The following is a 245,486-nucleotide window of genomic DNA, read 5'->3' on the forward strand; positions in this document are numbered from 1 at the left end:
TTTAGAGAAGAAGGGTTTCAGATGGAAGGGCTGACTCATTGCGCAAGAATAACACAAAATTCTGCCAAAAAAATGCAGTTGTTAATTTTTTCAAGTAACATATTTTTCATAACATGTTTACATTTATTAGTTCAGAATATGATTTGTGTATCCTTTGATATTGCCTTTGGTCGCAATACTCTTCTCGAAATGTCAGCTGATGCAGAAGGCCCACCTGCTTTTTGAAAAGTCGACAATAGAGGTTATAAAATCGGTCTCAGTCATCTTCTCTGGCAGCAGTCCATTCGCATGAGTTTGACTCGATCTCGGAATTGAAAATTCATACCTGGAACTGGGGGACTGATTCTTGCGAAACGCACAATGGCTTTTGGTTTTCAGAAAATATTAACATTATGCATTTAAAATGGCAAATTTGAAATCTATTAACTGTAAAAAAATACAAACTGGTCAAATACATCTGACTCCATCTTCATTTTCAAGCATTTCAGAATTTGCATATTTTCTACTTTTGTTTCAATTCTGTTCTGTTCAAAAGTGTGATAAATACATGATACTATTGGCAGCAAATGCAAGTCATGACGATGTTTCCGGCTACATGCTTTCATGCTAACTGAATTGCATCATTGTTCAATAGAATTAATTTACACATAATGCTATTTTTCAGATCAAAAGATGATTACGTTAATGCATTAGAAACGACTCCCAGTGAACAGCAACACCAGAGCCCATGCCCTTTAATGTTTTTAAAGGATTTTTTAAATAATGAAGGACACCAATATGACAAAGACATATGTAATGCACAAGAACCATTAACAAATTATCCAGTGAGCATAAATGCATAAAAAAAGGACTGCCATCTCTCCAGCCAGGCCTAATGTATGACTGCACAGTTCCTCAATTGGGCAAGAACGGTCACTGTGGGGTTATTATGTGATTCAGGGATCCACTGCATGATGCACCCCTCTGCCCATTCGACAGAAAAAAAACTGTCCAATTGTCTGAGATACTCCTTCAGTGATCTCATTTCACTCTCATCCCCATCACAAAGGTTTTGCCAAGGTTCAAAACCATAAATAACTGGTGAAGGCAGGGGACAAGGTGGGGTAGGGCACCAGGAAGCGAAACCCAGACAACCACAGAGGTTGCTTGGCGACTGACACAGGTGGCAGGGGGCCAGGACTCCTGTTCCGGTTGGGTAGGCGTGCCCTAATCTCATCTGGGTGAGAAGTTGGCCTCTCAGGAGGAAGTGCTTAGCTGGTCAGGTTTCCTGCAAGTCCAGGATGTAGGCCAAGTTTGTTTGTTTGCGGTTGGGGCCCATAGAGGGCTGGGCTGGGCCAGAGTAGCTGGATCTGGAGTAAGCCAGGGGGGGGTCTCTGCTCACAGTATGGATCTTCTGTGCGCTCGGCCTCGAATGGCAGTGCCAGCCGTTTTGCCTCCTGCCTGCCGTTGCTGAACCACATCCTCACCAGCTGTTCAGGAACAAAGCAGTTAAAGCAGCTTCACTTCTGGAAGGTTCTTACAGTCTGTGAAAGTAGCAGTCCTGGGGGGATTTGGGGGGGGGGGGGGCGTATAGATGGAGAGACAAGGGACTGACATGATCATTCCAGATCAAAGAAACTGAGAAAAACAGATTTATTTCTTAAATATTAATGTTTAATACTACAGTTTAAGTTTTATTACACTTCCAAGTTCCCTATTACAGTAGGACAGTGGGGGACAGGGAAGAGAAACACATGCACAGGGAGGGGGGGAAGAGCATGGGAGAATGAGGGGGGCAGTGTGGGTGGAGGTTGTTTTTTTAGCTAGCCCAGCACCAAAACACCTGATTCTACTGGAGACCATTAGACGTTGTGTGATTTTCATAAAAATATACGTTTCTTAGTTTATACATTTGCATACTTTACACTTGGAAACATGGATGCATTTACCTGATTCATTTCTGGAGTTCCTTACTGGAGCTGGAGTGCATAGGAGCACATGCAAGTTGCAGGGCAGGGCACTAGCTGTATTAACTTTGCTTCCCACTAGATGGGACAAGTGAGCTGCATCCATAAAGTTCTTTAGCCTTGATTGTACAGATTGGTTATGAAGGGAATTTGGTTGTTCATTATCTCAGGCACAAGTAAATAACAATCACAGTTCCTTTTCAGAGATGAAATGAACATGGCCCCATTCCACCTATTCTCTTCCTCTGAGTGAATGAAGTGATAATGTTCTTGAGCAGAGAACCGGAGTATTTGTTTCTGTATGAGGAGTTACCAGTAATATTTTTGTTGCATCCTTCACACTGTTGTGTGCAGTAAAATATACAATTACATCTAATTCAGCTTGTAGCTTTAAGTGTGACATTGGCCTGGGTTTGATCAACATTTTTTCTGGCCTCACAACTTCATTTCTTTTCATTTTCATTTTTCCATACAATGTAATGAAAGGCTGAGGGCATACTGAGAGTATTGCAAAGAATGTGTTTTTTAATGGCAAGCTTTCGGTACAGGACCTTCGTCAGGGCGTTGGTTGCACCTGAGCAGTTGTCGGATGTGCGGATGATACTTCTACTATTAATATTTTCATTTCTCCCCCATGCCAAAACATTTTGGGTTGATGATGGTGATCACTGAACATACCAAAGTATGCAATTAATTTTGTTTATTTGTGCAATCAAGTCAACAAGATTAATGTGAAATTTATATTAACAGTTGGAAGAAAACCTAAAACCAAAGCTTATAAATTGACCCGAACTGTAACACATTCAATCTAATAAATTACAAACAAAAATGCCATTGAAAAGAAATGAATAAAGAAAAAGAAGTAACTTTTGAGTTTAAATTAGAAATCACAGAGCAGAAAAACATTCAACTAAAAAACAGCCAAGGAAACAGAAATGCTACTAAAAGAATGACTCGAAAACAGATAAGGTTGCCTTAAGAATTCAACAGATGAGCCAATTTGCCAAATTCACTGACAGTCAAAGTTAAGGATAAATGTAATTAGAGGGTGACTCATTAGTGACTGATGTCTCCCACTTTCTTATTGGCCTAGACCTTTATCTTTCTTCTGGATTCTGGATGGAGGTCGTGCCCTTTACAGTACATTGCAGTATGGGGTTGTTTCTGTTGATGTAGGAGGCTGCTGTTCAGGTTGGGCTGTGCGGTGCTGTAACTTGCAAAAATCAGAATTCAATAGCAATTACCCAGAAAAACTCTATTTCCGGCATTCGAGGAGACATGGAGCAGATACTCTCATCCTGAGGGTTGTCTGACATTTCAGCCTCATTCAGCCATTTCTGAGCTGCAAGGCCCCAAAGTGGCAGATTGTCATTTGGCCGAACAGCTTGCCTGCAAAGGCAGCATGAAAGCCGTCAGATAAATCATGATTTTATAATGATGGGTACTATGAGCTGCAACATAATAGCAGCGCTGGGAGAGGGAGGCTTTGTGAGCCATGTAATGGATGGAGCAGCCATGAGCTGTCAATCACTGTTTGCATCGTGCCAACCAATCATAAGACTGCTTTTGTTAAATTATTATAGCTGGTTGAAAGTCAGTGAGTCACAGGTGACAGATGACAGTTCCACCCAGCATAATTTGGATTCAGGAAGCCCTTCTAGAAGCCTAACAGAGAAAGGTTGAAAAAAAAACTCCTAATCCAACTCAATCTGAATATCTAGTCCTGGGCAGTAGCTATACAATTTACAAGTATATTACATTACATTTATTTGGCAGACGCTTTTATCCAAAGCGACGTACAATAAGTGCAAGTCTCATTTCTGACTGGCTCCTCTATTCAAAAATTAACCCAATTATGTTATTAGCTGTGGTTATGAGTTAACCTACGGCATGCATTTTAAATGTTTAAGATAGCTCTGCATTGCCATATCACCGGTTAGCTGTACATTGAACTATAGTTTATCTTCCAATGCTCATTTGCCTGAGATGAGGTTGTCCACCAGATTATCTAGGTAATGAATTAATAAAATAATGCAAATAATATCATCAGTATGATCCTGGAGATCTTACTTTATGGTCAAACCTCAGAACCACATCAGGGTACATCAATATGCTCTTTGTAGACACATTAATCAAACGTCAACAGTGTTGCACACAAACTTATCATCCATAGGTACCACAGATTGCCCAAAGCGAGTCTAATGTTCATTTGCATGAAGCCCATGGTGAAGCAGGTACAGGCTTGTGCTTCAGCTGTCTGGCAACCTGCTCCAGTTCCTCATTCATGAGAATTTGCTGTGCACCTGTTCTGGTTCACAGAGGTTTGTATCTTATGGAAGAAGAGTGATTTTCATGAACACATTCGTCTACGCAGTGTCCGTACATTAAAGATTGATGGACATCATGAAATATTCAAACCCGCCTCCACCAGTGCGATAAGAAAAACTGGGAAGTGATGGATTATTTGTGTCTCCGTGTGGGTGTGCTTGAGAAAGAGAGGTACTTCCCTATTCTCTAAGCATGAGTGACAATGCACCTGTGGGTTATTTGTGTACAGACTTTGATCGTGACACATGACACTGTAACACCGTTGTAAAGCTGTTGTCTGAACCAACTATGCTGCATGCCACGTGTGTGTGTGTGTGTGTGTGTGTGTGTGTGAGTGAGTGAGTGAGTAGGTGAGTGGCTAGGTACACCCAGACCACATCGGTAACCTTCTTGGCTGCTATTGTATTTGAACTTTGTGTCATATTTAACTGTGTTGAGTCCTCATGAAAACACCAATCTTCATACTTCAAGTGACAGTACCAATGACGGGCTGTTTTGAAATGGCCCATAATTGAAAGCCCCATATATTTAAAAAAATTATGTCCCTTGCTATCCATCAACTCCAATAACATCTATATAAAAGTGCAACTGCCCCTGCTTTGAATACCAAATCTATTTGACTCTGATGACATGTGAATGTAAAAATGAGTTACATAATGAAGAAGACCACCCTGATACATTTCATTGTGCCAAAGTTATTCCATATTGTACACTTGATGTTTAGGCCCAATGAATTCCACATGAAAACTGAGATTTCTGAATAAGTAAGAATAATCTTTTTAATTTTAAGCCGCCCTTGCGTGGCAAATTTGAAACATTTAGGATGCTGTTATGAGTCTTTTACAGTCATTTTAGTTGTGAAGATTATGAAGTGAACATTGTTCAGATTTCCCCCAAGTGCAGAATAGGCTTCTCTTACCTTTTTAAAAATGCAGTCGTTCTGTCAGTAGGTCTCCGACCCCCTATCCGGAAAATGGCTAGAACAAGCGCATTGGGTGTTGTAATTGGGGTTCTTTCTTAGCCCCTGCGTACGTGATGTGTGCAAAGAAGCTGCCATTAGCTGTCTTTCAAACCCTGACAATATATTCCATTTGAATCCTTTTTCTTAAACCCCTCACACTCAAGTTTGGTTGCTTGGAAACCCCTCTAGCCTTTAGTGTTCTAGTGTGTTTCTGTGTTAGGCCTTGCAACAATGGCTAATGTAATAAAAACAGGTAATGTAATAACTTGGTCCTCTTTAATGCAATAACAGCTGGTTAATGTAATAACTGCCTATTAATCAAATAAAAGTCTTCAACAGTTACCGTAATAACTTTTGACATTACTTACTAAATTAACTTACAACATTAACCAGGGCTACACCTTTTTGATGACTAATGTAATACTTCAAACGTTAATCTAATAACATTCAAAACAACTGTCTATATGCTTGGCTTTATATCTAATTATTGCCACCTGTCATGCCTGTGGTGACCAAGGGTGGTCCAGTGGTTAAGGCATTGCCCCCAAAGATTTGAACCTGGTCTACTGCCCTTTGATGCATCCCACTTCCATCTTCTCCTATATTTTCTGTCTCTCCCACACTTCCTTCCAACAAACACACACACACACGCACACACACACACTCACTCAAAATCACACACATGCACACGACGAACACAGTTATGGTATACCCTAGTCAAGCACTATAACTGATCATTTGGTGGCAAATACATATTAAGCTTTGATTCAACGGTTTTGATACCTCGATCATCATGTCATTCTTACAAGATTCATGCATTCTCAATTGCGTATCAGTGTGATACGTTGTGACAGCCCTATGTATGATATGAAATGACATGTATGATACTGCCTTTTCACTTAAATTCATAATTTACACACCACATGTGGGTCCACTGATATGCCTCAAATGCACAAAAATACAGTGTTGAGTTGCCATTACTATAGTATTAATGGAAAATTCAACAAGCTAACTGTCTGTGACAGCAAACAAACTGTGAGACTATTTTGCCCTAAAGTCAAACTGAATTTTAATACTCAGTAACAGCGTAACATTACATTTGAGTGCCCTATCCAAGGACTAGGTAGGCTTGGCAGACGGCCAATTTTTAAGGAAATGTCTTTCAAATTATTTGTACTGTTCCAGGTTGTGATCTCGACCAGGTACAGGAAGGGAGACAAGGCGCATCCTTGGTGGAGTCCGACATCCCCATTGTACAAGCTTGACTTAATGGCAAGAATGCAAACACAGCTCTCACTCCGAGCGTACAGGGACCGAATGGCTCACAGCAGTGACCACAGCACCTCCCACAAGATACACCAAGGAACAGCATCATATGACTTCTCCAAATCCACAAAACACACGTAGACTAGACTAGCTAATTCCCATGCCCCCTCAAATATCTGTGAGATGGTGAGAAGCTGGTGTGCTGTTTTGTGGCCTGGACGAAATTGTTCGACATTGTTCCTACTGAATATGAAGTTTGACTATCAATTGGAGCCTCCTTTCCAGCACCTTGGCATAGGATTTCCCAGGGAGGCTAAGGAATGTGATTCCCTGGTAATTGGGGCACACATTTCCAGTCCCCTTTTTAAAGATGGGGACCACCACCCTGGTCTGCCACTCCAAAATCGCTGTTCCCAACCTCCACACGACATTGAAGATTCATGTCAGCCACGACACTCCAACAACATCCAGAGTCTTCAACATTTCTGGACAGATATCATCCACCCCTGGTTCTCTGCCACTGGGAAGCTCTCCAACCACCCCAGTGACTTTTACAACAGCGATGGAGTCTCATCCCCCAGACTGTCCCAGCTCTGCCTCCTGAATGGATGGTGTACCTGTCAAATTTAGGAGTTCCTCAAAGTGTACCTTCCACCTTAAAAATATCCTTAGTTGAGGCCAGGGTTTCTTCATCCTTGCTAAGAACCACCTGAACAGTGCCCTGCTTTCTCCTCCTGAGATGCCGAATGGTTATCCAGAATCCTTTGTAAGCCAGTGTTCCAAGGCGTTTGGAGTATGTTAATACTGCTTTCAATATGCCGCAACTTTTGTTCAGTTCTCATCTTGTGCATTTGTCTGCTTGCTAAACATTTATGTGGGGAAACAAATCATCTTTTTAGACCAAGACAAAACCAAGGACAAGAAAGCAGAGAAATTTGGGTGCTGTTAGCTCTCTTCAGTTAATCGTTTATTTAAATGAACGAAGTAGCAAAGTTGACATGATGGTTGACTATTATCGTGCCAGTTTGTGGTAGGCTAGCCTAGTCCTACTTGAAGGCCTGTGTCACGAGCAATTGAAATAAGGATTTGTACAGTTGAACTAATTTCAAGAGAAACAACAGGAGAGAGTGCTGAACAGAATTATTTTGAGAGATTTGCAAAAAACCTTTTCCCGTTGCAGTAGGTGGCAGCAAAACTGTTGCTCACGTAATCAAATAAAAAAATGAAAAGGGACATGGCTAAGCAGACATCCATTCAGATTTATGGAAAGACAGCTGCGGTAGTGAAGCAGCCAGTCATTTAGCCAACACTCAGGTACCGCAGATTGTTTTCGAGCTACTCATGCATAATTCCCCGGTGTTCCGCTTTTGTGGGACACAATATATAGGCTGTCGTTTTTACCTTAAACGTGTTTGGCAACCCCTCGAGCCTTTAGTGTTCCAGTAACTTTGCTGCTTGTAATAAACACATTATGAGACATTGTACCACCCGTGTTCGTGACAGTTTTAACAGCCACAAAAATGAACAAAAATACTAACACTTGCTTGAACGGGTCAAATAAATTAAGCAAAAAAACTGCACTTAGCAGTTATTAAATTCAGGCCTGATTTGTGTTTAGTGAAGGAACTAGTCTATCAAAACAGATGTTTGTATTGGAAGACGTGAAGGAAATGGTGGCACTAGACAGATTTCAAGGTGAGCTTTAGCTGTATAGTCTAACCACATGATCTGTCTGTGTCACAGAAACTAAACAATGTATTCCCTTTGGACTCTGTCCAAGGATTTAATGGCTTAATATTGTACTGATGCTACTCATACTTCTTAATATACACCTGCAGTCAAAGCCTCCAATGTATTGGTAAATAAGAAAATGATGAAGAGTTACAATTGAAACCGGTAGACACACTGACTCATCAGGTAGAGGGCTTTTTCATATGTGAGCAATATTTCATGTTAGAGGTAGGGTGGCAGGGGCTTGGGTTTGGGAAGATCAGAGGGGTGTGTTGGGACAAAAACACACAAGAGAGCACGGACAAGAGGCGGGACATAATGAAGATGTCTCATTGACTGTAGCAGGGTTCCATGAACCAATCAGAGTTGTATTGAGGCTCAAGTTTGCCAAAGGTTCAAAGGGGCCTGTGGCAAGCTAGAGGGTTAGGAATGGTTAGGAAACTGGGCTTGTAGGTTCTGGAGTTTATTCTCGGCTGGGGTGATGCTGGTGTACCAGTGAGCAGGATACATACACAAATCGCTATCAAGATGTATAAATTGATTTATTTAAAAAATGTTATCTGTGTAAATACATCTGGGTAAAAGTGTCTGCTAAATGTAAATACAATGAACAGTTTTGTGATCTTACAGCAAAGAAATAAGCCATGGTTGTACTGTATATGGTAGCCTGGTTCTTCTTACTATCTCTGTTTCCACATTACATGATGTTTAATCTGTCTCTGTACTATTATTATTATTTTATTATTATTATTATTATTATTGTTATATAACCAGGAGAAAATCTTTGAAAGAAAACCAGAACAAGAAAATTGTGTCAGAATTTCAGTATTTTTTCAGTGTATCAGACAGCTCATGCAGAAACGTTAAACATAATGTCTATTCGGCACTAAGCCTTTTTTACTCACATTCATTTTTCTTATTCATTCCACAGAATCAAATGCAAAAAATATTAATAATAAAACCAGTACAACTTAAATATTTTTAAGATAATATAAATATTTATTTCATTTTCATCTTTATACTTTCCTTATAATTTCTTTCCATGTCAACATGCAGGTCAAGTCCCAACAGTAAAATAATTTGAAAAATAAATCTCGTAGCCTCATGAACAGGACTGCCGATGGTAACAGTTTGGACTAGACCAGTCATGAGAGCAGGGTTGCTGAGGCAGGTAGCTTTCTTTCTCCCACAAGGCTGCTCAATACATTTCACACACTAGCCCCCTTAAGTACCACAGACAACATTATAAGAAACAATGTAGAAACAATAGAGAAACTTACTCCATAAGCACAGTCACATTTTCAATTATGCAAAGGTTCCCTGCGCCCCACCCAAAATTAAGTGCATCCAATCCCCAGAAATATTTTGCCCGTCCAGAACTTTCTTTGACACAATCAGACCAATAGCTATTCATCCACCATTACACTGATAAATCCACACTGGTTTGAATAGCCCTCAAGTCTACTCCCTTTGACTGATGTTTCCAACCTTCCACTCCTGACTCACACCTTTACGGGAACAAAACCCAGGAAGAGGGGGAAGGGGTCTTGGTTTGATCCAAACTGATTAGACTGATCTTCCCCGTCAAAACCAAAGATATAAAGTTGGTGACTTGGGTGTCTTCAGAAAGGAGGTCGGTTAGTAGTGATAACCTTGGGTTCTAACATTTGGTAAACACCAGCTCCTTTAAATGGTCAAGTGGAACATGGGGACATAGGGACTGCAGTTTCTCATCTACACAAAGGCAAGACTGCAGACCTGCTCATGACTGCATTAGAAGCCGCACACAGGGTGATTTTTGAGACCCTTCTGGGAGAGCTATAAGCCCTTTTTGACTGTGAGGGTATCTAGACTTTTTTAGAAAAATCTTTCTCTCACTGTCAACAGTGGACCTCAGTTTTTGGTGGGAATGTCAGAGAGAGATGTCAGAGAAGGATATTTTTTAATGATTGGTTTAAGTAAAATACCAAGCTTCTTTGAGTCACAGAATAATCCCCAATGTTGAATTTACCTTGCTTGCCATCTTCCATGTTTCCTGTGACACCACATTAATTTATATTTTAACACCAACTACAAGCAAAGGCTGTTATCAGAACACAGAGTGGGTATTGTAATTTCAACCAAACCCACCAAACTGCTAAATTTTCTTCCTTACTAAGAGGACAACAAGTGTTAATGTGGTTATTCTGCTGCAGGCTTTGTAAAAGCTATGCCTGTTGCTGTCCACGTGGCACATCGCCAGCTACGATTGGCTCTCCCAGCTAAAGACCAAGGTTTGCATGATCGCTTGTGTCAGGCTCCACAAGTCCCCATGGCTGCATCCAGTTTCAGATTATGCATGATATGTATAGATGTGAGTGGCTGACCAGAGAGAACAGTAGAGAGGCACTACTATCAGCAGTGTTCCTGAGAGAGCAGTGAAAGTCTGCATCTTTTAAAGGACTTCAGTCAAAATAAAACAATAAAAGAAAAGAGGAAAAAAAAAACAGGGTTCAATTAACCTGGAACATCAACCAGAGACACAGGACAGAGAAGTATGTACAGTACAAACACATAGATCGGTGACATGTTCCATCTTTTAAATATTATCATTAAGTATTTACATTAAATAAAGGGTCCTGATAGTCATATGTCAAACTGGAACAAGCAATATACAATCTATGACATTTACACAATATAAAGCTTTGTAGTTGCAAGTTCTGATATATATTTTGGAATTCTTTCAAAATGTAATTCAAGTAGGAATTTAACATGTAGCACATCTGATCAAAATTTCAAAACCATCACGCAGTATGAAACTGAAGCATGGACCCCATATTTAATAATTATAATAAAATAGTAATATATATATATATATATATATATATATATATATATATATATATATATATATATATATATATTCCCTCTTCTGAGCAAATTTTTAAATAAAGTCATGCATAGAAACCATACTGACTGATACAATAAATGCCTATTACATACTATCTCTTAAAGGGTTATTGTGTGAACATACAGTATATGAAAAATATTAAAACCCATCACATTTTATGCCAAAAATACCAACTCGCCAAACTGCACTATTTGGTGATAAGGACATACAGAAGTTATGCAGACCGGCTCTATTTATGAAGTTCAATGCAGCAGACAGAACCACAAAAAAAAACACACACATGTATGGCAGGCATGTAACATTAAATTTTCCTTCTGTGAATGTAACTCCAGAGGTCTTATGCATATAATGAAGGCTGACCCTTCACATGGCAAAAAGGGGACAGTTCTGCTTCTGGGTTTTACATGGCTTATGCTATAACTGTGTGGCTAATAAAATGTGGGTAAAAGAGGGCCTTGAAAGTTAAAAGAAAATTGAATGAAGTAAAAATGAACCTGTCCTTTACTTTCATGCACCCAAGAATACAGCTGTGCATATTTGGGAAAAACTAAATCCGGGTTTGAACCTAAAAAAACAACATTTATGTTTATGCTGTATGGCTAAAGAGAGAAAGGTGTACAAAGCAGCTGAGGTCTAACTGAAAATGTCGGGACAACACACGGTGTAGGCGACTGCTGTTCACACAGCGTTCCTCAGTACTGACTGCAGGGTGATGATTGGGCACATGAAACATGCCCTTTGGTAGCAAGTAAGGCCAGTTTTTCACTGTTTGGGAAACAATTCACATTACACAGTGAGAAAGAGAGAAAGCTTATGTAAATGTGTGATAGTGTGTGTATATGTGTGTGTGTGTGTGTGAGAGAGAGAGAGAGAGAGCGAATATCTGAAAATTAGTGGGTGAAACTGAGAGAGACTGTTGACATAAGTTTGTGAATGTGTTATTGACAGAGGACTGAGAGAGAAAGACAGAGCAAGAGAGAAAGCTAGCCAATTAGACAAAAATACAGAAGAGATGGCAGGTACCATAAACTCAGGTGCAGAAAAATATCTCACACGAGCAGCAACATAAAAAGCAACCAACAAAATAAGGATAAAAATGGAAAGAAAGTTGTGTTGGTGGTACTGCCCGTGGTTCAAGGAGGTTTTCCACATTAAGGAAGTATGCAGGGTAACCACAGAGCTCTTCAAATGCAACCCCTAGCATGACCACTAGGGGCACTGTGTCCAAGTGTCTCAGAGTGTACGCAGTTCCACTCTCCCTTATCCTCCCCATAGATTCATTTATTCATTTTTTCTGTTAATGTCCATGTAGACCCATCTGGAGAGGCTGGCGTGACAGGGGTTCGGTAGGCATCTCAGAAAGAACTGGAAAAGGCTGAGTGTGTGTGTGTGTGTGTGTGTGTGGAGGGGGGGTGTGGTTGTGCGTGTGTGCGTGTGTGTGTGTGTGTGTGTGTGTGCACGTGTGTGTGTGCATGTGTGCGTGTGGGTGTGCATGTGTGTGTGTGCATGTGTGCGTGTGCGCATATGTGTGTATGTGTGTGTGTGTCTGTGCGTACACGTGTGTACGTGCACATGCGTGTCCGCATGTGTGCAGTTTGTGTCTGCGCGAGCTACTTGTGGTTCCTCTGGATGTGTAGAGTGGAATCGTCGAAGAGAGGATTCTTCACCTCCATCTCTCCAGTCTAGAGAAGGAGAGAAACAGAGTAAACAGGAGAAACAAGGCACACACAGTCACACACACCTTGTCTTCTAAAGCAAACGCTCACACTCACAACTAATCTGCTGAGGCGAATGTGTCCACATACCCACTTGCTATCTACTGATTATGCTCGTGCACACACACGCACGCACACACACACACACACACACACACACACACACACACGATACTCTTAAGAGTGTCTCCAGCTGAATTCTAATATGGCCGTTAGGGGGGCGGAGATTAAAGGGACGCGTGCGGACACTCACCGGTGCCAGTCCCGGGCACTCGTACACTGTGAAGTCTCCGTCCTCGTTCTCCTCGTCCGACGTGGTTCCTGACTCGGGAATCTTGGGCTCGTCTCGGTGTCTGAGAAATCGAAAGGAAATTAAGTCATCTTTTTTTAGGATACTACAATGGCTGCTATAAATAATTCTACAATTTAATATATTTTGTACATTTTGAACACCAGGGTGAGTATAAACAGGCTGACAGCTCTATTATAGCCGTGGATCGCTGTGTTGGCATAAACGTGCACTTCCCGAGATATAGTTCTCCCGTATACATCATGATGAAAGGAGGGGAGTCTTATTGTGAAAATGGTGTCAGGCCTGGTCAGAATGAGATAAAGAGAAAAATCTACAGAAGGATGGAGAAATGGTGATAAACAGATAGAGATGGTAGGAGATGGATGGCAAAGGACAAAGAGACAGAGAAGGAGAGGGGGGGACTCACTTCTCCAGGGACAACATCTGCTGCTTCTGATGCTGGTAGTGATACATTTGGGCACTCTGAGCAAGCTTCTTATCACCAGGCTGTAGATGAGAGGTCACAGACAAAGGTCATAAATCTCCATGTATTATTCTGTAATATGATGCTTGTGCTATTTTTGGTGGCTGTGTCCATGAACATGTACTAATAATCATATATACGATTGCCCAAAATATACCTGGCCAAGAAAACATAACCATGGCCTTCTTAGTCATCAGATCTGAATCCAGTTGGAAGATTTATACGCATCCTGGAGTCATGCCTGAGGTAGTGTTTTCTACTTTCATCACCCCAATGTGACTTGACTGCCTTTATTGTGGAAGAGTGGCGCAGTCCTCCTGCAGACTCTATGCTACAATGCCTCTGCATACTGGCCCAACACCCGATTAAGTGACTTCACATTTGTGTTTACATTTTAGGCTTGCTGCATGTGCTCATTTATGCTAATATAGTATGGGCTGGCTCCCAGGGTAAGTCAAGAAGGTGGCATACAACCAGTCTTATAATATTCTGAAATAAAAGTAGCATTATATTCTGTAAATATAAGCCATGACAGTGGAAAATGTTTAAATGCACTGAACTGAACTGAGAGAGGTCGTAAGTTTCACAGCTTTTTCCGTAATGCTTCACTGGCCCCGATTCTCTCTCACACTGCCAAGAATATCCCAATCTGCTGCCTCATTTTCATAGAACCATGGCCATAATGACACATTATCGTTTTATTGGATTCTTTATTTTTGTAATAGTACAGTGTGCCCCCTTTTCAGCTGTCTGTTGTACTCACCAGGCTATTGTCAAAGGAGTGGGGCGCCATCACGTTGAATGCTGGGTACTCCACCTTCTGGGCGAGGTGCATCTCCCTCTGTAATCTGGTGGGGGTGACATCATTGCTTTATGACAACATGCACTTGAGGACAATACACATTAAGAAAGATGCACCAACCAGTACAAACTCAAATCGCCAAGAAAACTAGGAGGCAGATTTTGGAAATGTACTTTTCCAGCATTTAAGTTGGAAAAGTAAACTCTGAAGTATCCAATACCTCAGGCTAAGGTACAGTAATGCTTGCCAAAAAAAGTTTTGAAAAAAAGTTTTTTTAAAAAGTCACATAGTCATGCAGAACTGAGCTCTGCCAAAAACCAAACTATTTATGTAAGCAGTTCAATAGCAGAGGTATCAACTGTGAGGCTCAAAATCCATCCTTAAAAGCACTCCTCAAGGACGAAGAACATCCTAAATGCATATTTTATAGGGTGTTCAAGACTTCAGGCTTGTGCAGGGAGAGCTTGTAAAAGTTTCCATTTTTGTAGCTAGATCACGGGTGGCCAACCCCGGTCCTGGGGAGCCGCAGGGTCTGCGGGTTTTTGTTTTGACCTTAAATACAACAACCATTTAGACAAAAGAAACCAGGTGAGGTGAGTTAACTGTGTAATCAACTGCTTTAATTGATCAATTAAGTCCCTACGGCTCTCCAGGACCTGGGTTAGCCACCCCTGAGCTAGATGATAAATAACTACAGCGACAGAGATGAGAGTAATTTTCTACAGACACTCACGAAGGCACACTAAATTTTACTATCAGAACCAGGCCACAAGCCACAAAAATGCAATGTCCCATCCCAATACTAAGCTAAGCAGAGCATGTGCAATGATAATACGACTAGGGAAAAGTTCAAACTGTACTGAACATAGAAAAAACAAAACTAGGTATTTCTGTGTTAACTTACCTGACCCAACAAACACCGGCCAAGATCAAGGCAACTGTTCCCATGATGATACACACACCAATCATAACTGCGCAGAATGGGTCCGATGGAAGGAGTGAAACAGAGCACAGAGAAGAGAATACATTTGTTTAGCAGAGGTAAGACCAGCCCATTTTAGACCATTATAGGCTAATGTAAAAACGTGGAGGGACGATCAGTACACCACTCACAAGTGCAACTGGGCATGCTGGGTAATCCATTTTTAAAGTTAAAGAATAACAAAGAGCCAATCGCAGCTCTGCCACAAGAAATCCACGAAGTCTAAATGACCTGCATACAGGCAATTCCTTCAAGAACTAATACATTTCCTGCTTCAGCATGATAGTTTTTTTTTTTGAGAGGTTTAGCATTTTTTCTTCTATGGACTACCCACAATATTTTTTCTAGCAAACATTAAAAAGGTTTTTAAACACTGAGTAATTGTTGTTTAAAAAGGCAGAGAAACTTAAAGCTGTGATAAATTTGTTTCTCAAACTAAAAGTCAAACCACAAAATGGGTTAAATGATGACCTTAAATGACCATTAATGCCCATTCTCCAGACCGCTTAGCCTGTGTGCAGTTTGCCTGACCACTAAATCCTCAACAAATTGATTGCTAATTTAGTTTTCTTTGAAAAGGGGTTTCGTAAACCTAAAGTTAACCTAAACTTGAAGTCCATGCAGTCTGATAAATGAACCAGACTCGCTTTAATCTCAATGAAATCACACATATACATTGTTTTAAACCCAAGCTTCAGCTGACCAATCAAACTGGCTCATGTACTGAGCCGCCTCCCTCCAATCATGTTGTGTGATCAAAGGGGCCAGCTCAGGCTCTCCAGTCCCACCATGGTACACATGTATCCAATTTTAATGCAAAACATTATTACTTAGGATGAGACAACTGAGAAATCCATAACAGGAATACGCACCAACAAGAAGACTGTCCTTGGACAGGTTAGGGACAGGGACCGCCACAGGACTGATCCGAGCCTCGGGCTGATCCAAAGCTGCGGTCTGGGGGGGTGGAGTCGCTGGGCTGGTTGTCTTGGGAAGCCCCACAGTAACGTGGGCAACAGTAACATGGGCAACAGTCTTCCGTTTGGGGGCATCTTGCTTGGATTTGTGGGTCTTTGGAGGTTCTGAGAAAGAGAGATTGGGAGTCCTTCTATTTAATACAATATGTATTCAAAAAGCTTTGCTTTTATATGTGCTGGCAACCTGACACAGTAACAGTAAGCTTAATTGTAGCCGTAAACAGTGAAAACATGCAATTAAACAGTTATGCATCTTATACACAAACAGGCAAAACGTGCTTATGTTATTATTACTACCCCTTCTGTAGGTGCAACTACTAATTGCACATAAAATAATAGACATTATAATGCCATTACCCCAATACCACCCCAAATGTAGGGAATAGCCATTCTGCCTCAGTGTTCACTGCTTATTCACACAGCTGGATACTTTTTCAGAAAAAAATGTGTCAGATACATGAAAACTGTAAAATGAAAAACGATACTCAGACAGAATGTGATTCACCTTCACAGTGAGGTTGCACCTTGAATGCCTGAATTAAACTCCTACGAACACAAATCTGCAAAGCTGTGCAGTTGAAATCCTATGAAGCACACTTGTGTGCGTATGTGTGAGGCCAAGTTCAAAACAACCCTGGGAACAGCTTGTCTGTGCAGTTAAGCTACAATAAAACTTCTGAATTCAAAATACAGTATGTATTAATATATTTTGACAATAACATTTTCACAAAGCACTGAAAAAGTATTAAAAATCTGGAACCAGTTGGGGGAAAAAATGTTTAAAATTACCCCTGACCCCAACTCACAGGTAAAGACACCAACTCAAAAGAGAGAGAGACAAGACCTCACCTGATTGCTTGACCTCTGACCCTTGTTGTTTGGAGATGATAGAGGACAGGAAGTCAATCTCTTCATCCAGCTCTGGGCGAGAGTTTATCTTGCCTAAAATGACAGAGAACACGGCTTATTAATTATTTTATAGCTTTACTTTAAGTGTTTTACTCCCCTACATACTGTTAAACTGTATACTGTTAAAAACTGTTTTTACCCGTGGGACACACTTTTGACTGAATCTGGTTTTGAGAGGGAGCAGGAGCAGGAGCACTGGTTGCCAGTGTGCTGTTGCGCTCCATTGGACGAGAACAGGATTTGTAAGATTGGAATGCCTGAAAGGTGATGTGTGATTGGTCGCAGGGCCCCTCAGGAAGGGAGGGTTTGAGTCAGCAAGGTTTTCCCCTGACCCACAACATCACTTATTGTTAGGGAGCATTACACAGCTGCATCCGGGGCAGACATGTCATAGATGTCCAGTCAACTGGGGGGAGGGGGGGGGGGGGTCATAGAGGAAAAAGGTGATGGTTGGTCCCACAATTCTTTTGACAAACTGATGGAAGATGTTGCAGCAAACAAATGGGCATATACTGTACCTTTCATTTTTTGTTGTATGCATGCATGTGAGATAGAGATTAGGAAAGTACCTCTCTAAGTATGAGTAACAATGCATTTGTGGGTTATTTATGTGAGGACTTATTGTGTACAGACACATGTGAGTTATCTGCGTAACTTGGGGCTCAGTGTGTGTGTGTGTGTGAGTGTGTGTGCGCGTGAGTATGTGCGTTTGCGTGTGTGTGCACTGTGCTACATGTGTGTGAGTACGCCATAACGTGGATTTATTTGTTTAATGCTTTTTAAACGCTGCACAAAGTGCTTCAGTCAGAGCAACCCTGCTTAGGGTGGTCATGTGACTCTCGCCATCTGGTTGATTGCAGTTTTCAGTAGCAGGCCTCTAATTATGCATCAACCCCTCCCTGTTTTCCGGGGTGGAACGGGGGTGTGTATACACAAAGAAACAACTAACAAACAAACGCAGACAAAAGTAAACAGTCAATTACCCCACACTGCTCAGTGCTTTGGATTACAGTCAAAACATTCACAATACTGCAATGCAACTGAGACCAAACAAGTTCCACATCACAGTAATGACAAAAAAATGTGGCATGCTTGCTCAGACAATAGCATTCATTTAAAGGGGCTCAAGGTATGCTTCGCCAAGGAAAAATAATTATAAAGATTATTTCCCCCCTTTCTTATTGCAGTAATCAGACTGCAATAATTATGATTAGATAGATAATTATGACTAACAAGATAAATGAAACAGATGAAAGAACTGTGAAAGAAGATCCAAGATCTGGAATTATAAGACATTTATGAATATAAGCATATAATGAGGGTTATTTATTCTTCAGTAAAGAAAAATAATTAAATAACAATTTGATTATGGCATGATGTGACTGACTGAATTCTTCAGCGAATCTGTAGTGTTAAAGGGTAAACAACAACGAAGGCTACCGCTGCCCCCCTGTGGTGACTATAAGCAGTGCTACTCTGAGCAGAAGACGTGAAGAACTCGTTCTGACACAAATCATGCTCTTCCAATGCTTAAATTGTACCACAGTAGAGTCAAGGTTACAGATTTTATTTTCAAATTTTTCGACAAAACTTTTGTACACATATTCCCTGATTCCCTCATTTTTAAGGGCCAGTCTGGACTGCCCAATCACAAACAAGAAGTGCAGTATCACAAATTGCCATAATCCCCAATTACTACATTAAATTACATTAATTCATTCATTAATTCAGCAGATGCTCCCAACCAGATACACTTGAAGAAATGAAAAACATCAGTCTAAAGTTAATCCCCAATTATAAACGCTCATGCTTTCCTATCCAGTTGCTTTGCCCTACTCTGTCAAGTCCAGTTCCAATCCAAAAAGCCCTGTCATCACGTTTTCAAACCTATCTCTAAAGATCACACACTTACCCAAATATCAAACAACATCACCTGCCCCATACTGCCCACCCCCCCCCAAACCCCATGCCTGGGTACTATATTATCTCTCCACAAAATCACCCCTACACCCCCCTCCTCCCCCCCACCAAAAAAAACCTTTGCCGGCCTTTCCATTCATGTGCATTCATCCCACTCCTCTTAAAGACCAGCAGCGTTTACTCAGCGACGGAATGAAAGAGAGAGGGCCTCTCATTCACTGGACAGCTGGAGTCATCTGGTGCGTTGTGATTGGAGCGCTGCGTAACCATTAGGGTATTAAGTCACGGAGCTCTCCTCCAGCATACTGATGAGGCACACACTTTGATGCTGTGTCTGGATCTGTGTGTCCCTGTGTTTGTGACGGGCGGCCCGCGGTGGACATTTCCTGGCCGTGTGCGTGCCGCGCACTGGGGGCACGTGTGGTGCAGTGCGTCACTGAGGGAGTGTGTGGGAGTATTTGGTGCACACGGGTGTGTGTGTGCATCTGTTAAGGGGCATCAATGGGCGTGTGTGGTGCGGTGCGTGAATGTGAGGTACAGTGCATGTACGCAAGTATGTGTGCGTGTTCGGTGCATGGTGCAGGTAGCAAATGTCTGTGCACCTGTTGTTGCTGTGTGTGTGTGTGCATGTGTGTGCCTGTGTTGGTGCAGTGTGTGTTTGTGGTGCAGCGTGTGTGGGTGTGCGTGTGTGTGTGCCTGTGTTGGTGTGGTGTGTGTTCTTGGTGCAGTGTGTGTGTGTGCCTGGGTTGGAGCAGTGTGTGTTCTTGGTGCAGTGTGTGTGTGCCTGGGTTGGCGCAGTGTGTGTTCTTGGTGCAGTGTGTGTGTGTGTGTGCCTGGGTTGGAGCAGTGTGTGTTCTTGGTGCAGTGTGTGTGTGTGTGTGCCTGGGCTGGAGCAGTGTGTGTTCTTGGTGCAGTGCGTGTTCGTGAGTGAGTGGGTGGCTAGGTCAGACTGTAATGCAGAGCACAGCTCTAACTGTGGGGGTGGAGGGGGTGGGGCTACGGAATCATGAATGAACAACCATCACCAGGGCAACCGGGACCAGAGAGGGGAAGCAAACATCTCTGCCTCAGAGAAAACAGATGATCTGGAGAGCACGGCAAAGGACAAACAGCATTACCCATGATTCCCCACTCAAGATGGCATCAGCCCCTCTCTCTACAGCCCACCCAGATCACTTGTATGACTTGAAACCAACACACAAAATTATATTTTTTTATAAATATCTAAACTCCCAAAAAGAAAAATGCACTAGCTAAGTCTAAGTTCCACAGAGGCTGCCCATATATCTATGAAATGAGCAGCACTGCTCTCGTGTCCCTCTGAAGGAGAAATTCAATCAGATAGTCTGAGGGAAAGAGAGGTGGATCAATCCGGCCTCGTTTGTTAGAGAGGGGGAGAAGAAAAATCGAAGCCATTTAGAGATTCAGCCTAAAGCCCCTGGCTCTGTCAGGAGCCTTTGATCTATGCCGGACTCTACGTCGTTCAGTGAGAACGAGTTCAGTAACGGTGTGAAAGAGAGATTGGGCAGCCCTTGGCGCCGGACTTCTCAAAGAGCTTTCCCCCTCGACCATGCTGGCAGCCCGTTCGCATTTCTTTCTCCGGGCAAACTGCAGGGACCTTGTGCACTGAGGGGGCTGTGTGTCTCCGGCAGTGCTGACTGTTCCTGGATCAGCGTCGACCTATGACGCACAACGGTAGGGGGCCAGGGAAAGGAGCGGCTGACCTGATCCTGCATCAGTTGTGAGCATGGCTCTCAGGCAGCCATGCCACCCCATAGCCTTCTTCTACTACCAAAGCTAAGCAGGCATGTGCTTGGTCAGTAAATTCATGGGACATAGAAAAATCTGGTTCCTGCCAGAAGTGCTGTTGTTAGTGCCAGAAGGGGGCAGTGTTCACCCTGGAAAAAAATGTCCTAGGATAGTTAAGGGGGGACACCGTTGAAGAGACTACAGACTTTCAGATGACACAAAGAGTAAAAGTTACCCTTTGTCCACCTCAGCAATCAGAAAACTGCCAGTAAAATGGCTGCTGGGTATTACCTGGGGGAACACAGATCTATGGTGACCGAGAACAGTCCCCTGCCAGCTCATTGCTTTGACACAGATACATTTTATGAAAGGCATCACATTAAACATCACTTGTCATTCATGATTACTTCGTTATGTAACCCCACTGCTTCTCAGTTCGGTACAAGAAAAAAAAAACTCTCCATTTGCTTCCCTGTTTACATAAAATGGTGCATGATATTTCCCTGTGAGGGCTGTGTTAGTGGATTACATAAAATGAGGGGTTAGCTCTGTCTGAGTAACAATGTAAGCTCTGCACATACAGAGACCCCTGCCACAGCACCCCATAATCATTTCTCACACAGTCAATTCAGCCTGTATTTTGGTTATCAAATAGTATCTTTTGTAAAGAAGGGTCTGATTTTATGGCTTTGATACAGCTGGGTTTTAGTGCACAGTGGTTTTATGTGACATTCTGTTGCATGTTCTCTCTCTCTCTCTCTTTCTCTCCATTTCTCTCTCTCTCTGTTTTATGGTATTTCCCTCTGCCTCTGTTATTCTGTATCTCTCCTCCCTCCCAACCTCTCTTTCTCTCTCATAAATTGGGCTGAGGAAACACTAGCCTCCCAGTCTTCCTCCCACACAGGCAGATGAAAGAAAATACAGACAACCAATTAAATTAGGTATGGGGCTGTGATGTCATTGGCAGCCACTACAAGCTGCATACATAACTGAGATGAGAATACAGATCTGGATCCCATATATGTATGTACACACACACACAAACACACACACACACATTATTGTATATAATTTATCGCATCCAGTATTATATTTCGGGATGTGCCTTAGATAAAAATCTGTACTGTGGTCTTAGTAGAGTGGAGGAGTGGGATTGGCTGGTCCAGCAAAACCATAAACCAGCTCCCTACTTTGTGGCTCTTGGATCCATCAAAGGATTAAATGGAAGCTTCAGAACACGCGCGCATGCACGCAGACACCCACACACACACACACACACACACACACACCTAAGACCTGCGATTACCATTTGAACTGAACTGAATATAATAAATTCAATTCAATTCATTTGCCAAATCCAGTGGATAGTGTGTAAAACCTCCCCGTTTTGCGGTAAATGCTCAACACAAATACAAACACCGACACAGACTGACACACATGCGTGAACAAACATCTATTTATTTGTGAGGCAGAGCTCTCCCTGAACAGCTGTGTTTGAAAGGCTTCACCTTCCTGAACGAGAGACCGTGCACGTCAGAGTCTGTCTTCCAATGCCCACTGCCGATGCACTATTAATTAACTTCCCCATGAGAGAGAGAAAGACAGAGCGCAAGCACTTTCTTCTACCTAGTGAAAAATATGAAAAACAAAGAAAAATATTTAAATTTTTTTTATATCCCTCCCTCAGTTCAAAGGAATGCCTGACATAAAAATGACTCACTGGTGAGGAGCTGGACCCACAGTACCGTACTGGCACAGTATTTGGCAGCGTGAGGTAGCCATAGGGACACGGAGCAGGCAACTGCAGCATCACACTGTTCCTAGAACAGCTTGGACAGTATTGTAAAATTTATGGTTATTGTTCTTCATTGCCATTTTAGTTAATTTGTTAATAAACCCCCTCCCCAAGCTGTAATTATTATGGGCCCAAGCCCCCTATTGTTTACATAATTACTGTGGATATAGTTGATGCTGTTGACCATCATTTTGCAGTCGATTTAAACAATTGCTTTGGAGACGCTATGCTGCTGTGTGGCCATACCATAGATAGATAAATAGCTACATAAATAGACGGATAGAGAGAGTGAGAGAACAGGATGGGAATTAAAAGTCCTGCAGACAAATTTTTCATTGACATCTTGCGTCAACTTTATAACTGTAACATAACTATAACTTTTGTAACAAAAACAAATCAGTTTGACTCAAACAAGTGGCTGTACATTCATTTGTGAATTAGTCAGGGGATGGTTCTCATTGGTATTAACAACAAAAGAACGCTTCATTTTCTAAATGAACACAGTGTTAACAAAGGCTGCCTCCCTACCCAAACACTTCTGGCCATTACTGACCCTGTGTACCACCAACACACCCTAATGAACAATTCTACCATATAAAAGAATTACAAAACTGCCAACATGCAAAAAATACAGCCACATGGGGAAAACACATTCCGTCCAACTGATCAAAACAGGGTTTATCCACCAAACCTTTGAGGTGAAGTTCCAAATTTGAATATGCTTAGTAAACACATTCAGTTTAACTGTGAAAGCACTGCATTCAAATTACTAATCCGACACTTCATTATTGGAGTACTCTGCACGGTTACCTTGCTCTAGTGCTTTAGTGATGTTGCATCTACACTCGCTGGTGTGGATTGCTGTTAGCCAGGTCTGGTGTTATTGTTCATATTACTGGTGAATGCAGTTACGGTTCTACCACAGCGAGAGTCGCTCCGGCTAATGAACGCAATTCAAAAAAACACAAGGAAATATTCCGACTAAGAGTGCACACAATGGACCAGAATACTAAGACTTTCAGCAGTATTGTTTGTGCCCTATTTTTCTATAGTTTCTGTTGCTTGCACACATTCTAATTGGCTATAAAGGGTTAAAGAGGATTCTGAAAGACGCCGCTAAGCCCCTCCCCACCCCGGCCTCAGTGCTCCGTTATCAGCAAGACAGCCCGCTGACTGAGTGCCACTAGGCCGTGCGTCACCGCAGGGAAGCCGGGTAGGGGGCCGTCACAGGTTAAACGGTGCTCTGCGCACAAGCACGGCACATTTTAATAACCACGTCTATCCCCGTAGCGAAGACGCACAGCCGTGCACCGAGAAGCCAGCGCACCTCGCCTCGTCGCCACGCGTAACGGTCGCTTAATAAAGGACGCGCGTACCGAAATGGCCACGCCTCTTCCTGGCCACGCATTTTCCCTCCTCGTCTTCCTCGAACGGGGCGAGGCACGGGCCACAGCGGGTGGATCCTGGCTGGCAGAAGTGACGTCCCTCCAGAGTGCAGTCCAGGGTACGAGGACACTTGTCCACTGTTGGCAGAGAGACACGCGGAAAGGGTGAGGTCATCATTGTCAGTCAAACCACTTTCACTACATGCCCCATTTTCCCCACACTTCCCCCGTTGCTGAATATTCAGCACAAGGTGCCAGGTCTTATTATCTTTTTGTACGATTAATAACCTGTGGGACAGAAAAAATAAGCATTTCCATAAAAACCTGAAGGCAGCTTGATTATAATTCTTTATACTCCTGTGACGATAATGAATATCTGGGCATTTGGCAAACTGTTAACAGTCAGCCAGGCTTAATTGCTTCAAATACACATAGCTAAAAGGGGAAAGTACCTATACAGGATGTGGCACTCTCGACCATCACTGCTAAAATGAATCCTAATCAATCCCTGTGATTAAACAATGTTGCAATGTACCAGACGGGGTGAGTGTTCTCTTTTTAGACTCAAAAAATAGGGTGGTGGGTAAAATGGTAGGTTTAAAACTGATTTATAATAGTAGTTTTTAAACTGAGGTGGAGTTCTTATTAACATCACAAGACTGTTGGCACAAGCTAGCCAGTTGTGAACCCCATGCCAGTAAAACACTCGGCCAATCCGTATGAGATTACATCTGCACTGCCGCCAAGGCAACAATCTGCTGACTTTTCGCAATCTTTCTGATCTGTCTTCCCTCTGTCAAAAAAAGGATCTAAGTTACCTGCTACAAAGACAAAGTCAAATAAAGTCAAACTGAACAAAGTCTTCACAATAGGAAAAAAAAAATTCTCTATATTTTGCTTAAACTGCCTTCTTCTAGGGAGTCTGTGGACCCCCGGGGGTCCTTGAAGATACTGTAGGGGGTCCCTAGCCAGACCTGAAATGAAATGACTACATGTAGATCTGTAAAGATATTTCAAATTATATGTAAAAAAAAAAACAACCATTTTGAACTTATTATGCCTTTAAACCTGGGAGGGGGTTTAAAGGCATAATAACCAGAAGAGGTTGAATGCTTATCAAAGTAACGTATCAAAGCATTAGATACAGCTGTATTCGTGGAGAGAGAATATGGGGCTGCTGGATGACTCATTTGGTTAAGGCACTGTGAGGCATGGATGAGCCTTACAGCCTCGCATCAAATCTTAACAGTGTCAGCGCTGACTGGCTGGCAGCTCCACAGGGACTCTGGGCATTAGCCCATTGTGCTGCCCGGAGTACGGGAAGGTTCATATGGTTAAGGGTCCACGGTTCATCGCCTTCTAGGGACTCCTCATGGTGGACCGGGCACCCCTCGTCTGCATGTCAAAGCTGACATATGACAGGTCTTCCTCCTACCCCACTTTATGCAGGATTAAACACAGTCTGTGGTGTGACAACATGCACAACTGACACCACGCGCTTCGGAGGAGAAGCGTTGAGGTCTACACTCTCCCAAGGTGGCAGCGGGGTTTGCGCATGGCCACGGCTGCGGTGGCAGATAACTGCAGGGTTTCTCCTGCGTGGAAAAGTCTTTGGTGCAAAAGCAAAGTGTCCGAGCGCCAAAGCAGCACAAAGGGAAAACAAACCACTGAAACTACGGTTAGAATATTATATACATGATATATATACTCTGATAATTGGAGAAAAGCAGCGTACTGTTCAGTTTTATACTTGCAACATAAACTGCAATTTTGCCAAGTATTTTAGGCCTAGATTGTTATAAGGGGCCAATTTAGGATAGCTCAATGCTAACAATGTGGGATGACCTTACGTGTAGCAGCAGGCACTTGGACCAATGATGGTAAGCACCTAAGACCCTGTTCACAGCAGGAAATACCCTAAACTGACTTTCCAAATAAGGGTCTGAATTGGATACATCCAGCCCCTGCAGTGGGTGCCAACATTACGGAAATAGAATATAAATGACTACAAGATGGAAGGTGACACAAGGCAGGGGAGTGAAGGAAGACAGAAGCGGACGCGTCTGTTCTCCGAGCCTCTCGCTGCCCGGAGGCCGGCGCGCACGCTCAAGCATCACGGCTCGTTTGCAAATGTCACAGCTGCGCCGAGCAGAGCCTCCGATTACAGCGCGCGTGCGTCTCCGCTAACGACTCCTCGCGCGATTAAGACCCACTTCCATTTCCACCCCCCCCCCCCGCGCGCTCCCCGCGCTCGACACCGGCATTAACCTTCGCCGTGAGGCGGAGCTCCTGCCGAATAATTGCTCCTAATTGCGCGCTGGAAATGTTCGGCCGCGCCTCGCCTTCGCTAAATGCCAGCTGCGGAATATTTTCACCCGGACGTTAAAGGATGACTAACCGCCATAACCTACTTTCTGGCCATTAGTGTGATAATTGTGCATTTACGTGAGTCAGAGCGTGTTTGGTTGCGTGTATAAGAGAGCGAGCGAGTGAGTATTTGCACGTGTGTGCAGCAAATTTACAGCAAGTAAGTGCAGGAAAGCAAGTTCCGGTCAGCGAGTAATGGTGTGGGTGGTTTTGAGCACCTGTGTGTGTGTGTGTGTGTGTGTGTGTATTAAAGAAACGTGTTAAAGAAAGTGAGTGAGTACATGATAATATCAGTGTTGTATTGGTATTGGCCAATAATGACTTAAAACACGCGTTTTGCCACCGGCCTGACTATGGCTAATGCGATGGGTCGATATGATGCACCAGAGAGGCATCTGATGCACTGCTGACGCTGTTAATTAAGTGAATGTGTCACACACAAAAATAAGACTCGTCAGAGTCATCTGAATCACTTTTATTTAATATTCATTTTAGTTTACTCTAGTCTAATGCTCTCTGCTTAATAATAAAGTACTGGTAAACAAGTAGAATTTTTTTCTTTTCCTGCACAAGTTGACGTCTGTGCTCATCTACCTCTTCCATGAATGTGGAAGCCTGCATTTGCGCTGTAATGTAAAAAGGGAGCTGAGAGAATCGGCCAATATGGCCAGACTAGTATCAGTTATTCATTATTGGCCCCAGAATTTCCACACAGTGCATCCCTAGTACCTATGTGTGAGTCCGTGTGCACACTGTGTGAGTTCTATTTTCACAGGATTGGGTTTGACTGACAGGTGAAATGCAGGGTGTAAATTAGGTCACCTGGCGGTAGATTAGGTATGTAACTTGCCCAAGACCTTTCTCAGGTGATATCATCACACAGAGGCCCGAACGCCAGCCCCTAAAAGGGCTGTGCAATCATAACAGTGCTATTTACAGCATCCGTGCGCCTCCTTAGCACGGCAACGACACTCAGCTACAGTCATGGCAACCTGGACGTTCAGAGAACTCTCGATGGGGGGGGGGGGACTATGAGCGCTCAGCAAAGTGAGGCAAATAATTAATGCTCAAAATACCAACATAAACCCCACTGAACTTCCTTTACTGCACTGCTCTGCTACATAGACCCTGGGTCTGGTTGCCATGACGACTGCCATGGCAACCGTATCGGTGACATCATCAAGATGTGTGAGTCAGTGTGAATCTGGAAGGGGGGGCATCCAGTCTCTTCTCAAGAGACAAGGTTGGAGGGGGGGAGGGGGGTCTTTATAATGAGGGTGAAGGATTTGTGCTTTCATAATCTCAATCATCGAACTGCAGGTTTTTTACATCTTTCTTTGACCAGACAAAATGCTTTTACTTATTTGATAAAAGCTTTCAGTCTGATGCAGTCACACTGATGTGAAATGTGATGCTGATATGGCTTTTGGCTGGTGGAATCTACAGAACTGAGGTAAATAACAGGGTGCAGCCATGTATATAACATAGGGCTTCTGAATCTACGATCAACTTAATGATCTAATGCTTTTTCTGTGACCCAGTGCTAATTAAATCAGCCTGATATACAGTATGATCAAACATACAGCGCAATTCAAATGTTTTGAATGCATGTCAAAATAACTACCTGTATGCTAACAGTGTTTAATTGTGCAGAAGAAAGTGTATGATAAGCAGTCTTTTCCGCATAAAAAGTTAATAACAAAATAACAGCTGCCTGCATTTCTCCCAAAGAGGCGTTTCATGTCTGTAAAATACAAACATACAAATTACCTTTCAATCAAAGGAAGATCTTTTCCAGGAAAAGCAACAATGGCAGGAGAAGAATGAGAGAAAGCCGCAAACAATGACAACAAACTAGTGGCTGCCATTCATTTATTATTCATAAGATTGCCGGTGGGTTTTTTCCAAAGCAATTTACAGCATGTGGATTACTCATTTCAAGCCCACCATCTCCATACCAGGTATTAGCAATTCACACTCAGAGGCTGTTACGGTTTGTTTTGGTGTACGAAGCCAGTGCACTTGCCCGGGAATCAAACCAACAGACTTCTGGTTTAAGGGGGCTGCCGAATGGCCCCTTTTGCTATCGCACCAGGTTCAGGAATGGGGATGGACCCCACGGTCGCGCACTGTATTGACCGTGCCGGTGCTGAGTGCTGACTGCAGCCTCAAGCCCAACAGGACGGCACGTGATTGGCTGCAGCGTCACCCAGGCAAGGGAGGGTGCAGTTGGCAGGATTGTATTGGTCTCATCAGGCACCAGCCATTCTCCCCACTGATCAGGGGTGCCTGCAATGAACACGCAGCTTAGCTGAACGATGCGAACCAAAAAGAAACAGAGGCTGGCAGCACTCAACGTGAAGCAGACACACGCGTTTATCGGTGCTTGTAATTGACGGCAATTGTTATTTCCACGAAGAGATGGGCCTACAAATAAAGCGGGATGCTCCAAATTTAGTAAAATAAAGAAATTACAGCTTCCATAAAAGGGGATAAAACCTAGTTTGAATCCTGGGTCTGTGCCCAACTCTTCACACCACACCGCTCATCGTCTTAGCCCTCAGCTCTGACACGCAAACACGCTCTCGCTAGCCGTTAGCTCGTTAGCAGGAGGGCGTGGCTCCTCACTCTCAGCATGGCTCCTCGCCCGATGGGAAGGGCGGGGACAGGGGCAAGAGGGGAGGGGTTATGCTCTTCCTACCAATCAACATCCCTGATGTAATTACGCTGTCAGTTGCATCTGTCTTTTTCCTCCCAGCTCCTCAGCAGAGGGCAGCTCCTCAGCAGAGGGCAGCTCCTCAGCAGAGGGTTGCAGAAACACCGCTGCGGATGTACTCTGTTTGGCCGAGTAATCTAATGACAGGACCCCTGAGGAGCAAGAGCCGGAAGGAGACAGACAGGAAGGCCCCCGACTGACAGCCAAGCCGTTTCCTGCTTCGACTATGTTGTGCCTGAAGTTAAACCCGCGGCAAACCTGGCCTACGCTCTTGCTCCAGATCGATGGCTCAGGCGCTTTGACAGAGGGCAGAACCAATAAAACGCTTTGCTATGGACAGCAAAATTGTTTGATTGGTTCAGACAAGTATGTGGCCGGCCTCTATTGGCTCCACGCATTATAGGAGTTTAGGAAGCTTTTCTTTCCCAGCACTAGCCTAATACCGTTTCCATTAGATATGGGTCCAACGGAACCTCAGTCCTTCATGTGCATTACCTGGAACAGTTAGAAAAAGGTGTGGCCAGAAAGTAGCCACACCCAGAAGCATTTGTATGGCATGCCATTAGTGTGGTCAAATAGCTCAGAGGATTCTGTTTAGTCATGTTTTGTCTGAGATTAAACCAGTTAGTTGATCTAATTATCATCTAGTTATTATTTTCTATATAAAATGAAAAAATAAGATGCTTCATCACGCTGCTGATAATTAGAATAATCAGATTCTATTCATATAAACTTGATGAATTATTCAATCCCAAGGCTATGATCTGATGAAAGTCTGTTCCATAGAGTTTGTAGCAATTAAATACTGGCGATCCACGCAGGAAACAGTACACAGTTGTTTATTCATTTCATAAACTGATTCTTTGTGCCAAGCTATTTCATGCATTGTATATGCTTTGTGTTTTAGAAAAGAGCACTAACCAGTGTGTTACCTAATACCCATTTGTCTGGGCTTTTCAAACATAGATGATGTACATACACACGCACACCACTTTGTTATTGTTTCCCTGTCAATAGCAAGTGGAAAACAGAATGACGGACAATTAATAATTTTCCAGCTAGAATAAACAGACCAATGTACCAAACAGAATAAAGGGAAACGCTCAGTCTCCTTTGTTCCACATTGTTCTCGGTTCCTGAAGTTCCTCAGTAGAGTCTGTTCGACACTCCCAGAGAATGCAGCTCTTTGTCGCCATAATTAGGTGTTGCCAAGCAACGCTACTTGTCTCCGCAGCTAGACAAAGGCTGAAAGAGACCCTGCAGGACTTTCTATTCCCCTCCCATTCCGTCTCTCTCTCTCTTGCTCTCTGTCTCTCTCTTACACTCACATACACACATCACCTGAGCTAGGATGTACGCCATATCCTGGTCAAGTTTATCTTTATTATTAATGACTTTCCTCGAATTTCAGGGACCCCCCCTTTGAGAGCCCTACCGCCATATGTTACACCATCGGTGCTAGCTCTCCTGTAGTGCCCTGCATGGCTTTCAGAGTGAAAAACTTAGCTACACTGCTGCCTGCATGCAATGTCCCCATAGAGCGTACCATAAGATTTCTATAAGGGTGTTGTGTGATGACGCAAGCATTGTCTCGTTAATGCGTTTGATTTGTAGTTTGTTTAGGTTCGCTTGGCTTTGCGTTAGCAAATGTGATGGTTAGTGTGCTAGTCTGCAATGGTTTGTTCGTGAGTCAAGTGCGTGATGGTTTGTGGTTGTGCGTGATGGTTCATGTGCATGCGTGCGGTTCGTGGGTTTGTGTTTGTACTTGATGGCTTGTGCGTGAGTGTTGCTCATGCATTTGCGAGTGATGTGAGCGTGTGTGAATGTTGTGCGTTGGCGTGTTGTCAGCAAGTATCTCCTGCAGAGTTGCCCACACCTTCTCCATGCCTCCTGGTGTTAAACTGAAATCTGTCCCACTGATGACAGGGTGACAGGTGCTTATATAATCACCCCAAACTGCGGAGTGGGGGGGGGGGGGTGCTGTTGAGAAAAATCTTATCTAGATACACCCTGGCTGCAACTACTTTGTTTTAACTTTAGGCTGTACTGACACAAACCCGAGCAACTCTGCCTTTAACCATACACAGCGTGAACAGGGCCTCAACACTGTCATACTCAATTGAAATATTCTCTTTAGATGTCTCCCATTCTCTCTTCCACATCTCTTGCATGCAAGGGCACCCCCAGGGACTGACTCCCCCACACCCTAACGTTAAACATTAGGATGAGGATGTCCACATGGCCTGTTTTTCAACAGAGGCAGAGATAATGCCAGAGATAATGCCATTGTTAATCAGCGCGTACGACCCGTCTTCTTGGCTTTCACGCAGGCGCGTACACATCTGACGGAGATAAAATGCTGCTGTGGGCAGAAGCATCCGGAAGAAAAGTCACCGGGTGCAGAATTTCTTATCCAACCATAATACCCCACTGAGCTTTCAGTCACGCTCCTTCAAACATCAAGAGAACAGGGCATCAAGGACATGCTGCAGTTTGTGAGCTAGGAGGACATCCACACCCTCTTCACTGAAAGATATCTAAGCTTTAAAGATTTTAATTACAAGAAAAGCAAGAAAGTGTTTTAAAAGGAACCCGTTTTAAGGTGAACCTGTTTTAAACTGCTCGTTGTTATTATTCGTATTGTATACATTTGTATATTTTCCCACAAATTGACTAATGACACATTACTCTTTTAGGTAAGTGGGTTTTTTTTTAAAAAATAAACAGAGACAGAGACTTCTGTCAGGCTACATCACATCTAGAAAAGGTCTCCATGACAGAAGCACTGGTTATGTCTGTACCGTTATGAGAGCAAGTCCTACAGACCCGACGCATGATTGTTTTGTTCATTCACACAGCATTTGTCTGGGGATTATTTCTCCTTTCTCCACAGACTAGATATTACCACAGTAGTACATTTTCAGCAAAAATAAGGGACAGTGGGCATTGGTTTTCAGGAGGCACCAAACACATAATGATCTATAGCCAGTCATCTACCGCTGTTTGAATATAGAGGGGGATATTTTTTTGCAGTGTAGTTTTCCCATTCCACTCTCCTTGATTCTCTCTACATACATCATAGATTTCTTTCTGTTTAACCCCATTCTCCTCTCTCTTTATCTCTTCTTATCTCTCTTTCTGTACCTCCCAGTCCCCTTCTGTCTTTATTATTCCCCTAAGGATGAAATACAGGAGACACATATTCATCTCTTTTTCCTCTCCATTCCTTGCTCTCCCCATATCTCCCCCTTGTTTATCTCTTTCTCGCTGCTCCAGAGTTTTTCCATACTGTGAAGGCCAGTGAGTCATGATTGAAGTAAACGTCTGGACTCTAAGAGCCCTCCTGGTGTAGGCAGCTAAGGGAACACTGATGGAGACATGAACCACTGTAAGGCACATGCAGAGAGTTCAATCAGCGCGGTCAACAACACAGCGGGGGCTTTGACCAGAGTGCTTTAGAAATGTACAGTGCCGTGGCAGCAACTTGGCATGGCAACTAAGGAGCCGTACTACACCTTTAAGAGGCCGCCAATTCAAATCGCAGATAGGACACAGCCACCGAACCCTAAAACAAGTTACTCCACCTGAACAGCTATACCCACATACAAATGGATTATATGTAAAAGAAGCCGTGCCAGCCATCCAGGAAGAGAAGTTTTGTTAAGCAAATACTGGAGAAATGTAATTTCATTACATTACAGGCATTTAGCAGGCGCTCTTATCCAGAGCGACTTACACAACTTTTACATTACATCCATGTTTACAGATGCATTTATACAGCCGGATATACATTATACTAACGTAATGCAGGGTAAGTACCTTGTGCAAGGGGGCAACAGCAGTATCCTACCCGGGAGTCAGAGCTGTGACCCTTAGGTTACAAGACCCTTTTCTTACCCATTACACTATACTGCTGCCCAATTTCATAACAGTGACAAAGCAGAGTCATTGCATCTGTGTAAAATGACAAAATGGTGGAAAGCGAAATACATATTGACGGGCTGATCGATTGATAGAGCCTTGGTTGACTGATAGGTTGATTGACTGACTTCCACATTCCTCCTGACAAATAAAGCCAGCCCCATACCCCAGCTCCAGGTTTTGTGCTGGAGTTTCCTGCGAAAGGGAGCTGAGGCTGACAATGAACTGCAGCGACTTCCAGGCGGTAGCCAGGAGCACCTCTGGCTCTGGAGCTCCACATGAACCCTGTGTGCCTCGGGCTCTGGCAGGGAACAGCCTGCTCAGCTGCAGAACAGAACATTTTCACACCCACCCACCACCGTTTTCCATTTGAATTTTTATTTTTTTTTTCCCCAATTTCACTTATGTCAGTTATGAGTGAACAGACTGTGCATGAGCTGGCAAAATGTGCTGTCCATTTATCTTAAGATGCTAACACTCTCGCACCTTCTGAATCACACTTCTAAGGGTTCCACTCATCACTTCATAAAGGGGAAAAAAATTTTCTAGTTCACCCCTCCCTTACCCCCATCAGAATGGGTTTACTTTTTGCGCTGATTTCTCAGGAAAATGCAGTCTGGCAAAATGACAAAATGGTGGAAAGCAAAATACATATTGACAGGCTGATGGATTGATAGATCCTTGGTTGACTGATAGGTTGATTGAATGGCTTCCACATTCCTCCTGACAAATAAGGCCAGCTCCAGACCCCAGCTCCAGGTTTTTGCTGTCGCTCATGCCTGTGATCTACAGTGGCCTCGGAGTGCTGCATAAAAACATTTTAGAGGAGCTGCTGGCATTTAGTCTCCTCTCATTACGTACGGCCTCTTTCCCAAAAGGGCAGTCTGCACGCATGTCACTGGCTGACAAATATTAACACAAAGCACCGTGCCCAGTTTAATTTTCTCTTTGGGTTTTTTATACGACACTACAGGCCTCTGTAAGTAATGATTAAAAAGTTGGAAAATGGCAAGGCATCTGGTGAAACAAGTTGTAACACCACCATCTTTAATTGCTCACCCAGCAGCGATCCTCTTTGGCCTCTATGAAGGGAGAAATTGTTTTCTCCCCTGTGCACAGTAAAGCAAGGTTTGCCATAACACTATGTAAAGACAAACCAGCATAATATAACCAGTGGGTTTTAATATTATTATGAACCTCAGTGCTATAAAATAAATGGCAAATTATTAATACAGCAATGTGAAAAGAGGCCTCAATATACAGCATATATATTTTTTCATGAAATTACACTCTAAGGCTTGTACAATGTTCAAACTATGCTCTAGCTCTGAGCTAACAAAACTGAGGAACCATTAACTGCAGGAAGAAAAGAGAGAATTAAAGTATCTTTCATTTAGTGTAAGTGTCCTCATCTAATTTCTCATTTCCTAAACATTGACCATTGATCTCCAGAAGCCTCGAGCAAAACTTCATCATAATGACCTGGAACACCTTAAATTAACCTTCAAGAAGCGAGATGAAAAAATTAAAAGGAAGAACAGAATAACAAGAAGGAATGTACTTCCTTGTCCTGACTTCCTGTGCCTCATTTCAAACAGGAAGTCAGCGTGCTTTGCTAACTCTGGTGCCAGTAGTAGTGACCCTGCATTTGGGGGCTGGTTCAATATGACCAGACTATTGCTACCTACATAATGAGGCCATGTAAGACAACCCTGCAGAGCATTTAGAGTGGAATTTCCCCCGAAAGTTATTGTAGTCCCAAACTGTTGCTACAACATCCTAGCATGAGCATATGTACAGTCACCAGCTGTGTCTTTTCACTAAGCGATCCACCAGTTGTGCATGTCCAATTTTTACAAATTAACTTACCGCACTGCCACACCCATTCAAAGATTTTGTGAAGTACACACTTTCTGTCTCCTCTTGTATGGTCATGTTATTCTGCCCAATAATACCTTGCGCACATTTCGTATGGACACGTGGGCGTGTTGTGTGCCCATGCACATGATTTACAGGTATATGTGATGTAGGCCAGGCCAGTGGTAGCCAACCCTGTTCCTGAGGATCTACCGTCCTTAAGGTTTACATTCTAATTAGTGGAATCAGGTGTGCCAAATTAGGATTGAAATGAAAACCGACAGGATGGCTGACCTCCAGAAACAGGGTTGCTTACCACTGGGCTAGGCTATAATGTGAGACAGCTGAGGGGAGAAGGATGTGAGAGGGCTTCAGAGGAATCTAATCTGATTAATTAAGTTTGTTTTCACCGCGTGAATAAATACACTTGGTTTCACTGTTCCGCTCTTAATCTGGGTGTATACTGCATCTGAATGCAAACTCAGCCGAAACTGAACCGCAACGTTGCATACAAATGTGGGTATACCAGTGTCAGACACAGATTAAGATCCTGTGTGTGTGATAACCACGGAAAACACGGAAACCAAAACGTTTTCCACGCCAAAACAGAAAACAACAATGGCTGCTGTGAAAGTGCAGAAACTTTGGCAGATGGAAGAGGATCATTTAGGGGGAGACATCGCTTTTCCACAGCAAGTCGGCGACCGTGACCACAGCCTTACTGAGGCACAGATACAACCTGGAGCAACACACTCACACTCTAACACTCCTGTCTTGGAGGTTGGGAGAGAGAGCAAGATAAAAGTGTCCAATGTCCCTCTTGCTCAAAATCAAGGAGCTGCAGGATTCCTGAGTGACTGTTAAAGGCGGCTCCCTCCCCTACTTACTGCCCCAGACGTAGCGAGCTGAGGAGTGAAAAGGGTGAGGGAGAAAAGGAGAGTAAAGGTTGTATTCATGTCACTTTACATTACATATTTGCTTAGCAGACGCCCATCCCTGGGGTGACCGACACAGTTAGCTTTTCACACAGAGCCCACCTGTATGGCATATTATACATATTTACTGAAGTGTTGCAGGGTATATTGGAGTGTTCCACCTGTGAGTCATGCCCATTACGCTAACAATGCTGCTTGGGGTTCATGTTACAAGCACGTTTACCTCACCTGCTACAATGCCAGCAATCGCTGTTTTTGTTCTTAGGTTCACAGTTACCTAGAAAGGGCTTATTCGAGGTTGAAACAGCAACACTCGACCAGGGGCGGGAAATCAAACCTACAACCTTCTGGTTAAGGCTCTTATGTGCTCTCTTGAACTGCTGCAGGACAGTACAGAGACCGGAATATTTGCCACTGCAATTTGCACAAGTTGACAATATAGCCCGCGAGTGATATAGTCAAACTAAGGAGACGGCGAGTTTGAGAAGGCTCCACCTGTTTAAATACTCCCCCCTACATAACCTGTTCCCACATAACGAGTTACACATTAACCTGTGCAGTGGGAAGCTCTGCATTTTTAATCAAATTCAAAACTCCACTCACTCACAATAAGGTCATGAGCTCCTTCAAAACATGGATAGCATAGACTGTAAAATGTATTTAATGTATAAAACCAAAATATAAAACTGAAATGTTTTTCTCATGTTTACCTGACAGTCCTGACAGGAATTATTCATTTAGCCCAAACACTATCCAGATTTATTTAAAACTGACAAAGCAGGCACTCTCAACAGTCTGACTGAAATCAACTCAGAGAAGGAAGCCACACCTGCCCGACCACCTGGAAGTCATGCAGAGGTCGAGGGCATCTTTGGGTCACATGATCTTATAGATCCCTTAGGCTGGATTCACACCAGATCAGACAATGTGGCAAAAACGGCAGTCTTCCCATCCATTTGAATGGGGGTAGTGCGTTTAGGCTGCGGGAGTGGGGACCGCATGGGGTGCAGAAAAAAACGCAGTGGCCTGCGGCAAGAAAGTAGAACCACAATCAACTTTTGCCGTAATGCTTGTTTAAGTTGTTTAAATGACCATATAGCAGTCCGCTGTTTACCAAGCAACTGTCAGATGAATTACTGACGCAATTAATTTCTTAAGATTTGATTTTATGAACGTCATCGTGATTTGACAGTGCTGGGTAATGGGACGAGTACCGAAACAGCAGTTACTAGGTAAATATCAAATCCGAATGTCGGAATTAAGCTGTATAAAAAAAGATTAGCTATTTAGCAGTTCTTGCATGCTAGTTTATTGTACCTAGCACTATGGAGTTCATGGACCAAACGATGATACTCTCCCAGTTGTGTCCTCGCTCGGTTTATTTTGTGTACCCAGCTTCGACGTCTGCGTCTGGCTTGCAGTCTACGCTCCAAAATAACGATAGCAAGAAGCTTCCTTCGGTTTGTGTCCATTTGTTTGAGTTAGAAAACAGGAAATGGAGGGGGGGAGTTAAAGTTCACAACATGACGTCACACAAATGGGCCATGTAGTGACACGCCCCGTGGGAAGATGCTGCATTGCCTGATCTGGTGTGAATCCATCCTTATGGACCTGCCCCCGCCCACCACCATCTCTGGGCATGTCTGCAGCCACCCACACCGCCCACTAGCATGCGGAATCATGTTTTTATTTCACTGCACTCACCACAGTAGACTGCGTCTTTCGTGCAATGTGAAGCGAGAGAGTATTTTCTACCCATTTCCTGATTGCATTTAGGCTGTTCACTGGCATGGGTTTGCATTTGTAGCTTATTTACCATAGATGCTGATAATATTTCATTCCTTTATGTGGAAAATCCATACGACTGCAGGTCACAGAGCATCCCCAGCTCACATGGATGTGAGCCGTCCTTTAGACAACCTTCAGGCAGACAGGCAAGCAGAGCGAGCCGGTCATGCCGTGAGATTATCACCCCCGCTCACCTACTGGAGCTTAGCTCCTGATCCTGACAGAGGCTTAGAGCTGGCCCCATTACTCACTGGATGATCACACACACACACACACACACACACACACATGCACACACACATACACGCACACGCACGCACGCACGCACGCACGCACACACACACACATACAGGCACACGCACAAACACACACATGCACACAGCTACACACAAGGGCAACACTTTCTATGAATGGTCCTATAAGAGCTATATAACTCCGTCATAAGCTCTACATAGCATCTTTGTAAGCACTCAGACATAAATAAATGGTTATGTCAGTAACTGCACATACACATAGTGTGTATCAATTCGTATTTCAAGATGATGCCACTTCATGCATCCATTCTGACATAGCACACTGCATGCCTATGTGTGGTCATTGACACTACGTAGTGCTTACAAAGGTGTTATGTATTGCTTATGAAGGAATTACAAATCTCGTGTGAAGGACCACTCATTGGCAGAGCCTACAAAGAGCCTTGAACAAACAGGTTTTAGCGCCACAACCATTTCACATAACAGGAAGCTTGGGGTTTTTTCGAGAGGCTCGGAATTCCACTTCCCCTTTTACCCTTTTGTAAAAAAAACACAATTCTGATGCCCTTTTACCAGTTTTTGGAAATGTGATCTGTATTCCCTTGAGTGGGTGTCCTTGCTTTGCCATTATTTTCCAAGTGAGAGCCAGGGAGCACAGCTGCAAACAGACAGGCCTCAGTCTGGAGTACCACCACCGGCACACGAGGTACCTTTTAAAGGTCAAGCTGCTCACCAGGCTGGGCTCAGGTGTGACTGAATGGTTTTATTTCCCTGTTCCCTCAGCGACTCAGTGAGAGTGGAAACAGCACAGCGACAGCGGGATCGATGGCGCTCCGCGGGTCGGTAACGGCACACCGCCGCCGCCACCGCCGAAGTTTAGAGCGTGAGCGTCTCGGTAGCTGTGACTCACAGCTCAATGCCTGTCTCGCTGCAGGGAGCTTTAAAACAGCACGCCTACGCAGTGCAAGGAGAGCACCTGGATTTAAAAGCCTGTACCTGTGCACTGGCAGGCAAGCGAAAGACTTCTAAAGTGCCACACTTACACACTGACAGCCAGGTGTGAGGCTTTTAAAGTGCCACACGTACACACTGGCAGCCAGGTGTGAGGTTTTTAAAGTGCCACACACACTGACAGCCAGGCGAAAGACTTTAAAAGCGCCACACTTACACACTAGCCAGGTGCGCGCCTTTAAAAGTGGACAGTTGCACATAGTCTGAAAACGATTTTGCCTGAAAGCTGTATACCTGTGCACCGCCAATCAGATTTTTTGTGCCTTATTTTACCATTTGGCAAAGGCTACTGCGGCCTGAGGCAGCCAAGTCTATCACAACTGTGAGGATTAAGGTCGCAAATCTCTGAAATGCATCTTTTGCTTTTTACAAATGCAGAACGGCACCCTGCAAAAAGGGTGGTTTCACCGTATTCCTTGTTCTTTTGGGGTTGTGGAGCTACCTCGCCCCTTTCTGGTTTAGCTCCAAACACTGCAGACGCTTAGATTAGGCCTTAGCTCACACTCGCCCTTTCCCCAGAGGTAGCCATGGTGATTCTGCCCACGTGTTTGGAGGTCAAGCTGGCGCGGCGCAGCCACGCTGGACTGCCACGCAAGCAGCACGTGGCACAAGATCGCTGCACATTTACTTATGGAGGGCGACACGACGCCCCCGCTGGACAAGGCAAAGCAGCTCAAGCAGGCTTATCTGACGGCTCAACCGGGGGCGGCTGTCTGATCTTCAAAGGGCTTTGAGCACCCACTGGGTGAACTTTTGCGAGATGGTATATCTCACAAGGTATACACGAATGGTGTGTGTCAGTAAGGCACCAGCACATAGCACTGTGATATTCCCTATGGCCCAGATGGAATCTGAATCGGGCCAGTATAGATTGCAGGAATCCTGCAGTGATTTATAACTGGCCATACCGCTGGGCCGGGGAGGGAATGTATAGGTTGGCATGGAAACCCCCACCTCATTGTTGTAAAGTGGTCCTTGTTTAAATGGGGCCCCTCCTCTGCGCAGTTCAGCGCACGTGCACACACGTGCCCATGCACATGCGAACGCTCGCGCTCATGTATGCATGATAAAAATAAACGAATGAGAGAGAGCCAGCTCTCGCGCTCACACACACATCCACAGTGCCCTTAATATCTATCTCCTTCAGGTAAGGGCTGCGTAAGGACAGCTAACAATGCTCGCAAAAAATACACTGCATTTCCTTGGAAATAAGCCAATGAGCAGAGAAAACATTAATCCTAAAGCGGATTTGTGATTATATATATATATATATATATATATAGAAACTGTCAGACATCTAATTCACCATTTGACTTGTCCTCAGCCTTGGGAAGCTTCAAAGTGCCCTGGAGATAAGACACAGAGCAGGAACTGGTGATAGCCATTTGAGGTGTGAATGTATGTGTGTGTGTGTGTGTGTGTGTCAGAAGGGGTAGCCTGGGAAATTCCATGCTCCTCATACATTGCTCACACTCATCAGATTCAGTGTATTGGTTAATCTATCGACAGGCACTATGTTGGACATTCCGGGAAGGCTATACCAAAATAGGGCGGAGGTCAGAGTGTCACTGCTGACTTTGTAACTCGGTTTAATTATTGCTTTATCTAGTGTCTCCACACAGTAGCTCACAAAGCTTTCCGGAATAACTGTCCCTCCCAAAAAGATCTGAAAATCCTTAATATGTAATGTCTTTATAATAATGCCACTAGGCAAGAGGGTTAATTTACCTATAACCTTCAAAACATGTGTTGTATGGTAGACTGACCTGGACCAATAATTACGTAAGGGAAGAAATCAGTGTTCTTCGGATCCTCCCTGATCATTAATTAAGTAAGCACAGAAGAAGAAGGGTGTCCATCCCCCTCCCCACTACTCTCTTTCATTAGTTATTTTATTTTATTCCTTGCTTGTGCGACAGCAGCTTGTCCACGTCTGTAACCTGTTTTGATTAAGGTCGTTGAACCTTGTCTTTAGATTAGACGTGAATATTTGTTGTAATTTAATTTATTTCTTAATTTTAATCTTGTTTTGAGTTGTATATATTTGTAAAGGTTGATCCGACAGTTTGATCTACCTATCAACAAATTTGGTGATTTAATTGATAATTGATATATTTCATAACAATTACCAAATTAAATCAAATAAATATATTTTACATGTCGGATAAGTGAGGTGTTTTAACTGCTGATGCGCTATTGTTCAGCATTCAGAGTGCCAGACATGAAATGAGTGTGTTCGGTGGAAAATGCTGGATTCAGAAAATTAAACATATTTCACTTAATACTTACTTCGCCGACAACACACACACACACACACACACACCATATTAGCCCAATAAATAACAGCCTCTATACATAATTAAATGAGGTGGTGTAGAAGGGTCATAAGAAAGGAGCAGAGGAAGTTGTGCTTGTAGGAGAGAAACTGTGAATGAAACAGAAGTCTCGTGGTGTGTGAACGTTACAAGGTGTTAATGTAGGAGGATCAAGGAGAGGTAGCAGAGAGCACACAGTGTTCCCTGATTCTATTGTACTGTATAACTGCATAGCTTCATGGGATGCGCAATACCATGATCACCTCTGAGCATTCCCAAATGGGAGATCATTACTTCAATCAAACTGCCACCTGTGGGTGGAGGCCTAGGGGGTGTCCTTAAATTCACTCTCATGTGAACTGTGTGAACTGAGAACTCTCCACAAACATCATAAGCTACACCAGATCCTGCTGCAAGACAGCAGGTGCCAGTTAAGCTGTTGTCACATCATACAGAGATAGGATTTCATCGACCTTTTACCAGGAAAACAAAAAAAAAACCTTTTGAGTGTCGTGTAGTGTTGTGTAAGTGTCTGTAGTGCCGTGCAATGGTGTGTAATGTTGTGTGGATGCTTGTGTGATAATGCACAAAATAATATAATGCATGTGTGAGTACTACTGTTGTGTACTGCTGAGTGGGTCATATACTGGATGACTACATGGCTGTGTGTGTGTGTATGTGGTACTTAAGGTTTGTGTAGTTCTGTGTGAATATATAGTGTGGCTCTGTGTGTGTGCACAGGCATATGTGTGTGTGTTTGTGTGTGTGTGGATGTGTAGATGTGTGAATGTGCGCAGTGTTCTGTGACGTGGGGCTGTTGGCTCTCATGCAGTTGAAGCGTACTGGAGTCACAGTGCTCTTTCCCCAAGCCTGCGGCCCCTGGCTCTTCTCTGGAGCCACTTCATAGGACAAGCCTGCCAGCAAATAGGAATTCTTTCCCCACCAGCGGCTGATTACCTGTTTCCATTGCACCAGCACTGAGATTCCTAGATAAGAGGTGATGGCAGACAATATGCACCACACTCCTGACTAACACAGCACCTGACTGCCATAGTGTACATAGTGTACATGCAAGGCAGATTGCTTGTTTCCATTAAAATAGTGTTAATGTGGGTATGTGTATCTGGGGGGAAGGGGGTTTGCAGATAAGTTTGTATGTTTTAGAACAGATAGACATACACATACATACTCCAAGGTCAAGGCACAACTACATTTGAACTGTGTGTATATCCAAGACCAGGCCCAAAAACTTAAAGGATTTAAACCTGACAACTCTCCAGGGAATGTCAAAACCCAGACCTATATATTTCATTAACAGCTCAATCTAGCATAATTACTCAAACTCACCTGCAACCATATGCTCTACGCCAGCAACAAAACTCCACAGTCACAAGGACACTTAAGGATCCGGTTGAGACACACTGTTCTTTTGACAAGGTCTGAAAATGATTAACTGAATTATCCCAGTCCCATATAGTCCTAAAGCATACGAGTGCTGGTTAAGTGAAAACAGAGGAAGAGACTGAGTCAATGGTTCGGCTGAGCATGTTTACATGGAATTGCCTTGAAGCTAATCGTGCTAAGACCCTGGGTTGCAGTATGTGGATGTGCACCATAGTCAAGTATTGAACAATGCCAGTGTGAGTTAGGACAGCCACAAAGCTCAGCTAATTTGCCATAATTGGCCATTGTGTCAGCCGAGGGCAGGGGGGGGGTTCAGCTTGTCAACAAATATGAATACAACTGGATGCATCTTTTAATTAACCGCCCTGTCTTTAGTATCCTAAATGTGATATATGTACTGTGCATGGTCAGATGCATACACATGGATTGACTGGAGATTTATACTGATTCGGGGTGGAGACTTTAAGCAACCACACATGCTGAGGGGAAAATTAACCTGCTTACTTTTTCTTCAAGGGTCACTGTGTTTCAGAGGGGTGTTAGTTCAGCCTGAATGTACGATACAGATGGAGAAAATGGAGTGTTTCAGGCGTTCGTGTGTGCGGGTGTGTGCGCGTGTGTGTGTGTGCATGCGTGCGTGGGAGTACATGTGACAGAGTGTGGAAGGGAGAGAGAACAACAGAGCAAGAGATAAAGGGAGAACTAGGAGCCCTGGCTTGCGGAGAATCTGTGATGACAGATCAAAGGAGGTTATCCCTCTTTCGCACACCATCATCATTCGTCTTGTTCTTGTGTCCCTGTGCTCTGACACACGCACGCACACACACACAGCCAGAGTGCATTGAGCTCAATTTTAGCATTTTGCTGCAGGCTACACCCCCCAACCCGTCACGCCAGTTAATTTTACACTGTTCTGAAACCGTGCAGCCGTTCGCGTCGACAAAGCGCTACGTAATGGTGGTATGCCCTGCTAAACGCTGAGCTATGACAGTGGCAAACGTCCACCCAAACCCACTGATAACAAAATGGTGACTACCCTGTTAACACGCAGTTTCAGATTTATATTGACATTTAACCATTCAGCCATTAACCATTAGTCATTAACCATTCTGACTTTTTACACTTACGTTTAACAAACAATTCACACGGCAGTTTATTTACTCAAGAAAATTTTAGGTTAAGGTCCTCAAGGGTAGGCTACAAGAGGCAGTATCCCATACCAAGGAATCAAACCTGCAACCAAGTTTCTCATCGAGTTCTCTAACCAGACTTCAGTTATCCATTCAAAATAGTGTTTTGGCCTTACAGTGGCCAACTTAATCTAAAGCATTTCTGGTGGTATGGATAAATGTGACTATTATTGATAATACATTCGAAACCAAACAGCCCATTAAAACTCCATAAAGTCTTTTCAATGTAAACCATCTGGCCACCGAGTAGATGTGATATTTTTTATCATCTATGCTTAGGGAGTTCGTTTTTGCCAAAAATGTGTGGTGCGCATAGTTCAATGTACAATCAAAGCGGTAGAAACATTTTTAAAAAGAGAAATAATTAAGGGGGGAAATAAAGTACAAGAAAAACGTTCTTGTCCTTCTTTTGTTTCAATTCGAGCCGGGAAAACGGACTGAACCTGGGTATGCCGGTATTCCAACAGAAATAGATCCGAAGAGATAAATGTACCACACAGTTCTGCAAATGCGTATTCCCGAGAAGAAATTACATTGCCATTTTAATCGATCAAAGCCATATTTATATACAAAAGGAAACATGCGAGGTTTTCAGAACTTTATCATACAGATAGACTACCAGTTACCAAAATACGCGTACAATTTCTGAAGACTAAGATCTGCGCTAATTGAAAGGTTAACTGAAAACAACTACTCATACAGTAGGCATCTAGAACAGTAGCAACGAGAGCTCAATACAAATAACACTGAGAAAAAATATTTTCTTTCTGAAACTATGTATCGCTTTCATTGTTGATGTTAAAACATTTAAATATTCTGCAAACAATTACATCGTCTGTTGTAACATTGCTTATGGCAAATGCCCAGATGTTATTATCGCACTCACGCACAACAATAACAACATGCTTACAATATGAATGGCTTTATAACATGGTGCCACAAAACATGAAAGAACTGACAAGAGAAGCACGCAGTTTTCCTACCTGGTAAGCTCGCATTAATGTCGATAAGGGTCGCACAGAGAAATGCCCAAAGAAGAACCGAGGCCGGGGGTCGGCCCTCGACGCCCCTCCGCAGAGAGAGCATCCTGTTAAGCGCGCCTTACGGCAGGAGAAATAGGCACGGGGAGTCGGGGATTGTCATTCCCCCACCCCCTGTCCCGAGAAAACGCGCAGGTAATATGCGATTGACAACAAAATATGAAAAACAACAAAAGCGTAAAACCTAGAACCCGAGCGAATAGGGTGTGAAACAGAGGCTCGCTGTCTTTTCAGGTAACACTCGGGGAGCACAATGCCGCCGCCTTCGCTTACGCGCGGTGTTAGTTCTACCCGAAGATGCGGACTGAGAGGAATCTGCGAGGGCGGGGGAGGGAGAGGGGGGTTGTTGCTGAGCTGTCAACCTGCGAGGCGGGGAGCACGCTGTGTCGTCATGACGCTCTCCTAATGACTTTTGGGTCTGCCTGCACTTTGTCGTAGGTGGTTGAAATGTGGGCTTGGGAACGGAGGCGGTAGCAGCCGGTGCTTTGCCATTGATCTGAACGAAGAGCAGGGCGAGTGCTTCCTTATGCCGTTGGCTCGTTTAACTTCTTAGAAGATGCAGTGATACACACAACTTTGATTGGGCCGGCTGCAGAGGGGGCAGCAGAACTTAATCTTATTGCAATTGCGTAGGCCTACTAGGCCTTGTTTAAATAAATATGAAATGAAAAAACTCATGAACATGGAATAAGCTTGCAAAAATGCCACATTTTTAAAGGAGGAGCTTTTGCTAAAGAAAGCTCTGGCAAAGGCTTTACAAAGACTGAAATTCCAGCATTTAACAAATGTGAGATCGCATGGCTACGTTTGCAAGCTTATAGGCCTATACAGTTTTTTCTTTAATTATTTCTTGAAACTTTTACATAACCGTAGTGATAGACTTTTTCAGTTTGGTAAAATAAAATATCACCTTCAAAATATTGTGTACAGTAAGTGCAGTGTGAATATCTGAAATCTAAAGACTACTCCAATAGCCTATGTTTTCCACATGGGCCGTGGACTCCTTGGTAATATTTAATGCTATGTTATCGTTGGTTAATGAAAAATAATGTACGAACTATATTACATATATTATTGGTGGTATTTATTTCCCGAACAGACCTGCGCAAATACAAGGGACAATGGGCAGATTAGCGGAGAGTCGCTATAATGTAACAGTATTTTTTACATTTATTTTGTAAAAAAAGAAAGAAAAAAATTATATTTTTAAAATCAATTAACAGTATTGCTAATTGATTCAAAACATATTTAGACTAGAACGATTAAATTTGACTTCAAACTGCTTTGGAATGTCAGTAGTCATTAGCCGTACAATCAAAACTTAATCCAGTCGGATACAATTAAAACCAAATAACATGCAGTCCGATGTTACATGCATGCCACCAAGTCGGTATGGTTGTAACAGGGGTGCGGAACAATTGTAAAATAATGTGAAAACGCCCTATAAGGTTTTTTCGGCACATACTAATGTTAAGCAAGGAAACACATTCCCAATGGTTATGTAGCTTAGGCTACGAAGATTATGAAGCATATGGGCCTTTATTCATATAAAAAGACCGTGTAAACACAGACGACAAGTAACTTCGTAATGTACCGTGCTGTGAGTCGTGGTAGTGGCCAAATCTATGAGGAAGGCTGCTTTTGTTTGTTTTCTATCACCAAGGTAAGCTTTAACCAAGCAAATAGCCCACATAGAGCAATCTGGTGTTATTATAAATGCCTTTGACCAGGTGGCTGTTTCTTTTCCATGAATAACTTAGAGCATGCAGAAAATGAGTGTCAACGCAGCAGCCAGCAAGCAAAGTAGCGGGACACATTTAACATGAACACTGAACTAACTTAAAAAGTCAAACAAGTTGATGAGTTATTAATTTAATTAATACATGTAGGCCAATTTAATAAATACTAAACCCAATTTAAAGTGCCTAAGGTCTCCCCAAAAGGATACTACACATAGATAACATATAACCGCAAAAAGCACCTTGTTTGTAATAGCAAATGGCGGCATGACTGTAACAGCTGTTGCGTTTATATAAATGGGGACATCATGTTTGTTGGTCACTTAGCATCCAATCCAAGCTAGAACACCCCGAAAACATCATTAGTTTTTCAAGTAAAGTTTTAAATGAGGCATGATTTGATTCATTGTAAATAAAGCCTTATACCAGAAAATTATTTCCGGAACAAATTTGTGTCAATATTTTCCGCAAATGTTTCTTATCACATTCTCCGTTCCTTTCGGATTTCGTGAGGATGTCATATTAGATAAGAAAAATAATCCGATGACATCAGCATAGGTAGTAGGTTAAGGATTAAAACATAAATAAATTGGTCACGTGATCTACATTGTTCTGCTTATTCTCGACTTTTGTGCATTAAAGTGATCTATTATGTGTTTATTATTTCTTAAAGAACGGGCCATCTTGTTTAATCCTCCTGAGACCCAGCAGAAAAAAGTATAACAATTTTTGGACTTAATACAAGTGTTCTGGATGTGCCCCTTTGACTTGACAAAAACAATTGATATTTGAATTCTTGTTGTTGTCATTAATTTTCATTCATTAATTTTGTTAGAATATATTTTACAATAACCGGGTGTCATAAAACATTTGGTAGGCCCTTCTGTCACTCTGAGCAAATGCCCCTCAAAAGGTCTCTGCACAGTCATGCTTAGGAGAATATATATTTATAACGTTGGCTACTGGAGAAATACCTGGACAGAGGAAGTAGCCTAAATCGCAGTTGCCAGGTTGATTTCACAACCCAAAGTCAACGTCAACGTTGTCCATCATATAAAAGCAAGACAAAACATTAACTGTTACGTAGCTTATTCCACTAATAGATTTTGTCCTTTTAACTAAAATGTGTGATTTTTGTGATTTTTGGAAAGTTAAAAAGGCAGCTGTCTATTTAATTCTACAGATCAGTGGGAAAGACTGGAACCTGGAAGTCAGGCACAGAGCTTAATGATATAATGACGCTAAACCCGCTTCCCATACCGAAAATAAATGTGTAAAATATATTTTTAACATATATTTTAACAATATATGTAAATATTAAAAATTGGCACATTAAATATATTTTGTTTAAATATATTTCCATATATGTTTTCTGACTACTAATGATTGTATTTTTATACATTGATTGCAAGGTTTGAGATTTTGTCCCAGGAATCCTCATATGAGAAAATTTTAATTAGATATGATTATAACTGTATGCAGGTGGGTAGTGAAACCTATGATTAGAATGGATTCTTAATTGTCTTAATTGTGATAAATTAATGAAACTTAACTTTTCCTCATTTGCCGGGGACCTAACTTCCACAAGGATGTCTGGGGTTTCCTTGACCCACAGAATCAAAAAGACAATAGCTATTCAAGCACAAGTACTGGGCGTAAACATGCCACATACATTCATTTTAGTGTACATTTCATAGCTAGGAGTGTAGGCTAATTGTATACCTTTGCATATTTTTGTCCATATATTTCTTAAACAAAATGTACTGTGACATATACTTATGCATATATTCTTGTCCATATATTTCTAACCAAAATGTACTGTGACATATTTTAAGCATATGGTCAAATAAATGTTCTGTATATTCTGAAAGAAATATATTTCAACAGGAATTAACATATACTGACATATAGTGCTCATATATTATGGATATATGGAAATATATGCCAATATATTTCTTTTTGGTATGAGTTATTGTGATACAAAAAAAAAAAAAAAAAAAATTTGGCGCTTGCCAATCATGTAGCTGTTTTCTTTTTATTAAATGGTGTAGACTTCACATTAAATTATAATTTTGAGTTCAGGTGCCATTATATTATTATTTTAAAAAAAATGTGTATTGGACTTATTGGTAAACCTTTATGTATGTATGCTTGAAGCCACCTAGTCAGATAAAATAAGGCAAATAGTGAGCTTGTGAAGTGGAGGTGAACAACATGGGATTATGCAGGGTTCTAGAAGTGATGGAAGAAAAAGCTATATGGCGCCCTCTGCTGGAGTTTTGGTGAAATAAAGAGATGGGGACGGGCCAACGCCACATCAAGTGTGATTTCAAACAGAATGGTCACAGACTCACAGCACTGACTGGTTAATAATGGTTGACCTTATGGTTGTAGGTTCAATTCCCCAGTGAGGCACTGACATAGCTCCCTTGTTAAATTGGAACTGCTTCTGTGATAATGTAGCTGGACAATAATTTAACAATGCATTTGAGCCTGACAGATACCAGAACACTCGAGACAAAACTGTCAATGGGTGTGTCCCATTACTTTTCACTCATCTCCTTTCCTCCTCCTCCTTCCTGATGCTCAACCAGTCATGTGCACTGGATTAGCAGCAAAGGCTCTAATTACCTCCTTATTTAATATAAAAGCAGTAAAGGTACACTTTTGCCACATATAGTGTCTCCATCTAGGCTTTTTGGGGGGAATGATATCAACGTGTGTTGTGTTACATTAGGTTAGATGGACTGTTAGGACTTGATGAGGATTACATGAGAGTTAGTTATGTGTGCGTGTATTTTTTTAAACTGCTCTTTTCCTTTTTCTCATTTTGAAATGCGCTGGTCCCAGCCATCAGTGCTCATTTCGACAACCTTGCGCTCGGTTTGGGAAAGAAAAGACAAGCGTGAGCATGTGTGGGTGTGGAATCAACCATCTCGCCCATTGTTTAGTCAGAAAATGACTCAATGTCACAACGGCACACAGTGTATGCGATCTATGACAACATCGCAATGTGAGCAACCATCAGAAATGATAATAGACCATTAGACTGAATGTTAAGCGCAACGTGGGAGAGATCGCAAGTCGCTAGGTCAGTGTAGTCTGAGGCGTCGTATCAGCTTTTGCATAAATCCATCTCAGTTCTTTCCGTTTATGCCCATGAACACATTCACAGCATGACTCACGACTCCACAGAAATACAAACACAGGATTAAAATCCATAGTAATTTATTATCCTTACACGTATGTATGACTTTTAATAAAACACATTTAAAATGGAAAAAAAACACCCATTGACGTGAAAGCGGCAGTGTGCAGATGCACGACATAATAAATAATAGACAAGGTAAACGCTCCAGGGGAGGGAGAAAAAAAAAGAACACAAAGCTAGCAGGCACAAAATGTGCCCTTCCATCACAAAAAAAGCCATTACACTTCCACACATATAATATCATCTACACTGTACATACAAGCCAAGAGAATCAATAAATGTGGAGACCAAGTCATTTAGGTCGTTTCATTGCTGCATGTTTGGGATGGGCGTGATTTCTGCTTTGGTCCACGATACATTAACAAAGCTTGAGGAGACAGGAGAAGTGTTAACAACAGAGACAAGCTGAGGTGGCAGTTACTATTACACATTGGTCGTGCATAGCAATACAATACACAAAATGGTCCATTTTTTATCTGGCTGCAAATTTAAGTTTAAATAAAAACACATCCTTAAGGCATCTTGATTATTAAAAGTGCTTTTATTTAGAAGGCAATCAAGAAAAAAAATTCAGGAGTAACCTCATAAGGCTTGGTCTATGATGCCACATTTTACCACCGTCGTTATGGGAGATGAAGTCCACAGACAGAAGCAGTTGAATTAATTTGGGTCTTTCCGATGGGCATTTTGATTATGTGCAAAAAACCTGAGAGGCCCACACAGTACCCTGGGCCAGATAGTTTTTGGGGTTTGGGGGAGAAAATACTAGTATTGTGCACTGAAGGGCAATGTCGTTTGATTGGCTTGTACAGGTAAGTACCTGATAGCACATTATAGCTCCACCCGTTACGGGATTCATGAATGGGTGTCACTCACCCATTCCCTACTGCCATGGTCCAGAATACTGAGCTAATGTTCGGAGCTATCTTGTTTAAATACATATTTGAAAAAACTATCAACAAACCTAAAATGAGTGACTGACAGTATGTCTGATGGTTCCCAAAAAATGAATGAACTATTACATATTATGCTCAACATTTGTCTTTCAAGTAACAGTAGTTGCTGAAGACAGAAGTCTTTTTTGATTGGTTCATAGACATAAAAAGTTATCACTCTACCTGTTATGGAGTTTAATGAAGGGTCTTCACTTCTGATAACCAAATCTCACACATTTTGGCTGCCAAAATGCAACTACATAGCAGTCATTAGCGTTCTGGAGAATTGCCAATTAATTGATGGTTTATGATAAACTATTAGAGCTGTAAAGTGTCACAGCAAAAAAAACAAAAGGTGGCTTGAAGACACGAGGACTATAATGGACTATAGCTCCAATGCCTTGCATTATGTTACTGCCAGCCCACGACTGCTACTGGGAATGAAAAACAGTGCTAAATGGTTTATGATCAAATCCAAAAAGTGTCTTTTGAATACAAAATGGTGAAAACTGCAAGAAAGCAAAAGAAATTAGCCATGGAGAGATCCTGCCCAGTCACGATCACCATCACAACAGACAGAAACGCTTCTGCGAGTCTCACCGTATGACCTGTGTCATTAGCACACAGACACTTCTGAGGGGTGGCCCTTGAGAATGTTGACAGTATAGGAGCTCACAGAATACCACCAATATGTGCTACGTTTGAGCCTCAATTCTATTCAGTATGCACAGGCTACAATCACTAGGTCTTAACAAAAAATTCAGGGGAAGGAGAAAAAACAAAAACAAAGAGCAAACAACTGAAACACCTCTAGCAATGGTATCTACAAAGAGAAATACATATTAATCACCTCCAGCACAGATATCTCACATAGCCAACATGGCAACCACCTCTAGCGCAGAAGCATACAGAAGCAACCTGGCAACCCCCTCAGCAGAACATAGAACGCTCGCTTTTAAACAGAATACTTTACTTGGGGGGGAAAAAACTATGCCCTCAGTCAAGGGTGGGATTGAACAGGATTATGGGAAAAACATGCTTCCTTTGCAGTCTTCAAGACCCAAGACCCCACATTGACAAAAGCATTAGTTTGGACTGGAAATAAAGACAGATGCTAACAATGACGTCACACCTTTTAAATATATACCTTGCTGCTTTTCAGTTCATATCCAAGAAAAGTGTCATTAGTGTGTGCTCTTCCTATTTTATAAATGCACCTTTGGCCACTGAATAGGATAAGGATGGTTGAAATCACTCCCAATAGGCCATCTGACAGAAAACAAGATCTTTGTCTAGTGTTTCACTTCTACTGTGGTAACCTGCTGTTCGCCTACGTTTTATGAAGTCCTACTGAATTGCAAAACTTGGTTTTGACCAAAGCAGACCGAAGTCCAGCAGTATCTGCCACTGAGTTACCTTATTCATACTGAAAATGGCTATGGACACAGTGACGATGAATGGTGCACAGGAATTCATTGAATTCTACGATTGAGGATCAAATTCATAAATAGTGTTGATCCTGGTCGGACATTTAAATTGAATTTAAATTCACCTATTCTATTGAAGTGAATTTGGTAATTATTGTAAATTAATTACAACTGTGGCCGATCCCAGCCCAGGTTTCCATTTATGTTTCCCCTGAGGTGAAAGAAACGGAATAAACTAGGGGGGGGGGGGAGAAATCCATCCAAAATTCTCCAAAACTTGGTAAGCAATTTGATGAGCTTTCAAATAGGAATACAAAAAGAAAGATATTACACCGAAAGTAAGACTTAAAACTGACAGGGACTCCTGTATCCTGCCAATTCCACCTCTTGTTTATATATAAAAATCACAGATACAAAAAAAAAAAAAAAACCTTTTCAACTTTCACCATTTAAATAACAGAAACACTTTCTTTTATATCCTCTCAAGGGCTTTGTAAAGGATGACTCAGACCCCAATAGATACTGACGCATCCTTTCAAGAAGCCTCCGCTTGCGTCTGCGAATTACTCTGTGGTGGCTCCACAGCCACTCCCCCCTTCCCTGAGTCAGTGAGGGCATCTCCTGTGATTGGCTGACTGTCTTCCTCTTCTGCAGCCTCGCTTGTGGGGGACTGGAAGCCGCTGTCGTCGTGCTGGTGGGGGACGGAATTGGTATCCTGCTGGGCTGGCTCCGGGGGCTGTTCGGAGGAACTCTCTGCCGGTCCTGTTGGCGGTACTTCCTCTTCCTGTTTTGGGGCCACGGTTTTGGCCACATCCTTCTCTGTGCTTTCCGAGGGCTGCCCGCTCTCCTCTCCCTGCACAGCGTTGTCTATCTCCTGTATCGCGCTCTCTATGGCCGATGAACTGTCAGTGTTCTTCGGGGAATTCTCAGTAGGCTGCTTGCTTTTAGCTTCCTGTTCTGCACTCTCTGTGGGGGGCTTGCTTTCCGCTTCCTGTTCTGCACTCTCTGTGGGGGGCTTGCTTTCCGCTTCCTGTTCTGCACTTTCTGTGGGGGGTTTGCTTTCAACTTCCTGTTCTGCACTCTCTGTGGGGGGTTTGCTTTCACCTTCCTGTTCTGCACTCTCTTCTGTAGGGGGTTTGCTTTCAACTTCCTGTTCTGCACTCTCTGTGGTGGGTTTGCCTTCAACTTCCTGTTCTGCACTCTCTGTGGGGGGTTTGCTTTCAACTTCCTGTTTTGCACTCTCTGTAGGGGGTTTGCTTTCAACTTCCTGTTCTGCACTCTCTTCTGTAGGGGGTTTGCTTTCAGCTTCCTGTTCTGCACTCTCTGTAGGGGGTTTGCTTTCAACTTCCTGTTCTGAACTCTCTGTAGGTGACTTGGTTTCCTGTTCCACACTCTCTGCAGGGGGCTTGCTTTCGGTTTCCTGTTTCGCACTCTCAGCAGAATGCTCAGCTTCCTGTGGGGCATTCTCAGCGGGGACCTCATTATTTGGAAGGGCAGCCTTATCTTCAGCGCTCTTCGTCATGGCCGTCCCGTTAGCGAGGGCGGGGGGTCCCGTTTCGGGTGCGGAGGACTTCGCGTCGACCTCAGACTCCTCCGGAATGCCGTCCACCCCCGGCACCTCCAGGCAGGACTCGTGGGGCAGCAGGGGCGCCCCGTCCAGCTGGATCATGGACACCACCTGTTTCACCCTGCGCCTCTTCTGGGTCACGCCCACTTCCGCGTTTACATCACCACCCTCCCCCCCCTCCTTCTCCTCCGCCTCTTTCCCCTCACCCCCGTACTCGCCGGCCCAGTCGATGGGGGATTTCTCCCCCAGCAGGTGCAGGTTGGGGTCGCTGTTGGTCAGGACGATGCTGTCCCGGTACAGGTTGTGTCTCCTCTGGACGGCAGCCTCTTTCACAGCTGGATGGAGAGAAGGAACGGGTCAGCGCTGGCAAGCCATACAGTAACACTCTAATGTACTGTAAAGCATGAAGTTGTTGCTGTTGTAGCAACAGTGATACGCATTGTGAGTCTCAGACTAACCCATCATGATGTCCTTCATGACAGACTGCAGTACCACCTCCTCAAACACGTTCTCCACCAGGATGTAGCGGGATAAGTCCTCGAAGATCAGCTCCTGGAAGGGAGGCAGGTCCTGGTGGCAGAGAGAGGTAGAGCGTCAGAAGGCTACGGGTCAGGGAGACAGGAGGTGATGCAGTGGGGGAAATAGGAAGTGAGACAATGAGGAAGAAGGAAGTGAGGCAGCAGGACACACAGGAAGTGAGTCAACGGGGAAGGAAGAAGTGAGGCTGTGGAGATGACAAGAAGAGGGGTAGGGGGCGGTCAGGAAGTGGAGACGGAGGAGTAGCAAGGTCTACCAACACAAACATTTAACAGTAACTGTGAGATTACGGGTATGCAGTAGTAGTAGTAGTGTAGTGTAGTGTGAATGACTGCATGTACTGTGTCACATAGCTATAATGATGTGAGCAAAAGTACAACAGCATAGAACAGTGGCAGTGTAATGACTATTAGGAAAGATACAGAGTGAGAGACTATACTTGATTTGTAAAGGCACAGGGTGAGTGCTGCATACTGTACTGCATTAGTAACAGTCCAGAACAAGCCACAGTGTAGCAGAATGAGCCTCACCCCTGCACAGGATGGAGTCAGCTGTTTCAGCATGTACGGGATGACAATCTGGAGCAGGGCTTCTCTGAAGAACTTCTTGCGCACCGTACTGCTGTCGTAGTCATATTTCTGAAGGGAGAAGACAACACGTACACATGTACAACAAGATCACCGGACCAGAACGACCCACTTGCATCTCCATCTTTCTGGAATGCTGATCAAAGGTACCCAATAAAGTTCCTTCCCTCCTGTTGCCTCCAGCTCACCATTAGCCACATGACATCTATTTGCAAGTAAACATGATCGTATAGCTTGGAGTAATAATCAGAGATTATTCAGATCCCTCCCTGTGTAGTGACCTATGATTGGTTGCTGGAGTAGAGGTACTCCTCACATAGATGATGATCTGGGAACCTGCAGACACTTGAAAATCTAGGAGCGCTTATGCAATGGTGACTGGAGGAACTGGCTGATGTAAACCCACCCATCACCAGAGGAACGAAACAAACCGCCCATCACTGCAGACTACTGGCCACAGCTGACCATCGATTTAGACTTGTGCTAGTGATGTCTCACTCAGACTGCAATCTTTGCTGGGCGACAGAGGTTTTTAGTTCAAATTGTTTTCAAATTTTCAGCTTCCATTAAAATGATAAATTTCATTTTCAGATTTTAGAGTCCTTTTAACCCACGCGTCACATCTCGGAAATATTTCCCTGGCCTGGTTCCCTCTTTCAACCTATCCCCTCCGTTCACAGCACCTCCCCTACCCCTGGCACTTCCCCCACTGACCCTTCCTATCTTCCCTTAGCCCCTCCCACATAACCCTTAGTACATCCCTTCCCCTCACCTTGATGACTCTGTCCTGGCAGTGCTGAATGATCTTGCACATCTCCTTGCTCCCCTGGTCCTCCAGGCTCTGGTGTAGGATCTTCTCAAAGGTGTACACCGCGTTGTCCATTTGCTGCAGACAGACATGCCATCAGTCAGAGGTTTTAAAATTTTGAGATTTACAGCATCAGTTACTATTCTGACAAAAGCACTGCCCTCATTTCGAACTTATGAAGCAAAAAGTTTGCCAGGTTACCACTTTCAGGGTTCTAACAGTGCACCCATTTCAGGAGAATTTGCTGATTGTGATGTTTTCTAACTGGAAAAATAATTTAGGAGTACATATACTCATTGGGACGCATTAGAATGCTCCTAAATCAATCAACTTATGAGCACAAACAGTGCACCTTGGAAAAAAATGCTAGCTTAGAGCCCTGACTTGCAACCACAAGAGGGTGCAGGTGCTCCTGATTTGCAAATCATACCACGGTCTGAGAACACTACACAGATCCTCTAGTCCCGTGACCCTCAATCCTGGTGCTACAGTCCGCTGGCTTTTATTTTCAGTTTGAGATCAGCAACCGATTCAGACCCAGGAAACCAGGTGACCTGAGTCAGCTGTGTAATCAACTGCCTTTACTGATCAACTGCTGTGCTACTCAATGTTGAGTGACAACAAAATCCAGTGGACCCTGTGGCTCTCCAGGATCAGATTTGAGGAGCACTGCTCCAGTCTAAGTTATGTGGGCATTTTAGATCACGAGTCCAGTTTCAGAAACTCCAGTAGCAAAACCGGCGGTAACACAAAGGGATGTTCAGGAACGAGTAGTATATTACCCTGGCAGCAGGTAATCACACAGTCAATCATCAACCTGCTTATCTGCTCATCTTAAAACCACAACAGCACTTTGTCCGTCTCCCCAGCGACTTGGATGAACACAAGCGGCCGTTCTGTCGACTACAAAAAAAGGCAAGACAAAATGTCTGCGTCCTCTCGCAGGCCGCAGCACGTTCTGAGGAAGCGGCAGGATCCGTTTTCCTTCCCTGCGGCTCGGATTCATTGTCGGCTGCCACTAGGGATCTTTTCCCTAAGGAAGGCTTCCATGACCACCGGATCGTCGATTCCACAACCTTGGCGCTAGCTTGTCGGGCGGCTAAAGGGACTGCTCCATTGTATCGTCAAAAGATCATCAGACTGTATGCGTCAGCCAGACCCAGCGCCTCAGCCCCCTCTATCCCCCATGGGCCCGCGCTTCCTGGTCACGTCTCTCGTCAGTTCTGGCGTCCTGGTGGTGGAATGAGCTTCCCACGGCAGTTGGAACAGCAAAAACCCGACTAGTCTTCCTCTTCAGGCTAAAATCGCTTTAGACCATGCACCATGGCTCCCCTGACTCTCTTCAGAAATCCTATTTCTGTATAAATTTCCTTTTGTAGTAATAGAGGACAGGTTTAGCTGCGTAGTGGTATTTAACTTATGCTTACGCTACAAATTGTGGGTTTGTTCAGCTTACTTTACATATATTTATTATAAACGGGCCTTGTGTGCATTCTTGGCGATATTGTATTTCTGTATTCCTGAGACTAACACTGATGTTCTACACTTTCGTACACCGCTCTGGATAAAAATGGCTGCTAAATAAATGTAACATAATGTAATGTAAACAAGTTCATACTCATGCAATACTGATGCAATATTGATGCAAGGAAGCTGGTCTTTTTATGGGGGGTTAGGTGGGTTGGGGGAGGGTTCAACTTTAACGACATTAACGAGCGTTGCCTAGAATGAAATGTGCCTGTGTAGTCAGTCAGTGGCAGGCTGCGCTGAGAGGCTAACTTTTCCTTGTACCCTCCCCGTCCCCCACCATTCTCAGTGGTTAGTGCTGCAGTTGCGGTGTGCTGGCAGCCCCTATACCGGGCCCCTGTCACAGAGTCTCCTCTGCGTGCCTGATGACAGCGGTGCAGTGGGAAAGGGGGGGGGGGAGGGGGTGCCTGCCCACCTCTCTCATGAGGATCTGCGCTCTCTGGACGAAGACGGACGGGCTGGACACATCGAAGCGCTGCTGCAGCCCCTCCAGCTGCAGCTGCTCCACCTTCTCATAGCAGGTCTGCATCTTCACCGGGTGGAACGCCAGCATGGAGATCTTCTCCATGTGCTGGAGAAACAAGGAAGCACAGAGAGATCTGTATCATTCATATTATACTATTTACAAGAGGTAAAAGAGAAGAGTGTGAAACATATTTATATGTCTAACTCATAACTCCAAAATTATGAAGCAAGACATTCTTTGGATAATGGATACTTCCCATTAGAAGATACAATTTACACATTTTTGTTATCATTCAGGTAATTATTACTTTTTTTGTCACCACATTAATATGGATCGACTTGACTTGTTTTCACAAATTATTTATCTTGGCAATATGTAATATCCATTCACTGTGACATCACAAAAGCACCTCCCACCACTAGGTGGCTACCCGCCCTCACCTCTCCCAGCTTCTCCTTGCTGCCTTCGTTGATGGTGTTCTTGCTCATTTCCACCAGCTCGCGGAAGAAGACGTCGCGGACCTCGGAGAAGCCACGGCTGGTGGGCTCCATCAGGTCGTCCAGGATGGAGCTGATGTAGGGCCTGATGCTGCTCTTCAGGAGCTCCTCCGCTTTGGGCAGGACCACCGCTGTGGGAGGAGAAGGGGTGCAGCATCAGCACTGACTGTATGTGGACACTTCAAATGACAGATGCCCAGTCTGCGCTGACAGAGTCATCAGTGGGTTTGGCCAAACATATAACCTTGATTTATGGACACAACACCAGACACAGACTGGCTACTCTCACTGAAGCATAAAGCATAAGGGCAATGAGATCCAAAATGGCTACGAGACGTTGTGGGGAGTGCATTTCTCACTCTGATATGTCCACTCTTTTCTCAAAGACCTCAGACAGGTCAGCAGTGGCTAGGGCGCTATTCCAGTTGTGGTGTTGAAATACAGAAGCTGCACTGTTTATGGAATGCTGCTCCTCTCATTACTCACAAAGGAGACAAAACAATTACTACCCAAGTGACCGTGAAATACAACCATCTGGCCACCTGCTGCTGTCATTGGCTGGTGTGTGGGTGGGTGAACGATAAAAGACTTCTGGTGCATACTGAGACAATCGAACAGGTGGATGAGCATATAAATGCCTAGATAGACAGATAAATGGATGGATGAATGGACAGACAGATAAACCTGAGAGTGGAAAAGGAGGGAACAGACTTACAGACAGACGGATTAAAAACAGACAGATGAATGGAAAGGTTATGGTTATTCTCAGCCCCCACAGTAAGAGAACAAGAATGTGGTGATGTCGGAAGGGGCGGGCTAGGGGGGCGAAGCCTCACCACGCATCTTGTTGGTGACGTGCTCTTTGGAGGTGATGATCTGGTCCATGTCTGTCCGTATGGAGGTCTCCAGAGGGGGGCGCCCTGCCTCGCACCGTTGCACGATGGCCTCGTACTGAGCCTGTGTCTGCCCCAGAACCAGCCCGTACACCGCATCCGAGATCTGAAAGGGGAAAGGTCAACACACCGGACGAGCCAAAAAAAAGGCACTATTAACACCAGACACAAAGACCGCTGTTAAATCAATCAATCAAAATCAAAGTCACGTTAGCTCTGTTCTCCCGTTGCGACAGGCAATAGTCCAAACCAAGATGGTACATTGAAATGCTTAAAAAAGATATTCAAGTTAATTGTGCACAATCTGTCAACTTCAGCATCCATATAATCCAGCTAAGCATTTAACCTACAGCTTCTGAGAAGTGTGACACAAAGAATACATACATTCCATACACAGTATTAACAATTTATTAAATTAAAGCAATTTGAGATCACCTGCCTTACCCAAAGTAAAATACCAATGTCATGCGTTTCATATCCAACCACAGGCCGCTCCACAGCCACGCCTCCATCTGATATGAGGGTCAGTGCTGGAGTCTAGCTATGGAGAACATCTGGAGCCTCTCCAAGGCCAGTTTCCTGTCCCGCAGCAGAACTCACCAGCATCCAGTTCCTCTGCCTGTCCTGCATCTTCCCCTTCAGCCGCGGGGCGATCAGGTCCCTCAGCTCGGGGAGCAGGGTCTCCATCACCAGGTTGGCCAGGATCTGCACGGCCACGCGTGCACGCACACGCAAACAAGCAAACGGACATACAGATGCACACAAGCAGAGAGACAAAAACACATACACATACAGACACACACATACGCACACACAGGAGCAGAGAGACAAAAACACAGACACACATACACGTTAATTAGAGAGGAACTGGCAAAAAATGTCTCCATTTTCACGTAGCATATTTAATTAATTTCAGAAAATGCAAAAAAGGGAAGGGCTCCACAGTCTGCGTGCTCAAGCAGCACACAAAGTGGATTCCCTCACAAGCTCAGCTTGTAGCCTGCAGCGTAAAACAGAAGCAGCAGCTTGACAGCACGGGTAGCGGATGAGACTGAGTGCTTGCCCGTGGACCGCCAAAATGACAGCGAAGGATGTGGCAATGAGCTGGCGAACAGTATGCCAATTGATTACCTAAAATACCATAGACGTTTTAGACGCCTATTATAAGAAAGAACTTTCCCGGCTTCACTCGGCGTCAAATTGAGGGGCTTATTGAAGAATAAATGCAGTGCTGTTTCTGAAACTTTGTTATCGATTGGTTTTTCCCACTCTGATTGATGAAGGACTGCAGGATTGTTTTAAATTAAATTTCTTTACCATCTTGCCAATTCTGTGTGGGGAAATGTTTCAAGAATAAGAGCGCCACCAATGGGATGCTAAAGCATATGCTAAGTAATGGTAAACACGCTCAGTGAGGCCCTTCACTATGCACAACAATGGAGGAAAGGCCTCATAAATAACTCGCTGTTGTAAATGTCTTCTCCCATAGACCCTGCTTCCGCTCATGACACAAGGTCAAGTGGCTGAGAAGGCAGCGGGGTTTGAATTACATCACTATTGTCAGGGGGCTAATGCTCCTGACCACAGATTCGCACCAAACAAACTGGCTCTCCTTCAGGCACTGTCAGAACACCATTCCAGGACAGAGAGATGAACAACGGGGGAGGGGGTGGGGGTTAGCTGGCTAAACCGCGGTGTGAGCTAAAATAACCTGTCCCTTTGCTGTGGGAGCCATGGAAAGCCACAGGGGCAGTAGGGGTTTCCAGAACATATAGGTCAAATCCCAGGGGCTAGCAGGACTACTGGAGGTCAAATGTGGAGGTACAAGGACCATCTGAAGGATCCCCTAAGAAATGTGGAATCAAGCCAGGAGACCTCAAAGCAACCACTGTGTACTGTCAAGTACGGAGCACAAAATTTCAACTCTGGGGTCGACCACTTCGAATCCAATCACATGCCCCAAAGAGACGCACCAGCTTGTGCCACGATGGCCATCACCTGACTCAGCCCTCACATGCCCCAGCTGCAGCAGGACAAGTGAGCCAAGGAGGGGCCTTCATAGACACCTTAACTCCCCACAAATCACACCAAGAACGTGATGTCATCTTCAGCAACGACAGACAGCAAGCAAAAGCAAGTTCAGCTCTCACTCTTACAGACCAGACAGAATGTGCAGATGGATGTACAGGTGTGTCCATGTATATGCGTGTGAGTTTGAGAGTATGACAGTATGCATATGTCGGCGTGTACTGCACGCGTGCAAAAAATTACCATTCAAAAACCAAGCATTTCTACTGGTGAAAAACTAGATGTAGACCTCATCCCCAACAAATGCATGCTAGTTCCGCCCAAAGTAATAAAATGAGCAAGCTGGGAGCAAGTTTCTGAGGGCTAATGAAGGAGAAAAGGTACATTCTTGCATACAATAAAACATGTTTTAACAGGCTTCTCAATGCACTGACAGACAAATTGATTAATTAACATTGCTAGAGGCAGTTGAACTTGAACTGGGTACTCAGAAGCTGCCTGAACATCTTTTTAATGCTTTCTCACTGACGGCAGGACAAGAAGCATTCCTAGCTTGCTTTTATCTTGCAGTTTGCTCTGTATTCCACTAGCACCAGCCTTGATTGATGGCTTTCAGTGTATTTGTAACCTACACACATAGGGTACAATTATATAACATACAACATCTTACATGGTAATGTTTTTGTTTTTCAGAACACAGGACAGGCAAAAAAAAGTTTTGTAGCAGTTGTCAGCTATAGAGAGCTAATTATTACGCTGTGTAAAAGCGAAAGGCCACAGTAATGCAAGTAACGAAAACAGAGCAGTAAATAATTAAAATTTTTACTCCACTTTCAAAGGTAAGGACATTTCAGAGTCCCTCCACAGCTGTAGTGTTTGTACCTCTGAGGTTCTACTGCAGTGGCAACTAGCCCTGTTCTTGGAGATCTACCGTCCTGTAGGTTTTCACTCCAACCCTAACAAAGCATACCTCGTTCAACAGCTAGAGGTTTAGTTTAGCTGCTGATTAGTAGAGTCAGGTGTGAAAAATTAGGGTAGATATGAAAACCTATAGGATGGCAGATCCCCAGGAACTGGGTTGGTTACCACTGTTCTACCGCATTCACAACAGTGCGGGTGTCGTGGTGCACTGGTGGTCCAGGTGGCATCCGTCCTTACCTGTGGGGGCACGCCACACATCATGTCCCAGGTGCCGTACTGCCCGTGCCCCTGTCGGTAGAGCCTCACCGCATCTGTGAAAGCTGGTGTCTGCACCTTGCACTCCTCAGACAGGCCTGCAGGGGGCAGGGGAGAGCAACAAGACATCTTCATTAATATTGCAGCTGGTGGGCCATTAAAAATGAAATATTCATGTGAAATATTCACTCTTTGTGTCAGGAACAGCTGACAACATGGGATTAGGCGACTAAATATGTAAACAATTCTGGGTAGAACAAAAAATAAATTAAAAAAAAAAAAAAAACAGTCTACATGGGGTATACGCCAGGACCGAGGTTGGAAACCCTTGCTGTATGGCCTCTCAACATGGCTCCTGTCACTTTCAGACCAGAAATGTGAAGCAGACACCATGTTATTAGAGTGGCTCTGAGAAGCTGGCTACATGGTGACTGAATGAGGCCAACATGATTGGAAATATAGAACAATGAAAGAGTAAAGCAAGCAGACCACAGCCAAAGTGCGGTGATTTTGAATATATTTACCCAGGGATCAGGTTGTCACCCAGCATCACCCAGGAGGGCGTCTTCTCTCAATACAGACAGCATCTGTTAGCATCCCTCCCCACAAAGTGTGCCAACATCCACAGATGCGAGACATGGCTTCAATCTGAATTCTCAAAGACTTTAAAACCTCTTAGACCCATCTTACTTTCAAAAGCACTGCGACAAGCCAAGCAAAACGAATTTCCCTGTTTACGGGAAATTATTTAAAACATGGATGTGACAAAAGAAACCATACACAGTGCAAGTGGGCGAGGGGTAACTATCTGCCCGCGAAGTGAAACGAGGTCACACGGAGCCAGATTTAACACTGACCACATGACCTCAAGCCGATACCAGTCTGTCATCTTTAAACAGGAAGTGGTACCAAACAGGAAGTGGCCAGAACCTCTGATGTTACTATGGCAACGTAACACTGACAACCTGGGGAGGAATCCGCAGCAGCAGCAGCTGTTTTACGGAAGTGAATCTCTGCCTTAGTAGTGAGTAATATAACCAACATGAACACACCAAATTACTTCAGTAGTTCACTTTGGGTTTTTTTTTTGGTCCAATCAAAATTCATACACATCAAAAATGAAATGGTGTTAGCAGAAAGCAGAAATAGCAGAAAGTGAACGATCCCTTTAAAACCACTGCAATTCAGACCACTGACAACAAATCACAACAAAATGTATTATTACAGCATCTCCTGTCAATAATCATTCAAACATTACTCTAGTGTGTCACTTTTGAAAATTTAGCAGGAAGCAAAGGAAGCCTGTCAGTTTTATTGAAGCAACTGTATCCAATACCCTTAGCTTCTAGTTTCAACAATATGTACTGCTTATGTACACATACAGTACGTACACTTTTGAATATACTGACAAATAAACATAGGCAAAATTATACTTATTCTTTTAGCCTTTTGACACCAAGTGACCCATGACAGTGCAGTACAGAATTCTAATGTGTCAAAAATAACCATGTTAGATCCACAACACGCCTTGCTGTTAAGTACTGTTTAAAAAAATGGTGAAATAACTGGAGGATTCTTTATCAGTAAGTAAACATCACTGACATTCACTGGAATCTAGTTTCCCAGAAGCCCTGACCTCCAAGAAAGGAATTACATATCTACAACAGACATAATCAAATACCAACCAGTTTGGTATGGGTTCTATTGCCACTATACCAGGAACTAAAAATGAATGTTTCATTAATGGATTTCAGTTCCACTAATGGAAGGAATGTGGAAGGTGGTAGGATTACTGAAGAAATGCACATCTTTGTGTGTGTCTGTGTGTGTCTGAGTATTGGCTCTGGCGCTGACAAAGACAGGAAGTAAGCGGGGGGGGGGGGGGGGAGACGCCCCACACAAACTTAGAGCCAGAAACAGGAAGTTCACACTCCCAGACCCCCAGACCCACACAGCAAACTGAGCGAGCATTAATGTGTGAGACAGAGAGGGAGTGTGTGCATTTATTTTGGCACTGCCTCTCATGAGAACATACTTGTGATTCATGCCAGCTGAAAAAGAAGTCCCAGGGGTTTTACACTGATCTTGTGAACCCAGGCAGGGGGCGTTCAGCACCCATTCGTTTCCATGGCAAACACTGCTGTAGAAACATACAGTTTCTCACAGAGAGCATGCTTCCATACACACACAGACAGAGAGCATGTATTGCTCATTATATTTATTACAGGAAACGGACAATTATTCCCCCGTGTTTCCCCCTAATTTAGAACGCTCCATTTCAAATGCCCCCACTTCAGTTTCAGGGAGGGTGAAGACTAGCCTGTACGCAAGTTCTCAGAAATGTCTGGATTTCACTGTGGTCTAAGTCTTTCTTTGTTATCCTTCTTTAATTTTTTGTTGCACGTGGCTTTTATTTTATTGTTAGATGTGTCAGACACCCACTTTACTGAATTTAACTATTGACCACTTATTTTACGTCCCGCAGTTTGCAGAGTCAGTGCTAATAAAACGTTGAGCACACACAGCTAGTGTAGCTGATTTCGCTGATGCTGGCAGGCAGTCCAACAGAAGTATGTGGAGTTAGTGTTGAAACCCCTGGCTGAGACTACCCCTCCCTGTGAGAAAGGCTGTTTCCCTCCCTTACATTGCAATTCCTAGTTGGCACAAGCACTGTCTGGGTCAAAATCCAGGCCACTGAACATATCTCCACAGCGTTCACAAGTACATTACATGGCCAAAAGTAAGCGGACACCCCTTCTAATTAGTGGATTTGACTACTTCAGCCACACTCATTGCAAAAAGTGGTGCATAAAATCAAGCATACAGCCATGCAATCTCCAAAGACAAACACTGGCAGCAGAATGGGTTGGTGACTTTCCCTGTGGCACGGTCATAGGATGCAACAAGAAGTCAGTTTGTCAAATTTATGCCCTGCTAGAACTGCCCTGGACAGCTGTAAGTGCTGTTATTGTGAAGTGAAAATGTCTAGGAGCAACAACAGCTCAGCCATGAAGTGGTAGGCCACATAACAGAACTGCAGAGTGCTGAAGTGCATAGCGCATAAAAATCATCTCTCCTCGGATGGAACACTCACTACTGAGTTCCAGACTTCCTCTGGAAGCAACGTGAGCACAACAACTGTTTGTTGGGAGCTCCATGAATTGGCTTTCCATGGCTGAGTAGCCACACACAAGTCAAAGATCACCGTGCGCAATGCCAAGCATCGGTTGGAGTGGTGTAAAGCGCACCGCCATTGGACTCCAGAGCAGCGGAAAAGCGTTCTCTGGAATGATGAATCACGCTTCAGTCTGATTCAGTCTGATGGACGAATCTGTATTTGGCGGATGCCAGGAAAACACTACCTGCTCAAATGCAGTGTGAACTGTAAAGTTTGATGCAGGAGGAATGATGGTTTGGGCTAGGCCCCTCAGTTCCCAGTGAAGGGAAATCTCAATGGTACAGCACGCAGTGTCATTCTAGAGAATTGTGTGCTTCCAACTTTGTGGAAACAGTTTGGGGAAGACCCTTTCCCGTTTCAGCATGACAAAACACCTGTGCACAAAGCAAGGTCCATAAAGAAATGGTTTGGTGGGGAAGAACTTGAGTGGCCTACACAAAGCCCTGACCTCAAGCCCATCAAACACCTTTGAGATGAACTGGAATACTAACAGCAAGCCAGGCCTGCCCAACAATGTTTCATTATGACTGCATTATAGCTTGTTATGAATGTAGTCATAATGCAGCATAAGCCTAATTATAAACAAAAATACGGTATGTAATGGCCAAAGTCAATAATGTAAGAAATGCAAAGCATTATTATGATGACATGATCAAGTAACAAGTTACTTCACAAATTCTGGTCACTCATGGACATTTTGTGGAAAGGATCATAGCACGCTATAATTCCCATAGGTGTGGAAGCAACGAATACTGGGAGCAAAGGCAGAGATATATAGAGCCTGGCACGGAACCATAGTACTCTATGTACAATATGAAGCCATGTACAGCTGAGCTCTTACATAAGAAGGAACCTGCATTTCATGGCCTGCATAAAGAGATTGTACCAGAAGTGAAGACTGTGGTAGCCCTCAAAGGGAAAGCGTCTTTCAATGAGAACGGTTTCAGTTTATGTCCCCGAAAACACAGTGAACTCTCTGCTGTTCGATAGCAGGTGACTCTAAATGTTCACACGCCATTAAATGGTCTAACAATTTTATAGGACCATGATTCCTAGGGAGTGTTATGAACCATGGTGCAGGAGGAAAATTAATAAGAAGCATGCGCATATTCTCACTAGCTGTCCAATGGACAACAGATTTATAAATGTGTCATCTAACCTGACATTACTTGTGAATCACTCCATTACTCACACAGGTATGTAAGCGTTCCCTCTTCCCAATAAAACTATACTAAACTTGTGACCTGTGTAACAGGAGATTTTTAAAACCCGCTCCCATATCTGCAGATTAAGTTTAGAGTGATTTAGGAGTCCCAGACTCATGCTAAAAATGGCTAAGCTGAAACTCCCTCAAGCACACAATCGCACTGTGGTTTTCCATTTCTTTCCATCGTTCAATAAAGGTGTGCGTGTCTGTGTGTGCGTTTGTGCGTGCGTGCGTGCGTGCGTGCGTGGTGTAGTGTAGGTTTGAGCACAATGGAAAAGCTGGTTTGTATCGATTACCTCACTGAACTCCACATGTACGTTAGCTGTAAAACAATAAATATTGCTTTTTTTTCCCCCAATGGGAATTTGAAAAGGACAGTGCACCTCAGTACGTGCGCCTGAGGACCAGGGACCAGGCATCCCATAACGCACCGCGGCAGCAGACTAATTAATTGCCGCCCGCATACCAGACTTCAGTGAGCTCCCAGTCCAAACAGTGCCCCCCCCCCCCCCGCCCAGTCAGAGCCAGCTGCTCAAAGGAATGTGAGCTCTGGGCATCGCAGCTTTCTCCCCTCCCCGACCGTCGCCATGACTGCACAGAGGCGGGTCCCAGAAACCCAGGGCCGCTAACGTAAGGCACAGGATGCGGGCGCCTGCGTCTCTTCAAGGGCTTCAAAGCAGACGATAAGAACTGCGAGGCATCCCCACCCGTTCCACAGCCTCCCCCTGCCCCGCCCCCTATCTGAGTGTCCTGATCATTTGTTATTATGAACCTGGTTGCAGGGCTAATGTGGCTTTAACCATATATGGAATGGCGACGGGTCCCAGAGATTCACTTTGCTGTTCTATGTTCTTTGAGTTAATGGTCACGGTTGGGCCGCTCCTGAAAATGACCAAGTAAATAAATAAATAAATAAACAAACAAGCACTGAGCATGTGCGACAAGACTGTCCAGAGCAGGCTCTTGGTTCATGTTGATCTCTAGAGTCGTGCCACACGTCCCCCTTCAAAGTCATCCACAATCCGGCATGGCAGAATGCACAGATATGGTGCGTGACATGTCCCTGTTTATGGGTCAAACTGACACCATAGATATTTTACCACAGACATAACAGAGAGTGCCATTGTTATTAGCGTTGTAACAGTGATTTATTGAACCCCGCCCCTAAAGACTGTGCGGAATGTAATGGCTTGTTATGACACTCCGGAACAAGGAGGATCACATACCACAAGCGTTTTGGAATTTTCATAATCAAAACCTAAATCTTTTCTTTTTTTTGACTTCTACTTCTAAAAAACCTCAGTAATTGAGATAGACTGTCACAGAGTCATGTTTCTTTTATCCTCCATACAGCTAAGCACATCCTCTGAAACAAGCAGCTAGCTCCTTATTTTAGGCCTGCAGTCCACCAGCTTGGCTGTGCAGTTTTTTTTTGTTAGACTCTACACATATAAATTAACACAGCCTTCTCAAGCTGAGCAGCCACAGGGGGCGCTGTTGCGTGAGGCAAGGCAAACACTCAATCCCTCCCTCCCCGCGCGGCTCGAAGTCCAATTATGTTTCCCCACCAGAGGACTGGCAGTGAGCACTGGTACGGTGAGGATTCTGACATTTCTGTTTTTGTTGGAGAAATGACCTTTGCATTTAATAACCCAGCACTAAAACGCAGAACACCACAGAGGCCCCGGGAGATGTCTCTGCAGGCATTAAGCGGATATTCCTGCAGCTCGAGGCGTGAGCGCTGGGAAGAGGAATGGCTGGTGACAGCAGGCCGAAACGCATTCAGAGAGCCTCCTCTCCAAAACGACAATAAAACACATAAAAATTCACATTCCATTAAAAGTCTCCTCCAACGCTCACACTGCTGCCGCAGTACTTTCTTCCTGATACGTGACTGTCCATATTTCTGCAGACTGAGGTACCATTCTCTACCCTAACCAAGTACTGACTCTTTCACGGACCGAGCCGCCGGACCAGATCTAAACGTTAAGCGTTGGTATGATCAGCAGCAGTCTGACTGCTGGCGAGAGAAAGCTCACAGGCCTCAGATCCCTGGTCTGCGCACACAGCAGTTCTCCTGTGCATTCAGGGGCCTATTCAAATAAACTCAAATTGCATGACTGTTTGCAGGCAATTGTATTAAAAGAAAAATGACATACCGAAACGGCGTAAGTATGTGCAGAATTATATCATTAAGACTTTGGGATGAGGGAGGGGGGGTAATACGATTGAGAATATAGGAGCATACTGCATGTCAGGGGAGAAATAACCCCTTGTCCTTTGTGCTGGCTGCAGGGCAGGAAACTTATACACAGAATATTCTAGAAGCATTACGGCTGGCATGGTCTCTGTCTCTTGCACACTCAGATTTCTAACTGTGTGAAGGGAGAGAAATGTCCTCGTCCCTGCCTCGGGTCTGAATGAACAGCTACAGCAGGTGGCAGTGCAGCAGAGACCAACCAATGATCAATATGAGACTGAATGTTTTACACATCCCAGAACAACCCTACTAAAGAAAAACAAGAACAAAAAAAACAATAATATAAAAATTATAAATGCTTAGAGCGTGTATGTCTAAAAAGTGAAAATAATTATTAATTCAAAGTGGAACAAAATTAAAGTTTTAAATTGATCATTATCTTATAAGTTTCTGCACTTCTACCAAGCACCAACAGGGGCCGTTTTCCTATGCACTCCAGGCAGTGCTTTGTTGCATTGATCTCAATTTCCCCCAAAAGGAAAACTGAACAGATGGTGTTACAACAAAGAGAACTTGTCTCTTCATCAAAGCAGCTATCCGTGAGAATTAACCAGAAGCATGTTTACATCATCTGTTGCTGTGGAGACCAGGTAAAAACCTGTGACTTCATACAGGTGGCATTTCTAGTCGTGACTACCTTTAGCTGTGTACACAGGAGTCTGTACGCCTGAACAGATACAAAACCCGGCATAAATGTTTAACTTCGGCCCAAATGTGTCATGCTAAACATTTCTCAATCTTGCTTGAGTCAGTGTATTGCAAAAGCTATTTGAATTCATGTCCATTATCTTCCTTGGATTCAATATAAACCAACTTAAATCCAGCTTCTAAATTTCCTCTGTATTAGGATTGCCAAATTGCAGGGCGGGCCCATCACTAGAAGATCCCCTGTCAAATTAAAAGCGCACAGACTAGCATGTGCTCTCCTCTGAGGCACGTGCTGCCAGCTACCTCTTCTCCTGAGTCGTTAATCCTCCAGGTGAGTAGCACAGATGATGCATCAGAAGAAGGCACAGGTCAGACTGCCAATCACCAGAAGGGTCACTTTTGCTTGATGAGGCGGAGTCAAGGCTGCTGACCAATGCGCTCCCACCTGGGAGACACTACAGCCAATAACGAACCGCCCGACCATCAGTTGCTTCCTTTCTTCCCCCCAAATAAACATGAACCTCCAACAAGCCACTACACGGCAACTACATAATGAAGCGATTTTAACCAAATTAACTCAACATCTGACCTTGGTGTTTTTATTTTCATTCATGATAAATCTGTCCAGGGCTGATGAATTTGAACTTTGCGGCAGCGAGTAGACCCGTTATGTCCACACAGCTGTTCGCAGCGCGGGGAACGCGGGACGTTCTCAGCGGTATCGGGGCCGGGGGGCCGGGTGGCGGTGGGTGGCCAGTGTGTTTTGACTTATGGCCCTGCTGAGTGGAGCCGGTGTCGACCGCCTCCGTCACATCAAAGGAACGCCCGGATTAGCGCTAGCACAGCGAGCCCTGGGCTCGCTTCTCTCACAGAACTGCTCTGCGCCAGACTGGCAGAGAGCTGCTCTCCAACCGTACGTTCAGGAACGGCCTGACGCGCAAGGCCTGCAACAGCCACCTCCCCAAAAAACTCATAAAAGAGCCAAAACAGCCCTTCTTTACGCTGAAGGATTCGCAGAAATGAGGCCTTCTGCATACCCATTTGAAGAGGAGTGGCCAACTGACACACATCCACAGATAATTCCCTCCACAAAATTTTGAACCAAGAACAATCCTCGCCCAGGTGTTATTGGTATTATTTTTTAAATATATATACACACATGTTCCTCCTGCCTTTCCTCCAAAAACTCAGAAAAACACCTCTGGCCTGTAGTTACTTCCACACAAATGTGCTACCCACCCTTATTAGGGAAAAGAAATGCGACGGACAGATTTTTGGAAGGAGACGCGCAGGAGGAGAGCTGACCTAAGCGAACACCGAGAGGAGTGTGTTTGGCGAGAGGGCGTAACGGGCATGTGGCGAGAAGAGTCATAACACCCCCACCCCCACCCCCCCCCGCAGCCCTCAAACTCTGGGAGAAATGTGCATTCCCTCTCCAGAATTCGTGAGTTATGGCCGCTTCGGACCGAGAGCGAGCGGGAGGTGGAATTCCGTCTGGCGCCACCCGTCGTGCCGCGCGGACCGCCATCGCGTACGGGTGGAAGCTCCAGGATGATAGGTGAAGAGGGGGGGGGGGGGTGGAGGTGTTCAGGCATGACTGAGGGGAGCACAGGCTGCTTCCCTTCTGCGAAGGGGAGTGGGGGAGGCACAGCGGAGGCTGGAGAACAGGATTTTGGGGGACGGGGGAGGGCGGGGTGGGGGGAGCAGGGAAAGTGGAAATGTACGTGAGAAGGCGATGAGTCACCAAAACTCTCCACATGTGCAATTCTTCACACGGCAGTGTAACTGACGAAGCAGTTCTGGCTAAATATCCTTCTCAAGGGTTATGAAAAGGGTATGATTTCGCGTTACATTATAGCGACCATTTGAGGTAAAATGGTGCCCCGGAGAGACATGCCTGTCCAGTAATACCTTCATCAAATACTGAACACCCCTCTCCATTTACAGTTGCACAGAGACACAGCCAATCAGAATAATGAGACGCCAGTGGAATACATTCCACATTTTAGCCATCTGGAGAAATTCGATCCAGAGTTATATAAGCCAGGTGGGACGCTAACTAAACCGAGGTACATCTTCAGGGCTTGAAGGCTGCGTGCCTGTGCAGGTACAGTGCTCTAAGCTCAGGAGGAGCGCCACCTCAAAGGCAAGCGCGTGAAAGGAAAAAAAAACAAAAAAAATCTTCAAGTTTCTTCACACACAAAATGGAGCAGCAGGACTGTACGATCAGCTAGAACACTAACCCTCAATGCAGACCTGAACCCAGAACAGAATTCCGACCAATGGCACTGCTGACTGTGGCCACCAGTCCTGCGGGGTGACATACTATTGGTAGTATCGTCACCCAGTGAGGAAGGGTTTCAGTCGGCAGGGTAGCTGCTCTTTAAACTCGTCGAGGAGTCAGACTGTGCCATTTTCAGAAGGCAGTTCTCCAGGATGACTGTGCAGCTCGGCTGGTGAATAGCAGAGTGAAAAGAACCAGCTGGCTGCACAGCATGTATGCATTTTGTGTAATGGAGGACAAAATGGAGACTGAGCATTCTGCCAGGCCTACTACCATAAATGCAGTAAAAAAACTGATAAACGCACATCTGAACCAGCGACGCAGGTGCAGGATAGAAGAACAACAACGAGGAAAAAGGCAACCACATGCCGGAGTCCACACAGCCCACCAGCAGCTCCCAAATAACGAAGAATTCACTTTAAAATGCACCACAATGATTATCATTGATAAAGACTGCACTAGATGATCTTGTGGTACACTTTAAAGACAATTCCTGGTTGTTTGGGATACAAACCTCATTATCCATTCAAAATAATTTCCTTAAAGATGTTAGTGACTCAATCATTTGATTAGCTGCATACAAAATCTTAATGACCAAAAAAAAAAAAAAAAAAGGATTTTTGGAAAACTTTTTTATTCCTACACTTACACCTTGTCATGACCAGACATGCTGACGCACCGTAAGAGCTCACTTTATTTTAAGCCGCATCAGTTGCTAATATTACTTTAAATGACAGAGCCAGTCACATGGGAGGTACTGCCCATGGAATACCCCTTCATTAACTGATTTAAGACCATTTTATTGAAGGCTCCAATGTGTTCTTTCCTAACTTAACATCTTGTGAAAGGAACAGTAACATTGTTACTGTTCCTGTTAAGAAGCTTCTGGGAATGCAGGCCTGAGCATGCACTGTCCCCTCCTGCATATTTCCCAATATCTCCTCATTGCTGTGATTTGTGTCTCACCGCAGCTGTTATTTTACCCCTCGTTATGACATCACGAGAAACCTGACACCCACTGTAAAAGTTCCACATTCTGTGGAACCAGATAACACAGCAAACAGCAGGTCTTCATGGAGAGATGTTAATGTGTGTACACAATACCTGAGTACTTCATGATACGCTCGGCACCCAAGACCAAAAGCCTAATGACTACTTTCCACATTAATCAATGCAGGATTAAGTACTCCATTTACATGGGCTTGCGTTTGCGGTAATGTTTGTAGTCTGATCGAGGCGACTCCCTTTCATGCAATGCCTGCTACTTCAAAAACCAAACAGCAATGAGAACAGGGGCTTTTGATGGACAGCACACCTGCACTTCACCAACGTCTGATGTGCAACAAACGCTAAAGGTAGCTCCAATGCCACTAAACACAATAGATGCAATCCCACCACACAAACCTCTTATGCTTTGCAGCTAGTGAATGTGAACCTAATCCACAGTACCCTAACTACTGTGATAGGAGGCCAGCAATTTGCATTCCATAAGAGCAAATCTCCACCCGACCTACATCCTCCTGAGCAACACGATCATTTCAGCTCATTTGAAGAAGGTGCAAGTTTTCACAGGAAAATCGCGTACACACCCCTACATTTGGAGGCGTTTGTATTTGCTGAGGTTGAGGCACTCAACTGCCAAGAAGCCAAGGCTTCCCCTTGTGGTTTTCTCATTGCAAACAGCATTGCACAGCATTCAAGTGAGAAACTGAACGGGCGAGAAGTATTCTGTTGCCTAAACTTAATCGCTGTTGGGTGTGCGTCCGCACGCTTCGGCGTGCGTTAGCCTCACCGTCGTTGGTGTGTCTGACGCAGTCCTGGAAGACGGCGTGCCATTTCTCCTGCTCCTTCTCCGAAGTGACGCAGAAGTAGAAGTGGCGCGCGTACGGGTGCCAGAGGATCAGGGGGAACTTCGTCGCACACTTCAGGAAGGGAGAGCTGCTGGCCTTGGCATTCACACCTGAAGTTCACATTTAAAAAAAAAAACAAACACGCATGAAGACCCGCACACGTGCACGCATACACACGCACATCTGCACACACTAATACATACTCTGTTAGCAGAACCAAAGGAAAACTGGCTGGACCACAGGCATGTTATTGTTATAATCATCGGCAGCTAAAGCTGTCCCTTAAAAAGGACGCGCTGTAAAATCAGAAATCATTTCTACACTGCTCCCTTTCACACCCTTCCTCTCCTCATTCCCTCCCTCCTTCTCTCTCCTCCTCCTTCAGCCCTTATCCCTTCCTCCTACTTGCTTCCTCTTCCCCCCCCTCCACTTCCTCTCCAGTCCTATCTCCTCCCATCTACTCACAATCTTCACTTTGCCCCTCCCCTTCCTCTGTCTGCCACTCAGTCGGCCCCGCCCCCTCCTCGCTCACCTGGCAGGCTGTTGCTGAGCAGCTCCACGTACTGGTCCATGGAGGTGAGCACTCTGTACCCGGCGCAGTTGATTGTTGCTTTAGGCTGCAGACCCCTCTCATAGGCCTGTTCAGAGGGCCAAAGCCAGAACACAGCTTAGGGAACAAACACGCTATTCAAACCGCCAACTACAAAAGCACCGATATGCCACAATGACACAAAAGAGCATGCGTCCAGGTAGCTTGCACAGGCCCAGGGATAACGGTGTGTGCAAAGAGTGGAACAGACTTCATACTAACCATCTTGTTTTCGAAGTACTGGATCTTGTAGGTGTCTGGCACAAAGAAGAATCGGTTACGCCATTTCTTGTTCTCCTCCAGGTATTGGAAGAGGGCCCCCGAGAAGATGGATTTGTCCTTCAGGGGCACCTGTGTGTCGGGGAGGGGGGAGGGTGTGTCAAGCACAGGCTCCTGAACCAATGACACTGTGGTACAGACTGTGATGTCATAAAGGCAGAGCAATGGTGAGAGGTGGCTGAATCGGACAGTGACAAAGCTAAGCTGCCTAGTTAGGAAAATGCATTCTATTAAATGGATGTGATGGGCATTATAATCCAGATGCACAGCAATGTGGGCCTTTTAGGTCTTGCTAGATTTGTACTGGGCAGAAGCTCATTGCACCCACCCGCTATTATTAACACCTAGAAGAGCTCAAACTAAAAATCATCGGGAGTGTTAATTAAATAAAATATCCTTTAGATTTTCAAATTCATTTCAGCAAACACATTCGCTTGTGTGTGCCCTCGTTAGGTGAATCAGCATTTTTAGAGCATTTTGGGAGTGTCCTCTAATTCCACCAGGAGACACGCTACAGGGTAGCACTTCAACACCTTAAATTAATTTACGCTTGAGGGGCACGGGAGGTCAGTGCCAGAGTCACATTACTCCCATGTTTACATCCTCACACGCCCACCCAGCGTCTGTCAGCCGTCTCAGGATCACAGCCTCCCGTAAATCACTGCCAATCGCCCCGAGCCTGAGCAGCTCTCACTCGGCACCAGTAAGGGTAGCCTGTGCGGCCAAGGCTAGAAACTGACTGAACCGGCAGACTTCTGACAACGCATGACACGAGCCCCACGTATGCATCTGCCACCAAACAAATGTCAAAAATAAAAAACATTAAAAAGAGAACTTCGGCACTCCACCGGTCAGTCCAGTACCACATGGGTATGCCAGTGTGAATCCACACGCATCTGAGAGTGCAAGAATCTGCTCATGTATGTGCATCAGCGTGTGTGTGTGTGTGTGTGTGTGTGTGTGTGTGTGTTTATGCATGTAATGCATATAAAGTATTTATAAATACATGCTTGTGTGTTTATGCGTGAGAGTGCCATTGCGTTTCTTCGTTATTGTATGTACATTTATATATTATTTGTATTTGTATTTGTATGTGAATGCGTGTGATTCATGCATGCGTGCATTTGCGCGCACGTACGTGCATGCGTGCGTACACTATGTGCGTGTTTTCTGTGGAGAGAGCAGAGTGTTAATGGGCTGCAGCAGGCTCCGCGGAGATTACCCTGAGCGCTCTGATGACAGGGCGGTGACGGAGGACTCGGCACAGCGATAATTACGCCCGCGTTAGGGAGCTGTGTTTAACGAGCCTCCGGATAGGCCAGCGGAAATCGCCCCGCGCCCTCCTGGTTTAGGGAGGAATCAGCGGCAAGCCGCAACCAGGAAGCCCACCGTTCCTCTCCTTTCATGTGGGGTATGTACGGCACCTGGCCACCGTGCAGGTAATCACCACTGTTCTCCCAACCCTCACAAGCAACTCTCCTGTGAGGTGGGTGAAGAAGAGAGACTAAACCACTCTTTTCAGCCCTGAGATAGTAATTTTAAAGAAAGTAGTAGTTCTAAAGAACTGCAGCTCTTTGAAGACCGACTTTTTCTTTTCTACCTCGTTGGGTAGAAAATTGCGACCCTTACACATTGTGTGTGCCATCGCTGATGAGTTCAAACGTGACACTGGAGAAACCGGTTTATTGAACACGTTATCTTGCGTCCGCTTGTCACCTGCAGAACACCCTGCTTTAAGCTTTCGGCCCAGGAGAAACGACTGATCGGTTAAGTCCAACGGTAAATTCAGAAATTTGCCGTGGGGCCCTGGTAGGGAGCGGAGGAGGGAACAAGGATGGAGATGGAGGACAGGCATGCAGCCACAAGTATTTGCCAGAAATCACTAATCCATTAACAAAAAAAATATAACAGAAATGTACAAAATTCAATCTGGTTTTACAATACTTTCCCATCCCATCCCGTTTTCCCATGAAGATTAGGAGCCCCGGAAGTGACATTTCACTGAAATCATTAAACACTGAACTGAACCCCCAAAGCAGACATTTCACTGGTATCAAACTGCCTGAACGTGCAAGTGAGCGCACATCCCTTTGCAGTGAGTCATTATGTACACAGAAAGGACTGGGATTTCACACGGTCTTGGGGAAAGGAAAACAGGGAATCCTGATAAGGGGGGGGTTAGGGGGGTCAGAGACGGTCCGAGCGAAGCCGCTCCTTACTTTTCGGTGCAGCAGCTGTGGCTGGGGTCCCTCGTTCCCCTCGAACTCGAAGCGCAGGCTGTTGACGAGGGCCAGGGCGTACTGCTGCTCGTACAGACGGCCGAAGTCGCCCATCACCTCGCCCGTCCGAGCTGCAGAGAGAGAGAGAGGGAGAGGGAGAGAGAGAGAGAGAGAGGGAGAGAGACAGAGAGGTCCATTAGGCTGAAAGGCACAGGTGGTGTTCACAGTCTCACAAATGTGTCCGTGTCGCGGTACCATCAGAAGTCGCGCGATTGGCCGCACGGTGAAGGTGACACAATGGCGACAAAGAGTCTACACTGTGGGGCCTGAAGTTCATGAGCAGGTATGGTATGGCATGCACCCAAATGGCAAGCCGTTACTTTGACAACAAGGAAAGCAAAGCCACAATGATGGCACATCACATAATTTATTCAGCAGATGCTATGTTTTTGTAGGCAACTTAGATCAACGACATTGAATACATTTTCCATTTATAAGGCCGGATATTAACTGGAGCGGTCTAAGTTAGGCAATCTTGCTTGAGGGTACATTACAGTAACGCGCAGCCATGGCTTCAAATCTACAATCTTCTGTTAATAAGTATAAGGAAGCATAAATCCTAAAAAGCCTATGAAAACGACCAAGTTCACAGGAAAGATTCTGTACATCAGGATTGCTTACTGGATGAAATGAATGCTTTGACACCTTTTCACTCATTTTTTAGTGTTACTCAAAGAAAGAAAAAAACCATACAGATTAAACCCCACCTCAGTTATCTCAAAATTCCTATTCACCAAAAATAAAACTTCCTCTTTACATTTATCTCACTGTGGAAGTAGATGTTAAATCACAGATTTTCTGAACATCTGACGTGCAGGATAGTTCCATAACGCCCACAGTGTTGACCTAATCTGGCCTCCGGAGTGGATCCGGCCAGACGGCAAAGGAAGTTGGCAGGAAAACAAAGTGGCTGATCATTAACTTGTTTTGAGAGGCTGGGGAAGGCCTGGCCTTAAAGGTTTCGCCTGGAAATCATCCAATAGGAGCTACTTGGGCCACCTTTGTGAAGCCCCGGCCTGGCGGACATCGTTTCCAGTGTGAATCCAGGTACCTGGCTGTTTAACTCTCGTCTGTTTGTTTAGCATCACAGTATCTGCCCTGTGGCTCTAGAGATGCATTGTGGAGGGGCCAGGGTGACTGGAAGACATGGGGCCCTCTTAGGATAGAGGAAATCGTCCCCCTCCCTCCCCGGCGGTGGTTGCTGGTGTGAGGTTAGAAACCAATAAAAACCCAGGCTGACCAATAACAACCTTCCTGCGCGACGCTACGGTCCGCTGCACGTCACCCTGTGAGGTCATCGGCCACAGCCGATTCGACACCAGGCCACAGCGACCCAACCGCAGAGTCTGAAACTGGCCCCGCCCACCCGCTAAATGTGGGCAGATTACGTCAGGGTCGGGTGAACATCGCATTCGTTAGGCTACTCTGATCGGACGTGTCTGCAGCCTGCTTTTGTCGCCAGTTGTGACACCTGCTAGAGCTGTATCGAACCGTGCACTGAAAACCGGCCCCTTAGCAGGGCGATCCACCAAGCAGCCCTCTCATTCAATTTCCTTCTGGCCGACAGTATCTGGTAATTGCCAAATTGCCACCTCTGACATTAATCAAAGGCACACGAAGAACAAACTGTACCAAGGAAGCACCTGCCAAACCTCCGGAGACTCTGCAGTAAGAACAGCTTAACAGAGTCACTCAACGCCTGGCTCTTGGCTCGGTCTGGACTATGATCTGTGGGAAACAGCAGCACCCAGGACTGGGCTGGGCTGGGCAGGGCTTGGGGAAAGGGGGGGGGGGGTTGGCGCAGCGGTTAGAGAGCTGGGCCTGCATCCAACAGACTACAGGCATCCGAACCTGGGCAGGGCACTATTCAAAAATAAACACTTCATCAATCAATACACTTCAATCAACCACCTACAAAATTGATAATATCTGAAAAATGATCTGTGCAACTCACCCTTGATATGTATTTACCCTGCAAATTAATAACAGATAAAGCTAAGTTGAGAAATAAAATAGCTGGAGAGTTTGAAGGCACCGCAAATAACATTCATGAGAAACAGGCAAAACCACCAGAGACCTCAGGGGAAGGCATGCTTGTTTACAAAGCAGGTTGTTTTTTTTTTGTACGGTACAGGCTACTGTTCTTCCATCGAAAATATTTCACATTTAAAAGTCGGTGCACAAACACAGGACAAACCTGCTATTACCAGAGCGCTCTCACACACAGTAAACATGATGCTGCTTGCAGATTATGCTCGTGCGTGCCAGCTATTCCCTGAATATTCCAATATGGCAATGGGTCTGCTGCTCCGAGCTCATCTGTTCAGCATTGAGGTAAAGCAGAATTTTGAAGTGGGGGTTGGGAGTTGGGCTGTGGTTTTGGAAAAAGTCATGAAAGATGGATCATATTAGATCCATGCAGACAGTGTATAATTAAGCACGCTGGTAAAGCCACCGGGACCTTGGAAATGGAAATGGGAATAGGAATGTGTGTGTGTGTGTGTTGTGTGTGCGCGCGTGTGTGAGAGAGAGAAAGAGAGTGTGTGAGAGTGCATGTGAATGTGTGCGAGAAAGAGAATGAAAGAGAAATAGAAGAATGTGCATGCATTCTTGAATTACGGGAGTGTACACTGGTGCCTGTACGGTAGCCGCTGCGGATCACATCGTGAAGTCAGAGCTGCCCTGAATCTCTCCCTGCTGACAGAAACTGTGCCGTTTCCTGAACAGAGTAACCGTAATGCTGGAGAACGTGGGGATGCCAGCTCCACAGGCCAATATGGTTGGCACAAGACCACCAGCATCAGACAGATGCATGCGTAACAGAACAAATTTGCATGACTCTTTCTTTTACGCAGCCAGACATCTCCTGAAGAAATGCAGGTATTGGATTTGAACCTGCAGCCCTGTGGTAACTACCTCATTTCCACACGTTAAAAACCACACTCACAATCACTCACATTAGAAAAGAAAATACATGTATGCATCCCACCCACCGCTTTCTTAATTCAATTCAATTCAATTCAGGTTAATCAGCAAGACACGCTGTAGCCACCTTCACACATGGAACATGAAGCACATTAACTTGTCCGGCAATGATAGTGTTTATACAACCAATGACTATCCGTTATTTTAACAGGTTAATTGCATTCATAAATGCTGGTGCCATTACTGTTGTCTGAACAAGTGGCTGTCAAATACTCGAAAATAGTTGAGGATGGTCAAGAGCATGACCAAGATCTATACAGCCCCAAAGACATTTGACTGTTAACTTAGGGCTTCTAGCCAAAGAAGCCAGCTAACGTCAATGTGTTTGCTAATGAAGACAAAGTGAATCATAACAGCTGCCACGTCCTGCCACAGTTTAATGTGCACATACACCCACAGGAACTTCAGAAACCTCTGTAAAACTACGTGACATGAATGTACGTATGCACCGTGTAGCTTGTAAGTGAGGTATCATTTATTTTGTGCACAAGCTCTGTTTACTTTCTTTATTTTTTGCAGTAGCAATAAAACAGTGTAGTGGTACAGATGGCTTGGAGAAACAAGTCCAGTTTTGTGCGCTTGAACCGTTAATGTGACACCTCAGCACTCAGGCATTTCAACTTAACGAGGTCGCTGACAAGTCACGCGATAGGGTGACTGCATCCTGAACAAACGGGTCTATTTAGCGTTCAGTGATTGAGGACCAATTTAAGTCCGATAGGGGCCGAAAATACCCTGCTGGCATATGCCCTTTGAGAAAGCGGAAGGCTCCCAATCGTGTTCCACTTTCCATCAGCAACTTCCTACAGCAGATTTAAACTATGACATCACACCACTGCTGCCCAGTGGCTACTGAGGAGCCAATCCCCAGGGCTGCTGAGGCAGATTCTCAAACACCATGTATCTCACACGCGAGCGCAAACGGGCGCACGTGTGCACACGAGCGCACCGGAAGGCTGGGGTTCTTCAGTTCGGACAGCGCGGTCACGGACTCTCAGCCAATGGGGGAGACGGGGAGGAAGCCCCAGCGGAATGCGGTTCTCAAGAGCTCGGGGTGGGGGGGCGGGGGGGGACGAAAGTCTCTAACGCCAAAGGCAGAACAAAAGCTGGAAATGTGGTCAGTGGTAAAGCACCCAGACAGCAGCGGAGGGAGGGGGAAAGAGAGGGAGGGAGAAAATATGGAGAAATTGCAATACGCGAGGCTCGCTTTACAATCACGCAGCGGACGGCTTTACTGTTCGTGAAGAAACGCAGGTACTGGAAGGAGAGGGGTGATGAAGGACTGAGAGTGGAAGAGAACAGAGGCACAGAAGAAGCCAATTTAGGAGCTGTGGGGAAGCGCATGATCGGGTGTGTGTGTGTGTGTGTGTGTGTGTGTGTGTGCGCGCCTGTGTGCAAGCTCACTCACACACACACTGTGTGTGTGTGTGTGTGAGTGTGAGAGAGAGAGAGGGGGAGAGGTGTGTGTGCACGCACGCATGTGGTACTGAGTCACTCCGACTGAGCTCCATGTGATCTTGAGCTCCCTTCCCTCTTGTACTTCATTACTTTAAATTGTCGGGGGAGGGTTCAATCTACCCTCTGTGGTGCTCTGTCCTTTATGTTAAATAGTACTTATATACCAAAGAGTATTGTTATATCAATCTGTGGAGAGTGAGAATTCCTTGTTGAGCATGACTGCAGCCATCCAACAAAGAGAAAGAATCCTTGGCCATTTAAGAGCAGTGTAGCTCAGCTCTTCCCTGACCTGTACACGGTAGAGTTCACCCATAAATCTAATCTAAAGGGGAGTACAGCATCACACCTAAATATGAGCAAACTCACTGCAGACACATCGCCCTGTGAGCCAACAGATGGGCGTTCATACACTAAGGACTGTACGTAGACTAACTGTAAATCTAACTCTGGCACATTGCTCTTTCTTGAACATATACACAAATATGTGTACACACAATCACTGTACGGAACACATACAATCCCATAGTGAGAAACGTGAAAAGTAAGTTTGCACCTTCATATCACAGTGCAAGCCAGGGCATGGGTTAACATATATGAGCTCACTTTAGGCTAGATTAGTTAGCTGCACGCCCCATGGATGGGTCAGTGTCCTCAACAGTATATTTATGTATGACTGCCAAATAACTGTTTATAACTGTGTTACTTTGTCAACGGTTCAGACATTGCTCCTGGCTGTTGAATTAAGCCTGTACACGTGCGTACGCATGCAAGTGCGTACCTTCTTATGTGTAGGTGCGTTCATATGCAAGCACGTTCGTTTGTATGCGCACTTGCATGTATCTATCTGTCAATCAGCGGACGCGTGCAGTCTCTGGGAGGTGTTAACATCATATTCTGAGAAAAAGGGTGCTTCTAACTGACATAAACTACTTAACCAGCCGATAACTGAGGAAACAAACCAAACTAACCGCTAGTCTGCAGCGCGCTGAAGAGCACACGCATGTGCCGAACCTGGCGCGGTGTAGTGAAGAGGTCATTTACTATGAGGACGATATGAAATCCCTTCTCTCCTGGGGCCTAAACACAGCCGCACTCAGTGTAAACACAGCCCTGCTAGTGGCCAGCGCTGGAATCCGTCAAACGCAAGGCCCGGCCATCCAGACAAGAGACGAGGAAAGAGCTGAACGGAACAGAACCAAAACCTAAACCCAAACCTACGCACACAATTTAATCTGGAGATCGACCGCAGCTCTACCGCACAGCAAGACAAATTGTCTGGTTACCGATTGACAGTTAATGACCAGAAAGAGTGAGATAAGGAAGGCACTTCCTTATTTGATAGAGTGACAGTGAAGTGTTTGGGCACTGACAGCACATAGTGTGTAAGCAGCGTTCAGTCACCGTTAACAGCACGAAAGGCGCATTTTGGCACTGGCGGCAGATAAGACAAAAGGGAGAGCCTTTAGACATTTGTTCAAGAGAACACAGTGTGCTGGGGAGGCAGTGAACAATGCGTTAACCACGCTTCAGCTGACTAACAGTGCGCCACTGATGCAGCGAGGGCCAGATCAAAGACTGCAGGGGGAGGGGGTTGGGGTAGGAGGGGGGGCGGTGGAAGGGAAACCACCAAATTCGGTGAGAGATGAGTGGGGACGGACAAAAGGAATTGGGACGATGACACAATCACGGCAAATTAAGGGACGGCCATGCCACAGAACTCAGTCAGCCAAACAAATCAGCCGGCATATTGTTTAGAAAATGTTCCCAGAATTGCTGACGGGGGCTGCGGAGATTAAACTTTTGAGGGGGGGGGGGGGGGCTGGGAGGCAGAGCTCATTTTCTGGAGTGAGTGGGGGAGCCGGCGTGCTCTGGTCCATATGGTAGGAATGGGAAGACTGTGATGATGAGCTTGTGCCCCTGTCTGCCCAGTTGCCTCTCAACACCTCCAGCTCTCTCACTGCAATATACTGCAGTACTGACGACGCCACACTGAATGAGAATCTTCCCGCTTTCCAAGCTACAGCACAACCACAAACAGACAGACAGACAGACAGACAGACAGACACACATGGCACTAGAGACACACACTGTGCCAGCTGGAGCTCCTAAAACAACGGTGGATGCCGTAGAGACAAGACAGGTCTTTGTGACCGGACATTCCAGGTTAGTAAGAAATCCAAATAATAAAAAGACAGAAATTAATTTTAAAAAGCGCAGGAGTACATTGTAGTCCTCCCAGACGAGCAGGAACTGAACCACTCGGCCAAACTCGAGACAGCGTTCTGGCACAGTGCCTCCACACACCGTCGGGCAGTAACGTCTCATATCTTCAGTGAATATCCCCGCTGTTGAGAAGCTGTAATGTGAGCTATTCAGGCCTCCAGGGAGGAGGGCATCTGCTCGGCAGACGAATAATAACGTGAAGAATTTTTACGAAAGGGTCTCCTGGGAAGGCGCTGGCCGTCGCCCGAATACCTTCCCGACAACAGGTGCGGCACCACACCTGAGCCCCAAACGGTCTGACACCATGTGGGGACCCAACGCAGCACACCACCAGCGCAACAGGGACGCACGCGTTAACACTTTAAAGTGCGGGCCAAACTGGTGGCCTCAAGGCTCACGGCGAATAGAGCCTGGGTTTTGGATATACTCACTGTCACCTCAGGCACTTTTTCCAAGGATAAGAGATTTAGCCTCGCCCCGAGGGTGTGGTATTCGATTACTTATGTCTGTAGGTGTCAAATGCAACAACATTTCACTGCCAGAGGTCGAGGTTTATTCAAAAGGTAAAGGGCCACACTTCACGATCTTTGGTTTGTTTTTATTGCTGGCGATTCAGTGCTTTTGCTGTGTTTAAGACCATACACTACATGGCCAAAAGTATGTGGACACCCCATCTAATTAATGGGTTTGGCTACTTCAGCCACACCCATTGCTAACAGGCGCATAAAATCAAGCATACAGCCAAGCAGTCTCCATAGACAAACATTGACAGTAGAACGGGCAGCTGAACTGTTCGTTGGGAGCTTCATGAAATGGGTTTCCATGGGCAGGCAGTTGCACACAAGCCTAAGATCACCATGCACAATGCCACGCATCGGCTGGAGTAAGGCAATGCACACTGCTATTATACTCTGGAGCAGTTGAAACACATTCTCTGGAGTGATAAATCACACTTTGGCAGTCTGGCAGTCTGACAGACAAATCAATGTTTGGCGAATGCCAGGAGAACATTACCTGCCCAAATACATAATGCCAAATGCAAAGTTTGGTGGAGGAAGAATAATGGGCTGTGACTGTTTTTAATGGTTTGGGCTAGGCCCCTTAGTTCCAGTGAAGGGAATTCTTAATGCTACAGCACACCGTGACATTCTAGAGAATTGTGTGCTTCCAACTATGTGGCAACAGTTTGGGGGAGGCCCTTTCCTGTTTGAGCATGACGATTCCCCTGCACACAAAGCAAGGTCCATAAAGAAATGGTTTGCCAAGTTTGATGTGGAAGAACTTAACTGGCCTGCACACAGCCCTGACCTCAACCCCACCTTTGGGATGAATTAGAATGCTGACTACGAGCCAGGCCTTATCACCCAATATCTGTGCCAGACCTCACTAATGCTCTGGAGGCTGAATGGAAGCAAATCCCCACAGCCATAATGTTCCAAAATGAAGTGGAAAGCCTTCCCAGAAAAGTGGAGGCTGTTACAGCAGCAATTGGTGGGGGTGGTGGGGCAACTCCATTTTAATGCCCATGATTGTGGAATGAGATGTTCAAATAGCACATATGGGAGTGATGTTTGGGTGTCCACATACTTTTGGCCATGTAGTGCATGTGTGTGCATGCACACGTGTAGGAGAAATTGTGTGTGAATGTGTACGCAGGGTGTGTGTCTGTGTGCATGCATGTGTGTGTGCGCTTATGAGTAATATGTGTTGCCAAGATGCAGGGCCACTCGTGTCTAATTTTGGCAGGTCTGCTGCGGTGCTTAGTCACTACCAGCTTCACAGGTGAGCTCCGCCCACAAGGGGCAGCGTCAGCATGATGGTCGGGTCCCCAGGTCCCTCTGCTCACCGGACCAGTGCACTATCAGTACACAGAGTCAATTGCACGCTGCATTAAACCCTTTAATCGGTGAACACTGAGAGTCCCTTTCGTTCCCTGTATTTCTGGCTATGACTGGAGGAAGTAGCCCCAGAACAGTAATGTCCTTACTGAACTGACTCACTGACTGACACGCTGACTTAGTCACTGGAATGAGTGGCTCTCCTACTTATAGAGCTCAAGACCCAATATGGGAGGAGGAGGCTTTGACCATTTCCTTTGTGAAATTTCAGAAAGTTTTGAAAGTCCAGTTCCTTAACCATTATGTTACAATGCCTTTAAGGAGGAAAGGCATATTCTGTTCATGAAAGAATGTGCTCGCAGCAGAAACCCTCAAAAAGTCTAAAATAAACAGAAGTAATGTATAGCATAATCATGAGACCGCTAAAGTCAGTGAAAGGCATCAATGCAGAACTATTTTTTTAATATCCCAGGGGGCAACTTCCCTGCGCTGTTCCAAGCTTGCTCAATAGCAAGAGGACTACAGTTCCCAACTGTGGGAAAATAGAGAGTAAAAAAAACACCCATAAGCCAGAACAAGATAAAGACTTCAGCAAGGGGACTCTACACAACACGGCACACACTAGTATATCACCATTCTCTTACGCTAAACGTACACAAACACAGACACAGGCACACACACAGACACAGACACACACATCCAGCTTGCCACGACCCTGCAGGCTTCTTTGTGGGCCAAGCCATGAGAGTGCCAGGCTAGCCCAGCACCAGCGGCCCCCAGGATCAAATCCCCCGATGAGGAAATTCCGGGTGTCAGTCAGAGCAGGGACGTGCGACCTGCGTAACTAGTGAAACTTCCCTCGCTTTCTCCCAATAAGACAGAGAACACCAATGACTAACTGAGCTGGTCCTTCCACCTCGTCGGTTTCAGCCAAGGGCCGAGAGACAAAAGAGGGAGGGACAGGAGTTTTAGGACCCGTCAGTCCTCTTCCCACGCGTGTTTATACAGAGGGGGCGACAAATGACCGTTTCACCAGGCGGACCAATCCCATGATCCAATCACACGGACCGCCTCCGTGCCACGAGAGGGCTCCGCCCCCCTCCCTTTTTTTTGGCAGCAATGTTTCCATCCACAATTCCGATGAATTAACGACAGGACAAGGAAATAAAAAAAAAAAGTATATTCTGCAAATAAGGATGACAATGAAGTGCACAACATTATACTAACACCTTCAAGGAGGATGACTTGCCCTGATAAAAACCTTATTCTGCAAAACCAAAACTGTGAGACCTATATGCAAACATTCCACAGCTGCCCAGTAGTCCCACTTAAATTTTTTACCATATTTAATGTTGTTTGAATTGCTTGCTGCAGTGATCACTTTGAAGTACAACGTTCACATGAACACTCACCTTACGAAATCACTGAATCCACGCCAGTACATTCTTTCTATGGCTTTTAGCAGCATTTATTTTGGCAAAAATACAAATTACAAAGCTAATCTCTCCATTGCAATATTTAACTGTGATTTTAAAAAAAGTTGGTTGAAGGAGGTTTAAATTTTGTAATATAAAAATATTAGGTACATTGTGATGCACATCCTATCATGATATGTTGTGTATTATGACTAGTACGGTGGTGCATATTATGATAGGAATCACCTTGTTAATATACAGTACGAGAAATATCCTATCCTTTGTAGCTAAAAAAAACAACAGATTCTCAGGCTTAGGACCTAAGAAACCACATCTGAATTCTAAACTTGAAATACTGTATCTGTCAACACTGACAGTCATTCCACCTTGCTACCTGGAAGATAAGTCTAAGGCCTCAGAACAATGGGCCAATTGTGTGCAGTGCAACAGGAAATGATGTCATCCCAAGTTAGGAAAGCCTTTCCAACTTGGAGTTAGGCCAGAACCAGCCACACCTTCAGAATTAAATTACCAGGTAGAATGATGGCCACAAATCATGTTAGCAAATTAAAAAAATCACTGCTAAACTTAAAACTAAATTTAAATTTTTTTTTAAAAAAACCTTAAAAGGCATACTATGCAGGATTTTCTAGCCTTGCTGTGGTCCTGTGTTTACAATAAAAGAGGTCTCCTCTGCAGTCTTCAACCCCACCCACTCACCCTGTGAACCCGACTTCAGCCATCTAGCTACTCAACGTACCTAGGTGGATAGCTAGAGGTAAATTTACAGGTCCAACAGAAAACAAGCCAACTCCGCATCGCTTTGAGAACTCTGCTGTCCCATTGAGGAAAAGCAATTCTGAGGTTGACCTTGAATGAGCCCTGCTGGCTTGTCATTTCACTTTGCTGTACTTGCGCTTCTTTACATCCACCATTGCAGTAGCTAGCTAGCTAGCAGCACTGCTGAAATAAGATCCCAAACCACAGGGTCTGTAGCCATATCCATCCCTCCCCAACACAGAAAAGAACGACATGCCCAGAAACGCCCCAGCATATTTTAGTATAACGAATACAGGTAAAAGTGAATACATTCAACAGAGAAAAAGACAGCTATTGCCAGTGCATCATAGACATGCCTTAGCATAGTTATTTTATAATATTTTCAAGGCAAAAATCCTGCACAGTATGCTTTTAAAGACATCATGTCTCTACTGTGGACTAGAAGTGAGCGGTTTATTTTCTTTAAAAAATACACTCCAAGGAAAACTTGGGTAGAAACTTAATTGGGTGTGAGTGGGTTTTCTTTTTCTGTTTGTTTAAATGTTGCTTTGTTTGTGTTTTCACAACATGACGCCAGATGGTCTGTTCTCTGAGACATTATTTCAAAGCTCACTTCCAAGACCAGGACTCTCACAGAAAAAGCTCACTTTCAAGACTTGGACTCTCACAGACACAGGAATGATATCACGGATTAATGGAACCAAACAGCCTCACTCAGAGACAAAATGCAGGGACTCACAGGAAAAATACTGCTGGGTGATGACCAGCAAGTTATTATTTCAGCTATAAATATGAGGTTATATGACATCTAATAGATGAGGGCAGCCCACCATGGGTCAAAAAGTTATAAATATGATATATAAAATACAGAGCAGATGTCTCAAAGAAAGTAAGTTAGTCTTCAGAAACATCAATCTAGAGCAGTGGAATGAGTTGAATAACAAAGCCTGACTAAATACATTTACAATGAAGCGTTTATCAGATGTTCTTTTCCAAAGAACCAAACACTAGTGAACCCATTTATAACAGGTCGGACCAGGCCTTCACTTAATGCATATTTTACAGCTTGAATCAGATTTGATGGAGGTGACTGATAGCCCCACTCCCTGACTCACTCTCAGCATTAGCCGAGTTATTCCGAGCGCTCCATAAAGACATTCCAACTGAGCTGGTCAGCTGGAGTGAAATGGTCAAGCTGTCTCATTTTGAAACTTCTTCCCAGCTCTGTGGAGGGAGACGGCTTCTTTTTTTATTTTAAAAGTTATTTTAAGCTGGTCGACAAGGAAATCCAAGCTGGAAAATTGAACAACAAAAAAAAACGAACAAAATGAACTGGATTCGGTCCAGGTCTGCTTGAGACGGCGAGACATAAAAAGAGAGTGAGTTACAGAGGGAGGGCGTGTGTGTGTGTGTGTGTGTGTGTGTGTGCGCGAATGTGCTTGCGCGTGTGTGTGTGTGTGTGTTTGTCCGTGCGCATGTGTAAGTGTGTGTTTTGTCAGTGACAAATGTGCACCTCATTAGTCCATGGGTGTGTTGATACCTGTTCTTTCACACAGGACCTCTCTGTTTGGGTGAGAGACACACCCCAAAGATACACACAAACCCAACCCTTCAGTACCCCACAACCCTTTCCATCCCCAAGCCCCCCCCCTCCCCGCCTCCCCTTCTGCCACAGGGCAAAACATTCTGCACTGGAATTTCCTGTCCCCCCCCCCCCCCATTCCCCCCCTGACCCAGGACCACCCTGCGCCCCTTCGCAAGCCCTGTCCTGAACCCTATGATTACATGCGTCCCCCCCCCCCCATTCAGAGAGACACGCTCACAACACACACACTCATCTGCATGTACAACATGGCAAATGTGTGTGCAGACACAGCGTGTGAAAAACTGCATGTGTGCCCTTTTGTTTAATACCACATATGCTGTCAGGTCAGTAAACAGGATCATTGGCTGTGCTGACTATACCAACAATCCAGCTGGTTCCAGCATTTCATGCTACACTGTTACGTGCTCCAAGTGCGATTCGCCTCTGTTGTCACAGGCTCACAGCTACTCTTATTAACCTATTTGAATGTTCTTCTTAGGTATGTAACTTTAGGTAAGTTTACTAAAGTGTTATTTAACATAAGTGTGTGCCAAATTAACCAAATACCAAATGTAATAGCCCAACTCCTGCCTCCAAGTACCATTTAAGTGAGGCAAGTACAGCCTGAAGAGGTACGAAGGGTGCGTTCAATAAAGATTGTATCTTCTGGTATGTGATGGTCCGCCCTGGACCATGGCCAGGCCGTCAGATTCCCAGACTGTCCTCCCTGCCCTTGTCTGTGGCTGCCATTTTTACGACACCAGAACAAAAGAGGCGGCCTGACCGTGCAGCAGGGACGCGAAGCGGCGGAGGCCTGTCTGGAGACCGCTGCAGGGTTCCCCCGAAGAATCAGGGCGGGGCAGCAGAATGCAGCTCTGTGTGGAGCCCCTCCCCTTTCACTCGCACTGCAATTACCACACTGCTCTTGCTTATGTTGCAGGGGCTCCGGTTATCACAAGAGAAGTGAAACTAGCCAGAGTAGAATTTTCAGGTTGCCTGGAGACCAGTGGTAATGGTGCGTGTGTGGTTTCCTGAGAAAACTAGGCAACCATGGCAATCACTCCATACATCGATTTGATGTCAATTAAATGACCAGGGCCGCCTTGTGATGGTCTCAGCCATCAATTCAAAAATGTGTTTCCCTTTGAGAAATGCATGTTATGACCACACCCTGAGGGCCTGGTTGGAGTTGGGGAGGGGATGGGGTGGGTGAAGGGGTTTGTTGAGTCCTTACATGTCTGCTACATTCTTGATAAGAAATCAAGACTAACCAAGTTTGCTAGAGTTGGCAAGAAGGCTTAAATCAACAATAATAGTGCAGGACCTTGAGCGTCTGGGAAATCCCCTGCAGTGAGAGAGGCCTGTAGCTTTCACTCAACATGGGTATTGTTTCTGCGGCTTTTCTACAGTGATCCCAGTGATTCTCTAAAGTAATCTGATGGTCGGCTCCACTGTTACTATGGTCATACATATACTTGTTGTATTTCCTGTAAATTCATATTTCTGACGAGGTGTGCCAAAGAAGATACCACTACCACCAGCTCAGCTCAGATCGTACACCTTCGTGAATTTTCACAGTACATCAGTGTTTCCGCTATAATGGCAGCAGAGACGACACTTTCTTTTTTAAGAATCCAGAGCTGACTATCTGGTCAGTTAATAAATTTGGTGGCCAGAAGTGGAAATTCCAGGTTTAGAAAACAAAAGTTCTCCTCAGTATGTTGTTCCAAACACCTGGCTTTGCTAATTAGCACAATTGTTCAGCCAAGAGAACTAATCAGTGAAGTCAGCTGGCTGAGTCCATGAGTGGATGAAACAGATAGCAGGACTTTTACTTTCTGACCTCTTGACTTCCCACCTCTGTCTGTGGCAGCCCCACTCTGAATGGAAATGCCTGAAGCAGCCTGCAGCGGGACATCAGACTGGACCAAATTTAACACAGTCGCAGATTCACAATATCTCTATGGTGGATTGACTGCTATATGTGTTGGGTAGCTAGCGTGCAGCAAGCCATTAATACAACCAAGAGCAGAGGACGCAAGCAGTGCAGCATCTCAGAAAAACTGGAGAATTGAGACGAACGCAGGGGCCTTATCCCAAAAGGGACAGGAACAATGGCTAGCTTTCTCAAAAACCGAGAATTCCTGAGAACACGTGGACCGTTGTTGTCCGTGGAGGCTCCTGAATTTCCACCCGCAGACAGCAGAAGCGCGCACACACTGACTTAAAGCTCCAGCACACACTCCTACATTTTAACACATGCTCACACTCACTCTCCTTTAGCATTACTGGAATTCCAAGGATGACACACTTCTCAAGCGTGGCCAAACAGCGTCAAAGGTGTGATGGACGTCACTAGCCAAGAAAAGGTCTACGCATTTCAAACTGCAGTGCGTCTACAGTTTCTGACACCACGGCTGGCCTGAATTAAACTAACTAGACCCTAACTACCAAAACTGATATTCAGTGCAACTGTTATCTTCAAGGGTATGATACTGAACATATAGTAACATAATAGCTTTGATTTACTTCAATTTATGAGGCTCACATAACCTTCATTTATTTTAACATATTGAGCATTTTTATTACTGTACATTCACAGAATATATACGGGTGAAGCTACAAGCTCAAAGATGAAAATGCAGTCCCTTTACATCACAAGATCAAACTGCCACCCAGTTTATGGACTGAGTGCTGAACTTGGTAACCATGCACCATGCGAGAATAATAAAAACAAAACATCAGCTATTCATAACGGATTGAGAAACCACAGTTCGACATCGCCCACAAATGTGACACATTTGGTGCTGATGTAGGCTACATAGTCATTGTCCACTGAAAGAGGAAGTGAGGTCATAAATGCCCTGGGCAGGGTGACAGGGGACTGCAGTCAAGGTTCCTCTCTGTCCAATGGTTCTTTAACTACCACAATACTCTATCACTCCACAGACACGAAAAACACAAAGAGCACTATGGGAAATTCCTGCATGAATAGCAACAGCTTGTGCTTCAGGCATCACCTCATGTCCTTGCCTAAAGTTTGACTTGGCTTCTTAATTCCCACAGCCACAGCCTAAGCAAACTAAATAATATATCCAATCAAGAAACCACCCCACCCCCTCACAAACACACCTATTCATACAAAACAAAATTAACCACAATTTTCCATCTCATAACTAACATGCAATACCAGGGTACAGAAAAAACACTCCCAATGCATAGCAGTTTGAGACACTACTGGTCGTACTAGAAGCAGGACACCGGTTGGTGACATTACTACACTATTACTATCACTAACTTGGTTGCACCAATCAAATGTTTCTTTTTTTTCTCCACAGAAAAACCCAGTTACTGGCTAACATCCAAGAGTCACTGTGACACACGATACCTCCACTCATTTTGGATTCATACTCCCATCACTAGCTAAACTAACTTGCACTGGGAGTTCTGGTTTCATCTCTCCTGACTGTACTGGTAGAATGCATCTAGCCACCTGCGCAGTGATTCTGACAGCAGAATCATTTCACTACTGCAGCTGCGACTCTATTTGGCAAGTGACCCACTGTCCACACCCCATCCTGCCTTGCAGCAGCTCTAGAACCTGCAAGGTGCCTAGTCCCCATGGAAACTGCCTGCACAAGCTCCTACAAGCAAATGAGCAAAATCCCTGCATCAAAATGAATCTAAATGCGCAGAGAAGTCCCACAAGATCTCCCTTTGGTCAAAGATTCGGTGGTGGAAGATAAGCTGGTGGAAGAGTGAAGAACAAAAACTTGCTATTACAACACACTCACCTATGACTTGATGTGTTTTTAATTGATATGAGGATTGTTGGTACATTCTGTGGCAACCAGGAGGGGTGTTTTCATGCTACCATTCCACAGAGTCATTCCCGAACTGGTGTGATTCATCTTCCTTACAAGGCCTAATACAAGCCAGTCTGCAGGGCCTTGAGTCCAGCAAACAAAAACAGCTATGATAAATAATAAAAGCTACCAAATAGCCCAAGAGTAAAGGCATTTTTTGCCACACAGCTCCGATTAATTTCATTTCAGTTTGAAGTTCTAACTAGATCTAACTAGAAGCAAGTTTGTGTACAAACAGTAAAACTTCGCCATGAAATGAACTAATCTGGTTCCTGTTGGAAGAACTTCGGGTGTGGTGCTTTGTGTTAATTAGGCAAATGTTCAAAGATCATTTCCCGCTTTTAGGTAAACTACCGCACCCATTTCGGCTAAGAAGCAAGACACTTCTCATTTTCTGACCCTGAAATGAGTATCAACGCGTGGTATCGAAAAGGCGTCACAATAACAAGGGGCTCTGAACTCCTAACAAATTCAAGATCATTCGTATTTTTATATATTCAGAAAAGCAAAGCATTTATCAAACAAGTGTACGATGCACACAAAACTACAATAATTTTTCTGGTTTGCCAAAATGTTACCAAATTGACGAGATTGAAGCGACGCTGCACTTGCATAGCTGTTTTGCCTAAACTGATGAAATGCGTCCGCGCAACATAGGCTATTCAGAGCGAGACGTTCATCCTCACTGTGTTCCCAATGAGAAGGGTTAAACAGTTACCTGAGTCACAGTCATGCTTAACTTCTCGTGAATTATCAAAGTCGGCTACAAGTATCAGCTTTCAACAGAGAAACGAGAAAAGTAAATGCATTCTTCCCAGACCTTACCTGTAATCATCTCCCGCTTGCCTTCATCCAGGTGAGTCGAAATCACATCCCCCATGGCGACACGACAAACTTCAAAACCCAGCACCGAAACCGATAATCCTTTTGCTTTTTTCCCAATTGACGCGTGGATAAAATAAATGCAAATGCGGGGTCCAGTAAAAACTAAATAAACAGAACATAAATAAAATTGTTCTTGGGTGGTTACTCCTTGTTCTCTTGTGAGCGTCCCAGCTTAAAGTGTGCAGAATAAGCGTGTGATTCTTATACTTTGGAGAGGGAAAACTGAGAGCGACAACATAAATCCCAAGAAATACGGTAGCCTTCAGTATCAGTGAGAAACTCCAGCTGGGCTGTGCTGCGGAGACTGTAGAATGCTGTTCACTCGCGCAAGACACACCCTTACTCATTACTAGTTTAACGTGTTGACCTCCTCCAGATTTTTTTTCTTAAGCGAAACGAAGGTGTGGTCTTGGGAGTAGGAAGAGGGATTCAGGAGGTGCAAGCACCGCAAATCTAGAGGGCGGGGGTCCAAAACTCGCACTTTTGCGGCAGCATAGAAGACACATCCACACAGTTTCAGTTGTAAAATACGTGCAGGGCAAGGGAATTGTGTCAAAGGTTAAATTTAATGCATGGCGTTATTCTTGTGCTCCCAAAGCACAGATAACATTAAACTTTACTACTCTGGTTGGGGAAAATAGGAAATGACACGATTCAAATTCTCATTACGGAAATATGACCATTCTTGCACAAGCGATTCATGCAAGCCAGTGAATGCGTCTCTTATACTGTGGCTACTGTATGAGGTGTACATAAGTTTTTCAGAAGTAGAAAAACGAAATGTGTTGTCAGTCCAACGCAAAAAAAAAAGTTTTAATGTATTTTATGAGAAAAAGGCACTATGTTTTAAAATCAACATAAAGCGCAATTCATTTCAGCAGCGAAATGTCTATAGCATTAAGCCCATATTGAAGCCATTAATGAATTATTCGCAATACACGGTGGGACACGAGCTTAATGGATCAGTTCGCCTGATGAGTGACAATTTATAAAAATCAGACGCATTTAAAATAAAATACAGAAAACCAGTTGTTCATTACCACGGTGGAGTCGAATAATCTGGAATGCCACATGTAGAAAACATATAGGCTAGATTTCAAGTGACTTAGCTACAGCACGACAGAAATATAAAATAGCCTACACCATAGCCCTATCCAAAAACACGCGATCTGTAGCTAAAGTTAAGTTTTTCACCACTCTTTCAAAATTAAACAAATCCACCAGATACATTACAGATACTTGTATTCCCACATTCACTGTGTAGGTATGCTGCTGTTCAAATATTTGATTGCATGCCCTATAGACTAATGTGAGAAGTCAGATCGCATTCCACAGAACATTTCGAAACACAACCATTAGCCTACTCAGTGTATACATGCCTAATTCACAACATGCGCACCAGTGCCCTATACTACATTGCGTAGTTATAGGCTACTACTGTTAACCATATTTTGCATATTAACAGCATAGCCTACTTCTCTGCTTTGTTCCACATTACTTCCACAACCCGCGCTGGCTATATAATATAGGCATACACATACTATATAAGTGCATGCTCCAACAGCCTATTCCGTTTGCTTATACCCTTTCCTTTCACACGAGTTTTCAGGCGCTAGCTCAGCAAAGTGGACCATGCTGCCCTCGTATGGCTATATCTAGACATTGTTGTCAGGTGGTTTTTATGTACTCTGCATTCACTACGTGGCCTGATTCAAATTCTTGAAAAGCTAACCAACTAAATATCAAATATAAACTATTCAACCTGTATTCAAATGTAGCCAATAGATGTACTGCACATAAATTTGACATGCATCACTGCGGGAGTTACAAAATGGAAAGTAATACAATAAATAGTACTGCTTCTCCCATCTCCAAAGTAACAAAAAATAAAATTAAATAAATTCAACTTCAACTGCCACAGAATTTATGAGAATTGGGGACATGCAATCATATCAAAAATCTGTGTGAAATCTTTATAAATCAATTTTATGCTCAAACTCATTGTCATTCTTTTATTTATACAGCGATACACTTGAGACCAAGGTCTCTTTCACATTTGTGCAAACAGTAATAAAATTACAACAATAAAAATAACAAGAAGAAATAGTACAAGTTGAAGAAGAAACTGTACAAAACACAGAAAAAAAAATTAAGTTCAGCAGACCCTTAAATACAACTACATGTATCGACCATAAAATCACGAATAAGATTTTTTAAATGTTCCAGCGGCAACAGCACATCCAATTTAAAAGATTTTTGTAAAACATTCCATGCGTGCGGTGCGTTAAAATTAAAGGCAGCCGTTCCTAATTCAGTGTGAGCATGCGGAATCTGTAGAGTGATGTAATTTATGGATCTGGTGTTGAAGTTTAACTGTCTAAAATTCAGCAGTGTAACAAGACAACAAAGGTGCTTGCTTAAAAGGGCTTTAAAATCATTAAGGTGTATGGACCGACGCTTAGTGCTTAGTGAGTACCAGCCAGTGTTATAGTATAATGTCCAGTGATGGGTGTTGAAACTCTCTCCTGTTAAAAACCTGATAGCACTGTGATGGGATCTAATTTTTTAAAGTTTGGTGGGGGCAGCACTGTTATAAATAATATCATCGTAATAGAACAGGAATAAAAGTGGACTGAACAATCTGTTTTCTAGCGCTACAAGTGAGGCAATATTCTATAAAAGGCTACCATACATTTCCATTTCTCTTTTAAAGGTCAGTTTCCCATCAAACCATATGCCCAACTACTTGTATTCTGAAACACAGTCAATTACAGACTGTTCTGATGGGAATATATTCAGGGTGTTGACAGAATGTTTGCATGAGTTTAAAAAGCAACATACATTTTGTTTTGCCAGTATTAAGAACAAGGGCTTGCAGCAGGGATACAAAATCGACCTGCAGCAAAGACATCACAACATCAGTAGATGGAGCTATTGAATACATAATGGTGTCATCTGCATATAAATGGTACATACAATGCGGAAACAATAGACAGATTTAATTAATAAAATTTTTAAAAAAGAATAGGCCGAAGAATGGGACCTTTGGGAATGCCCTTTTGTGCTTCAAGGAAATTTGATTTAACCCCTTCAACTATAATGGCCTAGGTCCCACCACTGAGATAGTTATGAACCCAAGAACAGGCTCCAGGGCCTAATCCTATTGAGGCCAGCTTATTCAGCAATATATCATGATTGACAGTGTCAAAAGCCTTTGGTAGGTCCACAAAAAGAGCAGCACAGCTTAGTTTAGTATCCAGTGCATTAAAGATGTCATTTAGAATGAGGGTCGTTGCTGTAATAGCACTGTGCCCGGGTGTAAACCCAAACTGATTGACAATCAACACATTATTCTCTGCTTATAAAAACCAAAATTGTTAATTTACTAAAGATTCCAAAACCTTAGCAAGGCAAGGGAGCCGGGAAATGGGACGATAATTGTCAGAACACGATCCCTACATTTATACAGTAGCAAAACAGAAGCATCCTTCCATACTTTTGGTATACTGTAACACCAGTTGAGAGAGTCAGATTAAATAAGTGTGTAATAAACTCAGATTTAAGGTGCTCAGCGTGCTGCAAATTTAAGATCTGGGTCTACGTTGTCAGCACCTGTAGATTTCTGGGTATCAATAGTTAACAGTGCAATCTCAAACTATTGGGAATCAGAGTAAAAGTATTGTTTTGGTTGTTCTTTTTTTTGTTCTCATTTGGGATGAAGAGAACAGGCCTTCTTGTATTGCTGTCAGGATCATGTTAAAGTATGTTTAACAGTCTGTATATATTATTGGTTCTGTGACTGTATGGAAATAAGGACACAGTGTTACTTTTACCTGCAGTACTTTGCCTGAGGTCATCTCCACAGCCTAGCTGAAGAAATAATACAATAAAGAGTGGTTTACATGGAGGACAACATTCTGTACAAGCTGACATACCAGAAATACTTGGAAGTGTCACCCATTTCTGTTACCTGGATGCTAATAGATCCCCCTTGTGGAGAATCTTCAGCCTGCTAAACATGACTGAGTGAGTGAGTGAGTGACAAGCTAAGTCAATTAGGTGCTTTGCATCTAAAAACATTTAAGAGTACTGTATGTACTCGAATCAGCAGAAAAACACAGCAATTTGAGTTTAGTTTGGTAGATTCATGGAATAACAGGCCTTCATAAAATTTGTCAGTGTGACATTGTGGTTCATGAGTATTCCCTTGCACCCAAAATTGTAGTATGTTCATTTTCAAGGAGGTGAATTGTTATTGTGATACTTTATGTGAATTTGTTTTGAACTGAATTGTTTGTAAATGAAGTTATCTGTGAATAGCTGGCAGTTCTAATGGATACTGTTTATTAATGTGAAGCTGATAAGTCCTCCTTAACAATGGTTTTTGGGAAGCTATTTAGCTATACATTCACAAAAACTTTTTTCCTAAAAAAGCTGCCAAATGTAAACACGTAACGACAACGCTGATTTTAGTTTATAATTTATATGCAACAACATTGGACAAATCATGCAAGTGTGAAAAGAGAAAACCTGACCGAATGGGATATGCTACATAAAAGCTAAACGCTGTGAAAATACGACGAGCTTACGGGCAGTAGCCTACTGTACAGCTACACTGTCTCCGCGGTGATTCAAAACAACTGAGACGGTCTTTGGCAGTACCACTGGTGAGGGAGGCGGAGGCGGAGGATTAGGTGGCGACGCTGTGACGTTGCTCACTGTTCAAATCCCCGCAATCAGCTACGATATGAGGTGTACATCCTCTGTCTAGCGGAGGTAGGGTGGGAAAGAGGGGGGGAAGAGAGGAGCGGTCTGCCTACACTGAAGCATCATGGCACCCATCGGACTGAAGGCGGTGGTCGGAGAAAGTAAGAATATTGCATTAAACCGCATTTAGGAAGAAATAATAGATTAGCCTACTTTTCACTTTGCAAATATCCATGGATTTGCCGTCGCCAGGGAGTAGGAATAACATCCTCTAGACCTTCATTTGCATACGAGATTTTGGTTCCGTGTTTGTATTTTATTCCTTCTGGATGCGGATGACTTTATGTAGGCTACCATTGTGTTATTCTGTCGTGACTGGAGGAAACTAGGAAGCCAAAGTATGGTAGCTCCGACATTTCTCTCAGGGGTGTCTGTCGGCTATAGGACGAGCGTCATATTTTTTGTGAGGGGGGAAAGATAACGGAAATACATTTTTATGTTGTCTGGAATACTGTATGCCATAGCCAGAACTTTGAGTAAGAGAGAAAATATGGAAACGCCTTCTATTTTCAACTGGAGAAAAGAACGACAGCGTTGTGTTTACAGGTTATAGCGTATGCCTCCGACTAAAAACCGAACATGAAACTCACTGGTCCGTTTGAATAACATGTCAGTTTGACATATCCGTATTTTGAATAGTCAAAAATTCTTATTCTTAGGTTATCTCTCCAAATCACGGGATGCGATCAACAGACCTAGGCTACTTGTCTCGTTTTCAGCGACAGTCGCCCAGTAGCCTACGATAAGTAACACATTAAACCAGATAGGCTATATGGTATTTTGGAGAACTACTTGTTGGATTTCCCAAAACAACGCACAAAAGTAATTTTACTGTGAATTTTGAGCCGGATATTCATCAAGAATGAAACCGTGTATAACTCAAATGGGAAAACACGTGCTAATTTGAGCAGCATACAAATAGGCTACATACAAGCAAGCAAATAAATAAATAAATAAATAAATGTCGTTGGGCGATAACGGGAAACAAATTTCTTAGCCAGTCATTTTATCATAACGTTGGTAGTGTAGACCTAGTACGTATTTAACGCGCAGCCTGCTTGCAGATTGTAATTTGTAGTTTAATTGTTAATAGATGTGATGCGATGGCACTGGTTGGGTGAGACCTCGCGCGCTTCGGTTAAATCTACAGACATTAATCTCCTCACCCACCAGCCAGGGATTAAGGGCGTCGTAGTGGCATGTAGGCTACTCTCTGTAAATATTCTATTCCAGTGTTGCAGTTGAGGCATTTTTTATTTTTCGCTTAATAATTCTTCCCATTCTGTCCATCTGACGTGGGTTTCATGAACATTGCAATTTACAGTCGTTGTATTTCTGTAAAATAGACCGCATGCACATTCTAACAACAGTGACTAAACCAACGGTACCAACGTATGCTATTTAGGCCCTACCTGTCATTTGCTATGAACTGTCATCATCGGTTTTCAGTATCTTGATTCAGTTTGCTATGTGTTGGTATTTGAGCATATGCAGCCACATAATCGTCGTGATAGATTAAATACATTTTCATGGGAAAGTACTGAGGACTTTTCTAGAACTGTTTGCGTGCCAAATGCATCACGCACTCAAACCAGTGGTTTACCGTTTAAATTCATGGCCAGGGTTGACACGGCTGTTTCCACTGAATTCCGAATACAGCAGCCCCGGATAACGTAAAACTATTGTTGGTTTTAGAGTTAAAACTGGCAAATTGTGCAGTAGTGTGGACTTGTTGCTCGATAGTTTTAAACGAGGAACCCCGGTAAAACAATACCATGTTGCTTATTTTTCGATTTTAGTCGTCTAAATATCCTGATGTATTGACTGAGACAATGTGTAAATGTAAAATTATATCCGTCGCCCCAGACAAGAGCGTCTGTTAGCCATTTAAGGTGTAAAATCATACATATGTGATTTGAATGTTCTCAATTGAGGATTAATCCTGATGTAACAATCACTACTGGTCATTGAAATCAATTGAGTTCAAGAACACTGACACTGACCAAGTAACCTACTCTTGAGGGTTAAAATCAATTTAATGTCTTTCATGTTCTTGAATATGCAACAGGAAATTCTACGCATCCACTGGGCATAACGGTTCTCCGCCCAGAGACTGTTCACATTAAAGGCTTCAGTGTAACCAATTGTTGCTCTTCTTTAGTACCGACGAACCAACTCCCAAAAACTGCTGCGCAGGCTATTGCGTAACCCCAAGTGTACGAAAAGTGGGTGTAGTTTATACAGACTTCAAGGCAATCATCAAATAACGCGATCTGCCTTTCATGGGTTTCATTCGGAAGATTGCATCCAATGTACGTGTGCGCGGTCGTGTGCTGCAGGATCTGTGCCTGCGTGAGAGTCTGCTTGAGTTTAGAGCACCACAGCGACTCCAACGCCCATCTGCATTCAGACGCAGGGATGCGACGTGCTTGCAGCAACCGCCCTATGTTAGACCTTCTCACACAACAAAATGCTCGGTGTATGTCACGCGCTGCCAGTTAGGATTACACGTTTTGTCATTTGGATTGACAGCGTTATCTTCCCACTATGAATGAAATGTATTAAATTCGTACCAAATCATTTGAAGCAGTAGTACCCTCCCATTTACCCTTCGAAATAGTATATTCTGTACATTTTCAGACCCAACCTTTTAAAAGTTGTTGATTCAGTGTTTGATTTAAGATGTTAAAGGTTAAATGGAAAAGGAGCAATGAAGTGATTTGGACAGGTTATCAATGGCTTTAGTCTCTTCCAGCGAGTTAAATCAGGTATAACCCGATGGATGCTGACAGTACCACTATATAATGGTATAATAAACCACTATATAAGAGGTATAATAATGTTTGATAGCAGCAAAAATAGCTGCTCACAGATGTGATGTTGAGATAAGGGCATAACTGACACATAACTGACACAATTTATATATGTCAGAGAGTAAACACTACTATTTGGTTTTAGTCTGCTTTTTCTCTATGATTCCCTCTGATGGATCTAAGCAATTGTCACTTTGGAAGCTTTGACTGTTTCTGCCTGGTTCTGTTCTTCTCTAATTAAACAGTTTTGGGTCATAAAACCTTGACATCAAGCATCTGTCACAGCCTTTGTGTAAGAAACATAATATCAACATATTGCTTGGCTCTAATCAATGATTTTCATGGTTACATTAACATCTTTTTATCTTCTTGGCTGTTTATAAAACAGGGCCCAAATCACTTGAATAGTCGAACTGTAATAAATTTAAATTGTTTGTGTGTGTGTTTGTCACAGTATCTACGTGGCCATGTGTGGATGTGGAAGAGTATGTGTGGGTTTGCATATTGGGTATTGATCTGCATTGATTAACTGCTTGGTCCAATCCATCACAACCAAAGGCAGGGCTGGAGTGCATGCTTTTTTGGGCTGATGCCACCTGCTCTTCTAAACCATTCAGAGTGGGAAAATGTGCTCCTTTAATGAATCATGGCTGTCTTTTTATATTCTGCAAATAAGTTAGCCTGCACTTCAGGCATAATTTGGTGCCTGAACGGCTTGACTATCAGTTGCCAATGAAGATTTCTATTACATAATACAATTGAAGTTGAAATGCAGATTTAAAAAAAATTGCATTAATATGCTTGCCAGAAACTCACATCTAGGATATCAGTTGTGATGGTAATTCATGTTACATGTTAGCCTTTGATACAGATGTAGATTTGAGACAGTAAGACCTCACTCATGGGTACTACAACGACTCACCATGTAATTCAAATCTGAAACTCTGTTTACAAGACCTCTCCTTTAAGTGCTGCATCTCACTGCTGCTTCTCTGTGTGGGGATTTTCTGCCCGGCCCTCCCGACCGGACCACATGTCTAGCAGAAACAAGAGGATCAGTTCTGAAACATAAGCAGATTAGGAAGGCGCTGTGTCCTCCTGCAAGCGACAGACAGGAAGAGAAGCAAGAGCAGGGAGGGGGTGGAGAGGGACACCTTCGCCCGCGGCTTCGTTCAAAACGAGCACCTACAGCCTTCCCCCAATCCCTGCTCCACAGTCTTACACATGCATCGGCAGATCTGCCCCACCAACCTTATCCCATAGCAATATAAGGAAGAATATAATGGGCATGGGGTTATATTGGGTTTGGACGCTCACTTTGATTGAGCCAGCCACGTTCCTGCCGTGTGTTTTGGTGCAGGGGACGCAGGCGCACCGCATCGCCCGAAGCGTCCTGCAGACGCTCAGTGACCGACATCGGGTACCTCGCTGACCTTGCCACACTGGGGCCTAAGAGGTGGAACAGAGCAGTGAGCATGCTCTGACTCACCGAGCACCACGCCCCGCACCCCTCCTAACGCCCTGCGTCTTTTCGCAAGATCGTTCTGCCTCAGAGCCCGAAACTCGGCTGGCCTTTAGACCAGTGCGTTGTTATTCTCCTCTCTCTCCTTTGCTTTCGGCTCTTTTTCTATCTTTCTCATTCATCCCCTTTCTGGGGTGCTCCAGTTGCGGTAATTCGGCTTTTAAAAGCCATTTCTTGAAGGTCAGTTTTTTTGTTGTTACTTTCTCTTTTTTCGGATAAATCGATACGTGTAATGGCAAAACAGGAAAAGCATTTTTAAAGCCGTGGTATTCTGTTGCTATAAAAAAAACATTGTATATAGCGCGCACACAGTGTAGTTTTTCAGACACTGACCCCTTCTGTCATTGGACAAAACAAACAAAAAAAAGACTCATCATAAAAATCATCAGATCTTATGGTTTTTTGTTTATGAGAAAGACCAGCAGGAGAGACACAAGGAGAGGAAAGATCATGAGATGAGTTACATACGAGGAGTCAAGGAAAATGAAAGAAAACAGGACCAGGAAGATGGAATAGAAACAGAAGTGGAGAAAAGGAAAAGATAAGGAAAGATGAATGAAAGAAATACTTGAACTTGAGTGAAAGTGATATGGCTCTCCAACCAGGTCTGCTTTCTTGTCACGGTTCATTTGCCAATATATATTGTGGGGCCCATACCAGAATTGCACAATGCAATTTCAGGGGAGGGCTCGCATTTGATATCTTGAGTGCAGATGGATTTCTACCCTTGTCAGACAGAAATCATCACACAAGTTCAACATAAAATGATCAAATAGTTGCAGGGTGACAGGTGACATGAGCATAGCAGTGGTGGAGTTTAAATCACCATAGAGAAAGGACAGCCAGCTCTGGTCATGAAGAGCTTTGGGGTATGCAGGTATGCTATTTTGATTGTTTCTGTAACACCATCCCTGGCCTCCTGGCTGCAGATTGGCTGCTGATTAGAAGTTGAAAGCAAAAACCAGCAGGGCCTATGGCCCTCCTTGGCCAATTGCCATCAGAATTTCCCATTTAGTTATCTACTCCATTGACCAGTCATGTCCTAGCAGCCCAGTTTTTAGGCCTGGTTGATGTTCCAAATCAGTGGTGCCCAATCATTTACCATGGAGGGCCAAGAGTATGCAGGATTTCATTTCAACCAATCACTTCGCCTGCTGTTTTTGCAAATTAGTTTCCTCTTCCCTGGTTGACGGTCTGTTAATTAGTCGATTGGCTGGAATGGAAACCTGCATATTCTCACCCCTCCATGGCACATGATTAGACACCACTGTTATAAATTCTCTGGAATAGCCTCCCTGTATCTTATATTCAGATGGTTTCATCTGTAAAGTTCCCCAAAATAGACTCATTTTATAACATGAATTTGCAAGACATTTGTGTCAGTGAATTTCTGAACCAGAGAGAGAGCCATTTTTTTCCAAGATATGATGTAGTTCTTCAGAACCACTGCTCCTTCTAGCCCAGATATTCTTCACCGGCAGCCGTCTTTTAATGGAAGTTTCAGTGTAAGAGTGCTTCTCTTACACAGAATCTTTATTCGTTTAAGTCATTATTTGGGTCCAGTGAAAGGAGAGGAGACGGAGGTGTGGATTTCGCTCCCTCTCTCTGAAGTGAGTAGACTAGAATACAAAGCCTCTCATTTTTCTTGTACACCCTGTGCACAAGATGCTTCACAAATACATTAAGAATGAAAACAAAGGCTAATGATTAAAACTAAATCTGACTCTATCAGACATTGAGGGTCTGGATTTGAGGCTAGTGTCTGGTTTCAAGTTTTTGGACTGGGGACTTTCCTGTTAGAGTACCTAGCACCGTAGGTATTGGGACCCTATTGTATTTTTTCCTGCCTCTTTCACTGCTGCACCCAGACAAAATATAAAAAATGTTAAATGTGGCTTGTTTGAAGTGGGCATCACCAGACTGCACTGTAGAGCTCTGAAACGAGGTACATACACAGTATGTATGTCTGCATGCTGAACAGTATGAATCTTGTATATTGGTTTGCACAAGACTTGCCTACACATCATTTTGGGACTATAAGTGATCACGTTGGCAAAATTCCTCTTTTTTTGCTGGCTCAACATGGCTGGTGCATGTAATGGAGTGAGATAGGACACGCGTGTGTGGTTTCTTCCCCCATAGCTTCATTTGATGTCTGCATAGTAAGCTTTATTCACCATTTTCATTAACTCAGTGTTGTACTCCCACACTCCCACGTCACTCCCCTGCTCACTACCCTCCACTGGCTGCCTGTTATAGCTCGCATCAAATTTAAAACATTGTTTCTAGCATACCAGGCAGTCAAGGGATCAGCCCCAGCATACCTCCACAAGATATTCAAACCCTACACGCCAGCCAGACCCCTCCGTTCTGCTACCTCAGGACGGCTGGCACCTCCCCCTCTTCGCACCTGCGCTTCCCGTACACGTCTCCTGTCTGTTCTGGCCCCACGATGGTGGAATGACCTCCCCGTGGAGGTCAGAACAGCTGAGACACTGACCCACTTCAAGCGACGACTGAAGACTCACCTCTTCAGGCTGCACCTCTCCCCATCCCTCCCTACCTCCCTGTAAATGACTGTAAGCTAAGGGTTGTAACTTGGTAGCTGTTTTGTAGGTGACTTAGTTAATGCACCTATCTTAACTACTGCTTGTATTTTTGCATAGACTGTTGCTGTACTCGTTTGTGTTAGTGTTAAACAGTTTAACCTTCAGGGTCCAAGTTGAACTATGCGGTTGTTCCCTGCACTTGGACCGGTACTTCTCTCTAGGGTTTTCGTCATACTTGTTCCTGGTTATGGTTATACACTTTGTTGTACGTCGCTCTGGATAAGAGCGTCTGCCAGATGCCTGTAATGTAATGTAATGTAATGTATTAGTGTGCACGGTGTGTCTTGCAGTTAACTGGTTGATTGGAATGTTCCTAGGTGTTACTAATTGTGGGTCTATTTAAGATCAGCTGTGCTGACTTATCGAGTCATCTTTTTTGCCGTTAGGTTTGGGCAGTATGGTAGCAAAGCGTTGGCTTACTTTGCTTAAACTGTCAAAATAAATTTGATGCAAATGCCTTGGTCGTATGTAAAGTCTCTGTTCCTGCATGTAAATAAATTGTTCAAACCAATTTTTTTAAAGTGTCAAAACAATTTAGATAAATGTTCTATATGTTAAATCTCGGTGTCTGCATCTCCAGCTTGTTTGTAAACTATTTTATATATACTTCAGCTCTGGTCATTTTTGAAGTCTTTGGTTGTTTAAAGTGTCCGATGGATTTGTGTCAGTGCAATACTCCCATTATTAGCATTTATCCCAGATAGTGACTGACTCTGATGTGGTGCCAGACCAGTGGAAACAATATACAAATAGCTGTCTAGCATATAACTGCATGAACAGCATTTCCTGTAAGTGCTTTCCACTTAACGTTGCCTGTGGGCATGCTGCCTCGTGATGTTTTTAAAAAGCCTCATCTGGCCATACTGCAGACATGATTCTATTGCGATATTGACTTCACCTCCTTCGGGCCATATAATGACATGTCGTTTGAAGCATGCGTCAGAGATCTATCTGCTACACTCTTCCTGTTGGCATAATCAAGAGGCCACAGCATGCATCATGACCTTTGACTTTTGACTCACATAGGAAGGGAGTGAAAGGAGACAGGATAGAGATAAGCGAAAGGGAGGGGAGTCAGAGAGAGACACGAAGAAACCATAGTGGTATGAGGAGAGAGGAGGGCGCTTTCTAAAGAAACCATGCAAAACCCTGCCTCTCCAAGATGAGCTATGACAGTATTTCTCCTGCTGTTGCTCTGGTATTTTTTTATTTTGGATGGTTTGCATTATGAGAGGGACAGCTGTGGTTATATAAGGAAACAGCTGCCTGGGTTGTGCAAGCATGCGAGCAAACTCTAACCTCTGCTTTTTGGCTGGTTTCGTTCTGTTTCACTGGGGATATCAACTCAAGAGGCCCATTGCATCTCCTCACTGCTCACCTACTGTGAAGACCCAGCACAGCTGATATCAATAAACAAGCACAATTAGCACCTCTGAGAATCTAGCATTTGATAACTAATGCATTATTTTTCATGGACAAATTCCAGGCTATTTATATAGCTCAACAACACATGTTGTCAGTTTACACAGCTGGATTTTAAATTGAAGACATTCAGGTCAGGAACAGCAGTAACATGCCAGGGAAGAAAGCCTAGAACCTTCCAGTGACAAGCCAGAATTTCTTGACCAGCTGTTGCTGTTTATATACACTTGGTATTTGTTCATTTCTTTTAGGGTGATGCACAGTGCGAAATGAATTAAATTTCACCGTCGGATTAAAAAACAATCAAAGCATGACAGTGTGTTTTTAACATTATATTGTGAATAAGTGACGCGGATGAAATGTGCAGATGAAATTCGGTCAGGAAATCTGTGCTGCAGTCAATCAATTGTTGGCTTCAGAAACCACATGTTCTCATATTCAACCAATCACATACACGAATCACTGCATGTTCTCATACTCTACCTATCACATGCACTTATATCTAACGTGCCAACAGTCAGACCTCTCCAGTGCTGCTCATTGCCTGTGATGCTTGCTGCTGCCCACAGAATGTTTGCTCACCCTCTATCGCCTTAGCTTTCTTGGATCTGCTTCTGTATACTGGAGGAGGAGGGGGGGGGGGGTTGGTATTTCACCTGTTTAGTGGGGGAGATGTATCGTGATCCCTGGTTGATAGGTTAGTGCGTACACAGAAGTACCTAATGCAAATCCGTCCGGCAACAAACCAAGAATAGTTACTTTGATATTCATTGAAATATTTGATCTAAATATGCGAGTTGTCCTGACTGAACTAATATAGGTTAGGGATCTGGGGAATAAGAAATATAGGCCCTAGTTCTTTTTTTTCTCTTTTTTACATTAATAATTGAATCCTGTAGAACGGCAGTGGCTGGTCAGAATGTGGGACACAGATGGACGTGTTAGTGAAGGTGTAGCTTGATAAAGCCAGTCTGTTCGTCTTCCCTTTGTGTTTACTTACACGCTATGAATGAAGATGCCCACGAATAACCTGCAGGAAACCCGCTAGCAGAGGTTTTGTGGGAGCGAAGCACTAGAAAAGAGTGTGTTCAGCCCGTTTCTTAAAGAGCAGTGGTTGTACTGTAAATCCTGGTGGTCTGAGGTAGCAGACTGTGCTTCACGTTCTTGTTGTTCTGGAGAAGGTGAAAGCCATGAATAGAGAATAGGACATAGTGCAAGATTCTGTCCATCCCTGTAATTTATAATTTATTAGTTTATTTGACAGTGTCTGTGCAAATTAATAACATTTCTGTAAATGTGCCAGAGTTAGCCTGGTAGGCTAATTGTCATCTGTAGTCAGTGGGTATACATGTCTTTGGACTGTGGGAGGAACCCTCCGTGGAGAGGCCTGACCTTCCTGTCTGGGTCCCGGCCCCTCAGCCCCCCTTGGTCCCTCCCCCGTCCTCGTCTCGCGTTCGTCCTCCCCCTTCCTCGGAGCAGAGGTCTGGCTCTGTACGTAATGGCATTGTGCTTTAGTGCAGAGGGGGGAGGGCCCTTCATCCATCAAAATAGTGTTTACTTCACCTCTGCCGCCGTACTGTCTGCATCACATTGCACCTCCCGCTCCATTAGGACTGGATGATAAGGTTTCCTGTTCTTGCTCTGAGACTCTTTTGATCTGGAGTTCGCTATAACTGACCATGCGTTGGACAACTGGACACACACACAGTGGCTTACTGTGAGCCGTCCCTCCTGTCTCTGCATTGTCTTCAGTAGCATAATAATTAGAATCTAATCTAGTGCATCTTTCAGCACTGGCAGTACAGACAACCAATCGCAAATCGTTTAATTTGCTTTGACAAAGGAAGTTCTATGAATGTGTGGCTTTACCTTTTAGTGAGATATGAGCAGTTATCCCATGAGAGAGAAAAAATTCTGAAACGTGGACACAACTCCAGCACGCGCCCAGCTCGTCTTTCAGAGAAGCGATTGATTGGGGACGGAACGTTCCTTCTAACACTGTGAAGCTGTTCAAAAACACGTATGGTGGGGCATAGGGATGGATGGGATCTAGCTATTAGGGAACATTAGGGAGTTGTCAGTGTCAATAGATTTGCTATCATAGAGCTCCATGAAGACCCTGTGTGTCCTCTCTACACCAGCTGCCTGGTCAAAGAGGAGGGCTCCCACCCACTCATACCCACTCTGACCAGTCCCCACCTGTCAAATCTGGTCTGTGTGGTGGCATGTCAACTCATGTCCCGTTTTTAAGTCGTAGCCCTGTGTTTCGAACCTAGGACGCACATCCCCTCTTTCAGTCTCTTCCATTTTTGTGCAGACGTGCACGTTTGCGCTCATGTGCAGGTGTGCACGTTTGCGCTCGTGTGCGAGAGTGTGCGTGGACGCCCGCATGCCTGCGCACCTGGTGGGTGCAGATTGGGCAGGAGGGTGGTAATCCCCTGGCCTAGATGGCACTGTGCCCCCTGCCCCTCGGGCAAAGGCTGAGGCAGGCTCTTATCGTTCACTCCAAAGCTCCTTTCCTGTTTTTGTTGCTGACACTTATGTCATCCGCACTGGAGGTAATCCCAGTTAATCCCATTGAGTAATTGGATACACAGTTAACAGTACAGAAAAAAATAGGCTATTATTAGCCTCCTGCCCCCACTGAATCTGTTGTTGTTGCAGTTATTCTGTGTCACTCTGTGTTTTGATATGCGTGCAGGGGCCTATTTTAATCACACACCAGAACGTGCCGGAAAGGAAACGCTCAGGGCTAAGACTATTGAATGCATTCAGTTTAGCTTCTGTTTCAGCATGCTTTCATATGGAAATTAACGAGGAACCGAGCATATGACCGGAACGGTTGTTGGATTCTTACCGAAATTGCCTCAGTAGTTCCCAGTTGTGTAAATAGAGGTTGCCTGTGGAACAAATGGCACGATGGGATTCCGCTCAGCATTTAAAATAAAAAAAAACAAAAAAAAAAATTCTTTATAGCTAAGTGCACATGAGGAGCTTATCGGTAGTTGAAAATGAAGAGATCGCTCTGTTGTTACCCTTAGCATTGGTGACATCAGTCCTGTCTAATAGCCTTTAACTAGCTGACCCAACTTTGGTAATTAAAACTATGGTTAGTGTCTGTGTGCATCATGGCATGCAGATCTGGAGCCTCATTTATTAAAATGTTCTTGGATTTAAACCTAAAAATCATTTCCCCCAAGTTGTACATATGCTTGATTTATACAGATGAGACCCAAAAAAGTTGCTTACTTTGCTTTAAATTGGTGCATCTGTGTCTTACAAACCTGTAATATATACATCTCAAATTCATTTCAATTTGAACCCACTTGAACTTGCTTTACAATTACCCCGTCTTGTGAACGTGACCAGTAACAGCAATTCTCCTCCTAATAATGTTGCATTTCCACATTTGAACATAGCTCCGACTGTCAAATAAATGTTATTCTTAAAGCGTGCACACAGTCCTCTTTGGAGACTCGCACACAGCCCTCAAACATACACTACCGCCACATAACCAGCAGGTAACTCATTTACGTCTATTATAAACCTTCCGGAGAGGTATTATCGTATCCACATCAAAGTGGGATTTTTATAAATAACTATGCCAGGTTTTCTGGGTAAGCAACTATTTATGATACAATGTAATCATAATACTATTTTATGAATGAGGCACCTGGACTTGGAAATTCAAGGTTGCAGACTCTAACCAGAAATGTTTTTGTTTTTGTTGTGCTATAAATTAAAAAATAAATGCAAACTGCTGTGCTCTCTAAATGTTGCCATCAAGATAGTAAACCCTCTGCTCATGTAGGTCTGCTGGCTTGTGCTGCAAGGTTACAGTGTAATGTTTGTATGATTGTATCATACAATGTGTGTGAAAGGAGGATCCTGCCTCCTGCCACAGGATTTCCAGTGACATCACTTCCTGTGGCACAGAGGCAGGTGGGCAGACTGGCAAGTCCAGAAATAGCAGAACCTCTGACATAAGAGGATTTGAGATTTGAGAAAATGATGCCCCGTGATTGTTGTGCTGCTTACAATCCTGCTGATAGTTTATACAGATATATATTTGTGTGTGTGTGTGTGTGTGTATATATAGATAAAATCTCCCATGTCCTAATCTTTCTATCTTCTCCCAGCTCTTAGGCCCACAGGGGAGTGGGATTTTGTAGGAAGCCTGGTGTACACCATTAGAATCAGACTGGTGGACCTATCACCATGCAATATAAAAGATTATCTTATAATGCTGGGTGTTCTCCTCTCTGCTTAGCTCTCTGGACTCAAGACATCTGAGTCGTCCCACCAATATAACACTGCTAAAGTGAATCGAACTGAATTCTTATCCTGCAGGATCAACGTTCTGATGTCAGAGAGAAAGGAGCATCACGCCCTGTGCCTGTTGTTGTGTAGAGTATTACTTTGGTAGATGCTCTCTCTCAGCCAGTACGGCTTAATATAGATGAGTGACGCATGTCTTGCAGGACACACAGGTATAAGCAAAAACACACAAAAATGTATCCTATTACAAGTTACACAATGGAAATACTTCACAGGTACAGTACAAAAGCAGTTCATAGTAGTAGTAGAGATGTACTGTAGATTAATATTAGGTAGCAGGTGGAATAAAACACACAAAAAAGAGGTGAGCACCAAAAACGTAATGTCACTGCATAGAATGTGCCTGACAAAGAACAATTACAGTACATAAAATAAACTGTGGAACAGTGCTTCAAAAGGGTCCTGTTCCCTGGCAATGGACTCTAAAATCTTGTAGTCAAAATGTGCAAATGTGCTTATAGTCAGTTAATATGGCTGCTGGGTGGCCCATCCCCAGTGAATGGACAAGCTCCATGGTCTAGTGTGGAATCTAGACAGTGCCAGTGCCAGCTGTGAATGGCGACATCTCAGGGCAATGCACATTTGGCGTTAGCATTACACCGGTAACCCTCGCGGGTTGATTAGGTGCCCACGAGTCCACCTGTTGAGCTGACCGTGACATGTCTTCCTCTGACTCACAAGCCTGGCTAGCAAACTGTGGCGTGAGAAGATGTGCTTCGGGGGATAGGAAGTGATGTCAGCGGGAGTGGAGGTTGCAGCAAAGAAAGCTGACAAATTTGATTAAGCATTGCAAATGGATGAGAGAAAGGGGGAACTCACTTGAGAAATTGAAAGTAAAACTAACTTTAATGTGTTTCAAGTAAGAGTTGCAAACAGTTTCACTGTTGCTCAAATTGAACCAGAAAGTTCTGTGTACAGGTTGTCTGTAAGAGAAAGAACTATTCCAGCTATCTCTGGCTGTCTAACTCAGCAGATGAATGCCTCTCCCACTCTGTAGAGCAGAGCTAACAGTTCAGATGAACAAACCAAGTTTTCAGTTACAGTTCATTCTGGAATATCTCCCAACTTGATTTTTTGCCTTTGTTTGTGTGCCACTGGAGCCTATCCCAGCATACATTGGATGAGAGGCAGGAACACACCTTGGACAGGTTGCCTGTCTATCGCAGGGCGCACACACCATTAAAAACTACATAAACTTACAAGTAAATGTTGGAACCAGAACAGGCATCAAAGCAAGCATACCTTTATTTGTAGTTCAATATAGGAGCAATTAGCTCATTTTTTTCTCTTTTTATATCATTGGTTGGCTCCTGGCACAATGTTCTAGGAGAGAATAACTTCACTTGAATCCAATTTGAAGTCCAAAACGAGATGTCTTGCTCTACCAAGCTTGCTCAACATCAGTAAATTATTACTATGTGTGGAAAAAATTTGTTTTGATCGAAACACCAAAACATTATTTGCAGCTAATCCTGCTATTTTATCCTGCTTATGTCACAAAAGTGTCATGAAATTATTACTGACATGCATTTATTGTGGTGGCATATTATGGCAAAAAATAGTAATTTCTAAAAGAACGCAAGTGAATTAGTGTAAAATGCCCTGCTTTCCAAAGATGCAGCATTCCATGAGCTGGCATGACCACTGCGTGAACCACTGGGAGATGAATGAGGACCATCACCTTTTAAATGATTACACCGGTATCACCTCCATACATTAGAAGGGCTTATGTAAAATGTATATAGGCACAACTGACACAGCAGTGGGCGATGATGTAAACTGATGAGTGATGGCATATTTAATGTGAGAGATCCATTTTCATCACAGTCCCACTGCACCACACCATACCTCACCCCTGTCTAACACAGGAAGTACTGGCTCCTCAGTCACACCAGTGGGCACTTGTACAGCACTCTGTTTTCTATTGCTTTGCATGTACAGGATAGGATGGTTTTCTGCACTTTAAAAAACAATCTTTTCAAACCAGAATCACACAGTATTGTGTTATAACCACAAACAGACAGGAGAAAGGTCATAGCAGAGTAAATGGATGAAGGGTGGATGCTCTTCATCTCTGCAATCTGCGTCACTAATTACATCTGCAAGGAGTCTGGAGCAGGGTGACACCTCTGTCAACGCCTCTCTCACTGAGATGCGCCAGATGTCCTTTGCAGATTCAGCGCAGTCACATGTCTCCAGTGTTCTACATGACCTTGGCGTCAACAGAAATTAGAATCCATAATGGAAAATAAGGCAGTTATTCTGTCTTAGAGAATTTTGTCAAACCTCAACCACAATAAAGATATTTTACAGAACTTCAAGAAATGTGGACTGCTGAATTATTATTTTTTTTTGCCTTTTTGTAATTTGTGATTAATGTGTTCTTTTACCAGTAATGGTAATTGAGTGACATTAGAATTCCAAGTGAATTCCTATGTACAAAAATATGCACAATGTCATAGCTGTGTGCATGCATACAAAAATATCAGCAACCATGAATAAAACTATGTCATAAATGTGATGTGTTTAAAATCAGAAATTTTGTACGTGAGCTATTTGCTGTTTGTCATCTCTCTTGCATTGTAAGTTCTTCTGGAAATGTTGTCTGCTAAATAAATTCTATATAATGCAATACAAACCGTATCACAGTACAATGAAGTTTGACTGAGTTCCATTACGTTCACAGAGATTATGAATGAAGTCATCAAGAAGGTGAAAAAGAAGGGGGAATGGAAGGTATGAATCTCAATATTCCATCCCATAAGTTCCTACTAACATGCACTGTCCTGTAACATGGTGACACACCTGAATGTGAATGTTCAAATGCTGAACTTCAAGTCAATTTTAATATACAGAATTTATCAACAGAAAGTTAATGCAGATGCATCTACTCAAAAGTATCTGGAAATGAAGAATGTCTGTACTGGGTGTCAATAAATAAAGTTGTCTTTGCTGAAGGGGCAAGTAAATGCTGTCTGTGCTGACTGTTTCATTAAATTAAGCCATTGTTACTGAAAGTACAGGTGAAATAATTTGTCTGTTCTCAAAGTGTCAGTGAATGAAGCTGTTTACTGAAGCTCCTTTCCTCCATCCATTTCCCTTTCCCTGTTAAATGTGCTTGTCCTCTCCCCACTTCCGCCCATCTTGCTTCTCTGTTCTTTTCCCCTTTCCCCTCAACTTCCATCTCCTCTTCTCCTGTCTTTCCTTTATTGTACCTCCCATCTTTCTTGTTCCTTCCGTTTCCATTGTGGCTCCCAGGTTCTAATAGTGGATCAGCTCAGCATGAGGATGCTTTCGTCTTGCTGCAAGATGACAGACATCATGACAGAGGGCATCACCAGTGAGTCACATCAGCACCGGAACCCCCGTAGACACAGCATTGATACCGCTGACCCAATAGCATGCACCCCGACTTTGATAAACTCTATCGAAGCACCTCTAACCTGCTCTCTGTCTTCCTCTTCTCCAGTTGTTGAAGACATTAAAAAACGGCGTGAGCCACTGCCCAGTCTGGAGGCAATTTATCTCATCACTCCATCTGATGAGGTACATTCTCTAATAGCCTTGTGCATGCAGTTGCAATTCATCTTGAAATTAGATGGTCCTTTGTCTTTAAAAAGTGATGCATGTGAAAATGTTTAAATAAATGCACCTTTTTATAATCTCGGTTTAAGTATATTTTCTGGAGTTGGGTTATTCTCTGGGATATTCTCCACCCTTACTGCAGAATGCACATACATACACACACACACACACACACACACACACACACACACACACACACACAAACCCACTTACGCTTGCACACACAGACACATACTCAACCATATATATACATACAGGTGCATATGCGTACACATGCACACGGACACACATACATACAGGCACACTCACACACACACACAGATGCTGTCATTGTGGCTGCCACAACACTCCTTCTTCTCACTCACTGCTTCCCTCCCTCTGTCCCACGCACCAGTCTGTGCAGGCACTGATCTCAGACTTCAGAGACCCACAGTCACCCCAATACCGAGGGGCCCACGTCTTCTTCACTGACTGTGAGTAGCTGTGTTTGCACTTCTGTTTGCATCATAAGTCACTCTGAATAAGAGCATCTGCTAAATCCCTGTAATGCAAAGTAAAGAGCACTGCGTTCCTGTGTCCAGTACCACATTGAGATGATCTTACCCCACCATGTCCACAGCATGTCCGGACCCCCTATTCAAGGACTTGGTGAAGTCCCGTGCCGCCAAAACCATCAAGACATTGACCGAGATCAACATCGCCTTCCTGCCCTATGAGTCACAGGTGAGATCCCCCCCCCCCACCCCTTTGCAGAGATGCACAGTGGTACAGTCCTACAGGGTTACAGTATCCTGTGAGGAAAGGAGAGTGAGATCAGACCATGGGGGTTGGGTAGGTACACGGAAAAGGTGAATGGGGGGAGGGCAGGTGCAGGAGTAACCACAGTCAGCGAGCCCCGTCTGTTTCCTCATGGAATGTTTGAGAACGGCTTTATCTGGGGTGGTTGGGGACGGAGAAGCACAAACATGACCCACAATCCTCCACTCCCGCCCTCTATAATTAATCCAAGCTGTGACGCTGCTGTGCACTGCCTACTAAATCTCCTAATCCCCCCCCCCCCCCGCGCGTCATTGGGTGGCAGGATATCAACACACTGGCCTGTCCAATTGGAGGCAAGAGGGACTGAGTGGCAGGAGGTAACCTCTGTTACCATGTGACCTTGGACAGATGGGCCTGGGTGGGAGAAGGAAAGAAAGAGAGAGAGGAACCAGGAAAGAAGAGATGTGAGGGAGGACAGGGACAGAAATTATGATACACTGTGCTGTTGGGGTTAAGTTGCTAACCCCGTAAAAAAGGTTGCGGGTTTCATTCAGTTGGATGCAGCTGCTGTGCCTCTTGAGCGAGGCACTCAACCCAAAGTGTTTCATGATCATGGATACGTACGTACAAGAAAAAGCTACACGATTTTCCCCGGTTAAGTGAAACAGTCACGTAACAGATCGCAAGAGAAAATTCTGAGACGTTTCTGGTTCACCTCGTGCATTTGTAAATGTAGAGCAGAGCTGGCGTGGATACAGCCACACTACTGAGCGGTTAATACCGTGAAAGAGGATTATGCCGCGCGGGCTGGATTATGGACAGCGCACTACTCTGCCCTGTCGGCATGCTCCTCTCTCATCGTGCTAAATGTATTCACGCACGTATTTCCTGAAATTGCAGCACATCCATCTTTGTTGATGGGTAGATACAGCACCTTTATTATCTCCAGTCAATCGTGCTAATGCCCTATACAGTTCAGTAAGCCCGTGAGCTCATTTGACCCCTCTCTAATACGTATATATCACGGTCTGGGTTAGTGCACCTATTTGTCAACTGTTGAGGGCTTCCTGTTTAGGATAAAGCCCTTACGTGTGATAAATTATCCAACAGCAGTGCTGGTGTAGTGAACGGATTAATACAGTCACTGGGTCAGTGTCCACAGAGTTCATCGCTTGGCCCACTCAGGATGGATGGTCTACAGTATACTCTGAGCTGGGACCATAGACCCGCTACAGTGCTAGCACTAACACTGAGTTTCTGTATTAATGCATTTGACACCTGTACATTAATGTTGCATGCTTGTGTTTGGGTGGATTGTGCTGCGTGTTTTAATCAAGGGCCAGAGAATGTTTGCTAATGGAGGCCCATGTGATCCTGTGTTAAATTAAGGCCTGGTTATGGCCCAGCTGATATCAATGTTAATAGAAGCCCAGATGACGCCGGTGTTAATGTCAGCCCAGGCATTAATGTTAGCGTTGAGTCCAGTGCTCCTCCCCGTTCACAGGTGTACTCCCTGGACAGCGCAGATGTCTTCCAGAGCTTCTACAGCCCCTACAAGGCCCAGGAGAAGAACCCGGCCATGGAGCGGCTGGCGGAGCAGCTGGCCACGTTGTGCGCCACCCTGAAGGAGTACCCTGCCGTGCGGTACCGCGGGTGAGAAGCAGGGGGCCCTGTAGCAGCGAGGGGCAGGGGGGCGCGGTCAACAGTCACACGCTTCACCGTCTCCTGCTCCCCCGCGCTGTCTTACACTGCCTCATCAGCTCATACCAGCTGCTGTTGCCTCAGTTTCCCAGAATGCACTACTTTTTCATACATCCACTCATCAACTCAACACAGTGGGCACTGTGGCATCAGTTTCAGAGAATGCATGGTTATGCTATCATACACCCACCTATTTGTCTGACCACACCTCCTCACCCCTTCAGTTCCCCTCTCACTATGTTTTTTATGCGCCCTGGAAAGAGAGCGGAAAATACTGTTAAGTGATCTAATATCACACAACCATGGGAGGTATTTCCAGTTATTCAAATGTATTAAAAGTAGGCAATGTTAAAAGGCCCAAATGCAAATAATCATTCATATTTGTACTTGAAATGTCATTGAAAAACAGTGACAAATATTAATCTCATTTTAATACGGTTAGCTGTTGAGGCGGATCACTGGGTAGGACTGTTGCCTTAGGCTTGCTCCTGTGGGGGTTTAGGCTCGGGTTGTCTGTAAAGCGTATTGTGACAACTGTTGTAAAATACGCTATACAAATAAAATTTGATTGATTGATTGATTGATAGGATGCCATTGCCACATTTCTGACTCTTTCTGTCTGTCTGTCTGTCTGTGGCCAGTGAGTACAAGGACAATGCAACTTTGGCTCAGTTGCTCCAGGACAAGCTGGATGCATACAAGGCTGATGATCCCACCATGGGAGAGGTAAAGTGGGAGTTGGGGCCAGGGGAGGGGGTGTGGAGGAGGGGTTTCAGCCCTGGTTACAGGGAAAAGCACCTCTGGGATAGAGAAGAACAGAACTGCTGAGAAAAAAAGGAAATCGAGAAAAATAAAGTAAAAAATGAAAGGAGTAAATACGGGGAAAGTGCTGGAGATTCACTGCAACTGTAAACACTGAGAGTGAAGAAGAGCAAACAAAATGATACACTGGGGTGTAAATGATCAGTTCTCTGTCAGGCTGTTTGCTGTGGTCACACTTAACGGCATCGGTGATGACACTGTTTTAGCCATCTAGTTGAATGAGCCCATAAGTCATGGGAGGTCAACTGGAGGTCAAATCCCCAGATGTACAGTACTCTTGCAAGATAAATTCAGTGGAAGATTTGGTTTGAGGTTGCCAAAAACCTGGCTGCTAGGTCGCTGGTATGGAAGATGCTGTTTCTTGGAACTCATTTGGATTGTTATTGGGTCATTTGCACCTCTCCTGAACATCCTGGGAAACAATACCGAATTAAAATGAACCCTTTTCTGGTTTACTAGATCGAGAACTACAAAGGGCTTAATTTTAATCCAGTATTCCTACCAGCTTGAAAACTCATTGAAAACATAAATATACCCATCATTGTTTAATAATTATATATAATTATCATGTTCTAAATTGAATAAATGCTTGTAATGTTACTTGCATGCATTAGAGGGCTTGTGATAGAGAAGGAATTTGACAGCAGATGGCTAGGGATGTCTATAATTAAAAATAGCAATCTTTGTTTTTTGTTGCTTAATTGTCTAGCTGCGTCTTAATTTTATAGTAAATTAAATTGCATAATTTAATTGTCTAGCTTAGCGTATCCTGTGCTTAAGAGATCCCACCAAATGAAACGTGCTTACATCCACACTCTCCTTCCTCTACCTATCCTCCCCTCTTTTCTCTTCCCCCCATCCTTCTCCAGGGTCCAGACAAGGCGCGCTCTCAGCTGATCATCCTGGACCGGGCATTCGACCCGGTGTCCCCCATCCTGCACGAGCTCACGTTCCAGGCCATGGGCTACGACCTGCTGCCCATCGAGAACGACGTCTACAAGTAAGTCTATGGGCTAATGGCGTAGCTTAGCTTCATACATAGCTTCCCTAGAGAAGTGAAACTTATAACTGATATTAATACTGGAGAAGTGAATCTTAGAACTGATGTTAAGATATGAATACTGTACGTTCAGAAGTGTGACTTCAGAAGCCTGTACTCCGGTCGGCAGGCCGATTCTGGGGAAGTCTCCCATTCCCATCCCCTTCCTTAATCGCCCCCCTCCCCTTTCCCCCGATCCCGCTACCCATGTCCCAGGTATGAGACCAGCGGAATGGGAGATTCCCGGGAGAAGGAGGTTCTGCTGGATGAGGACGATGACCTCTGGATGACCCTGCGACACAAGCACATCGCAGAAGTGTCCCAGTGAGTTTTGCGGTTCCCTTGGTAACAGAGACTGAGCTGACCCTTGTTACCGACACCGACCCAGTGACATAGTTACGTGCCCCACCCCTCTCCTTACATTGCACACCCTCTAAGTGCACTGTAAAATGTACTACACTCTCACTGCAGTGCTCACACTCACTACACTGCACACTCTCACTGCACAGCACATCATGTCATTGCACGGTATACTGTACTGTACATTTTCTCATTGCCCTGTCCATTTCATCACTGGACTTTACACTTATCACACGGCCCCCCTTCAATGCATTATTCACACACCGCACCATGCTCAAAATGTGACTGACTTTAATGTCTGTGTAGTACCACTATGCAACCAACTTTTACTAACCAAATTTCTTTCTCTCTCCCCCACTTCCACACACACACACGCACACACACACATACACACACACACACATACACACACGAACGCACAGGGCTGTGACTCGCTCCCTGAAGGAGTTCTCTGCCAGCAAAAGGATGACAACTGGAGATAAAGTAAGAAACTTTTAAAGCATCCTTAACCTCAATATGAATGCCAACATGGTGTGGGCAAGCTAACCTCCGTGTGAGAAAGTGGACATCTGTTCGTTAGAGCTGAACGGCTCTCTCTCTCTCTGAGTGAACTGACCATCTGTCCGTCACCGTGTGCCATAGACTACCATGAGAGACCTGTCTCAGATGCTGAAGAAGATGCCTCAGTATCAGAAAGAGCTCAGCAAGGTAAGTGCACATCAGATGTTTATAGGGCTGCAGGTTTGAATCCAAGATAGGACACTGTCATTTCAGTCATGAGCAAGATACTTACCCTGAGCTGCTTGAAATGTATCAAGATAATAATATAAGCTTAACTGTAAAATAACGCCAGCTTAGGAAACAAGTAATGTAGTAATGTCACAATAAGACATGTGCATTCAACTATATCACCTGCCCCCTGGCACCTGTAGCATTAACCACCATGTTTAAGCTTTAGCCAGATGTATGATTCTAAATTACTTATTTAACCACAATAAATTGTTTTTTCTTTTACTATACTTATATGTACACATGGGTATTTCTCCACCTGTGTGTACATGTCTGTTAAGCACTTTCTGCTGACTCGGTCAGAAAAAGTGCTATATAAATCTGAATGACTTGACTTGACTTGACCTGACATGTTTCCGCTCATTTCTCCCCAACCAGTACTCCACCCACCTCCACCTAGCGGAGGACTGCATGAAGCACTACCAGGGCACTGTGGACAAGCTGTGCCGTGTTGAGCAGGTAACTACACCTCCATAGTGACCGCCCGCTCAGCATATCTTTCAGGAATTGGAGCTAAACTATGAGTCAGAATTTGTGCATGGCGGGCCCACACACTTGTAAATGTGTTGTGAGGAACTGTTCATATTAGGCCAGAAGTGGGCGTCGCTCGGTTAACCAAAAGGTAATCACAGGCTTTAGTCAGGGCAGACTGGCCTTTTATCTGTCATATCTGCCTCTTCCATGACCTCCTGCACTCCTCCACACCCCCCCCCCCCCCCCACCCCAGGACCTCGCCATGGGCACAGACGCCGAGGGCGAGAAGATCAAGGACCCCATGAGGGCCATCGTCCCCATCCTGCTGGACCCCAACGTCACCACCCACGACAAGATCCGCATCATCCTGCTCTACATCTTCCTGAAGAACGGTGAGGGAGACCCAACGCGCTCTTTCTCTCTTCCACGTATAGAATGTAATGCGTACGTGTGTAAATACATGTGTGTGTGTGTGTGTGCGCCAGGGATCACAGAGGAGAATCTGAACAAGCTGATCCAGCATGCGCAGATCCCCCCAGAGGAGAGTGAGATCATCACTAACATGGCTCACCTGGGAGTGCCCATCATCTCAGACGTGAGTACACCGATACACAGTTAGCACAGCGGGTCCATTTTGAAAGGCAGATGGACAGATGACATATGAAATGAAAAAGGTCGAAAATAATGTGTATATTTACTTTCTACATCGTTTCTCTCTCTCCTTTTCGTTCCCCTTCCCTTTTTTCTCTGCCCTCTATCTCGCTCTCTTATTTTCCCTCTGCCGCCCTCTTTCATTCTCTCTTCCTCTCTCCCCCCTCCCTCTCTTTCATTCACTGTCATCCTCCGCTCTTTTCCCTCCTTTCTCTCTCCCTGCAGTCCACCCTGCGTCGTGGTAAGAAACAGGACCGTAAGGAGCGTGTCAGCGAGCAGACTTACCAGCTCTCCCGATGGACCCCGCTGGTCAAGGACATTATGGAGGCAAGCTATGCCCCTCCCCTTTTCTTTTCTGGCCCAACCCTGCTTGGACTCCCTCTGACCCCATGTCTCTGTTCTACAGGATGCCATTGAGGACAAACTGGACACCAAACAATACCCCTACATCTCAACACGGTCCTCCGCCTCCTTCAGCACCACAGCTGTCAGGTACTGCACAGGCACCCGCACACACAAACACACGCACACCCTCACGCACGCATATACACATATGCATCCCAAACACTAGTTTCTCAGGGTAGCCTTTCCTGGTCTTGTGTGTATACATGAAACAACTCCAATAGCTAGCTGATAATCATGGATCAAATTTAATGTCATCAAAAATTATCTCGAACCAGTGCTGCATCTTGAAATTATCTCAAACTCAGTGCTATCACATACTAAGGCTAAGGAAACACAGTATGTTGTGATCACCAGCCAAGGCTAGAGGCATACAGTTCAGGCAGCACCATAAAAGTTTGAGGACACACTATCAAGCCTTGCTAGTGTCTAGCTAGCAGAGGGCCAATGGCCCAACACCAGTCAACAATAACAACGTAACACTGACCAAAACAGGAACTACATAAAGGATTAAGCAGACGCACTCCCAAACACTCACAAGCTATGTTTGTGATTATGAAATAATTTCTGACACCAAATTAGCATAACCAATCCCAGACAAGCCCCCATTTGTTATGCCTAGGCCATTAACCTTTCCCTAACACTAGGCCCTTGTTTTCAGAGTAGAGGTGAGCCCAAACTAGATTTGCCAAGACTTGTATATACGTGTATGTTTGTGAGTTAGGTTAGATCCTAACCAGTCAGAAATCACACAAAAGCACACACACACATACAAATGCATAGACATACAGTACACATATGCATCTTTAGGGCAGGCAGGCAGGCAGGCATGTGCACGTGCACACACACACACTCACACACACACATCCAAAGGTTATTGATCAATAGCCATTAGTGTGGAGACTCAGCTGACACAGATCAATTATTTGATGGACAGGGGAGGAGCGTGGGGGGAAGGGGACCATCTGAAGAAACAAAATGACACAAAAGCACAAGGCTATTTAAGCACACTAGCAGATGGACTGGTTTTGTGTCCTGTCCATAAAAAGCATATTAGACACTGTTATTCAGGGCATTAGAATCCTGGCCTCCTGAACATTTGTGTGGCACTGAGTGGCTCTGAGGCCACTGCAGTGCATGTTGGGGAATTGATGAGACAGTAACGGAAGAGGAGAGAGGAGTTGAAACAATGACAAATGCCCACCACCCTCTTGACTAATTCATTAGCTTATGCTCACACACCAGGTCACTGGCTTCCCTCAAGTTACAAACTATTGATGGACTTTAATCACTGGGGTCAGGGGAAGATACTAGAAAGACCTTTTAATTCTGTACAGCTGGATCAAAGAAAAGGGTCTTTATAGACTGCAGTATTCCCAAGTTATGTTATGTTCTCATGTTTTGATTCCAGTTTTTAGTATGCTGCTCACAGGTATATACTTATTATTATTATTATTATTATTAATGCAAAAACAAAAACACAGTAACATCTAAGTTTTATGTTGGAATTCAGGGTCTTCCTCTCCTATGCCAAACCCCCACCCCAATCTGTCCTTTGTCTCCGCCCCTTGCAGTGCCCGCTATGGCCACTGGCACAAGAACAAAACCCCCGGGGAGTACCGCACGGGACCCAGAATCATGGTCTTCATCATCGGAGGCGTGTCCTTCAGCGAGATGCGCTGTGCCTATGAGGTCACCCAGGCCAACGGCAAATGGGAGGCCATCATTGGTGAGTCAGGAGACGGGGGGCGCGGGAGGGGGGGGAATAGCTGTACGGCAGGGTGGTACCCCATTCTACAGAGCACGTGGCAAAAATTGGCACATATTACTGTGACAAGATGCATTCATTTTCATCCTGCATGTATATTTACTTGCCAGGTTATGAGGCACAACATTATATTATGCCGTAGTTGAGGCTTCAGCTAAAGTTAAGTTGCAGGTGCTGTGAATTAATGGGGGTCACATGTTCACCTTGGGGCGACGGGTGAATTAAGGGTGGTGAAGTGAGAAACTGCGGCTACACATAGGACAATGAGTCATTTGGGGTGGTGTGGAGGGGGGGTACAATCCACAAATTTATGTAATTTTATTACAAATTTATAATACACATGTATGGAGTAATTGAACGAACAGCACACATTCCTTCTCCCCCTATTGTATATTGCATACTGTACATTTTTCACTAGTGAACTGAGACCTCTTATCAGTACAGCAGACCTACAGACATAGTCATAGTAGGCTACCATTGTCAATGTGTACAGTAACCCAAGTCATGCTTATTCCAATGGACAGGATTTCCTGTTTAATCATTGTTTTTTATGGCTTGCTTGTGACTTTTGTTTCTAATTTGTTTCTGCTGTGATTTGATTTGACTTGGATTTGTCTCTGTGTATTCTTGTTTTAACTATTGTTCTTGAATTTCCAGAGTGTGCTCCACACCTGTTTGTAAGCATGTCTTTCACACGTGTTTGTGTGTCTGTCTGTCTGTGTCATTTTCTTCCCTGGGAACCCATCACTGGTTTTTGGGGTTCAGATGCACTGGAGCCCCATGATTTGCCCAGTCCTAGAGAGAGAGGCCGAGTCGGGGAGGGTGGTCATTATTCATTTTGCACCGTTGTGGTCTTGAGCTGTCAGGGGCTATTATTGTAGTGTCATGGTCTGCACCATGACAGACAGTGTGTCTATGGATTTCTAAATTATATAATCTAATTCAGTGCAGTGTGTCTAGTGTTTAATTTAGTGCAATGTGTAAATACATCTTCGTTATATGATCTAATTTAGCCACAATAGCTTAAATTGGATTATTTTTAAATTGTGACAGGAGAAATCTCAAGTTAAATTGGTCTCTTACCGGCCACATTACCTATTGAACATTCAGGAGCATTTGGAGTGGGATTGGCAATGGGAGAGGGACTGGGTGTGTGAGTGTGTGCGAGGGGCAGTGGATTCTGGGACTTGGAGTTTTTAAATGCTGTCTACACCAGTAACGCGTGAAAAAGAATGCGAAAAGAGGCATGGTTTTCAGGGGGAAACAAAATGAGTATGCAGTCATTTGTTCCTCTGCAGGTTCTACCCACACGCTCACCCCCGTCAAATATCTAAAGGACCTGCAGCACCCCGACTTCCGGGATCCCAATAGGGAATCCTTTGAGGAAGAACCGGAACCAGCAGAGGACTGAGGGGGAGAGAGAGAGAGAGAGAATAAACACTGATAAAGTAAAAGCAGCTGTGTAAAGGAGCCCTTTTCTGATACCTGCCCCCCCCCCCCCCCCCATCCCTCAAGGGCTTTCTTTAACTTCACATCCTCCACAATTCCCCACCCACTCCTTTACACTGCATCTCAGGGATGGGCATCAGACATCCTCTGCCACACCCATCGAAGGATAATACTGAATGAAAATACTTTGGAGCCTTACCCTTTCTGGGCATATCTCTGAGCCTTGGGTGTATCCTGTCCCAGAAGGCTTTGCAGTGGGAGTCCTGATCCCATCCCTGTTATTCCACTGGGTGGATTAAACTGAGGCTCAACTCCCCAGCCCCAAGCACCCTTCCCCCACCACGTGCCCTCTGACCTTTAACCCTGCTCATTGGGGTTAATGAGGTGCTCTGTTTCGCTGTGCTGACTCCAGCCTCCATTTGATTTAATCTACCCCTGAGATTCATTTGATTGCATTATTATTCAAATGGCTTTTTTTGTTTTTATTGTTCCTGCCCCTATGTTCCACAGCCTGCCCCCCCCAAGTCTCTCTCCGTCCATCAGATTATGACATGATTACGCCCCCTAGTGGTTGTATGCACAGAATTACATCTCAGTCCTGGGACAGCATGTGCTGGTGGCGCTGGCTTTTTTGAGTCAATTTCAAGTAAAACATGCCATCCCTGTATCTGCAAGCATCAGGGACAAGGGAGTGAGGCTTCGTGGTCAACCATAACATAATTAACCCTTTAAGGTGTAAGATCATAAACACGTCATTAGAAAGTTCTTAACTGAAAATTATATTGCTGATGTAATTGAACAACTGAGTTCTAGAAAACACTGACAAAAAAAAAATTCTGGGGAAAAAAAAACATTCCAAAAAAACCTACTCTTTAAAGGGTTAATTAATTATGATCCATCTATGGGTTGAAGTAGGTGGCTTCACCAACGGATTGAAGCCTCACTCTCCTTTCAGTCATGACAGAAAGCCTGACGCTTATCTGCAGACCCCATGGACTGGTGAAATGTTAATTTGATGTACTTTAGCTAAATACATTTTATGAACTGATTAATGAATGGGAAAGGAAATCATAATTTGACATTCAAAGAAGCATCACAGGGGTTAGCTGTAAGGGACAGAGACTTGTGTAATCAAAACCACTCTGTGAGAAACACGCTGTAGGCCACTCTGCCTGAGCAGGTGATACTCTCACTGACCTGGATTAAGGTAGACTTTAATCAAGATTTTCTCTGTGCCCTTTCCTGATTTCTTATTCATGTAAACATTAATTCAGAAGTCTCATCTCAATTGGTAGCTACCGATAAGAGTAGACCTCCCACATTTTTTCCCACAAAATGAGGATCATGAAACATTTTATTTTTAAGATTATATTTAGATTACTCTCATATATCAACTTGGTTGAACATACACTCAAGCTGTATCTGTCTGAAACATACGTTTTGCCATAAACGGTCGCCGACTTTTTTCTTCTTGGTGTCGTAATCTGCTGAAACCGTAGTTTGTGCCCATGTTTTGTTTTGCTTGTACGTTTATTATATGTGTGAAAAGTGCTTGTGTTCAGGCAGTATGTGAGCTGTACCACATACTGCCACATTCAACTCTATAAAATGGTTGCCATTGTTTTTTTTTTTTCTTAAATGAAAAAAACAAGCCATTTGTTGTTGTTCTGATTGGCGTGTTCTGTCCACCGACCTAGTGTTGCTAAGTGATGTTTCGGTGTCATGTTTCTACTCGTGGTCAGCAAAGTTGCATATTTCTACATTACAAAGAAAATATTGATGCAAATGCAGGGTCAGGCAAGAATGACCCCACCCATACAGTTTCAACTTCCTAAACGCAAACACAGAAGCATGTGGTCACATAACCAAATGCACTTATGGGTGCACAAACATTTCATTCTTAAAACTGAATTTGGTACAAAAAAACTTGTGGAAATGCATGAATCAGCTGTTCCCAAAAATAATTTAGCAATCATCCAAAATTTTCCATATTGACCCTGATGCTAAATCATATGAACAGGAGAAAAAACAGAAACTTGCAGCTTTGTTACATAACCAAATCCAAAATAAAGGCTTAACCTGTCTGTTAAATTGAATTTCCCAACCTGGACCTGGTTGTGGTAGCAATCACTGTCCTCAACACCTTTGAGATGGACTCCGTGATTCAAACCATCCCAATGTTCTCTTGACTCTGTTGTGTCAAGTTTTGGTATAAAAGCCCAAATTTTGTAGTTCAGAAAATTTGTTGTCAGCTCTGCGGAAAAAATCTCTTTCTCCTGCACAATACCAAGATGACCTTTCACCTTTGAAGTCACATAGTTGGTCTCACATCAGAGGCTGAGATTTGGCAAAACCATGACGTCATTGTGATGCTGGATCTAACAGTGTGATGTCACAAAATGGTGTGAAATCACTCTGACATGATGTTGATGTAAGCCTATGGAGACTTGATTTTTTTTTGTTGTCACTTGAATGGATTGTTACATTGTGCCCAGTCCGTAGTCTTGTGAGAGTGTTGGCGTGGGACTGAATTCAGTATCTTCTTGGCTGATAGTATGAACAGATCCTCGTGGACCTTGCTTGGTAGCTCTCAGCCAAATTGATACATAGCCTGTTGGGTAGCCTTTATTCTTGCAAGCTGGTTGAGCAATTTTAGTGTTAAATTGGTTTTGTTCTTTAGTTTTCTTTTCATTGCCATCATTTTAGTCTCAAATGTCTCTCCTTAGAGAAAAACGGCTGAAAACACAAGTGACGTTTTACCGGATAATGAAACTAACGCGCGGGTCTCTGGTCTTCTTTCTGGCCATCAACAGGGTCAACCCACGTCTTCACCCCCACCCGCCTTCTCAACGCCCTCAAGGACATGAATAAACCAGAGGAGGAGCCCGCCAGCTAAAGATCAACTACCCTCCACCCTCTTTTCCGCTCGTCTCCCCCTCTCCTCTTCCTTCCTTCCTTCCTTCCCCCATCCATCAGTGAACCTCTCCTTCCTCTGTATTGAACGTGTACGCATATCGATAAAGAAAAACGTAAAACACCAATTAGAAAACAAAGTTAAAAGATTAATTATCGCTGATAGTTGTTTCGCAATTGACGCAAATGAGTTTTTAAGAGTTATATCATTGAAAAAAGCCACTGGAAGTTCCAAACAAGATTGTATGCTTTATGCAAGCCTCCTTGATTTCTTTGCTTTCCTTCGGTTATTTTAATGGTGTAAACGATTTTGTAATCAGGCAAAGGAGGGAGGCGTCCATGGTGATCGTGCTGGAAAAGCTCGTACGCAGAGCGCAGACTGTAAAGCGCTGTAACGTTTGGACACAATGTCCGTTTTAGACGCAGTGTCTTGTGAAAAACCCGGGAGACGTCAACAGCAATTACGATTAAGTGTTTGATTCGACACTGCCATTCATCTTAGGAAAAAGATGTCCTAAACAGGACACACGCGTAACCCAAACATCTGAGTTAAAGGGACCAAGACCATTCGAATGGAATGTCAGTATCTAGCTTTCGGACGGGGAAAGAGATACTGAAAAGTAGTTTACAGATTTTCCATAGCACGGCAAATGCCGTCCGATCTTGACGTTTTGCGAGCGGGGGTTCACTGAACGCGCATGTGGTTCAGAAGAGAATTCACGTTTTTGTGTCAGGAAAGATTGTTTGTTGGGAACTTTATAAAGAATGTTGTACAAAAAAGGCCAGTTTTATGTCAGTATTGTAGTCTGTGAAATAAAGTTTTATCATTGGTTCTTATTAACATGTAATCCTCCTACTGTGCACTGAGTCCCGTGTTGTGTATATGCCATGTTTTTTTGTGACTCGCTGATTCTAGTGATATTTCTGACTGTGAAAATAGTTCCCATTTTGACATGCCCGTATGAAGCCACTGTGATTGTGATGTCATAGTTGTAGCCATAGTGATTAAATGAGAAAAATATGCAGATTCTACTAGCTTGTTTCTCACCTGGTGCAGCGTAAAATTCCAGTGGTGAAAAAAGGCTAATTTAAAAAAAAAAAAAAAAAATCACAACTGTAGGTCTTTTCCCCTCTTGGTTTCAGTTTAGTAATTTTCCCCTAATTCAGTCACACCTTTTTCTTGGGCAAAACTGTATATTGCACTATGTCATTGTCATGCTTTTTTTTGTTTCTTTGTCATTATCTAGCAATTGCAGTCTTGATTTCTATTAAAGTTATTTATCAGAGTGAAAATGTTAATAAACTGAATTGGTCTTAAAACCAGTTTACTTGTTGAGAGTTTTCTGCATGTAAAGACAAACCACATACCTGTTTGTGGTATTGGCAGTAGCAAGACCTCTGACTAGTATGCCCCGCCTCCCCAATCAACAAACCGTATTGCTCTTCCTTCCCTTTACTAAATATTTGCGCATGAAATTATGCGTTGGGTTCCAACAGTTACACGGCTATGTAAGTGATCTCCATTTTAGGTGGACTAGATGACAGCATCAGGATGTTACAATTAAAAAAACATTACTGCTAGACACACACGATTGGTCCTCCACTCGCTCTACAGTTTTAGACTCTAGCATCAGAGACAGGCACTCGCTTTTGAAAGATAGTTCCTAACCCGGTGAGTCGGGGAGACAATGGTCAACCCTGTGCCAGTGTCACTTGTGCAAGGTATGCACCTGCTATGAATCATTTACACTGAGCCCAGGTGAAGACATGTTGAAATGGCCGCGGGAAAGAAAAATAATAGCACATAACGTTACACCCGCAAAATAAGCAGCACATGCTACAACAGTCGAGAGGTTTTCTGAAAAATTATTGTATTCTTTACAAAATAATTTGATTTCATTTTTAGTAAAAGACAGTAAAACACAATCAGAAGTATGCTGTTACATTTGTGTAAAATACAGTAAAAACATACATTTTAAATACAAACTCTTACAAAATCATCTAAAAACCTTCACAAATTGTGTGCAGGAAACTATAAAGCAGCTTATTACCCAGCTATAAGAAGTGATTAAAGATTCAATGGAATGTATATTAACACAGGTCTTTAAAAAAATAATACCTCAGAATGCATGAAATAATTGTATACATTTTTAAACAATGAAGGAAAAGTCTTTCATGGTTATTTCACAACCTCTGTCATCTTATATCCAAGGGAGTGAGGAGATTCATTTTATACCATTTTTAATAATTAATTTTCAGTCATGAATTTGTGAGTGAAAAACATTTTAGCTATGTTTCCATCGGAACATTGAACTGAATTCACCTTCGTTGCGCAGAACACTGCAACTACAGAGATTTGGTGACACAAGATGACTTTGGCTGGGAAAAGTGGAATTAACACAATTCAGCAAACCCCACATTTTGCCATTTGCCAAGATGCAAATAAATCATTTGTAGGATAATGGTGTGTTTGTTTGTTTTTTCATGGGGCCAAGGCAAGGGCGAAATTTTGTGCAAACTGCACCTTCCTCCCACGTCTGCTCTCGTTAGACAAATCACAAAACACTGTGACTCATCATTCTAAAGTTGCCAACATTTACACTAATGGAAAACAGGGCTCTTCAACGGGCGTGGTCTTTAGAAACAGAGTGATAATATAAACCAGCGGCACCCGCTGCCTTTGGAGAGCTGCAACATGGCTGGTTTTGTTTTTACCTTAAAATCAGTAAACAATTCTAGGTGAGTAAACTCAGCTGTGTATTCAACAGCTTTAATTTATAAGTGCAGAGTTACAATGAAAAAGCAACACACCAATGCTCTCAAAGGGGAAAAGGAAATACTGCTCAAAAAATACTCAGACACTTAAAATACTGAAACAAATCCAGTAAAGGAGTACCGCTTTCCAACGTCCTGTACTTCCACACAGCAGGGCTGAGGTGCAAACGTCTATTTAATGTAAAATTAATACAGACCATTTGTGCTTGCTTTTTGAAAATAACAAAACTTCTCATACATCTTCACAAATCTTCAGCTACTATTATTTACATTACCAATGCTAAAATATCAAAGCATAGTGGTATTTTTATGTAGAATAGCAACAAATCTAGACTGTTTTTTAAATGATTAATTTGTCTGGAAGCTTCCAAAACATTTTTATTTCTCAGTTGGAAGTAAACACCTGACTTTTAAACAAAGCCATCAAGAGCTCTAAATAGCTGCCAGCGATTTTTTTTGCACTCTCTCTCTCTCTCTCCTTCCCTCTCCCACACACAGACACAGACACACAATGGTTCACTCAGAGGCACACACCAGAAGCACACAATGATGCCAATGATAAACTGAAAAACAAGCATTACACAAGAAAAAAGTGATAATCAGAGGGACATGTGTATCACATGCATCATAAAAAAATTAAAAGTAAAAAACCAGAGGCTTGTGCTACTAGAGCTGACCCTGAGATAGAGACAGTGCTGAGAGGTGGGGCTGATTCCCAGCAGCCACGCCACCCTGTACACTTATTTTACCGGCCTGGCCTCATTAGTATGTGGTACATAGACCAGCAGGGGGCGGTATTCTTCCTGTACTGGGCCAATGGTTTGTGGTCCATTGACAGGGACACTATGGTATTACAAACAAAGTCGTTACTGACTTCATTGACCATTAATGATCCCATAACACTGTGGAAGAGTTGGAGCATTAACCCCACTACTCTGGTCAAATTCTGGTCCTAACTCGTTCTCTCAGTCGATTAACCCTTTAATGTGTAAGATCAGAAATGTGTGATGTACATGTTCTTAATTAAACATTCTAATACTGATGTAACAGTTACTACTGTTAATTGAAAACAGAGGTGTTCTAGAACACTGACTTAGAATTTGGAAAACATTCCAAATTCCAAAAATACTCTTCAAAGGGTTAATGGCTGACTGACTGCACGGTCCTGTGCACGCGCTACTCACCTCACTTCCCCAGGTCATCATCATACAAGAAATGAGTTCTTGGCTGACCGTCCGGGTTAAGCAAGGGTTAATAAATAATAAAGAACTCAGTGCTGACTGGGCCCCTTCACCTGTGAGTGCAGTCTAAGAGAAGGAAAGCGCCCCCTGGTGGCGGACGCTGGCGGAGAGCGAGCGGGCCATGCGCCGGGACGCCGCCCTCATGTGACGGGCCGCCTCGATGGCGCGGGTCAGGGAGTCGCCGAGGGACCCCCGGTCCGTCGAGAGAGCGCGGGCGCGCCTACGTGCTCCGCGCCCTCCCCCGTCCAACACCAGGTGGGGGGGCCGCAGATGAGCGAGGGGGGCCTCGCAGGCGGGGGCGGAGTAGTGCCTGTAGGGAGGAGATTCAAGGGCAGTTTTACCTGTAGGGAGGAGATTCAAGGGCAGTTTCAATAGGGATTACAGCAATCGCACAACCTTGTGGGCACTGGAGAGCGAGGTTTCATTAACCCCATAATAAGTGGAGTCACCATAAGCTGTCAATCACTAACTTACTTAAACCAACAAAAAAAAAGTGTTGGTTTCCACACCAAAGGCCTGAAACCATATCGTGGCCCAAATTTCACTCTCCCATCACTAGAAAAGCAAGTTTGTTACAGAATTCAATATTCATATAATTCCTCTGTCAGAAGTGTACTTTGAGGACACAGATCCTTGTGTTTTCTGTAGTGTATGAGAGAGGAGAGTAGGGAAAATGCAGATATTTATCAGGAGTGGATACCCACAGCACGGATGGAGAGATTGGCACATACTGCACCAGTGGCACGCTGCCCAGCACGGGAGGGGGAGGGGCTGCCACGAACACGCCTCCATCCTTCCGGCGGGTGAAGCCCATTGGCCAGACATTTTGACGGGTGGAGCCTGAAGTCCGGTGCGTTGAAAGGCCTACTAATCAAGAACATAAATCTAAGTGTTTCATTCAATGAGTGCTTTCCCTTGTTCGGTCATTAAGAAATGAAATGATTACGCAATGGAAACTTTAATAGCAAAAGCCACTTTAGCTATTGAACTTGTGAAAGCTACACATGAGCTTCAACACATAAATTGCTCATGATCTGTGTCCCTTTCAGTGGTACTAGTGATTCAAACCTGTGTCAGCAATATTCACCATACAGGTCTACCTCATACCACAATGTAGACAGTGACATGATATTTATATTTCTGAGACATTGGTGATTTAATATGAATAACTTAGATGTACGGAACAACAGCAGGTCTAATAAAATCTTAGTAATGATGAAAGTGCGAAGACCCTCAGCAGTTCAGTGAAAACTTTGAAAGTATTCTAATTTCATGAAGGAGAAGAAAGGAGGAGGTATACTTCAGTATGGCTGAATTAATTTGAAATGCAGGTGAAAGGTTAATTAAGTAATTAAGTAGCCACAGAGGCGGTAATGACTGCACAAGCTGCTGCCTGACCTGAGTCAGCTCTGTCCCGACGGCCATTTGAACTCTGACGAACTCTACGGTATCCAGAGCGGGGGCATGAGTGGCGGGTGTTAACCACGCCTCCTGCAGTCCCCGCCCCTGCGAAGAGGAAGCAGATGCGTTGGCGAGAGTGGGGGCTAAGCGGAGTGGGTCTAGGGCAAGTCACTGGCCAGAGACTGGCACCGGAAACCACAGGGACGACACTCACTGGTAGGGTTCCTGTCGATGTCATCTGGGGCGTGGCTCGAGTGCGCGTGGCTCCGCCTCCGTCTCTGGTTGACCTCATCGGGACCTCCGGACGCTGCCATGCTGTGCTGGTGTCCTACACAATGGGATACAACAACAGGACACTGTAATACTGTTCTCATTGTGCCCATTCCCTGCCCTCGCATGTTCCACATCATCACGGTTCCTCTGTTCAGGAAACGGCACAGTCTCTGAGAGCAGGGAGAGATTCAGAGCAGCTCTGACATCACAATGCCAGCTGCAGCGAGTACTGAACAGGCACCAGTGTACCATCCTGTAACGCACACACACTCTCTACCCCCTCTCTCTCTCCCACCATCTCTCTCCCTCAGTCACACACAATCATACACACACTCTCTACCCTCTCTCTCTCTCTTTCCCTCTCTCTCTCCCACCATCTCTCTCCCTCAGTCACACACAATCATACACACACACTCTACCCTCTCTCTCTCCCACCATCTCTCTCCCTCAGTCACACACAATCATACACACACTCTCTACCCTCTCTCTCTCTCTCCTCTCTCCCTCCCACAATCTCTCTCCCTCAGTCACACACAATCATACACACACTCTCTACCCTCTCTCTCTCCCTCAGTCACACACAATCATACACACACACTCTCTACCCTCTCTCTCTCTCTCCCTCCCTCCCTCTCTCTCCCTCAGTCACACATAATCATACACACACTCTCTACCCTCTCTCTCTCTCTCTCCCTCTCTCTCTCCCACCATCTCTCTCCCTCAGTCACACACAATCATACACACACTCTCTACCCTCTCTCTCTCCCTCAGTCACACACAATCATACACACACTCTCTACCCTCTCTCTCTCCCTCAGTCACACACAATCATACACACACTCTCTACCCTCTCTCTCTCCCTCTCTCTCCCCCACCATCTCTCTCCCTCAGTCACACGCGCTGACACACAATCATACGTACGCTGTGTTATTTCCTTCTTTGGACGCCCTGCAGTGAAAGGATCCCTGCTTCCAGGCGAGGCTCCCTGCTCACCCGTGTGGGGCCGTCCGTGTTCCACAGGCTCGACCCTCTCCTCCCCCTTCCTCCGCCTCCACGCTCCGGAGGATTCTGGGATACGCGTGGTGAAGTACTGTGGTTTGAAGGTGGTCTGGGAGCGCTGAGAGTCGGTGGCTGATGAGGAGAAACACCAGCAGATCAAACACGGTCATCCCGAAAATATTTTCAGTTCACTACGGCACTAATGCACTAAACGAAGACAGTGAAACTGCTACAAGCTTTAAAACTGAGCTCATGATGCACATTTACAGCATACTGTGGTATTTAATGTCTTTCGTGTCCAAATGTTACTGTTCTCCCAATAATCTCCCATTATTGTTCGTGCTACACATGCTCTGCTTATTGAACTGTACAATTCAGTTAATGTGTTTTATAAAGTAAAGGACCATGAACCCCAGAGATAGGCTGAAGCTACTATTGCAAATAACAAATAACAGCTCCACCCATTTAAAAGAACATGAACACACTGCTGCAAGGTGTCACAGTGACAGGAAGTGCAGTGTGGTGTCGCAGCCTGAACTGTAGGTGGCGCCGCCACCATGTGACACTCACTAATATCCAGCTCTGGCCTGAGGTGTGGGACAGGGGAGGACCTCTTACAGGGGACCTCCTCCTCCCGTTCCAACTCCTCCTCCTCCTCCATTTCGCCCTCTTCTTCCTGCTCGCCCTCTTCCTCTCTCCTTTCATCCTTCTGGTACTGAGAAAACCTTGGAGAGAAAAAGAAAAAGAGGACATGAGAGAGTGTGAAAGGGAAAAAGAGAGAGGGAGAGGTAAGGGATAAAGGGGGACAGATGCGGAAAGGACAGAAAGAAAGAGGGTTACAGAGAGAGTGAGTAATTGCGATTGACAGTGGGAGGAAAGGAGAGAGATGGATAGACAGAGGCAGTGAAAAAGGACAGCAGAGAATCGGAAAACAAGTCAAAAATAATCAGAGATATCATTAACTGAGCCGTGACTCCCTAAGCAGAAATGCTGACTCAAGATTATTACTTCAAAGTAAACTAGACTACACTCACAGAAATGTGTATTTAATAATACAGATTTTTAAAATTCATGGTGCCTCATGTAGTAAGACCATTGACAAACACTATTCTGGATTCTGAGGGAAGGAACCACCTGAAAGTCAAGAGGCCACAAAACAGCTTTGGGAATCTTACATGGATTTACATGAAATTTCAATCACACCGTTATGCATTGCAAAAAAACAAGAAATATTTATTTTTCTTCATGTTGATTGACAGCTCTAGATGACCAGAGATAGTGAGGAGAAGCAGGTGCTACCAGTGGCTGGTAGCAGTGGCAGCCCCGACGAAACAGGGCGGAGTTTTCGGAAAACAAATGCAGGTGTAAGCAGAGGCCTGGTTTTTACGGGAGGTATTTTGCGGGAGGCCTCATAAACCTACCTGGGGTACAGTGCGCAGCTGTTGTGTGAGTGCAGTTGGTCCTCCAGGACTAAAGGGGGTGCTGTGATCGTGAAAGATGGCCTGCTCCTTCGTAGACTGCCCTCCAGCTGCTCCCCCAACCTGCTCACCTCATCCTGCAAGGACTGGATGGCCATACTGCTTGCAAATACACACACACACACACACAGAAAGACAAATTGCTTAAAATTAAACTACATACAATAAAAAAGTATCTTATTCACAATTTAATAAGACACACCAGATTTCCCTGTACATGACTAGGCTTGAATCTGCAGTACACAAAACAGAAATTGAATGTACAAGAAACTTATTTCCGAAAGGGTAGCACCCAAGCCATTGTCACTATCACGTCCTGTCATCAAACACGGCAGACAGCGGTGTCCCAACGCCTCTGTACCCCAAAACTTTCACTTACATGACCTGATCGCTGTAGTGCGACACAGACGATGTTTCCACGTCTGAGCTGGTGAAACTGTGAGACAGAGCCATCACCACCCCCAACGTGTCTACCCTACAGACGTGTGTCCCTTTCTTTCAGTCAAATCCACAGGAAAAAACCTTCCTCTATTTCCCACAATGCCAATCTTGCGGTGACAGAAATTCAGACTGTCGGAACCCCGGTGAGAACTTTCCTGTCTGTCTTCCTCTTCCCTACGCTCTTGTTTGCTGCTCTCCCACACGCCGACGGTGAACTGGTCTCCAGGGAGACGTGGCGAGTCGAGCGTAGAGCAAGGAATCTGAAAGGTCACGGGTCGCGATATCTGTCCTCGCGACGGCTACAGAGCGAATAGAGACGCCATGACACCCAGGCACTGTAAACACTGTTATCTGAACGCCTTCAGTGCTTCAGGGTGTGGGGGATGTATTGCAGGGACAGAGGGAGTGTGTGGGACATGGTGGGAATCAGAGAGACAGAGGCAGCCATTTTGTGTCAGATGTACTCAAACAACCTGTGTGCAAACTGGCTGCGGTATTTGCAGTTCACAATAAATCTGGTACAAGCAAGCAAAATCACATTAACAGCAGATCTGATCATCCTTTCCCTATGAAATAATTTTGTTCTGTCAAGCATGTTGTGTTGTGTCTATCATAATTTTTATAAATACAACAATCCATTTTCTGTAGTATGTACTAGAAACCCTCTATAGAAGTTCCTCTGGTTCAGTAAATTTTCACTGGCTAATATTAATGTCTAAGCACCACCCTGTTATAGGCTGCTGTCAATGTGGTGGGAAGTCTGGGCTCAAAAGTTCTTACAGCTAATACACTTTGGGGGAGGGGCAACAAATCTTGGCTCATTTGATTGGCTCAGGCAGTGAGGACAGACTCACTGTTGGTCTGCCGGCTGGCCAGAACCCTGGACTCCGGAAGGGTCGCCATGACGGTGGAGACCGGTGAGGGAGGGTCGCCGCCGATTGGCCGGACGGTTGTAACGGACACTCTGGCTCTCCTCCTCGCCCTCAGATGAACTGCGGGCTGTCGAGAAAAGGGAGGGAGAAAACGGAGGAGGACATGAAAGACAGGAAGAGGGGTAAACGAATCAAACGGCAGGGTCTAGGACTGCATGGAGGACTCACGGCGGTCGCTCTCGGACCCAAACTCGCCGCTGGAGTCGCTGGGCCAGTGCCTCGGGGGGCGAGGCAGGGCCAGCCTGCCCTTCTCTCCAGAAGGCAGAACCTCAGAGTCGATGGGGACAGGCCAGGGGCAACCTGTCCAGGTGAGTCCCTGGCAGGCGGGCCCAAGGCGGGACTGAGTACAGATTGACAGCATCTCGTCTCCACCTCCTTCCAGAGGGGGCGACTGACTGTATGGGTGGGAAAGAGGGTAGAACACAGATTATTATGCCAATTATTTCCTTATTCTAACCACTTCCAGAAAACCACTTCTTGAGAACCATTCTCAAGTGTCATGAACCGTTCACTTGAGGAAAAGCCTTTTTTCCCCACAGACAAACAGTTTTGAAAAAATTCACATTCCAGCACACAGTTTTGGATAAAAGCAATCCTCAAAACAACTGGCACAAAGAGTTACACAATTTCAATTACATCAACACAACTCTGTATAAACATTAATGTCCACCATTATCAAAATGGGATTTCCTTGTCAATATGGACGTACACTTAACCCTTGAGGGGGAGAAGGTCCGGCTTTTTCCGCTTTAACATGATTACTTTGTTGTTTTTTTATTTGGGGCGGGGCTGTTCCGTTGGGTTTTGTTGACTTAAACCCGGATTCTGAGAGGCCTATTTATAGGACACTGAGATGACCCTGCTGTAACGGTGAATGCAGAGTGAATGCAGACCATAATAATCAGTTGGCGGGCAGGCAGGCATGGTCCGTCTCACTGGCCACAGATAACACCGCACCGCACCACAACGGGACAGCTCAAAGTGCTCCGTGCTGCCCACGGGAAGCCGAGAGAAGATAACGCGTCAGCCGTGAGCGCCCAACCGACCTTGAACATGGCTGCGTGCGCGTGTCTGCAGGGAAGCGCCCTTACCTCGCTATCGCCTCCTGCTGGGCGGGGCTGGGTGCCGCCAGATTGAGGTGGCTGCTCTCGGAGCCCACAAAGCCGCTGTCCGTCTCCGGCGACACGAGCCTGTCCTGCAACACGTCACACAGACAGTACGTTAGCAGTGACACTGCGTCATTCCCTTCTGGACATGCTGAGACCAGGAATGTTTATGGTGAGTCACCTGGGAAGCAAAATAGAAGCATATTTTCGTTGTCTCGAAGACAATCACTTCACTATCTTGGACAAAGTTAATTATCTTGTTGACTGCCTGAATAGACAAGCAAGGTCGGGGGGGGGGGGGTGGCGTGCCAGGGGATGAGAGCTGGGTGGTGGGGCGGGCTTCTCTCCTTGCATTGGGGGGGATGCTGCCCTCTGCTGGCCCATTAGGGTGATAACCATGGTCAGCCCTGATTGTCTTCAGTCATCAGGCAAGGAAGGATCACATTGCCATGGCTGTTGGCCCCCAACAGAGGGGGAGGTAAAGGGAGAATTAAGAGTGTAAAACCAGCAGTGACCTGAGGGGGCGCTCTCCGTAGGCCGCTCGGTGGTTTGGATGCTCGATCCTCAAAGGTGACGCTCTCTGCTGCGCTCGCTGAGCTGCTGCTGCGAGACTTGGCTCCGCCCCACCTCTGGTCCTGGCTCTGTTGCCGTGGAAACGTAGGGCAGAGCGGGAGGGGTTCCTGCTGGCTGTGTCCGGGGGATGGACTCGGAGTGCTCTCCCTAGTTCCCTCTGGTACCCTGAAACACAGCACAGAGGCTGTTTGTGTGCTTTGGCTGCATGCTGATATAAATAAATAACTAAATGAATAAACCAAATAACGTGCATTTGTGATTTCACTTTTTTGCATTGCAAACCCTACCCATTTTTTAAAAATGTTTTTGTGGTTAGATACACCAAGCTTTTTTTGACAACAGTGCTTTAGTACATTTTGAAGCATTCAGAGCCCCCATCCCCACACCTATAATTTTGCACCAGCAGTGTTCCTACTCTAATACAGCCATGCTGAACCAAGCCAATATTTTTCTGGCTCCAGGTCCAGCAGAGCTCATTCTTCATGTCATTATGTGCACCTCCCACTTTTAAAGGCTCAGTGAATAGATTTCTTTAAAATGCCTGAATATAGCAGGGTATGCCTCAGAAAAAAATAATACTGTTGATTCCATAATCAGCTATACTTTCATTTTGCAGTTGTGGCCTTTTGTGTTTTAGTTAGCAGTTCTTCATTTTAATCTTATTGCAGCCTGCATCTGTGCAGTTCTTCAAGTCAGTAGGAAAGCCTTAAATAACTTTTTATTATTATTACAATATTTCATTGACGCAGCAGTCTGAGAGACAGCAATAACAGTGATCCATCACTATTACCACTACAGTACCTCTGGTGATTAAATCACTTTTTAAATTTGTGGTAAATCACTGTCACAGAAAATATGACCAGTGCCACTAGTTTCTATTTTAACTCAATTTAGGAGATATCCATAGCCATTATGTGCTGAAAACATGCTGTGGACACTGTGATAAAATTATATTTAAGGAGTGCGGTCAAGACTCTCAGCTGGGCCACCTGCCCTCCTCTCAGTTGTCCTGGGCCCTGTGGCTATCCCATCAGCCCCTGGGGGTTTTACGGTGAATTTGCACATCAAATCCACCAGCCCCTGGTGTCAGCCAAATCCATGAGCTCCATATCACATTGCCAACCCTTCATATCACATTTTCAGCATGTTAAAATCAAAGGCGTTAATCCTGGAGTGTGGGGTGCAGTGCGGTATCGCGATAAGGGCGACCCAGGGGACTCACTGCTGTAGCGGGTGGCAGAGGTCATCCTCCCCGTGCTGGTATCCGTGACGCTGCGCCCAAGACAGAGGGGAGGGCCCTTCCTCGTTCGTCTCTCCCTCCCCCTCTTTCTCCACGCCGGCCGAAATCACCGCCACGCCCATGGACACCCCTGCCCGCCCCCCATCGAGTGACGGCTGGCTCTGTGGGAGAAAGACGGCAGGCGGCTAGTGATCAATCGCATACAGTGTATGCAAGCTTTTAAGTGCTGTACCTCCCCCTAGTGTCCAAAGTGAAAAATCCTAGTCATAATAAGAATGACAGTATAATTCAGCATCTGAGCATTCTTTGTCCTGACTCACAGTAATGGATTTGGGTTTGGGTTTTGTGGAGTCGCTGCAGTACCTCAGAGAGGGGACAGGGGGCGCAGAATGTCGAAGGGTCCATGGTGAGGTCCGTTCCTGGCGGTGTCAGGGGAGGGGCGGTGGTAACGGGCTGGACCTGTTCGCCCGTCTGGACCCGTTCCTTCAGCTCCTCCAACCGCATTCCTGAGCAGAATATCTCCCCCTCCAGCTCCCTGACACACACACACACAGACACACACACACACACAGACGCAAAAACGCACGCACGCACACATGTAGAAAGTCACACCAGTGCAGTCAAAGTGAACCTTGTTCTCTCCGTGGGATTTTAAACTCAGAAGGAGCTCTAAGAAATGAGATAAGGAGCACCAAGAACAATAGAGGACACAAGCTGAGGAACAACAGGAAGAAGTAGGGCAGAGGAAGGAAGTGACACGGGACCCAGAAGGTGAGGGGGAGAGAGAGAGTGACTGAGGCTGCGTCTCAAATGGTTCCCTACATACTGGACTAACCAGTATGCCAACCAATTTCTAAGAAATAGTAGTTCACTATAAAGGGAACTGGAGGACCACTGGAGACATAGCCAGAGAGTAAGGCAGGCAAGGGGATAAGGTGAGGCTAGGGACAACTTGGTAAACCCTGCTATTACAGGCCTGCTATTTAAGGGGCAACACGGTTTGGCCTCTCTGGCCTGTAGGGACTTACCTGTGTGGGTCGAAGCGTCCCGGATCTGTCCCCTGCTGCCGCAGAAGTCTGTGCTCTTCTCTCGCCTTCAGGTACCCCCTCTCCAACGAGCCCTGTCCCTGGGCCAGGCAGGAGAGGCCCTGCAGGGAACAAACTGACCTGAAACCAGTGACCTGAGACTGACCTGAGACCAGTGGGACTGATCAGAGGCTCAGACTGACCTGAGACCAGTGGGACTGATCAGAGGCTCAAACTGACCTGAGACCAGTGGAACTGATCAGAGACTCAGAAATCTGAGACCAGTGGAACTGATCAGTCTCAGGCTGACCTGCGACTAGTGTTTGTGCGCCCACTTGTGCACTGATCTCCAGTGCGGACACTGCTGGCACCCAGGACCAGGGTGGAAATAAATTCAATCTCAATGTCAGTTATTATTTAGACATATCTGGAGTATCAGTTCCAGTTCACCTTCAGCACCTCAAATGGCTTCAGTTTCCCTCCCCTCAGAAGCTCTTCAAAGGCGTCGACCTTGAGGAACAGACGGTGTGAATTAAAGGCAGACACGGGGAGCGAAAGTCAATGCTGTCAGCTTTCCCACTCAATGAACACTTCAAAACTTCTCAATGATCTACAGTCCCCATAACAACAGTAAAAATCTGTAAACAAAATTCTGAATGATTTTATAACCTTGGATTTTCCTGTTTCTTCTTTAAATATTACATTTTTTAAAATTCAGTTTTCATTCAGATAATTTAATTTAATAACGCACCTGCATCTGGAACCTGCCAGCCTGCCTGGATAGGGCCTCAGTCAGGTGCTCTCCAAATCGGGGGCCCAGGCTGCAGGCAAAAGCGTAGGCCGAAGTGGAAGGAACTGAGGGAGACCCGCCCGTTTCCACAGTTTCCTCTTTTTTGGGTGAAGTAAGAAATGTAATTAGTTGTTAACATTGTGCTTGAACTACATGGAGACTGCATGGCTACATGCTTGATTTTCTACACCAATGAGCGTGGCTGAAGTAGCCAAAACCACTAATTAAGAAGACGTGTCCACATACCTTCGGAAATGTAGTGTAGCTCCAGGTAATGCTACTAACATGTTAGAGATGTGAGCATGTGTGTGTCTAAGCTCCAGTGGCTGTAACAGATAGTACCTGGATCAGCTCCGATGGAGACAGCAATCGGGTCCAGCTCTGCTCTTTGGGCCCGGGGAAAGGTCATGGTCATGACCTTTGACCCCATATGGAGGGTCCCGGTGTAGTCAGGGTAACTGGGCTTCGGAGGGTCGGAGTACAGGTTGACCTGGAAACAGTTCAACACAGACAGTCATGATGTTAAAAGGTCAGGTTATTTAGAAACTACATTTACATTTTCTGATGATGCAACAGCCCATTTTGCTAACTGCTTGCGGACTGCGTATACACACACACAAAGATCAAAGCTGTACCAGAACATCAGGTAAGCTGACTCCCAATAGAAAAGTACAGATTTATTTTTTCATTAACAGTGACAGGATTCTTGTAGTTACATTCCACCTGGGTAACCGTACAGCTAAGTCCTTCTCTGTGGGTCTGCTGGCTCACAGCGAGATACATTCACACACTGCATTTGCATGTGTAGATAGGATGAACCACTAAGCAGCTCAATAGATTCCTCTTCAGACAGTACAATGTTCTGCCGCATTTCCACCAAGGATAAAAGATGACGCGCCCATAACAGAGACCTGGCATATAATTTCCTAAAGGACGACTATGATATCCTGTAATGATCCCTCCCCGAACCAGTGTGCAGGCCCCCCCTGCCCGCTCACACATGCTCCAACCTGCCATGTTAGTTAGATGTTAAAACACACAGGCTGGCACATAATGAGCAGGTTCCAAGTAGCGTTCACATGAGCGTGGTCAGCACTCAGCGTCCAGTGATGTGAACAAGGCCATTTTAGTGAAGCACACGGTGTTTGGTATAAATGGTATAATAAATGACAGATTCCAGTCAAATGTGCAAAAAACAAAGCTATGAATATCCCAAGACAATCACAGAAGTTAAGGATGTATGCACAGACACACACACAGACACTAAACACACAGACACACAGACATAAACACAGACACACACAGACGCTAAACACCTTAGCTTCCAGCCGGAGGCGGTCGATAGTGTTCTCAGCTTCTGCGTATTTGGTGAGCAGCCTGTTGTAATCCTCCTGTGGGAGACAGAAGGGAACAGGCAGAAATGTAACGCTGACGTGACCTGATTGAAAGCTTGGTGTCAGCTGTGTCAGCAGTAAGCAGTTTCTATAAAATATTACAGGCTGCATTAGTCAGAGCAGACAGCATGTCAGCCTTTGTGCGAAGCATGTTATTGTCTTACAGTGAAGTATGACTCTTAGTCAGTCAGTCAGTCAGTCAGTCAACATCAAAAAAGCTGTCAGTCAGGCAATCTCAGCCAAAGCATGCAAGTGTCAGTCGATCAATCTGTCTTAGAATGAAGAATGCTCACTTCAATGTTATGTCAGTCTCTGTGTTCCAGAGTGAAACATGTTGAAATATGGCTTTCCAGTCTGTGATGTGATACTATGACGCTGTTCCAAAGTCTCTGCGTGTCAGAATTTAAAAGCAGTGTCTCAGTGCTTAATATCACAGGGTCAGTGTCTCAGTGTTTAAAATCACAGGGTCAGTGTGTCAGTGTTTAACATCATAGGGTCAGTGTCTCAGTGTGACATGTGTCAGTGTTTAAAATCACAGGGTCAGTGTCTCAGTGTGCAATGTGTCAGTGTTTAAAATCACAGGGTCAGTGTCTCAGTGTGCAATGTGTCAGTGTTTAAAATCACAGTGTCAGTGTCTCAGTGTGCAATGTATCAGTGTTTAATATCACAGGGTCAGTGTGTCAGTGTGCAGTGTGTCAGTGTTTAACATCATAGGGTCAGTGTCTCAGTGTGACATGTGTCAGTGTTTAAAATCACAGGGTCAGTGTCTCAGTTTGCAATGTGTCAGTGTTTAAAATCACAGGGTCAGTGTCTCAGTTTGCAACGTGTCAGTGTTTAAAATCACAGGGTCAGTGTCTCAGTGTGACATGTGTCAGTGTTTAAAATCAGTGTCAGTGTTGCAGTGTGCAGTGTGTCAGTGTTTAAAATCACAGTGCCAGTGTCTCAGTGTGCAATGTGCAGTGTTCCAGAAGTGAGTGCTGCAGCAGTGAGCCGCCCACCTGCAGCTGATGCACGAGCGCACTGGCCTGCCGCGGGGAGCGAAACTCCTGCGGCATGGTTGTGCTGAGGGGCCTCCGGGGCCCGCATGGGGTCAGGGGGGCCTGAGAGAGCGGAGGGGCGCCGGGGCCGCTCAGAACCTCTCTCACGATGTCAGCAGGGGACTTAAAGACCAGGGGTTTCACACTGGCCAGATTCTTCTTTCGGAGGCCCCCCCTGCTTTTGGGTGGCGTGTAGCCCGCTTTGGGGAAGTGGACCCTGGGCTGCACTTTGGACAAATCTGGCAGAGGGTAATTCAGCTGTCCTTGACCATACCTATCCAGAAAAACACGGGTAACTTTTAAAGCTTAAAGCATAATTTATCATCATTATGAAATAATTTTGTTGTCTAGCTCAGACAGAGAAATAACACTCCAAATGCATAAGAGTTTTAGCCAGTTCAGGTCACCGAGGGGAAACTCTTAATGATAATGCTAGCCAGCTCACAGTAGGACCTGGACAGATTCAAGCTGCTATGCATTAGGAGAGGCATTTACATGTATGTAGGTAGAGACAACAGAACCTCATCCACAGCATGCTTATGTAAAATAGCAACTGTGTATTTTACATATAAAACATGGGATGTGTAGCCAAGCCTTCAGGTACCGGAAATCAAACTCACCGACTGCTGTCCTGGCTGCACCTTCGTCTTGGAGACTCCCCAGCTGATGTCCTGAGCACCTTGGGGACCCTCAAACAGGGGGCGTGGTCTGAGGGTGACTGCCAAACCTTGCGGGTACGCTGCGACGCAGAAGGTGACGGGACCTGTGGTGTACCATGCATCGGCTTAGGCGACCGTGGTAACGGAGAAGCGGGAAGAGGGCAGTCGGGTCCCCCTGGTCTCCCATCCGCCTGCTCGTCTTCCGCCTCCAACTCCGCCAGTCCGGTTCCCTGCGCGAGCACCCGTCTGAACTGCAAGGAGCAGGATGCAGGAGAGAAGTCCCTCCTATCCTGGGACTCCACCCGCTCAAAATCGGGGGAGTTCCCTCCTCTTGGGCCATGGTTCCATTGACCATGATGTGACTCCGCCTGGGTCTCTAAGACACACTCGGTAACGGCATCGCTCTCGAACCCAGGGCTGTCGATAAAACGTGAATGGACAGGGGTGCTACTGAAACTTTCCGGGAAATGCCAGGGTCCTCCAGCAGGGGGCAATGTGGATAGAGGCGGATATGAGCTCTGTAGAGGAAGGGTGTTCCTGAGCAGACCCCCCTCATGGCTCTCCTCCAGGGAGTCCCTGCTGACCTGCACTGCTGCCACTTCCTCTTCGCTGCGATCGCCGTGACAACGACCCACCGGACTGAGGTCCCTTTCCTCTGCCTGTCCGGGTTCAGGGGCCTCCATCCGGTGCTGTCTGTCCCTGGGACCAACTGCGCCCCAAAAAAGGGAGGAGTCGGAGAATCCCTTGTGGTCGTTGGTGTCCTCCTCCTCCTCTTCTTCATTGTCAGTCATGCGGAGCTCTCTGTCTCTCTCTGGCAGCCTGCGGATCAGCCAGCTACCCTCGTCTTCCTCACTTGCTTGGCTTTCTGAACCCAGCTCGTCCAGGTCACCTGAGAGAGAGAGAAAGTGAGAGAGGCGGAGGGAACGAGAGAGAGAATGATCGAGAGAAATACGGAACACAAGTAAAGAACAAACCATCGTGTTTTCAACATCAGTTTGACTTGAGCTCCAGATAATTTGTCTCGTCATATCGTCAGATTCTCCCTGCTACGGCATTACCTGCTTGCTAAGCGACGTTCTCCCTGTAATACCACCGTATGTGAGTGACAAACTCCAGCTCGGAACCGGGCCTGAGGAGACCTGCTCTGAGCGCTAAGCTAACCCGTGTAAAGCTGCAGTGAGAGGAAGTCAGAAGAAACTGTCAACTTCCCCTTTGAAAGTGAAACGTAAGGAACAAGCAGCTCTTCACTGCTTCACGGCTGGGGACTGGGAGACCTGCTCAGCTGAGCATTTCATCACACGTCTAATAAACACCGCATCACAGCAGAATCTGCAGAGAAAACTCCCAGCAACTCAAAACAATAGTGCCTGGTGAGTGGTGTAGTGGCAAATGAAAGACTAGGCTACAGCCTCAGACAGAGGCTTATTATACAAAAGCACACAAATGCTAAGTGCTACACAGCATATAGAAAAGCACACTGCCAGATGCAGATTTAATCATAATAATTTGACAGCATAGAGCTGTTTGGGACCTGGATTTATGGCCCGAAGGCTTTAGGTTAAAATCCAAGGTTGCCAGCCTATTGTATTCTTGACAGAGTAATTAAAATGAACAGCTATGTTACACATCCAGCTGTACTCGCTGAGCAATGTGTCAAATGTGCACTATGCAGGGTATGTACCCTTGGATAAATGTGCAAGGTAGCCAAACAGTGAAGACTATTACTGTACAAAAAAATGAATTATGAAATCTAATAGAATCTTGAAGCACTTCCATTTTCGGCTTCATCCAAACAGAACCCTGGAGAAGCTGGAAGACAAACCTGAATCTTCAGCAAGACACGATATTAGGAGCAGTCAGGGTGTTGTACCAGAGTAGCACGGCAGAGATTTGAACCCTGGCCTGAACGGCAGTGCGTTCGATCCCCATGGGGAGGGGTGATGTAGCAGAATTCCTGACTGAGGCCCAGCGAAGTTCAGGAATGCTGCTACAGTATCCTGAGGTCCTGAAGGGCATGCACGGCTTGTTCCCCAGTATAGTGACACGTCCCAAACTTTTAAATCAAACCCTGACTGTGACAGCGGTGACAGTGGGTGGGACCTCCTCAGCGAGGTGCGCGATTGGCTGGTCGCCCCGGGAAAGGACGCTTATCGGCAAATCGCAAAAGGAGCTGCAGGGGACTGCAAACGCTTCATAAGACGCAGCAAGACCCTGCGAAATCTGCCAGATCAACAGCGGACGCTGCAATGGTGGGGTGGGCCAATGAATGCAACAGGCAGGGAAAAAACGGAATGAAATAGGTCAAAATAAACGAGTAAAAAATGTCGGGGCTGTTAGCAGCAGTATGACTGACGTCACACGAATTCACTCTCCGAGCGTGGGGACGCTTTCGTTCCTCCTGCGGATAGACACAGCAGGGCCACGCTTCTTCACCGCTCGTAATTAGCTCACCTGGGACTCCGTTTCAGCTACAATAGGAGCCGGGATATGACAGGCCTGCTGTTAAAAAGGATGGCTGCCACAGAGACGGAAAGAACCCGAATTCTGCCATGCGTTTAGAACGCGCACAGGAGAAAACTCCCAGTTTGCCCACAGAACTCGATTTAGATCCTTTTCTAAATCTGTACAATTCTGGCAGATAAGGGTTCATGTTCCTTGAGTTATCATCTTGACCAAAATGCACTCGCCTAAAAAAGCATGACTTTTTGTGTAGAATGAGAGGGTAATGAGTGAATGGTAGCAAGTGAAGTGTCCTATGCGAGTGGTAAGATGTTAAAAGTCTGTTCAAAGTCATGGTAGACATTTAGCAGAAGGCCCGTGTTAACATCACATACAGTGCGAATACAGATGCGATCACCAGGCACACAGGCATGCAAGTGCATACACACAAACGTTCAATTTTTTTGTGATCAGATGTGCGTTTCTCAGCTGTGATGGATCTGGCCTGACAAAAGCTCAGGTGACAACCGTGCTCCAAACTGAGGCAATGTATAAACGAAAGATGACCAATCACAAGCAGCAGGTGATTTACCAGCCCAAACAGCATGCAGTAGGCCATTCTCATTATGGGATAAGTGGGTCACAAGCAGTGCTCCTCCTTCTCATAAGGCCCGGTCTGTGAATACTTACCTCAGCTAAGCGCACGGCAGTCACCTGACATATGTGTGATTGGCTGAACGAGGCCGCTGAGGCTGGACCAATAAGCAAGCCAGGGTGGATGAAGGGTGTGGCTTTTGCGACGCACTCACAGAGCGACAGGGCATGGCTGTCCCCTCCAGGTGACTTGGAGTCCTGCAGGTCACTCAGGTGAAAGCTCTGAACCTGCAGGGGGTCCTGGTAAAAGACAGCGTCGCCCTCCCCCTCCTCGGCCCCGCCCACCTCCAGACCCGCCTCCTCCGCCACCTGGCTCAGACCGATGATTCCATTTTCGTCCATCTGGCTGCAGAAGTCTTCGTCCCACCCCCTCTGCCAGCTGGCGCCGGACCCCCCCGAGCTGGCTGAGGAGGACTCCCCCGAGTCCCTGGCCCGGCCACGGTCCCCCGCCATGCCGCCGCCTGCTCTCAGAGCCGCCGTTGCTGTGGCGACTCGATCCCCCCGTCCAGGGTCAGATATATTCCTTTGAAGATGAGGTTCCACACTTCCATGGCCCCGTCCTTCGCCCAGTTAAAAACGATACTTCTCACCATTTCAGTTCGTTATTCCTCTGTTTCATTTCTCGCACTGCTGCTTGAGTGCACTCATTCTGGGCTCAGACCCCGCTGCACCCAGACTGACGGCCCTCTCTCCACCTGCCCCGGGCCCGAAGCCACAGCACAGCGCCCCCTAGCTTTCGGGCGGGGGCCGGGAATGAGGTGGTCGACCGTGGCGAAAGATGGGCTGATGTCTCCGCGGATTCACTGCAGGACTTGGAGGGGCCACACCAGACCCTGTAAACACGAGGGGGGTGCAAAATGAGTTACACAGTGACTAAGGGGAACAGAATTCACAGGAACACGCACGGTCCGAGATGCATGTGCACAGCACTGCAGGAATACCGCAAGGAGAACAGGCGAAATGTTACAGACGTAACAGAGCTACAAATAAACGGGATGAACAGCAGTGGCTGCCGGTACGGAGTAGTCAGAGGTCAGGGAGGACTGCGTTGGGCCACAGTTGACCGGGACGCCCAGTCAATGGCCCACGACCTGCTCACATACGTTTCTCTGCATACGCGTTTCTATCAGCGCGTCTTCTGCTGACACACTCTCAGGCTGGCACGCGCTCACTGATACGCTCTCCTACCGATGCTAGCCTGCCGCGCGTCGCGGACGCGCGTTCAAACGGAAGCCGCGCGCGCGAAACACGGTAACGCGTAACCGGGAAGTTGCTTTAGGCCTGCCGTCAGTCGTTACTGATGAGGCGTCACTCGCGCGGACGGTAATCAAAAAAAACATTTAATTACGTGACTGGTGTTGTGCTGACTGCAGTGGTTGCCCTTGTGGCTAGTGAAGAAAGAGCAGGAGCTCCGATGTTGCCGTGGGTGACGGAGCAGCTGGTAGTAATGCTGGGAGTTCCACAGAGCCAGCGAGGGGAGCAGGGGAGAGGGTGGAGCACCGAGGCACTAAAAAAGCAATAAACCTCCAGCTTCCGCTGAGATACTACACTACTCCCACTACAGCTGAGAGGAGGGAGGAGGGGAGTGAGTGAGAAAAGGGAAAAGAGAGAACAAGGGAAAAGAGGGAAAGTGCCAAATAGAACTTCAGTTCCATTTATTTCCTCTCTTCGTGTGTTCTGTGATTGCAGGAAACACCACAATGACTGCTTAGTGGCCCAGGGATCACAGCATGCATACAGCACGCACACACACACACACAGTTAAACAAACCCCTTCTATCAGCTATAGGAAGGGTTACCAAAGGACCTCTCTGTCTATTCATTCAACTCAGACTTGCTGTCCAACACTGTGTACTTGTTAAAAGCCACATTGTGACAAAGAGTGCTGCAAAGAGGCTTCTAAATCTGTCCTGTTGCTTTAGAAACCCACACGTGAACACTAACATTATTTAGGCTAACTGCTTCCGCATGCATTACAAAATGGCATGCTACGTACATCTGCTGAGAACTGTGCAACGTATACTTTAAGATTAGTCATAAACGCACCAGTGACACTGACGTTCCTTACACCACACTTACTGCAGAAGGCCGTCTTCAAGAGGGACACGGAGCACTTTGTATCTGATTAAGAGAATTGAGGGCGCGTTTGTCTATCTGATAGCTGGTTCTCCAAAGCGCCCATGCCCTGGCAAAGGGACTCCCTTCAAGACTGAGCTGTGGCCGAACGTAACCATGACAACTCCCCCCACCACAACAAGGCCGCCCCAGCCAGGAAAGGGCGCAAGTAGAATTTCAAGAATGGCTCTTCTCACAAAAGACAAATATATGCAACAGTCAGTCTTTGTGTGGGAAAGGATTAGGCCTACATCAAAACTGTTCAGACTCAAACACATTTGTTTTTCTATAGTGCAGTCAATGGGCGAGCACTGTGATTTACTAGAAAATAGGCCTAACTGACAGTAAAATTACATGTTATCCTTGTTTTTTTTCAATGATTTTTATACACACGGCTCAGTGTAAAGATAACACCTCATATACGATTTCAATAGCTTACGTAACTCTTTAATATTTCCATTCGGCATTCAGAGCTTTTGCATATTTGGGCTGGTAGGCTATAGTTAAAACCTACTTAAATTCTAGGACCACACAATCTTTAGTGGTCAGAAACACCAGTCAAGGGTCTCATTTGGGCTCCCTGTGATCTATGGGACAAGCTGTTCTCAGCCCTTTGAACAGCATGTTTTTTGGAACGTTCTTTTTTAAATTTAAGTCAGTGTTCTAGAACCCCATTGCTTTCAAATACAAGTTACTTAGCCTACTTCTGATCTCATAACATAGAGGGTTAGGAAGCTTGATCTTCCTCAAAAATAACCCCACAGGACAATGTGACGAAATCACCCATTCATTCTGAATAATGAAAGTCAAAAACAACATATGAACCTCCCCAAGGCTTCAACCAATGAACTGCTTTAAAATGAGGAAGAGTTCAACATAATGCATCTCCATTGTACTCTTATAGGGTTTAGTCTTGGCTCCACAGACACCGGTTGCTCTCATTATGGTCACATGACCCCTGCATCCTGCACCAAGGGCAAAGCGGTGTCTGAGATATGCCTCTGAATACTGTCCCTTCTCATAGACCTCCATTCAGAAACACAAGGCAAACAGGCATGCACACACAGAGACACATGGCAGTTGGTACGGCTAAAATTCTTCCAAACTAAAACCAGAGACCGCATTATACCCATATTGCATTAGTTTGCTTAAACGTGGTATTCTATATATAGTGTAGGCTATAAATAGAGCTGGTTTGTGTTTTATAGCCTTAATGTTCCACTTCAAAGCAGGGGTAGGTGATATAAAATTTACAGTCACAATTTCTGCTATGATAGGCCTTTTCACAAAAATCGTAGATATGTTCCACATGTAGCCTACAGCTTCTCTGAAAAACTACCCAAATATGACTGAAAACCAGCTACAGTACCAAGCAAACCAGTGTTGCATTCTCTTAAAATCCTTGATCAGGAGTAATGATATGTCAACCAACGATGATGGATTTCATCACTATACTGAAGCAGAACTATTAATACTGTACTTCACTCCATTCATCGGCATTCACATTAACCAAGCTAAATGCTGCATTGGTTAGCGTACGTGCTGGTGTACATGTTCCATATCTGGATGGATGTTAGGTCACATTTTACTTGTAACTGGGTCACAGAGAATGTCATTCACCCCTAAAGTGGGCTGTGGGAAGGTAAAACTTCAGAATCTCTGTTAAGATTATCAGACTCTCAAACTTTTTAATATATTTATTTATGAAAGACAGGACCAGGTGTCATCTGACACAGAAGCTGGCCCCAGTCCATCCTCACCCAAAACATCCCAGATTACACAAATCATCTTATTGGGAGATAGGCTACATGACCAAGGAAACCTGTATATGGCAACAGGGTCATGTGACCTCAGATCCATGCTAAGGGTGACAGCGAATGGAAAGAGAAAACTTATTAACAGTATTATTATTGTTATTATTATTACAGGCAGACAGGTTAGAGGGCTGACCATACATCCAGAAGGTTGCAGGTTCAAATCTCTCAGCACAGTACCTCAGCTCCCTCCGCCATTTGTACCTTCTTATTCTTAGAAATCCTGATTATTAGCAAGAGGTGCTGGTGCTCTCTGAATCACTGCACTGTATGTCTTCGAGCATGCCCTCCTTCATGGCTCTTCAAAAAAAAAGGTAGGTTTGTGAAAAAGCTGGTGGCTGATAAGCTGGCAGCTGGTACACCAGCACAGCCCAGCCCAGCTCGACCAGGCTGGTTACCGGACTCGTCAAGGTGGGCGGATCTGGCGAATCGACAGGCGAAACGCGTCGTTTTTATCTTTATGATGTAGTGGATTATTAATAGAGCATCTGCCTATATCCAGCTCGAGTGCGCCGGATTTCCACATTTTTAATTACGTTATAGCTATTTGTACATTCGCATTCTCATATACTATTGTGCCAACTACCAAATAGGCCTAATACATTTGTAAAGTTAACTGCAGTGCCAAGGTTTGTTACTTGGAGCTCAGGAAGATACATCGACTTAATATTGGTTTAATCCACGTGTATAATACTCTCTCGAAATAGTTACTTTCATCATTTGGTAGCGAAGTGAGATAACGTTACTCGTCTTACCCCACCTCCATGACCCCACACACTGGCATAACCAAAACAGAGCTAGGGATTCAACTGTCAGCCAACGTCCAATAGCTCCCACCCGACTAAATAGGTCTGCAGTTGTCTTTAAGGAACCCGGATAACACAAATATCTTTTGAAATATTGTTCATACGCGTAAAGTTTGGTCTTTCCAAATTGCTTGCTAGCCAAGCTGTTGCTGAGTGAAAGTTTGAACTAGCTAACAACCTGCATTTTTGGTAACTGCAAGCAGCCGATTAGTTAGCTAGCTCAAGTCCTGACAACTCCCAGGTAGATAACTAGCAAACAACTGATATTTTACCATACCATTGACCAACAATCTGTGTAAACATAACGTTAAATATGATACTTGTTCATTTTACTTTTAGTTAGCTGGTGCTCCACCTACCTTTTAACGGTCACGGCGATGATCACGCAGTTTTCTTACAGCTGTCTTCAAACATGTAAGTTAACTTATTTTTAAAGTAAGTTTGTAAAGACAAAACAGATTTGTCACACTAGTTAGCTAACTTATACACACACACAACAAATCATTGGTCTGCTCACTTTTAACTTCCGAAATCGCAATTATTCTTTGTCTATAATGTGATAACTAGCTTTATTAGCTAAACTGCCAAACAATACATTTACAACTCGAAAGAGCATGGACTAGTTATCAAGGCGGGGGAATATTAAAAAAATTCATACGGACGCCCAGTGCAACACGTTGATTGGTCGCACGTAACTGCGTTGTGGGGGAAGCGAACAACGCTTGTGTCTACCACGGAGCCGACCATAACAGGAAACCAGACTAGCAAATTTTAGCTATTCATTCCACTGTACCTATACAGCTATAATGTGAAAATGAATTACTTTAATCGTCATATATATGATGTGATGGTACAGTCAAGGTTAACTGGCCAGCTAACATTCTAGTTGCAATTGCAAAGCGTCAGGAAAAAAGTAGCGAAAAGCATTGCTTCTTTGTAACATCACCGACGTCCACAGGAGGGAGACTTGTCACTACTACCAAAGATATTACTACGGTATTGCGCAAAACATTTAAATGTCTGAGTTACTGACGCTAGGGGGAGCCAATACATTATCAATACATTATTTATCGGCACATTATTTATGATCCAGCAAAGTTGAATTCATAAAGAACAAGGAGCATACATAAAACATATTAATGGGTTATTATGTGAGGTTAAACTGGAAACAATATTAGACAAGAACATGTGACATTCCCCTCCCCCCCCCCACGCCCCACCTTGTTAGTTTAAGCTTTTCTAAAATTATTTTATCTCTGCCCTAGCAGATTGGAGCATTTTTTATTAGTATTGCCATTAATGCCTGTATAATTCCTGACTCAACCAAATGCTCAGCATTGATTTTCATGTCATTGTTAGAGGCAGAGATTGTCACACCGCATATGGACCAAAACTGAGTCAGCACTGCCAGCATCTAAATCACTCAACCTACTTAGCCCTTAACAGACTGGATTTCTGACCAGGAGGTTGCAGGTCTGCTTTCTCTGCCGGCTATACTCTTGTGCCATTGAAAAAAAATTCATCAGAAAACCTTCAGAGTAATTTGCTTTAAAAGCATCTGCTATGTTTCCACGGTTAAAAGAATTGGCTTAGAAAATGCATATGAATGAATAATGTAATACTGAATGAGATTTAAAAAGCCTTTATGCATTATGTTGTGGCACCATAGACTGAACTCCACCCACCCCACCACAGCCCCTCATAAAAGGTAAATCCATTATGTATTTAAAAAAAATATATATATAGACATGGCCAGTTTAGCTGGATTTAATAGATGCCAATTTCATTCATGAAGCTCTGTTATACCAGAAAGTACACCTTTCCCAGACAGCATTAATCAAGCTTTAGAATCACAAACAAAAGAAGAGATTCTACTCGGCACACCAAGTCTCTCAGAAGTGGTCATTAGTGTGTATGTCTGGGTCTCAAATGAGTCAATCAGTAAAGGTGTTCACCTGTAGCTTAGACCTTGCTGTTTGGAGTCTGAGCAATGCATTCAGCTCACTGTGAACAGGTGACTCCAGTAGTGGGACACTCCAGTATTTGGTTTCTTTTTACTGGGGTAGGGTGTTCTAACAGGAAGTCAGTCAGGTTGGTAATCGCTGTGGTGAATGGCTCCCGGTGGCTGAGAGAGAACAAATAAGCTACCGTATGTCTGCTGAGGGCAGGTCCTGCTACTTGGCAGGTAACTCCTGAAATGCTGCTGTTGATTGGACAAATTTCTTTGGCTTCATGCTGTTAATCGGATGGAGAAATTGTGTTTTTTCATTTGGTGAAAAGCTCTGGAGATCTGCAAACTGTTTAGCTGATTGTGTCAGGAACAGGTGTGTGGGACCAGGGTAAACTGACATCAAATTTTAATGTCTTTTCTGAAAAATTGGCAGTATTCTGAAAAACAGGGGACGGTATTTAATAATATAAAAATGCCTTGTTTGATGGAATTGCCTTTGCCTTTAAACTGCCTAAATGCATTTCATTGAATTTTCATTGATGGCAGTGTCTCTCTCAACACTCTTGATGCTCATCAGTGTAAATGGGGCTGTGCGGAAAAGACAGGATTGTCTCTCCCCAGAGCCGCAATGTCTATGGCAGTGAACCAAACTCCAAAGGGGAAGAAAACCATGCCGGTTTCTGACTGGAAGAACTTACCAGACTCAACTTTGGAGTACAGGCCGGTGCTTGGGAAGTTACAGCGTATGTTACTTCCTGTTTTATGATCATCCTCGCATCACCGTCCGAGAAATAATCCCTCAAGGCTAGCTCAAGGATGAATTAAATACCATACCAGTGTATGAGTACGTCTTTCCATTGCAATCAAACGCCAGCCAAAGGTTGTGGCACAGTGATGTGTTACACTCTAATCTGAGGAGTTGCAGGTTTACATCCCAAATGGAGTTCTGATGTTTTACCTCAGGATTTTACCATAAAAATTTTTTTACATAAGTCTGCAGTATTTACAAGGTGTGACATTATAAGTCACCCTATGTGTCAACTCTCGCAATAAATGATATTATTATCCTTGTTTTGATTAACTGAATTATTTTGTCTGCTTCCCATACCAGAAAGGATTTCATTTATGTGATTGATTTCCAGGATAATTTAGCTCTGGAGAAGACCATTAATTGAAGGCCTTTTTATGCACAAGGTTGTCTTACCCTGTCCTTGCCAAAGCACTTGGTGCGTGTCCCATAAGCGACCTCCGCCTTCACAAAAAGGCTGTTAATGTCTGGCGTGTAAAATTCATGGCTGATCCTTTTACAAGTGAACCTTTGTGAGACACAAGTGCATGTGGGTTTAAAAGACTTAAAAAGAATACAAAAGTGCTGCATTGACCATAATATAAAAGTTTTTTTTCAAATAAAAAGAAGAGAGAGTTCACCCTCCTTTCTTAGTTTTTGCTTTATTCAGACAGGTAGAAGTTGGAGGGTAGCAGACTGTGAAAAGGATCACAGCTCAAAAGCTGCCATGGCAGGGGCCTGTATACAGGCTGTCACCCTACTGACTGCTATACAGCTTGACAATAAACCAATTTTTCAGTGTGATGTTTTATCACTTGAATTGTTTCTACTTTTTCTAGATCTTGTAGACCTCAAACTGAAAAAACAAGGTGGAATTGCACAGATTCCTTTTTAGGAATTTTAACAACTTTGTCTTTTTTATAATAAGTGAGATGAGAGGGGAAGAGAATGTCAATTCAATATTTTTCTTGGCAGTGTTAAAAAAACTCCCAGGACCAAGCGCTGGAAATGTAGTTTCTGTACAGGAGTTTGTTGTGCAGTTATCTTTACTGGAAAATCAAAGACATTGATTGTGTATAAACAGCACGGCAGCAGGGAGTTTGTGCAATGTATCTTATAGCTTCTTATTAAACAGTATAGTCAGTTTATTTATGAGGCGAAAAATAAAACAACATTGAGTCAAGAAGCAGTTACAGACATACGTCGAGAGGTTCACTAGATTAAGTCCTGGAAAATTTGTTGACTAATGGAGATGACATCCCTAGATGATTATGTGTTATATTGTTTCCAGTAGATAGTGCTGAGTCACTCACTACACAATACAGATGGTCCATGTTATCTTATCTTGGGTCATGGAATTAAAGGGAACAGGAGTGACACAATACCTCAGCATACCACACAAACAAAATCTGTTCTTCTGATCACAGTGTAGGAAATACATTTCACTGTCCCTTCTGTTTACTGGCATCTGAGATTGGGGCTGCAAAGGAACTGTTTCCAGTCTGCCTGCTGCATGTTTTACAATGCCACCTGCTGTCCCAGACCTGATTTGTTAGCCAGGATAGCAGAAATCTCGCTGGAAATCACATGCTGTGCTCTCGAGCCCATATACCAGGCCAGATTTCAAGTGAGAGAAAATTACCCTTTCCTAAATTTAAATCAAGGCTCCACAAGGGCTCGAAAATGTCACAGAGCTTTATGCGGGAGCGTGACGCTAACATGCTTGGGTAAGCGAACGCTGAAGTGAATTTGTGACCTTCAAGATTCACCTCTGCGTACCTGGCATGGCAGCAAGGCCCCTTGAATTACTGTTGACGTGAGGGAGAATTTTTGATTAGGTATGCGAGCATGAGAAAGGGAGAAACGCGGGGTTTTAAGTGCTCGCTAGAGAGAGCTTCTGTGCAACTGTGACAGTCACCTCTCACAAGCTGTTATCTGTATTCACTTGTTAAATTACATGAGAGACATCAAAGGCAGCGTTTTGCACACGCTCGTGTAGTCTCTGAGACAAAACAAAACTCCACCACTATTTGCCATAAAACATGGTAAGGTCCCTTGTGGGATTAAAAAAACCCACACACACACACACACACCGCACAGAATACTGCAATAAACACACTCATTATGGAGCACCTAGGTTCAGGTGCGTTCAAAGTTCAGGAAATGATCCAGCTTCAAGGTTTACAGACAGTCCCGTATTAAAATTGCACCGTGGAATACGCCATCCGGTGGGCATTGTTTTACACAGCTGCGACGTGACTAAAGTGACAAAACAAAAACACAACAAAGCCATTCGAGGATTTTAAAATTTATTTATTGTTTTCTCATTAGCAGGAATGTTCTGCTGTGTATTAAGTCTCCTGTTATTCCCCAGGTAATTCACATGGTGTGGGCTTTCTGTTACAGATTCATCCTTAGAACACATTCAGCCTCAGGCCAGAAAATTGCACAAATGAAAAAAAAAATGCAGGAAGAGCCAAACCTAAAAGCAAAACTGAATGAGGTGTGGATCATTTACTGTGAAACTGCTGAAGTAGAAAGTTACATTTTTGTCTCTTTATAATGTTATCAAGTTACACTGATATCTCTTTACACATTGGAATCGCTGCTGCAATTGCATTATTATATACAGTATAACACTACTTTTGGGGCCCAATACGTGCACATCTGCAAAAAAACAACCATGTATATCATATCTTTTCTTAGAAAAATAATGCAAAACCCTTTCTAAACTCATTCAAATCATAAATGCATATTCAAAATATTATTTGTTCAATATTTTATTAGGTCCAAGTTCCTGATTTGAGAAGGTCACACAGACAAATGGAAACTCTGAGTACACTTCTCTGGCTGGAACTTCTGTCACCATAGTGACAGCTCCATACACCTGTAACAAGCTTACCACTACGGACCCTCTAATCCAAAACTCTTGCCTCTTCATTTTTTCTTACTGAGGAAAACACACACACACACACACTTGGACATACACATACACACAGACATGCAGTAACGCAAGAAAAAACACATAAATATACATATTATTTAAATTCACATCCAAAAATACACACACAAACACGCACAACAAAAACACAGCATACACACACATGCATACACATACATTTACATACAAAAACAGTAACTCCAACACACATACACAGTCACACTCCTTTGTTCCCTCAGTAAACAAGTCACCTTTCCGTTGTCCCTCTATTCATCCGCCTCTCCGAAAATAGCCGCCTCCCCCTCCCAGCACACCCTACAATCAACATACACTTTTGGTAATTTCCTCATTTTCTCAATCGCGCCATCTCTCTACCTCTTCATTACAGTCTCATTAAGTCTCCCGCTTTGGATAAAGTGCTCATTTGTTACCCCAGTTCCCTCTGCTGTCTCCCCTGAATCGTAGCGTGTTTCCGAGCTTCTCCGGCGAAAAAGAAAATCGACCCTGTAACACGCGCTCAGGCCCCCGGGCCCGCTTCAGCGGAGCTACCGGTCACGCCACGCTCCGGAAACGTCCGCCGCCGCTGCCGCCACCAGACTTTTAATTACCGCGGCTTAGCGTAACTATGGAAGCAGGCCGGGGCGCAGAACTCCGCAAGCGAAAGTGAACTCAGCCAATGAGGGAAAGGCAATTAAAGCGGATTGGTTTAAGCGACCCTTATTACTGTAAGAAATAACTGCAATTGGCTAAAGTGATCCTGTTAGCAAAAATAACACCCTCACAGACCTGATTAAGAATCACATCTCTGACCTTCGCATTTTCACATATATATTACTATTTATTTGTACATATATTTTACATATACATATAAGTATATTACAGAGATGTCAGTGCAAATGTGTGTGTGAGGGGCGTACTTATAGAAAATGGCACCCGTAAACACATGTAGAAAACAGTCGATTCTTTGGAGCTGATGAGGTGATGTTATGTGGTGGGGATTCTGGGACGGCGCAAGCTGTTTCTCTGTGGGAGTCCCAGACTGATCCAAAGAAATGCTAAACCCCCATTTAGAGGGAGAGAACGAGAGAGAGGGGCTGTTGCTGAAGCTCTCTCGGCCCATCTGTTGTTGTGATAGTTTTCAGAGTCTCTGTTTCGCTGCTACCTCAGTCCCATGATACTTGGGGTGCTGCGGTAGCTGGGGTTCCGTCAAGATGGGGGGGCTCACAGTGACAGGAAGTAAGAGGGCACTGCAGTTTGCTCTCCATGATGTCATTGAGTCTTGTGTCCTTTCCCCAGAGGCCCCCCCAGCACCCCCCTTCCCTGTTCTTGAATTGGCTGGACATTCATTAATTTGGTCAGCCCAACCTCACAGCCCCTGCTCCCCTCACCTGTGGAGACGAGGACTGAGAGACCTTGGGACACGCCCTGGTGGGCGGGGCCTCTCTGCTGCCCCTCCCCCAGGCCTCCCACATTCCTACTTATGGGGAGAAGGATGGGAAGTGTGGTGAAACATCTGCACGAGCCTTGGTCTGTCTTTACCTCGCCTTTCACTGACCCCTCCTTCTCCACACTCCACATCCCCGCCGTCACCGCACCGCACGCAGCGTCTCTCTGGCGCCTCCTACAGGGCCACGTTGAGGTCGGAGACCAGGAAGTCGACGTGGTCCTTCTCTTTGGTCTTGAAGGCCTCGGCGATGAGGCGCGCGGCGTCCCGGTGCTCCCGCCCCCTCAGCGAGATCCCGTTCACCTCCAGGATCACCTGACCCACCTTCAGCTCGCCGCAGTTGTGGGCGGAGCCGCCCCTCTGTACGGAGGAAATGAGGGAGTAAGACACAACGGACCAGAAAAAAAGCAATAAGAGACTTTCTGGATTTTAGGGATTCTTAATTGTGATGTGTTCTTATTGTTATCATAGGTACCATGTGTCAAGGAAGGTCCAGTGTGGTAACAGTAGCCCATGGTGTGAGTGTCCTCACAAAGCCACTGTAATATGAAATTGTACACACCTCCAGTGGTCTGTGTTCCCTGATATTTATGGCCACCGCAGTATTGATATGGAAATCTCCTGTCGGCTGAAATGGACATTTGGCATGAAAATCAGGAAGCGCAAAACAAACAAGACGAGCAAAGACAAAGGCTTCATCGCCTCGGCTTCGTCCCCTCTGCATATCTGCGAAAGTGCTGATGAACGATCTCTCTGGTGGAGGGGAAATTAAAGTCCACTAGTCCCAGGGTGTTCGCCACCTCTCCGCCTCTCCTTCTCGCCCCCCCTCCCCCCCCGCTCCTTCCCTTAATTATAGAGCGCCTTGTTCCGACAATCCCTCTTTGCTCCTCTCTTTCATTTTGCCGCCCTTGTTTTCTTTTCCGCCCACCGCACCGTTCAGCCCATCTTTTTCCTTTCGCCCAAAGCAGACGCGGAGCTGGAGCCACCGCCTTCCGCCTTTACAAAGGAGAACAGCCTAGGCACTTGTGTGTTTCGTTGTTACGGAAACAAAATCCAAAACAAAACAAAAAACTAGCCGAGAGAAAATGAATCACGCGAGCCACCTGTGAACTCAAACTCGGAAATCAATCGAGCATGGCCTTGTTCACATAAGCGTTTCCAGAGAATCAGATAAGTCTGTGACATGTACGTGTCACTTTGCGAGCTAACAGGCTGAACAGCAGACACTTCACCAGTGTGATTTGCTTCCAAACCATAGACATTATTTACCATAGATATTTCTCTTCCCCAAGCGATGCTGCAGACAATTGCGTGCTGCCCCGTGAGGTCATTGGTATAGGTCTTTGGGAAGTAAATGGGTGACGTCACAGTCACTTTGTTCATATTTATTAATAGTCCATTGTCTGAACACTGAAACTGTATCTCAAAAGGATGAGCCACCAAGCAGGCCCTTTTCATTGACATACCATCCTGAGACCCCACAGAAAAAAGTAAAAAAAAAAAATGTTTTTGGCATAGTACAAATACGTGTCTTGGATGATTATTTATTAGTATTAAAATGTAATTGTTTAAATTAATAACATTATTTACACAGAACAATGGGTTTCAGCATAGTAGAATAATGGAATGGGTGAGATTAAGATCTAAAACCATTTGAAACTCATGTCCACTACAGGGGACAAAAATGATTTGCTGGGTTTTTGGAGGATATTGCTTGTTAGGTTACGTGGTGCAGGATGCAGCAGAAATGACCCTTGACCCCCATGTGACAGACCTGTATGGTGACGATGCGGGGGAGGGGCTGGCGGGTGTTGGCACCCCCCTCAATGGCGATGCCCAAGGTGCTGGCGCTCTTCACCACGCGGACCAGGGTGGAGGTGGGCTCCAGTAACCCCGGCTACAGTGAGAGAGCAGGGAGGGCACAGTTTGAGACAGAGGGGGGAAAGGAAACGCAGTAAGAGAACCCAGGGCTAATAACCCTTTGAAGGGTAGGTTTTTTTGGAATGTTTTTTTCTAAATTCCAAGTCAGTGTTCTAGTCTAGAACTCCAAAGCATCTAAATTCTAAATCAGTGTTCTAGAACTCCAGGTACCAATAGTGCTTGTTACATTAGCATTAGAATCTTCAGTAAAGGACATTCTAATCATATATTTGTCATCTCTCACCTTAAAGGGTTAAAGAGCTTTGCCTTTCTAAGCAAACCTCTATGACAGCCTGATAACAGGCTAATCCTTGAGTGTCCATAACTCAATCTCTCAGAGCACCTCTCTCACTCAACATTCCCCTCCACCGTACTGTCCGTCATTTCTGCTTCCTGCTCAGCTTTTGCAATGTTTGCTTTCAAACTTAGTGAGGAAACATCAACCACATTTCTGTTCTTCACAACCTTATACACAACCCTTATATCTCTCCTTTCAGCTATCACTAAATGTTGCACAAACAATGGGGAGTATTCTGTCTGTTTGGCGGTGAGACAATGTTATGCTGAGAATGTTCCCCAGATAGACTTAGGACATATTTATTTTTCCAAAGAACCTTTCTGTCAAAGTCATGAAAAAGTATAGAGGATATGTGTAAACATCAGAGATGATATGTCTCAAATATACTGTAATGCTGCATTTGGAGGCACTGAAACAGCACACTTAAATTAAATTGCTAACATTCATGATGAAATCAATGCAAATGACAATGCACAACTCTAAAAAGAAAAAAACTGTAAAATCTTGACAAAAGTGAATGACATTCAAAGGCCTTCCTGCAATGTTCCTTCAAGCTTCAAGGGGCATCTGGCACACTAGACTAATGTGCACGCTGGGAACGTGTACCCAAACTAAATGTCCTCAAACAAAGCGTTAGATGATTCTCCACTTTGTCCTCCACTCCTTTCTGTCTCCTCCCCTCTCCTCTCTCTTACACCCTTCTCCTCCCTCTCTCTCACCGGTTTGGTGGAGGGCTCGGCCGACGCGGCTCCCTGCGGCTCCCGCTGTGGGTGCGTCCTGGCAGGACGGGGGCTGCTGTCCTTACTGAGCCCCCCCGACTCGGCGATGTCCACCCCGCTGTCCTCGCTCAGCGTCTGCCCGCTGTCTGACAGCTGCGACAGGGTGGTGCCTGCACGTGTGCAGATGCGCAGTTACACACAGACGCGCACACGTGCATAAAGGAACCCACTCACTCATGCACGTACACACACACGCACACACAAAGGAATGAATACACATACAGTTCAAACAAACATGCGTGTGTTTGCACAGAAACAAACACATATGCATGCATGTATGTGTATGTGCATTAATACACACACACACACACACACACACACGTGCATGTGTGTGTGTACACAAACACACAGTACACTTAAACACAAGCACACGCAAACAAGCCTGGCAGTACACTGTAAATATACATGAAATATCTGGAGTATTGCAATTAGAGCTTCTGCAGGTGTCAATCTGCTCATGTTGCCATAGCAGCGTCCACAGGCTTCAGAAATAAATATCACACGCGTTTAACGAGCACCCGATCGATCCTGCTGCGATCAAAGGCTGCCGCGGGATGACAGCGCAGCCTCTGTGGACTGACTGTGTGCATCTGATCCCTCCCCCCTCCCCCCTCACCTCTGGCCTGGGGCAGCGGTCGAACCTCGGTGACATCAGCCTCCGCGCCGGGCCTGTGAATCTCCACCCTGATAAACTGCTGGGCCGAGCCGGGCGAAGAGGGCGGGGCCTTCTCCGGGCTGGGAGGGGCTGGGGTGGGTTCGGGGAGGGAGGGGGCGGGTGAGGGAGGGAGTGAGGGGGCAGGGGGCGGAGTCTGAGGGGCAGGGCGGGCGGGGGTTTTGGGAGATACAGGAGCGGGGTTGGCCGCGCTCGGGGACTGCACCCGGGGGGAGGGGCTGACCGGGGGCTGGGGCGAGACGTGGGGCGGCTGGGCCACCGCTGATTTGTGTGTGGGAGGGGCAGTGGGAGGGGCGAAGGCTGGGGAGGCGTGGCCACCATTCTGGGGGAGGTTGGAGGCGGAGGGGGTGGTGAAAAGCAGCCCTGACTGGGGCGACCCCGGCGAGGCCTGCTTGGACCGGTCCCTCCTGCTGGGCTGCCTCGAGACCCCCGGGGGAGGAGGGGGTTTGAAGGGGGGCGGGGAGTCGGACGCACACCGCACTTCATCCTGGAAGGAGAAATGCACACACAGCACGCTCTGGTTGTCCTTACCATCAAACTGCACGCCCCCCACCTCCCCATCTCAATTCACCGCTCTCACCTCTGCTCCGGGTCCAGCTAGGCCTTTGGTGTGCTGAGATTAAATGGACTGCATTTATACAGCGCATTTTCAAGCAACTACTGCACAGGGCGCTTTACAATGAATGCCTCTCATTCACCCATTTACGCACACGCTCGCACACCAACCGCCAGATTAACTCAGCAAACCAACGTGCTGTTTAAAAACAAAATCAATTTCACTCGCAAAAGGCAGGAGAATGTTGACAGAAGGCTCAGCACCCTGCTGAATACTTTTATGAAGCAAGCCGGATTTAATTTCGTTCAAGTTCAAAACGCAGAACAAACACTGAAAGCAGTTCAGTTCTCACGCTCCCTCAATTGTCTCTCTCCCTTGCTTTCCTTCTCGCTTGCTTCTCTCAAATCAGTTTTCATGTTTTGGAAAGGTGTACTGAAAACAATTTGTTTCTCTGAAAATAAGCGTGAGAGCTTTTAAGTAGCGTGAGATAAAACACGCAGGTCGTAACGCATCACGTGGCCGGCAGCGCTGCAGCGATTGGCTGAGGCGTGCCGTCGCCCGTGGAAGAAGCAGATTGGTCGGCAGGGTTCTCCCCGCCTCACCACTAAAACGTGACCGTTCCGGCCAATGAGAAACCCGCAGCCTGCCGGCCAAAGCGTAGTCCCTCAGTGCAATGCCGATGACTGCCCAGCTGCTGGACTGCAGAGAGAACATGAGAGGTGGCTGAGAGAACGTGCGGCCTGTGACAAAAAGGAGGGGCCTATGACAAAAACGAGGCATTCCTCGCTCCTAAACTGTAAATAAAACAGGAGGATAAAAGTAGGAATTACTACTCTCCCCTTGAGTTTACGATACCGGTATGTGGCTCTCCTCCTTGGAGGAGTTTGAGATTTGACACAGGGTGACCTGGAAATCCGGGGGCGACCCCTGCGCTCCTCGGGCAGAAGAACGCGTTTGCTTTTATTGATCTTTTTTATTCCACGAATGGTAAGAAAGTGGCAGGCTGTCTCTAAATCTTTCAGCTGGCAGAGGCAGCACTGCCTGTCCTCTCTCTGCAGCCAGGCTGACTAAGCTGCTCTCTGTGGTCAGCGTCTGGGCTCTCCGTAGGGCACATTCACTTTGTGCCTTTGTTCGAGTAACCCCCCCCTCCCACCCACCCACCTCTGGTTTTGTTGCTGTTGCGCTGGCCTGCTGTGAGCTGGGGGGGGGCTCTTATTGGCAAAGATTACAGTATTTTAGGGCCTTCTAATGTCCCCCTCCCATTTGCTGGCTCTTCTACACAAACACACACCCACTATGCCTTTGAGTTTGCAATGAACAGAGAAAAAAAAAACATCATACATATGGTTGATGAAAAAGGACACTTTGTTAAATTTCGTGGTGGGGGGAGTGGGGGGGGGGGGCTGTGACATCCCCTTTGCTAAAAGCACTATATCAAATAAGATCAATGGATTGATTTAGTAATTGATTCTAAGTTATTCCTATTCTTTGAAAATGTAACTCAGTATTAGCTATAAGTACACTGTAGCATGCAACCTGCTGTGTAGCTGGTTGGTTGCGTATCATTTATTTGGATGTACGTGCTCTGTTTACTTTCTTATTTTATCCAGCAGAAATGAAAGTGTAGCTGGATGGATGTGAAACGTGCTGAGCTTTGCGTGCCCGAACTGCGAATGTTATTTATAACTTTGTTCTATCAAATGTCATAACAGACCATTTCTGTTAATGTTACTATGTACTGAGCAGGCAAATTACCACAGCAGCTTTTCCATAATGCGGACTCTGGCTCTCATTCAAACGCGACCTCTAAATATCAAAGTTCTGCAACTTTTCAGAGTTAGGTTGTCTGTGCAAAAGAGTAACTGGAGTGAAATTAGGTTTGTCTCGTTCCACAGTAACCCATGCAGTTGTCGTTTGACCTTTTAATGGCTTTCAAGGAATATGTCATGGACTCTTTCAAATGAATGGCCTTCTGATGAAGCTACCAAGTTGTATTTTTGATTTGAAAATCTCTGCATGGTTAACCAGGTTATCACATGGATTGTGTTTTCAGTAAAACGAAACAATGGTGACATTGAATTTTGATTCTCACAACGCTGGTTTTCATTTTACAGGATATGTATGGTTCTAAAAAAGGAAAACCAAGCACTTTCACAACCTTAGATCTTTCACATTTATAATCAAGCTCTTACAGCGTTTACAAGAAAGGGAGCGGAGTCGGTGGACACAAAAAGCTCTGCTCTGAGTTCAGAGCTTCTGAGACTACAGGACTCACCAGAGAGATGTCGGGCAGGGCATTGAAAGCATCTTGTGGCACGTCGATGCTGCCCTCCAACGCGCTGTCATTCTGAAAAAGACAGAAGGCGAGAAATTCAAATAAAAGGAGACAAAAGATGAGTGAAACAATCCAAATCAGTGGTTCTCAAAACATTTACAGAATGCTTTGCAGCAATAAGAAACTAGGAAAACCAAGAATAGGTGTTATAAATTACTTTCATTTTCATTCATTACTTTAATCGAATGAATCTGTTTATTGGAATGTTGTTTTTCTGTAGCGTAATTGGTGTTCATTTATTTTAATTGTTTAAAGTCTAAACGGTGTGGTGTTAAAAACAGAAGTAAAACGATTTCATTGTCCATAATACGGTACTTTTTATTGAAATAGAAAACTGTAAGAAAAGGAGCCATATTTTCATGACAATGCAAGAGCAACCACACCTGGACGTGGAATTGCTAGTTTTGTTTCCCACAAATGGAATATTTGTCAGCTGCGTCAGGTTTTGTCTGCAGTAAATCCGTTTGTGTCAACATTGTTTGAATGCCACAATAGGGTGTGTGTCATTAGAAACATTTTGCAATGTGTTTGTTTTTTTTTAAACTGATCCAGACCAGGTTTAAACTTAAACTGCATTTTGCTACAGTATTTTCGTGGCATTATGAATGTACAACAGTGTGTGAACACATACTGTAACACAGACGCCAGAAGCATTTTGTTCATTTCACTCTGACAATTTGATATGCAAGCTATGTTCAGTTATGCAGTCCAAAGTTGGCTATGTGGGCATTGCACCTGTATGGAGTTAATCAATGCAAGTTACTTAAACGAGAGATACAAGGAATTTGGGAGACTGGCTCTACACTTGTCAAATAATGTAAGATACCCATTTGTTACATGCACGTAGGTGCAGTAAATTCTTGTGGTGTCCATTTTTTAGCTGTCACTATGGTAAAATGGAGTACATAATGGGATGCCGTATCAGGCAGTGCAATAGGGAACACTATTTACAGGCAGCAAATTTACAGTGGCTGTTAGGTGACAGTGAATATCCAATAAAATTGACAGTCGCTGTCCAATAAAATTGGCTACTTTCTCCGTACATTCAGCTCAGAACACACCGCCAGGTTGCTTTTATTTGTGAGTTTGACAGGGCTAAGCCAATGACTGAGCTTTGGCGTGTGAAAATGCGTTTCAGATGTTTGGACCAGTCAGTGCATCACAATACAGCTCTCAGAAAGTCAGTGCATTCTTTATTCTATGCAGCATAGCTGTAGTACAATGGTTAGGAAACTGGGCTTATAACCTAGGATCAGTTTCTAAGTAGGACACTCTTATTATACCCTTGAGCAAGCTACTTAACCTGACCTGCTTCAACATCTGTATAAACTGTATAAACGGTGCAAACGAGTAAGCAGGGACTGGTTGGCTAAAGAGTTGTTTCTCTAGAGAGAGTACATTCCTCTAATCAAGGACATGTCTGAAGATATTGAAACTTAGTTGAAGCGATTTTTTTTGGTTATTTTAAAAAGTGGTATTAAACAAAAACGAACAACAAAGAAACAGGCACTGGCATGTAAATGGAAATAAAATCTGGTAAGGCGGAAATAAATCTATTAAAACTAGTCAACCTTTGTTTTGACATCACAAGTAATGGCTCGTAGAGACGCTGTTAAAAGAGCCTCTCAGAACACGTTTGTTCTTTGGCCATGACGAAATTAGCGGTTGGCTGTGGCGCTAATGCACTGTTTTTCAAGGGAAAGAAATGAGCCGATTTGATTGGCAATAATGACACCAAACGTCCATCACACCCACAGTTAATAACTGTTCCTATTTAACCAGCCTCTTTTACAACTACTCCATAGTTGTGCTAAAGCCCAGTGTCACAGAATTACAGAAATTGAGCCGGACACGCCCAAATTCGCCAGCGCCTTGTGTTAAGGCTAGCGTATGACAATTGCGCATTGACTCTTAAAATAGGGCTTTTTTCACTCACCCTGCTAGCATCAAAGGGCAGATGTTTATCGTGTAGTTGAGAGCTCAAACTTCTCCAGGCTGCTGCCCTTATATGAAAAGCTATATTTACAATGCCAGCTGTAGAATATTTTTTCCATCACACTGCCTTCTGTTTCAAAACAAAATAAATGTGTAAATTTCCCTTAAGGGTTCTGTACTCAGTTCTGCTGTTGTTCAACTAGGGATGGTGATGAACTTTTGATGACCCAAGACATTTATGATATTAACATTTTTAATTTATTTTTTTTAAATACAAATATCGCCATCCAATGTGGGGCTGTACATGTCCAATTTCCACCCTAATTAGGAAGGTCCAATTGCAACCTTAACCTACTGCCCAATCAGGAGAGGGAACACTGCTGTTCTCTTCCAAAACATGAAACGCGGTGCGGTAACCAAAGTGGCATTACAAATTAAGCAAGTGAATGAGTGAGTCTTTTCATCAGTAAGGACAGTACCCAAGCAGAACGCAGGATCAGATTAAATTAACCTTAGCCTATCCTTTACTTAGAGAAATAAATGCAAGTGCTGCTTTGGTTCTGATGAGAAAACTTTTAAATTATAGTGATTGCTGAACTTGCCAAAATGTGTTCAAAAAGAGCAAAAGGCTTGCATTTAATTGTAGGTCAAAGTTAAGGGCAAACGCTGGAAAAAAAATGATTGCAGCGATGTTAGTGTGGAAAAACAGGACCTTTAGCCTTTAATGCAGCGGTGATTTTAGCCTAGCAGAAGCGAGTTTTGATTACAGCAGTAAAAAGTTAGTGTTAACATTTAAAATAGTTTATACGAGCCCAGAGGGGACGGGATGTGCTCTGCCAGTGTAAATCGCAGAGCTCTGATTCTTGCTGGGAGGGAGGACAGGTCTCCGCTGAGCTGCAGAGCAGCATCAGTACCCAGCGATCCCTTCATAATCACCGCTCAGTTAATCGCACAGCTCCCGCACACAAGAGAGAGAACGAGACCGCCGCTCATATGGATTAGCACACAGTACACACAAACACACGCAAGCACAAACACACCTGTGTTTGAGGAGGGGTACATAACAAATCAAACACACATACTGTACACACACTGTAAACACAGACAGATGTGAATGTGCACGTAGAGCAGCTTCGCAGGGCAATGTTATGTGATAGAGACAGTACATACAAAGGCCTGTAGAAATAATACCTTCAACAGGGCACACACACACACACACACACACACACACACACACACACACACAGACACACACACACACACAATGCAACATCCCCAGGAAAAGCTCAGAAATCAGGTCCACAGCAAGCTAAATTATAAGGCGGCCTACCTCCATCAAGTCTATCAAGCACAGCAGTCGTTCCTGGAGGGCCGGAGAGGGGATGGTAGCATAAAACAGTACATTTACTCTGATGAATGCAGGATAGTAAAGTCCATCACACTATAGCGCTGATGACATTCAATGCACTTAGATGACCGAGCTCAGACTAGAATGCTTCTGCCCACACTCAAGTTCGTCTGAGACACATCTAAAAGTGACTTCTGTGAGAACCCATGGTGTGTCAAAACTGGTACATCTGGTCCCTTCAGACCTTCACTCAGCTAACAAGAACATACATGTCCATATGTGCTATCTGCCCAACCACTACACATACATCCAGAGCTCCACCCAGGGTTATAGACAGAAAGACAGACAGGCAGACAGACAGGATGGCAAGCAGGCAGGCAGACAGACAGACAGACAGAAACATAGACAGACAGACAGACAGGCAGGGAGAAACAGGGAGAAACAGACAGACTCATACAAACAGACAGGCAGGCAGACAGACAGACAGACTTGCAGGCAGGCAGAAACAGAGACAGACACAGATAGACAAGCAGAGACAGACAGACAGACAGACAGGCAGGCAGGCAGGCAGACAGACAGGCAGGCAAACAGACAGACTGGAAGGCAGGCAGACAGACATAGAGAGACTGACTGACAGACAGACAGACAGACAGACTGGAAGGAAGGAGACAGACAGGGAGAGGCAGACAGGCAGGCAGGCAGGCAGTCATACAGACTGGAAGGGAGGCAGACAGACAGGGAGAGGCAGGCAGACAGACAGACAGACAGACAGACAGGCAGGCAGGCAGACTGGAAGGAAGGAGACAGACAGGGAGAGGCAGACAGGCAGGCAGGCAGGCAGTCATACAGACTGGAAGGGAGGCAGACAGACAGGGAGAGGCAGGCAGACAGACAGACAGACAGACAGACAGGCAGGCAGGCAGGCAGACAGACAGACAGACAGACAGACAGACAGGCAGGCAGGCAGACAGACAGACAGACAGACAGACAGACCAAACGGCAGACAGGCAGACAGACAGACAGACAGACAGGCAGGCAGACAGACAGACAGGCAGGCAGGCAGACAGACAGACAGACCGAACGGCAGACAGGCAGGCAGACAGACAGACAGGCAGGCAGGCAGACAGACAGACAGACTGAACAGCAGACAGGCAGCCAGACAGACAGACAGGCAGGCAGCCAGACAGACGGACAGACTGAACGGCAGACAGGCAGACAGACAGACAGGCAGGCAGGCAGCCAGCCTGGCAGGCCCCTCACCCTCCACCCCAGGTTTGCCACACACCCGTGCCGAGCCCGGCGTGGCGGAGCTCAGGTAGCTGGCGCAGGAGGAGGACAGCGTTTCGGGGAAGGAGACGGCGGAGCAGGGGTCGGGGTTCAGCCCTCCGGCCCTCTCCTGCCGGGCCCTCACAGCCTCGACCTCCCGACGCAGGACCAGCCCGTCGTAGCGCTCCAGGTCCTGGGGGGCCACCAGGGCCCGGATTTCAGACAGCAGGGAGAACTGTGGGGAGGGAGGGGAGGGCAGAGATCACTCTGAGCACGTGCCACTCTCAGGGCCCCACGTGGCCCCATTGGCTGGGGAAGTGCGGCCCGCCTCTACCCTCTGGTAGCTGGGATACCTCCGTCTCCAGGGAGGCAGAGAGAATCGGGCAACACCAGCTGATAGCAATGGGCTCTCAAAGAACATTACACACATGCCCTGAATAAGAAGTAGACACTATATGTGTAAATGTGCACAAAAAAAAAGGTTGTGTAAGTCAGATAAGATCATCTACAAAATGGTAGTAATGTAATACACACATGGACATTTAAATTTAAATGTCTTAAGCTGAGAGGCGCACATACTCCCTATGACATTTTAAAATAAAGAACAGAGCAGTGGGCGGGGCTTGTGTCCTCACCTTGGCGTGCGTGTTGAGCAGCTCGAACAGCGCCATGACGAGCGCCTCCACGGTGATGTGGGCGTCGCCGTACTCCTTCAAGTAGTAACCCATGGTCTGCCGCTCCGCCTCCGTCAGCAAGTGGCGCGCCTGCTCCTCCAGCAGGGCCCGGGGCGGGGTCACCAGACTGGACAGGGTCACCTGAGACCCGGCCATGCCCTTATAGAACACTGACTGGAGGTGACACGGACGGGGATGGGGGTGGAGAGGGGTGGACAGAGAGAGAGAGAGAAAGAGAGAGAGAATTTTTAAACATATTTCCTTCACTGACAAATGTGGAAAAGCTGCAAATCCTTCTGGCAGAACAGTCAACAGACACACTCACAGAACAGTATGTTTCAGCCTGTCAAAGCCTCAGGAACAGTGAGTAACCACTGTACAATGTGCTACCTATTCCTATTCAACTTGCAAATATTATAAAACAGTTAATAACTAAATGTGTTCAATAGATTTTTCCCTACTGTTTGAAATAGTTTCTTCTCATATGATGCTTTGGCAGTATTTACTGTATGTATTTCATGCCAATGTTGAAATTAATTGACTTGAGAGATGGAGAGAGCAAGAGAGAGAGAACAGTAACAAATAGGCAAATATGGAGATAGAGGGAATGAGAGGGTGATGGGAAAAGTGAAAAGGTGTGAAAGGGAGGAGGAGGCAGACAGTGAGAGACAGATAGATGAAGGAGCAAAATGGATAGAGATGACCGACAGAAAGCAACAATAGTGCAGAGAGAGATGGAAAGACAGAATGGATAAGAGAAGGAGAAAAAGATGAAAATTAAGGGGTTGGGGCAGAGGTGGACATAAAGAGAGAGAGAGTAACGATGAGAGAAAACCGATAGAGAAACAGAGGTATCGAGGGATTTGCTGGGAGGTTGAGGGGACAGCAATAAAGAAGAGGAGGGACAGGGAAACAGAGCAGAGAGAGGTTGGTGAGAGAGAGAGAGAGGGAGAGAGAGAGAGGGATTGAGGGACATATTTAAAAGTGGAGGAGACAGCAAAGAAAAAAGAAAGGAAAGAGAAGAAAGGAACAGGAGAGCATGTTTCTTTATTACAGTAAGTGAATCTCTTCACCCTGCCCTAGACTCCTCATTTATTAGCGTGTCGCTGGCCCCTCTAAATCACAGTCCCCTCCACTGTCCTCTGATTAACAGGCCCAGTGAAGGCCAGAGACAGGCTTGTAGCAATAAGCCCTGTTCTGCCATAATCAGATCTGAGTTGAGACCCAGGCTGGAGGGTTCAGTCTTTATGGCCTGCCCTGCTGACCGGGTGCCCACAAGTTACACACGTGTGCACACAGACACACACACACACACACGCACCAACAGAATGTACACACACACACTCTCTTTCTCAGTGTGTCTGTGTGTGTGTGCATATGATTGTGTGTGTGTGTGTGCGTGCATGTGTGTGCAGTGCAAGAGCGTGGGTCCTTGTGCAGGCTGTGCGATGGAATCGATTTGAAGTGCTTTTGCCTGCATGTGCAGTGCCCCATCAGAGAATCACAACAGAGGTGCATAACTTTCTAGGAAGTAAAAGCAGAGCCATTGTGGTATTCAGGGTCAGGCCTAACACCGCTGGGTACGCTCCAGAGTGGGCAAACGATAAGCCTGGATGGGCTGCGTGCCCCGCAATGAGAGTTCATCAGGCTGCCTGTCCAAGCTGGAGCACTGCAACACAAAGGCTCCAACCCCAACCGGTGTTAGCTTCCAAACCCACACGTTTACAGGCACTGAGAAAACAATGAAACAAGGAAAACAACTGAGATGGGGAGAGCGAATGGTAAGGAACCAACAAGGGATTTACCAGAACAAGGAAAGAGAGAGAGAGAGAGAGACAGAGAGAGAGAGAGAGCTCAGCTGCAGGGTGCCGGATTGAAAATCGATTGTTCATAAATGTGGGCAGATTGGCATCCACCTTGGGGGGCTACATCGTGACTTAAGAGTCTGCTGACCGAGCGGAGCCGGAATGGCGACGGGAAAAATCCGTACGGGTTCAGGAACAGTTCAGTTCCCTCTTCCATTCGTAACGTTCCCCAATTTACATCAGAACTGCTGTATCGGTATTACGCAACTTCCCCGCGCGTTCTGCTGAAATGTCTGTCGAAGCTAAACTCAACCTTCACTGTGCCAGATGACAGGAGAACTCTCTGAGAAAGAGAAGCATTTGAAGTGAGATTCACTGACAGTTGCAAAAGAGCTCACAATCCATTTTCTTCATGCTAAATGTCTTGTACCTGCCACTGTTGAACCCAGAGTTCATCCTCCAGAACTCCTACCCTACAGGAACTCCATAGCCAACTCAGGAACTCTGTGCTCGTCTCTTCTCTTTTGATTACGATTCATCTTTATGACATTGCAAAAAGCAGAAAAGTGCTGCTTGGTGTTTTAACACTGCTTTGAGTTTTGGGGGAAACGACAGTAATGAAACAGGTCTGCCATTGTGTCACACGGGTACTGCCGTACGTGCAACCGTTCTCCAGAGCTCGCTGTCGAAGTGCTGTGCACTGAAGCGGAGAGAGACTCTGCCTCAGAGGTAAAACTTTGCTGGCATGGGATTTTAAAGTAGACTTGTTTAACTGCTGTCACGGGCTCTCTGGGCTGGAAATCCAATCTAGGCCAGATCAATCGATAAAAAACCATAATCACCCTCCATGCGCTGCAACAACAAGCGAGCGCAGTAAATTGGGAGCTCCAAGCTTTCTGTCAATACTCATGCATTCTGAAGGCAGCGTGACGTCTCTCTAAAGACACCCTGAGTGCTCTCCCAAAGGCCATCAAAGAGACACTCGTACTCACGAGGCTTTGGAGTGAACATGTGACCACGATCCCAGAGAGCCCTATATTAACCAGATTTGAGAAACCATAAAGGGAGAAACCACACATAACATGAATCTCCTGAAAGTTTGTGTGAGTAAGTTTGTGTATGTAGGGGGTTGCATGTGTCTGTTTGTGCGTGTGCTTGCAGGTGTGCCTCTGCATGTTTGTGTGAGTGCGTGTGTGTGTGCGTGTGTCTGTCAGTGAGTTATTAAAGTTGAGCCATAAATGGGCATTTCTGTGTGAAGTGTGTGTGTGTGATGTAGTGTTTTTGTTAGTTAAGGTGGTCTCTGCGTTTTGTGTGTGTGTGTTGTGTTGTTTGTGTGTGTAGGGTGGGGGTGTGTGTGTAGTTAAAGGTGTGCCTCTGCCTGTTTTTGTGAGTGTGTGTGTGTGTCTTTGTGTGTAGTTAAAGGTGTGCTTCTGTGTGTTTGTGTGAGTCTGTGTGTGTGTATGCCATTGCACATACTATATGTAGGTATGCATGTGAAGCTGCAAGAGTGCAAATGTACATGCGCAAGTGCGTATTTGTGTGCAAGCGTGTATGCACATGAGTGTGTATGTACAAGTGTGTGTATTTGTGCGTAAGTGTGTGGGTTTGTTTTGCACTGTGTTTGTATTTGTGTGCAAGCGCATGTGCAAGTGGGTGTATATCTGCAGGCGTGTGTATTTGTATATAAGTGCGTGTGCATGTGCATGTGAGCGTGTGGGTGTGTTTGTGCAAGTGTGTGTATTTGTGTGCTAACGCATAAGGTTTTGGTTTGTATGTGCAAGAGCATGTATTTGTGTGCAAGCACATGTGCATGTGCATGTGAGCGTGTGGGTGCGTATGTGCAAGTGTGTGTATCTGCAAGCAAGCACACGTGCATTTGCATGCGAGCATGTGGGTGCACATGTGCAAGAGTGCATGTAGGTGTACGCTGTGCATGCATTGGAATCAGTGCACACCAGAGCTGAGCCAGATGCTTAATAGCATCGTTAGTGTGGAGGGAACAGAGCGGTTGACTGTAATGATCTATGGGATATGGGAAGTGCCCCCGGCTGCTTTCCCTTGGCCTGTCAGATGTCTGTCCTGTTCATCCATGTGTGCTGACCCTTCAGCCTCTTGCTGACTGCCCCCGGTGACTCACAGTGTCTTCATACGGCCTATTAAAGACACCAAAACTGATCTCCGACTCTCTGCCTCCTCCGACCACATTTCAGACCAAATCAGACTGCCCTTTCGCTGTCGGCTGAGTGGTGTCTGCAACACCACTTCTGACCAACTGCAGTCCAATGTGCTGCATATATATGCGGTCTGTTGCTGGTATTGCAAACCACAAGTGAAGGAAAAACAAATCAATTAATTCATGCAAGAGATAAAGAGAGAGAGAGAGATAGACTTTGATGGCCCTTTATTAGAACATCACTGTCAATTCATTACACTAGAATAAAGATAGGAATACAATTAGAAACAACCCAAAACATGAATACTCACAGTATGAAACCCAAAAGGAACGAAAATAAATAAACCTTAGTCACAAATCATCAACAAAAATTTTTTTTTGACTGACCTCGCCCCCTGCCCCCCCCCCCCCCCATCATGGCATTGTGATTTCACAACCCTCCTCATCAGCCAGACAAAGAGTGGGAGAGGGAGACAGAGAGAGAGAGAGGCAGAGAGAAAAATAAGAAAACCAGAAACAACAAACCCCCTACTCTTTTCACTGAAAACCCTTAAATGATCCATTCAAAATCAAGGACAGCCCCCTAAGCTCACAACACAAACACCTCATTATATCAAGCCATCTGAGGACAGCACAACTACAGCAACAAGACTGGTGCAAGCAAAGTAACATCACCTGTTGAAAAACTGAAAGTAAAGCCCTAAGCAAATCTGCATGCTGTAATGCCAAGAAAGGGAATTTACCCTGGATTACTGCCTGACTAAAGCGTACAACATTAGAATGAAAACAGTAGCGAACAGGGGATTGTGAGAGAACACAGTCAGCGAGACGTATGCTGCAAGACCATCAGCGGAACAGCTGATTGGCTCGCCAAGAAGAACCCAACACAGTCAGCGAATGCAGCCTGTGATTGGCTGCCCAGAAGGAACACAGTCAGCGAACACAGCCTGGGATGGCTGCCCAGAAGAAAACAACACATAGGTGAAACGGTAGCGCTGTGATTGGCTGCCCAGAAGAACACAGTCAGCGAACACAGCCTGGGATTGGCTGCCCAGAAGAACACAGATAGTGAACGTAGCCTGTGATTGGCTGCCCAGAGAGTAGCTAGAGAAGGTAGAGAACTTGTAATTTTGTAAAACACAAATTTGCAGATCTTCTGAGAAGAGGGAAGGAAAGCCAATAAGATAGGCTGAATACTGATCTAACAAAATCAGAAGGAGCAAAAAGCATTTATCCTTTATCTGTCATTTTTTATCTTCTTCCAAATTTGGAATGCCCAACAATAATCTGAGGCCCATCTCATCTCCTCCAGAGCACATACTGCCAGTCACAGGTTCTTTTCACTCAGCAGTTATTGCATTGAAGGGGAAGTCATCTTTTTCCCTTTTCATACATCCATCTTTGATTCTGGTGAGCGCTTCTGAGCACCATCAATCTCTAATGTGCTTGCGTAAGGGAAACTGGGAGGCGAATTAGCCTGCGGATATCATTAGCCAATCCGGTCCACTCTCTGCCCTGAGAATCGGTAACTGACGCGCGGGGTCGTTCTCCGATGCGGTCCAAAATCCCAGAGAGCTCAGAAGAGCAGCGGGATAGAGACGGAACAGCCTCAGCCAAATCAGACTGTCTGCCAGATCTGGACAGCTATAATTAAAATGACAATGACCGATTTGCTGGGGGGGCAAAAAAGGAAAAGAATCCAACCACCGCTGTTAGGCTGCAGTTACTGAAATATTTAAATGCAATAATACTTAAACTATATATATATATATATGTGTGTGTGTGTGTGTGTGTGTGTGTGCGTATATACACCATGGCAGGGGTGCAGAGTACAAAAAAATAATAAATCAAAGCTCTGCGCTGCAATATGGCCGCAGTAACTACACGTGTAATATGACAGAAATAGTTATATAATGGTCCTGACCTTGGAGCTCATTCGCAATTTGCGCTGCACCCAACCTTCCTAAAGACTAATGAAATGCAAATATGGCATTGCCTATCTAAGCAAATACAACCCGGGGGGAAGAGCGCATGACTGGCCGTCGTAAGCGTTTATAAATCTACCGAGCAGAGGCCGTTTACTTAATGGCAAACCATTCGTTTGCATTACTTGGTGCAGTCGATTAAAGAGACCGGACTCCCGACCTCCCAAAGACCCCATTCGTTTTGTGCGGAGAAGAAGAAAGTTTCAGGGGAACATCTGTTTGGGGAAAGTGTACACCTGTGCTCTTCTGGCAGAGTGGTTCGGTCGCTTAATTTCTGCAGGCCTCCTTAATCAAAGTAATCATGCAGGAATGCGGGTCACTACGCTAAGTCAGCACAGCGCGGCGGTGCTGTAGACCGACAGTCCCCAAACTATCAATACGGACTCCAGGCACATGCAAATAACTGACTGTATATACGATTATATTCAAATAACTAACTGCAAAATGTGCTCAGGCAGCTTGAAAAACGTTTGAACAGCCTCTTTGCAGTTAGCGTTTACCCCCCGTGGAGAGGGAATTAAGCGCTTCGAGTTATTTTTTTTCCACATACTATTTTGAGACGCAGCGCACGTGCCGTGCAATCGAACGATCTTCGCTCAGTCCGACGCTCTCGCGCTCAGAAGCCAAGTCGTGACGCTCTGCGACTTCTCTGTTCTGCGAGGCGACGCCCTTCCATCGCTGCAGCGGCTCATTTATCGTGCCATGCAGCTGCTCCGATTAAAATACAGCGCTCCGACCCTCGTTTAGTCAGAACGCCCTGCCCGCCAATCCCAAATTTAAAAAGCTCATTACTTGAGGCTTTGCCAGATTGCCAGAGGCTGACAAAGGAGAAGTTTGTTTATGAGTTGGTGAGGAGCTTGGATGTGGAGCAGGTCGTGCTGTGCTGTGTGTGTGGCTGTGGTCCTGCGTGCTTGTAAGCTGTGGTCCTGTCTGGAATACATTAGGCATGGGAAGGGCTGATAGCTGCAGTCGGAATTTTGGGAGATAAGTTTATAAGTTCTATGTGTGTGTGTGTGTGCATTTGGACGCATGCCCATGTGTATATGTCTACATTTACATCAGTGTGTGCGTGTGTCAGTGTGTGTCTGTGTGTAGAGCATAGTAAATTTCTAAATGAAATTGAAAAAGCACATAAGGATCACATACGTTTTGCACTGGCCCACAGGCCAGAGGCAGCACTGGCCATGTTTCCACTGCCAGCCACATGCAGGCTTTGACTCAGAGAAAACCACTCAATGGAACTCACAGGAATTAATAGCACAGTTAATATTGATTGGGACAGAGCCTTCTGTTTCTCATGGTCTCCCAGCCCTCTCCACAATGCTAACACTGCCCTGCCAGACCTCAGTGTCCCAGTTATCTCACAATGCTAACACTGCCCTGCCAGAGCTCAGTGTCCCAGTTATCCCACAATGCTAACACTACCCTGCCAGAACTCAGTGTCCCAGTTATCCCTCCCAGATGCTCAGTCCATACCCATGCAGAGCATCAGTGTCCCAGTTATCCCACAATGCTAACACTGCCCTGCCAGAACTCAGTGTCCCAGTTATCCCACAATATTAACACTACCTTACCAGAGCTCAGTGTGCCAGTTATCCCACAATGCTAACACTACCCTACCAGAGCTGTGTCCCAGTTATCCCATAATGCTAACACTACCCTGCCAGAGCTCAGTATGCCAGTTAGCCTGCAACACTAACACCACCCCAACACAGAGAGCAGAGTGGCAGTTATCCCACAAAACTAGCACTGCCTAACCACAGAGATCAGTGTGTCATTTACCTGCTAGATTTCAGATGAACATGTACACTGGCCAACAGAGGGCAGTATGGTATGCACTGTACGCCAGGACACACAGCATGCATCGTCAGCTACAGCATGCAAAAGTAGCTATGAATAAAACTGCCTACTGCATCACAGCCACGAGCAATGCAGTTTGCATAGGGGCAAACATGGCAGACTGCACTGTAGCGGTAGGCATGTGTCTCATGTTTAGTTTTTCATACTTTATGGTTCCTATTGGATGCTACGGTATTTTAAACGACATTGTGGTGTGGGGTGTGGGCGGGGGGTGGGGGTGGTGAGGATATTTAAGGGGAACTAATAGCACAAAATGAAGGACCAACTAGATATTGGAGGAATATTGAAGAGCATTACAGATGGATCAGTGCAGGTAATAGGAGAAGAGGATTACGGTGTTTTCGCAGAGATATTGCATCTCAGGCTGAGAGGCAGATCCTCCACGCCGTCCCCTCTTGTGAGGAAAAGAAGTGGATTCTTGCTCTGAGGGCTCTTCTACACCGTCTAAAAGGGTCTGATTGGCCCTTGACCACTTTTTCCTTCCTGGAGTCAGGAGATAATTACCCCAGTGTTATTTTTTTTGTACATCAATACTTTGTGTCTAAAGTTTAATTGTAAACTTAAATGGTAAAAGTGTGCTTTAGAGAAAAACGGTTCTCTTTTTTAAAGGAGGATGGGGGGGGGGGGGGGTATAGTGGTATAGTGCATGATGTTCTCTGGGACTTCTTTCTATAATATCTCCCATCATCACTCTCCCAAACTTGGGTATTCCAGCTGCTCAACTTACTCCCACTGCTTTCCCACCTACTCCCACTGCTGCTCTGCCTACTCCCACCTTTGCCCTGCCTACTTCCACTGCTGCCCCGCCCACTCCCACTGCTGCCCTGCCCACTTCCACTGCTGCTCCGCCTACTCCCACTGCCACCCCACCTACTCCCACTGCTGTTATTAGCAATTCAAAATAATTAAAGAAGTCATTTTGTTGGCCGGGGAATCCTTCTAGAAGTAATGGGTGAGTCAAAATACTGATCGTTTTTACCGGCTTACTGTAGTACTGTCTTTCGGCAGATTTGCACCATTGTAGGAGATAATGCAGGCCTGGTTGGTAGCATACTACACTGCACAAAAATATAAATGCAACACTTATCAATTTTGAAGATTTTTATTGAGTTCAAAGGTAATAAACGTAAATCAGTCAACTGAAATAAATTCATTAAGCACTTATCTATTGATTTCATGTGATTGGGGATACGGATATGCATTTGTTACTCACAGATTCCCCATAAAAGAACATACCATGAAATGAGCAGAATACCGATCAGTGTCTTGTGAGGCCACTAGTTTCCTCCTTTGCACTGAATTGATCAAATTATTGATTGTAGCCTGTAGAATATTGTCCCACTCCTCTTCAATAGCTGTATGAATTTGCTGGATATTGCTGGGAACTGGAACATGCTGTCGTATGCGCTGGTCCATAGCATCTCAAACATGCTCAATGGGTGACATGTCTGGTGAGTATGCAGGCCATGGAAGAACTGGGACATTTTCAGCTTCGAGGAATTGCGTACAGATCCTTGCAACAAGGGGCCGTGCATTGTCATGCTGAAACATGATTTGATGGTGGTGGATGAATGGCACAGCAATGGGCCTCAGGATCTCATCACGATATCTGCATTCAAATTGCCATTGATAAAATGCACTTGAGTTTTCTGCCCATAGGATATGCCTGCCCATACCAACACCCCACCACCACGGGCCACTCTGTTTACAACGTTGACATCAGCAAATTGCTCACCAACCTGATGCCAAACACGCTGCCTGTCATCTGCCCTGTATAGCTGAAACCGTGATTCATCAGTGAAGTGAACCGTTCTCCAGTGTGCCAGTGGCCATAGAAGGTGAGCTCTCACCCATTTACATCGATTGTGACTCCGAACTGCAGACAAATCAAGACCCCGGTGAGGACGTCGAGCACACAGATGAGCTTCCCTGAGGCTATTTCTGACAGTTTGTGCAGAAATTCTACAGTTGTGTAAACCAACTGTTTCATCAGCTGACCGTGTGGCTGGCCTCAGACAATCCTGCAGGTTAAGTCGGATGTGGCGGTCCTGGGCTGGCATGGTTACATGTGGTCTGCGGTTGTGAGGACTGTTGGACGAACTTCCAAAATCTCTGAAACGACGCTGGAGGTGGCTTATGGTGGAAAAATTAACACCCATTACTCTGGCAACAGTTCTACAGGATATTCCTAAAGTCAGCATGCCAATTGCATGATCTGTTAACTCTTGAGGCATCTGTGATATGGTGTTGAACAACAAAAAACTCAACATTTTAGGGTGGCCTTTTATTGACCCCATCATAAGGAACACCTGTGTAGTGATCATGGCTTTTAATCAGAATCTTGATATGCCACACCTGTGCAGGAGATGGATTATCTTGACAAAGGAGAAATGCTGGCTAACAGTGATATAAACAAATCTGTGGGCAAAATTTGAGAGAAATAAAATCTTTGTGCACACAGAACAAATCTTGGAGGTATCATTTAAACACATTAAAAATGGCTGCAAAAATGAAAGTGTTGCATTTATATTTTTGTTCAGTGTACATTTCAGGGTAACCTTTTGGGTGGCAGCAGTAGCCTAGCACAATGAACAATCACCTCTGGCTACGAGGCTACCCCTAGTGTCTGGTGTGTGTTAGGTGGTATTTGGCCAGCTGACTCTGCTTGGTGTCAAGCGGTGAATGTGTGGCAGCAGAATCTGAGAAAATGAGCTCTTAACTCAAGATAATTTATTTCATGTCATGTTATTTATTATTTATTTTATTTTGGATTTCAGAGTGTGTGGCAACTTTGGTTGTTCAAAATTCCATACAAAATTGTTCTCGAATACAATTCTGGGGTAACCTTAGGATAGCAGGAAAACCGGGAAGCACTAGTACCGCCTTGGTTATGCACATACCAAGGCAGAAGTGCTGCTAAAAACTGAAAGAAAAATAGCCAGGCTCTTCATTTCCAGGGTACACAAGCCACTACTGATACACTGACTGTATATATATATATATATATATATAAAACAACACATATACAATCATATAAATATGGTCACTTACACCAGTACACATGAATACACCTCTGCTACACATACACACATTCAGTAACACAAACGCATGTGTTAAATGCTTCTATGTTATTTCTGGAAGAATGACTTGGCACCTAATGAGGATCCTCATAAAATCAAATCAAGCATATAGGCAAGTATGCACATGCCACATGCATTAACTCCAGCTAAACACATACATCCAGCTATACACTGACCATTCAAGCAGAGAGCACGCAGACCAGCTGGTCTCCCAGATTGCTTGAGCTTGATCCTTGATCTTTCACAGGGGACATGCATATGGAAGTCAGAAAGCACTATCAGGAGGTGATGTTTTGACCTGTGTTATCTGACTGGACTGCTGGCTGCTATAAATGCCTCAGTTTTGATTCCAGTGATCAAAGTGTATCTGAGTGCTTCTGTAGGGTAGCTCCTTCTGTTCAGTGAAACAGAGTGAAGGGACTGAAGCAGAAGGACAGGATACAAATCTTTAATGATACCTGACAAGGCCTGATTGTACTGCACAACCCCCCTCCACACACACACACAAACACAAACACACGCCACGCACACACGCACACGCACACACGCACACGCACACGCGCACACGCACACACGCACACACGCACACGCACACACGCACACGCCACATGCACACGCACACACACACACAAACACAAACACATGCCACACACACACACACACACACACACACACACACACAAACACACCCACACACACACACACACACACAACACGCACACACACGCCACACACACACGCACACACGCACACACACCTAAGGTGACCATGAACTGAATTTTCCTTATATACAGAAATTATTAACAGTAAACATCTACTTTTTTTTTTTTCAATTTTACATGTACCAGATGTTCATATACTCTAGTATCTCTATAACACCCCAATTCTACAGACCAAATTGCTAGATAAAGCATGTGCTCAAACCAACTTGTGTAAATGCACTTAAAATATAAATGCTACAAAGATAGTGTATTGCAGTTTAAAATGACAGTCTCTGCATCTCTTGCCAATTTAAATGGAGAGAGATGGGTCCTCTTACCTTCCCTGATGCTGTGGCACCACGGTCCATTGGCAGCCTGCAGGACACAGAGGAGAGAAAAATGGAAATTTAATGAGAGGAATTATCATGAAGATAATGGTTTCTGAAATGCCCCCGATTACATCACGAGCCAAACAAAACAGAACCAAACGCAATTTCAGTGCCGACTGTGGCTGGCAGTCTTGCAGATCAATGTGTAACTGGCCTCTCCCATTGACCACGGCTGGCAGGCTATCCCCTATCTTACCACATAATAACAGCTCAGTGAATGAGTATGCACGTTCTTTCAGTCACAGCTAAAAAGAACACTTATGACGGGCACAGAAATCAGCTAAAAAAACTGCTAAAGGCAAACCCATACACGCACAGGCATACACACATGCACACATAACAGTGTGCTGTAGTTCATTCTACTTGAGCTGGGTGTCAGTTTGATAAACTGTGGGACTAAATGCCACCTTGAATGTTTTGAGAATGTGTGCCCATGGATTTTATATCTCCCAGGGCTCTCCATCAACCCAACCCACCTACAGGAGTTCTACCGACAGAGAGCTGGAGGTGAAGAGAGGAGAGAGAGGAAGAGAGCATGAGGAAGAACTTACTATACTGGTAGAAAAAAAAGGCCAAAGACCACGTAGACACTCTCAACGTGCTAACACGCGCTAGTCAAATAAAGCAAACTTGACGTGATGGACCTGCATATGCCTGACTAAAAGCGCTGCTGATTGCAGTGAATAATAAATGCAGAAGGTCACTTTGATGACTTCACTCCGCGGTTTAATCTACAGCATAACCGTGGCCTTGCTGGAAGGGTTCCGCAGAGTATGCTTTCTCCTTCATGAACAAATCCCTTTTATTTTCATATTACGGATGTGGTTAACCTTAGAGTACCCCCAGAACCATGAACGAGGCTGAACCAAAACTAATTAAGAACAGCTTGACAGTTTGGCCTTCTCCATTAGGAGGCTAGGGTGACTAAAGGTAATCCTTGCGTTGTCTTAATATTATGTATGCAGTGCACCCTATATCCAGAAGGTCAAAAATGGCTCACCCTCACTGGAACATAAGTGAGAAAGCCTCTTCATTGAATTTTAAACCCTAAATCAATATGTTTCATGTAGAAACAACCTGGCACTCATCAGTAAATTAGCGAATAACTTAAGTTCTTACTTCACAGTCCAGATGGACTGTATTTCTTCAGCATATACCATTCATTTTTACAAAAAAAACATTTGATTTTATAATTGATTTTTTTGCTGTAATGGATGTGCACTTCATTTTGATTATGACATCTGATTTAATAACTGCAGGGTGAAAAAAGACTCATAAGATAATCTCTGCACCCTGATGGTGAACCACTTTTATTCAAATATAGAAAGTACAATGTTGAACGTTTTCTAATGATACCATCACCCCAGGAAAAGTCATCAAACTTCATGCTGAAAAATGATGATTTTCACTGCTGTTAAACTTAGGATAGGGTCATTTTTGACCGTAATGGACAACAAGATGGGTAAGTATAAGATGATTATTGCTCATACTCATGTGTAAATGCAGAATAAAGTGCCAGAGAAGACATGTTTCCCCCTTAAACATTCTCCCCATGTTTCCCCCTAACCCATGTTAGTTTTCGGTGCCTAAGCAGTTCTGTACGGGACTCCTTAATTCACAGTGGAGAGAAGTGGAAAGGGCAGTCCCGCTGAACCTGGAGTTGATGAGGGGGGGGGGGTGGGGGGAGTTTTAAGGTGGACCCTCACCCCGCGACGCTGCCCCCCGCCGAGCTCTCGGCGATCTGGGCACTGCTGATCCACTTGGTCTCGTCCACCACGGTGCGCGCGTGGGGGAGCCGCCCCACGTCCTTCACCGTCATCATCAGGTGGCGCGAGGACCTCAGCACCTGCACCGCCTCGTCGTGCGGGATGCTGAGGAAGCTCCGCCCGTTCACCTCCAGGATCTGATCGCCCACCTGCGGGGAGGGGCGCGGGGCGGGCACAGAGAGGAGAGGGCGTGTGGGCCGGAGCGCGGGAGCGTCAAAGAGATGCAGCGTGGGTAGAGGGTGGCACAGTGCGGGTAGAGTTGACACAGGGACAGTTTCTGCAGCACAGAACTGAACACAGGCTGGAAACCGCAGTGCATGGACACACAGGGTGGTTGTTACGGCACAGATTTGTTAGAGTGAAAGTGAAAGAAAAGGCTTGGTACAGGACGAAGGGTGAAAAGGGTGGCGCAGGAACACAGGGAGTTCAGGCTGACACAGGAAGCGCAGGCTGGTTAGAATGTGCTAGAATGCATTAACATCCCCACCCAGGGTTGTTGTCCAGATAAAACCTGCCATATTTATACTGCAAAACTGATGGTGATTTGAACATGGGACCACAGCTAATGTTATGGAAGTTATGGAATAAATATGTAAGTCAAAACCAAAAGAAAACCAGCCAGGATTTACCTTCTCTAAATTTTTCAATGACCAAAATTGTTCAACCCATTGCTGTTTTGCAACTCTATACATACACTTGAGTTCCTTGTGTCTCTAGTTGTTACTAAATTCTGCTCTCTGTAATGGACTTCCTTATAACCCCCTTTCCACCAACCTATATCTAAAGCGTCGACATGCATGCACACTTATTGTAGCTTGATTGAACAAGCCTGCCTTGAACCAGTCTGGTATATTTAGCTTCAATCCTCATTGCTAGCCAGAATGAAATCAGCTTGTCTTATTGTGTTAATTTAAGCCAGACACCTTAACGTAAGGCAAAATTTGTCCATCAAACTTCATTAAAGAACTGCCCCGGGTGTGTCTAGGTGACATCGTAAATCAAGCTGGCTAGCTGCTGAGGCTCTGCACCATTGGTTCTTCATCCTTTTATGAGCCATTACGGTGAGTCCTGCAGCCTTCACCCAAGAAGATTGCTGTAGGCGATTATGTGGCCCGAACAACAACAAAAAAAAAACCTTGGGATCAATATCTTTAAAATGTAATCCCCGTGTGACAGCAGCCGGTGATGTAATTAAGCGGAAAGCACAACAATGGTCACATTGCCGATGTGAACCGAATCAATATTTAACAAATCTTAAAAGATCTGTTCTCCGGGCGAATGCCGTGGTTAAGAGCAAAGATGATTTCGGGCAGAAGTGCAGGATAGCAGAGCTTCCTGTTTTTCCAACCAGCTGGAAAGCTTTGCTGTATTTTAATGTTACAGGCAAGGTCATGTGAGAGTTCAGTTCTATTTAGCAGTGGCGACCTGGGAAAACATGGGAAGTAGTAACTGTTATGGATTGATCAATCAACTGCAGGGTGGATGGTTATGTGGCCAGATATTGACTCGCTGGTTCGTGAATATGACCAGGGCACCAGTGTTAACAGCCCGATGGGATCTTCAATAAACATAGGGAGTCAGGGCCTTGGCTTAACCCTCCTATTATGTTGAAATTTTATGATGCCTTTTATGTTTGGGGTCAAACTGACCTCAATAATTTAAACTGACACAAAATTATTGTGATAGAAAAAAACACTGTGTGTGACATTAATGTCTCTCAGATGAGTAGACTTTTATCCATAAATATTAAAAAAAACCCCACACAACACCTTTTTATATAATGTTGGTGCATTACTTTTGAAAACATGCAATTATTTTTATTGCACATTTACTATTCACTCCCACTAAATTAGGAAAATTCAAACAGCATCAAGATGAAAAAATAAGCTTAACTGTTTTTTAAAAGATGGCAAACACTGAAGGTCAGGTTGACCCCAAACATAAATATGAGAGTTGACTTCACCTGAATAGGGCAACAACTTCTACAGAACAATCCCATGTGACTGGGATGGGCCATTGGTTTTACCCAGGTCAGAGAGAGAAGAATCCCTACTGATCAAACAATACAACTTTTTATTTCTAATGCTATTCCACCCTTGTTTTTCAAAGCTTGTTTGTCCAATTTGGAATGTCCAGTCATGCCCATGCTGCAATGCTCATCGTGCCCTCCACTGTCAAATCAAGAGAGCGGAAAACATGCCTTAGCATGCCTTTTCCTCTAAAGAACATGGCCTTGTTTCCACTTCTATTCACACCGTGGTCAACAAGATGGGCTTGCACAGACATGAGTCTTGGGAAGACACTGAATTCATCGCTGAAAAGATGAACTGTGAGAGCCCAATTGGCCAGTGAAGGTTGCCGGTGCATGATGAGACATCGTCATCCTGGCTCCCTGATCCCCTCACTGCCTCCATAGTCACTGCTGTGAAAATGAGATTCTGAATAGAATAGAAATGCTTCTATAAGCAATTAAATGTATACTTACTGTTTAAGCCTTAATGTTTAAGCAGAAGCACCTTCCCTTTAACTTCTAGTGCCTAACAGGATGAGTCATCATGGTTCAACCTACGCTGTCAGCTGAAATTGACAAGGCTGCCCTGACATATGCTAGTGTCAAGTAGCCATCAAGCTACTTGACACTAGCACCGAATGAGCTGGGAGGACAGGCTACAGACAGCAGATACATACCAATGTACTTTTGCATAAACTTGTACTCGTATTTGTTGAAACGTCCTGTTTTTTACTGGTTTCAGTTCTGAGCAAGTATGGCAGTAGTAATGCACTGTGTATTCATGTGCATATATACCAACATTGACTGTACTTTTATAATCTAAATCCATTTATTAACATTCATAACCCTATTATCTACTTTGTATGGGCAATAGCAGTCAAAATACATGATTCAACTGTTCACCTATGGCCATTAACTGTTTTTAATGTGCAGATAAATACTGTAACAAGGCTCAATAAAGAAAAATGTAATTAGAAGCTGTGCAATGAGAAAGGTCTTTAACAATGGAAATTGCTATATATGCAAGTTTGCTACATAAGTCTGCCAGAAGCAGAAATATCCAAAGGCCATTTTCAAAGCACATAAACTGAGATATGGGTTCACCAATTGGCCCCCAAATCAGGTAGCTTGTGGGAGACAAATGAGTTAGATTTTTCTGTCATATTGAACCCAGCTTGCGAAAACTGTTACAGAGACATCAATGAACAAAGTCAGGAATTACCTCTCACAATTCCCCACAAACAGTGGCAATTACATTACATATTGTCAACAGAAGCAAGCACACGCCATCCCATAACTGTTATTTGGCAGTATGGTAACACTGTTGCCAGAATGCACCAGGCTTATTTCTATAGTTAGTTTGTTTTTTAGTATTTTGATGAAATCAAACTAACAGATATACTTGAGATGATAGCTTTGTTGTTGTTGTTTTTTTCAACTGGATTGGATCAGTGTATACATTAAAAGATCAGAACTGTGTAATTCTCATCACAGAAAAGGCCATATTGCAGTGACCCAGGCCCAGTCATAGCCACCATCGTAAAAAAAAGTTTGAATGTCACTGCTGCACGTAGGGCCTTTCCCAGCTGTCAGGATAAGATGACATCTGGCCCAGATCTGCTTAGCCGTTAGACAGAAGGACATCAAATAGTGGTACACCTCCATGCAAACAAAATGCCATTGACATATTCTTCCCTGTGGATATTTTTGCTCAATTATGAATAATACCAGCATTCCACATACTGAATCAATGATGAAACTTAAGCATATTATGTCAACAACAGCATCTTTGAGTGACAGTCATAAATTATACCACGATATGGACAAACAGGAAAGAAGAAGTAACTTTTCACCACTGGAAGACACACCTGAGCTGTCGCTCAAAGGAGAAAAAAAAAGACAGGTGGATTAGATATCGACCTCTGCACATCTTTCTTCCTCGTGTGCTACAGTGTTTTTTTTTCTCGGTGAATCAGCAGGGGAAATGTCCCATAATTCACTGTGCACAGCCGAAAGGAGAGCGGATGTCGATTTACACTGACCTGGGGCAGGGAACAACACTTTGCGAACTCAAGAGTCACGCTCACCGGAGCCTGTTACTGTTAGAGCGTTATTGCCCTGACAGTGAATCTGGACCATGCCTAATATTAGGGTATTTCACATTTTCAGAATGATAGCAGGGAAATAGGTCCCACTGTATTCACCTGAGGGTAATTCATTAAATAATAATAAAGTGATAATACCTACCTGGCCTAAATTTTATAACACTGACCTTCTTGCTGTCCTACAATGAAACACGTTCCTGAAGATAGTTTGGAATTTCTGTGCCTTCCTATAAAACCCTATAAAATGTTGCTAGAGAGTGTTGAAACATGGACCCCTAGCTGACTGCCCTCAGTGATGAAATCACTAATTACGCGTCACCCTACAGTGTTACTGGCCACAGTCGCCATTTGGTATGGTCTGGATTTGTTGAGAGACCGGGGTTCATCCATGCACCACAGCAAGGTGCCTTAACCAAACTAGCCACCCGGCAGCCCATAAACGCTATAACTCAAACCTTTTACTCCAACTGTTCCTTTATTTCTGGTTACCTGTCCTTCATTATTATTTGTTTTTAAGGTTACTTCCTTTGTTTGTTTTGTTAATATTGAATTAATTTAAATATTATATGAATGGTTGGTTTTGTTAATTTTTTCTGTATTTGTGCCTTTCCCCATACACTTGCCTTTTTAATCATATTTATTCACAGATTCTGGAAGGTGCTTTGCAAACCTGCAATAAAAGTGCCATACAAAGAGTCCACTACATAATGTATGGCCCAAGGCTGACAATTTTAATAAAACTCCACTATTCAGGTTTAGAAAAAAAGAAACATACTAGCAGCAAAAATCAAACAAAAAGAAAAATCGGTATTTGTTTATCAGCAAAATTAAATTGTGCGATAAATCAAAAATGATATCTGGGCCAAGTTCAATCTAGCAGGATATTTAGCCAGGACCCAAGGACCCATCAACACAGAGAAACCCCAGCCAGATACAGACTGATTATGCTCAATGCCACTTGAAAGGCACAGAGTGTGGTAGTTGGACGAGATAACAAAACAAAAGTCCAGTCTCACAGAGTACACTGTGGGAGGACAGAGCAAGACTAGGCAGCTAAGTGTTTAAGCAGCAAACAAAACAAGGGCTTTGAGCGAGCGGAGAGCAAATAAGCTAATAAAAAATGCAAATATTCTTCTAAATCTCAGAGAATCAGTTATTGTACTGACTTCCAACAAAACAGACTTAAAAGCTGTTCCATACTGTACTCGTGTTAAATGGTAACACCATATGCTTGTTAGTGCTTTATGTGAGACATCTGATGTGAATACTTCACGAGCGAGCTGAACTGTGAAATGCAGTGTGTATGCATCAGACGGAGAGCCCTAAATGAGCTGGTGTAACTGAGCCGTGTTCTGAGTGATCCCAAGGGAGGGAGGAAAGGCTATTTTCAGCCTCAGAAACACTCAAACGCTTCCAGTTTATTTGAAACACGGGCACAGTTAATGGTGCCGATTTAGAGGATAGAGGAACGAGACGAGGAAGAAGTCACAGAGAATCTGATACATGAGTGCAACGTAAGTGAGAAAAGAAAAAAATGCCTCGCGCGCAGACACGCCAAACTGTGAAGCACTAACGATCCGCGCTTTCAATTTTTTTCAGAGGCCCGTCTCCCTCCGAACGCTCGGATCGTTTCAGACAGTATTGCTGTCTGCGGATTAATAGTGACAGGCAAATCTGTCTGCCGAACTCTCGGGTTCCGCAAGCCAGCGAAGGCTGTCTGCCCCGGGGGGAGAGATGCGATAATTAAAACCCCTGTCTGGAGAAGCTGATGGAATCACTGTGAGGCCATCCTTCACCGATGGCGACAGCTGGATTTTCATTGGTTGAGGAGACCGTTTAAAACCTTATCTACGCCCAGACACAATGCGAAGCTACTCTGGAAAAAAGTTTGCGGCCTTTAAAAAAACTTTATTGAAAGATATGTCTTACTAGCTTGACAGTATCCAATGCTGGAAATGGATTTGCTTCCACTTGATGATTTCAGTTTCCTAGAAAGGAATGTTGCCCCTAAATGAAATGCATTAAAAGAAAATGTATTTAAGTTTACTGGCAGGCTTATCTAATGGAAGTGATTTCTCAAAGGCTTGTAAGTTATTTGTGGCTGAACATTATCTGCTGAAAAAGCTTTTCACCATTACTGAAAAACTGAAAGGCAACACTGTTGATACCTGATAAAGAATTTATAACATAATTATTTTTCTTCTTGCGCAAAAAGGTTACAGAATGGTTGCTATGTTATACATGTGATCATACAGCTATACTGTATACGCTGTACATGTCCACAGGCATGTTGTCACCTTGCAAGGAGCTTTTGATCTAATCATCCCTGGCTTTTTTAAATAACCAATTTATTAACATTTATTCATCCCGAATAACCATCAGCAATTGCATTTATAACTGCATCATATCTGAAAAGTTACCTTCAGTTTTTTTGCAGTGAAAACTGAAGAGGTTTCCTGGTTGATCAAAAAATCTTGGATGAGCAAGCAGTAAAATACAGAGCCCCTCTAGGCAACCTAGGTGAAAGAAAATATTTCAATTTGGAAATACGTACTCTCGATTTTTGCAATTAATGAGTTTGGTTTGCTAAATTTGTAGGCTCAGTTTTGCAATCTTTGCACACAGTTTTGTAATAGGACCTGGCCAGTATTCAACTAAACAGCTTAACATAGTTTGTATGTAGTCAGTAAGGCCAAACAAGAAACCATTGCTTATAACTTAATGAATTCAGCAGAATGACACACCAAGCAATTTATTAAAACATTATTTTTGTTGTTGTGTTGTTATTCTTTGGTGAATTATTGCATATGTATATAGACATTTTATAAAAGTGATATGCCACTCGAACCCCTAATGCACCATGAACATAACCACGGCTAGGTTGTTTGCCGGGGATCTCTGCTTCGAGTTGTCCCTGACATCAGCCCCTAGCCGTGCCAATATCCATTCTACAGGATACCACGGGTACCTGTACAATATTGCTTTAATAATATTTAATAATATCCTGTTTTCTCATGTGTGAATTGTAGCCACGATGCTTTCTTGCAAGGAACTCTTTATTTACAAGTGGAATTAACATTGCAAACCTGAGTGATCTCACTCAAACCGTATGCACGGACTGCAAAACAGAGGCTATGGATTTTTAATTCAAGTGTACAAATTGCAGAACAGTAATGAGCGTGCAAACTGAGTATGTTTTAAACACTGGATAGCAAACTGATTGACAAAACAGTAGGTGTAGTACTGATTTTCAAAACCAACCGTAACGAGACTATTGCAAAACGTAGGTAGCTGACTGATTTTGTACAAAAATGAGGAGATACGGGACAAAAAAAATATTTTTCACTGAGAGTACTAGGGGGCTCCATAGTAAAAGGATTAATGATTGACATTAATTGCCATTAATGATTGAACAAGATGGTGACTGAAAGGCATGTCTACATTTGTGAAAGAACAATGACAGAATGAATGCATGAATGAACAAACAAACCTCACCTTGGCTTTTTGTCCTTACACTCAGAACACAGTTATAATACAATAAACTGCCCACCTAACTGTGCAGAAACCGTACAATATGCTTTTCAATCATTTTAAGTAAATGAATTAAATTATAAAACAATTCTTGAAAAAAAAAAAAAAACGTAAAAGGCGTAAAAAGTTTTAGGTTCTGGATGTCCTTGGCTGGACAATCCACTTCATTTTCATTTTCATATCGCACATTATGCTTTTATCATCATGCATATCCTTCCTGACTGTGATATTTTTTCAGAAATCCAATAAATGTTCTGCTATTTATTTGCCATGGACCAGGAAGTTCAACTCCTCCTCAAAAACAATAAAGCATGAGGAAGAAGGACTTTCATTAAAAAGTCTTCCAGATTTCACTCTGGCAAACAGCCGTCCTCCCAGACTCTCAGATAAACTGTCTGACATTTCAGTGCCGCCCGTAGTTAAAGGAATAGTTCACTTTCTGGAGTTTGTGATATTATTTCAGTTTCAGTTTCACTGATTTTGATTGGCCCAGACAGTTTGTGTTTCACAAAGGACACTTTAAGATGGCAGAAGTTTCTCACAGCTTGCTAGCTTCACAATGGCTGTGGTGGCATTAACGGGTTTGTGGTTTATATAGCACAAAGAAAATAAACTTCAAGGAACTTCAAAGCAGTCACACAGCGACGCCATACCTCCAGAGGTTGTACCTTTTATATATTTCATTTTAGATAACATATCTTTTAAAAAGCCCAGAGAATGTTTAAGCAGAGCGTTTTATGAATGACGTCCAAATGAATTGAAGAATTTCCAGCGGACGGACCATTGGATAAGGGGTGAGGCTGCATGTATTTTCCAACCATGAAAGGGCCATCCCTGCCAGATAACAGCAAATTAAGTGTTTAAGCTCTCCCTGCATTGTGGCGTTATCTGCCTCAGAAGCACTCCAGTGGAAATATGATGCTGAATTCTCAGCCCCAGCCACCATCTGAAACCAGTTATCTATAAAAATGTTCACACTGTTTCGTCAGCTCGACAACCAATGGCGAAAACAAGTTACCAATGACAGTTCAGATGGGCTTTTATCAAAGATTTATGATGGCTTTTGGTAAGGACAGCCAAGATTCTTTTTTGTTGGCAAGTTCTGGGACGGTGCCTGTAATTAATGGGGTAATTAATGTTATTGGGCAATTAAGCCAAAGTACACATACAGTCACTTCAATAGATTCTAACACCAGGATGGTGCAGCGGGGCATTTGTGAATGCATGCACGTGTGCTACTTCATGGGTCTGCACATGTACAGTAGGCCTATGTATGTATGTTTGTGTACATGCAAGCGCATGCAAGTGTTCTCTGTTAGTGCGTTAGTAATTTAGTGCGTGTGTGTACAGTATGTTCAAGTGAGCATGGATCAGTGTGTATGGATGCGTGTGTTAATGTATGCTTATGTTTGTATGAATCAGTCTACATATGAGTATTTGTGTGTATGCATGAGTGTATTCACGTGTGTATCTGTGTGTGTGTGTATGTGTGTGTGTGTGGGCATGTATTACTATCTTTGTGAGAACCAAATGTTCCCACAAGGATAGAAAGATGAGGAAAATTACGCAAGGGTCCCCACAAGTTCAAGAGGCTGTTTTAGGGTTAGGGTTAGGTTACAATTAGGTTAAGGTTAGGGTTAAGGTTAGGCTGCATTCACACATTCACCACATGGCCCATTTGTGTGACGTTGTGTTGTGAACTTTAACCTCCCCCCTCCATTTCCTGTCCGCTAACTCAAAAAAAAAAAAAAAAAGGACAAAAACGCAAAGCGAAGGAAGCTATTTTGCAGCATAGACTGCCAGCCAGACACAGACGTCAAAGCTGGGTACACCAAGCGAGGACACAACTGGGAGAGTATCATCGTTTGGTCCATGAACTCCATAGTGCTAGGTACAATAAACTAACATGCAAGAACTGCTAAGTAGCAAATCTTTTATACAGCTTAATTCCGATGTTCGGAATTGATATTTAGCTAGTAACTGTTGTTTCGGTACTCGTCCCATTACCCGGTACTGTTAAATCACGATGACGATAATAAAATCAAATCTTAGGAAATGAATCGCATCAGTAATTCATCTGACAGCTGCTCGTTAAACAGCGGACTGCTACATGGTAATTTAAACAACTTACATGATTGGCCACTGCAGCGTGACATCGGGTTGCGTTCCGGCAAAAGTTGAATCTGGTTTTTTTTCGGCACCCCATGCGGTCCCCCACTGCCGCAGCCTAAACGCACTACCCCCATTCAAATGAATGGGAAGACTGCCATTTTTGCTGCACAACCCTGCGGCAAGCTGATCTGGTGTGAATGCAGCCTTAGGCATGTAGTGGTTGGGGTTAGGGTTAGGGTTAGAGGTTACGGAATGAGTGTAAGTCAATGGGAAGTCCTCACAAGTATAGCAATACAAACGTGTGTGTGTGTGTGTGTGTGTACGCGTGTGTGTACGTGTCTGTTAAACAGATGAGGTCACAGCACATGTGGGCATATGCACAGTGCCACATCCCTGAGCTGACAGTGTTTAGGCTAGTGTATCAGGCCAGATACCAGCCAGGCTATGTATGCTACCAAGAGTGAAACACATCCCATCGCAGCCACAGAGGTATCCCGACCTGAATAACAAGGTGCTGAAGAATGACATGGAATACTAAACAAGGGAGGACATTACTGCGGCTGGCAGCTAACAAGAGTGTTGAGTAGGTCTGATTCAAACTGGCCCGTTCTGCCCCCGAGGAGCGGAGTATCTGTTCTACTTCACAAAGCTGTGTCCTTTTTTATTTCCCTTGATGACAGATCTTAACACTTACTGTACCAGTAAAAAAAAGCCTACTTCAGTAAGGCTAACAGCCTACTTTCCAAAGCCCAACTTCAAGAGGAAGAAAAACCGCCTGCAAGTACAATCCATCGACCTATCTACTGAACTCAAAGCAATGGAGAGTGGGAGGATTTAATTACCTTTCCTGTCAATGTATTTGTCAATGACAATCCCATTTTAAATGCATTTTTAAGCAATCCACTTTAATAGATCTGAATTCCGAAATGCCATACTTTGGGTCGTTTTCCTTATGTGCAAGCTGCCTAAACCCTTGCCTTTGTTTTTGGGGTATGAGGAAAGCAACTGGGTCTCTGAAATGACAACAGGGTTGTTGCTTACTGGGAGTTCTGCATGTCCTCCTGGGTGAAACTGATGAGCTTTTCACCTTTCGCAAGCTCTCTAATGATGCCATTACTCATGTCCACCTATTGCCCAAATCCGGCACCTGCTTCATACCGCTTTTAAGAAAGGGAGTAATATATATATCGGCACACTGCGGTAGGCAGGAGAGCGGCCATTTTCTGAGCGCTATTGTAACCTGAATATTGAAAAAAGTTAGAGTACATCTGAACCCCCCCCCCCCCTTAAGAAAATCACTCGTTTTGTGTATTTTTAACCCCTCTATTGCCTGTGTCGGTCTGTTCGGCGCTGGTGCTGGGTCTTGCAGCTGGCACAAAGCACTCGGAGAACGTCGATATCACGTTTGGCCTTCTGCCACGCCAGGAAGCGTAAACATCCTTCTTCTTTCCATTCGAGGAAATGTCAGCAGGGCTCAATCTTTCCTCTGACTGTATTTTGATTATGTTTGCACTTGCTTTTTTCCCTTTGGCTCTTGGCTCTGACAGAAAAAAAAATTATGCACTGTGTCAATATAGATGTTTTAGTTCAGCCATGCATATCCTATCCAATACGGATGTTTTAATCCGTAGGTTACAAAAGAAAAATGCAATTAGTTAATTATATTGTGCACAATTCCATCTGAAATGATGAGTGGACCCCATAAGATATTATGAACAAAATAAATTCTAGAAAACTCGTAGTTTTCACGCATATAAATCCGACAAGCTATTAATTGTGGAACAGGCCTGGTGAAAATATAACTACCAATCAATCATGCTAATTACTGAAGTCAAACAAGCCGCTCTGGTCTCGTAAAATTTAGGAGGTTGTAAAATGCAATACACGCCACTTAATCCATAATGGGAAAACGGCTGGATAGCAAATCCACACGCTTGTAATGAGGAAAGCGATTTTAACAAGTGTTTTTAGCTAAGGAATAAGAACTTAAATGCTATGGTTAGTGCATCAGGGACACGCATGTAGCATGCAGTCAGACAGACAGGTGTCACAGGTCACTAACAGAATCAAATGAACAAATGCCAAACTCGAATCTGTCCGCATCTGTAAGAGTGGCCCAGAAATCCCACAATTAAACAATTAAACTCCCATTTAAACATAGACACACGTTCACAGAATAAATGCTCAACTATACACCAACTAAGGTGTGAAGAGCATTCTGGAGGTAAAACCCCATGATTGATAACTTCTGGACTGCAAGCTTTAGATTTTTGACTAGTCCTTCTGGTCATGGCCACACATCTCAAAGGCTTATCTTCCAATACGTGATCATACCATATCCTAGGTAAATTTTGACAGAGTATTAACTTGCTCTTGCTGTTAACCACTATGAGGATACCAGTCAGTGTGATCATAAAGTAGTTCTGTATTGATTATTGCTGGACGCTGGGGCTGGCCAAGAACAGTGAACATCTCTTACTGAGGGGCTGGCTGACTCGCTGACTCCTCATTGGTGAAACATGGTGGTGGCATGCAGTCCGTGGCTGTATTCATCTTAACTAGTGACACCACGTGAGTGTGATAATTTAAGAACAAAAAAACAGCTCTACTCTGGACATGAAACAGTGTTTGTGATGCAGGTAGCTAGCTGACAATATAAGTCTACAGTACATTGTACAGTATATGTGTTGTAAAAGTTCAAAGCACCCAAAAACATTTACTAGTTTGCTTGCTAGCTAACTAGTTTATATATTATAGTTCAATGGCTAGTTACAAGTAGCTAACATTAATAAATTTGCTGAAAGCTTACTGATGCTAGCTACTTAGCCAATGCCCATTTAATAGTGAAGCTAACTTAGTTCGCTATCGATAGCCCGAGATATGACAAGGTATGGTGCTCACTATAGCTTGAATTCATATACTATTTTGTTGTTGATTGAAAAATGAATAAAAAGTCATATAATTTTGACTTTAAATAAACAGGAAGTATCTTCTGGAGCCTGTGTGAAAACAGGGTCCAGTAGCATTTAAAAGTTATGGGTCAAAGGTTCCTGTTTCTAAGAGAAAATGTTCCCCACAGGCTGTATCCAGGGTCTGGCTGAACTAGGCTTCCCTAGTCTTCCCTAGTTTTTAGGTGCTATGTTTATGCTGTTAGGAAAATGCTGTAAATGCTGTATGCCTAAAGCTCAGCACAGTTTTTTCAGTGATTGCTGATGGATTACTTGCTATATTGCACATATGCCGTTCTTCTTCTGACAAGAAATTCATGTATCTCGCCATGATGGCCTTGTAAACTCTACTGGATAAGCGAGCGCATCTGCCAAATGAAAAACTAAATAAATAAGTAAAAGAGGCAAACTCATTTGTATGAGTGCTCCAGTCTCCTGTGTGTCCCATAAGCCAGTGTAATAGCTATGCTACCATGCCTAAACTTATGAAAGAGCAACCCTGACACCTCACAGAATGACAAAACTTTCAGACTCAGGGATAAGAGAAAATGAGAAACTGAAAGGACATGAAAGCATAAAGAGCATGCAGAAAGTGCTAATATTCTGGATGCATCTAAAAACCAGCAGAAAAGACCCTGTAAATTAGCTCTACAAATCAAAGAACTGACCCCTGGAGGATCCCAACAGTCCTCTATGACAGCTAGTGCTTAGGCTTACCAAGTCTAGTCTGAACCACTCAGTCATTGTCCATCTTCCGCCATGGTCTGAAGACTCATCTCTTCAGACTATACCTGGACTAACTAACTATCACAACTCTGCAGGGCACTCCAAATCTGGGATCATTTTTGCCACTTAAATCCCCCACTGCCATGCTACACTTGTACCTCCTGTGCCACTTTAATGTTGCGTGTACCTCCATCCAGCACTTATTGTACTTTGTACCATTATCTTGATGTTGTAGCTTGACATGCCTCCTCGTTTGACTTAACATAGGTTAGGACAGAGTAATGTTTACTGTGTGAATTGTTCATGGCTATGAATAACTGTTATAAAATGAGTATTGCACCTTATCAGACCTGTGTTTTGTAGTTGTTATAATGACCTTCGGTATGCACTTGTTGCACGCTGCTTTGAATAATAGTGTCTGCCAAATGAATGTAATGTAATGTCTATAAATGAAACTAAATTAGACTCTGCTAATGCCAACACTGTTGACCAGTCACTTACTGTAATCATTGTCATTGTGATTACTAAGTGTTTACCAATCCAGCATGGCAACATTTGTATTCATGATTACATTTATTCCTGTATGAAGCAGAAGGGGAATGCAGGGTGAGAAATCAACCATGGACAAATCCCTCATATTATCCACAATTTTAATCTGGTGCACTTCACCTGCGGAATCTCCGAAAGCAACAGCGTTGATCTATTCTTTTGTCAGTACCCTCTAACGATCATGTCAATAAATCAATTGCAGAACTGAGTGCTCTTGACAGATTTAAGTTTGCTTCAGATGTTGAAGAATTACAAAGACATTCCCTGAAAGATAATACAGAGACACTGGCCAGTAATTCAATAAACCAATACAAACCTTCTCAGATGAATATAAATGAAGTCAGGCTTTCTTGCTATAGCGAGGTCTGGCACGGCCGCGGACAACTTTTCACTCGCTGGTTCGCACCGTGGGTTGTCTGATTGGTCAGGCTGGTGTAAACAAGCCTGCTTCTTTGTGATAAAAGCAGATTTTTGGGCTACCATTTTATACTTTATCATAACTATAGCATACAAATATCATAGGTGTTCATTATACGTAATATTTGTATAGTACTGTAAATAGATTTTTCTTGTAAAAATAATACACTCTGAGAATATGTTCTCCTTTTGCTACTTGCAGTGTTATTGCACATGGGATTTAGAAAGGAACAAATATAATCAGGCCAGTGAAACTGTTTGGTACAAAGAACATTTTGTTTTTCCAGAACCCAGTCAACCCCATTGTCCGTGTTGGCTGTAACTGGAATTTTTAAATCTACTATGGTTAAAAGATGATTTATTCACCTTGTTTAATGCATCTGTTTTTCATTGCTACTTGTTCATTTTAATTTATTTAACGTGCTATCCCCCATAAATTAAGCCCTTGACATGAACATTTCTCATAATGCAATAACTGAAATAATATGAAATATAACAAATAGTAAAAATAATAGTAAAACAGTAATTGCATCTTTGTTAGTATCAGAGCAAGTGATAAGTGTTATAAGGGGAAAAGTGAATGAAACATGATTTCAGTTCAATATGTCAGTTTCTATGGGGAGTACTTAGATTATTGCATCAGAGTGGGTTAGAGTGACAGTTTTGGAGGGTGTGTGTTTGCATGTGTGTCTGTGTGTATGTGTGTGTGTGTGTGTGCGTTTGTGTATGTGTGTGTGTGTGTGTGTGTGTGTGTGTGTGTGTGTGTTTGCATGTGTGTCTGTGTGTGTGTGTGTGTATGTGCGTTTGTGTCTGTGTGTGTGTGGACCAATTCCATTGAATTTTGGCTTCTCAGAGAGGTTGTTGTAGTTTTTCTAATGAGATGTAGATTTAACCTTTGTCCAGTGGAGAGTTTGTCTGTGCCTCTACTCTTCCAATTAAGGAATATTGTTTTCTTGGCAATCGTCAGAGTAAAAATGAGATTTCAGTTTGGCTGGAGGGGCAAGTATTGAGAGATTTCCAAGTGAGCACAATGATGGAGTTCTGTTTATTTGACTTCAGGTTATCTTGGCAGCAGCAACGGCATCTTTCAAAAGTGTCCCATTGCTGCAGTATTATCAGGAAACAATAAAATATATATGAAGTCCTAGCGTACTTTTATGACCAGCTTTACTGTACTGCTATACCGAAATGGAAAAAGGCCAACCAGTTCTTTGTCACAGGAGTGTCAGGAGTCTTCACCACAGCATTTGAGAATCTATTTAAGGTTCTTTTTAAGGTGAAAATCCGAATGCGTGTGTGTGTGTGTGTGTGTGGGGAGGGGGGGAGGGGGGGGGGTGGTTGTTTGTCAGAGATTGAGAAGGCAGGCAGCTAATGAGGGACAGAGAGACAGTGCAAGACAGAGACAGGGAGACAGAGACTGGTGTTAGCCTTACCTTCAGGCCCCCACTCTCAGCAGCGGAGTCCGGGTCGACCCCGGTGATATAGATGCCCAGATTGTACTCCGCCCCTCCCCGCACCATCAGCCCCAGGGAGCGGCTTCCGTCCAAGACCAGATTCACCTGAGGAAAGCACACGGAGGTCACGGCACTGCTGCCTGGGAGGGAAATCACCAACATTGCCAACCCCCACCCCCACTCCCCAACCCCAACAACTTAAGGACTGATCCCCCTTGGTCATGGGCAGTTAGCGCAGGTGTTGTGCAGACCCACTCATTACTGTGCCATCTGGACAGGCTGGACACAGGCACAGGTGATTAGATTAACATATCCTCATTTAATAGGGGGCCCTGAGTTTCTAAGGAAGGTTTCACTGATTTCAATTATTTTTCAGGGTCTTTGCTTAACCCTTGCTTAAGGCAGCCGGTAGCCACATCTCTCTCTCTCCTGGATGGCCAAGTATAAAAGTATTAAGAAAATAATAGGATTTCGGAATGACTAATTCGCTGAGTGTGTTCTGACGTACCACATGGTCAGGATTAGAACTCTGATTGGGCGGCCCTTAAGGCCACAAGATGGGAATACCTGGCCATAGCACTGCCCAGGGAGGGAGGTTTTCAGTCTGTGTGGCAGCATCTCATCACACGACAGCAACTGCTCATATGAGTTGGCCATCCAGTCTCCCCGTTCCTAATTGTGGCCTGCCCCTCTGTCGCCACAAATCTCTCAGCTCAGTGTGCATTCAGCTCTAAACATTAAGAGTTAAAAACTGATAAAACGTACTCTATCAAGAGTAAAAGAAACTCCACAGAGTTCATTTATCACTGACAATCTGTCTGTGTGGAAACTGCGCTTCAAAGCAGATGCTTGTTTAGATGCTTCCGGAATGTGGTACAAACACATCTGGAATAAAAACTGCTTAAAATATCTGAGGCGCAAAGCACCTAGTCTAAACAAAATAGAGCCACAGAATAATCGTGAATAATTGACAATGTACCTTGGACTGTGACAATAATTCTTTTTTAAAAGAAGCGAATGACTTTATTATTTCAGCCTACGGATTAAAAATAGGAGTGTGAAGCAGAGAGGAAGTAATTACATCCATTAAAAATATTCACTTTGATTAAGGCTAAAGATTAAAACCTTTTCTGGCATGCTGCTTCATCAGCCAAACAGTTTTATTCAGTAGGAAGCCTTATATACAAAATCATAAAACATGCCCACAGGCGTGAGGGTAATTACAGAGAAAAATCCAAAAAAGGAATTAGGCTGAGTTAGAGTTAGAGTTGTTTTATTATTCATGTTAAAAACAAAATTTGCTTTCCTAGTGCAACAAACAATGAATTAACGGCGAAATAACCTCATTGCATTTCCAACACAAAATCAAGGACAAATCATATCACAAAGATCAATTGTTAAATGGCAATCACGTACATCAAATAGAGGCTGAAATTGCGCACTTGGAATGAGTTGTGTTTGGGGCAGGATTTCCTCAACTTTAAATGAAGTGTTTTATCTTTTGTGGCTTTCATTAAAAAGACAAATTGCACTGTCATTTTAATAGATGGAGATTGTGCTCTTTAAATATAGAGGTGCTCATATGAAGAAAAAAAAAAGCTTCCTTCTTGTCTGGTAGATGCAGGAAAAATGACAAGTGGGAATTGAGTGAAAGGTCTGTTCTCATCAGTGAAAGGTTCCCCTGACCGTACACTCTTGATACTGTGAGCTGCTGGAGATTACACAGGCTTACCCCCATTTGACGCAGAAAAGAGGACGACTATGCATGTGTGTGTGTGCTTGCACACTGGAGAGTGAGTGGCTGGGTATATTGGTACCTATACCTCCCTGCATCTCACCCACACACTCCTGACAGATCAACAGCATTGCATCGTAGTGCTACTGTACTTCCAGTATTCTATACTCTTGTCACCAAACAAGAAACGTGCAAAACTCAAGAGTTAAGGGCCAGAAATTAAGAAATTAAGCTGTACTCACTTATAAAGTGAACTAGCCAATATTTGCCTGGCCATATTGGCTAATGTCAATACCTCCTTGTTTTATATTATAGTAATAATGTAAACTGCTATCACATTTCATAGAAGTGTAAGAGTACAGCTGTGAACTTACAAAGGAAAAATGTAACAAATCATTTTTTGTATAACAATATTTCAGCTTTCTCAGTTTATTACTGAGCATGAGTCTAGGGAGCTACTAAGTGTATAGCTTTGCTTCTGAGTTGTAAACATGAGAAATGATAAATAAAAAATAACAGCAGCTCAGATGACTATGATTAGACTTTACATTAGATTGGAACAGTTTGACTTAATTTGCAGCATCAGAAGGGCACCAAACACATTGCCCCTGGAGCAAGAATGGTGCTTCATCATATCAGCCATAAACTGATGATACTGATATTGGTATCATCCAATATTATTACCCAGACATTATCAAGCATCCCTAATTATACCTAATATGGGAGTTCACTGCTGTTGAATATAGCTATCAAAACATGCACAGTAAAACGATAATGCGCTTTTCACCCCTCTTGACTTCCTGGTCTAGTTTAGCACTTCCTGTCTGGCGGACTACTCTTCCTGCCTGCCTCAGGCAGTGGGAGGAGCCAGCGGAGAGGGACCCACCTTCTTCTCGTCGCCCTCCTGCAGCAGCTGCAGGTGGCTCCGCCTCTGGCCGTCGGAGCGCCTGGCGGTGGCGCTGCGGTGCTCGGGCAGGTCCGGGGGCGGGGACACGCTGCGGCCCAGCGGGTCCACCCAGGTGTAGACGTGATTGGTGATGTAGCCCCCCGGGATTCGGCCGACGGAGCGAACGGACATGGAGAGCTTTTTACTGCCCTTCAGCACCTGGTGAGGGAGGGGAGGGGGGACACGGGCCGGAGAACAGGGGTCAGGGGCAGGGAAGAGATGGATGGACGGAGAAATTAATAATTGACGGAAGGGTGGACGGGATAGCATAGATAGCAGCAATTACCTTGAGAACAAAATTATACACAACACCTTCGGCAATAGAAATGGGGTCATTTCTATGGAGCATTTTTCACTGCTTCACACAAACACAAACACACGCAACGCACACCCATACACACATAGCAGTCAGGGTAAAATGCGCTGCCAGGTGTACCCGAGTCAATGGCGTGCAGTGTAGTGACTCAGAAATCACCAGAAGGTGATAGGTTTGAACCCCAGGAGAGGCTATTGTTCTCTTGAAGAACGCAATTTTACTTGAATTCCTGCAGTGAACATTCAGCACTGAACAAAAAGCACACAGAATAAACAAGTCCACGTGCTACTCTGGATGAGCCAAAATCATCTGGCCATAAACAGTAACAGCAGCCAATGTCAATAATTATTCGTACTATCCCCAATAATAATATCTGGAGTGGTTGAGAGGGGTTATGCAAGAGCATGGATTCGGCGCATGTCTTGGCATTCAGCTCCGCAAATGAGTCCGTTGGCCGAAGCGATGCCTGCGTTGAGTGCTTCAGACGCTTGGCTCCAAGCACCATCTCAGAGTTTGCAGAGCAACAGCCTTGATGAACGGCCTCTGCCTGTTTCTGTTACGGACCCGTTTGGCAGAAACATCGAAACAATACGCTCACGCGACACACGGGTAGACGAGGACCACCGGAGGCCCGGGGACTGCTCGTACGCAGAATCACGTCTGCCGAACTAATGGAAACGCCACTGTCTCTGCGCCGGTGATGAGAAATAACGCCGTGCGCGGAACACTGAGGTGAAGAACCGGGAAAACCACTCACGAACACGAGAGGATTTCGGCGGCAGTGAGGACGTCGAAGGTGTAGCACTGTAAGAACACCCCCCCCGCCCAGGAGGTGGCGCAACTGTGGATGACCGCGACCCGAACAGAAACCCTCACTGTCAGGGTCACAACCAGGGTGTGGCAGTGGGGAGGACAGGTGTATGCCATTACACTCTATAAGGACCTTGTAACATTTTAAATAGAATTAGAATGACTTTTCTTCAGCCTTTAGGATAAAAAACAGAAGCGATTAGATAAAACAAACTAACAGAAAGGAGGAGAGGACACAGGGAACAGCCAGGGGCAGTCCTCTGACCCCTCTTAATGTCTTTGTAGCAAATGCACTTTACAACATAGTTCCATTCTGCTCACACCACAGAAAACAAATTCACAGCAGTTGGTGGGACAGTTTTTCAATTGTGCACGCTTGTTCAGAGGGCCTTAGAGCGCTTTGGGGATAGAGTCCCTCTCCTGGCTAGGTTTGTGCTAATGGTTCCAGCGAATTAGGAGCGACTAACTGTTTTAGCGCCATCGGGGGACACAAGTGCAGGATGGGGGGAGAGGCCCCCTGAAACTCATCCGGGCACGGGAGCGAGAGCACAAAGCGAGAGAGAGAGAGAGAGAGCGAGAGCACAGAGAGAGAAAGAAAGCGAGAAAGGAGAGAGAGAAACAGGGGGGAGGGCGCAGAGCCGGGAACGTCAGCAGGGGACGAATAAAAGCAAAGGCTGGCGCACGCAAACAGGCATCAGCATTTATTTGTTCACATTACCGTAATGAAGAAGGGCCCATTACACGACCCGTAGCGGGTTCCATCTGGCAGGCTCTCGCCTGGGTCTCTAATCACAGCCTGATTGAGCTCTGCAGAGGAAAGCTCGGGGACTGCGCCGGGCACACGGCAGAGGTTACCTCCCTGCTCTCATTTCTCGGGCTCAGCGAAGCGTGGGTTCTAACCGGCCTTCTCTCCCCAAGCACGTTTTGCGAGGACTGTGGCTTTACAAATATCACCCACGTCTAAGCAGTTTATGTTCAAAAGGCACACAAGCACATTATTTCTTCGCGTTTGTCATATCCTCTGTGCCACAGGCATGGGGATAGCTACTGGTTTGATCTCAGGTAGAACATCAATGCTGTCCGGTAGGGTAAGATACTGAACCTGGACTGTCCCAGGCATTAAATGCTGTAAAATATATGAGGGATACTGCCCAGAGAGGGCCTTGTAAATCCAACTTCCTCTTAAGCTCTCCAGAAAGAACATCTGCTAAGCAAGCGGGAGCCATGTAACGTGTCTGCATCAGGATTATTAGAATCAGAGGATCTGCGAGCGCCACACAGCAGAGACCTTCACAGCAACTACATTTCCATTAGGGTGAAACTCGGAAGCTTTACAAAAGAAGATTCACAATTCGGACTAAAAGAAACAGAAAATGAAAATCAGTAGAAAATGATAGACCCTAGCATTTTTAAAAGTTTGGGAACACTTTGGGAAAGGCTAAGTAACTGGGCTACATGGGCATTACGGCAAATGGCTAATTTGCAAATTAATTAGCAAAAAAAAACAAAAAACTGACCACTTTTCCTGAGGAAAACTATGTAGAAACATAAATAAATGTGATTGTTTGTAGCACCACTAGGTTAATTCACTGTGGCAAGCTAATGGGCACGTAGCTAGTGATGGCACAGCAATTAGACACGACCTACATGACCCTACAAAACACATTAACCTGAGTGCTACCAGATACATTAGCCTGTGTCTACACGCTTTATTTTTCAGTGGGGTAATTTAAGAGTAAAGATTGCTAATTTCACACACACACACACACACACACACACAACAAATACTATTTTTAAGTAGAGATGTACATATTAAAATGCAAATCGTACCTTCGTGATGTGTGCATGTGTGTGTGATACATGGGGGATGGGCAGAAATTCTAATACATGTAATTGTGTATTTTGCCATTTGTAACACACAAATTTGGAAACATTTTCATGCAGCTTTCATCATGCGATAATTCAAAAAGAGGTATTTCAGTATTTTCAAAATACAAAAAATACATCCTGGTGTCCCTGCTATCTATTAAAGAAGTGAAGTAAAGCCTTTGCATTCCCTTCCCTCTGTTCCATCTACAATCACCTCCCGTACTTGCATTTTGTAATCTGGCTATTGGATTATTTTATCTGCTTCTCATACGGCATATTATGAATCATTCAGAAATGAGGCAGACTCACAAAGTTTTTACTTTTCGGATGTGAAAACACGGATCTTATCAGAAGATTAGGATGTTATTTCAAAATCTGACGTTTAACTTTTTGCTTGCTCAGCTGTTTTACTCCTGTGTGTTGGCCCTCTTCGATGCTGATAGAAAAATGACCAAGTCCTGCCTGCAGTGCAAACTGAACATCTGACATGAAAATTGGGTACTAGCTAGCAAGTGTTGACCTGCTCGCTAGACACTGTTACAAAGTGGCTAACTAGCTACCTAGCTAAGTAGCTGACAATGTCTACCTGACTGGCCTCGCCAAATTCAAGAGTGGGTGAATACACACAGCTCTTTTCAAATGATTTCTTATAATTTCATTACATTTTTGTGCAGTAAAAATAAATGTTTCAAAAAATGAAACAAGAATGATGTTTGTCACTTGAGTCATTGCTAATCAGAGCCTAGTTTCTCCAAACCGTAGTAACAAATATCATCTTGCACAATTTATTTTCTATGGTTTTAAGATTATCTAGAGCTAAAAAGGTTATGGGAAATTAGGCCATTATAAATATTATTTCTCTTCCAAGACAATGAACTATTGTATGCTTCATTGCAGTCAAGAGATTTGTGCTGGTAGGCAATTGTATGTCTAAGCTTTACAAAATATGGCATGCTATTAATGGAGATAATGAGGTGCTGCATACCTGTGTCATGCTTTTAGAAAAGCCTCTCCCATTTGACCAGGATGGGAAATATATATGCAGAAAAGTAATGGGAAGTTATCGATCAAAAATTTACATCGTAGGTATTTTACAACTACACATAATGCTTTCAAGAAATGCATTTTTATATGTTCAAGATAGAAAATACTGTAGTTTATTGTTGTATTTATTAGAACAAGTATTTTTTGGATGCATTTACTTCTGGGGTATTTTGTGTTTTATATAATTTATGACTTTTGCCCATTGTGTTTGTGCTCATGTTTGTGTCTGCGTATGTGTGTAGGTTTGTACTATATATGTGTGTTTACTGTTTGTGTGTGTGTGTGTGTGCGTATGCATGCATTATTTGCGAGAATATCACACCAGCTGATGCTGCATCTTGGGAAGCCGTACAGATCAATGCCTCTCTGACTAATGGACCAGGACCCTGAGTCTTAATGGATTTTTATCATTTATTACCAGATTAATCTGCATACTCTCCATCCAAAAGCTGAGAGCCAGAGCTGGGGGAGTTTACAGAAAGGAAGCATCACAACAGCCCCCCACCCCAATCCAGCCCCTCCGCCCACCAAGCAAGCACACTAAGATTTTGGTTGGGAAAGAGATGCCAATAGCCCTCTGATCTCCCCTCCCGCCCCCTGCGACGGCGCAGGTATCTCTTCGGCCCGGGCGTTTGAATGGTCCGAGGCGCAACGCCTGCGCCTTTCATTTCCCTGCGGAAGGGACGAAAGAGAGGCAGAGCCGAAATGGCTGCTCCCTGGCTCCTCCGGAGTCTGTGGATCTGTAAGATAATACATAGCCATAGTTGCACAGGGAACAATGTTGAGGGTGACCATTTATGGCCTAATGGGTCCTCCTCTCATTTCCTGGTGGCCCGCTGGGTTTCAGCAGGAGCACTGCGCGCTGGCGTTGCTTTGTCTCCTATCAACGGAATGGCTCATCAACTGAAACGCTCGCACTCCTGGGACAGGGCGATGTGTAAACACTGGCAAAATAATAGCGCGGCAGACCAAAATGTCCAATTTAATGTGCATCGCATTGCTTACTGTTCAATGTATGCTTATTTTTTACAGATCAACGCAAGCTATGAAAATGAGGAGCAGTTGGAGGCACCAGACCATCCGGAACACTCCCATCTCCCATTGAGCACATGAGCATCTCCACACGAACTGAAATAAACACAAAGCCGAGCAGGCGTTCACACAGAGGCTACAATGGCCCTGCAATAAACTTCATAGCCCATATCATGCCATAGAGTCCCGGCGTCAGTCTATCCCTGAGCTCATAAAATTATGGGAATAGATGGCATCCATCAATTCCACACACACACCTATCTGCCCTTCTGTATGCATCCCTTATACTCTTGTATACCACACACACACACACACATACAGAAATGTCCTCCCACCACACACACAGAAATCCCTGCCCACACACACACACACGCAAGCTCATATGCACTCACACAAACACACGCAAACATACACATCCAAATATATATGCACACACACAAACAGGCATGTGTAGCTCGGCTAGTTCGCTAGTGAAGCACAGTAGGGTGCGGTGAAGTAAAGGTGTGGTTACCGTGACAACACTCTCTGGTGACGCAACCCTCAAATTCCAAAATAACGGTGTTGCCCATGCCTAGGGGCAATTTCTCCTTTAGCTAATGGAATCCTGGGATAAGTGAGAGGCCCAGGCTAAAATTCCACTTTAGACACAGGCAAATCTTACTCTTACACTGCTGCCGTGACCCCAATCAGAATCGTAAAGGAAAAGCGGTTGCTGCAGGGTTTCAAAGGGAGGAGAAGGCAGAGGAGGGCTAATGTAGTGGGTGTAGCTGGGCTAGTTTGCTAGTGAAGCACAGTAAAGTGTGGTAAAGCGAAGGTCTCAGGCAAATCTCTAACTTATTACACATGCATAATGTGCACACGCACTTATGCACGCTCACACATACACAAACACAGACGCACACATGCACAGCTGGTAGGAGAAATATCCTTCAGGTACGCAAGTCTTCTGGAAAAAGGTTATCTGCTCCACCCACACACAACAGACACTGAGTCTGAAGACTGAATAATGATGGATGTTTTTTTTTGTTTCCATCTCTTATTATTATCTGTGCGGTGTACGTTTAGTGGCAGTGACACAAAAGCCCACAGTGAAAAGAGCTTTTAGGCTGTTCCTACAGGCCCTGTGATCCAGGCTGATATGGATAAATACGCTGGGGAGGGGGAGGACGTACCTCCGGCAGGACCACCCGTCTCCCCAAGACATTCCACGAATGAGGCTTTTCGGATTACAGCGCGCCCCGCACCAACCCCTCCACCGCACATCCCATTTCTGAAGGTGGGTGTGCGTCAGCAGCCACAGCCCTGATAGGAGCGCCCCTTTCCTCCAGCCCCAAACCATTTTCCACGGCACCTCTTTCCTCTTTCTGTCGATTTGCAATTTAGCGTTCGGGCAGACGCTTTTATCCAAAGCGACTTACGACAAGTGCTTTTAAAATGGTAACCGAATGCCACTAGAGATTGGCTGTTACAATCAAATCAGTGCCACCGTCGCGGTGCACGCATTAACACTTGACACATAAGCTGTGCTTCTAATGCTGCTATCTGGCTGCAACGTGTCCAAGGCATTCAAACTACAGTACGTGTGGTGTCTGTTATAGATTCCTCCTGTTTTTACCCTAATAGTTCCTCAGTGACTCTCAATCTGAGTGTTGCTGTATGATAAGTGCTGATGGCCGTCAGTTAAAGACTACATGGGTTGAATGTGCCAAAACAATACTGACTTGGAATTCACCTTAAAAGCACATTATTGTAATCTGCATGTGGACTGTAACCCTGGGTAAACACTGCACCACTTTGGACTTCACCAGAAGCACCCACAAGGCCTTATTATGACATCACACAGACTCATGCGGTAATTTGATTGGACGCACCGCTGGGGCATATGAATGTGGAGGAGGCTGATAACAGCAGAAGCAAGACTGTATAAATATGATGGAGCTGAGACTAGCAGTACACATTGCATGCTATAAACAAGTTATTAAAAGTTTTTAAAAATAATTTGTTAAATGAAAATCTGGTAAATGTCATTTGACCACAAAATGAGTCTGGGGTGCTACTGCAGCACAAAATGGTACAGAACAGTACATGTCTGCACTGATATACTTACTTAAAATTATGCAGTGGCCTTTTTAATCCATGATGGCTGCTTCTGGCTTTAGAATGGGGTGCAATGGGTGAGCTGCACCTCCCTTTTTTCCCCAGTTAAGCCAATTAAAAAGCTTTTTGATCCAGACAGACTGCCCTTTCTCAGCTTCAGTATTGATCCACAGATCTTGGGGCGCCCATAGCCAATACGCTTAACTATTTGTCTGGAAGCCACACAGCTCATCTAACTCTCGTGGACACACCCCACTCTGAAAAAACAGCACACACACACACGCACACACACACACACACACACACACACACACACACACACACATGCACGTGCACACACACACACACACACACACTCACAGGTAAAATGGACACACGTGTACATACAAACACACAAGACTATAGATAAGTATAGATACAGGCACACACAAAAACTCACCACACACATTCAAAACTTAGTTCCACATAATGATTTTGCTAAAAAAAAAACAAAACAAAAAAAAAGCAAAACCAAAACAGCCATCTCATTGTCCTGGATATCTCTTTCAGATTCTCCTTCCTCTCCAAGTCAACGATGACTGATGAACGGGGTGCCGTGGTTATTTACGATCGCGTCCCCCCCCCAACACTGATGGATGTGTCCCTGTAAGCACTATGTGGAGCGCGGGGGGAGTGATGGGGGGGTCCTCGCCGTCAGCAGCTGAATAATTCAGAGTGATTTTCGGCTCACAGCCCTACGCAGGGCTGTAAAATAGCTCCGGGCGTTTAGATGGCGACGGCTCGGCCCTCGCGGCTTTGCTGAGGGCGTGCCGGCCCGTCGCTGAGAGGCGCGAACGCGGCGCGTCTCCAGCCGAGCCCGCCGCCATCGGACGCCCGCCGAGCGCTGGAACGGATCGTCAGGGGGGACGGTTCGGCAAAACGAAGTCACAGCCCCAGGCCTCCGCCCGGTCTCCTATCTTTCTTGGTTTCAGAGCTCGCCTGTCTGGAAAACGAACTGAATCCAAGACGCCTCCCGGGTGCAGGGGTTATCAGCGACCCGAAAAATGTATTCGTGGGGATCGCTCACATCCAGTGGTGTCTTTCACACACTTCTGGGGTTCTTCTGTAGGCTTTGGGCCCTCCTGTGGCTCTGTTAGTGTGTGGCTATTCATTAATTACATGCTTAGCAGACAGTCTTATCCACAGGAACTTACTCACAAGGCAAGCATTTTTAACATACTAACAATTTATATTGATCATTTATTTAACTAGAGTAATCTCAGTGAGATTTAAAACACTTTAACAAACACAGTCCTAGCCCAGGGGATAGCTTGCAAAAACTGAAACAAAAGGACATAAGACAATTTCACATAAATTGAAAACATTGACAAAAATACAGTAAATGTCATTAAGCACAAAAGCAATAAAATTTATCTAGCGTGATAAAAGGTTTAATTTATTCCATGAAGATATTTTAGCCGAAAGCAATACTTCATTTTAAAGCATTCTTCCCAAAATCTTTGTGAACTTGGAATACTAAAAAGAATGCCTATTTTAGTACTGTACTGAAGAAAGTCAAAGTACATTTCTCTAGGGTATAACTAGCAGTCAACCTAAGATTTGAAAATGCAACATACAAGTAACAAGACCAAGTCCTTCACAACTACACTGAACATGCCAGACTACAAGGACAACTGCAAATGTAATAACAATTTATTAATTATTATAATTATTTAATAACAAAAATGCAAAAAAACATTTTTATTCAGAATGTATATGCATGACTGACTGTTCCCAAACTACCTGTATGTCCTGTATGCATACAACTGGATCCTCTTGTCATCCAAAACTGAAATATGTCACCGTGTCCCTCAATGGTAGCTCTCTCACTTATGATGATGATGATGATTATGAGGAAATTGTTTTGATACAAAGAAACCATGCTCTTTTAGCACACCACCCTGCTATGAAAGGATCTCAGAGTCGTTTTAGCTTTTGATGCAGTCATAAACAAAGTAATCACCACTATGCAAGACCACACACTAGTAAACTTAGTTTATCTTTGAAGGCATACTACGCAGGATTTTTTAGTCTGTGTTTAGTATCAAAGAAGTCTTCTCCTCCATCTTCAACCCCACCCACTCACCTCCAAGTACTCAACCGAGTGACACAGGAATGCATTGGACACTGCCAGTAAATTTCTTCCATCAACTCAGACATTACCTACATTTTTTATCCAGATGGGACGACAAACCAGAACAGTACAAATAATTTGAACACCTGATATTCTGTTAAAAAAATGAACATCTGGCAACCCTAGCTGGATAGCTAGAGGTATCCTAACGTTACTTACAGGTCCAACAGTAAACAAGCCAACTCCTCATTGCTTTTCATTCCCTTGATGAACTGCCACAGAGCAAAATCAATTCCAATGTTAACTCGATATTGAATGAGCCCTGCTGGATTGTTTGTTTGCTTCGCTGTATCTGGGCCATTGCAGTGGCTAGACAACTAGCAATAAACCACAAATATGATCCCAAACCATGGGTTTTATAGCCAAACCCACCCCTCCCCACACAGAGAAGAGTGCCACACACAGAAACATCCCAAACACATTTCAGAAAAACAAATACAGGTAAAGGTGCACAAATTTTGCAGAAGTGCTTAAAGACAGAAATTGTCAGTGAATCATAGATATGCCTTAGCATGGTTATTTTCTAATATTTGCATAGTATGCCTTTAATGTTTTATTAAGTGATCAAAAGAGATATAAAATAGATTATTTTTATTTATCTGATCCCTCTAATCAAATGGCTTAATGTCTTTGGAGGACTTTCCTGTAGCATTCACCAAATCACTACAGTTGGTGACTGACAAATTTTACATATAAGTGGCTAATAAGTAACGTATTGACCACCGCAGAGTTTTTTTTGTACCTCAATTGCTCGCTTTTTGTGGATTCAGACCTGGTTTTTAGCCCAGTTTTCTTCTGTGATTCCACTATAAAGCACATTTGTGACAGTGTCTCTGTAAAAAGCGCTACACAAATGAAATTGAACTGAATGCCTCCGCTTGATTGAGCAATGACTGAGTTATGAAGGACAGCCAGATTGGCCAAGCTGCAGTCCACCCCACCCCCTACCGATTTTTACATTCTGTTCTACTTTCTGTCTTGCTTCTCATCCCAGAAAAAAAAAAAACTTGTTTTCACTTGGAGTAGACAATTCCAGAACACTCTATACCCCTGATAGCTATCTCCCTGCAGATTACCCATAAGATACCAGGCCCAGAAACACACTTTAACAATGGAGAAAGTAGGTCTGGTGCCTGTCTTTCTACAAAAAAAGAAGATCACGGTTCATCCCTCTTTAATGTAGAATTTTTTTCCCCCTCAAATGTAAAAACTAGTAGCAACAAAAGAAAACTATTTTATTCTAAAAATGTGACTCATTACTCCAGGGCAGAAATATTGGAGTGTGCACTCACCATACACTAATTGAAATATGCATTGTTCCCTGCATTTAAGTTCACTTTGTGATTGGACCATTCTCATGACAAAGAAGACAGGTCTCGCTTTAATAAAGAAACACTCAGGAAGTGCTTTTAATGCAATTGAAAAGCACAATTAAAGTCATGACTATTTCTTTTGGTTTCTGAGTGCTGTGAAATAAGGAACTGGTGAAAGGGAGATCGGCCATTGTTCGCCAAACTATAAGCATGAAAGAGAATTTGATTCGCACAGAATAAATTGCATGCTCTCATTTAAAGGCTTCTTGGATACAAAAACTTCTCACGTTCAAAGGTCAGATCTGAGTATGATTTACGTTTCGGTATGCATTCCCCCTTGATCCACAAGTGTGGTTTGACCCACTGTAAGATGAGTGCCCTGAATAGGGGAGTTGGCCTGAGAGATGTGTTGGCAATTCACCCTCTACTTTACTGCACTGCCATTTAGCAGATGCTCACATCCAGGGTTACAAAGGAAATACAGGCACAAAGGGCAGTGATCAAAGTGCAATAATTCTCTAGTTGGGGAAAATATACTCCCAGAAGAGACAGCAATAGAAACCGGCTTAGCAGGAACGTGCTAATCCGTGTGGCCTGGATCTAGATATGAGCAATCAAAGGGTTAATCTCTGCTCAGGGTTTGGTGAAGAATGCCCCAGGCTTTCTGAGTACAAAGTAATGATGTATTTGGCTATGGAGTAAATATACAGATTAACCCAGAGTATGGCGATTCCCATCGCAGGGCATGTTGGCCATTTCCCCATTGCTCTGTGCTGCAGGAACATATCAAATTGATGTTTTGGTCCAAATGACCCCTTTCAAACCCCAATCTTCACTTGGTGCATCAATCATGCTTTCTGGTGCCACCTGACCCACAGCACCTGCCTGTCAGATGAGTCCACTGGATACTGCATCATTTGGTACGTCCCATGTCACAACTGAAGTATGTAATAACAGAGGAGGCTGTGATTTATTTTCCGTTCTTTCCTTCCTACTTTTTTCCTTTCTTTCTTTACAGGGTACTTCCAAGTGGAGTTTGCAAACATTCTCAGCTACCTCATTACTATATTTATTAAACAGCGGTACGCTACTTCACATTACTGCAACTACCAAACCTAAATGATTCCATAACATAATGTCCATGCTGTAATTAGTAGACATTACTAACTAGCAAATATTAGTGATAAAATAATGTACTGTAACTTGCAAGCATTGAGATGATTTCTTGACAATAATCTCACTCAATGTAAGCAAAACCAAAGAAATTATTGTTGACTTTAGGAAACACAAACACAACCATAGTCCCATTACCATTGATGCCATTAAAATAGTCAAAGACCCCAGTCTCCTCAGTTGCAAATCATCTTCAGTCATTCTGTATAACATATGACATTAGCCTTAAAACTCAAGGCAAGACAAGCAGGTTCAGGAATGGTTTTTGAACAAACATTACTGTCACATTACTGTAGCTAACCAACCTTACAAATTACCTTCAATCACTGCAACAAGGTCATATTTATATAACAAGCAAATGCCACTGTGGATATCTAACAATTAAATAACTATTGAATATTACTATATCTACCCAATATCATTGAAACAAGATGATCTTGCTTGTTGCTAAATTAAAAAACTTTCAATCAAAAAGTACAACAGAAGCCAACTTTGTACTTATTATTTGCCAAGTTTTCAGAAGCCTCTTAACATCTTCTCTGGGAATGAGCCTGAACCAAAGATGGATTAAATTAATTTTATTCAAAGCAGCCCTCGGGTCTGTATTCTGTATGTTCTCGCAAGATGGAAGCAAGGCTGAAGCTGAAATGTGTCTGAAGCAAAGCAACCCAGATCTCAAGTGGGAATGTATTCTGGCCATGGGTCAGATTCTTACCAACATAGCTGTGCTGCTTTGATGTAGGCAGGCAGGCATCAGCATGAAAAGCACACTTTTGGTAAAAAAAATAATATGCTGCATACTCCTACATGTAATGTACATATATCTGTTCTTACAGTTAAATACTTGTAGCACATTGTAACATAAATGTAACATAAATAGATATAGCATAAATACTGGATCATAACTGACATGTTACATATTACTATTCAACATATCTTGGGATAAATTTCACCAACCATAGGTTTTATATAATACAATATTTGTGTGGTTTTTGTATTATTAGTATTCCTAGGTAAGTTTTTTTCAATTGACATTTAAACTCTACATTCCTCATAACTGGCCTTCCTGTCCAGAAAATCCAATCAAAGTTTTGTCTGATGAATACATTCAAGGAATTTCTTCATAATGGCCTGTCTGTAAGCCAGCAACCTAGCAGCACTGGATTTAAATCAAACAGCAAGCCATCCAAGGTAATAGCAAGCAAAATACTAATGGCCAAGCCAAGAGGGTGCAGACATATTGAGTGGTGTGTCGAGTGTAACACAGCCTTCCTTCATGCTCTATTTGTTCTGACGTGACCTCAGGTTTGGCAAACTCTTCCGCTAGTCCCCATTCCAGCTTCAAAGTGTGTTTGAAGTGCATGCCTCCAAGCAGATTTACAGAACATCAAGGCCTTTGTCAAGTAGGAGTGAATGCAATCCTCCCTGGCACAGTGAATTCCTTCTGTCTCTCTCCCTCTCTCTCCCTCAATTTCAATTGCACTTTCAATTTGCATAATTGGCAGGACAACTACAGTCATATTGCCAAAGCAACACATGTAAGACACTGAAACACGGAAACCACATAAACAACATGCAACAAGTATGACCCACAACAGTATAATAATAATAATAATAATAATAATAATAAACTCATTCACATAGTGCATCATATATGATGCAGAAAGTGTTCTCTTTATGTCCCCCATCTTATGGCATGTGGCTACATATCTGGCTGCTTGTGGGGCTGTAGGCCCTTCTCCTAATATTGCTGATAATTTTTCATAGTCACTCATATTTTGGATGTTGGGGAAAATAATGTTTACAGTTTTATAGAATTCCTCCCTTTGTGGATAATGTGTACAATACAAAAAGAAATGATTATCTGTTTCTACCTGATTGCTTGTACATTGATCGCACAGCCTGTCCTCCCTGGCTAGCCAGGTTTTCCAGTGGTGGCCCTTTTCAATGACCAGGCTGTGGTCTCTGACACTATATTTGGTCAGGATCTCCCTCTGGTTTGAATTTTTAATTGTGATTAGATATTCTGGCAATTTCTATCTTTCTCTCATTCTCAGCACCACTCCCTCCATTGTTGTGCCCCCAAAACATGAAATGTTCAGGTTTTAGCGATGAGTCAACAAGGTCAGTACGAAAAGCACAGCTGGTCTGGAAAAAGGCGTGGAGTCAATTAAAATGAATAGTCTGGACTCGCATGGATTGGACTGGAACAGATGGACAGATGGTGGAGACGATGAGAGGGACCAATCAGTCCTGGTGCAGTTGTGAAAGTAGTCACACGACAGGAAGTGAAGTCAGAACCAGTCCAAATCCCTGAAGTCAGACTGAGTTCTCATAGAGACGTATCTCTAGGAAACTGATCGTTGCTATAACTACCAAACCTGAAATAGCATCTGTAAGTGCTTTTGGCGTACTGTCGAGTGAATCATATATCGAGGCTCTTGTGGTTGCACTTGTGTTAGCTGTGTCATTCTCCTTTTCACTTGTTTTGCGAAACCTCACTCCAGATGAAGGTAACATAAAAAGAGCAGAAGCTTACTGGGTGTGCCTGTGGCTCATGCAGGAACTACAGGCTCATAACATTCACAGTTCTCAATCTACTCCATCTTTACATGAGTTCATCCAGACCAGTGGCTCTCAACGCTGGTCCTGAAGTAGCTGTGTATGCTGGTTTTTGTTCAAGCCTTTATCGCAATTCCTGAAGCATCAAGAGTTTTAATCGTTTTTAATTAAAAACGTTTAATTAGAGTCTTTTTGAGGGATGATTGCTCTCCCAATGGCACATATCAGAAAGACATTCATGTTGAAAAGAATTAATATCCCATAATCATTTAAAGACATTCAGCCAGTCAGGTCAGTTTTTAGACAGCTAATGATTTCACTTTCTGCTACGTGCCACAGTCAATGATAGAATTTGAAAGAGGTCACATTTTGTATTGATTAACTGATAGACCTACAGCTGAAATCAAATAAGTCTTAAATGCTGGATGTGTTCACCTGGTCATTGATACTAAACAACATCTGGAAAATGAAGAGTTCAAGAACAAAGCAAATTGTAGTGAGCCAAACCAGCACTGTGTTAAAGTCTGTTTGAGGAACATACTGTCAATAACCTTAATTAAACACGAGATTAGCTGGAACAAAAAACAAGTATACATAGGGGTACACCAGGACCAGGGCTGAAAACCACTGATCTAGACACCACAACCTAACTAATATGAAATCATTACTAAAGTGCAGGGTATAGCTACTTCCATTTGTCCTATACGAACTCTCCTTGATTTAATTATTGAGGTTAATTAGTCCAAATGACTGCATTTCCAAGTGTGGCTATGATTAATGATTTAAATTTAAATGAAGTCTGATGGATTATGGCTTTTGAAGAGTTCAATTGGTCCTTGCAGCCATTAAACATTATTAAATGTTTCATTTAAAAAAAATTTGAGAGGACATGATGATAAGGATAAAGACATTGAAGATGACAGTCATGGCCATGATATTACTAGTAATAGTTGTGAAAAAGATGATTGTGATGATAACAATGATGATATCATTAGTGATATTTGTGATATTCATGATTATCCTGATGATGGTGATATCTTTGATTATGGTGATGTGATACGATGATGATGACAATATCAATAGTCAAGATTCCCTCTGCCAACACAGTCTCTGCTATCCTGCATGTCGGGGGGAAAGGCATTACCGTCTGCGGAATTTGTGGCCTGAAATGTTGTCCTCCTTTTGTCAATCAAATATTTACCACCATAATGCCAGCAACAGCTCACCGCAGTAAAAACAGCACTTAGCATTAAATGTCACACATCAGTCTTTGTCATCCCTGGGAACGACAAGCTTGTTTATCGCTGCATTCCTCCCAGCACATCAGCCACAGCTCGCTCTGAAAGAACAAGCGCAGAGACAGCCTCCCACAGCTTCTGGTGTAGATGAACCCTAAAGGCTTTTTCCCCTCTCCAAACGCATTCTGTTTGCTGCCTGTTTGCAGAGACTCGGCAATCGATCGCGAACGTAGCACAGAGAGCGAGCGAGGTTACAGAGACAAAGAGAAGCTAGTTTCATTGACTGTTCAAAAACTACAAAGCATACGGTACTATCACAGAGTAATATATTACAGCTGACAAATGAAGCTTTTCATCTTGTGTTCTGCTGCAGGTATGAACTGCTGAGTATCTTTACCCCCCCCCCCCCCCTCCCTCTGCCCTTCATGGTGCATCAACACCAAAAAAAAAAAAAAAACATGGCCAGAGAGAAACGACAAAATGAAGTTCAAGTGGCACTCTGCTATGAATGCAACATAAAAGTGCACTATTGATGTCAGCGTGAATGAGGGCGCTCACAAACTGAGCCCTTGACGTTTGGAGAGGAAGAGGGAGGAGGAGGGGGGAGGAGCGGGGTCAGTCGGAGGACTGGAAGGGGCAGGCAAGAGGGAGTATTTTTAGGCTGCGTGAGAGGGGGACGGAGAAGGCAGGGGCGCTGCAGACGTCAGCACAGGTCAGCTCGACTCTCCAACGGCTCTCCAACGCGGTCATCTCCCTGCTCTAACAGAGCAGATGCGCTCCACTGAAAAGCATCTCGGGTTGTCATGTGTCCAAATGCAGGGCTCTGCGCTAAAAGATTTTAAAAGGCGCACATCCGCTCCTAAGCTGAATACGCAGCACACTAATGCATCCCAATTAGTAGATGCACTTCTAAATTATTTTTCCAGTCATCGCACATCAATTTTCAAGAGCAAATTCTCTTAGAACAGGAGCACTGTAGAGCTCTGAAATGAGTGTATACAGTATGTGGTAAGCAAATTAATAAAAAGCTAGCATTGCTTTGAAACTAAATCACCCGGCGAAGTACAGTGTAGTTAGCTGGTGCACTGCCCAGGGAGGGAGGGTTTCAGCTGGCAGGCCAGGCCCTGCCTCATCACGCTCTGGCAACTCGACCGAGCCTCCCGGCAGCACCGCAGGCCGCCCACGGCCGTTTTCGTTCGCGGCCCAGAGATCCTTTCCCCCGCGCTTCGTTTTCTAACGCCGTCACAGTCTTCCTTTGTTCTGCAAAGCGTGCGATTCAAAAAGCGCGGCGCAAAGTTCAAACTCCACTTGCACGGGTGAACTACAGTCTGGCAAAATGCAGAGAGCTCCGGGACCACCCCTGAGCGCCCTTTAAGCGCTCTCTCTCCCATTCTCGCCGCCGCTCTTGTGCTGGCGCCGTTAGCGGCAACATTTTTGATGGAGCGCTGCTTTTTTCTCCCACAATGCCATAGAAACGGAGTTCTTTTCAAAGGGATTTGAATAACTCTTTGAAAAGCGTATTTGATCAATTGGGGTACTCTTTCATCAAACCGTGGAGGGCCTGAATATTGAAATGGCTTGCGCTGTACAGTAGCTGTGCCTCATAGTGAGGTACTGACTGTGGGGCTCTACTCATTATAATGCTGCCCTTTGTAAAGGGAGATCTCCATTACATGGTGAGATGACAGCTCCAGTTTTCTAATTTAAAACCTTTATAAGAGCCTTCCTTTTGCAGATGAATGACAGAAAGCACTGGATCCTATTTATTAGTTCTGCTAATCTCGTAAGGAGAGAGGTGAAGCATCATGAGATGGATCTACACAGAACCAGTGCATTACAGATGAAGAGTGAGATGTTTCACACTGGCAAAATGCCATTTAGTCATATTGTCCTTCTTTTGAAGTATGATTCTGAAGTGTTAACAGGTCTGAAAATAACAGGCATGAGTTTTCACCCCCCCACCCCCACGCACACACACACAGTACCTTAAAACAGCAGTGAGTCAGAAAGCAATAAGCCAGCCAACAGAGCTAATACATAACCTTGTAACATTATTTCTAAAAATGCCTCCCATCATGAAATGCCCAAAGAAAAAGATGACAGATTGTGTGGGATGCTGTTTCAAGAAGCCCTTCAACCCCATGGGCCATTCTGCAGCAGTGACACAGAGCACCTGGCCATGCTATAGAGGACCTATATTCTGAAGCAGAGCTTCAGAGCACCTGCCCTTGCAGTAGATGATCCCTATTCTGAAGCAGGGCTTCAGAGCACCTTGCCTTGCTGTAAAGGAACCATATTCTGAAGCATCAATTGAAAGCACCTTGCCTTGCTGTAGAGGAGCCATATTCTGAAGCATCAATTCAAAGCACCAGACTTTGCTGCAGAAGAGGTCCCATATTTCTAAGCAGGGATTCAGAGCACCTGGCCTTGTTGTAGATAGCCCATATTCAGAGCACCTGGCTTTCCCTTCCTCCCCGCACTCAATTCAAAGAGCTAGCCAACTTTATTAGCATGCAGCTGTATTGTATAACAGATGGCAACTCAATCTGACAATGCATAGAGCGGTTTCACAATGCATTGCTCCTACCGTGCCAAACTGGCTGCTTGATTTGTGTGCCGCTCGGTGCAATGCCTTGGGCCTGTTGTCAGCTCCTCCTACTCCACACTCACCCAGTCAGCAGCTCCCCAGCCAATGACCGAAAGTAAGATTTACACTCCAGAAAAGTCCAGCAAGGTAGTGATTGGACAGTGTGGCTTCATGTCGAGAGCTTAGAACCAGAGGGGCGCAAGTGACATTTTGGGCGAAAATGAGTTATATGTATCAAATGAAAGCTCTCGATGAGATCTTTCTAGTGCCAAAAGGGCACATGAATTCTAAACCAATTCAGAGTAATTCATCAAAAACTGAAAGACCTAACACTGAACACACTGAAATATTTGGAGCGAAAAAGGCGTATGTGCACTTACGCCCTTTTGGCCTTGAGAAATGTACCGTGGGTAAAGCTTGTGGACAGCACATGAGTCAAAATGGCTGATACGACATGTAAGTCAGCCAGGTCAACCATGAGGAGAAGACAGCGTTTTACTGTTGAAGGCGTTTTATTGAGCTTATTTCAAGATGGTGGAGACAATGTATCAATCCAGGATTCAAAGTCAGCCTTGAGTAACAAAAGTAAGCTAAACTAAATCTTTAGTAACTAGCTGGACAGCTGCATGTGTGAAAGGTAGCCAGATGGAATGCAACAGTGTCCATGCTGCAGTTGAGACAGCCAGGAGAAACATGCCTGTATACAGCCCAGAGGATTATTATACTCTATGGACTTGTTCATTGTTTTATCACATACGCCCGTTTTTTATATTTTATATGAGATAAAATGTTGGTTCCAAAAAGGCGTATGTGACTTTTTTCCACATTTTTAAAAATATATTTTAAAAAATCTTCAATAAATTTCATACTATTGTTCATTAAGTATATTTTCATCCAAATATGTATGCAGTTTTAATGTGGAAGATGAATCTTAATAAACACAGTCAGGACAAAGTATGATCGTTTTTTGTTTTGGCTCTCCTGTAAAGTTTGTCAAATGTCACTTATGCCCCTCTGGTTCTAAGCCCTCAATGTCTTCTGTGATAGGTGGAGTTACCTTGTGCTGTCAGTCATTAACTGGGAGAAAAAAAAACACTACTTACAGGGACTCTCACGACCAAACACCTCGATAGGGTCAAATCAGTGAGCCATCAATCATGTGATAGCTCCACCTGTTGCTCAGTAGTCCAGAAGACTCTCTTAACTGTGCGTGTGTGTGTGTGTGCATGCATATGTACGTGTGTTTGCGTGCATGGATATGGATCTGATGTACCTGTGTGTGGGAGGTCGATACAGGTGAATGAGGAATTATTAATGCTGTTTTCAGTAGCAGATAACGCAGGGATGTTTCTACAACTGTCAGGGCCACTCAGTGCCGCCATAGCACAGATGTTTCCTCTCACCGCCATTTCACCGTTTAGATGGAGATTAATATGAGTGCTTCATTCAAAAATAAACATTTGTCATTATAAACTGAAAGGAAAAGCTCTGCTGAACCAATGAAGATAGTGCTTATCTCTGCGTGTCCTTCAAAAACAAAGCAATAAAGGCACAAAGACATAGTCCACATTAACGAGGAACATAAATCTATTTTTTATGGAGCTAAATGCATGTTATTCTGATTTAAATATGCCAGAAACAGAGGTGGGTAACCCGGCTTCAAAGAGTAAAAAGACTGACCATGTATTTGTTCCACCACCATGCACTAAACCAGCTGATTCTAATTAGCATGACTCTTTAGCATGATGGGAGAACTAATTATTGTAACCAGCTGGTTTAGTGCATGTTGGTGGAGCAAATGCATGGTCAGTCTTTTTACTCTTTGAAGCCGGGTTACCTACCTCTGGCCAGAAAGCACCAACAGCAGAGTGGGCCTATGTATGTGGTGCTAGCATGGTTCACTGATTCAACAATCATTTTGCTGTAAAGAGGAAAGCATTTTGATCGGTTCAAATAACTTGGCAATTATTATTGAAAGGTTTGCTCCGTCCAGTCTGGGGTTAAGACCTCCTTCCATAACTAAAGAAAACATTTTCAGTCCTGCTACAACAGAAAAACAGGCCACTGCCCGCTCCTGCTTTGTATTAAATGCTGTACCAGGGACTCCCGCTGCCATCCCCTGCCATGCGGAGAGAGGGTTCTCGGCTTGTGTTCTGTTCCATGTACACTGTTCCCTCAAGGCGTCAACACGTTCCACAGTCCAAACGGAGCCCCGGCGCAGCCAAACGGGATCAAACTTAATTCAACAGAACACAATGGAATCTGACGGACACGCACAGAACCCAACAGAAGCTCCTGAGAGCCCAGCGGGAGCAGACGGAGCACGTCTCGGAAAGCTCCGCCCCAGGCCAGGACCGCAGCGCATGCATAAAACATGGAGGATTCGGGGCACAAATGCAGGTTTCACGCAGCCAATCACAACTTACGGCGCGACAGAGAAACAAACGAGCAAAGTAACGGGGCAACGTTTTAAATTACGTTGGGTGTAATTTCACAGGAAGCTGTTTACAGCCCTTCTGGTTGACCACGGAGCGGTGGCGGGGAGAGAGCCGTGTTTAACAGGCTCCTGTGGTGTTATCGGAGAAAATGAAAGCCCCGGGGGCTGCACTCGGCGCGTATACGCCACGGAATTACAAACGAGCCGAGGCGCAGTCGCTCGGAGCGAGCGTGTGCACGCCTGGCGCGTAGACAACCGATGGCTATCCTCGGCAGTTAATTTTTAAATGCTTATTGACCCCTTAAGAGAAAACTCTGAGGTAAACCTCTAATCATTAATCAAAGAACAGCACCGCTGGAGGTCAGACAGAGGTCACCCTGCATTCAGTAAATGAGTCAACAGGACTCCATCCAGACACACGGACACTTGCCCCGACAAACTCGCCCTGACTACGCCAAGGGGGGATTTTTTTTTTGTGTGAGTTCTACGTCACCGAAATGGCACGGGAAAGAATTTGGTGGCGCTCCAGCATAACGGCAAGTGACAGCCCGCTGGCGGCGTCCCTTGTCAAACAGCTCGAAGATAACCAGATGAGATCCAGCGAAAAAATGAAGCAGGCCGGGACCCCGAGAGCAACGAAGCCTGAAAACCTGACTGCGAGGAATACAAAATGGCCCCAGAGACTGCGGGGCCTCACCGGGCAGAAAAAAAACAAAACAGGGAGAAACGAAAAGAGGAAGCCGCGGACGACGCCGCGGCAACGAGCGTAAATTAAAAGAAGACAAAAACTCAGTTAGCTAGATTAATTACGACTAAGGTCGATCGGAAAACGCTCTGTGAAACGTAAACGCGCGACGAGCTAATCGGGGCTCGAGGCTGACTGGCTGACGTAAGGTGCTGACGCAAGAACCCGGGACGCGGAGGGAATGAAGATGTGCAAAATGAGGCAAACGCCACCGCGGCTCAAAGGGGGCGCAGCGGCTCCCTGCGCTACTTTGAAATTAAGGCGGGAACGACCGCTCATGCTTACGCAGTAAAATGTCCAGTGTTAATTCAACTCTAACAGTGTTAATTCAACTCTAACAGACAACATTTTGTCCCACCGAATAACCCACCCAATGAGTGGGCCGAAATGCTATCTGTTATTAACAACGGACATTTTACTGTGTGTTTGTGTGCCATTATGTGCCATTATGTGAGGAATTATTATCTATAATGTTTTCATCAACCTGCCTAGGGACTACAGATGAAAATTAGCCCTAATGGCTAAGTCTGGCACATTTTAACATTATGTTTTTTAATGTGCATGGTCCCTTTTTAAAACAAATTGTTAAATGAACTTGATGGCTACCAGGCCCACTTTACCCACAGTTCCCCTGGGCCTGGTCGAACACAGCGAAACCCCTGGCGCCGCTGTCCCCCATATCTACACAATTATCTTTCTGTGCTCATCGCTGAAGCACCCCCCCAGGGTTTGTTCTGAATTGAATTGTCACCACACGCTGACCGGCAGCCCCGGAACCGGAGCCAGAATATGGAAACATTAATAAGCATCTTCTTCACGCTAAATAAATCAGATGAGATCCGCTGCCCCTATCCCCCCCCACCCTCACACCCCACCCCCCCACCCCACCTCAATCAATGGAGACCTTCTAAATATATAAAGCGAATATCGCTGCCGGCAGTCTCTGTACCCTGAGCCCTGTTCCGATACCGGAGCGGAATTTCAGATACGTCTCTCCGGTTAGGGGAGGGAGCGGCTTAGCATTCTGAACGAGCGCGGGGGCAAAACAAACTCTGGTCTTCCCCGAATTCAGACGGGGAGGAGGAGGAGGAAGAAGGGACGGGAGCAGGCGGGGAGCGAGCAGGGGAGAGAGAGGAGCGGAGGGAGAGACGGTGAGACTGAGCGAGAGAGACGTGAAGTTAATTGAAGGACGCGAGAGTGAAGATCTAGCGGCGAGCTATTGCGCATGGACAGCTTTCCCAGCGAGGTGAAGCACCACCTGTCTGTTCAATAATTCCGTCGCAGACCAAATCCCCGGTTAGGCTCGGGGGCCGAACCGAAGGTAGGAGTCGCTGGGGCTGTTCTCTTGGCGAGGTCACAGTTTGTCAATGTCAAGAAAACACGGGCAGAAATCAATACCTCATAGTTGTTTCTAATACTACGCTGAAAGGAACAATTATTTTTGCGGACCTATTAATATGGGTCATCACCATACGGCAAGGGGGGGGCGGCACGGGAAAACAAACAGTGTTCTCTTTCACGCACGGTCTGTAGCGACGTGTCGAACATTTCGCAGCAGGGAACTGCCGCATTGTCCTCCTTTTTCCCAGACCTGCACCTGGATTGTGACGTCACAGTTTTCTGTGCTGTATGACACCAGCCATTTGTGATGTCACCCCCCCCCCCACCACTATGTTTTGTGGAGTCATATCCTCTCTGTTAGTATAATATTATGGGTCTCCTGGCATCCGCGGGCCCCTGAAGCAACATAAAGGAAAATATGCCTTGATATGATATTTATAGAAATGAATTAAACAGCAAAGCACTTAAATTCAATATTTTGGATGGCAAACTTGCCAATGAAGACTTCAGGTATAATCAGATTCATTAGTCAGTACTGAAACTGGATGGGAGACTTTATGAATGTCATTAAATAATAAGAAGTGTGAACTGCAGCAGATGCTCCGAACTCTGTACGTTATTACTGCGGGGACCTGGACTCTCAGAGGCACTGTGTGTGCTGAACTCCTGCCCTCTGCACATACTGAGCTGGGATGCAGTGATCCACAGCTGTGGATCTGGAGCATATGTAGTAAGGCCTGTGGGCACTGTGTGAATTTGTGAGCGCTGTGCATTTGTGTGTGCTTGTGCAAGCGCATGTGCATGGCAAACAGATGCCACGTGCAGCTAAAATGCAGTTGGATCTACTTTTTCATAAATGACTGCCCTGCTCTTCGTTCTAGTGGCTACCGACTGCATGGATTACTGCAGTGGATCACAAAACAGGCAAAAATTCCATTCTAAAAAGCCTTTGCTCCAAGTCATCTCGCCCCAACCTACATTATCCAGCGAGAAACGCCTCTGACGAATCAGGCCCTTTTGCTTTCCTGCAAATGGCATCTAAAGCTTCCTGCAGTTCAGTCAGATGATACTAAAAGCACCAAAGGAAAGGGATCCAATCTATAATGGTTACCTCAAACTCTTACGCAACCTTTCATCGACACGTCCTGGAAATCATTTTCCCCGCTATTTTGCTCCTTTGCTAAGCTGTATGGATTCTCATTTATATGAATCATGCATCATCTGGAAAAAAATTGTGGGGGGGGGTGGGGGGGTGGGGGGGTGGTGGGGTCTGTTTGTTCCCAGAATGAGGATTTGGCCACGGTGTGACACGCTCCAGCGCGCCAGTCACGTGACCCTAGCCTGAAGGGAGATTGTTATTTTCATGGCAAGAATGGCTCTTCTCCTTCTGGAAAGCGCTCTGGAGGACACGGTGGGTGTGAGGGGGACAGGAAGTGATGGGGTGAATGCGAATTCGCTCAGGGAGGTGAACGGGGGGGTCAGGTGGTCACTCGAACCCGGAGCGTGGCGCTTTGAAGAAGGCGCTCCCACGATCGGCACAGTTTTTTTTTACGATGTGCTTGTTTTTCTGTTTGTCTATAGGTGCTCTCAGGAACCTCGCTGTATGTTTTCATTCACTAACATCTTTGTATGTTTTTTTTGTATGTGGAATGTTTGTCTTTTACGGCCAAATTTTCCACTTTGCGGGACGATAAAGTTAATCTTGAATCTTGAATTGGCGATCCCCTGTCCGTGTTCGCCACACAGCCCCTCCGAACCCAGAGAGCAACCATCTCCATGCATAACGCATGGGCCAGTCATGCAGATATTAAGCAGCCCATGCTAATCACCAATCAGGGCCTAATTACCTGCCAGAAGGTCCCCCGCGTGACACGCACCTCAGTTAAGCAAAGAGAACAGACTGTGGAGGAACACATTAAAACCACTATGCTATAAAAGGGGTAGTTGCAAAGGGGTGGCCGCAAAGGATTCAAGATGCACTGGTCTCAAAAAACCACTGACGATGCAAACAGGGAGGTGGCTTGTGATGTCTGTTTATGGACAGATGGGATGGTGAAAATACACATTGGTGCAACGGACTGTGGATGCGGGGAGACTCCAATAAACATCCAGTGTTTGCTCACAATAACTGTAAATTCTGTTCATTTATTTTTTTTATCACAAACGCAGTTAGGCGAGTCCAGCTAATGTGTTTGTGAACACACTGTTTTATTAGCATTTTCTTGTTACTCAAAGTTAAAGAAGACTGTTCAGAATAAACATTATGAGTATGAAAGGAATATTTATTAAGTAACAGAATGGCCAAATAAATTTGAGCCCTGTTCAAAATGTTCAATTTATAAATTACAAATGGAAAACATTTCTACGCTGCTCTGTTCATTACATCTTGCCCTTTTGTTCGCACAACAGAAACAAATGAATCTGTTTCCCTCTCTCTGTCTTTGAATAATTCACAAACCCATCGCCCCCCACTTCCCTGCCCCCCCCCCACCCCACCCCGCAAAAAAATCACCGAATTTATGAGAAAATGTCTCCGTTTCCTTGCAGCGGGGGTGACGGACAGCAGAGCTCTACACATTTCATAGTGTGACAGTCCCGACAGTTCGGGTGCGCGGGCGGAGTTACTCACGGAGCACGCAGCCCCGCTGTAAAACAACGGGGCAATTAAAGTGGAATGTAAATTTGGCCTGAAGCTGGCGCGGGAAGCCGGCGGAGATATTTAATTAATGTAAGCTGTCCCTTTTATGTGGGCGGTGAGTGAGGGCCATTGACACAGAGCCCAGAGAGAGAGAGAGAGCGCCGCGCCGAGACGAACGCGAAACAATAACCCTCCGAGAAAACAGAACCCCGGCGCTTTTAAACCCCCGACCGCCAGCCACGCTCGTAAAAAAAAAGGGAAGCTGGGAAGGGGCTGCCTGGCGGCTCGTCCCGTTAAAGCGCCGGTCCGGCGCGGCGATGGCGTCCGACGGGGGTCGGCGTCGGCCGAGGCCAGCGGCCCTGCGGGGCGGGGCGGGGCGGGGCGGGGCGCAATTGTCCCGAGAACCTCGCAGCGGTTCCGCAGGATTTTTTCCGTTTCGTAACGGGCAGGCGGCTCCTCCGGGCGAAGCGGCAGGTCGCGCGCGGAGCGTACTGCCCTGACGCACAAACCCGCCGGGCTCGTCCGACAGGACCGCGGCGGTAAAAGAAGCAGCGCCTGGGGGTGTGCGGCGAACTAGCCTGCGCTCTGCCCGTAATGAAAGACACTGCAGCAACTACACTGACCCACTAATAAAACCGGATGCTCCGAATTACGAGAAAAAAAAATTGAGGATAAGAAATGGTTTAAAAAAGCACACAGGGAGGAGGAGAGGAGGGGAGGATGACAGAGGGAGGGGCTGCAGGTGCAGAGAGAGGAGGGCGGGTTTATCACACAGCAGAAACGGGGCTCTGCGTACTCTACTTTCTCTACTTATAGCCCTCCTCCCTCCCCAGAATCGCTCTCCCTCCAAATCCACTCTGATCTGATCCGAGCGCAGAGGGAAGATGAATATCGGGAAGGCCAGGCTTTTCTGGTACCCCGCCGTAAACTCCGTCGGCTTAATTAAAAGCTTTTATGAATTATTCAGCTCATAATAAGGAAGGGAATGGAACCCATGAATAACTGAGAGGCCTGGTCCCTTTCGGCAAGGCAAGGAGGTAGGGCCCCGTTTGTTTAGTGAACACAAGGGGGTATTATCTGAACGTGCATGGAACACAACGTGTTGGGGGGGGGGCTGGGGGGGAGTGAATGGTGCTCTGTGGCTGGTGTTCAGTCACTTGTCACTGTACTCTTTAGCCAGGGCAGACTGAACAGGCAGGCAGATAAAGGAGAGATAAAGACAAAAAAGATCAGGATAAAGATAAAATGAGTGAGAATAAGACAGAGCTTACATGGTCTGTTCAGCATGTACTCGTCAGTGAGTGAATGCGGATTTCTGCGCATGCTTGTTCTTGTGTGTGCATGTGAGCACCGACATGTCTGCATGTGTGAAAGACAGAGGGATAGAGCCCGTGCGTGAGAAAGAGGGTGAGACAGAGAGAAAGATCGGCCCAGTCAAGTAAGACTGCCTATCAAAAGGATGGAGACACAGGCACGTGTTATCTACTCATTACACATACAGAAAAACTGGATCTGCTTCCCCACACACATAAAAAAATACTGTTTCGAGAACCGGCCCACAATCCCTCCCCAAAATGGAGCCGTAATGGAGGACGCGGGTTAGCCCGAGAGCAGAGCGCACTCCTCCGCACTGCAGGCACATGGGAACATATGGGCGAGACTGGTGAGACCGCGCCTCCCCCCCTCCCTCATTCCCAACGGACCCGCCATTTAAACCCCGGTCTCCAGCGGGGCCCGGCTTTCCGACGGCAGAAGCTTCCGGGGCCCGCGCCCGCGCGCGGGGGACGGACGCAAACACGGCTGCTCGGCAGAACAGAAGGACCCGCGGACACTCGACAGCCCGATTGCGGAAACGTCAGGCGTTCGCTCGAAAGGGCGGGATCCTGGCTCTGTTTTAAATAACGCTGGCCCCTCCACTTCAGACCCGCCCACAGCTCTCATTCCAGGCTCTATTAGCAGATCTGCGTCTGGCCTTGCCAGCGGAAGCACGGCCAAATGCTTTTTCAATTTTTCATAATCCTCTGCTCGGGACCAGGCAAACAAACAGACGTCTCAAACCGCTCGGCAGTGCGGAAAAAAACAGCCGTTTTCAGCCAGGAAGAGAGAGACGTGTCTGAGGGTTCTCTTCGTTTCATAAGAGCTTCTTAGGCAAGGACACACCGTACCGAGGGGGATGTTACTGGTTTTTCAAGCTCCGTCCCTTGAAGGTAAGACAGGACTAGAAGCAACCTGCTGTGCCTCACCCCCGCCCATACCCCAGCCCCCACACCCCCCCCCCAACAACGCCTCCATGTCCCCCCCCCACCCCCCACTCCTCTATCCAGCGGCTAACAGTCTCCTTTTCGCAGTTCGACTGCGAGAAGGACACAGACTCAGAGAACATCCCACGGCAGATTCCGGAACGGCAGAGCGACTTCACAAGATCAGAAACAAAAACCGCTCACCAGAAACCCCGAGCCCAGCCTACCGAATCTCATCAGGCTACCTCCACGTGTCCAGCATTCGTCCCTGCCGTATAACACTGCACTAACCAAAGACATTTTTCTCTTTCTTCTCCTCTTTCCTTCTCGCAGGTAATTTTTTAAAAATTCCCTCCAGCCCCCACTGGCCCCTCTCTCACTGTCTGTGAGCCTGTACGGCGTAGCCGACGAGCATCCCCTCATGCGTCCCGTATCACATGACCTAGGCTTTCACCTGTTTTATGATGCAATTATGGAGCCTCTGATGCTGGACGGAAGCACGAGTGTCCCCGACAGCACACGGCTGGTACGGCTGCTGCCAGAGCAATCCTCTGCATGAACTCAAACTAGCGCTGGGGTCTACACCACCATACAAAAGTATAAAACTCTCACTGCCCAGGCAAATTCACTTTCAAACAGTGAAAACTTTTGGGGGAAATGCCAGTAGGCTCTACATCAATGGTTTGCAACAGGAGACCCACTCTGCCATGTGTTAAAATATCATGTTAGAACAAACAAGATTGGTGTATTGTGGATTAATGTCATCATGGTCAGTGCATTGATATTTGCTGACTTCATTGAATACGGTGTGAAGTATAGGCCTCGAGCATAAACTTTTATATAGGCTTTAAACAGTTTCCTGAATTGCCATGCTGAAAGACAACAGTGCTCCCTCCTTGACCAGTATATTCATTTTCAATATGGTTTTGCTGACTTGCAAATAGAAAGCATCAGTAGGATTTTAGCAGTGTTTTGTCCATGGCTATGTTTTGTACATGAACAGGAAAGACAGTATCCCGATTAGGTCATGACTATGGACACCAGTATATCAAGGGAAGTTTTCTCTTATGCACTTCACTTCATCCTCAGCAAGAGGTCGATCCATCTGTCTTGTCAGTCAATTATCAAATTGCCCCTCCCCGGCTATTTATATCACTTGCCATTAATTAAGCACAGACAATGACTGACAGCAATGGCCCACACGGTCACATGCTGCTTTCAGTATATAGAACAGCAGACACGCAGCACGGTGTTTTACAGAGTGGAGCAGTAACGCTTTTCTTAATTTATAAATAAATTATACTATTATCATACCTGGATAAAAATGGTTAAATACTCACCATAGCAATGAAACAGTTTGTAGTGGTGTGTATTTTTAAAAAAGAAAGCTTAAAATAGATGAACTCAAAGGAAATATGAATGCAAATTGAACTTCATGATTTTATCATAGTCAGTTGTTTTGTTTCCTCTGTCATTCTTTGGCAGTGCTTAGTATAAACTTGCCAACAGGAAGAGACACATTTTTCTGCAACAATGGAGTTGGTTGGAAGGAACAAGTATCATTTTCCCTTCTGCACAATATCTGGAATGATGTTTTCGTCTCTGTTCCAGAACTCCTCGAGCATCAATGCAGTGCCATGTTAGCGTGCCCATAATTTAGTCGAAAGAACCATTGTTTCTTTTGGAATTCATATCATCACTTCCTCAGTAACTTCTTTGGGTATTCTGATGCAATGGGTATTAGTTCATTTGACTGCACTGGGCTGTCTGTTGAACCATGCTTTTGATATTACTTTAACACAAAAACGGCCATGTTTTTTTACTACCTTAAACCACCAAGCCCCAGTGGCATCAGGCTCATCCAGCATTACAGCATCGATTCCAGCACCCACAGTGACCTAATTTCATAAAGATTATGAAAATTATGTTGCAAAACCATTTTCTTGATATAAAGGACACGACTGTATCATCTTCAAAAATTTTATTTCTAATTTGTATCGGTTTTGTTATATAGGTAAGAGAACATGCGCCGTGGCATATTACAGGCACAAAGAGAAAAGCGCAAAAATGTGCAAAACCAGCAAAACGCAAAATGGAGTAGTAGTTAAAGAAATACAATTTGCAGTAAAAGTGCAATATTTAAGAAAGTAATTTCTTCAGTCATAATGAATTCTGCTCGCTTCTCCCTTCTCTTGCTAACACGATTTCAATTGAGCTTTTACACATGTGCAGTCTCTCCCCTTTTACTCATCAATTCCATAGGGAAAGCACAACTCTGGTTGTTTGTGTGAGCAGGGACCACACACAAATCAATAGCATTCCAATAGCATTTAGCCTTATTCTGACTGCATTTGCTGACCTGGCACTGCCTTTTCTTCCCAGGAGAGATGGGTGTGTGAGGTGATGCTGCAACATAGGGCCACTCTGGCGGCTGCTGCTTCTGTCTCCGACTTCATGTAATTTTCATGCAGCTCGCATGACAGGTCCATGATGAAGTCATTCATCAGTGATTCCAGTGCTTCCTCTGGTCCCATTCGCCTGCATGATTTTGCCATCCTGTAGTCTATTCAGAGTTTATCCAAAGTCTGCGTTTCAGTGAAAAACTGAAAGTATGGAGGTTTTATTTTTGCGGAGTTATAAACCCATCATTTCTATGCCTACAATTACTGATCCCCATGCTGAAGTCAATAATCAAAATAAATCATCTTCGTCAAATGATTGCAGTGAATTCATTTCGTGGTCATTCAGTTGCTGAATAGCGAGCCAGAGGAGAGAGCAGCCCATTCACACCTGGGTATCAGCACCTGTTACCTATTGTCTGGCAAGGGGGTTTTGTGAAGAAAATGGCACAAAATGCCTGTTTTTCTGTAATGAGAAAATTTTTTAGAATTCGAACAACACAGTTATTTTAAGCCCAGATATTTCGGAAAAGTCGTGGAAGGAGGAGAGTATTGCATTTTTGGTGTTGGAGTGATTTACATTTTAAAGTCCAAACGCCCGATGGCGTTGGCTCTGGCCTTTATAGTGTTAAAGCGTCAATCCTTAATTTTTAAAAAATGCCATATTTGACACCTTCTCACGATGGCATTATTGTAGCAATATCGATTCAATGTGTTCACGTTCCTAAATTGCTCCTCTATGCAGTATGCTATTTTCCACTGGTGGTGACCCACACACAGGAACTTGCATCTAGAAATCCAAAAAGGGCCCTTAAAATTAGGTTATGTTAATAACACCTCAGATTTACGTTACTCAATATCACAAGGCCACAAGACATTGTTGTCTCTGTGTGGTCTTCCTTCTCCAAAATACACTACCACTGGAGTATCTTCAGAGAAAAATAAGCACTCAGCGTACTCCTAGTAATAGCTTCTTTTCAATTGGATGCCATATTCTGTAAACTCTTCATGACCATCAAGGTTGCTACAGAGCAGTTTTCAGATCCACAAATCTGGAGTATAAACTGAAGTACTGCATGGTAAAGTACAGCAGAATAATAAAAATTCTCTTGTTTTGAATGGTTTTACGGTAAAGCCTAAACGTTGCTCAATCACTCTTTCACTTTTTACAGTAAAAGTCTGAACCTTGCTCTATCGTGCATTTACATTTTACGGTAAAGCCTAAACGTTGCTCAATCACTCTTTCACTTTTTACAGTAAAAGTCTGAACCTTGCTTTACCGCTCTTTTCTTTTTTACAGTGAAGTCTGAACCTTGCTCTATCACGCTTTTACTTTTTACAGTAAAGTCTGAACTTTGCTCTATCACGCTTTTACTTTTTACAGTAAAGTCTGAACCTTGCTCTATCACGCATTTACTTTTTACAGTAAAGTCTGAACTTTTCTCTATCACGCATTTACTTTTTACAGTAAAGTCTGAACCTTGCTCTATCACGCTTTTACTTTGTACCTGTAAAGTCTGAACCTTGCTCTATCACGCTTTTACTTTGTACCTGTAAAGTCTGAACCTTGCTCTATCATGCATTTACTTTTTAATGTAAAGTCTGAACCTTGCTCAATCGCTCTCCTTAGAAGTGCCGTACAGCACAACTTTCTGCATGCTTGGACATGCTTGTTATTTATTATGATGAGGAATTTATCAACTCTAGGGATACTGCCAACCCAAAAGCCACTTGCGAGTGCACAATATGAGCATTACAAGACAAATGAACTGCATTTGGCATCAAACCTTGAGGGTTTTCTTGTGTGATACCAACCAGTTACTTGCATTCTCTGAAACAAATGCAGTTATATTGTTGAAATCAACTTCAAAGTTAAACAGGAATTGTCTGATGCTATCTGTGGCTGAGCTGCAATTTACAGCATGAAAGCACACGGTGACAGCATGGATAGCATTTAAATTGGATGCAACTGATTTTCGTTGCAGAACAAATAGATTGCGCAAAAGATAATAGTCCATTTCAATTGCTGACTTGTCTGTGACCACAGACATGCTGTCACCTGATTAGACCAGCTCTGTCATTTCTTACATGCATTATTTAAAAATGCACACAATTTGAGATTTGCCAACATGTTCAAGTGGTATCAAAAATGTATCCCTCAAATTATGGATGACTGTTGCTCAATTAACTTTTTTTTTCCATTGACAGAAGAATCCCCATTATTGTCTATTTCAGGCTGTGCCTTTGATGCTTTTTGTCAAATGGCAGTCTATTGTCCTTTGTTGCACATATATAGATTTGTTGAAAACTGTGCAAAAATAAGCCGACTGCGTCATTGTGCAGTGTACCAGGAGGGCACCGTTGTTGCAGACGGTCACTCAAAGACTTTTTTGCGTTTGACATTCTATCCACGTCGCATTCCTTCCTTTCGCTCAGTATATCATGTTAAATAAATGCTTTTACCAGGGTCACAATTGATCACTAATTGTACAATTAGTCAGATGATAGGGACAATCCAAAGTGTACCGTGACCCTGGGGGGATTTAGACTAAATGGCAATGCGGGATCAAATCATTTTGGTTCACATGCCCCAGAAAAAAATTGTGTCCCTAGGTCATGAGACAAGCAACCAATGATAGATGGAGCGTCTATCTTTCAAAGCCTTGGACAACTCATTTGATTTGTTCTCAGTACAGCTGTGGTCCTGAGAATGAAAGCATCTCAGAATCTCCAGCATTCCTGCCATCACAAGTGGTTTGGGGAGACCAGATGCACTAAGCTTTGGTTTAAACTGAAAAAATTCCCTGTGCAGCTGCAGCTAAAACAGATAAGCAATTTCGGATAGCGTAAAAGGGTAAGAAATTGCATAAGAAGCATTTACCATTACACATAAATCAGAGTACTGTATGTACCACAAACATGTAAACTAGTGAAGAGAAAATCACAATTTATGGTTCAGATTTAAACACGGGTCAACGGAGAGCTATATAGCTCAGAGATAACTAAAGAAAGGGGTTATTTTAGATGAGATACAAGAAGTAACACCACTAAATCAGTCTGTTCACAGAAGAGGCCCCACTGAATTAATTAATCAGTATTCATTGAACAGAAACACGTCAGGGTGTTAGGTTCTGCTCACAACCACAACTGCCACAGAAAAAATGCAAACATAGTGAGCTCATGATTACAGTTCACAGAATGAGGAAAAAATATCTGAGCTCAAGGGATGAATAATCAGGGTTGACTAATTTTGTTCAATCTTAAACTGCCTAACGTAACCTCCTTTCACTTCAACGGGAAGGCATTATGACACAGGAATCATTTTAAACATGCATTATGTCATTTTAAATCAATCTAGGGCACTTACAGTACATTACACATGATTCATATTCGCTCAATGAATTTTTATGCAGAGCAATTCACACAGCTGTATGTTACATTTCAGGTTTGTTCCCTCACTACACTTCACTGCCACAGAAGTCACAAATAAGTAGTTATTTAACTACCATGCTTCAGTGACACTGATGTTACATTGCAGTGCACTGCTCTAGACACCACAGTTCACTATTAGCAATGCATATTTGAATTATTATGCATGACCTGCTTGTAATAAACAAGCAAACAGCAAATAAACACACAAAAGCTGCAAGCCAGTTTTACCTACACCAGTTTTGGGCTTAGGCATTCTAATCAATCCTGTGTCAAGATACATGGTGAAGTTCAACTGAGCGTAGGGAGTCAAGCTGATTGAAACAACGCCCAAGCCTTTGCCAGTGATTTTCACATAAGCTTTGGTGGATGGATAAAGACTGCATGTCATGGTACACACTGGATCAATGTGAGTTTGGCCCTGAGTGGCCCTCTAGTACACACACATGAGGGAGGTCATACAAGTGCTATGACAGGGCATTCTATATAATATTTAATATAACACTTTGCGCTACAGAAGCAATTACAATGATGACTACATCTCTTCTGGGAACAGACACAAAACATCTTGAGATAACAATCCAGAAATTATACATCAGACTGTACTAAAATGAAAATAACCCCACACTCCAGGATTGATAGTGGGAAAAAATTAATGTACTAAGAATGTACCAAATAACCTGGGGTCCAACCTATCAAAGATAAAACTGTGGTCATACTACAGAGATAATTCAGAGCAAGCACAATGTGGTACACAGTCAAAAACGCACACATATCCACATGCGTACAAATATGTGCATACACACGCACAAGTACACATATGCAAACATTCACACAAACACACACACACCCACCCACAGACTCACCTTCACTGCCTCTGCATGAGTTGCTCTGTCCAAAACCTTGTCGTTGACTTTTAATATCTGATCCCCGACTCTCAGGCCCTCTTTCTCGGCAAAGGACCCCGGCTCCACCAAGGACACATAGATGCCAATGCCGTGCTCGGAGCCGCCGCGTATGCTGAACCCCAAGCCCTCGTTGCTCTTATTGCGCTTCAGAATAACCTGTCGGATCTCGCCTGGTACTTCCTGTAGGAGCGATCTCCCTGCAAACGGCGCGAAGGGAACTGTCCCCTCGCTGATGGTGCTGAAAGTATCCGAAGAGGCTCCGAGTGGCGCAGGATAGGACTGAGTCTGTTCTGGCTGAGATGAGATGTGGCCAGCGGATACTGGGACACTGTTTGAATTATGCACTTCAACCAGGCTTTCTGGGTTGCCATTGCTGGGCACCAGATCAGATTTCAAATAAAGGCCTTCCGACGTATACTGGTCGAACAAGAGCTGGTCTGAGCGCGGAATGACCAGGCGCAGCATAGGCAACAGCTGTCGTTTGCTCGGCGTATTGAGGATAACTTTTAGAGTTTGGACCAAGTCAAACACGTTGCGCTTTGAGTGGTAAACGTTGAGACAGTGTATGAACTGCTCCCGCTCAAAATCGTTGAGCAGCACGGTGAGCGCAGCGTGAAGTTTCTTAACATTGGAGGACAGCGAACGCCCGGCGGAGCCCACGGAGTTCGCCGAGTTGAGCGAAACGCGCTCCAGATCTGCGCTCATTCTAGAAACTCCCCCGAAAACGCCAAGCCGCGCGAAGAGAACTAGAGACCTCACATCAGAGAACAGCTCGTCTTAGCGCGGCGGCTGCTGAGCGACATAGAGCTGCATCGCGATTCTTGGGGGCAGTCCTGCTTTTAAAAAGACCACGTTTGCGCTGATTGGTGTGTGCGTATAATCACGCATCTGATTAAACTTAATATCACAACGCAGCCTTGAAGCAACAACAACATGCAGGATTAATCCAGAGCAGCAGCCGCATTTTGATTGGTGAATAAAAACATCAAAACATAATTATCTGTGAGTGAAGCGTTTCGTATATACAATCTTGAGGGAGATGGTCACTGAAATATACGCGTTCAAAAAGTTAAGTGCGATAATACAGAGAATACACATCTCGTATTCCACTACATCCCAAACCAACTAAAACGAATTCCTCAGGTCTATAAAGAACACACAAGGCATGGCAGCTAAGTGGCCATCTGTACTGAATGTGCGGTATCAACTACGTAGTTCAGTTCTTGGAGTACACACACAGAACATTTACAGTATATTTTGTAGCGCCTTCTCCTCGAGCATAGTGGCGAGGTACACAGCAGATTCTATATAAATGTGTCACCTCGGCAGCGGCAACGAACTGAAAACTTAAACTTCTAACATTCCGGCAAAATACGCGAAAAAAGAACGTCGAATGATAATCCGTCCAGTCATCACACCTTTCAAAACACAAGTACAACGCCCAAGGCGACGAGAACCAGCATTATATGTTTCGGTTCCTTTCGGCTCTCGTGACGCAGGGTAAGGAGCATGTAGTATGAAGTCGTCGCATTTCTTTTTTCAGCCTCTTTCTGAAAACGCAAAAACTGTCAATAGAAAGCTAAATAATTAACAGACCCATCACATACGAAAAGTTATTAGAAGTTATTCTCTTCTCTTTTCCAAGTGAATTCTTTCCTATTTTAATTTCGTCGGAGAGGACGACAACTTCAACCTTCACGACTCCTCTGTCCTGTAGATTTCACCAGCTGTAGCGTCTTGTTGAAGACCTTCTCTGTATAGGAAGTGACGCAGCGTGTAGCGTGAATTGGTTGCTAAGTAACCAACAGCAGCTTACTTGGGGACGCTTCTGAGCGACTCTATTATTGTTTTAAAATATATTGTGTTAATTTGAATAAGCGAAATAAACTAATTTCATAAATTCTCTACAGCACTTGATTTAGTTCCCAACAAACTGCAGATTTGGCAAGACACAGTAAACCAAGAGCTCGTCCTCGGGCCAATAAAGTTCTACATAATACAATCTAAACCCTAAAGCGAACACATTTCATTTGAGGACAGAAAATTCAATAATGTTATAATTTTTATGCTATTTGAATTTATAGTTAATCTACTTTACACTGATATAAAAATGCAAACGAGAAAAGCGAGACATAGGAATTATTATTTTTCCATTAGTAATCACTATCATCTGCAGAACATACCCTTAACATTTATTTAACTGCAGATCGTGCAAATAATGAATTGATTTTTAACAGCAAACTTAAGTTGATACCACACATTTGTTCATGTCATCATGCTGGCATGTGTGTAGATACATTGAGGAATTATTTACTAATCTGTACCAAGGGAACAGTGGATATGATGTAACCTTAAAACAACATTCCATACTTAAGCAGCAATATACGTTTGAATGTTGTGGCATTATTATATTATTTTGATACACTGTATTTCAGATGTCATTAAGTGGGAAACAATGTTGTGTTTTGTGGCCTACAGTCATAGTATAACACAAGAAAAACACATTTCCCCCCATTTTCTCCTAAATTTGGAATGCTGAATCACATGCAGCCATGATAATGCTACAGAAGAGTGTAGACAAGCAAGCCCTGCTCTCTGAAGCATGTGGTGCCACCAGCTGCTTGCACAGACTGGAGTCTGAAGAAGACACTGCATGTCCAGCGTTAGCATGCAGACCTCGGGCATCCGATAAAACAGCAGGGATTGATAGAGAACGATTAGGTGCACAACATGGCTGACATAACCCTCCCTAATGCTGAGTGATGCTGCCTCCCATTGTGCATCGCCATGCAGGGATAGTGGCCACAGTTCTGGTCAAGCTTAGAATTTGATCCCAAACCATAGGACTAATGTGTATTTTTGAATTTAGGACTATAGGACCTGCTGATATGTGCATGTGTGTTTGTACAGATAAAGCTGTAAGACAGAATCTGTGACAGGATCCATGTGTTAATTTAATACAACCAATATCTCAGCAGACCCTTAATCCAGGAAAAATTATGATACATTTCACAAAAATCTTATATCCAACTGGATATTTACCGAAGCACACAAGGGTGCCATTAAGAGCCAATAGCTGCTGGGTCGGCAAACTGCAATCTTTTGCTTGTAGCCAGACCTTGTTAACAACTACACCGCTATGCCTCCTGGCTTAAGTTACGTATTAATAGTCAAATATGTAAATGAATGAACAAAGTGCCTTGAGCGAATGTGCAGGATGTAATTTAGCCTGTTATTTTATGAACCAGAGGATTTAATGAGGGATTAAATCTGCAAGCCAACCTGTTTGTTTCACCAGCAAGTGAAAATACACATTAACATTTTTTGAAGACACGCAGTGGATGCAGCATATCTCACCAGAATCCTTGGAAAATCAGATCCAGTTCTTTGAGCACTGAATACCAATTTGGTTTGGGGCAGCTGTGGAGCTCAGTGTGAACAAAATGTCACTGCAAGTCATTTAGCATGAAGCCCTCTTATTAGTTACCTGGGTGTGCGGTGCAAAAAGAGCAAGGGCCTTGCACGCTCAGAGCTTTAATACATGTGCCTTGCATGCTCAGAGCTTCATTATATGTGGTTAAATCATGTATTAAAAGCACTTTTTGAAATGTTCAGTGATGATAATGCATTGTTTAATCTTCAGTGTTTCTTGGCAAGGATGGATTGAATCAATTTCCACTTTGAGAATTCTCTCCTCTGCGGAATGCCTGTACGATTGTCCCCTGTAAGACATAGATATTAATGACTCGTTAGTGAATATTTCAGTACTTGATTAATCTTGAGAATAATGATGACTTGGCAGGCATCCAAGAATGGTTACAAGAAGTCCCATTACCTATTAAACTTATTAAATTGATTTCACTGTTGTAGTACATGGAGTCATATTCATTCTTGCTCAGTATTTAAATATATTATCCTATGGTTACAACTGGACTATGGTTGTCATGGCAATTAACAACACTCATATTCTTTTTTTAGGCCGGAAATTGCATGAATCTCTGGATTTCTAGACAGCCAGGGTTGCCTTATCGCACACCTGCTTTATTGCGTTACAACAAAGCCATTTTTTCTTACACTAAAATGAGCAGAGACAGCTTCACTCCCTCAAAAAGATAAGTTTTTTTGATTGATTTGTGCCTTTTTATTTTATATTTTATCATTCCCAGGCACTTGCACGACAACACTTGTAACATCACCAAATTAATGGAATAATTCATGCCTGTCTTTTTCCTTCATCATATACTTTCTCCTGATAGAGTCCAGGGAGGTGGCAGGCTCTTCTGTTTTATCGCCGAAATAAATTAGGTTTGCATCCCAGAGGACAAGAGCAAGAGAGCAGAGAGATTCAGTCCTCTGGCAATGACACAAACACCCCTGTAAGCCTATCTTCTATCAACCCGTCTAGCAAAGAACATTTCCATAACATTACATAACATTTTCGATAAGTTCTTACAATGTAACAGCAGAATGTTTTGATGGCAATGTTCTTAGAGCATCTGGAGGACATTGTAGAGGACACAGTACAGTTTTTTTTTAAAGAACATCCTTGTAACATTACATTTTAACAAAGTACGTTCTGGCTGCAACATTTTTACAATGTTTTTGCAAAATTGTTCATGGCAGGTTACAAAATGTTTTTTTCCAGGAACATTCCTGTAATGTTACACATCAACAAAGATGGAATGTTCTGACTTCAACATTTTTAGAATGTTGTCAGGTTATTGTTGATGGGAGGTTACAAAATGGTTTCTCAAGAATGTTTCTGTAATGTTACATGTTAACAAAGAAGGAACATTCTGACATTTTTAAAATTTTGTTTGGAAGTTGTTGATCGCAGGTAACAAAATAGTTTTCACCAGAACATTCAGGCTAAGATCTGCTTACGATCATGCAAAAATGCCCCAAGTTCTGAATACAATGTAAGTTGGCTTTAATCACAAGAATGAGAGACGTTTACATTACAAGAATGTTATTGATCCAGACAATCAAGAAGTGTTGGTGGTGGTAGTAGATGGACTTAATCCTTGGTTAGCCAAATTCTAGACACATGCTGTACTAATACTTGCTTCAGTATAGTAAGAGAAATAACCCTGGTATAGCATACTACAATGCATTTTTCATACAAACGTCATCATGTGGTGGAATAACTGATGCATAGATGCTTAAGAAAAACTTTAATAGACAAGTCAGCTGCTGTTGTATTAATGCTAGCTGACTTTCTTGTCAACCACTTAAATAATTAGCATTCGGGCCTCTAATTAGCTAGCTCGGCAGCCTTAGCTAATTATGTTTGATTAAAGTAAACTGCCTATCTAGTTCAGGGGTCTGAAGCCCTGGTTCTGAAGAACCATAGGCTCTGCTGGTTAGTGGGCTTGCTTCCGGCAAGCCCACTCTTGATATCTTTCATATTTATTATCTGTACTTTCCACCCATTTTTCTAGTTTTAACTAGTCCTACAGTTTTTGCACTACATTCAAACTTTTACACCAAAATGACCGGCTAGTTCCAGACATTGTTGCTTGTATTCAGATTTTTTTAAATATTCAAAACTGTTTTTGTGGTCACTCCATAGAGGGTCACTCATAGACGTTTAGTGCAACGCTTTAGTAGGACGCACTTCCAATGGCACAAGATTTTTAAGCACAGCTTTATCGCCTAACGTTACTTTAGCTAACCGTAACCCTAACATGTTAGCGTTTCGCCTACTTTAGTTAACCTAGTTAGCGTATACGGATGCTATCCTGCACACATTAGTAGGAGCTACGGACACACAGCTACAACCCGCGTGCGGATGCTATCCTGCATGAGAAGTAGGAGCTAATGACAGACAGCTACAGCCACCGATACAGATGTATGGACACACGGAGGACAACAAATAATGTTACGGAGGTGAGGACATGCCATAGCTAGCTAGCTATATAGTTACCCAAGTTTTACTCATGACACTTTTAGGATATGACTCATTCCTGGAACATAATCGCTACTTGCTGATCCCCAGCTGTATATGTAACGCTACGGTGCGCCGTGGGTCTGGACGGTTTCGTGCTTCATCTGAACTATGTACCCTCATTGAAATGCATTGAGGCTTGAGGACAGTGCCAGTTGGAATTTGAAGCAAGCCCACAAAATTCCTTCAGGAATTGTAACCTTTCTAGTTTTAATTGTTACTCTGTACTTATTTAATCAGTTAGAGCAGATGATTACACAGATAATTGCATCACCTGGTTACTTGGGTTTGAATTGGGTTCTGATTTTAAGATGAAAACAAAAACCAGTGGCTCTCCAGGACCAGGCTAACAGTCCTGTGGTCTAGGTAGTTAACATTCGATGATCTGAATAAAGAGTATAGCGCATTTCCCCTATTTTATGACTTAGGGACTCAGTGAACTTAGGAAAAAATTCTATTTGTTGGCAAGCTGTGCACCTGTAAGTGCTAGGCAGCTCACTTTCTATTGTGAAGTAAATTATAATAATGGGTCAGAATGCATCTAAAGATAAGTGCATCTGCAGTGGCCCAAGCTAGCTACCCGCAACCTCTGTTGCGCCATCATTTCTTCTGGTTGTCAGGGTCCTAATTCCAATCCATTCATTTTCTGGACCTCAGCTAAATATAATAAATAGTA

General features: G+C 44.4%; 6 protein-coding genes across 16 annotated transcripts in view; 2 read left to right on the top strand and 4 right to left on the bottom strand.

Annotated features, from left to right (window-relative positions):
• The window catches only part of LOC135265137 (fucosyltransferase 7), a 4,286-nt gene extending 3,830 nt beyond the window's left edge, over window positions 1-456 (top strand). Inside the window, exon 3 of the mRNA XM_064354454.1 lies at window positions 1-456. This exon is cut by the window's left edge and continues 1,878 nt beyond it. The gene's annotated coding sequence lies outside the window, so the exon portion shown is untranslated.
• An 8,752-nt stretch (window positions 457-9,208) lies between these two features.
• npdc1b (neural proliferation, differentiation and control, 1b) lies at window positions 9,209-45,243 on the bottom strand. Its single transcript, XM_064354455.1, has 9 exons — window positions 44,874-45,243; window positions 24,124-24,270; window positions 17,224-17,316; window positions 16,270-16,479; window positions 15,320-15,386; window positions 14,377-14,461; window positions 13,557-13,636; window positions 13,091-13,190; window positions 9,209-12,804 (listed from the first exon to the last, which is right to left on the bottom strand). The coding sequence occupies exons 1-9, from the start codon at window positions 44,974-44,976 to the stop codon at window positions 12,733-12,735; spliced, it is 957 nt and encodes a 318-aa protein (XP_064210525.1). The 5' UTR covers window positions 44,977-45,243; the 3' UTR covers window positions 9,209-12,732.
• A 6,473-nt stretch (window positions 45,244-51,716) lies between these two features.
• Window positions 51,717-94,354, bottom strand: niban2b (niban apoptosis regulator 2b). Of its 2 annotated transcripts, none has more exons than XM_064354456.1 (14): window positions 93,878-94,354; window positions 76,843-76,973; window positions 74,567-74,695; window positions 74,288-74,393; window positions 73,698-73,865; window positions 62,311-62,426; window positions 59,725-59,829; window positions 59,068-59,230; window positions 58,175-58,362; window positions 57,684-57,839; window positions 55,706-55,819; window positions 54,877-54,984; window positions 54,268-54,379; window positions 51,717-54,144 (listed from the first exon to the last, which is right to left on the bottom strand). In XM_064354456.1, exons 1-14 carry the CDS (start codon window positions 93,930-93,932, stop codon window positions 52,778-52,780), a joined length of 3,018 nt encoding a protein of 1,005 aa, XP_064210526.1. In that variant the 5' UTR covers window positions 93,933-94,354; the 3' UTR covers window positions 51,717-52,777. The 2 variants fall into 2 exon arrangements, with proteins under 2 accessions (XP_064210526.1, XP_064210527.1); XM_064354457.1 differs by lacking the exon at window positions 93,878-94,354 and adding an exon at window positions 92,981-93,298.
• A 4,292-nt stretch (window positions 94,355-98,646) lies between these two features.
• Window positions 98,647-129,443, top strand: stxbp1b (syntaxin binding protein 1b). 2 transcript variants are annotated; one of them, XM_064354466.1, is made up of 20 exons: window positions 98,647-98,805; window positions 114,095-114,144; window positions 114,667-114,748; window positions 114,878-114,954; window positions 115,388-115,466; window positions 115,613-115,716; window positions 117,257-117,405; window positions 118,095-118,179; window positions 119,145-119,275; window positions 119,531-119,638; window positions 120,097-120,157; window positions 120,317-120,382; window positions 120,842-120,922; window positions 121,191-121,329; window positions 121,423-121,532; window positions 121,814-121,915; window positions 121,995-122,080; window positions 123,565-123,719; window positions 125,057-125,206; window positions 128,021-129,443. In XM_064354466.1, exons 1-19 carry the CDS (start codon window positions 98,769-98,771, stop codon window positions 125,167-125,169), a joined length of 1,815 nt encoding a protein of 604 aa, XP_064210536.1. In that variant the 5' UTR covers window positions 98,647-98,768; the 3' UTR covers window positions 125,170-125,206; window positions 128,021-129,443. The 2 variants fall into 2 exon arrangements, with proteins under 2 accessions (XP_064210536.1, XP_064210537.1); XM_064354467.1 differs by lacking the exon at window positions 125,057-125,206 and having other exon boundaries at window positions 98,648-98,805.
• A 531-nt stretch (window positions 129,444-129,974) lies between these two features.
• LOC135265141 (microtubule organization protein AKNA-like) lies at window positions 129,975-154,014 on the bottom strand. Of its 7 annotated transcripts, none has more exons than XM_064354461.1 (22): window positions 153,672-154,014; window positions 148,733-149,410; window positions 145,446-146,373; window positions 144,787-145,099; window positions 143,711-143,785; window positions 142,737-142,884; window positions 142,356-142,492; window positions 142,064-142,114; window positions 141,608-141,726; window positions 140,943-141,114; window positions 140,562-140,740; window positions 139,282-139,504; window positions 138,752-138,855; window positions 137,829-138,055; window positions 137,583-137,727; window positions 136,231-136,386; window positions 135,380-135,534; window positions 134,732-134,941; window positions 133,752-133,865; window positions 133,535-133,642; window positions 132,841-133,003; window positions 129,975-132,446 (listed from the first exon to the last, which is right to left on the bottom strand). In XM_064354461.1, exons 2-22 carry the CDS (start codon window positions 149,028-149,030, stop codon window positions 132,203-132,205), a joined length of 4,269 nt encoding a protein of 1,422 aa, XP_064210531.1. In that variant the 5' UTR covers window positions 149,031-149,410; window positions 153,672-154,014; the 3' UTR covers window positions 129,975-132,202. The 7 variants fall into 7 exon arrangements, with proteins under 7 accessions (XP_064210531.1, XP_064210529.1, XP_064210530.1 ...); XM_064354459.1 differs by having other exon boundaries at window positions 142,055-142,114; window positions 153,672-154,012; XM_064354460.1 differs by having other exon boundaries at window positions 132,841-133,000; window positions 142,055-142,114; window positions 153,672-154,011.
• Window positions 154,015-158,357: 4,343 nt separating this feature from the next.
• LOC135265143 (whirlin-like) lies at window positions 158,358-240,603 on the bottom strand. Of its 3 annotated transcripts, XR_010332867.1 has the most exons (14): window positions 238,822-240,603; window positions 204,453-204,671; window positions 201,811-201,936; window positions 185,919-186,127; window positions 184,162-184,198; window positions 172,181-172,393; window positions 171,565-171,780; window positions 170,262-170,294; window positions 166,937-167,008; window positions 164,049-164,592; window positions 163,373-163,542; window positions 162,210-162,332; window positions 158,882-160,795; window positions 158,358-158,847 (listed from the first exon to the last, which is right to left on the bottom strand). XR_010332867.1 is itself a non-coding variant. In XM_064354468.1 (13 exons), the coding sequence occupies exons 1-13, from the start codon at window positions 239,566-239,568 to the stop codon at window positions 160,613-160,615; spliced, it is 2,892 nt and encodes a 963-aa protein (XP_064210538.1). In that variant the 5' UTR covers window positions 239,569-240,603; the 3' UTR covers window positions 158,358-160,612. The 3 variants fall into 3 exon arrangements, 2 of the variants coding, with proteins under 2 accessions (XP_064210538.1, XP_064210539.1); XM_064354468.1 differs by having other exon boundaries at window positions 158,358-160,795; XM_064354469.1 differs by lacking the exon at window positions 170,262-170,294 and having other exon boundaries at window positions 158,358-160,795.
• Window positions 240,604-245,486: the final 4,883 nt, after the last annotated feature.

Source organism: Anguilla rostrata, chromosome 10 (assembly GCF_018555375.3).
Source record: "Anguilla rostrata isolate EN2019 chromosome 10, ASM1855537v3, whole genome shotgun sequence".
Taxonomy (NCBI): Eukaryota; Metazoa; Chordata; class Actinopteri; order Anguilliformes; family Anguillidae; genus Anguilla; species Anguilla rostrata.

What these genes read in the sequence shown, in the direction of transcription:
- npdc1b (XM_064354455.1), bottom strand. Translation starts at nt 44,976, where the DNA reads ATGCTCTCTCTGCGGAGGGGCGTCGAGGGCCGACCCCCGGCCTCGGTT. An exon ending in GAAGAGGCGTGGCCATTTCG is followed by an intron (nt 17,317 to 24,123) that starts GTACGCGCGTCC and finishes CTGTCATTTTAG; the next exon opens with GCAAGATAAACTCTCGCCCA. An exon ending in ACTCCTTTGACAATAGCCTG is followed by an intron (nt 13,637 to 14,376) that starts GTGAGTACAACA and finishes TCTCATCTACAG; the next exon opens with CCTGGTGATAAGAAGCTTGC.
- niban2b (XM_064354456.1), bottom strand. Translation starts at nt 93,932, where the DNA reads ATGGGGGATGTGATTTCGACTCACCTGGATGAAGGCAAGCGGGAGATG. An exon ending in GCTCAGCAACAGCCTGCCAG is followed by an intron (nt 73,866 to 74,287) that starts GTGAGCGAGGAG and finishes TGTGAACTTCAG; the next exon opens with GTGTGAATGCCAAGGCCAGC. An exon ending in TGTGTGGCGTGCCCCCACAG is followed by an intron (nt 59,830 to 62,310) that starts GTAAGGACGGAT and finishes GTGGCCGTGCAG; the next exon opens with ATCCTGGCCAACCTGGTGAT.
- stxbp1b (XM_064354466.1), top strand. Translation starts at nt 98,769, where the DNA reads ATGGCACCCATCGGACTGAAGGCGGTGGTCGGAGAAA. An exon ending in CACATCGCAGAAGTGTCCCA is followed by an intron (nt 119,639 to 120,096) that starts GTGAGTTTTGCG and finishes ACGAACGCACAG; the next exon opens with GGCTGTGACTCGCTCCCTGA. An exon ending in GAGTGCCCATCATCTCAGAC is followed by an intron (nt 121,533 to 121,813) that starts GTGAGTACACCG and finishes CTCTCCCTGCAG; the next exon opens with TCCACCCTGCGTCGTGGTAA.
- LOC135265141 (XM_064354459.1), bottom strand. Translation starts at nt 149,030, where the DNA reads ATGGCGGGGGACCGTGGCCGGGCCAGGGACTCGGGGGAGTCCTCCTCA. An exon ending in CGCTCGTGCATCAGCTGCAG is followed by an intron (nt 143,786 to 144,786) that starts GTGGGCGGCTCA and finishes TGTCTCCCACAG; the next exon opens with GAGGATTACAACAGGCTGCT. An exon ending in TCGGGACAGAGCTGACTCAG is followed by an intron (nt 133,004 to 133,534) that starts GTCAGGCAGCAG and finishes GTTCTTGATTAG; the next exon opens with TAGGCCTTTCAACGCACCGG.
- LOC135265143 (XM_064354468.1), bottom strand. Translation starts at nt 239,568, where the DNA reads ATGAGCGCAGATCTGGAGCGCGTTTCGCTCAACTCGGCGAACTCCGTG. An exon ending in AGGAGGGCGACGAGAAGAAG is followed by an intron (nt 201,937 to 204,452) that starts GTGGGTCCCTCT and finishes TGCTTTCCTCAG; the next exon opens with GTGAATCTGGTCTTGGACGG. An exon ending in ACCGCTGCCCCAGGCCAGAG is followed by an intron (nt 163,543 to 164,048) that starts GTGAGGGGGGAG and finishes GCACACGTGCAG; the next exon opens with GCACCACCCTGTCGCAGCTG.